The following is a 283300-nucleotide window of genomic DNA, read 5'->3' as shown; positions in this document are numbered from 1 at the left end:
TCATAGTGGAGCTGGAGGAGAGGGTAGGGTTAAAGATGCTGGAAAAACGATGAGTGAGCGAGTGGGGCCTCTGCTGACAGGGAGGAGCTGGGACCCAGAACTTGGTGACAGGGCAGGAAATGTGTGTTCCCAAACTCGTGTGTGTGTGTGTGTGTGTGTGTGCACGCACACGCACACACACGTGTACATTCAAGGCATGTTGGCAGCTGTGGGAAAGGCAGGGAGTACCTTCTGGAGAGCTTCTATATTCTCTGAGAAGCGGGACTAAGTTAAGGAGTACGGTGTGGGGCAGGGAAGGGCTGGATGGAGGATTGAGGGGATCAGAAAAAGTAAAGTTGAGAGAACGGATCTGCTAACAATACAGAGACAGTTGGAAACTGGGAATTGGTGGAGACACCAAACTTCCCAGATGAGGGTGCTTTTTCTCCAGCTGAGCTTGGGCTCTGGGGCTGGGGTCCAGGATTGCAGCCGGCAGGTGGGTGGACCCAGTGCAAAGGAAGTGCAGGTCCAGAAGCAATGCCTTCAGGGGATGGACGGGACAGGTTGAAGGCCAAGCAGGGGCAAGATCTTCGTAGGAAATGGAGAAGTGTGTGAGGGTGCCCAGAGGGCACAGGGCAGCTACAGAGGAAGCAGGGAGGCTGATGGCTGGAAGGAGGGGAGGGTGACCAGAGAAGGCTGCCTACTTTTGGGGTTCTGCAGGAACCCCACGGCTGCCCAGGATGACAGCAGGACTTGATTGGAGAGGCAATCCAATTTCAAAGACTGAAATTTGAGGGATATGGGCAAGGTGGCTGATGGCCTGAGCCTTCCCTTGGCCCACCACACAGACGTCACATCAGCAGGCAGAATAAACGGTGACTTCTCGCATTTATATCATGGAGCCTAACCATTTATGGAGGCTTTCATTTTCCAACCTGTGCGATTTGGCATTTAACAGAGGAATAGCTGAGAGGGATTAAGATTCTAAAGGCCCCACAGTGCAGCTGCCTTACCCTGCTTCCTGTGATCACCACAGACCCAGGTCACAGGACCTTGTCTATTGCCATGAAAACAGATGGGAAGTGTCCACCACCTTTGGTTCTTTCCATGGAGGTACAGGGGCTTGTTGTGGGAAAATAAGATATTACTGTCTACAGTTCTAAAAGGTGGGCACCCTGGAGACAGGAGGGGAGACTGGAGAGAGGAGGATGCATTCCCAGGTTGGGAGTGATGTGGATCTCATGGCCCGAGAAGCCATGAGCCTCCTTTGGTGTTATTTTGGCTAAGAGGATGGGGACTCAGAAGCAGGCGCTGGAGACAGTAGGGGCTGTGGGTAGGCCCCTTGATGCCCCTGTGGGGAATTATCTATGGCTTATGGGGACCTGTACCTGTTCGCAGATCTGTTAATCCTGTGTGTGTCTATGAACGGGTCCCTCACATGTTCCTGAGTTGCAGAGGTGTCTCTGGAGGTGCGTGCGGGTACGTGTTGAATCTCAGCGTGTTTGAAGGAACAATGCAAGTTCCTGCGTCAGGCTATCCTGAACACATGGAGCATGCCTTTCTCGGCCAAGCCCGGCTCTACGTGTAAGGACGTGTCCCTTCTGCACTGAGGCAGAAACTAGGTCAGTGTGCAGCGAAGTGGAGCTAGGAATCGATTCTCCAGTAGTAACAGGCTGAGTGGGGAAAAGGGGCAGGGTGGAGGAAGGGGAGAGGGCAGGGAAAGGTACCCTGGGGACCTGGGAGCCTTTGGAACACCTAGCCTTGGGGGAGGGCACCAAAGAAGGGAGTGTGAGCTGTGGAGAACGTAACCACCCAGGGACCAGAACTGGGGGTTGGGAGGCAGGCCCAGAGGCAGAGATGTTGAGGGTCTCTTGGCCTGGGGCTGGTGGAATTGAGGGGGTGCAGATGTTGCATGGAATAGCCAGCTGTCTGGGGCTTTGGTTAAGAAAAATGTCTTTTTCCCTGGTGTTCCTCCTGCCTGACACCACCAGGTCTGCTGTAGCAAGAACCCATAGCAACACACGTCCCTCCATCCCTTCCGCCTCTGCCTCCCCCTGGGCATAAAGAGAAGCTGCAAGTGGACCCGGAGTAGCCCCTCACCTGGGTGGGGAAGAGGGCTGAGGGTTGTCTGATCAGTGGGAGAGTGAGGGTTAGATTTGGTTAAGATAAAGATGGTCATTATCTGCCTCCAGATATTGTTGGAGGGGTCTTTGGGGACCTGGGGAGGTGGAAGTTCCATTTTTCCCCTGGGGAAGGGCACAACAGTGTAGGGCACCCTGCCCGGGGCTTGGTTGCATGGGAAGGGTCTCTTACCCCAGGGAGGGAGAATCTTTACTCCTCTGGGACCTGAGGCCCCCCACCCAAGGGAGATGCTCTTTTGTTGGCTCCCCTAGTGCTAGACACCCCTTGATATGGGATCCCTAAGTCCATGACTCCCCACATCCTTGTGTATAATGGGATCAGGGAGTGTGAATACCAGGGCCCTGGAGAGGTCAGTGGGCCCTTTGAATTCCAGGCCTTTCTAGGGAGGATGTGCTCGCCCGTGTCAGGGCCCCGTGCCTACCCTGCCTCCAGCTTCCCACTTCCTCCTCCATCTGAGCTGTTGCAGCAGCAACAGCAACTTCTCTCTCAACACCTTCCAACCCAGGGCCCAGCCAAGTACTACCCAGCCCACGGCAAGCAGGCACACAGCAGCCCCAGAGCTGGCACGCTCCTTGGCTCCTGCCCCTCCCCTCTGCAGGCTCCTCCAGCCCCTCCCTTCCTCCCTTCTGCATCTTGGAGAGGCTGTGAAGAGCCCCCTGCTCTGTCAGGGCCCCACTTCAGGTCTCTTTGGAGCTGGGACTTTGTTTCCAGGGCCATGTCAGCCCTTGTGAGCTCCGTGTCAACTTGGGCACCAGTGTGGCATCACCTTCGTCCTTTATGGTTCCAAGTCAGTGCAGACCCCTGTGATTACTGTGGGCTCCATCTCACTCTGGGCCAAAGCAGGCTCCACTTGGATCTACTTCCTTGTGGGCTCTGAAACAACATAGGCCCTGTATTAGTTCAAGACCACTCCCCATCATTGCTCACCACCACCGCCCCCCCCAGCTCCATGTCACTCCAGGTCCCTTGGGTGCCTTACTGTGGACTGCTGTGGGCTCCTTGACATTCTGGACTAGGAGTTCAATGATAGCTTGGGCCCAGGCAGGTGCCATATTATTCTAATTCCTTGATCCACTGGACACCATGGATAGGCACCATCTTTATCAGCACCCTGGGCCTCTCAGGACTACTGTGGGTTCTTTGTCCATTGAGCCAAAGTGAGCTCCATGTCCTTCCTTGCAGATCATGGTTGCTCAGTTTGACCAGTAGCACTGGCATCACCTAAGACTTGCTGAAAATGCAGAATCTCAGGCCCCACCCAGGCCATCTGAATGAGAACCTGCATTGTTAACAAGACCTTTGATGCAATGCACATTAAAGTTTGAGCAGCACCAGCGTCAAGTTCATGTCAATCTGGATCAAAGTGGAACCACACTGACCCAATGCTATCTGAGCTCCATGACCCCCGGGCCAATGTGGGCACCATATTAAGGAGCCCCCAGTGCCACATGGGAGTTAAGGTGTTCTCCCTGTGGTTCCCCAGGCCACTGTGTCCTCTGTCTCTCACCTTTCTTTACTTCCTCCTTGAGACCTCCTCTCTAACCAACATCCTTGTTCTAAACCATGCTCGTTCCTCTGTTCTGAGTCTCTGGCCCCCTCCGCACAGAACCCAAGCACAGAGGGCTTTTGTCATCCTCCTCTCTGAGCTGGGCTTTGGGGATCCTCCTGACCCTCCCTCCCCACCAGCCTCCTGCCGACCTCAGGCCACCCGAGCTGGAGGCTGCTGCTGTAGTTTTCCATCCCTGCTGTTCTCTGCCTTATACACACGTTGCACAGATAGATCCAAAGTCTATATCTATATATACTTCTCACCCCCCCACCCCCGGACGGCGTGCGTCTCCTTTGCCAGGCTGTGGTCGTGCAGTCTGTCGCTCGTTAAGGCACTGTCTCAGATTTTCATCTTTAATATTTTATCCAGGAAGCGCTCCTGGCTGGGGCTCTGGGAGCTGGTGTGAAGCCGACAGAATGTCAGGCCCCGGAATGGTTGCTCACGGGTGGTGGCGGTGGGACGAGCGTCTGGGGGCCAGGAGAATGGTGACGCCAGTTCTTGGCTGCCAGTCTAGACATCAGTATTAAGGTGGGTGTGGGGAGAACACATCAGAGATCAGCAGCTCCAGCCTGCACAGAGAGCCCCCTTCCTGGGGCAAAGCCATCGACCTCTGATGTGAACTTGCTGTTTAGGTTCAGTGACTCCTCCAGGTCTTGGTCAATTTCAGTGTCTGGGGATTTTCCAGGGGTTAGAAGCCCTCACTCCATGGGGAAGAAGCAAAAAACTCATCCTCTTATCAGGCTTCCCTCTGACCCAGGGTAAACCACAGAGGACAGAGGACAACAGAGGGGGAGGGAGGAGCTGGGCAGGAGAATGGCAGGTCTGGGTGGTGCTGTGTGACCTTGAGGTGTCATTGAGCTGGCTGGCTTCTGTGAGTGACAGGGAACAATCATCAGCATCTTCCTCCCCTCCCTGGCATGTTGGAGATCTGAGTTGGTAGCAAGCAGTGCAGAATATTGACAGCGATCCCTTCTGTTCCCAGATATTTGTGAAGAATTTAGCTGGCAGGAGGGGGAGAGGAGGAGAAAGATGAGGCTCTGGCCCTAGGGCAGATGGAAAAATCTGAAGATGGAAGAGGGGGAGGGGAGAGCAGACAGACACAGGGCTTTCATTCTGACCCCTACGAGGCATGAAATGCCTGATTGTGCTTGTGTCCTGAGGGTTCAGGGGGGCCTGGAGGTCGGGAGGTGGGGGGCAGGGGAAGGAGAGCCTGCTCCATCCCCTAAGCCTCTGGGGAACAAGATCCCCACTCTTCCTGCTGCAGTCTGGCAAGGCTCTGCTAGACAGGGCTTCTCAGAGAAGGAGGATGGGGCGTGGTCCCAGGCCCTGCTCCCCTACCTCTTGCCAAGTTTCAGGGCCTGGAGGTTTGTCTGTGCGGGACTCAGCCCTGGCTGGGGGCAGGGGCCAGTGTGTGTGAGAGGGTGTGTGATTATCCCTCAGCCTGCAGCTGGGACACCCCTCTGCCCCAGAGCTGGCTGCTCCGCCCCCAGGGGCTGCATGGGAAAGTTCTTCCTGCTCTCTCGCCTCAGTTCTTTGTGCTGCCACTTCAGAGCAATTACTCTCTATTTTGCCCTCTGGGGGTATTAGAGCCCTCATTTCCTGAGGTTTATTCTGCCTCCTCTACCCAGGAAGAGACATCATGATTTAGTAGGGAAGCCTGAAGTTCAGGTCTGCTTCTCCGGTCCATACCTACATACCTAGAGGGCTTGACCTCTGTGTAAAGTGATATCCTCCAGTGAGCATCCCCAGCATCCATTCACTTATAAGGAGCTGGGAGGGAAGCTTAAAGGGCCTCAAACACCCACAAAGGACAGCACCAACCTGCACACCAGAGTACAGACATTTTACATATTAGGGAGCCCTCCACTTTCACAATGTCCCCTATCTCCATCAACAGTTTGCAAACGCCTTTTACCTTGGGATTTTTGGTCCAAAGGATATCGCATGAAAGCGGAGAGAAACTAAACTGAGAAAAGTACAGCTGCTGTGATAGAAGTTAGGGTTGGAGGGCCAGGGAGACCTGCCTGCCCTGCTCCTTGGAAACCTTTCCAACCGCTCCCACCATCCCCTGGGGGCTCCTGAGAGGCACTGCAGGACTTGCAGCGCTTGGCAGAGCACAGTTAGAAAAACACTGATCTGCAAATCTAGTTTCTTAACTCATGGAAGCTGTCAATCAAAGGGAATGGGGGTTGGCAGAGATAGGAGTGTATGTAACAGTCCCACAGGTGACAGCTTGATGACAAAGGACAAAGAGGTAGAATAATGCTAGACAGCAGACCTGCAAAGCCTGAAGGGCTCAAGGCTGGGGCCCGTTAGTCTTGGGGCGAACTTGATTGTTCCTCAAGAATCTCTGGGGCCTGGACTCATGCTCAGAGTAGGGACCTGGTACATCTGGGAGCCTGCATGCTTGGTGGAAAAGAATTAGATGAGAAATTTGAGAAATTGCTCTCCACAATGGTTAAAATATAAAAATATGGAACAATGTGGATCCTTGAAGGTGAGCCCTGAGCTCACTGAGTATGTTGACTCATTCAAAGAGCTCATGACAGGGGTTTTCAGCTGGGGTGATTTGGGTCCCCCACCCCCAATCCAGGAGACATTTGGCACTGTCTGGGGACAGTTTTAGTTTTCACAATTGGGAAGAGGGTGCTACTGGCATCTAAGGGATAGAGAGAAACCAGGGATGCTGCTAAACATCCTGTAATGCACAGGACAGTCCCTCTCAATAAAGAATTGCCCAGCACATCAGTAGTTCTGAGGGTGAGAAACCTTGGTCTAGACTCAAGATGATACCAGAGTCTTTACTGTATCTATTTATCCCCCCACCAGAGTATGTTCCCAGAAGCTGGAAATAATGCCTTCTATTTGTCTAGTGCATCTGCCTCTGGACTTTATGCAGAGTAGGTGTGTTGTGCTATGCTTAATTGCTCAGTTGTGTCTGACTCTTTGCAACCCTATGGACTGTAGCCCACCAGACTCCTCTGTCCATGGGGATTCTCCAGGCAAGAATACTGGAGTGGGTTGCCACACCTTCCTCCAGGGGATCTTCCCAACTCAGGGATCAAACCCAGGTCTCCCGCACTGCAGGTGGATTCTTTACCATCTGAGCCACCAGGGAAGCCCAAGAATACTGGAGTGGGTAGCTTATCCTTTCTTCAGGGGAATCTTTCTGACCCTGGAATTGAACCGGGGTCTCATGTATTGCAGGCAGATTCTTTACCAGCTGAGCTACCAGGGAAGCCCCAGGCATAGTAGGTGCTTTACAAGTATTTATTAGGTGAATGTGCAAATAAATGACCTTCCTGGACATGGTGAGCAGTCCTCTTCTTCCAATCCAGAGCCCAGTTTGCCTTGGAGAAGGCATATGCTACTTCTTCAGTTTAGTTAATAGATCTTGCAAGGGATCTTGACCCTGGGCAACCCTGGGAGAAAGCTGGGGAGGGCTCACCCAAAAGTGCCTGAGCTGTTGACTCAAAAAGAGCAGATGCTCATTCGCAATGCAATTTACATATTATTTGCATATTGCTTTGAATATAATTTGCATGCTGCTCCTTTAAAGTCAAAAGGCACAGATCTGGCCTGGGCCTGCCTTTTCCACCTCTGTCCCCTCCACTCTTTTTTGCTCACTCTCTGGGGAAACATTCACCTGTTGGGTCCATATTTGCTTAGATTCCCCAGGGCCTGGCGCAAAAAGCTTAGGAAACCCATTCATGGTGAGATGCAGAAAAGAAAAGAAAAAAACCAGGAGACCCCTTGCATTTTGCCCATTTCTTGTGGTCCAGATTCTGGCCTTTGTGTCCCATATGTTTGAATTTCAACTCAGCCTCTGCTGCTCCACACACTGCATGATTCTGAGCAAATTATTTAATCTCGGCCCCTCAATTCCCTCATCAGTGAAATGGGAATAATGATGGAGTTAATGGGATGATTCAATGAGAGAATCTATTAAAGCACCAAGCATCTGGTAGGCACGCAAGAAATTGTTACTGTTGTACTTACTATCAAGCCTGGGTCCTTTGAAGCAGCTGTCGCCAGGAGAAGTTGCTTTTCTGAACTTCTTGCTCTGCTGCTGTTCCCTTAGCTGATCTCTTTTTCCTTTTTGAAACTCTCCCTGCTCTTGGCTTTGTATTCTGGATATCCTCCCACCTTACTGGCCACTCTTTCTTATTCTGAGTCCTTCTTCCCTATCTACCTCTAAGGTTTGGAGGGTCCTAGTACTCTTGCCTGGAGAATCCCACGGATGGTGGAGCCTGGTGGGCTGCAGTCCATGGGGTCGCTAGGAGTCGGACATGACTGAGCGACTTCCCTTTCACTTTTCACTTTCATGCATTGGAGAAGGAAATGGCAACCCACTCCAGTGTTTTTGCCTGGAGAATCCCAGGGACGGGGGAGCCTGGTGGGCTTCCGTCTAAGGAGTCACACAGAGTCAGACACGACTGAAGTGACTTAGTAGCAGCAGCAGCAGTGGGGCCCCTCACCTTTTCTCCCTGGGTGTCCCTGGCTTCAACCACTGGCCCCATGGCAGGAACTCTCAATTATTTTTCCAGCCTGGAGACTTAAAATCCACACCTACATGGCATCTCCACTTGATGTCTGAAAGGCATCTTAAAATCAACATTGTGATTTCTAATCCTTTTCCTTTCTCAGGCATCCTTACTTAGGAAAATGATACTGTCATCTCCCCAGTTGCTCAAGCCCAGAAGCCCAGAATAAGTCTTTGATTCCTTTCTCCCTCATCCCCTGTTTATCTCTTGCTATGGAACACATTATTCCCAAATTTGGTGGCTTAAAGTAATAAGCATTTACTATCTCAAATAATACATGCTTCTGTGAGTCAGGAGTCCAGAAATAACTTAGCTGGGTTCAGGGTCTCTCATGAGGTTGTACTCAAGGTGTTAGTGAAGGGGACTTCTCTGGTGCTCCAGTGGTTGAGAGTCTGCCTGCCAATGCAAGGGATATGGATTTAGCTCAGTTGGTAAAGAATCTGCCTGCAATACAGGAGACCCCAGTTCGATTCCTGGGTCGGGAAGATCTGCTGGAGAGGGGATAGGCTACCCACTTCAGTATTCTTGGGCTTCCCTTGTGACTCAGCTGGTAAAGAATCCGCCTGCAATTTGGAAGACCTGGGCTCGATCCCTGGGTTGGGAAGATCCCCTGGAGAAGGGAATGGCTACCCACTACAGCATTCTGGCCTGGAGAATTCCATGGACTGTACAGTCCATGGGGTTGCAAAAATCTGGGCAAAGCTGAGCGACTTTCACTTCACTTCACTTCTGAGAAGATTTCACATGCCGTGGAGCAACTAAGCCTGTGCAACTACTGAAGCCTGTGTGCTCTGGAGCCCATGCTCTGCAATAAGAGAAGCCACCACAGTGAGAAACTGGCACGCCGCAACTAGAGAAAGCCCTCACATGGCAATGAAGACCCAGTGCAAAGAAAAGCAAATAAATAATAAATAAAATTTTAAAAAGATGTCATTGAGGATGCAGTCATTAAAAGGCTTGCCTGGGCTGGAGGATCTGCTTCCAAGGGGACTCACTCATATGCCTGTTAAGTTGATGCTGATGGTTGGCAGGAGCCTACTTTCCTTGCTCTGTGGACATCACAGAGCTACTTGAGTGTCCTCATACCATGGCGGCTGACTTTCTCAGAACAAGTGATCTAAGAGAGAGCAGAGAGCAAGACGCAGTCCCTTCTCTGGTCTTGTCCTGAGTCTCACACCATTACTTCTGTCATGTTCTATTCATTAGATATGTGTCACTAAGTCCAGCTCGCATTCAAGTGGAGGAGAATTAAGTTCTGTTTCTTGAAGGGAGGCATGCCAAAGAATTCATGGGCATATTTTAAAACTCTAAGTATATCCTGAATTATCTACTTCTCTTCAACTCTACTGCCACCCTTCCAGTCCTAATCACCCTCATCACTCACCTCTGCTATGGTAGTGGCCTCCGGACTGACTATTTTTTGAAAAATATTTTAAAACTTTTAATTTTACATTGGAGTACAGCCGGTGAATAATGTTGGGATAGTTTCAAGTGCACAGCAGAGCGACTCAGCCATACATATACATGTATCCATTCTGCCCCAAACTCCCCTCTCACTCAGGCTGCCACATAACATTGAGCAGAGTTCCTAGTGATAGACAGGAAGTCCTTGTTGGTTATCCATTTTACATATAGCAGTGTGGATATGCTGACTGACTTTCTTGCTACTACTCATGCCCCTCTACAATCCATTCTCCAGAAAGCAGCAGGATGACTGTGTGACAGTGTCACTCCCACGTAGGGGTTCTAGTTAATGATGATGAACTGCATCTCCTTTCCCTTTTAAGATCCCACTAAGATGATAGTCAAGAAAGAAGGACGGTATAAACCCATAAGGACAGAGAAAACGATATCTCCGCAGATAAAGGATTTCAGCAACGTTTTGGAAGATTAGAAGTGGACTGAGGAATAGTCATGGATTTAGGGATGAGGACAGAGGAAGACAGATGATTATAAGGGGTAAGGGGATTCAGAAGTATCAGTGTAGCAGAGGTGCAGAGGTGAATCATGGGGTGAACGGACAGTTGACCTTCTGCACAACTGCTCTGCACAGAAAAGCAGAATTTTCTCACCTGGAGAAACTGAAAGGCTCTGAAGAAAAATTCCATAGGGGAATATCTGGAGGGTTTCCAGCGAAACAGTTGGCTCTTTGCCCAGTCAGTAAAAAGCAAAATCCACCGGTAAAAAAACCCTTACCCTGCCTGTGGAACTTCCAGTCTGCTTTTTAAAGCTTTTCATTAGATAGAAATAGTTGAGCAAAGATCACCTGACGAAGAAAGAAAACTCTTGTGTCCTAGGAAATCAAGTGGAGTTAGAAGTGCACGAAATTTATTGTGGGTAATGCTGGTGGAAAATCTTCAGACTGATGTAGGACTGACATGTGAGAAAGAAGTGGCGGAAGGAGAGAGGACTGGGGAGGGTGAGTTTCAGTCTGTGGTGGGACGCAGAGCTTCAGCCAGAGCTTCAGAGTGACAGTTGCCCACTCGGGGAGACCCTGCTGGGCTGAAATGTCCTGGTGGGAAAACCCCCGCTGTGCTGGGTAATTGGCTGGAGTTGCCTGAGGAAAGCGTGGCCTCAGTTCAAACACTGCAGTTGATTCAGAAATCGTGGAAGCTGAAGTTTGTCAGCTGACAGCCCTCGTCAAGGATGGCTTTCTTGAAGTGAGATCTGAGTGGTGCGTTTCCATGGCTGCTACAATCCCAGCATGAAAGAGAAAGACAAAAAGGAAGAAAAACTGAGGAAATAGGGAAAGAAACCCAAACCAACTTAAACACACCCCTCCCTATAATTAGTATCCTCTAATAATCATTTAAAAAAATAGAATGCAGTGAAAAAGAGCTATAAAGAACAAGAGAAAGAGAGTTCTTTATTAAATAGACAACAGAACGGTTGGAGAAGTAAAACAAAAAAAATCACTTGGAGAGTAGCAGAACAATAAGACAAAGAGATGAAATTCATTGAGCGCCACAATGTTCTAGTCTCTGATGATAAGCAGCAGACAGAATCCAAAGCGCTTGCACTTGAGAGACTCCCAAGAAGAGAAACAGGTGGGGAAGAAAGTACAGAATACTTGGGTGGACCAGTCCAGTAAGTTCAATGTTCGACTGATAGGGGTTTCAGAAAAAGAAGACAGAAATGAAGAGGGAAGGCAACAGACAAAAAGTTAATACAAGAAAATTTCACAGACTTGAGAGACATGAATGTCTGAAATAAATGATCTGAACTTCTGCGTTGGCCCAAGATGGAGTAACAGGGAATAGGTTTATTCTCCCATCTGTAACACCTGAAAAGCCAGACAAAACATATGAAAACGATCAAGTTCAGATGTTAGAAATCAGGCAGCACAGGACAATGATCCCTGAGAGAGGAGAAAACTATACATTCTACAGTTGTCCCAGCCTACTGCCTGGAGTGAGTTTCCAGGCCGTAGGACAGGGAAGGGTAACTCAAGTAGAGCCTGGTGGTCTACTTGAGTTTTAGTAAATTTATACAGTTGTGTACCTGAGATGATAGGTTTAAACTCAACCATTTCAATAACTGCAATCAACATACATGGTCTAGGGCTTCCCTGGTGGCTCAGTGGTAAAGAATCTGCCTGCCAATACAGGAGACTTGGGTTCTATCCCTGGGTTGGGAAGATCCCCTGGAGAAGGAAATGGCAACCCATGACAGTATTCTTGCCTGGGAAATCCCATGGACAGAGGAGCCTGGCTGGTTAAGGCCCATGGAGTTGCAAAAGAGTAGGACACCACTTAGTGACTAAACAGTAGCAACAATATATTGTCTAGATAACCTAATTAAAAGGCAGATAAAAGGAAAGACCCAACTATATGCTGTCTACAGGAAGCCCACTTAAAGACACAAGTAGATAAAAAGTAAGAAGATACACCATGCTGCTGCTGGTAAGCTGCTGCTAAGTCACTTCAGTCCTGTCTGACTCTGTGCGACCCCGTAGATGGCAGCCCACCAGGCTCCCCCGTCCCTTGGATTCTCCAGGCAAGAACACTGGAGTGGGTTGCCATTTCCTTCAATGCATGAGAGTGAAAAGTGAAAGTGAAGTCGCTCAGTTGTGTCTGACTGTAGCCCACCAGGTTCCTCTGTCCATGGGATTTTCTAGGCAAGAGTACTGGAGTGGGTTGCCATTTCCTTCTCCAATATACCATGCTAACATTAATCAAAAGAATGCTGAAATGGCTATATTAATATAGGATATGTCATGCTAATACTAATCAAAAGGGCTATATTAACATCTGATAAATTTCAGAACAAAGATCATCACAAAGGATTAAGAGGGCCATTTCATAATGATAATACGGTCATTTCAATGAGAGGACATGTGTTTGTTGCTCGGTTGTGTCCAACTCTGTGCAACCCCATGAACTGTAGCCCACCAGGCTCCTCTCTCCATGAGATTCTCCAGGCAAGAATACCGGAGTAGGTCGCCATTCTCTTCTCCAGCAGATCTTCCAGACACAAGAATCGAAGCCAAGTTTCTTGCATTGTAAGCAGATAATTTTTTAATTTAACTATAGTTGATTTACAATATTATATTAGTTTCAGATGCTCAACTTCAGGTTCTTTTTCATTACAGGTTTTTACAAGATATTAAATATTGTTTCACGTGCTATACAGTAAATCCTTGCTGTTAATTTTATATATAGTGGTGTGTATCTATTAATCCCATATTCCTAATTTATCTCTCTGACTCTTCTTTCCCCTTGGTAACCATAAGTTTGTTTTCTATATCTGTGAGTTTGTTTCTGTTTTGTAATTAAGTTGATTGGTATTATTTTTTCAGATTCTACATATCAGTGATATCACACAACATCTGTCTTTCTGTTTGACCTGTTTTACTTATCTTGATAATCTCAGGGTCTGTTCAGTTGCTACAAATGGCAGCGTTTCATCCTCTTTCATGGCTGGGCAGTATTCCATTGTGTACGCATTCACTGCCTCTTCTTTATCATCCCTCATGTTTTTGGACATTTAGATTGTTTCCATGTCTTGGCTGTTGTAAGTAGTGCTGCTGTGAACATTGGGGTATATGTATCGTTTTAAAAAATATTCATTTATTTATTTTTGACTGTGCTGGATCTTAACTGCAGTACACGGTATCTTCATTGAGGCGAGTGGACTTCTGTCTAGTTGTGGCACACAGGCTCCAGAGCATGTGGCCTCTGTGGTGGGCAGCATGCAGGCTTAGTTGTCCCACAGTGTGTGGGATCTTAGTTCCCCAACCAGGGATGGGACCTGAGTCCCTTGCACTGGGAGGTGGATTCTGAACCATTGAACCTTGGGGGATATCCCTGAGGTACATGTATCTTTTTAAATTCGAGTTTTCATCTTTTCTGGATATATGCCCAGGAGTGGGATTGCTGGGTCATATGGTAACTCTATTTTGAGTTTTATGAGAAACCTCCATACTGTTTTCCATAGTGGCTACACCAATTTACATTCCCGCAAGTAGTTTAGGAGGGTTCCCTTTTCTTCACACTCTCTCCAGCATTTATTATTTGTAGACATTTTGATGATGATTCTGACTGGTGTGAGGTGATACCTCATTGTAGTTTTGATTTGCATTTCTCTAATAATTAGTGATGTGGAGCATATTTTCATGTGCCTGTTAGTCATCTGTATGCCTTCTTTGGAGAAATGTCTATTTAGGTCTTCCGAAGAGGACATAATTCTAAAGGTTTATTTGCAAAGCTTCAAAATACATAAAACAAATACTGATAGAAATAGACATTTATAAGTACAGTCAGGGATTTAAACATTCCTCTCTCAACAAGTGATGAAATGAGAGAAAATCAGTAAGAATATAGAAGGTTTGACCAGTACTATTAACTAATTTGACGTATATCCATAATACATATTTATATTATGCTTGGGCTTCCTTGGTGGCTCAGTCGGTAAAGAATTTTTCTGCAGTGCAGGAAACCTGGGTTCAGTCCTTAAATTGGGAAGATCTGCTGGAGAAGGAAATGACAACCCACTCCAGTATTCTTGCCTAGAGAATTCCATGGACAGAGGAGCCTGGCTGGCTACAGAACATGTGGTCACAAAGAGTTGGACACAACTAAGTGACTACCACTTTCTTCATATTTATATTATATAATTTTCTATGTGTATATTAAAGGACGCTTTCTCCTTGGAAGAAAAACTATGACAAACTAGACAGAGTATTAAAAAGCAGAGACATTACTTTGCCAGCAAAGTTCCATATAGTCAAAGCTATGGTTTTTCCAGTAATCGTGTATGGATGTGAGAGTAGGACCATAAAGAAAGCTGAGCACAGAAGAATGGATGCTTTTGAACTGTGGTGTTGGAGAAGATTCTTGAGAGTCCTTTAGACTGCAAGGAGATCAAACCAATCAATCCTAAAGGAAATCAATCCTGAATATTCATTGGAAGGACTGATGCTGAAGCTGAAGCTCCAGTACTTTGACCACCTGACGTGAAGAGCCGACTCATTAGAAAAGACCCTGATGCTGGGAAAGATTGAAGGAAGGAGGGGAAAGGGATGACAGAGGACAAGATGGTTGGATGGGATCACTGACTCAATGGACATGAATTTGAGCAAACTCCAAGAGATGGTGAAGGACAGGGAGACATGGTGTGCTGCAGTCCACGGGGTCGCAAAGAGTTGGACACGACTGAGAGAATGAAAAACAACAGCATGTGCACGATTATATTATCTTTAAAAATGATTATTTCTTCCTTTTTAATCCTTATACCTATTATATTTTCTTGAGTTATTGCATTGACTAGAATTTCCATTACAATATTAAGCAGTGGTGATAGAGACATCCTCGTCTTGTTTCCTATCTCAGCGATAAGCTTTTGATAGTTTGGCATTTATCAGATGAAGGAAATTTTCTTCTTTTCCTATCTGCTAAGAGTTTTTTTTTTAAAGATCATGAATTGGTGTAGAATTTTTTCAAGTTCTTCTGCATCTACTGAGATAATCATATGGGTTTTGTACTTTGATAAAGAGATAAGTAACTATTTGAATTTCTAATGTTAAATAAGTCTTGTACTCCTGGCTGCTGCTGCTGCTGCTGCTGCTAAGTCACTTCAGTCGTGTCCAACTCTGTGTGACCCCATAGACGGAAGCCCACCAGGCTCCCCCGTCCCTGGGATTCTCCAGGCAAGAACACTGGAGTGGGTTGCCATTTCCTTCTCCAATGTGTGAAAGGGAAAAGTGAAAGTAAAGTCGCTCAGTTGTGTCCGACCCCTAGCGACCCCATGGACTGCAGCCCACCAGGCTCCTCCATCCATGGGATTTTCTAGGCAAGAGTACTGGAGTGGCTTGCCATTGGTACTCCTGGAATAAACCCAATTTGGTAGGTATGTACTATTCTTTTATATATTTTTATATTGGCTCTGCTAATATTTGGTTTAAATTTTTTTCCATTTCTGTTCAGAGATGACAGAGAGACTGACTTGTATTTTTCTTTTCTTTGTAATATCTCTATCATGTTTCAATATCAAGGTTATAATGGCCTCATATAATGGATTGGGAACTGCTTCTTTTCTTTCTCATTTTGGAAGAGTTTCTTGAAAAATTTTATATCTGTCCTTTAAATATTTGGAAGAATTTACTAATGAAGCCATCTGGGCCTGGGGTTTTCTTTGTATCTAGGCTTTCAATTACTGATTCAATTTCCTTCATGGATATGGAACTAGGCAGATTTTTAAATTTATTCTTGTTTCAGTTTAGGTAAGTTGTGCTTTTTAAAGAATTTTCTCTTTTTTTTTGAAATTTACAAATTTAGTCATATAGTAATTAATAACATCCTCAATATCTTTTAAAAACTTTTTAGTGGAGGCAAAACATGCAACGTGCACACATTTTACAGCTTGATGAATTTTTCCCTTGGTATATGGTGTAACCACTCCCAGATCAAGATGTAGAACTGTTAAATTTGTTTATTTTTTGGCCACACGCTGCGCAGTGTGTGAGATTTTAGTTCCCTGACCAGGGATTGAACCTGGGCCCTCTGCAGTGAGAGCATGATGTCCTAATCACTGGATAACCTGGGAATTCCCTTCTTTTTTTGTTATATCCACTAGTTCATTTTATTATTTCAGTTCAGTTCAGTTCAGTTGCTCAGTCGTGATCAACTCTTTGTGATACCACGGACTGCAGCACACCAGGCTTCCCTGTCCATCACCAAATCCTGGAGCCTACTCAAACTCATGTCCATCATGTCAGTGATGCTATCCAGCCATCTCATCCTCTGTCATCCCCTTCTCCTCCTGCCTTCAATCTTTCCCAGCATCAGGGTCTTTTCCAATAAGTCGGTTCTTCGCATCAGGTGGCCAAAGTATTGGAGTTTCAGCTTCAGCATCAGTCCTTCCAACGAATATTCAGGACTGATTTTCTTTAGGATGGACTGGTTGGATCTCCTTGCAGTCCAAGGGACTCTCAAGAGTCTTCTCCAACACCACAGTTCAAAAGCATCAGTTCTTCTGTGCTCAGCTTTCTTTATAGTCCAACTCTCACATCCATACATGACTACTGGAAAAACCATAGCTTTGACCAGATGGACTTTTGTTGGTAAAGTAGTATCTCTGCTTTTTAATATGCTGTCTAGGTTGGTCATAGCTTTTCTTTCAAGGAGCAAGCGTCTTTTAATTTCATGGCTGCAATCAGCATCTGCAGTGATTTTGGAGCCCCAAAAAATAAAGTCTGACACTGTTTCCACTGTTTTTCCATCTATTTCCCATGAAGTGATGGGACCAGATGCCATGATCTTTGTTATCTGAATGTTGAGCTTCAAGCCAACCTTTTCACTCTCTTTCACTTTCCTCAAGAAGCTTTTTAGTTCCTCTTCACTTTCCGCCATAAGGAGCCCTCCAGAATAAAATCTCTCACAGTTTCCATTGTTTCCCCATATTTGCCATGAAGTGATGGGCCTGGATGCCATGATCTTAGTTTTCTGAATGTTGAGCTTTAAGCCAACTTTTTCACTCTCCTCTTTCAGTTACATCAAGAGGCTCTTTAGTTCTTCTTCGATTTCTGCCATAAGGGTGGTGTCATCTGCATATCTGAGATTATTGGTATTTCTCCTGGCAATCTTGATTCCAGCTTGCACTTCATCCAGCCCAGCATTTCTCATGATGTACTCTGCATATAAGTTAAATAAGCAGGGTGACAATATACAGCCTTGACATACTCCTTTCCCGATTTGGAACCAGTCTGTTGTTCCATGTCTAGTTCTAACTGTTGCTTCTTGACCTGCATACACATTTCTCAGGAGGCAAGTCAGGTGGTTTGGTATTCCCATCTCTTAAAGAATTTTCCACAGTTTGTTGTGATCCACACAGTCAAAGGCTTTGGTGTAGTCAATAAAGCAAAAGTGGATGTTTTTCTGGAACTCTCTTGCATTTTCAATGATCCAGAGAATGTTGATAATTTGATCTCTGGTTCCTCTGCCTTTTCTAAATCTAGCTTGAACATCTGGAAGTTCACGGTTCACATACTGTTGAAGCCTGGCTTGGAGAATTTTGAGCATTACTTTACTAGCGTGTGAGATGAGTGCAATTGTGCAGTAGTTTGAACATTCTTTGGCATTGCCTTTCTTTGGGATTGGAATGAAAACTGACCTTTTCCAATCCTGTGGCCACTGCTGAGTTTTCCAGATTTGCTGGCATATTGAGTGCAGCACTTTCACAGCATCATCTTTTAGGATTTGAAATAGCTCAGCTGGAATTCCATCACCTCCATGAGTTTTGTTTGTAGTGATGCTTCCCAAGGCCCACTTGACTTCTCATTCCAGGATGTCTGTCTCTAGGTGAGTGATCACACCATTGTGGTTATCTGGGTCACGAAGATCTTTTTTGTATAGTTCTTCTGTGTATTCTTGCCACCTCTTCTTAATATCTTCTGCTTCTGTTAGGTCTGTACCATTTCTGTCCTTTATTGAGCCCATCTTTGCCTGAAATGTTCCCTTGGTATCTCTAATTTTCTTGAAGAGATCTCTAGTCTTTCCCATTTTATTGTTTTTCTCTATTTCTTTGCAGTGATTACTGAGGAAGGCTTTCTTATCTCTCCTTGCTATTCTTTGGAACTCTGCATTCAAATGGGTGTATATCTTTCCTTTTCTCCTTTGCCTTTAGCTTCTCTTCTTTTCTCAACTATTTGTAAGCCCTTGTCAGACAACCATTTGCCTTTTTGCATTTCTTTTTCTTGGTGATGGTCTTGATCCCTGCCTCCTGTACAATGTCACGAACCTCCGTCCATAGTTCTTCAGGCACTCTGTCTATCAGATCTAATCCCTTGAATCTATTTCTCACTTCCACTGTATAATTGTAAGGGATTTGACTGAGGTCATACCTGAATGGTCTAGTGGTTTCCCCTACTTTCTCCAATTTAAGTCTGAATTTGGCAATAAGGAGTTCATGATCTGAGCCACAGTCAGCTCCCAGTCTTGTTTTTGCTGACTGGATAGAGCTTCTCCATCTTCGGCTGCAAAGGATATAATCAATCTGATTTTGGTATTGACCATCTGGTGATGTCCATGTGTAGAGTCTTCTCTTGTGTTGTTGGAAGAGGGTGTTTGCTATGACCAGTGCATTTATTATTTAGATTCCACATATCAGTGATACCATACAGTATTTGTTTTTCTTTGTCTGACATTTCATTTAACGTAACACCCTCCAAGTCCATCCATCTTGCTGCAAATGGCAAAATTTCATTCTTTTTTATGGCTGAGTAGTAATCCATTGTATGTATATTCCACAGCTTTTTTATTTATTCATCTGTTGATGGACCCTTACGTAGCTTCCATGTCTTGACAGTTGTAAATAATGGTGCTATGAACACTGAAGTATGTATATCTTTTCAAATTAGTGTTTTTGTATTTTCTGGAAATATGCCCAGGAGTGAAACTGCTGATCATATAGTAGTTCTATTTTTAGTTTTTTGGAAAAACCTCCATTTTGTTTTCCACAGTGGTTGCACCAATTTACATTCTCACCAATAGTATATGAGGGCTGGTCCATATTCTTTTGAATCTGGTTTCTTTCACTTAACATTATGTTTGTGAGATTCACCCATTTTATTATATGCAGCAAAATTTCATTCATTTTCATTGTTGTATAAAATTTCATTGCATGAGTGTTATACAATTTATCCATTCTACTGTTAATGGACACTGTCTTTTTTCCCCCAGTTTTTGGCTCTACATTTTTTTTACTAGAAATTTACATTCATATTTCTCATGTATCTAGGAGTGGAGTTGCTATATCATGGGGTAAGCTATGTTTATCTTTCATGAAAGCTGGCAAGTAGATTTCCAGAGTGATTATGTCAATTCACACTCCCATCGTAAATTCTAAGTTTTAAAAATTTTAGCCATACTTGCAGATGTGCATTGGTATTTCACTGTGGTTGTAATTTGCATTTTCCTGATGCCTAGTGATTTGAGCATTTTTCCATATGTATCTGTTGATATTTGAATATTCTCTTTTGTAAAGTGTTTTTTTTTTTAATTGGATTCCTTGATTTTTAAAAGTAATTAGTAAGAATTGTTCATGTGTTCTGTGGTTTGCGTTTTCAACTTTCTTTATGGGGTCTTTTTAATTTTGCAAATGTATTTATTTATTTATGGCTGCATTGGGTCTTCATAGCTGCTTGAGGGCTTTGTGTAATTGCAGTGAGTGGGGGCTACTCTCTAGTTGAGGTCCACAGGCTTCTCATTAAGATGACTTCTTTCGTTGTGGAGCATGGGCTCTAGGCACACAGGCTTCAGTTGTTGTGGGTGGTGGGCTCCAGAGTGCTGGCTCAGTAGCTGTAGTTCACGGATTTAGTTGCTCTGCGGCATGTGGGATCTTCCTGGACCAGGGATCGAACTCGTGTCTTCTACGTTAGCAGGCGGATTCTTAACCACTGGACCACCAGGGAAATCCAATGGTATCTTTTGATGTACAGAGTTAAAAAAATTTTTTATTAGTTTTTTTTTTTTTTTTTGCCGCACATGCAGCATGTAGGATCCTAAGGTCCTTGACTAAGGATTGAACCCACACATCCTGCACTGGAAGTGTGGTATCGTAACCACTGGACCACCGGAGAATTCCTGAGGCTTTTAATTTTAATGAAGTCAAACATATCAATGTTTTATTTTATCTCTAGTGTTTATTGTGCCTTGATTAAGAAATGTTTGCCTTCCCCAAAGCCATGTAAATTCCTTTCTAAGATCTTTTTTTTCAGAAGCTTTATTTGTTTTCTCTTCCACAATATTAAATCTCCTGATTGTTAACATGGTATTGCTAGTTAGGTCTTCTTTCATTTCTCAGACAAGTTTCTACTTTTCATTAGTATTTTGCACATCTTTTGTTATGTTTATCCTACGTATTTGATTTTTATCTTTTTGTATGTTGTACTTTCTGTTAAACTCTATTTTCTAATTATTTATTGTTAGTATATAGAAAATTAATTGATTGGATATTGATCTTGTATCTAGAGACCTTGCTAATTTTATTTCTCAATTCTAATAATTTATCTACAGGTTTGGTTAGATTTTCTGCATACAAAGTTATATCATCTATTAATTACAGTTTTGTTTTTTTTCATTCTAACCTTCATATCCTTTCCTTGCCTAATTGCACTGGCTAAAATTCAATGTCATGTGGAATAAATGCCTTGTTCTTAAATTAAGAGAAGAACTTTCAATATTTTTCATTAAGTATGAAGCTAACTATAATTTTTTTAACCAATGATTTTAAGCTCCTTGAGTGGAAGTCGCTCAGTCGTGTCCGACTCTTTGTGACCCCAACAACTATTCAGGCCATGGAATTCTCCAGGCCAGAATACTGGAGTGAGTAGCCTTTTCCTTCTCCAGGGGATCTTTCCAACACAAGGATCGAACCCAGGTCTCCCACATTGCAGGCAGACTCTTTACCAGCTGAGCCACAAGGGAAAACTAAGAATACTGGAGTGGGTAGCCTATCCCTTCTCCAGGGGATCTTCCCGACCCAGGAGTTGAGCCAAGGTCTCCTGCATTGCAGGTGGATTCTTTACCAACTGAGCTATCATATCCTAAAACAATTTGTATACAATTGACATGCTACTTATATATATGATTAAATTTTTATTGAAGCCTAATTTGAAATAAAATGCACAGATTTTCAAGTATATAGTTTGGAGATCCAACCAGTCCATTCTAAAGGAGATCAGTCCTGGGTGTTTATTGGAAGGACTGATGCTAAAGCTGAAACTCCAATACTTTGGCCACCTCATGCGAAGATTTGACTCACTAGAAAAGACTCTGATGCTGGGAGGGATTGGGGCAGGAGGAGAAGGGGACGACAGAGAATGAGATGGCTGGATGGCATCACCGACTCAATGGACATGAGTTTGAGTGAACTCTGGGAGTTGGTGATGGACAGGGAGGCCTGGCGTGCTGTGATTCATGGGGTCGCAAAGAGTTGGACACGACTGAGTGACTGAACTGAACTGAACTGATATATATCTCATATGTATACCACTACCTCCAATTAAAAAGTAGAACATTTCCATCATCCCAGTAAGTTCCCTTATGCCCCTTTTCAGTTAACCTCCAGAGGAGGACTTTGCTGGTGATCCAGTGGTTAAGAATCTACCTTGTAATACAGGGGACACCAGTTCAATCCCTGGTCAGGAAAGTTCCCACATGCTGCGGGGCAAGTAGGGGGCCAGTGTGCTACAACTAGTGAAGCTTGTGCGCCCTAGACCCCACGCTCTGCAACAAGAGAAATCTGCAAACTATGGCTAGAGAGTAGTCCCTGCTTACCGCAACTAGAGAAAGCCGGCATGCAGCAACAAAGACCCCACAATAAATAAGCAAAGAAAATAAAACAATAAAAATAACTAAAAAATATTCAAAAGAAACTACAGTTCTTATCCTTCTCCCCACAGGTTGAAATTTGCCTGTTTTAGAACCTCATATAAATGGAATCATTCAATATGTACTCTCTGTGTCGGCCTTTTTACTAATCATAATATTTAGAAATTTATCATATTCTTGCATGCAACAGTAATTAATTTCTTTTTATTGATGAGTACTTTTCCATCTTATGAATTTCTCACAGTTTATTTATTCACTTACCTGTTGATGAACCTTGAGTTGATTCCAGTTTGGGGCTATTATGAATACAGGTGCTATGAACATTCTTGTACAAGTCTTTGTGTGGGCATATGTTTTCAGTCCTCTTGGATAAGACCTAGGCATGTTGGGTTGTAGAGCTGACATATGTTTATTTGCCAACTATTTTCCAAAGTGGTTGTACTATTTTACATGTAGGGGAGTTCTAATCGTCTGCATCTTCTCAATATGTAGTATTTTCAGACTTTAATTTTAGTTATTTTGATATGCATACTGTTGTGCTTTTAGTTTGAATTTCGCTGGTGACCAAGGACCTTGAACATTTTTTCATTTGCTTATTAGCCATTCCAGTATCTTTCATGAAGTGCCTCTTCAAGTCTTTTGCCTATTTGAAAAATGGATTGTTTGTCTTTCTATGACTGAGTTATGCAACTTCTTTACTTATTCTGTATATAAATTTTAGATCAGATATATGTTATGATTATTTTCATAATCATATCATCACTCAGTGGCTTAGTTTTTATTTGGATGATATCCTCATTTGGTGAGGATCATTTGGTGAACAAAAATTAAAATTTTTAAAGAATATTATTTTATTTGGCTGCGCCAGGTCTTATTGGTGGCACACAGAATCTTCGATCTTGGTTGTGGAATGCGGGATCTTTAGTTGTGGTAGGCCAACTCTTAGCTGTGGCATGAGGGATCCAGTTCCCTGACCAGGGATGGAACCGGGGCTCCATGTATTGGGAGCATGCAGTCTTAGCCACTGGACCACCAAGGAAGTCCCAGAAATCTTAATGAAATCCATTTTATCATTTTTTTTCTCTTTCATGGTTAGTACTTTTTGTCCTAAGAAAATTTTTTCTACTCTGAGGCTGCAAAAACATTCTTCTATGTCGTTTTGTAGAAGCTTTATAGTTTTAGCTTTTGATGTTTAGGTTTATGACCTATTTTGAATTAATCTTCGTGCATGGTGTGAGGTGAAGGCTGGGGCTTATTTCATTGTTTCAGCATCAGAACTTTCATTTTCCCATTGAATTGCCTTCATGGCTTGTCAAAAACTGATGTTCATCCTATGTCCATGAACGTGCTGTTCCATTGATCTGTTTGTGTATCCTACACTACTACTGCTCTATCTCAATTGCTATATCTTTGTGCGTGTGTGCATGCTTAGTCACATCAGTTGTGTCCGACTGTCTGTGACCCCATGGACCACGGCCCGCCAGGATCCTCTTCTGTGGGATTCTCCAGGCAAGAATACTCTGCTGCTGCTGCTAAGTCACTTCAGTCGTGTCCGACTCTGTGTGACCCCATAGACGGCAGCCCACCAGGCTCCCCCGTCCCTGGGATTCTCCAAGCAAGAACACTGGAGTGGGTTGCCATTTCCTTCTTCAATAAGAATACTCTAGTAAGTCTTAAAATCTAATAGTGTAAGTTTTCTAAGTTTGTTCTTCAAAATTGTTTTGGTTATTTTAGGTCCTTTGCATTTCCCTGCACATGATAGAATCAGTTTGTCAATTTCTATTTTATAAAATCCTCCAAGATTTTGTTTATGATGGCACTGAATCTATCAATCAACATAGGAATCGTGACACCTTAAAAATGTAGCTTCCAATCTATGAACAGGAGGTGTCTCTTTATTTGTCTTTTATTTCTTTAAGTAATATTTTGTATTTTTGCTGTAGAGATCTTGCACATTTTCCATGAAGTTTGTTTATTAGTATTTTATGTTTTTTTATATTGTCAATGGTATTTTTAAATTTTAATTTTCCTGCTGTCAGCTTATAGAAAGATAATTGATTTTTGTATGTTGACAATGTTGTTGCTAAGTTTACTCATTAGCTCTAATAGTTTTTGTAGATGCGTTAGGATTTTGTATGTACACAATCATGTTGTATACAAGTCCAGACTTACTTCCTCTCCGATCATTTCTTCAAGTTGCTTTCTTTCTTTATTGAGCTAGCTAGGATAATGTTGAGATAGAAGAAATAAGAGGAGATCTCTTAATTTCTTCCAAATATTAAGGAAAAAGCACTCAATATTGCACTATTTAATATGATATCAACTATAGGGGTTTTTCTGAGAAAATGGTTATCAAATTGAGGAAATTTCCTTTTATTTCAGTTATCTAAGAGTTTTAAACTTCATGAATGGGTATGAAATTTTGTCAAGTGCTTTTTCTGAGTCTATTGAAAATGGTCAGGTAGTTTTTCTACTTTATTTTGTTAATATGATGAGTTACATAGGTTGATTTTGGAATAACAAACCAACTTTCATTGCTGGACAAAACTTCATTTGGTCATGACTATGGATAATAATAATAAATAAATATGAATTTGATTTGGTATTTTTGTGTAGGATTTTTGTGTCTCTGTTTATTAGAGATATTGGCCATAACTTGCCTGTCTTGTAAGAAGCTTATCAGGTTTTGGTACCAAGGTTATTCAAGTCTCAGAAAATGAGATGAGAAATGTTCCTTTTTTTGTCTATTTTTTGAGTTTGGGTAAGGTGGTATATGTTTTGCTTAAATGCTTGGAAGAATTCTCCAGAAAAGCCATCTGGACCTAGAGTTATCTCTGTGGGAAGAGTTTAAATGAAGAATTCAGTTTCTTTACAAGATGTAGGCCTCTTATAACCTCAAAATTCAGAGTATTCTTTTGATATTTTTGGATATTCCTGTGACAGTTTTGGTAAGTTGTGGTTTTTTTCTTTTGGAGGAATTTTCCCATGTTACTAAAATGTTCAAATGTTGACATGAGGTTGTTTTTAATATCCTTGTATTATTTTTTAACATCTGTAGGGTCCATAGTTGGAGGAGGAAATGGCAACCCACTCCAGTGTTCTTGCCTGGAGAATCCCAGAGACGGGGGAGCCTGGTGGGCTGCCGTCTATGGGGTCGCACAGAGTCGGACACGACTAAAGTGACTTAGCAGCAGCAGGGTCCATAGTAATGTTTTCATTTTTATTCCTAATATTACTTATTTGTGCTACTCCCCCATCCCAGTTATTTTTCTTGCTAGGTTATTTTTTTTTTTAATCAATTTTAGTAGTCTTTTCAAAGAACCAAATATTTGACTTTTGTTGACTTTTTTAATTGCATTTTTTTTTCTATTTTGTTGATTTCTACTCTTGTCTTTACCATTTTCTTTCTTTCTGCTTTTTTTTTGGAAGGGTGGTTAATTGCTGTTTTTTTTCTAAAGGTTCTTTAAATGGAAGTTTGTCACTAATTTTTATCTTTTATGCTTTTCTAATATATATTTAAGTCTATACATTTCTCCTTAAGCATGGTTTTAGCTGTATCCCATTATGATTCAGTTAAAAATATTTTGTAATTTCCATTGTGGTTTCTTCTTTGGCTCCATTGGTTATTTGCTGCTGCTAAGTCACGTCAGTCGTGTCCGACTCTGTGTGACCCCATAGACGGAAGCCCACCAGGCTCCCCCGTCCCTGGGATTCTCCAGGCAAGAACACTGGAGTGGGTTGCCATTTCCTTCTCCACCATTGGTTATTTAGAGGCTTATTAATTAATTTCTAAACTTTGGTGGAGGGACGTTTCTAGTTATCTTTTAGTTAATGATTTCAATTTCACTGAGTTCAAAGAATATACTAAGCATGATTTTAATAACTTGAAATTTGTTAAGACTTGTTTTATGGCCCAGCATATGGGTAATTTCATTAAGTGTGAAAATTGATATTTGAGAAGAATGTGCCTTCTGTAGTTTCTAGCTTCCTCTTTTTTTAATCAGTTCAGTTCAGTTCAGTTGCTCAGTGGTGTCTGACTCTTTGCGACCCCATGAACCCCAGCATGCAGGCCTCCCTGTCCATCACCAACTTCCAGAGTCCACCCAAACCCATGTCCATTGAGTCGGTGACGCCATCCAACCATCTCATCCTCTGTTGTCCCCTTCTCCTCCTGCCCTCAATCTTTCTCAGCATCAGGTCCTTTCCAATGAGTCAACTCTTTGCATCAGGTAGCCAAAGTATTGGAGTTTCAGCTTCAACATCAATCCTTCCAATGAACACCCAGGACTGATCTTTAGGATGGACTGGTTGGATCTCCTTGCAATCCAAGGAACTCTCAAGAGTCTTCTCCAACACCACACCGTTCAAAATTCTTCTGCACTCAGCTTTCTTTATAGTCCAACTCTCACTTCCATACATGACTAATGGAAAAACCATAGACTTGACTAGACAGACCTTTGTTGGCAAAGTAATGTCTGTGCTTTTTAATATGCTGTCTAGATTGTTCATAACTTCCCTTCCAAGGAGTAAGTGTCTTTTAATTTCATGGCTGCAATCATCATCTGCAGTGATTTTGGAGCCCAGAAAAATAAAGTCACCCACTGTTTCCCCATCTATCTTTTTTTAATAGTAGTCTATAAATGTCAGGGAAATTCATTATTTATGTTGTTCAAATCATCCATTTCTCTACCAATTTTTAAAATCTACTTGTTCTATCAGTTGCTGAGAGAAAGATGTTAAAAATATAAACTAAAATTGAAGATTTATCCATTTCTCCTTTAATTCTGTCAGATTTTGCTTTATGTATTTTGAAATTATATTGTTAGGTGCATATAAATTTAGAACTGTCATGTATTTATGTTGGATTAATCCTTTTACCATCATAAAATGTACCTGTTTGTTTTTAGTAGTACTTTTAGTCATAAAATTTACTTTGTCTGATATATAAAAATATCTTAACAAAATAAACACCAACTTTATTTTGGTTTGTGCTTGCATTATATCTTTTTTCATCCTTTAACCTTTCTGTATTTTTATATTTAAGATATGTCTCTTGTAAATAGCATATAATTGGATTATTTGTTATAGTTTCACATCTGTCTCTTTTAACTGGAGTATTTAGCCCACTTGCATTTCACATGAGTACTAATACGTGTGTGTGTGTTGCTCAGTCGTGTTCAGTTCTTTGTGAGTCCATGGACTGTAGCCTGCCAGGCTCCTCTCTTCATGGAATTTCCCAGGCAAGAATACTGGAGTGGGTTGCCATTTCCTACTGCAGGGGATTTTCCCAACCCAGGGATCAAACCCGAGTCTCTAGTGTCTCCTGCATTGACAGATGGATTCTGCACCACCTGGGAAACCCAAGTACTAATATAGTGAGGTTAAATCTATCATAATCTATTTGTCTCCTACTTGGTCCTATATTCCCACTGGCAAAGGTCACAGATTGAAGTGTGAGGATTTGATTGGAGAAACACTTGAACAGAAACAGGAATACCAGTTAAGAGACTGTAGCAGTTGTTTGGGTGAATAAAAAGGGCAGTTTGGATTAGATTCATGGCAATAAGTTTTAGAAGAGATGTGGACAAATTAGTTTTTACAGGAAAGAAATACAGAACTTAGTGATTGGATTGAGGTGTGGGGTGAAAGAGAATAAAGAATCAAAGAAGACTCTTAGATTTCTGGTATAAGCAGCTTGGCAGATGATAACTACCATTTAATTTAAAGATTCAGGAGGAGAAAGAGGATTAAGGGAAAAGATGATGAGATTGGTTTTAAGAGAGGCCTGGTACTCAGTTGAATATGGGCTTCCCTGGCAGCTTAGACGGTAAAGAATCTACCTGCACTGGAGGAGACCTGGGTTTGATCCCTGGGTTGGGAAGATCCCCTGGAGAAGGGAATGGCAGCCCACTCTAATATTCTTGCTTGGAGAATTCCATGGACAGAGGGGCCTGGTGGGTATAGTCCATGGGGTTGCAAAGAGTCAATCACGACGGAGTGACTAATATTTTCACTTTCATGTAGGACTGGAGGTAACATCTGAGCTGGAGATATTTTTAAAATATTTATTTATCTATTTGGCTGCATGGGGTCTTAGTTGTGGCATGTGGATTTTTAGCTGCAGCATCTGGGACTTGGGCCCCTTTCATTGGGAATGTGATATCTTAGCCACCATGGAGATCCCGGAGCTGGAGATATTAAATTGGGAACTACTAGAGTATGTGGTAATTAAAGCCACAGAATGTTAGGGAATGAGGATAGAAGCAGGAACTTGGAACAAAAACTTGAGGAACATCTAATATTTGAGATGAGCCAAGGAAACTAAGAAAAGGTGGTCAAAGAGATAATAAAAGGAGAACCAAGAAAGTATAGTGTCCAGGAGGCTGGGATGACAGTATGTTTTAAGAAGAGCACAATAGGGACTTCCATGGCAATCCAGTGGTTGAGACTTCGCCTTCCAGTACAGGGGCACAGTTTGATCCCTGGTCAGGGAACTAAGATCCCACAGGCCTCAGGGCGCAGCCATAAGGTAAAGAAAGATAGAAGTGGGCAATAGGTAATTGCTGTATGCTGCTGAGAGTTCAAATTAGATAGGAACTAGAACAACGGGGAATTCCCTGGTGGTCCAGTAGTTAGGACTCTGAAATTCCAGTGCAGGGAGCACAGGTTTGATCCCTACTTAGGGGAACTAAGATCCTATATACTGCAAGGCACAGTCAAAAAAAAAAAAAAAAGGACTGAAACAGGTATTCTACAGCATTAGAAGGAGTAGTTTGATTGGAGTTGAGGGGAAGGGGGTGTGTGGCACAAGGTTGGAGTAGGTGGTGGAGGGGGAGGGGAGGAAAGAAGATACATTGAGATCACTGCACCAGTGAGAACAGTCAGAATGGGCTAGGTTTTACTATGGCAATAAACAACCCTCAAATTGCAGTAGGGGCTGGAAGAAGCACAAGCTGGAATCAAGATTGTCGGGAGAAATATCAATAACCTCAGATATGCAGATGACACCACCCTCATGGCAGAAAGTGAAGAGGAACTAAAAAGCCTCTCGATGAAAGTGAAAGAGGAGAGTGAAAAAGTTGGCTTAAAGCTCAACATTCAGAAAACTAAGATCATGGAATCCGGTCCCATCACTTCATGGGAAATAGTCGGGGAAACAGTGTCAGACTTTGTTTTTTGGGGCTCCAAAATCACTGCAGATGCTGATTGCAGCCATGAAATTAAAAGACGCTTACTCCTTGGAAGGAAAGTTATGACCAGCCTAGATAGCATATTAAAAAGCAGAGACATTACTTTGCCAACCAAGGTCCATCTAGTCAAGGCTATGGCTTTTCCAGTGGTCATGTATGGATGTGAGAGTTGGACTGTGAAGAAAGCTGAGCGCCGAAGAATTGATGCTTTTGAACTGTGGTGTTAGAGAAGACTCTTGAGAGTCCCTTGGAATGCAAAGAGATCCAATCAGTCCATTCTAAAGGAGATCAATCCTAGGTGTTCATTGGAAGGACTGATGCTAAAGCTGAAACTCTAGTACTTTGGCCACCTCATGCGAAGAGTTGACTCATTGGAAAAGACTCTGATGCTGGGAGGGATTGGGGGTGGGAGGAGAAGGGGATGACAGAGAATGAGATGGCTGGATGGCATCACCGACTCAGTAGACATGAGTTTGAGTGAAATCCGGAAGTTGGTGATGAACAGGGAGGCCTGGCGTGCTGTGATTCATGGGGTCGCAGAGTCAGACACGACTGAGCAACTGAACTAAACTGAACTGAACTGAAAGCAGAAACTGGCAACTTTTCCTGCTAAGGGTCACCTGCTGCTGCTGCTGCTGCTGCTAAGTCGCTTCAGTCGCGTCCGACTCTGTGCGACCCCATAGACGTCAGCCCACCAGGCTCCGCCGTCCCTAGGATTCTCCAGGCAAGAACACTGGAGTGGGTTGCCATTTCCTTCTCCAATAAGGGTCACCTAGTAAATATTTTAAGATCTGCAAGCTGCAACTACTATCACAGGCTACAGAGACTATAATCTCTGTCACAACTACTCAACTTGGCCATCGTAATGTAAGAGTAACCAAAGTGTAAGCAAAAGGGTGTGGCTATGTTCCAACAAACCTATATTTAGGAAAAAAGGCAGCAGGGTGGACTTGGCCTGTGGGCTGCAGTTTGCTGACCCCTGTGTTAAAGAACTCTGAGGATCATTGAAAAGTGCTACTCAGATTTCCTTCAGGTAAACCTGCCCTGTGGAGCATAGTTGACAGACAGCCCAGCTGCCACCCCTATGAATACTTCTTTGCATTTGTATTGAGACTGGGTTTCCCCTCTGCTTCTCAGTCACTGGGGTACTAGTGCTGGCCCATTCCTGTGGGGTTTGGGACTCTTCTAGTGGATAATCCCTCCATCAGATTTCTGAAAGCTTCTCTTTCTGCCCAATCCTTTTTGCCTCTCGAGGTGTCAGATTTTCGCTGTGGTCTGATGACTCTCCATGCCTACTGTGGCTCTTCACCCTTTCTCTTTCACAGGCATTTCCCCAATAAATGTCTTACACATCTAACCCTATCAAGAATTCTGCTTTTTAGAGAAACTATCACAGCATCATGGCTTGTTTCTTGCTTGGGCTCCGTGGCCATCATGGGTTGACATGAGGCTCTGATTCACAGCATTCTCACATAAACCCCGGTTGGATGGAGCCTCCATCAGCTAGATTACTGATGGTCACTCTGGCAGGGGGAATGGAACATGGCAAATTGTGCATTAGTTCTTAAAAGCATCCACCTGCAAAGTGTTAGTTGCTCAGTTGTGTCCACTCTTTGCGACCCATGGACTGTAGCCCACCAATCTCCTCTGTCCATGGAATTCTCCAAGCAAGAATGCTGGAGTAGGTAGCCATTCTCTTCTCCAGTGGATCTTCTCGACTCAGGGATCAAACCCAGGTTCCCTGAATTTCAGGCAGATTCTTTACCACTGAGCCACCAGGGAAGCCCAAAGAATCCACCTGGAAGTAACACATGTAACTTCCATCAACCTTTCTTTGGCCAAAGCAGGTGACATGACCATCCCTAACTTCAAAGACTGGTGCGGTGGAATCTTACCATGTGCCAGGAAAAAAGAGACACAGAATAGCGATGAACTGTCCTTATGACAACTTCAATCAGTCTTCTCAAAGTATAAGGAGAAGTGGGAGACATTGAAAGTGCTTTAGAGATCAAGAGACCATCAAACATAGGAAGACTGTCAAACCATGTTCAGGCTCCATGTAACATCAAGAACCATCCTTTCCTTTGGTCCCTGTCTTTTCGACTGTGTGTTTATGTCTAGTAATACTCAGCTGCTTGGATGCAAGCATAGTGAAAGCAGAGAGTTGGATTCATTCGTTTTTTTGAAACATTTTTTTTAAATGATGCCTCCACCTACTATGAAAGTGGGGGTTTTGTTTAATTTTATGCCCCAAGCCCAGAACAATGATTGGTCAGTAAAGGTACTTAAGGGTTAAAAGTGGATTCCCTCTCATTGTCACTTTCTTAGGGATTACAAATTGTGTGGTGTATGTGTCCTTCCAAACCTTTTTATATGCACAGACATATATTTTAAAATTAAAAACAGGACATTTATACAGTTTTCTGAGACCCCTCCTTCAAAATAACTGAGTAAATGTATTTTTTTTGTTTTTTCCATGCATGCACTGCTTTATTTACTTCTTTTCTTTATTTGGTGGTACTGTGTCTTTGTTGCTGCACGTGGGCGTTCTCTAGCTGCAGAGAGCAGGGGCTACTCTCTAGTTGCAGTGCACAGGCTCTTCATCATGGTCGCAGGGACGTCAGTAGTTGCAGAACAGTGGCTCATTAGTTGTGGCTTGCAGACCCTAGAGTACACAGGCTTCAGTAATTGCGACTTGAGGGCTCTAGAGCATGGGCTCAGTAGTTGTTGTACATGGGCTCAGTTGTTTCAAGGCATGTGGAATCATCCCGGACCAGGGATCGAATTTGTGTTCCCTGCCAATGCAGGGGATTCCTATCCACTGTGCCACCAGGGAAGTCCCTGAATAAATATTTTAAAGGATAGATTCAATATTGAATCGCTTTGGTTTGCAAGGGGCAGAAATGTAATTTAAATTGGCTTCAGCAGAAAAAAACGTGGGTGAAAAGGCTTTATTTATTCACATACTAAATTCCTATGGACAGCTGACTTTAGACCCAATTGGGTCCAGCTGCCCAAACTTTGTCTTCATGAATTTTTCACCAGTTCATGGCTTTGATTTTCTTTGTTTGGCTTCTTGGATCAACCGTTCTATGTGAATTCAAGATGGCCATTGAAGTTCCAGATGCACTCCACTGGCTCTTCTTTCTGGAAGACTGGAAAAGTCACAGGGTGTTCTCTAATTTGATCCTCATTCTGATCACATGCCCTCCCCTAAACCATTCAATTTGCTTGAAGGAGGATGACTACACTGATTGATCAAGCTGAAGTTTTGTGCCTGGGACTGGGAGGTGGAGCCGGCCCCACCTAATAAGGGGGTCTGTGAATAGGAGAGGAGGGGTTCTCCAGAGAATGTTGGGTGGAGGGGGGCTGTTTCTAGCAGGAAAGGAAACAAGTGCCGGAAAGCTGAAACAACAGATTTCCATTAAAAGTAGAGTTGTTTTTCTCAAAGGATTTATTCAACATTTTGATGAGTACTAATAAATTGCCTCCAAAAGTGTTGTACCAGTTTGTATTCCCACCAACAGCAATGTATGTATTCTTTTTTTATCCTTACTGATGTGAACACTGAACGTTATCAGCTGCATTAATTTTTTGCCAATTTAAAGGACAAAAATGGCAGTTCATTATTGATTTGCATTTCCCTGACCCTAGTGAATGTGAGCAACTTTTCTTATGTTTATTAGCCTTTTATATTTAGTCTATAAATTGTCTTATTACTTTTGTCCTTTTCAATTGGGTTTTCTAACTTTTTCTTACTGACTTACAGGAGCTTGTTGTATATTAAGGGTAGTAATTAACCTTATCTATGTCTTAAATGTTGCCAATACTCCCAGCTCAGCATTCAGTTTTTAACTTTGTGGGGCTTCTCACTGTAATCAAATCTGTTGATATTTTTCCTTATGGTTTATGAATTTTATGTCTCATAGAAGTCCTTCCCATCCCCAAATTATAAAAAAAAATCCTTCTATATTTCTTTTTGGTGCTTTTATAGTTTGACTCTTCATACTTGGGTATTTAATCCATCCGGAATTCATTTTTATGTATGGATTTCACTTTTTTTCCCATAGATATATAGCCACTTGTTCTAGCACAGTCTCCTTTCCTTGTTGGTTTGAAATACTGTTTTTATCCTGTGCTAAATGCCCATGTGGTGGGAGGGGGAGACTGAGAGACAACTCAGAAGATAAAGTGAATGAGAGTGAGGGGGTGACCACAGGGCGAAGGTGTAGAACTGTGACGTAGGGAGAGGAACACGAATAGGGAAAGGGAGTAAGGAGCTTGGGTCAGTTTGGGGCATGTTACCTTGACGTGTTCATGGACATGAAGGACATTTGTAATAGAAAAACATAATAAAGTTTTATCTTATTATACAATACTCACCGTACACAGACTGCTTCTGGATCTTTCTGTTGATCTATTTGCCTATTCAGGCACTCGGTTGTTCTGAGACAGCCTGGGACCTGGGACCTGAGACCTTTTGCTGCAGTGCTACAGTGCTTGTGCCTGGACAAACGTTTCCTTGAGCAACAAAAGACAAAGAAATTATAAGGGACTAAAAATAACTACGTGCATGCGCAGATGGGCAAATTTAAGATACAAAAAGATAAAAAAAACAAAACCCAACCACCACTTCTGAAGAGCTAGGAACAAAAGCAGAGTACTGTGAATGCCCCTTGCTCTCAACACCACCCAAGTGGCGGGCAAACCACCCAGGTAACCCCTCTGCGCCAACCCCTAGACACACCCCAACCCCTCCCCATATAAGGAACCAGTCTGCTCCCCTCCTTGGGGAGCAAGCAAGGGAAACTCTCACTTGTTTTCGCTTCTCCCTGCTAGAGCAGGGGCCCCAGTAAAGCCTTGCCTGAATTTCTTGTCTGGCCTCTAATAAATTTCTATTGATTGAGCAAGGCCAAGACTCCTGGTCGGTGTCAATTCTACAAATGTTTGGGAAAGATCTACTATGGATGAAGATAAATCTTGTTCTTACGGTAATAGCAACTGTTTGATGGTACATTTCGATTAGTGGTGATGCAAGCAATCTGCACACAGCCCATTATCCACATTTTTAAAAAACATTTTTTCCTCTTGGTACTCATTTATTCTTCCAGATGAATTTTAGAGTTATCTTTCTAGTTTTCATCAAAGGAATTGGAATTTTAATCTGAAGTGCATTGGATTTATAGAGTAATTTGGAGAGAATTGACAGCTTTACCAAAGTTTTCTTCCATTGTAAGAAAGTGGCATACGTCTCCCCATTTATTGAGGTCTTCTTGTATGTCCTGAGTAAAATTTATTCCTCTGTATTTCAGCTTTAATTGCTGTTATGAATAAAATCATTTTTCTAACATTTTAAAATTGGTTTTTGTTGGTAAAAAAGAAAGCTATTGATTTTTCTATATTTTTCTCTTAACTGGCCATTTTACTGAACTTGCTGATAAGATCTACAAAGCTTCAGTTGAATCATTGACTTTTCTAAATAGATGATAATTTAATCTGCTTGTAGTGATTATTTTACTCCTTTTCCAATATCTATATCTCATTTCTTTTTTCAGATTAACTCTTTTGTTTTATTTGATTATTACTTCTTTTTATTGATCTTTGTATAGCTTTATTGATGAATAATTGATAATACAAGGAACTACTTGTATTTAAAATGTACACTTTGAAAAGTTTTCATATATGAGTATACCTGTGAAGGGGCTTCTCTGATGGCTTAGTGGCAAAGAATCCACCTGCCAATGCAGAAGTCTCAGGTTTGATCCCTGGGTCTGGAAGATCCCCTGGAGAAGGAAATAGCAACCCACTCCAGTATTCTTGCCTGGGAAATCCCAAGGACAGAGGAGACTGGCTGGCTACTGTCCACGGGGGTCACAAAGAGTCGACATAACTGAGAGACTAAACAGCAACAACTGTGAAGCTATCACCAAGTCAAGATAATGAGCATATCCATTGCCCCAAGAAGATTCCTTGTTTCCCCTTTTAATCTCTTGCTCTTACTGTCCTCCACCTTTTCCTTGCATCTGTAGGTAACCACAGATAAGTTATCTGTCCCTATAGTTTGCATTTTCCAGATATTATTAATTCATGGAATCATACAGGGTATACTGTTTGTTGTCTGACTTCTTTCACGTAGCATAATCATTTTGAGATTCATCTCTGTTGTTGTGTGTATCAATAATCCATTGCTTTTTGTTGCTGAGTAATATTCCATTGTATGGATATTATAATTTGTTTATTCATTCACTGGTTGATGGGCAGTTGGGTTTCCAGTTGTTGGCTATTACAAACAAAGCTGCTGTGAATGTTTCCATAGAAGTCTTTGTGTGACTACATGCTTTCATTTCTCGGGTTGATAACTTGTGAGTGGAATTGCCAGTCATAGGGTAGGTATCTGTTTAATATTTTAAGACACTGGCAAACTGGTTTCCACAGTGGTTGTACCACTTTACATTTCCGCCAGCAGTGTACGAGAGTTCCATTTGCTCCACATTCTAATCAACACTTGGTACTGTCATTTAAAACAAATTTCAAAGCTATTCCAGTATTGATATATCACTGTGGTTTTCATGTGCAATTCCCTGATGACTGATAATGAACATCCTTCCATATACTTATTTGCCATCTGTATATCTTCATGATCGAAGTGTTTGTTCAAATCTTCTGCCCTTTTAAAAAATTCAGTTATTTGTTTTCTTATGAAGTTTTAGAATTCTTTATATATTCTGAATGAAACTCCTTTATCACATACATACTTTGCAAATACTCTCTCCTAGTCTGAGACTTGTCTTTTTATTCCTATAACAGTGTCTTTCAGATAGCAGACAGCTTTAATTTTTTTAAAGTCCAATTTTTCAATTTTTTCTTTTAAAGTGTTTTATCTGAGAAATCTTTGCCTAACCGAAGGTGGCAAAGATTTTCTCCTATGTTTTCTAGAAATTTTATACTGTTGGGCTTTTGTTGAGGTCGTAAATCAACTGTGAATTAATTTTTATATATGGTGTGAGGTATTTTGTTTTGAATATGTATATCCACTTCTCCCAGAACCATTTGTTGAAAAGATTATCCTTCTTCCCCTTAGACTGCCTTTGCATCTTTGTTAAAAATCAATCATCTGTGTGTAGGTCTACTTATAGACTTCCTACTGTCTTCCTCCCTGATAACCTTGAGTTTCCGTAGTGTAAGTCTTTCAACTTGTTTTCTTTTTTATTTATTTATTTGGCTGCATCGGGTTTTAGTTTCAGCTCCAGTTGAGGTATGTGACCTCAGTAGCCCTGCAGCATGTGGGATCTTGGTTCCTTTGTAGGGAATCAAACCTGTGTCCCTCACACCAAAAGGCAAATTCTTAACCACTGGACTACCAGGGAAGTCCCAACTTGTTTTCTTTTTAAATGAGGCAATTTATTAACCCAGCATTTCTTCTGGAAATGTTTTTTAAATTTTATTTATTTATTTTTGGCTGTGCTGGGTCTTCGTTGCTTCTTGGGTTTTGCTCTAGTTGCAGTGAGTGGGGGGTACTCTCTAGTTATGATGTGCAGGCTCTCACTGCAGTGACTTCTCTTGTTGTGAAGCAAGGGCTCTAGGGCACATGGGCTTCATTAGTTGTGACTCCCAGGCTCTAGAGCACAGGATCAATAGTTATGGCCCATGGGCTTGGTTGCTCTGAGGCATGTGGGATCTTCCCTGATCAGGGATGGAACCCCTGTCTCCTGCATTGGCAGGTGGACTCTCTACCACTGAGCCACCAGGGAAGCCCCCAAGCATTTGTTCTAATGCTTTTCATAGGTAGCTTCCCTGTCTGGCATTCTGTCCATATCTATCTCTGAGGTACCAGCTTGTGGCCCCCATTTGCTCCTTGTCCACCATTTTCAGCCCTTCCAGGGCTTGGAGGAATTGGCAGGCCACACTCTTGGAGCCCCAGTGAAGTTGCTAGATGTGATGTGGCTTCTCTGATGTCCCCATAGATCTTGGTCATGGAACCTATCTTGCACATCTCCATAGATAGAGGTGCAGCACTGTGGAAGCCTTTCCACAGCTCTCACTGTAGTTAGTAAGGTCTTTATGCTTTGCCATCTTGATGGTGTCCGCCCATCCAGGGACTTTCAGCTTCCTGGGAAAAGGCTGCCAAAGCTCTGATGAACTCCTGCTGGTTCACCTCTTTTACAGTAACTCCAGGCACTGTGGCTTCCTTGCTGATAGCCATGGGGAAGGATTCTCCAATGTTCCCCTTCCCCTTCCTTTTCGAGGTTTTATATATTCTAAGTCCCTTGTGTTTCCCTAAGAATTTTAGAATCAGCTTTTCAGTTTCTAAAAAAAATCCTGCTGGGAATTTGGCTGGGGTTGTATTGAATTTATAGACCAATTGGGGGAAAATAGATATTTTAACAATATCAAGTCTTCTGATCCATGAGCCTGGTATACCTCCATCTTATTGAGTCTCTTTTGATTTTTCTAAGAGTGTTTTGTAGTTTTCAGTGTACAGGTCTTATGTATCCTTTGTCAAACTTATCTCTAAGTAGTTCATATTTTTTTATGCTACTGTACATATTTTTTAATTTAAATTTTTTTATTATTATTATTTTTTGGCTGTATCACATGGCATTTAGGATGTTAGGTCCCCCACCAGGGATTGAACCCACACCCCCTGCAGTGAAAGCATGAAGTCTTAACCACTGAACCGCCAGGGAATTTTTTTTTTAATTCCAATTTCCACACGTTCATTGCTAGACTATTGATTTTGTAGATTGGTCTTACATCTCACGTGCATGTGTACTAAGTCGCTTGAGTTGTGTCCAACTGTCTGCGACCCTATGAACTGTAGCCCCCAAGGCTCCTCCATCCATGGGGATTCTCCAGGCAAGAATACTGCAGTGGGTTGCCATGCCCTCCTCCAGCGGCTCTTCCTGACCCAGGGATAGAACCCGAGTCTCTTATGTCCCCCGCATTGGCAGGTGGGTTCTTTACCACTAGCTCCTCCTGGGAAGCCCCATCTCACAGTCTTGCTAAACTCATCTATTAGTTCTAGTATCTATTTTTTTAGGTTCCATCAGATTTTGTACATGGACATTCACACTGTCTTCACATAAAGACAGTTTTAAGTCTTCCTTTCAATTCTAGATGCTTTTTCCCTCTTGCCTTAGCACACTGGCTAGAACCTCCAGAACAGTGAATTGTGATGATGGGAGTAACATCTTTGCTTTGTTCTTGATGTTAGCAGGAAATCTGGGGTCCTGTGGAAAATTCACACTTTGAGTAGCTCCCTCTATGGGGTCTTGGATTCCTCTTCTCTGTTGAGTCTTCCTGTTAGTACAAGGCAATGTGCTTTAAAACTCCAGTATAATTTTTCTCTGTTATTTTCAAACAGATTTTTGAAGATGGTGTGGTAAACCTAGGTCAGTCAGTCAGTCAGTCAGTTCAGTCACTCAGTCTAGCCTTCCTGAATTAGAAGTCCAGGACTTTGTCAGGCAAATGTAAACACAAAAGACTGAAGTAGAGAGTTAGATGATCTTATAAAACAGAGACTCTGGGCTGAACAAGGAAGAGAATGAAGACAGAAGGGAGCTGATGGATGGGGAAAACATCTCCAGGTCAGTTGTCAGGGGGTTGAAGAACAGTTGTCCAAAGAATAAGTGAACAAAAGGAACCGAAATGAGGTCAGAGAGGAAAATGTGAGCACTTACAGGTTGGTGAAAATGTCCAGGATGTGAACACAGGTGTAGGCAGAGGAGACAGTGATTAGACATGTGGAGGTTGTAGAAGGCAGAGGCTGGGACTTTAGAGTTACCCAGGGTGCACTGGGGCTGGGATGCCAAAAGGCTTCAATAAACTGAAAAGGCAAGGTCAGTAGACTACACCAGTGAAGAGGGTAGAGGGTGGCACAAGGCTTTTACAGAAAGTGACGGAGTGATGGAAGCAGCAGTGGGGAGCTAGGAAGGACCTGACTTCACCTTCCAACCCTGGCCCTATTTCCTGACCCTGAGGTTGGGGATGAGATTGAGTGGGTGGCTGCCCCAAGAAGGGGTGACAGGACCAGCAATACCCTGGGAGGTGCAAGACTTTTTCCCCACTTCTTCGGTCCCAGCTCCCTTGCCTTTGGTTACACCTGAAGATTGGAGTCCAGCCCTGACTCAGAGCCCAGGGACAGCAGGGCTGAGCTCAGCTGGCCAGCAGCTAAAAGCAGAGAAGAGCAGGGTCTTTTGTTTCCCTCAGGGGCTCACTTCACTTTTCTGAGCCTCAGTTTTATCAACTCTAAAATGGGAAGGTTTTAGGGAACTTCTTGGCAGTCCAGCAGTTGGGACTCCACCCTTCCACTGCAGAGGGCAGGGTTCAATCCCTGGATGGGGAATTAAGATCCCACGAGCCGTGTGCTGTGGCCAAAAATGAAAAAAAAAAAAGGCTGTTAATAAATAAATTAGGATTTTATACACAGAAGATTAAATAAAATAAAATAGTGTCCTAAGTGCTTAAGAATGGCCCCAACTATGATTATGTTATATTCCTTAGGTTAGACTCTAATTTTCCTGTTTCCCTACAAAGAGCTCCCTGATTTTGACCAGAAGCCCATCCACCCCTGACTCAGGCTAAATCCACCTCACCTCTTGACAGTAAAAAGCTGGGGCCCTTCCTCAGGGTTGCTTCCAAGCCTGGAAGGTCATCCCTGAACCACCAGCTGTCACAACCTCTAAGATACTAGAATCAGATTTGGGGCTGGACCCGGATGGAATCCACCACAGGACCAGGAGCAGGGGCTGCACGTCCTGTGAGGAGAGGGACCAGGAAGCAAAGTGACCATCCAAGCCACAGGGGCAGTCTAGGCCGGCGTGCGTAGTCGGGGAGGAAGGAGCTTTGCTGGTCTCACAGCTGGTGGAGGAGGGCTGCTTACCTGAGGGACTGGCAGTGACAGTGTTCATGGCTGGTTACTCTGTGTGAAGAGTCTCCTCTCTGCGATCCTCCTGTTTTCTAGATCCGCAAGCAGAGAATTCCAGAGAGAATTCCCTGCTCAGTCGTGTCCGACTCTTTGCGACCCGGTGGACTGTAGCCTACCAGGCTTCTCCGTCCATGGGATTCTCCAGGCAAGAATACTGGAGAGGGTTACCGTTTCCTTCTCCAGGGGATCTTCCCGACCCAGGGATCGAACCCGGGTCTCCCGCATTGGAGGCAAATGCTTTAACCTCTGAGCCACCAGGGAAGCCCCCAAGAACTTAGTGGGAGCAATTATGGAACCTGATCTCTGTGCCTATGGCTCACTCCCCTCTCAATCCTTGCTTTGGTATCCACCTCGAGACAGCAGATGCTGGCTTCTTTTCCTCTTACCTCCCAATGTCTAGAAGAGGGTCCTGCTTCTTGCAGATGCTCTGAAAACACTTCTTGGTCATTGAAGGACTGTTGGGCACTGTACCAATTGGCTTATATCTGTGTGCTCTCTGTCTAATCTTCCCTTATTTTACAGATGAGGAAACTGGGGAACAAAGAAGCTAAGTGCTTAGAAAGATGAGTAGGTGTGAGAAGAGATCTGGGTTTAAATCCTGCCTCTGCCACTAATTAGCTTTGTGTCCTTGGGCAAGTCACTTCACTCCTCTGAGCCTTGGTTTGTTCATCTGAAAGTGGCTCATCTCATGGGACTGGTGTGGGGCCCTAGAGTCCTGGCCCAGGGTGGAGACAGTGAGAGAGGGCTGAAGATTGGGGCTTGAGTCATTTCTTTGGGAGGGAGCCTTGCTTCTTTCCTGGGAGGTGGTGAAAGTTAAAGGAGACGGGTTTGGGGAATGGACAGACCTGAATTCTTATCCCATTCACACGTTGTGGGACCTCAGGGAAGGGACTTATACTTCTTTCTACTTTCCTATTGAAATTTAAATTGTTTCCACATCAGTAAAAAGGGGGAAAGCCTCTTGGGTTTATTGTGAGGATTAAATGAGGCCATCCTGCAAGTGCCTGTAGTAGGTGATTAATAAACAGTGTCCAGGTGTCCCCTCTACCAACCTTTCAGAAGAATCTCTCCAATGCAGCCTCTGTCCTGACCTTGTCTCCTTTAACCTGGCAAGTCTCTAACAGCTCTATAAAGAGTTCATTTCTCGCTTTGGTCTCCCCTTCCCCAACCTTGTTTGCTCCCCCAGCCAGCCAGCTGGAAGAGGACATGGTCTAGGTGGCTGGCAGGTCAAAGAGAATGCTCGCTTGCTCACTCACTCCCTGATCCCCAGCCCCTCCTTGGGTGACTCCTCCCTGTCCACTGCTGTGGGTTCTTTCTGAATTGTGGCACTTAAAAGCCTCATGGGCATAGGCAGGGTGCACCCCAAGCTTCTTATCTGGGCACTCACCATTAACAGCCCCTTCTCCAGTGTTAACCTGCCCCCATCCAGTCTCTCTTGCTGCCATTCCTGCTCAGCCTTCTATACCCCCATCTCCCTCCTCAAGCATGCCCCTTGGCTGAGAATACCCTCCTCCATCTTCTCCACCCAGTAAAGTCCTGCTCTCTTTCCAAGGCCCACCTCCAATATCAATTATCTCTCTAATAAAGCTTTTCAGACCCATTTCCCTGCAGGAAATTGCTCAACCTCCGGGCTGGCCATACACACAGTTCACAGGGGCAGCGGGATGGTGACAGCTATTCAGCTCTGGCTTCTCTGGGAGGAGGGCAGATACAGCTGGCCTCCTGTCCATTCCCCTTTGCCCCTACCCCTGTCCAGGCAGCTGAACACTTGCCCAGAACCCTCCATGGCCTTCTGTGCTTGTCCCCACCCCCCATGTGGGCTCTGAGCCCCAGAGGTAGCAGGTGTACCTTTCATCCGGCAGGAAGGCTCCGACTCCACCCCGCTTGGCTGGGTGCGAAGCTGTGTAGTACAGATGGGGATGTTGAAAATATCCGTGACATATTCCAAACTGGCCTACTTTCCTATCACGAGAGTCTGAGACTGAGACGGGCGAGGATGAGTGAGATGGGAGCTTGGGACCTGTTCGCACCTCCTTCTTCCTCTCTCGGCTCAGTTAGTAGACAGGAGAGGGGTTTGCAACCTCTTGCAGCCATCTCAGCCCGATTCTGGGGCCGTGCAGTTGGGGTGTGGTGGGGAGGCAGGCTTGGAGGAGTGAGGCTGCAGTGGGCCTGGGAAGGTGGGTGGAGGAACCAAGGCCTGGCCTCTCTTGGGAAGCTTCCAGCCTCGGAGGCAGGACAGTGGAGGCCATCTCATTGGACCTGGGGGCTGAAGGCTTGGGTTCTAGCCCTGGTTCACCTGTGAAGACTCAAGCAAGTTTCTTAACCTCTCTGGGCTTTGCTTTTCTCATCAGCAAAATGAGCTACTCAATCCTTGCTTTCCCTCCTTGAACCCTTGAGTATGGGGTTGCTTCGAAGACTGTTAAGGGCCCTGTCTTAATTAATCCACTTCTCCGCTTTTCCATCTTGGCTAGGATGTGCCCCGACATAGTGGTTTAAGAGGTCACCAGTTTTAGCCTTCTGCCTCCCAGCAGGCCTGGCAAGGCCTCCACCCTTAATCCTGGCTTAATGATCCCTGAGTAAGGAGTCACCCACTGTCCCTGCCTAGTGCCAGGACTGTGCCTTGGACAGGAAGTTCACAATGGGAGCTAACTTCAGTCTCTCTTGCTGACATGGAACCCTTTGGATGTCCTCTGGCTTGTCTCCTTCATATACAAGGTGATCATTATTTTAGATTTTCTCTTTTGGGCCTAGAAAGTGAAAGTGAAGCTGTTCAGTCATGTCCAACTCTTTGCGACCCAATGGACTGTACCCTGCCAGGCTCCTCCATCCATGGGATTCTCCAAGCAAGAATACTGGAGTGGGTTGCCATTTTCTTACATCCCCTCTTTCCCTGTTTCTCAAGATGGGCAGGATTCTTGGGGCCTTTTTCTGACTCTGAGAAGCTGAATGTCTTCCTGTTCACAGATCCCTTGTCCAAATTTGGATTCTTCCAGGAGTGGCATAGGGAGGTTGTTTGTGCCTCTGCCTTAGTTTTCCCAACTCACACACCACAAGAGAAATAAGTGGCCAAATTGGGGAAAACTGGTTGCTATGGTGCCACTTCCCTGATCCGGGTTCAATCCTGGGTCAGGAAGATCTCCTGGAGAAGGAAATGGCAACCCACTCCAGTATTCTTGCCTGGAAAATCCCATGGACGGAAGAGCCTGGTAGGCTACAGTCCATGGAATCGCAAAGAGTCAGCATGACTGAGCGACTTCACATGGTGCCATTAGTCAGGGCAAAACATACCCCTTATCCATCTACTCTGCTTCTAGGAATTCATTGTACATATAAACTCACATTGTGTAAAATAAAGCAACTAGCAGGGTGTCTCTTGCACCACAGCCTAAACATCCGTCGACAGGGCACCTTCCCTTGTGCTTGTGCAGAACAATCTCTAGTTTATGTCGTTGAGTGTGTGTTGTCTGCTGCCATTTGGATAAAACAACACAAAAGAAATGCTTGTGAACATTTAGGCAAGCCTTGAAAGACCAAAGAAGCTGGGAATGATGTTTGTTTCTGGGTCTGGAGCTGGGTGACTGGGAACAGAAGCAGTGACAGGGAAATCGACTTTTCCTTTTGCACTTTTTGAATTTTGCATCACATACAAATAGAATTTTCTATTAAACAACAAATCAAGGACTTCCATGGTGGTATACTAGATAAGAATCTGCCTGCCAATGCAGGGGACACAGGTTCCATCCCTGGTCTGGGAAGATTCCATGTGCCGTGGGGCAACTAAGCCTATGCCTCGCAACTACTGAGCCTGTGCGCCTAGAGCCTGTGCTCTTAAACAAGAGAAGCCACTGCGGTGAGAAGCCTGTGCACAGCAATGAAGACCCAGGGCAACCAAAACCCATACCAAACAAAAAAGAAAACCAGTCAAATTAATTTTTCCAGGCCTTAAGGTCTTGTATGTATTAATATTTGGTCCCAGTCATATACCAGTGGTTTTTACTGAGAAAGTCAGACCTCTAATAAGGAGAATGAAGCCAGGGATGGGTGGCATGGGCCTGGGTCCTATCTTGGGAAGATGCCCAAAGCTCCCCCAGCATGGAAGGAGGGCACATGGAGGCGCAGCCACAGGAGGACCCCAGAGAATCAGGGCAGCAGGTTGCCCTGAATCCACAAGCACAGATGCTCTGGAGGGTGGAGAAGACAGGGGTGGCCAAGAGGACGAACGCTCTGCCCCCAGAGAAGCAAACCAGATGGTCACAAATAAAGCTAAGTGAGTGTTAAGGAAACCCAGGGGAGAGGGACTGTCAGCTAGAATGTGTTTGTGTCCATGTGCCTGTGTGTGAGGAGGGCAGGGCTGGAATTGGGAAGGCTTTATTGAAGACATGGAATTTGAGCTGGGCCTGGAAGTGGGTGTCAGGTGTCCACAGGTGCAGAGGAAGGAAAGGACAACCCCAAGGTGGGGAACAGTATGGATAAGGGCATGGAGTGTAAAGGGAAGACACAGGACATGTGTGTATGTGAGTATTATTGCTGGAGGTAGCCAGAGATGAGGCTGGAAAGAATGGGGCTAGAGCAAAACATTTCCAGCTGTGAACTCAGGTTGTTTTTTATAAAACACCATAAAAATGATCATGCACTAGGATGTGTGGCAACGTCAAATCATGATAAAGTTTTCTCAAAGATGATTCTTCATTTCTGTACTCATCTTGTGGACCACACTTTGAGAAGCCCTGCCCTAGGGGTCCTAGGATGGGCTGCAGAAGTCAGGGAGGCCCACAGATTTTTTGCAGCTGGACATGTATATTCATTTGTTTAGGGAAGGGGGCAAAGCTTTTGTCAGGACCTCAAAAGGTTCAAGATCTCCAAAGGACACAAGCCTCTGCTCTAGGGAGTAGTCACTGAAGGTCTTTGAGCAGAACGATCTAGTGAGGCTTTAGAGCTGAGGGGAGCAGAAAATGTGCCTGGTTCAGCCTGAGACCCCTCCCTTCCCTGCCCATACCCAGAAAGGCTAGCCCAGGGCCAAGCTCAAGGGAAAAGGATTTGGGGGGGGAGTGAAAGATGCCAGAGAACAAGAGGCCCATTTAGGGGGTAATTAAAATAATCTGTGGGAAAGAAAACCAGAGAACTTTTTCAAGCTATATTTGGAGCAAGATGATCAGGGAGGGGTGGGCCAGCCTCGAGGGCAGATGGCACCATGTTAGCTGAAGATGGGAAGCTGAGCTCCTCAACACTTGATCAGGCGTCTGCTGCCTGCCTGGGAAGCAGGAACCTGAAAGGGAGGCTCCCTTGGGATGGGAGCCAGGCAGAGCAGGAGGCTGTCAAGATGCAGTCTGGGTCTAAAAGAACTGCATCCTGGGGTCCTGTGAGCATCTTCCAAGTGTTCAGAGTGGATGCCTGGTGCCCCAAACCCGGGGGAGTGGCTGTAACTCATGTGGGCACAGGCTTCTGTTTCCAAAAAAAGTAGACTCTGAAATCTGCATATGGGTCTACTTAATGAACTCCCTGAAAAATGCCTACTACATTTTCTTTTTTGAGGTGAAATTCACATAACATGAAATTCACCATTATAAAATGAACAACTCAGTGGCATTTAGTGCATTCACCATGTTGAGTAACCACCACCTCTATCTAGTTCCAAAACATTTTCCCAAAAAGAAACCCCACATCCATTAGGCAACTGCACCCCATTTCTTCCTTCCCCAGACAAATCTCTACGGATTTACCTATTCTGAATACTTCCTATAAATGGAATCATACAATACCTGACCTTTTGCATCTGGCTCCTTTCACTGTGGACTTCCCTGGTGGCTCAGACGGTAAAGCATCTGTCTACAATGAGGGAGACGCGGGTTCGAGCCCTGGGTTGGAAAGATCCCCTGGAGAAGGAAATGGCAATCCACTCTAGTACTATTGCCTGGAAAATCCCATGGACAGAGGAGCCCTGGTAGGCTACAGTCTATGGAGTTGCAAAGAGTCGGACACGACTGAGCAATTTCACTTCACTTCTTTCACTTAGCACAATGTTGAGGTTCATCCACATTGAATCATGTATTAATACTTTATTCTTTTTAATGAAAGAACAGTATTCCATTGTATGGATATATCACAAATTGTTTATTTATCCATTGAAGGACATTTGGGCTGTTGGGTCATATAGTAATTATATGTTTATCTTTTTCAGGAATTGCTGAACAGTTTCCTATAGCTACTGAACCATTTTATATTCCCACCAGCAACAGATGAGTTTCATTATTAAATAGGTAATTCTGTGACCCTGGAAGGTGGAGAGGGTTTCCAGGTGCTACCACGGATAAAATAAGTGAGGATGATCAGTGCCCACCATAGGCTTATAAGGCTCGTTGGCAAGTCTGGGAAGGATGCTGGCTAGAGTTGGAAGCCTGTCTTTCCTTTCTTTCCCAAATCAGGTAGATCAGGTGGTGAAGTCTAGAGCCTAACAGCCAGCTGGGTATGGTCCCGCAGGAGTTGGGCTTGTGGTCCCCCTGGGCCCAGTGGCTTACAATATGTCCTCTCAAGGAGAGATGTGGCGTGCCGTGCCTTCTTTCTCCCTGCTCATCTTTCTTCTCTCTTTGCCCTCTGTGTCTAGGCAACTGAGTAGGAAGGAAGGAGGTGGGATGCTACATGCGTGTTCGTGGACTCCATCCACAAGCCCCTCTCTCTACTTAGGCCCCAGGAGGTGGGGTGCTGGGACCCCTCTCCCTCACCTGTATTCCCTCCTCCTCCCAAGAGAGGGGACCCACTGGCTTCTGCAGCAGCAGCATGGCGCATGCAGCTGGGGAGCAGGAGATCCAGCTCTGGCCATCTCCAGCCCTCAAAGGTCAAGGTCGGGGGAGGAAGGAGTCACCAGGGGCACTTATGGTGGCCGGGATTGGCTTTGGTGTTGGTTTAAGGAAAGGAGGGGGAGGTACATTCATCTGTTTCAGAGTTCTCCCGGACACTCCCTGTGCACCAGGCCCTGCGGTGGCTTGCCAGTTGAGCTCCACTAGCAGGCAAAGCCTGAAACTGAGCAAGCAAGAAGGTGGTCCCAACCCCACTGGTTCTCAAAGTGTGGTTCCCCCACAGCAGCAGTAGCATCAGCAGCAGCCACACTAGAGAACTTTGTCAAAATGCAAATTCTCAGGCCCCTCCTCAGACTTACTGAATCAGGAACTTTGGGGGTGGGACCTCCCCCTACTTTCACAAGTCCTCCAGGTGATTCTAATTCTTGCTTTGGTTTCAGAACTGCTGCCTGCCCTGAGGGAGAGTCCTAGTTAACAGAGAGGGACTCAGTGCTCCCAGTCTGATGGGAGAGACAGGACCCTTGCTGGCCATCTGACAGGGAAGACAGAGCTTGTGCTCAGAAAATTCTCAATCAGAGGGGGACATCTAGGTTTCTCAGGGCAAGTCCCTCTAGTGGGGTCCGTCCCTCCTGGAAGCACCACCATGAGTTTCTTTGGAGGGAGCTGGCTACAGTTAGGACCCCAGAGAAACCCCCTCTCTTCCACTTTTTCTCTCCATTCTTCAGAAAGTGGGTTTGATGTGCTAATGAGGACATCAATTATTGAGCTTCATTAGCATTCATTACAATAGCAAGCAAGGGAGAGGGGACCGCAGGGAACAGAAGAGGGTCTTTTAAAACTTACTGCCATTTACTCCTCTCCGTGGAGGGAGGGGGGGATGGGAGAGTGAGGCACACGGGAGGAGAGGCTTGGGGTTCCTGGAGACTGGGCTGTCGTCAGAAGGAAGCAGCCTCCACCTCCTCGGCTCCCCAGCCCAAACCAGCCCCAGAGGCCAGCTCACTGCCCTGGTCACTCTTTCTTAGGAAGAGGGCTCTTCACAGCCCCCTCACTGCCTTTGGGCCACCCTGGTGGAGTCTGGATGATCCAAATGCGGCTTATGATGTGCCCTAGCCAGACAGTCACCCTCCTGGCAGGGTGCTTTCTCAGGGATCTGGGCTGGGGGCCTCCAAGGTGGCTGAACCAGCAGTTTGGGGTTTCCCACTATCGTTTTCATGTCACCTTTTCCCTTGTGGCTTTTCCTAGAGGCCCGTGTGCCCCTCAGCCCACACCAGGCCCCTTCTCCCTCTTCCTGCCCAGATGTTTGCCCAGGTGCAACCCTGGCTCTGATCACCCTTGGCGAAGGAGAAGTGACGCTGAGAATTCTCACTTCTAGGGTGCTTCTTCATAACTTTGCTCCCTTGGTCTCCCGGGAAGAGGTGAGCAGTCTGGGTGGAGTGAGAAGGGCCAGGTGGGTGGTTACGATCTGCTGCTGATCTGCTGATCTGCTGTTCCAACATCTCAAACAAGCCAGAAGCCCCCTCCCAACCAAGAGGCAGCCAGGGATGCAGGGGAGGAAGGCCAGAGGGAAGTTACCTGTTGAGGAATGAGGGTGGGGGTGGGGTGGCACCTGAGGCATCTCAGGTGGAGGCAGCTGGCACATTTCTTGTGCCTGGGCACCACGCCAGCTTCCAGGAGCAATTCTGGTCTCTCAGCTGGAGAAATAATACCTGTGTTTCTCTCGCTCTGATCAGAGGTGATGGCTTCCTCCAGACTTCTCCCTAGGAGAAGGAGCCTTGGCTTTTGAGATTGGATAGGAAGAGGAGCAGGCACCTATCTTTCCTGGGGGGGTGGAGGCAGAGGATTTGTTGTTGCTATTGTTCAGTCCCTGAGGCATGTCTGACTCTGCGACCCCTTGGACTGCAGCACACCAGACTTCCCAGTCCTTCCCCATCTCCCAGGAGTTCGCTCAAACTCCTGTCCAGTGGGTCGGTGGTACTAGAGGATTGGGCGGGGTCAGTGAGGGTGGCTGGTGTCAGGTCACCTGCCCCCAGGCTCAGCTCGGGCCTCAAGGGTCTTTGTTTCCCTTCACAGCTGTATTCCTTCTCACCTCTCCACGGGACCCATGGAATCCTGGATTAAGTGGAGGAAATCCTGGATTGAGGGGAGGAGGGGTTCAAATGAGCTCACAGTTATGAAGATGATCAGAAATGTTTAGAATCTGTCTCTAACAAGTGAGCCACACAAAGAACACTACCTGAATCTGATTTAAGCCCCTCATTATCAAGTGGCCTTCGTGATGTGGGAGGTCACCTTAGTGTAGTGACTGATGGATGCATTGTCCTGCTAACACATTTGAAATTATTCCCAATCTCTGGGGGCTAACTCACAGAGTCCCCCTCCCCAAGTCCCCAAGCCCGTGGCTTATTGGAATCTAGTGTAAAGGCCAGAAAATCCTCCATGTGACAGGACAAGCACCTTTCCAGTCTTCATCCAGGGGATAATGCCCAGTTCCTCAATTCTGACATAAATAGCTAGTCTTAAGCGTCAGTCATGTTCCTGCGCCCAGTTCCCTTCCTTTCCTTTAAGGTCATGAGAGTGAGTCAGATGTTAGGCCTCATCTTCAGGCAGCCCACCAGGTTAGGAGATGGTGGTGGTGATATAGAAGGAGGCTGGGAGCTTTCGAGTCAGGCATGTCTGGGTTTGAATTTCACTTTTGCTACTTTTAGATTAGGCAAGCGGTTATGCCTCTCTGAGCCTCAACTCCTTTCACTCTGAAATGGGGCAGAAAACAGCCACTTTTGCAGGGTTGTTGAGATGCTTAAATTAGAGAATATGAATAGAGCATATTAGGTGGCAGGGCGGGGTGGGAGGGTGCTTCCCCAGTGGCTCAGCAGGTAAAGAATCCACCTGCAAAGCAGAAGCCACAGAAGACACAGGTTTGATCCTTGGGTCAGGAAGATGTCCTGGAGGAGAGCATGGCAACCCACTCCAGTATTCTTGCCTGGAGTATCCCGTGGACAGAGGAACCTGGCTGGCTACAGTCCACGGAGATGCAAAGAGTCGGACTCGACTGAATTGACTTATCATACAGGCATAGTAGGTGGGCACAACATGGAGAAGAGAGGAGACCTTGTCTCATGGGGGGAGGTTACCTGAGGGGGAAGGGAGGGGCAGCATCCTGTGTGGTGGGGTTGAGGGCCTGGATGGAGAAGGAGGAGCAGCAGCAACAGTCAGTAGCCTCTGGGCTCTGAGAGGCTTGGGAGGTGGTGTCCATGCAGCTGAAGGGAAGCCATCCCTCCCCTTGCCGACCCCGCCTCTACACAGGGCCTGCTATACGGGCATGCAGCCAAGCCCGGAGCTGGATGAGTGCCTACAGCACGCTCAAAGGCCAAAAGATGGGCTCCGTCCAGTTGGCAGAGGGAGAGGCAGCTGGCCCAGGAGGGGAGAAGTCAGGGAGCCGACTGCTGGGGTCGTGTGCCCAGACGGTGTGTCCAGGACGAGCTTGGCTGCCCTCCTGAGCTGTCCGTCTGGAGCCCCTCCTCTTCCTACCCTGGCCCAGCCACCTAAGTTACTGTAGCTGGAGAGAAATTTCTAAGGGGCATCAGAGTTGCCCTGAGCCAGGCAGTGTGCTTGGCTCAGGGCAGGCCTGGAGGCGGGAAGGAAAGTGGAAGAGAGTCTGGATTAAGGCTGCAACTGGGTAGACCAGGAAGTGGGGAAACCGGTTTGTCATTTGGGCCACTTGGGGTGGGGTCTCCTCTTCTGCCTCTCTGCCTGCCAGCCACTCTGCCTGGTGACCTACAGCGAAGAGAGGTACTGTGTCCCTTCCTTGCTCATCTAAGCTGGCTTTGGGAATGCCAGGAGGAAGCAAAAGGGGCAGGGGTCTTGGCCCACTTTCCCCTTCCCAAGCGAAGTTTGGGAGAGAGGGGACAGGGCAGAGAACCGGAGGGAGAGAGGTAGCAAGCAACCAGGAAGGGAGGAGGGGACAGAGTCACCCGGAGAAGTCTGTGGAGCCAACAGGTAGGCTGAGGTGGGACAGGGATGGGGTGGGAGTAAGGCAGGGGTGGGGTAGAGCTGGCGCTTTGCAGGCTTCTTGGAGGTGACTACGATGTCGTCAAGTGAGGTGTGAGAAGGGGCAGGAGCTGGAGCGCCCTCTTTTGGGGTCCTACTTGGCAGATGGGCAGAGACTCCCCTCACTCACAGCTCCGGCCCCTGCAGTTTCAGCAGGCGCCTGCAGGAGGGGCCACAACCCGAGCTGGGGCGGGGGGTGGGTTGGGGGGAGGGGGAGGAGACAGCCCAGCAGGGGGCGCCGGGGGACTGGGTTCCCTTGGCCGAGCCAGGTCTAAGGAGGGGACGAGGGGAGCGTCCCGGCAGAGGAGGGTCCAGACTCTCTCTGCATCGGGAGCTGTGGCTTTCGGAGGTCACCTTGGCTGAAGAGTAACCCCTGGTCCCTCCCTGCCCCGTACCTCCCCCAGTGTTTCTTCATCCCACGGCGTGCCAGGGCTTGGAGAACAAGTTCCCACACCCTCGAGATGCACCCCCCTCCTTCGAGGCCGGCTCCCGGCTTTAGGCAATTGTCTCTATCATGGCTTGAGGATTGCTCAGGGTAGGAGAAGCAGGTGCAGCTGGGCGGCAGGCCGGAGCGCGCGCCGCGGGATCCAGCCGCGCAACTGGAGGGCGGGAGGCGCCGGCCCCCTCGGCTCCCAGCTCGCCGCCACCCCAGAGGCCCTTTGTACGTTCCAGCCACACGCGCGTGCCCGCGCCGCGCGCGCCCCCGCCCGCACTGACACACCCGCACCGGCCCCCGCGCGCGCGCGCACACACACACACACACACACTCGCTCTCGCACCCTCGGTGACACGCCCGCGCGCGCGCGCGTACCCACACGCCCGGCCGCCGGCGCCCTCCCAGCTGGTCCACCCCGGCGGGGCCCGCGCCCCCGGCCCGCCCGCCTGGCACCGCGCCCCGGGGCTGGGGCCCAGCGAGGAGCCCGCGAGGCGGCGAGAGGGCAAGCGCCAGGCAGGCCGGCCCGGGGCCCCCGCCCCCCGCGCCCCCGCCCGATGGGGAACGCTCCGTCCCAAGGCATGTCCCTGTCTCTCTCCTTCCTAATGTGCCTCCATGCTTAAGTGGAAGGTATTTCTGTTTTCTTTGTGTGTTTTCCCCTCGGCCGGGGGCGGGGGCGGCGACCGGGCCGGGGGGGCGGCGGCCGGCGGGGCGAGGGGTGCTCGGCTCGCAGGTGTGTGGGGGGCAGGGGACCGCGGCGCGCCGGGCTCCGGGGAAGGACCGAGCGAGAACAGCGCTGGGTCCAGAGAAGGGGTCCGACGCTGGCGAGGCTGGAGACCGGGTGGGGAGGGCCTCGTGAGGCCCGGGGAAGGGAGCCCCGGAGAGGGGGGCTTCAATTTTAAAGCGGTTTGTGCGGGGCCGGGAAGGAAGGGGATGGATGGTGAAGGGAGTGGGGGAGGGAGTGGTCCATCCGAGGTGGATGAAGAGGAGGATGCAGAGAGGCGAAGGGGATGGAGAGGTGGTGGGAGCATCAAGGGCCTTTCTTTCCCCCCAGGTCCCAGAATGGGGTGCACGCCCTTGGATGGTGGTGGTAGGCGCTTTGCGCCAGCCCCCCAGGGAAGGAAGGGGATGAATGTATTCTGGGATTGGCTGTGTTGCCAGGATACCAGCCTGTGTTCCCGCCCCCTTCCCCTTTCCCTCCCCCCCCCCACACCTCCCCACCCTCCCGTCACCTCGAGGCCCTAGCCCTGGAGACCTGGGAGCCTAGGTAGCAAGGTAGCAGTTGCAGAAACTGGGGACCCGCTCCCCTCTCGACTGGCGGGTAGGGAGGGGCCACGAGAGGGAAGGACTCGGGGAGGGGCCGTGTGATCTTAAGCCCTCCGGGTGAAGAGGCCGGAGGGCGGGAGAGGGCGCCCCCAGCTGGGGAGAGCGTCTAGGGTGAGTGAGGAGGTAGGGACTGAGGGAAGCTGAGCGGCAGAGGGCGGGGCTGGGGAGGGGCCGCGCTAAGCTCCCCCCTCCCCTCCCACGCACCCCCTTGCTACGTCAGAAGCTCCTGGGCCAGCTCCGAGTCCTGTCGGTGGGGGCAGCAGGATGCTGGTGGAAGCAGAGGGGGCCGGCCGGGTGCCTCCGCAGCTCGGCTGGCAGGGCCCGGCGGGGCGTGTGCGGCTGCTGGTGCAAGCCCCCCCGCCCCACCCCTCCCCATGCAGCCCTGGCAGTGCCTCCGGCGCTTTGCCCTGGCCTGGTGGGAGAGGACAGCGGAGGGCAGAGCCCGATCTCCCAGGGAGGAGGCCGGACCGAGGGACCCCGGGGGCCGAGGGGAGCCAGGTGAGCAAGAACAGGGAATGTGCAGGAGATCCCGGACTGGCAGTCCCTCTTCTCCAATACTAGGGAACCAGCAGATCTTGTAGCCCCCAACTTGAAGGGAAGTGGGTTCCTGGCTAAAGCCTTACAGAAGATGTTCGAACTCCTATTGTTTTGGGAAGGGAAAAACAGATGAGGGTTGGGAGAGGGGATAGGTAACCAGACTTCCAGGCTTGTGAGTCTGAATATTCATTGGTGTTGAGTTTGAGCACTTTGGGGCGGGGATAGGATGCCTTCTTTCCAACTCTGAATATTTTGGTCTGGGTGACCTTGAGCCAACTGCTTTGCTGTCTAACTCCGTGCCTCAGTTTCTCATATTCCCTTCCCTATCCCTCTTGCTGTCTTAACTGATGAAGCATTTGATGGAAACTGTCCCCGTGAAAATGTGGGACTCTGTCATCACTGGTGGCAGCTGTGGTGGTGGTGGTTTCTGGTGTGGTTGTGAGTGTGTACGAATGTGGGGGGCAGTTATGGTTTATGTGTGAGGTCTTCTGCTGGTTGGGGCCACTGTGGGCAAGTGTCAGGGTCTGGCATTCATACAGGAAGGAAGGCTCCGGGCAAGCTGGGAGTTGTTGAGGCAGAGACTTAACTGGTGGCCTAGTGTAGAAGCAAGGGATAAGGCATAAGGGGAGGGGGTTCCAAGAATAAGATTCCCTCTCCACCCAGACTGCCTGGCACCCAGGCACCGCTGGCAGCGAGTGCAAAGGCTTTGCCCTGGCTTCCTGCCACCGTGCCTTGGGTACAAGAGGGTCTTTGTCCAGTGTCCCCCCCACCCCAGCCCTGCTCCTTCCGCCCTTACCATGATGGCCAGTTCTCTGTGATGACCCTCAGGGCTGGGATGGAGATGCAAGTGTGCTCTGGAGAACTGGAAGAAGCAGCTGTGGTCTTCAGGCAGTGCTAAGTGGAGACCGGGAGCCCTCCTAGGGGAAGGTCCCTAGGAATTGGGAGGCTTGCCCCCCACCCCATGCTTTCTGCTTGCCTCCTTGTCTCCTTGCTTAATGAGGAAGGGATGGTGTCTGGGGTCTTCACGGCCTGATTCCTGCTGGGAATCCAGGGTTCCAGGTCTCTTAAATATGTACAGGGTACAGAGTCAGGTGCTGTGATGCAAAGCCGCAGGTGATCTCTCTTTCTCTCTCTCTGGCCAGGGACCCACCCTGGAAAAAAGGTTTAATTAGAACCATTGATTCCTTCTTTGGCTGTGGGCATCGATCTCACTGGTGTGGTCCGAGCTGGGGCTAATGGTGGCACGGCTGCCCAGTTCGAACAGGGAGGGGGCTGGGCTCGTGGAGGTATCACATCTGTTTTAGTCCTGTCTCCACTCCAGGTTAGGTCTTGGGGAAGGAAAGGAGACGGGGTTTTGACCTGAGGGAACTGTGTTTGGAGTCCGAGGATCATCCGGAGTAGTGGGGCCAGGCTCTAGAAGGGGAGGGCTGCTCCGTTGGAAGGAAGACAGCAGGCCCTTGAGGGGGCAGGCAGAGAGTTCAGGGATGGATCTGGAGCTTGCCATGAAAGCTATGCTTTCGAGGAATCCCAAGCACTTATCTCCTCCAACCCCTGGCAAGGAGATCCGATTTCTTCCTTCGTTTGTGTCTTCGAGGCCCAGAGAGGGACAGAGACTGCCTCAGAGGCCCAGGGGGCCTGCATCTGGCCTCTGAGCCTGGCAGTCTGACCGAACAGCCCCTGATTAGGCACAGGGAGCCGAGGGTGAGGCTCCTGGCAGCCTCCCACTGGTCTCTGGGTTTGGTGGGAGGTGGGGGACAGGTTGTGCCCCCCTAGGCCCTGGCTGCCTGTCGTGGGTGGGCTGGTGCAGGTGCAGGCTTCAATGAACCACTCAGATGCTCTTTGAAGAATCCCTTGTTGGCTTCCTAGGGCCCATTCGAGCAAAGATAATAAAAATCTGGCCGTCAGCGGGTTTGAGGGCTGCATTTGCTTCCCCTTCTTTCATTCCCAGCTCTGAAAAGCGGAGATGAAGGCTTTGGATTTGGCTGGGAAGCTGCGCTTGCCTGCCCCGAGGGAGGGAGGGGAGGAGAGTGGAGGAAGGCAGAGTAGGGAGGACCGATTTCCTGGCAGCCAGAGGATTTGCTGGGGAGGTGGGCAGAGGGGCAGTGACATAGTCCTGGACTCCCTCGGGCCTCGATGGGGCTCCTATGCCCCTCAGCCGGGCTCCAGCCTTATCCTTCAGGTCTGGAGACTGGGAGCCCCCCTCAGCTCCACTGTTCCTACATTCACCGCTCTGCTCCTCAGACTCCCCACTTTCTTCCCCAGTCCCCTCCACCCCTCCATCTCTCCCGCTCTGCCCTTCCCGAGCTCGCTCCTCTTTGTCTCCCCTTTTCTCCCTGTCTGCCCGCTCCGATCTGTCTGTCTTCTTTCTGTAGCGTCTGTCCTGCTTTCTAGGACCGACTGGAAGGCTGAGAAGCCAGGTTGGTGGGGAGGGGGGAAGGGGAGCTGCAGCCACGGAAGGGATGGGCTTGAATGGACTATTATGGTCTGTCAGGTGTCATAGTTACCAGAGGCCAGGCGGAAGGGGGCTGCTGAGCACTTAGAGATGTGTGTGTGGTGAGGACGCTGTCCCCCTCCCCGCACACAGCGGGCACCTTGCCCTGACATTGGGCTTTAGACACTCAAGTTCTCCTGCCACCTTCTGCTGTTTGGCTGCCGGGAAACCAGTTCCTCGGCCTCGGGCTCTATCACCCTTCTGGTCACCCACTGCCCCAGGCATCATTGCCACCCTGGTCCACGGTTCCCCCAAACCCACTACCCAGGCTCAGATGGGGAAGGGAGGTGGCCAAGGGAACCCTGTAGAGACCCTGAGACCCCTTCACCATCATGTAAACCCCCCATATGGAAAACAAGACTGTCATGGAAAGAGCACTGGGCTGAGTAAAGAGACCTTCTTAGGATCCTTCGTTAGCGCCCAAATGTCCGAGTGACCTTGAGCAAGTCCCTTCCTGGCAAGGGCCTCTTTCCTCACCTGTGAAATAAGGGGGCGGGCTGGCTCCTCTCCAAGGTCTCTTCTGTCATTCCACCGATGTTTTGTCTCTCTTCTGGGTGATTTGCATATGCTTTGCATACATTAATGGTGCCTGCTTGAAGGGGGAGGGTACCGCCCACAGGGACCAGAGTCCAACCCACCACTCAGACTCCCCTTGCCCATTGGCCCAGGCTGTCACTGCGGGAATCTCCCAGAGGGATGGAAGCCGGGGGTCTGAGAATTCCCTAGGAAGGTGGCTCCTGTGTTCCAGCTCTGCTAGAGGCAGAATAGGGGGGTAGCCCTAGTGGAGAGGACCCCTGCCCTTGTCAGTCCTGTTCCAAAAGTCTGAACAGGAAAGCCAAGTGGTATGAATTCACTGCAGTTGCTTGTGGCTACCACTGGTTGTATGAAACCCCAGTGAGATGGGGGCAGAGGGGCTTGGGGGTCTCCGTCCTCTGTTCTCAGGGCCTAAGTATCCTCTACATGCCAGGAGCTTAGCTAGGTGTAAGAGTCCCTCCCTCTGGCTTCAGCTGCCTCCTGCAGCCCAGGACAGGTCCTGCCATCTTATGCCCCTACTCACTTCTGCTCAGGCACCTGGGCTCTAGGTATATGTGGGTAGGAGCTTGGACCTGAGAGATGGTCACCGAGACCAGGATCATTGCGTGTTGGCGCTGCCCGGTCAGCACACTGCCTGACCTCACGGGCCTCCTCCCCTGCCACCTGCTAGGTGCTGTGTTTGGTACAGGCCAGTGTCCTGCATCTCAGCCCTCAACCTGCCTCAGTTTCTTTCACCCATCCCCTCATAATGCCCATCACATGGGGCAATACGGGGGTAAAGGTTGGCAGCCTGGGCAAAATAAGTTGGGCCACTGAGTAAGATGGGGTTTCTGCAGACAGGAGCAAAAATCACCTCTCCACCACCACGGAGGATGGACCAGAGGAAATGCAGCAAGAGGGATCCAGGTTAGGTTTAGTCTCAGGGAGGAGCTGACCCAGCAGGCAAATTAGTTTCAGACTACAGAATTGTTGTGAACTTTAAGTGAAACAATGGATGAAAATGTCCAGCACAGTGCCTATCACATAAGAAACAATAAATGGTATGCGGAGGGGATGGCAATCTCTGAACACAGTGGAGACCCTCCCCTAACCCAAGATGCAGGAGTTTGCAGGGAATGAGAAGCTGGAAGGACAATTCCAAGAAGAGCTGTTTCTCCCACATTCAAGCTGCCACCGCAGCCCTCCTGCCCCTCGCACGGCGCACTGGGCTCAGGGCCCAGCCACCCTGGGACACTCTGCCCTCATCCTGTCTGCTGTAGGTGGGCAGACAGAGGGTTTGGAGGCTGGGAATCCTGTTCTTCTCCCCCTCCCCCTGTCTTTGCTCAGGACAGCTTGAGAAGAAACAGGCCCACGCTGCAGCAGGAGGAATCGAGGTTAGATGGGAAGGAAATCTCCCGGTGCATGAAGGGTGGCCGCCCTGAGGTGCTGTTTGTGCATCTTTTCCTCAATGATAGGTGTATATGAACGCAAGTAGGCTAGTGTTGTACCTAGGTGCAGGGGACCGGCTAATATGACCTTTGAGATGACCTTTGGGCTATTGTCAGGAGCTTGGTAGGTCCAGTTTAATCTCGTGTGGCTGTGGTAGTTGGCAGAGTACAGGGGGCTGCTGGGGAGGAGAAGGGACAGGGAAGTCAGTCTTTGATCCCCCAGGGCAGAGAGCTCAAGTGCAGGGTGAAGAGCAAGCATTGGCTGGTGCCAGGTTGCCTGCCTCCCTACTGCTGTGTGACATTGGGCAAGTTAGTTGCCTCCTCTGGCCTTCAGTGTCCCTGGTATGAGAAAGAGGATGGAACTAGAGAATCTAAGGTCCCTTCAAGCTGTCACAGGTTCTACCCATCTCCTCTCTCCTGAGATAATACAGGCCTTGCCATACAGAGAGTGGGAATAATACTTCCCAGCTCCAGATAAACCAGGAAAAATGGAAATTTGGCCCAAGAGAATACTGGTGCTTTTGTGTGCCTGCACATGCCTTATAAACAGTCCCTCCTGCTCCAAAGGCACACCTTGTCTAAATCTGTCCGATGGGCCCAGAGGATGGATAAAGGAGGGGCTATAGGATTCAGCTACGTCCATTTTCCTCCCACCCCAGAAAGGCTTTGCCGCACTCCATTCCAACCAGGGACTATAATCCAGTCCATATTTTCTTCTGCGGAGGCACTTCCAGCTGGTGGCTCATCTCTCCCACAACCTTTTCCTGGTTCCTGGTAGCCTCAGCCACCTGGCCCAGTTGCATGCATATCCTGGAGTGGAGTAACGATAAGACTGTGAAGGAGCTGGGTTTTTCACGTGCCTGCCCGCCACACCTTGGCAAACATCATCATCCCAGCACCCTGGCCTCTTTTCCACCCTAGCCACAGAGCGTGCTAGAGACCTCAGACCCAGGGGCCCACATCGGGGGCCGGGGTGGGGAGGCCCAGAGCCAGAGACCCCTATGTAGTGGCCCTAGCTGGAGATGTTTGTGCAAAGTCTAGGAGACAGAGAGGGTGTGTGTCCTGCCTTCTTCCACCCCAGGGCAACTGATAATTGCAGACACAGCAGGCATCTGTGGCGTCACCCCAGGCCCAGCATCTGCCTCATTGGGGAAGAATTAACGATCCCAGTTCACTGGGAAGACATGCCACGGCTCACTGAAGCCCTTGCAGATACATCCGGGCCTCTCTGCCTCCTCTCCTGGGCTGTCCCCATGCCAGTCCAGCCCCTCCCCGTGGTCAGGCTGGCCTGATGAGTCCCCATTCTTGCCTCAGCCTCCTTCTGAGTTGGAAACTGGAGCTCTGAGGAAAAGCCAGGGCTACTAGGACTGACAGTGACTCTCGCTTTGCTGCCCCTGACTTTTTAGACTCTCCCTAGTCTGGGTGTTCAGGAGGATTTCTGGATGTTAAAATGAGAAGAGACCTTTGAGGGGCTTCTCGGAGCTTCTTCCATCATGGCGACTGGAAAGTAGGAAAGGGCTCCTGGAGAGCCAGAAGTCGTTTAATGATGAAGCTTGGGAGATCCTGAACCCACTTCTGAACCCAACAGCTCATCCCCTTCCCCTGATCCCTGGTCCATCTGCAGCCAAAGGTTAGAGTTATCTGCCTCCCACTCCTAGGATGAGGCAGAAAGGGACGGAAGCAAAGCCTTCTCTTCCTCTACTGTCCATGAAAGATAGTTTATAGGAGCATGGGATGGAAGGAAGTTAGACTTTAGGCAGAACTTCCCAGATGGCACTGAAGGGGAGACAGACAAATCCTGGGGGAAGATGGATGGGAAGCAGTTCAGATCTAGAGTCAAGAGCTCAGGCTCTGGATTTGGACAGATCTGGGCTGGCATTCCAGTCCTGACACTCGCTGTGTGTCTTGGGACAAGTCACTTCACTTCTCTGAAGTTCAGTTTCCTCATCTGTAAATTGGGGCTGATCACGGTGGTTTCCTCACAGGGTGGGTACCAGGATTAAATGAGGTAATTTAGGCGGAGTTCCTGGCACATTGTGAACTTTCAGTAAATAGTAATCTTTGTCCTCATCCTCCTCCTTATTGTCCAACTGAGAGTGAAAAATGGATGGCTGTTCCCCCAGGAGGAAGGGACATATATGAGAAAGTCTCTTTAGTCTTACTTAAAACCCAGATTCTCACCTCAGCCTGTTTGGGGCTGGGCCCCTGGAGCTGCCCCTAAGGCTAGTGGTGAGGAGGGAGCTAGGGCTCTTGAGCCTTCGTGCCCCCAGCTGGTGTCCCTCTGTCCAGCTCCCCTTTCCGTGCCCGACCCCTAACCCCGCTGCCTTGTCCAGGAAGCCCTCCGGGGTTAGATATGTTAGTGAACATTTTCGATTTCTTCACCCAGTCAAGGTTCTAACATCTGGGTACAACAGTTGCTTCTCCCCAGGGTGCCTGCATCTTGGGTAATCAGTGGGAAAATTGGAACCATGAGATTGGCAGGGGACTCTGAGGATGCTTGCAGCCAGACGTGATGTGGGTGTGGATGGGTCTGGACCAGCCCAGTGAGAGCTGAGCCCAAGAGGACGCCCAGGCCGTAGTGTCTCCATACTGGCAGGCCGTAGTGCTGCGTACCCCAGGATGAAAGGCAGAGGACCGGCAGCGTGGCCCTGGGGGAGGCAGTCCAGTTAGAAGGACTTCCTGCGAGTGAGAGGGAGGCAGCAGGATGGACAGCTGAGGGGGGCCCTGCTCTGGCAGGTTGAGGACTGGGCGAGCATGGAAGCAGGCGCTGGGCACAGGGCTTTGGGAGGTATGGCCAGGGTTGCTGTTTTCCAGCACGGTCCCCATCACAGCGAGCGTGCGTGCGCGCTTGTCGGGTGTGAAGTACCTCTGCTTCCTCTGTTGCAGACAGAGGAGGGGGCCTTCCTCAAGGTTAGGGGGTGAGTGGAGCCGATGGGGGTCTCTTGGGCTGGGAGGGGGTTTCAGCAGAGCAATGAAGGGAGGCCCTCAGACTCTTAACCCACCAACCTTCCTGAATGGGGTGGCCTTGGCTGGGGGAGGCAGAAAGGTGGGGGCCCTCCATAGTGTTCTCATCTGGGGTCTTGTGTGGGCCCCCAGTAAAGAGGCTGGCCCCATTTCTGGGAGGAGAACCAGGCCTGGCTTGTTGGCTGTCTGTCCTGGGGATGCCAGTCTGAGGAACCCCATGTTTTTTGTGTTGTCCTGCCGTCTGTCCTGTCTGTCTCCCACCGATGTTTCTGTCCCTTCAGCCCCGGCTCTTGACCCAGCACCCCATCTCTGTCCTGCCTGCCCCCCAGCCCTCAGGGACCCCCAAAGGGGCAGCTCCGAAGGCTCTGCCTTGCTCTGTCCCCGTCACCTCCTGCCCCACGGCCAAGGCCCCTGCCGCCGACCCGGCCCAATTTGGGAGCCCTGCCCCCGCCCCATCCATTCTCCAGCTCCTCTCTTCAGGCTCTGGGCCTTCATTCACACTTTCCTCCTTTCCTGTCCCTCACCCAGGCCTCCAGCGTGCAGCGGGAGGGAAGGCTCCAGGACTCTGTTCCCTCTGTTTAAAGTCTCCAGGTTGGTAAGCCAGGAGGGGGGCCTCTCCCTACCATCCTGCCTCCCACCGCTCCCCGGCGAAATGGGGGAGGGGGCTATCCCTGGTGGGCCCAGGCCTTTGCTTGGGGAGAGGGCAGCAGAGACTTGACTCTGGGGAGGGCACCTTGCCTGGCAGAGAATGTGTCCGTGTGTGCACGTGTGTGCATGTCAGTTAGTATGTGCGAGCAAACGCGTGTGCATGTATATGTGTGTGCTGGCTGCAAAGCTCCGTGTAGTGGGGCTGGGCAGGGGGAGGAGGAGGAGGGAGCCCTCTGTCGAGGGAACTGGAGACCTGGGGAGAGGGGTCAGGAGCAAGAGGCCTTTCTTATGGAGGACAACCCGTGCTCCAGCATCAGCCAGCGGAGGGGGATGGGAGAAGATGGGACCATGTCGACCTCAGTACAGCTTTGTTGTGTTTATAGGTATTTGGAAATCTGTGATTTCATATCATTTATTTATTCGTTTATCCATCCATTCCTTCATTCAATATGGACTTATTGAACACTTTCTCTGTGCCAGACACTGGGCTAGGCTCAGAGGCCAACAGTGACGAAGACAGTGAAGGTTCTTGTGTAGCTTCAGTGGTGTGGGGATAGAGGTTAAGGGGTTGGCAGAGTTCACTGGCTGTGGGGCCTGAGGCTGTGGCCTGGCCAGCTGACTGAAAGGGCAGTGACCCTCTGCCCACTGATGCCCGTCCGCCCCTGCTCCCCCTGCTGGTGGCTGCTCCTCACTGCATGTCTCTGTTGAGCATCCCAATGGCACTGCTCTCATAGTGTGTTCCCGCCAAGCAGGCAGTGACTGGACGTCCCAATCCACGCAACCTGGGGACCGTGAGCGGCATTGTTGGGCCAGAGCTGAGGCCACTTCAGAGGGTCTCTGGGAGCCCACCTCCCACTTCTGTGCCTGGGACCAGCAGCCGAGAGCACTGGACTTGAGAGTCAGCCTGATCTGGGTTCAAATGCTCACTTAAGCCATGTCTGAGCTGCTGGCCTTGGACAAGCCACTTTCCTTCTCTGAGCCTCAATGTCTTTGCCTGTAAAATGGCAGGCTTGTTGAGAAGAGTATAGGAAAAGCAGCAGCCAGACCAGAGCCTGGCCCATAGCAGGGGCTGCCCACTGTGGTTCCCTTTCTGCGCCTCCCCCAGCCTCTCCCTGGGGTGGGGCAGCTCCAGCCGGGTACTGTCTAAGTGCTGCCCCTGCCTCACCTTGAAGAGGGGTTGCAGAGTCCCTGTCTTGGCTGTTTGCAGGCTCCGTGTCCCCCAGCCCTTCTCCACTCTCTGAAGGATGATTCGGCCCCAGTCCGGGCAGGCAGATGGGGCAGGCAGTGCTCCTTGCCATTGTGGCAGCCGCCGCCTTGATGGCTTTTTAATAACTTTGCTCGGAGACAATCTGCAGAGCGCTCGTTTGTCTGCCTCTTAATTAAAATTACCGTTTTCCTAAAAGAGCAACGACGCTGCTCCCCTCCATCCCCTATCAGTGGCTGCTGCCAGGAGAAGGCAGAAGTGACTTGAAATTGCTGCCTTTCCCCTCCGCCCCTGTCCTGGTCACACAAGCCACCCCCACCCCCAAGTTCTCCACACAAACAGATGGGCCAAGGCTGAGGGTCAGGAACTAGGGAAAGAGGAAAGAGTGAATGTCTTCCTCTTTCACTTACCCTCTTCCAGAATACTCCCAGAGACAGGGAGCTCAGTCCCTCCGAAGACTTACTTTCTACATCTGTAAAGAACCACAGCAACCCCTGTCTGGCTTTACCGCGCAGAGTGGAATAACATGTGGGGAGGGGGGTTGAAAATGTGCTATGAAGGGTGATTAGATTGTTTGTGGTGGGACAGGCATCATCCAGGGCCAGAGGCCTCCCTGGAAGTGGGCCCTGTGAGGTCAGCTCCTCTCTGCTGACTCTGTTTAGAAGATACCTCCACGCTCCCTCCGTGGCTGAGAGAGAGCAAGGGAGTGCAGGGCTGGAAAGGTATGAGGGGTTCATTTAGTCATTACTGGGTTTTTTGGGGAAAGTATTCCTGGTAATAATAAAAATACAAATGACCAATGATTACTGAATATTTGCTCAAAACTGTATGAGCCATATGCTGGATCAAGCCGTGGACCTGTGCTCCTTCATTTCACCCTCATAGCTGAGCTCGATGCTGTCTCTATTTTACAAAGGTGGTGACAGACCAGAGAGGTTAAGTAACATGCCCAGGGTCACACAGATGATCCACCGTGGTAACTTCAGCCCTATTCCCCCTCCTTCCACCTGAAGTCTTCCTGAAGTCTAACCTCTGTCCCTCATGCTGCATGTAGAGGACTGTGCCTTTGCCTCTCTCTCTGCACCCCCGCAAGCACGGTTCCCTGTGATTCAAACCACTGGGAATCCACTTCCCTCCCCCTACCGCATTCCTGGGTCCACCCATGGGGGAGTCTCCGGGGCTTCCTGACCCTGAAGTCAGGGGTCAGAAGTGGATTGGAGGTTAGAGAATTCTCATGTGCATACCTCCTTTTGGTTCTAGCCAGAGTCCTTTTCCACTCTGGTGAGGGTGGGCTGCGTGGGGCCAGGGAAGAGACCCAGTGACGAGGCTGGGGCAGCAGATGCTGCTCGTGAGGCAAGGGGACGTGGTAGTACATCATAGCTCCACCAGCAGGACCCATCTGGGAAACGTTCTGGAGGAGCGGGAGGCGCTGCAGCCAGGCGGAAATCCAGCCCCAGGAAGGACCTCTTGAGATGCCTCTGTCTCCATCAGCTCCCAGTGGGCCTCGCCTTGCCCTCTGTGACCCTCTGCTCCTGCGCCTCCTCTTCCAGGAAGGCCCTGCTCTGTCACCTCCCACTTCTGCTCCTCCCTGAAGTGTCCCTCCCTGACCACCTCCAGGCTTGCCCCTCTGAGCACTACAAGATGTTTGGTGCCTTTAATGTAATGAGCTTTCTGTTTCTGGAGGTATCCAAGTCCCGGCTGGGTGGGGTTCCTGGAATAGGGAGGACTTGCAGTTTGGTGTCGCCCCTCTGAGTTCACATTCGCTTCCGGGGCAGCAAACCCAGTTCTTTCAGGGGCTGGAAATGAGTGAAGCAGTGGATGAGAACCAGAGAGAAGCCTGCTTATGTTCCTTAAAGGCATTAAAAATCAAAGAAGCAAAATAAAACACTACCAGCCAAACAAAATGCCTACACCCCTGTGTGGCCTGGACCTATGCCTATGTGGTCTTTACTAAACTGTGATTCACTTACTTTGGCATCTTAATATTGCCCAGCGCATAGTAGGTGTGTACGCATTGTTTGTTGAGTGAATACATGATCATATGTGTGTCAGCCACTGTGCTAGATACTCTATATATTTATTTCTTCCCCTCTGCTCAAGGTGAGCACTATTTTCCCCGTTAGAGAAGCTGATCTCCAGTGAAGTAAAATAACTTGTTCAATGCCACTTATGGGAAGGGGCATTTTTTGAGTTGAACCTTGGCATACTGTGTACTTTCTCGAACACACCTGTGAGTGACCCAGAGCGTGTGCGTTCCATACCTGGCCTGGCTAATGGGGAGCTCTGGAGTGGCTAGTGGCCGCCAGGTTGACATGCGCTGCGCACCTTTGGGGAGGTCGGGCTGAAGGAAGTGAGGGCTGCAGAGGTGAGGAGGGAGCAGATGCCCCTCACCCCAGTAAACCCGTCCTCCCTCAGCTTCCGGTCCCAGCCCAGCAGCCTGGGGATGGTGGCGTGGTGACAGGTGCCAAGCTGCAGAGATGACGGTACTGCTGATTCCCCCATAATTACTGTCTGATGAGATGCCAGAATTAGCCGCCGTGCGAGCATGGCATGCAGATACGGGGCAGAGTTCTGGGAAGCAGCGGGGGCTGAGGGAGCCTCTCCTTCCAATCCAGGGCCCTCTGGCAGTAGGGCAGAGTCTGGCAAGGAGGAAGTAGGTTACAAGGAGGAAGCACTGTGTGGTTAACATGCTTCAGATGTTATCGTGCGGGCTGTGGTTTTCCAGTCCTAAGAGTGGCTGGACACACCCCTGCAATGCCTGGCTGCTGGACAGGGTGTCAAGGGCCTCAGGCCACTAACCAGAGAATTATGGGCAGAGCAGGCTGCGCATTCAAACTCCTGGGCAAAGGCTTTGGTGTTTGGAGCTGGGATATGCCTGGCTGAGGCTGACAGGGCCATAGTTGCTAGGAAGGAGCTAAGACCCCGAGCAGACTCCTGGAACCACATTAGTGAGGCCAGGCATCAGAAGGCAGAGGGAAGTGCCTCAAAGGAGCCAGCAGGTTGAACTCAGCTTGCCAGGAATCATCCATCCCTGGCAGGAAGAATCATGTTGGCCCTGAGACCTGAGGTCAGGGGAGGCCTGAAAGTTAGGAGCAGGGGATAAGGAAGGTCCATCTTGGTCCCAGAGCAGGGCTGTGTCTGCCCTGGCATTGATTTCTGCTGGCACACATGCTGGGGGCAGGAGGAGGGCTGGTGAGTGCAGACACAGTGGGGTCACCTGGGCTGCTCGGACCTCGTCTGGACAATTGGAGCTGTTCTGAAGGCCCCCAGCTAACAGGAGTGGTGACGACATGGGCCTGATGCAGCAGAGAGCAGTGCAGGTAGCCCAGGGCTGAAGCCAGGCCACAGACGGAGAGACTTCAGGTGCTGGGCTGGGGAGAGAAGATTTGGGTTCAGGAGCCTTCATTCTGGCCCCAAGGGAGAAGTCATGACCCACCTCAGGTCCCTCTGAGGGCCGTGGGCACAGACTCTGGCTCACTTTAAGGAAGGAGGGGTCCCACAAGGGATCTGGTGCCTTAGACATGTTGAGCTCTCTGTTTCTGGAGGTATCCAAGTCCGGCTGGATGACACTTCTGAAATATGGAGGACTTGCAGTTCGGTGTTGGCACAGCCTGTGGCAAGGGCTGGCGGGGGGCAGTCTGCACCAGATTGAGGTATGGGGGAGGGCTGTGGAAAGGCGGGACCCCCTTCCCATCCTGGGCTTCGGGGGCCTTGGGGCTGCCCTGCTCCCTGCCCCTCATCTTCTCTCAGCCCTGCCCCGGGGAAGGGTCCCTGCTCTTCTGGTGTGTGGTCTCCCCGGAAAGGGGAAGAGTCCTCCTTCTTAGGAAGCTAGACAGACCAAGGGGATATAAGGAGCTCTGCCTCAAGGGCTGAGACGAAGACTCAGGGATGAATCAGCAGGGCATCGAGGAGGGAAGGGGGATCCCGGCTGAGAACCCCACAGTAGAGACCAGGGCTTCTCCACTTACCAGCTCTGACCGTGGGCAAGTCACCCCGTCCTGAGTCTCTGCTTTCTCATCTGTAAAATAGGGGAGAGCAGCCTCACAAGGTGTGTCTGAGAACTGAGTGAAGAGTGGCTATTGGAGCCCCTTGGGGACCGTCCTGAGCGTGTGCCTGGAGGGGGGTGGGTATCAGGAGTGCTGTCGTTCACGGTTGGTCCGTTTCCCCCAGAGCACCCAGAAAGCCTGGTTCTGAGTTCACAGCTTGCCACTCCACACGGATGGGTGGATTTAACTGAGACGGGAGGTTGGAGTTTTTGAGTCTTTTGCAGATGGAGGGAGAGACTGTGCATCTGTCCCCTGCCTTCCAGCTCAGGCACCACCTTCCCAGATGCTACTCTGGTGGGACGGTTCAGTCTAGACACCAGGGAGAACTGAAAGATGCCCCTGGAATCTGAGCAGGCTTCCAGGTCAGTGTGGACCCAGCAGTCAGGCAGGAAACCCTGAGTCTCCTCCTGCCTTCTCAGGCTCCGCCTCTTCCATCCTCTGGAGTCTCTCCCAGTACTAACCTCAGCATCCCTAGGGAAAGACTCTAATGGGATGCACATTTGCTGTTTGTCCTCAGTCGGCTTGCAGGGCAGTAGAGTAATTAACTTGTGAGGTGAGGGCTGAAACTCGCAGTCCTGTCCTTCACCCTCTGGCAGTAGCGGAAGTGGGTCCAGGGCCCACCAGCTCCTTGCAGGAGCTGAGAACCTGTAGAGGGGGACAGGGCTGGGCGTGCCAGGTCTGGAAGTAGCCTCTCGGTCCTTGGCATCGCCTGGCTGGGTAAACATTGGTGAGAGTGGAGAGGCCTTTATGTCAAGATGAAATGTAAACACTTTCAGAGACCCTGAACTTGGCAAAGCAAGAGAGGGGCCGCGGAAATCGCGTCTCTGAGAAGGGGTGGCTTTATTCAGGATGGCAAATGGGGTTCCCAGTGTCTCTCAGTCCAAACTGGAGATGCCTCAGACTAACACTCTTGGGAGCTCCCATGTGCAGTGACTCTGTCAGGGAACGGTAAATGTACACGATGTGTGTGCGGGCACCGTGCCCTGTCTGTCTGCCTGGCATCCAAGATGGCACAGTGGTGGGTCAGTTTGGCGGCTCTGTGGTGACCCAGTCCCGGCTGGGCCCAGGTGTGCCCTTCTGTGTGTGGATGCCTGTGGTGGGTGCAGGGGAGCCCCTCGTGACTGGGCACGTGTCCGTGAGCCTGTGCTGGCCATGTGGGCCTGCACCACGGGGCACAGGCCTGTGGTTGGAGACTGCAGACACCAGGACCCCGTCGTCCTGGTGGCTGAGGGAGCTGCCTGGGTGCTGGGGTGTGGGGCTGGGAAAAGCCGCCCAGAGAGAACCTGACCCCACAAAGGACGGTGTCTCAGAGAGGGGTGTGGAAGGATCCAGCCGGGCTGGGGCTCCTGTCCGACATTTGTGAGACCTTCGAGGAAGCCTGGGTGTTGACGACACTTCCCTCTGGGGAGCTGGGGTGTATGGTGGGGCTTCCACTCCCTCGCCTCCAACAGATTGGGGTCCCTCTTCCTGGGAACAGGATGCCTCCCTCTGGGCTTGATTTCAGCCCGAGGCAGCTTCAGGGGTGTGGTAAAGTTCCCCTCGCCCACACCCGCTGCCCAGGCCTTGGCACCCCAAGGCTCAAGTTCCCCCCAGGGGATGGAAGGTGCTCTGGCAGCCTTCCCAGAGAGTGGCAGAGCTGGAGCGCAGCGTCTGCTTTCCCGCCTCCCCCACCTCCCTCCCTTCCTCCCTGCCTGTGTTCCTCTCCACTGCCTCTCCAAGGAGATGTGGGGCTGACAGGACACCTTCCCTGGGCGCGTGATGGTGGTGGAGACGCCAGGCAGGAGTTAGCTTGTTAGCGCAGGCTGTGTGGGCACACACCAGGGCTGTTCCCAGCTTCTCCAGCGAGGACTTCAGACTAGGGGTGACGTGCTCCCCTCTGCATCCCCGCCCCTGCCCTTCCTGGGGAAACCAGTTAGTCAGATCTTCATCAGTCGCTAAAAATGCAACCCCCTGCCATCCTGGCTGTGATAAAAGCCTGACTGTGGAGTGAAAGGAAATCAAGGGGTTGGGCAGATCAGGAAGGGACTGGGTGTCCCCCACCCACGCCCCCGGCCGGTGCTTTTGTGCAGTGTACAACCTGCACACCCGTCTGAGTGTTAATAGTTTTTTTAAAAAACAAAAACAGATGAAATGACTGAGGCTCCAAGAGGCTGCTACCATTCTCAAGGTTACACAGCCAGACAGTGGCAGAGCTGGGTTTGAACAGAGCTCTTTCTCCCCTCCAAGTTGAGTGATTTTTGGTCATGCCATAGCTTCACCTGCAGTGGGGGAGGGTTGCATATCTGAAATTCTGAGCAGGAGGCTGGCTTGTCAGCTCTTTCACCAGCAGGGGTGGTCTTGTCTGAGGAGTATGATTCAGGTGCCACATGGGGACCCTGGTTTCTGTGTGGTGAGCAGCTGCTGGGCCGGGATGGGGCACCTGAGGGGGTGGCTGGACTGTGACCCATGGCCCTTCTCTCTCTGGGGCCCAGGGTGCCATGGCATTTTCCTCCTCGCTGCTGATTTCTCCTAAGGAGCTTGTTAGTCTTGCCCTCCTGGGGTCTGGGGCCTGGAGAAGGGATCCCCTGGCAATTGCTTTCTGGGAAGTGGCAGAGAGGGGTGGGAAAGTCCTTGTCCCTGGGGGCCAGGATGCTCAGGTTCCATTCCTGGCTCTGCTTCCAGCTCCTGTGTGACTCAGGTTCACTCTCCGTGCCTCGGTTTCCTTCCCCGTGAGAGGCATTTGGCTGGAGTGAAAGCAGACGCAGGCAGGGCTTAGCTGAACAGTCTCCAGACATCACTCTGCTTTGCTAATAGAGAAGAGCCGTCACCTCGCCAGGAAGGGGGCTGTCCTATGGTTGTGGGGAGTCTTGGAGAGAGGGCAGCAGGTCGAAGGGGACAAGGACTCCATGGCCATGCAGAGCCAGGGCGCTGGCAGAGGTGGCACTGAGGCCAAGCCTGGCATCTTTGACTGTCCCCAGGCCCCATCCTACTCCTGAGGTGGCCTGTGAATCTCTTCACCCCACCTAATTCTGTCCTGCAAGACCACCCAGTCTGGGTTGGGGAGGGGGTACCTCTGCCTTCAAGGAGGCCTTGCCCTGAGGGAGCTTCTAATCCAAAGAGGTAAATGGGGGCCCTATCTAGACCTGGCCAAAGAGGAGGCTCAGGTCTTTCCCAGTCTAAGGGGAGACAAAGCTCTGTCCTAGGCGAGCCTCTAGTCTGATGGGGGAGACAGGGGCCCTGCTCTGGGGTGTCCCCAGTCTAAGGAGGGGACACAAACGCTCTCAGTCTGAGGGAGGAGGCATGGGCCCTGCCCTGCCATGTGCCCAGTTGGAGGGAAGAAGCCCTGCCCTGCGGCGCTCCCAGTCTGAGCAAGTGGACAGATCACAGGACAGAGTCAACCTGTGGAAGGGTGGGAGGGAAGAGTTGGCTCAGGGATCCTCTGGCTGCGGCAGTGCCCGCCCCACCCCCAGGGAGCCCGACACCCTCCCCCTCTCAGATGCCCTCTCCCTGGGGAAAGCTCCAGAAGCCCTGCTGGGAGCAGCGGAGACCCAGGCAGGTGAGCTCTCCCTCCCCCAGGCCTGACAGGTCCTTTAATTAGATTCCGACTCGTTTACCAACTAAGTGGCCTTCGGTGGGTTTTAAATCTGTGCAAATTGGTTCATGTTTTTCTGCCTGCATGAAGCTGTGACTGACAGTGCCCTATACCCACCCCTGCCTCCCGGCTCCCTCCCGGGCACACTCTGTGGTTCCCCACTACACTCCCCGCTAGAGTCTAGATGCCCAGCTTCCCTCAGGACTGGGGAGGGGAGGAGCAGGGTTCCCTGAGCAAGGGGTTAGAAGAGTCCAGGGCGTTCACAGTCCTCTTCCTCCTCTCCCCCCAGCCCGGGGAAGGGAGTCCACACAGTTAACTCACTCAGCCTCCCCGTCCTCGGTTTCCCTGCTGTACTGCCAGGAGAATCGACCCAAACCAGGCCCTTCTCCACGGTGGCTCTGTAGATCAGTGCTGGGGGGAGGGGAGGGGACATCCGTGTCACCAGCCAAGGACCATCCTGCCTCTGATACCCTCTCGCCTTGCACCCGTCCCCCAGCACTGCCCTGCCTTGGGGAATTGGTCCATCGTGGGGATGGTCTCCACCTGGTCTCTTCCCACTTCTGCGTCTTCCTTCCCAACACCTCAGGAACAAGGGAACTGCCTTCCCTGGGGGCCCAGCGATGACAACTTGCTTGGCCTTGTCCTGTGCTCCCAGGCTCCAGGGAGTCACCTTTATTGTCTGACCATTGCCTGCATGCTTTCAAGTCCTCTCCCTTCCCTCCCAGGCCTCCCTGCCATGGGATCCCCTCCCCCTTCTTCTTTGTCATCCCTCCTGGCCCAGGCAGAGTCTCCTGAGGAGGCCTGACCTTCAGGGGAGTGGGGCTGGGTTGGTGGGGAATGGGGGCACACGGCGGGGGCAGGTGTGAGGGCTCATGCCAGGAGCTGGACGTGAAGCCCTGCCCTTAATCCTCTCCCCCTGATGCCTGTTCTTTCCTCCGCCTGCCCCCACCTCCGAGGCTCTGGTTGGAGTGATGGGGAGACTCAACAGGGTGCTGGGCATTAGCAATTTGGGGGGATATTACACAGGAATGTTTACAGAAAGGCAATTGCCCGGAAAATGACTTTGGTTGCTGTGGTATGGGGCGGAAAAGATGGTTTTAGAAAATAGACACAGATGGGCTTCTGCTCCAAGGACCCACTGACAGACAGCTGACTGAGGGCCGTGGGCACACAGGGGGCCAGAGCCAGGGGCGCCTGGAGACCGAGGGGTCAGCTTCTTCACCGAGGGAGGGGTGGGAAGGGATGATCCCTTCACCTCATCCAGTTTCTTGAAACCTCTGCCAAGCTTGACCTTTGTCCTCTGGCCTCTGACCTCCCAGCACAGTGCGCTTCCTGACTGCACAGCCAGCCACTCAGCCGGATGGAATTGTCAGGCACAATTGGTGGTGGCAGTCGCCTCAGGGCTCCTCCTGGGTGACTCGGGCTCCTCTGGCTTTGGTTGAAGATGGTGGGACTTGTGCTGCATGTACGCGGATGGGGCACTTTGGGGTCTGAGCCAGGCCCTCCACCTTTCTGGCAGTCTTCATGCACTCCCCCTGCCTTCCCCACTGCTTGCCCTGCCTGCCGACCTCACTGGGATCTATCCCCAGGCCCTCTGGACTTCCTGAGCTGGTGCCCAGGCCACAGTTGGGGTCACACCTGTGAGACCTCAGGTCCCCACAGGAGGGGCCTTGTCCAGCCCTCCCAATCTCTGGGGAGAAGGACCCAGAGACCTAAACTCTGGTCCTCCCAACAGGGGCCCCAGTGAGACCCTTCTCTTTTCTGTAGCTAGTGGCTTTGTTCTTCCCTCTATTTCCTCCCCTTCCTCTTTCTTCTTCCCTCTCCCTCCCCCTTCCCCTTCTCCACACTCTCCTCCTCTGAAGATGATGTCATGTGTAAATGTTGCCCAGTGGCATCCAGAGGACAGAGCGATGGTGACATCTGGGGTAAAGATGCAAGTGGGGAGGGGCTGGATGGCTTATGAGACAGTGTCACTGAAACCTTGGGCTCTTAATTCTCATCATGAGTTACAGTGATCTCATGTGAAAGAATGCAGTGAGGATAAAAATAAATTGGGCTCATAAATAAACGTGGAATTTGGAATTGGTGGAGCAAATAACAGTGTCGCTGTCTTCCCAAGCACCTGCGCCTTTATCCGCATCTGGCCACTGGGGGGCGCCCACTGCTCCCTGGTCATCCCAGCCTCCAGACAGGTTCACTTCCCCATGGCCCAGGCAGGGAAGGCAGAGCTGAGGGAGGCAACAGCAACCCCCCTCCTCCACTTTCCCTTTCCCCTCATTCTGAGCTGGATTCCACTAGTCCTGGGCATCTCTCCTGTAGCTTGAATCTCGGACTCAAAAATTATAGCTGGCCTTGCGCACTGAGGATTCTTGGAGAGACCACAAGACCTCCAGCTTACCTCTCTGACTCCCTCAACCCCCATGCTTCAGGGGCTGTCTGTCCCAAGGCCCCTTCCAGCCATGTACTCCAGCTCTGCTTCCCCATCCAGGGTCTCCCACTTTTCCCCTGCATCCCCTGTCTCTCCACCCTGCCCCAGTAGAATCCAGTCTGCTTACTGCCTTCACGCCTCCCTGTCCCATCTGCCTCCCCAGGTCCCCCCACCCACAAGACCCCTGCCCAGATAGATCCCTCAGGAGCCTCTGCCGGCGAACAGAAGCATTGATCTGCTCAAGGCCGCTGCTCCCCACAGCCACTGCTTGCTAGATTGGAATTGATCTCCTTGGCTTTTCACTGAGCTGCTCTGTCTGGGGAGGGTCAGGGCCACTTGAGGCCTTGGTGGTGGCTGGAGCAGGCCCGGGGCAACGGGAAGGCTGTCCTGCTGTCCCACAGCCCACATGCCAGGAATGTCTTTAGTTCAAAACAATGTGGTTTCTCCTCATTGTCTTGCCAGCTTCTCACCCACTGCCCAGGAGGGGAGTTTAGAGATGTTGTCCCCATTTTACAGATTAGTATCCTCAGGCCCTGGGAGAGAAGAAGGCTTCTGGAATGGAGAACTAAAAGAATGGCTAACCTGGGACCCCTCAGAGGAAGAGCTGACTCTAAACCCAGGAAGTCTCTGGTCTGGGCTTTTGTTCTCCCAGTGTTCTGACCTCGGGCGCCCAGGGCTGGCTCAGATAAATTCTTGCCTGAGCCCTCCGAGCCCCCAAGGGCCTCTTTATCCCCAGGCAACAGGATGGTGCCCCAACCAAGAATCTCAGACTACTGGGGCCCCACAGAGAGGAGAGAACTCTGCACAGAGCAGGGAGCTAGGACTCCTGGGTCAGGCAGGTACCTCATCTCTTTCCCTGAGTTTCTTTGTTAAAGAAAGTCAAGGATCTCGAAGGTTCTTAGTTTTCAAAAGAGTCTACAGATTTCAAATCAAAGCCCCATCTCCCCTCAGAGACAGTCCATTGTCTCTCCTACTTCCTCCTCTCTCCCTGCCACCCCCTAAAATCCAGATCCTGCCTCACCCATGACCCTGCATGCACCTGCCAGTGTCCGGGCACCTGAGGCTGAGCCCTGTTGTGGAGGAGGCAGGGAGGAGTTGGTCCTTGCTCCACTGTTGCTGGGCCTGCTCAGCAGCCTCCTCCCTACCCCCAGTGCTACCTACTCCTGTGAGGTTTACGGGGCTGGAGTCATCAATAGGGCTGTAGGCACACGTTCACTGTCTGGAGCCTCCCCACTGCCTGATCTGGCAGCCCCCTCCCTGCCAGCCCCACCTTGGCCTCTTTAATTGACCTGGGAGAGCCTGGGTGACCCTGGACCTCCCTACCCTCCCTGCTTCTCTCAGGGTGGCATACCGCCTACCCCACCCCCAGGAGCCAGGGAAGGACACTGGCATAGAAGCCAGGGAAGGATGCTGGCACAGCTCTCCAGGAGCTGGCACAGAGGGTGCAGGTGGGCATGAGGAGCTCTTCTGAGTCCAGGGGCATGGAATGGCAGGAGGGCAGATGAGAACTGACCTTTCCCAGTGCGCCTTGGTATCCAGAGCCCTAGGCGGCACAGTGAGCCTGGCTGGCTGGCACAGGAAGGGGGTGGGGGGTGCCCTCTGGCTCAGGCAGGGCTCAAGTTGGGCTTGAAAGCTGAGCTTCCAGCAGTGAGGCTGTGGGCAAAGTCCACCCCACACTGGGCAAAGGAAGATAACCAAGTATCCAGGGCGCTCCACCATGGAGGGTCTCTTCCAGCTCAGTTGTGTCCCATGAGGTAACATCCTCCAGCTGGTGGTGAGGGTGAGTGGAAGACAGAGTTTAAGGGTCATGGGAGGCAATCCCCTGACTCCAGCTGGGGCTGTTTTTCCAGCACCCAGGGCACCCCCACTTTCCGGCCATCCTTCTTCTGGATGATTTTCAGGTCACTTCTTTTCAGCCATATTCACTGGCCACCATGGGTTGCCACTAGCGCCTCAAGAGCAAGGGTTGGGTCCCCATCAAGATGGCCCTGGGCTCCCAGCCTCAGTCGGATGCCAGCTTCAGGAATTTCCTCACTACCAGGGAGACTTCATACTGCATTAATGCAAACTCAATTTGTTCTTTGTTAACTCACTTTGAACTTAATGCATTCACTTAAAAAGAAACCTTAGCTCACTGCCATCCCAAGGAATGATACCCATGAAATCAGGGGTTGGGCCTTCTTGTTTTTCCTTTTTTAATGCTTGAAAATAAAAGTATAACTATTAAGCTCTGAAACAGGGTGTCTCCCATAGTCATCTCTTGAGTGTCTGGACCTCACTTTGGGGAGCACAACCGAGGGACAGACGCCTGGGGAAGGGAGGGACCCCAGACCCAGCGCCAGGGTGGAGAGACAGCAGGTAAATAAGGAGTGCCAATGGTATCCTTGTTCCGTCAGTAAACAGTTGTCATCTGGCCAGGAAGGCGTTGTGAGAAGGGGCGAGGTGAATCTAACAAATATTGGAGTCAAATCTGGCCTCTACCACTTACTGCAGCTTTGCGCATGTCACTGCACTTCACTGACCTCAACAGTCCAATATCTGAAATGGGATTACAGTAATAGCCCCACAGCGGTGCAGCGAGGTTTGAAGGCCATGATAAGTGATCAGTCAGACCCTTGGAAACTTCAGAGCTCTGGGTCTATGGGAGCCATTCTTCCCTTGGTTTTGGTGGGAGGTGCTGGATTGACTGGGGCTACCGGAGATCTCCATGCCTCGGCCACATCCAGGGAGGAGTGTCTGTGTGTGTTGGGCGAGGGGTGGCTTTCTCTGGAATGTGGCTGAATGTCCTCTTGCCTCCTGTGGTGGACAGGAGGGGCCTGAGGAACAGTGGGAGTGTGGAGGGAGGGGGCCAAGAGAGGTCACACTGGAGGGAGCTGGTCAGGTCCCAGAATCCTCAGCGCCCCCCATTTGTGCCCCCTTCGGCTTCTGTGAGTTAGCCCCTGCGTTGGGCTGCCTGTGTCTGCCACAGTGCCTGATGCTTCCAGACCGAGGCTACCCTGAGGATTTCACCTTTGAGACTAGTGGATTGTGAGGCTGGGGGTATGCCGGGAAAACCATGTTTGTCTTCTAAGTGGGTGATTTCTGGAAACGAGGGAGGGCAAATGTGTGTTATGACCAGGAATATGACTCAAGTAAGCCCCAGCAGTTCCTGCCATCCCTGGTGTGAGTGACACCTTGGAACCACCGTCCCTGCTGGGCTATGGGAAGGTCAGCATGGAGGCTGGAGGGTGCGAGACCGCAGAACTGGGCCTGGGGAGGCCAGGGGAGGGCTCAGGGCTGGTGGGCAAGTGGGGACGGGCTTCAGAGTTCTGCATGGAGACCTCAACCCCCGGCCTTCTCTTTTTTTCGCTTCTGTACTGTCCTTTGTCCCCTGTGCATCCCTTAGGTCTTGAACTTGTGTGTGTTGGGAGGGAGACTGAAGGAAGGGAGGGGGGAGGGGAGGGTCCCAGCGGGGAAAGCTTGAGCTGTTCTGTCTGCTTTCTTTGAGTTTGTCCCCAGTCCATCTCTCACTGTCTTCTCTGTGCCCAGCCTCTCCTGTCTGTCTGTCTGTCTGTCTCGGGGTGGGGGGGAGGGGGGGTCCCAAGCCCCAGACCCTGGACCTGCATCTTCTTGGAAGTGTGATTTTTGCCCTCACTCCCCCTGCCCCTCATTGTTTCCTAGTACTGGCCCTTTTCCAAGCCAACCCCCAGCCTAAAGACAGGCGTGTCCTAGACATGCTAGTCTGAGGGAGGAGGTTAGCCTCCACCCCACCCCCAAGAGGATGCTCTTGAAAGAAAGACAGTGCAGGTTCCTTTCCACAGTTTGCAGGAAGCATCTAAAAGGAATCCTGCTTCCCTCCCCTGTTCACCCCAGCTTAAGGAAGGAGGAAGGAGATGTGGCTGGAGAAGTGCCCAGGACCCCTGCTCCCAACCCCGCCTTGGCTCCTAAGACAAGCCCCTGACCCACATCATTATCCTCCAAACCCTGCAGAAGAGCAGGAAGCTGGACACTGCCTTTGCCCCCCAGCCTTCTTGGAGTCCCCGTTCTGCCTCTTCTGTTCCTAGTGCCTGTCGGGCAGGCCCTGCTTCACCCCAGGTGCCTCTTGCCTCCCCGCTTAGGTCAGCCCCTCCTCGCAGTGACCGCAGTGGGGGATGGGCAGTCCCAGGCCGAGCACGCACCGTGACCCCGCCGAACCCCCTCTCCCCCTCGCAGATCCGGAGCGGAGCAGCCCCCCCATGCTGTCTGCAGACGATGCCGAGTACCCGCGGGAGTACCGGACCCTGGGGGGCGGGGGCGGCGGGGGCAGCGGGGGCCGGCGCTTCTCCAACGTGGGGCTGGTGCACACGTCCGAGCGGCGGCACACGGTGATCGCCGCCCAGAGCCTGGAGGCGCTCAGCGGGCTCCAGAAGGCCGATGCCGACCGCAAGCGCGATGCCTTCATGGACCACCTGAAGAGCAAGTACCCGCAGCATGCCCTAGCCCTGCGGGGTCAGCAAGACAGGATGCGGGAGCAGGTGAGTGGGGCCGGCCGCGGGCTGGGGAGGGGGTCTGCCTTGTGCGCCGCCCCTGCCGCCAGGCTCATCCTGATTCTGAGACGCCTCTGGGGCAGAGGGAAGGGACTCCGAAATCTGCTGGTTGGCTCTTGGGAGCCTGAGGAGGAAGGGGATGTGCGCTCAGGGCCCAGACCTCTGCCTGCAGTCTTGGAATTTGGAGCAGGGGACTGGGCAGAGAAAGCCCAGCCTCCAGCAGGGGCTGGTGGGCTGAGAGTGGAAGGCTGTCTGGGAGGTCAAGAGAGTGGTGGGGAGGAAGAGGGGACAGCTCCAGGACTGACTGTTCTGAGTCTGAGCGTCCATCTGGCGCTGGAGTACCTTGGGGTGGGCACCTCTGTGATATGGCCCCTAAGGGAAGGTCAGACCTTGGGAGGAGCTTCAGAAGGCTGGGTGGGCTGTGCCCCAACAGAGCCCAGAATTCCTGGCGCCTTTCCCTCCTCCCCCATTCTTCACCCTGTTCCTTCCCCCAAGACTTGCTGTGGTGAGTTTGAGCTGGAGGACTCCCCACTCTGTGCCTTGTTTCTCTCCTATCATCAGTAAGCCTTAGAGGGGAGTCAGGACTCCAGCTTCCCTGGTCCAGGACTCGTCTCCTTCTACATGAGGTGCGATGCTTCCTTTGTAAAGCTCTCCCAGATCCTTGGTTCCTGGATGCATCTCTGCATCCGAGTAAGGCCTTCTTATCTGCAAGTAAGGCCTGTCTTGTCTTGGCTTTCTACTTACAGTCCCACATTGGTGTGGGGCCTTGACAGCTGCTGCATGTTGGTTGTTGAGACTCAGGCTGGGAAAAAGTGGAGGGGAGGGGAGTCGTTCACATCAGCACGCCAGCATCCTTTCAGTCAAGCCTTGGGGTGTCAGTCCCTGCTCCCACAGCTGTCTGGCTCCGTCCCCCTTTCCAAGTACTGCTGGGCATGGCTGGGTAGGAGGAAGACTGTGTCCACCTCCATCTTCACTGCAGGGAATAAGGATACATTGGAGCATATCTGGTACTTTATCTGCCTCTCATAGCACCTCCAGTTCTGTCCAGCCTTTACCTTTTCCCATCTCCAGAGCCCTCCCAGGAGCAGAGTTCCAAATGGGATAAGGGAGAGTTGCAGATGAAGGAGATCAGGCCTTCCCCCTCAGGGGTCTCTCTCAGTGGATTTCTTCTGCTGCTCTGGCTTAGGAGGAGGGAGCAAGGCCTTTTGTGATCTAGATGGGGTGAAACTTAAGTATAGGGAGCACAGTCAGTCAGAAGAGGGTTTGGGGGAAGGGAGATCAGGTGGACAGCCCTGGTCAGGGAAGGGTTCATGGAGGAAGAGGTACTTAAACTAGGCTTAGAAGGATGAAAAGGGTCTGAATGGTCATGGAGGAAGAGAACAGTTTTAGGAGGTAGGAAGATGGGAGGTGAGTATAGATCCGTGTTGCTTTGGGGACTGGCATAGAGGTCCAACAGGCTGATGCAGAAAGCTCAGGGTGGGAGGCCATGGGAGGTGTGGGGGCCAGATGGTGGAGACTAGGAGGGCCATGGTTGTTTTTAAGTGGTGAATAGGAGGGGACAGGGGGAGTGGCTGGAAGCAGGGGCAGGAAAGGAGGAAGAGAGTGTGTGAGGGAGGATGATGGGAAAGGGATGGGGTGGGGGTGGGGTGGAAGGAAGATGAGCCAGGCTTGTTTACTGTCTGGATCCAGAAGGCAAAGACAGAAAAACCTGGGTGACAGGGAGATGTTGGTGGTGCTTAGGGGGAAATTAGATGGTTGGGAGGGAAACATTTGGGAGGGTGAGGGACTGGAAGAGGGGAGATGAGTTAGAGGGGGCGTGGGGGTGTTTCATGGGGGTGTCTGTTAGGCACTTAATATACAACTCAAGACTCTAGAAAGGGGCTTGAGCACGAGGTGGGCAGAAATGGAAGTGGGACCTGGGGTAAGTGTAGTCCCCAAGGCAGAATGGAGTCTGAGAAGAGAGAGAGCCCAGGATGGATGGGGAGAGGGGGCCAGGAATGTCCTCTATCCCCGAGGAAGGGGTGGAAGGCCAAGCAGGCCCTGCACTTCTGAAGTCCGGAAACAGCCACTGGGACCAGCCAGGATCTGTGGATCCATAGGGTATAGAGAACTCCTTTCTCGAGCTATGATGATGTAATGGCTAGTGTCAGGGGTTGGAGGTGGTGAGGGAACAGGACTCCTGGGCTGCAGACCTGTCTGGGGAGGTCTGGCCAGAAAAAAACATGAAGACAGACTGGATGGCAGCCTCAAGGGGCAGCAGGCCTGGGAGAGAGGATGTGGGCATGTGTGAGGGCCTCTCATGTGTCTGGCACGCTCACTGGCACAGGGCAGGCACTCAGTTAATACTTAGTAAATGAATCAAAGCACAGCCACTCACAAATTCATTCCTTTATCCTTCACTCTTTCATTCCCCGCCATGCGTGTAAGTGGGTAGGATCTACAGATGTTTCACTTATATCTAGTGCTCAGTGCCAAAGCCTAGCTGGGGCTCTGTACATGTTTGTGGGGTGCCCGAATGAGAGATGGACGACTTTGAGGATGCTGAGGGGGCCAAGGGCCTGGAGGAACCAGGAGGGGATGGGTTTCCAGTCTCAGATGTGGTGTGGGAGAAGAAAGTGGCCTCCCTGAGATGGCGGAGAGGAAAGCGGTGCTGCAGGGCCAGAGGTACACTGAGGTGAGGCCCCCTCCTTCCCACGGCTGTGGGGTAGGAGGTGACAGCTTCAGCCAGGAGGGAGTGAAGAGCTGGAAGAGGGAAGAGGTGAGGGGCAGCTCCCTTGCAGAATGTCCAGAGAGGCAGTGAAGAATTGATGAACAGGACTTCAGGAGTATCTGTTGGGGAAGGCTTTGCCCTGGGCTCAGAGAGCCCCCAGCCTGACTGGAGAGAAAGACCTGGAAACAGATGGAGGGCCCTAGTTAGAGACGTGGACTTGGTAAGGGACTAGCCAGTGTTGCAGGGTCCCTCTGCAGTGTGAGCTTAGTGTCAAACTTGCCCCAGGAACTCCCCGCCCCGCCCCATCACAGTCCCCCAGCGGCTCCTGCCCGCTCCCCCTAATGGGGTGTCCCCCGCTTCGCACACACAGGTTGGCGGCTGGACCGTGGACCCCGTGTGCCTCCTCAGCTCCCTCTGCTCCCACCTCCATGGCGACTCCGCCCCCTCCGGGGCTGGCCAGCCGGCCCAGGTGAGTCACCCGCCTCATCCCACCCCCCAAACCCATGGCAGACTTGGGCTTTGGGGAGAATATTTTTTTGGAAAGGGGAGATCCAGGATTTTAATTTTGCACCCCTTTCTCTTATGTGGAGCCCACATTTTCAGAAGACTCCTATGCCCTGTACTCTCCCCTGATAGTCTAATTCCTACCGTCCCTCCCCAAAGGGAAAGGGAAAGTGTTAGTTGCTCAGTTGCATCTGACTCTTTGCAACCCCATGGACTGTAGCCCACCAGGCTTCTCTGTCCGTGGAATTTTCCAGGCAAGAATACTGGAGTGGGTTGCCATTTCCTGCTCCAGTTACCTCCCCAAACCTGTGCCAAAGCTTGGCTCTGGGGAAGGGATTTTTTTGAGGGGGAATAGGTTAAAAAAAATTTTTTTTAATTCTTCTCTCTTTTAAACAGGAGTGTGTCTCTCCTACCCTCCCCAACTGGTTTTCAGGAATCTCTTGTGCCCTATTCCTGTCCCCACTGCAGACCATCTCATTTCGCTATCCCCACCCGCCCTCCATCTCTGAGCAGACCCAGCCTTTCCCTGATGTCTCATCAGCAGGAAGTCCTTCATGATGTCTCTCTTTCACCCCTCTCGCTATGTCCAATGCTTAATTTCAAAATTTGAAGACAACTTTGGCATCTGGCCACTTGTTCTGAACTGATTGCCTGGTTCTTCATCAAGCCTCAGTTTCCCTGATGGAAAGATGGACAGGGACACCCTGAGACAGTATCTTAAGGGCTCAGTCTCCCAGCTCAGGCCTATGGGAGAAAAACAGGCATCTGAAGCCCCAGAGGGGAGGAGGGACCAGAGAGTCAGAGTTGCAACAGGCCAGGGGCAGCCCTGAGGAGGCCTTGACTTGAGGGTGGCAGAGGAGGTACTGTGGTAGAGAATCTAAGAGGGAACCATTTCTCTTCCTTGTGCATCCTGCTTCCTTCCCCTGGAGAAGGGTAGGAAGTCTTGAGTTTTTCAATGAGAATGAGAAGGAAAAATGTGACAACCTAGGAAACTCCAGAGCAGGGACTCTTAGCTGTGTGTAACTCAAGTCTAGCATGAGATTGACATGCTTGGCATCATTCACAGGGCACCCAGCCCACTGCCCTTCCCAGCTCTTGGCCCAGTATTGACTGAACTTAGGGACCAGAGATGTGCCTGCCCCCGAGGCTAGACAGCAAGTGGAATGGGCTCATCTAGAGTGGTCACATGTGCGATGGAGTTCAGACTGGGACAGCGATGGGGATGAGGTGTGAGCCCCAAATGGAGCAGATGGAATGTCTTGAGTTGGAGTGATGGAGGGAAGTGAGGCTGGATTTGGTGAACTTGATGTCCCAGGTTATGGGCCCCAGGCCTGTCCACATCTGGAATCTACTCTGTTGGAGGGAAGGGGAGAGCTTGAAGGGGTCTTCACCTCAGGGCTTTGAAGTACAGAGAACAGTGGCTGTAAATAGGATCTTGTCATCACTCTATACCTAGTCCTTATCCAACTTCTCTTTCCGGATGGCTGTGTCTGAGGCCCCTTTTTGTGAAGTGCAGGACCAGAGACGTTCAGCAAATGCCAGAGTCACACAGTCGGGCAGGATCAGACGTCACCGAGGACATTTAGGCATCCTAGGTAGCCCAGGCTTGGCTGGGAACTGAATCACTAGAGAGCTAGAAGGGTCACGGTGCACCGCGGAGACCCTGGTGGGGAGAGGCTGTAAGCTCAGAGGGTTGCGGTTCCGGAGACGGGCCACTCTCCTCCCCGCCACCCTAGGCCAGATCGTTAGGGGTGGAGGCCTGAAGAAGACCCTGGGAGGGGACCGGAGGCCAAGTCGCAGCCCCTCCCCCGCTTCCACTAAGCTGTCTAACCTCCCTCTCTCCTGCTGCAACCCGAGTCCCGGGCGGCGGGCCGGCGTATCGGGTGACCGCGGCGACGCAGCCACCAGCCTCCGCCGTTCCTCGGCGGGGCTGCGCCGGCGGGGCCGCGCCGGGGAGGGGGCCGGAGAGAGGATGTGCACGGCGGCGCGCCGTGCCGCGCCAGGTGGAGTCGCGGTTACCGGGGCGACCGGGGCCCGGGCCGGCTCGGCGGCGGCGGCTCTCGCATTGCAGCAAAGGGCACCGGCGGCGGCGGCTGCGGAGGCGGCCGGGGGAGGGGAGAGCCCGGGTGGGTGTAGGGGGCCGCCCTCCTCGCCCCCGCCCGACGCGCGACCTGGGGCTGGGGGCCCCCGCGCGTACACCTGTGGCCGCAGGTAAGGGGGAGCGGCCGCGGGGGCCGGGGTCGCCGCCTCGGGCTCCGCGGGGCGGGGGCGCGGAGACGGGAGGCCCTCCCACCCGGCTCGGAGGGGCGGTCTGGGGCTGGGGGCGCGCAGGCCGCCGAGGTTCCCGATCCCGGAGGAACGCCCCCTCCCCTCCCCCATCGGTTCGCCGCTTTCCGCAGGGGACCGGCCCCTTCCCCGAAATGCGGCTGGCGCCCCCTCCCCCAGCCGCAGAAAGTCATGACCTTTTCGGGGTGCGCCCTCGCCTCCGGCTCAGCACCGGCCCGCAGCACCAGCACCCCCGCCCCCCACCCACACTCTGCATGGGGAAGGGGTAGGAGGCGGCCGGGTTCACAGGGGAGTCGGGCACGTGCGTCGCGGTGAGAGGCTGGAGCCCTCGGGGGGCGTTAAGGAGCCCCAGCCTGGGGCGGGGTGGGGGGGGCGTGTGTTTACGCGGACGCGTGTTCACTGGAGTTGAGAGGTGGGTGTGCGCGCTGCTGCGCGCGGAGCCAAGGGACTGGAACTAGGGTGCGACCCAAAGGGTCCCTTCCCTCTCCTGAGGCTGCGTCGTCGTCGAGGTCAGGGAGGGGTCATGTACTCACCTAGCCTGCAGGGGACGTCTGCCTAGGGGAGGGGCGAGACCTCAGCTGGCAGGGCTGAGGCTCCCAGGGGACACAGCCCCGCCCTCCCAGGGCAAGAGCTGGGGAGAAAGGGCCAGCTGCAGGGGGAGGGAAGAACCACTCCCCCCCAAGGGTGCCTAGGGTGGAGGAGGCAGGAGGTTAACTCCTTAGCCCCCCCGGAGGAAAGAAGTTGGTTCCTCTTCTCACCTGGGAGTTTGAGGACCCCCTGGCACTGCTTCCTTGGGTCTCCAGGAAGCTCCCTTCCCATATTACTGAAAGCCTGGTCCCTACAGAATAGATGGTTGACCTCCATATTATCCTCTTAGAACCCCTCTCACTTTGCCCCTGCTCCCCTCAGACTCTTCCCTACACGTGATGACCCTGAAGTGGCTTTCCTATGCAGCCCTTCCTTTTCTCCACAGTCTCACTGTCCTCTGGAAAGGTGAGACACCCCCTTGCTGAGTCTGGGGGAGGGAGAAAGCTTTACCCTTGGGTTGGGGAGCCAGATCTCTCTGGGCCCTTCCTGCCCCTGTCCTCCTTCCAGGGGTTTCTGGAGCTGGGCAATTCCCGGGCAAAAGACCTAGAAGGCTGAGCAGTGCAGAGGGCCAGGAGAGGGAGAGTGGTGCCAGGGAAGAGTGTGCAGAGGCACACCACCACCCCCGCGCCCCCGCCATGGCTGGTCCTGAGTTCTTGGCAGTGATTTGTGGCCAAATATTTGTTGAGAGGCCCTCTTATACCAGGCACCATGTGGGACAGGGCGGGAGGAGCTGACAGCCAGGAAAAAGGTGAAGAGGAAAGGGTGCTGGTGACTGGACAAGGAGAGTCCTACCTTAGCAAACAGGAGGAACCTCTGCTCCTTTCAGTCACCCAAGGCTGTCCCAGGGGTTTAATACCCTGGAAAGAGACAGACAGGGATGCACGACATCCCCAAGGCCCTCTCCCTACTATGGTTTTCCTCTCCAAGGACACTGAGTTGCCAGGAGACTGTGTCTCACCCTGGTGGGGACAAACTGAGAGGACCATCCTTCCCACTTTCCAGAGGTGACGGAGGAGCAGCATTCTGCGTGCCCTACCAGCCAGCGCCCCGAGTCCCGGGACTCTGGTCCCAGCCTCACTCCAAGTTCACCAAGCACAAAGACAGCAGCTCTTTCTTCTACCCGCGAGTGGGGCTCGGCTGGCCCATCCTGTGGCACTGGTGCCACCCAGTCCTCTCCCCTGGCCCCAGCTAGTGATCTCTCCAGGTCTGAGTGCCCCAGGGATATGCCTAGCATTGCCTGAGGCAGGCCCATGTTGGGGGCACAGTTAGTATGGCTGTAGCCAGGACCCATCCCTCTTCTGCTCCCAGTGATGTGAGGTGGGCACCAGTCACATAATAAGCCTGGTATGTTGACTTTAGGGGCTGGGTGGGGGAGGGGCATTTTCTGCTTCTTTTGAATCAGGACATATGATTGTCCTACCTGACACATGATGTCTGGGACATCACAGGCCTGGTACAGTGGCTGAGGTGGCCAGAGACACCATGACCCGGCTAGTAGGGGGAGGGAGGCTTGCAACTCTCTTTGTGTGTGTGCGCACGTTGCTTTGTGTGTCTCTGCAGTTGTGTATGCGTATGCATATGTGTGAGTGGGCATCCATGTCTGTGTGTTGCCGTGACTCCCTAGGGGCTAGGGCTGGCGGGGGGGTGCCTCTGTGATTCTGCTTGTAGAAGTGTGTGTGAGCAGGTGAGTGTCTGGTGTGGGGTGGGGGTGGGAGTAGGCGGTGCATGTTTGTATGGATGGGGTTGGTCCACCCATGGATATCTCTGTCTCTGAGTTTCTGTTTGTTTCTGACTATGGCCGGCTCTTCTCCAAGTGTTTGTGTTGCTTTGTGGGTGTGTCTGTTGCTCTGGGTGTGTTTGTGGCGATGTCCTCCTGGGAGGTTGTCTGAGAGTCTGTACGCAGCTCCGTGGGTGGTCTGTGTGCACACGGGGGACGTGCAGCTGGATGAGGGACGGCAGCCTTCTCTGCAGAGCCGTCCATCACCACTGGGGCTGCAGACCTCTCATCATAAACCTTCCCCTGCCCTCTGCCTGGCTCTGCTTCCTCGCCCCAACCTTGATCCCATGTCTACTCCCTCTGCTCCCCCTTCCCTTCCCCAGGCCACAGGCAGCTGTGGCTAGAGCCTGTTACTCCAGCCCCTCACCCCCCCTCCACTCAGCACCCATGGGTGGCATGTGTCCATAGATGGTTCTAGATCCTGGCGAGGGCACAGACTTCATTGTCCCCTTCCTCTGCCAGGCATGTGATTAGTTTTTTGCATCTCTTGGAGGCAATGCTGGGGGGAGGGGTGGGGCTGTGGCCCAAATGGGATGGTCCTGGTGAGTAACCCTCTTCATCCCAGCCCCAGTGGCATCATCCCCACCCTAAAGGTCTGAAGCCTCCTCCCAGCAGGATCCCTCTCCAGCTCCTCCCTGCCATAAAGTATTCAGGTCCACAGGACACCCCACCGTGGTGCCCTCTGCCATCAGGGACCCTTGGTGTCCCTCTCCTCTGCCAGCGGCTCTGAGGCCTAGGGAATCTCATCTGCTGGTGCCAGGCACCCCAGGGCCAGGCCATCTGCTGCCTCTGTCTCCCTGCTGAGGCTGGCACCGGTCAGCAGGGTGCCCTCAGCTTTGCCAAGAACCAGCCCAGCCTCCGGGCCACTCCTCCCTTGTCCTTAGCCATCTGGAGGGGCCTTCTGGTCTCCGGAGAAGGCAGGGTGACTCTAGGTTATTGTGAATGAGGAGAAACCTAACACACCCATTCTGTGGGAGCAAGGAGCCCTATTCTCTCATCTGTCTGCCCACAGGACATCGCCGACAATCCCTTGCTGCCTGTGGCTTCCCATCCATTGCCCAGGGCTGTGGGGTGATGGGTGTCTGTCCACTTTCCCTGAAACCTGGGTCCATCATGTCACACAGGCCTCCTTGCCCTGGCCTTGGCTCCCTGCCTCCCTCTTCCACTCCCTGCCCCATCAACCTTCCTGCGGTCCACTTCCCATCCCACTTGGTTTCACTCAAATGCTTTCTGCTTGTCCACCCCTCATTTAGTTAACTCTAAATTCTTTCGCTCACCTTTTAAGGGTGCCCCTCTAGCCCCAGCCTCTTTGCAGCTTAATATGTTACTTTGCCAGGCTCTGCCCCAAGCAAACTGGACTGTCCCCTCAACATACCCAGCACATGCCTGCCCCAAGCCCTCTGCCCATGCCCTTCTTCCCAACCTCCAGCTGCTCATTTGTTTAAGCCCCAGCTCCAATGCCACCTCTTTCAGGAAGTTTCCCTCAGCTGGCACAACCAGATGCCACTTCTCTCACCCCGCAGCTCTGATTCATCTCTGCCAGCATCTCACGTGTTCTCATATCATGATCATCTGCATCTTTTCCTGCCTGTAACTCTCTGAGGACTGTTACCGTGACTAGATTGCGTGACTTAGAAACATCTGGAATGGTTCTCCCCTCCCCCACCAGCAGGCCTGGAGCCTGCTCAGGGCCATCCCTGGTCTCCAAAGAGAGTGGGATGTACCAGGCATGGCTTCCTTCCTGTTCCTGGGAGGGTGGAGGGCCCAGGGCTGAATGCTGAGTGCCAAGGGTCTCTGACCTACCCCGGCCCTACTCTCCCCTCCCAGCCCCCACATAACCATCTCTTCTCTTATTTCTATCAGCAGCCAAACTACTGGAGTTTCAAGGTCAGTGGTGGTGCTTCTGCTTCCGTGACAACTGCATGTGCTATCCCGCCCTCACCCCTCCCCGCACATGCTTTGCACAGGGGTGTGCGTCTGCAGGGGACCGTCTGGTGTGGGTGGTGGGCCTTGGGGCTGCAGGCTGGGGCTGCTGTTTTGAGAGAGCCTGGGTTCACCTGCCAGGGGCTTGTGGAGCCAGTGTGGCAATTTGAGGCACCCCTACTGGGAATCTGGGTGGGGGATGCTCAGGCTTACCCTGAGACACAAGGGCATTTGGGAATGAGAGAGGTATTTCCCCCTGCTTGGAGAAACAGCTGGCTCAGAGGGAGGGACTTGGATCCCATGATCTTATTGAGGGCCTTGTTCTCTGAACTCAGACTTCATTTTCCAAGTCTGGAGGAAGAAGGCCCCTTCAGACGGGAGGCCCCGTGACTACAATAGGTCCCTCATCCCTTTCTTACTTTCCATTATGGAGAGAGCTGATCATGCCAGGCAAGAGACTCACAGCACTGCACCCCCCAAACCTGTTTCCCAAGTGGAGGACTGAGCTCAAGAATGGTGCTCTCCTGCCTCCTCTGGAGAGTTCCGGACCATGCACAACTGGAAATCAGTCTGTGCCCTCCAAGGACATCCTGCTGGCCCCTGGGGGAACGCACTCTGGGATGTCCCCATCTTCTTTGGCACCAGAGTTAGAACTGAACCACATTAGCCTGCTGCTTGCATCCTGGAGTCCCCAGTTCCTCAAATCCTGGGCATCATAACAGGGGGTGGGAGGTATACATTCCAGACTCTCCCAGTGCCATCTTGCTCCAAACATCTTTTTTGCATGCATCCTCCTAAAGAGAAGTTCTTGAATCAGAGAACCACAGAATTGTAGATTCGTGGTGTCAGGCATTACAGGCTTTTTGTAGGAAGCGGGAGCGCATAGTGGTTCAATGCATGTGGCCGAGGGCCAAACTGCCGGGTGGTGAATTCCAGTCTGCTGCTAACTAGCTGAGTGACCTGGGCAAGTTACATAAATTCCCTGAGCCTTGGTTTCTCTTCCATAAAATGGAGTGGTATCTACGTTATAGAGTTGATGTAAAGTGAAGGGACAAGAGACTGCATGTCCTCAATACAATGCCTGGCTCATGGGGAGCCTTACCTCCTTAGCTGTTAGCGTCATGGATGCTGACACAGTTCTCCACTCAGAATCACCTTGGCAACCTGTCAAAAACCTTGAACCCCAGGCTCTAACCTCCAGAGACTCAGATTCAGTGAATGTGAATCCTGGAGAGAGTGTTTTTAAAAGCTCCAAGGTGATTGTGCTCCCATCTGTGGACAGCCTTTGGGAACCTCAGATCCTAGTCTGACCACCCCGGCTCAAGGTTCTGTCCGTCTGATGTCTGACTAGGAGTCATCAGCTCCTCCCTGGAGCATCTCCAGGGACCAGTGCTCACTGCTTCCCATCTTTGGGAAGCCCTTTCCTATCTTTGCGGAGCTCTGTTTGAATTACTATTTTGTTCTCTTCCCATCTCCCTTATAGTCAGGAAGTCCTTCTGGATGTCTCACTTTTTCACTGCTCTGTTGTCCCAGCTCAGGGCTCTTCTCAAGAGGGTTTTCTACAAAGGCTGTGAGAATGGAATAAGAGCCCAGAAGACCAGGATGGAGACTGGAACTGGTGGGGCAGGGAATGTGGGTGTGTCTTCTCCCAGGGTTCCCTGGGCAAGGGGCTGCCTTCTCAGTCCCTAGGATCCCCACTCCCCTTCATTCTGGCTCCTGTTCCATCTTCTTATTGGCAACTCATTTGTGTCCCCCCCAAGGCGCTGTGGCCACCCCGTACTCTTCATGCCCGCTAGCTGCCTCATCTTGCCTGAATTCTGTAGCCCCTCATCCACACTAGCCTGGCAACCACTGACCTTCCAGTTGCCTGGCAACCTCATGACCACCATACCAGGCCTGGTTCCCCACACTGTGAGGAAAGAGAGGGGCACAGGCCAGCCCTGGTGATCAGCCTAGAACTGAACCGCAGGTTCCAAAGTCTGGGCCCAGGCATCCCCAAGTGGGCCCAGTTCCTACGCAGCCTCCCTCCTCCCCAGATCCACGCCCACCCACTGATCAAAGCATTATGCTTGAAGCTGGATGCCCACTAATGTCCCCAAATCTGACCTGCAGCATCCCCAAGCTCTGAGGCCACTTTGGGGACAGATGGGCACATTGCTCATCAGAAGAAGATGCTTTCTCTTTTGAGAGTGCTAATCCGATTGGAACATTAAATTGAGTTAAGAGGAAGATGGAGATTAATTAGGGGTTAATCAGGATTTAGGGAAGGAGGGAACTGAGGAGGAGAATAATTCCTTTTTAGAGATACTTTTACTGCCTGTTTGTTTGTTTTAATTATAAAAATGAGGACTTCCCTGGTGGTTCAGTGGTTGAGAATCCACCTTCCATTGCAGGGGATGAAGGTCTGATCCCTGGTTGGGGAACTAAGATCCCGCCTGCTGCAGGGCAAGTAAGCAGGCATGTTGCAAATACTGAGCCCAAGAGCTGTAACTAGAGAGCTCCAAGCGCTGCCATGAGAGATCTCCCATGCTGCAAAGACCCAATGCAGCCAAATAAATAAATATTTTTAAAAGACACTGGCATTATAAAAAACAAAAAATATAAAAATTATATATTCTGATTGTATAAAGTTCACACAGCCAGGCAATGTATAAAGAGAAAGGTGTGTCTCAGCCCCAAGATAATCAGTGTTAATGGTTTTGAATGATTTGTGGTTGTTAAAAATAGGCAATTTATTTTATAAAAAAATAAACTGGGCAACATGATCTTTTTCGTGATAACATGTATATATGATACATTTCATATATACATAATGTTGCATAATAGAATGATGTAGATCTGACTCATTATCTTTCACCCTTAAATAAATGAGTTTTTGACAGCAACCAGGTTTGAGGGGAGGAGCTGGGGCAGGCTGGAAGGAACTGTGGCTAAATGAGAGCTCCAGCCCTTCAGCCAAAAGTAGGTTCTTAAAGTGCAATTGAAATCAGGGTGTCCCCTCTCCTAAAGAGAGGGTAATCGAACTCTCCCTGGGGCAGGGGATGGTCATTGGGTGACACCCTTCCCTAGCCCCAGGCAGATATCACCCTCGGCTGTAGCTTCAGGACAAGGGCTGCTATGATGAACTGGAGGAGGCCTTTCTGGGCGGCTAGCCAGGCTCGTTGGCCATGTGGCAGCATGTGCCATGCAGGGAGGGGCTGAGGCCCGGCACTTAGGCCATGTGCTTGTGTGGGCTGAGCATGTGCGCTGCATGTACTAGGCAGGTAGTCTGAAACTGGGGTCCAACTGGTTTCGGGGGTCTTGGGGTGGTTCTTCCAGTCACCCTAGGTCCAGGAGATTGTGCCCAGCTCTGTGAGGGGCCATGCCTCCCAGAACTGGGATCCCGGGGTCCCTAGCTCTCTGCTTTTTTCCTGGACCCTGTTTCCCACCCCCACCCCAACCCTCTGAACTCCATGAAGGATAAATTCATCACTCACAAAACCGCCGCTTAATTAATGTCTGGAACTAATGCCCCAATTTGCTCAACGATTCTGCAGCTCACCTCGGTGACAAATTTGTGTTGTTGTTCTTTGGAAGCTTAAAATAGCAGGCGTGCCCATGGCTCCCTGCTCAGATGGTTTCTTTTATGGCTTCCCAGGGTGCCTGAGTCCTCTGCCCAGTCCCTACCTGCTGGGTGTCCTGGGGAGACCAAGGCCCCAACAGGTTGGGGAACTCTCCTGCAGTCACACAACAAGTCTGAAATCCAGGAGGCCCTCCTGTGTGTGTGTGTGTGTGTCTCGCTGGCTGGCTGGGGCTCCCCAGGCCTGGATGGGGGCAGTGGGCAGAGCAAAGGAGCTCATGCCTGGTTTCTCTCGTCCCACCCCATCCCTGCAGACCCGCAGCTCACGCCACACTCAGGGAGCCCAGCCTGGGCTGGCCGACCAGGCGGCCAAGCTGTCGTACGCCTCGGCCGAGTCACTGGAGACCATGTCAGAGGCCGAGCTCCCCCTAGGCTTCAGTAGGATGAACCGCTTCCGACAGAGCCTGCCCCTCTCCCGCTCAGCCAGCCAGACCAAGCTGCGCTCACCAGGTACTGCCTGTCCATCTTCCCTCCGGGCCACTGGCTCCTCCCTCTGTTCTGCTCCTCCCGGCGTCCTCTCCCTCCCCTTGACCGCTTCATCTCTCCTCAACCACCTTTCTAGGAAGACTCTGGCTCCCCTCCCTCCTCCCCATCTTCCCGCCCACCCCTACTCCTCCGATCTCCTCCCCTCAGGGCCCCTCCCTCCTCCGCTGCTCTCTCACCCGCCTTCTCCACCTCTCTTCCCTCACTTCCCTGTCCCTCCGCACCCCCTTCCCTGTCCCTCTCTCCCTCTCTAAGCCTCCCCTCTCCCACCCCCTTCAGCAGCCCCCCTGTCCTTCATTCCCCGCTTCCCTCTTCTCTCCCTCTCACTCTGTTTCTGCCCCAACTGCTCCGGCCCGCAATTCCATTTCCTCGTCCGGGCTCCAACCTGCCTGGGGTCGGGGAGGTGCCTTGAGAGGCCGGCAGCATGAAGAGTGCCTGGGTGCACCTGCACTCCGGGGCGGCGTCCGGCCTCAGACCCTGCCTCTGCGGGACCAGCGGGACTCCCGAAGGCTCCCCGAGCCGCCGGCATGGTGGCGGGGACGGCCCCGACACCAAGGGTGGCGTCTCCTTTGCAGGGGTGCTGTTCCTGCAGTTCGGGGAGGAGACTCGGCGCGTGCACATCACGCACGAGGTTAGCAGCCTGGACACGCTGCACGCACTCATCGCGCACATGTTCCCGCAGAAGCTCACCATGGGCATGCTGAAGTCGCCCAACACAGCCATCCTTATCAAAGATGAGGCTCGCAACGTCTTCTACGAGCTGGAGGACGTCCGGTGGGCGTGGCTCCGGGGGGAATGGGGTGGGCTCCCCGTTACTCCTCGTCCGAGGGGTGCTCGAAGCCACAGGTCATTCCCCAGCCGCCTCAGCCCTTTTCCCCTCTCCTCCCGGAGCCCTACCGCCCCGCCCCTTCTTCGGTCATCTCGGCCCCACCGCCTCCCCTTTAATTCATCCACCCCTGCTGGTTGGCCTTGGCTTGAGCTAAACTGAAAATAGTTCGTGAGGCCGAGGTAAGCGGGGTGGAAGATGCTCGTTGTATGTTGGTGGCAGGCAGCCTGAGATCCACTGAGCAAGGAGTTAAGGGGTTTGAGCTCGCGGCCCCTCTTGCCACCCCTCTCCCCTTTGCCTGGAGGTGCCCCCTCTCATCGCAGGGCTGGGGGATGGTGACCCTCTGCACCCCTTCCTCCCCCCAGGGACATCCAGGATCGCAGTATTATCAAGATCTATAGGAAGGAGCCACTCTACGCCGCTTTCCCTGGCTCACACCTCACCAACGGGGACCTTCGGGTATGGCTAGGGAGGCCCAGGGCATGGGGGAGGCTAGGCAGATGGGTCCAGGAGTAGAGTCTAGCCACTTGTCACCAGGGACCAGGGCCAGCTTTGGAGAAGGGAACGTAGAGGTTGAAGCAGAGGATGGCCTTCGTTAATTGTGGAGTCCCGGAGGGGTCCCTCTCCTCCTCTGCCACTTTTCCTTCTGGTCAGATCAGGATTTCTCAAACTTGCCTCTAAATATCCTAGGAGACCGCTCTCAGGAACCGCCCCTTCCTTCTTTGCTTTCCATCCACCACCATAGGGTGAGCTGGAGGTTGCTCCTCTGGTGCCTGGCCCTCTGCCACTTCTTCCTCTGTCCTGGGAGCCCTGATGGGAAAGGGGTCGAAGATGCAGCAGGAGGGAGGGAAGGCAGAGAACAGAAGGGACTTCCTCAGCGTCTGGGGGGGAGCTGCTGGCTCCTTAAGCAGGAGGCAAGGGATCCCCTTTGTGACCGGCTCGGGGGTTCCGGGATTGTCTTCTGCACAGAGAGAGATGGTGTATGCGTCGCGGGAGTCGTCGCCCACGCGGCGCCTCAATAACCTGTCGCCGGCGCCACACCTGGCCTCAGGCTCGCCGCCCCCGGGGCTACCATCGGGGCTGCCGTCGGGCTCGCCGTCGCGCTCGCGCCTCTCGTACGCCGGGGGACGCCCGCCCTCCTACGCCGGCAGCCCGGTGCACCACGCGGCTGAGCGGCTGGGAGGCGCCCCCGCCGCCCCGGGTGTTAGCCCGAGCCCCAGCGCCATCCTGGAGCGGCGCGATGTGAAGCCGGACGAGGACCTGGCGGGCAAGGCGGGCGGCATGGTGCTGGTGAAGGGCGAGGGCCTCTACGCCGACCCCTACGGGCTGCTCCACGAGGGCCGCCTGAGCCTGGCCGCGGCCGCCGGCGACCCGTTCGCCTACCCGGGCGCCGGTGGCCTGTACAAGCGCGGCTCGGTGCGCTCGCTCAGCACCTACTCGGCCGCCGCGCTGCAGTCAGACCTGGAGGACTCGCTGTACAAGGCGGCGGGCGGCGGCCCGCTCTACGGCGACGGCTACGGCTTCCGCCTTCCGCCCTCGTCGCCGCAGAAGCTGGGCGACGTGACCGCGCCCCCCGGCGGGCCCCCGCCGCCGCACAGCCCCTACTCGGGGCCGCCCAGCCGCGGCTCGCCGGTGCGCCAGTCCTTCCGCAAAGACTCGGGCTCCTCGTCGGTCTTCGCCGAGAGCCCCGGAGGCAAGACCCGCAGCACCGGGGGCTCCTCGACGGCCGGAGCGCCCCCTCCCGAGCTCTTCCCCGGGCCTGGGGAGCGCCCGCTCGTTGGGTTCGGGCCGCCTGTGCCAGCCAAGGACACGGAAACCAGGTGAGGGAGCTAGCGAGGCTTGGGGCTGCGCGGGTGCGGTGGGGAGAGGAGACGCGGCAGAGTCCGTGGCAGACTGTGTCTGAGACCCGGGAGTCTTTCTAGACCCGGAGTATCCTTGAGGGGTCACCGGAGTATCTTGGCTGCGGCAGGGCAGGCACAGGACAGACATTTCCTCTGCCAGCCCCAAAGGATGGATGAGAGGGCCCCGACAAGGCCTGGAGACCTGGGTTTGCATCTGGTCCCTGAGCCTTAGTTTCCCCAACTAGAGTTGGGGCTGAAGCAGAACTCTTTATTTAATGCCTTTCCTGCTTAGGCATGAAACGTGCCGCCATGAGAGCTGTCCAGCACAAGGCCGGCTGAAGTCCACTGGGGAGGGGGTGCTTGTAAGAAGTGGGGATGAGAGGGGCACATTTCTTTAAGTAGCCTCCGAGTTGGGGAACTCTTGCCTGTCATCCAGCTTCTTGCTAAGGGTGCAAGGCTGGAGGAGGTAACCATGGCATTGACCTGCCCCTCTCTGCCCTCAAGCAGCACTATGAGAGGTGAGGAGAAATGATACATTCACATAGCTTTCTTGTGGCCTGTGTGCCAGGCACTGCACTGGGCACTGTTTATGCCAAGTTGGGCAAACCCGGCTCCTGCCCTCTCTAGTGCGGGAGACACAGTAAAAACAAAACAGAACAAAACAACACTTGTTCTTCCCTTGGGAGGGTGTACTCCTCAAGGCAGCTGGGGACTCTGGGATGACTTCAGAGAAGAGCTAGGGAGAAGGGCATGCCTAGCTGGAGGAATGCATGTGCAGAGGTCCAGAGAGGGCTGGGTGGGGCCCATTAGGGAGCTAGTGATGAGAGATGAGTCTGGGGAGGGAGGAAGTGACTGTCAAATGGGGAAGGGCATTTCCAGTGTTAGGTGTGTGGGAGGGCTGTGGACTTGATCCTTAGGTGTTGGGCCCTTTGAATTGTCTGTGTGCTGGTGGCTAAGGAGGAAATGGTTTTCTTCTAATTATCAATCTTAGGAGAGGGGGGCTGGGCAGGAGGGACCCCATGCCCAGAGATGGGGTTGATGAAGGCCACCGTCTTCCCTAGGGAGCGCATGGAGGCCATGGAGAAGCAAATTGCCAGCCTCACAGGCCTGGTGCAGAGTGCCCTACTGCGAGGTTCGGAGCCTGAGACCCCCAGGTGAGGTTCTTTTCCCAACACCACTGCCAAAGGCCTGTGGTTGGGGCAAGAGGAAGGGAGATTGAGCAACAAGAGCCCTGGGCTCAGTTCTGCTCATGTCTCATCGTGGCGCCCGGGGTGAATCACTTCCCTTCTCGAGGACTCCATCCTGAGACCAGGGGACTGGAGGAGTTTACATTAAAGTCTTACCCAGGTTTGATGGTCTGGGGCCAGCCTGGACCCCGTGATGGCCATCTTTTCCCTGTACCACAGTGAGAAGATTGAAGGCTCCAATGGAGCAGCCACCCCCTCAGCACGTGAGTGACCCTTTCTCCCTCCCCCAGAGGTCCTTGCCCTCTCTTAGCCTCTCTGGTCTTTTCCTAGTCTGTAAAGGGGCTACATCGCCAGGCTTCAATGGGTAAATGAGTGGACACCTTAGCCCAAGATGTCTCACCTGGTGCTTTGCCCCTCAGAAAGGCTGACCACTGGTTGGGGCAGGGAGCCAGAGCTCCGCTTCTCCCTGGCTACTGTGTGGGACCACGAGTGGGGAAGATCTTACCCCGATCTCTCCCAGCTCACGATTTATTCCCTTTCTCCCATCTTTGTGGTCCCTGTCTGCAGCCTGTGGGTCAGGCAGCCGGAGCAGCGGGGCCACCCCAGTGTCCGGCCCTCCCCCGCCTCCGGCCAGCAGCACCCCTGCGGGGCAGCCCACTGCCATCAACCGTTTGCAGATGCAGCTGCACCTGCGTGGCCTGCAAAGCAGCACGAATGACCTGCGCAGCCAGCTTCAGCAATTGCGAAAGCTCCAGGTACCACCATCTCTCCGGGGCCCCGCCCCCTCAAACCCCGCCCTACCAGAACCCACCTACTTGCCGAAACTCCTTCCCAAGAGCCTGCCCCATCCTGAGTCCCTCGCCGTTTACTGGGCTGCTCTCCGAAATCCTCCTCGAACTCCCGTCACCTCGCCGAATCTCTATTCCCTCACCAAGCCACCACCCCTGACCCTTGTCCCCCTCAGTGTGCCCTCTTTCCCTTTCCCTGACTCCTTCCCGCCCTCCTGGAGCTCCAGCCTACCCCACTGAGCCCCCTCCTCCTGTCAGTATCCCTCAGGGCAGTCCCAGTCCCTTCCCTTCTCTCATCCCCTCCCTTGGGCGGAAGCCTTTCCCCCAGATCCCCTCAGCGTGACCTTCCTGAGCCCACACAGCCTTCCCCAGCCTGCCCTGCTTGGCAGATGGTCCTACCAGTCAGGAGCCTGGCATCCCTGTGCCCGCTCCTCGAGAGCGCCCCGGGGCCCATCAGGTGAGAATAATGAGTAGAGACAGGCTGGAAAGGGGGCAGAGAGTTGCCATCTGGGCAATGGGTAAGATCTCGGCTACCCCCACCATTGCCTCAACTCAGCCTTGGAAGTAGGTTCAAGTGTTAGTTATGTTCCGGTCCCAGCCAAGGAAACTCTGTCAAACCACAGTGCTTGAGTCCTTCATCGAAGCCACAGCCATGCAGTCCCAAGGTGGGCAGGGCCCTCTTAGGGTCATCTCTTGCCCCCAAATATCCCTTACCCCATTCTCCGGCCTCTATATTTCCCCAGAAACCTTGTCCTCCTCCCCCGACCCCTTCGCTGCAGCTGACTGCCACAGCCAAGCAGCCGCACCTTCGGCGCGGCCCGACGTGGCACTCCTGCCTCCCTCTACCATCCCCAAGCCATTCTTCTCCTGCCTCTATGCTTCCCCAGAAAGTAACCCTCGGCCTGTGACCCCCCCCCGCTGTCGCTGCTGCTCACGGCCGCAGCCGAGCCGCAGCATCGTCCGTGGAGTCCGCCCCGCGGTCGGGCTGTCCTCTGCCCGCCTCCTCCCAGCCCTCTCCCCGCAGCGCGCCCCCATTCTCTCCCACCCGCGTCCACCGGCCCATCTGCGTCCCGCAGCTACAGAACCTGGAGTCGCTGCGCGCGCTGCTGAAGGGCACGGAGGCGGAGCTGAGCATGCGCGTGTCGGAGGCGGCGCGGCGGCAGGAGGACCCGCTGCAGCGGCAGCGCACCCTGGTGGAGGAGGAGCGGCTGCGCTACCTCAACGACGAGGAGCTCATTACCCAGCAGCTCAAGTGAGGCTGGGCGCAGCGGCTGCGGGGAGGGCTGGGAGTGCGGCCGCCGTGGCCCGCAACTTGGTATCACGGGGAGGCGCAACTCCCTTCTTTCTGACTCCCAGGTGACGTGGGTCTGTTCTGAAGCCTGATTTTCATCTCCTCTGTGGTCTGATGTCTCTGTGACCCACAAACCTTTGACCATCTGGCAGGAGTCCTATTTTCTTTGTTCTGGCTTGATGCCTGCTTTTGCTGTGGTCTTACTCCATAATGGTCCAAGGTCCGGCTTCCCCGTGGCCTGCAGCCTCACTCTCATGTTTCCAGATGCCCGATTTCACTTCTGTCCTCTGCCTGCTTTCGTTCTGGCCTGTGATCCTTGCATACTGATCCTCGAGTAGAGTGTTCCGGTGGGCCAGCTTAGTCACTGTTGCCACCCTCACCACCATCTCTTAGACCAAATATAGCCAAGGAAAACCCTCCTCCCATCCTGCTGCCGCTGAAACAGGGCTCCAGGAATAGAGAACACCCTGCCCCCAAAGACTGAGACATGGAAGGGTTAACAGAAGACAGTCTTCTGATCCAAATTTAGTAAATAGCTGTCTGGCCAAGATTCGATTGTCTGGCACCGTTGCAAGGAGAGGCTGCCTTCCGCTGCCCATCCACCGAGTGAGCAGCCCCAGCCCCCTGCAGCTTTCCCTGGTCAGTCCCTGGGTCTGAGACGGAGACCCTGCTCCTCCGCCTGGTCTCGCTCTTGGTGGCACAGGGCACGAGGGGCCCAAGCTCCAGCTCCAGCTCTGAGCAGCTGGGCGATCAGAGCAGTTTCTGCCCTTCTCTGTGTTTCAGCTTTGTCACCTGTGCCCAAGGTTAAGCTTTTCACAGTTCTTTCTGGAGGGGGGCTTTGGCTTCTACGGGTCAATGACTCAGAACCAAGGAAGGCTGCTCAAAGGAGCCCAGCTCCTTCACCAAAGTCATAATTGGCTGTATCACTTGCAAGGGGCTCCTTGAGAAGGGTCCCTGCTCCTCAGCCTCGGGCCCACACAGCCTGGAGATGCATGTGCATTTCAGTGACACACAGGGCGAGATTCCCATGAACCCTTGTGGTTGAGATGAAATAAGGGGCCATCCCACTTGGAAATAAGCTGGCGTGGCAGTCAACTGCATCACCCCTGGTGTGAAAGCTGAGTGACAGCTTTGGTCAGATCGCCAAGTAGATGGATGTCTACCATCCCTCCTCATCCAGGGAATTCCATTTACCTAACTTTCCTGTCCTCTTTTCCCCCTTTTTATTCAGCACAGAGGAACTGGATTGGAATTTTCAAAGGGAACTTTACTGAGACATTAAAGGAAAATAAAAGGAAATATAAAAGTACAGAGGAGGCAGGAAGGATGAAAGAATGTATTTATGCTCCTGTCATATGTCTGGTCCTCAGCTTCCTGGGGCCTCAGTTCTCCAGGAATACACAATCTCCCTATGTGTTGCCCTGCTATCAAACCCATTGCTCTGACTGCTCACTTTAGAGATCTTGGGGGCTGATACATTGCTTCCGGTAGGGTTCTCCGTCTACTTCAAAGGTGGCTTTTTGGGTGGAATCTGGACTGGGCTGCACACCAGTGCTGCAGTGGCTTTGGCTTGACCAGGAGGGGCCTTCCTGCCTAGTTTCCATAGCCTCCCCTGGCATTGGATGGGCCTGCTGGCCCATCCTTACCCCTGCTCTATCTTACCAGCCTCTGTCTACTTCCTCGGCTTCACTCTACCCCTTCCTTTTGACCTGGCATCTTGCTGGAAGTTACAGCTGATTCTGTGCTTCACTCAGCTTTGCTTACTCACCTGTAGCTCTAGCCAAGCACATTGTTTATATGTTGCCCTTAGAGGCAGCCTCCACTGACTGAGACCTTTGGTTTTTGGAGTGTAACATGGCCCAGCCCAGCACCAACTTTATAGGCATGTGACCTGTTATCCACACAGGGTCCCATGCTTGTGAGGGCCTGTACTTGGTTCAGTGCTCTGCTGTCATTATCTTGAAATTCTTAATTTTTATACTCGGGGCAAAATCTTTATTTTGCTTTGGGTCACCCCACATTTTGTAGCTGGTTCTGCTCTGATCCTCTCCTCTCAACTGTTCCAGAACTAAACCTGGGTCTGGAAAGCCCCACCACTTTCTGATCCCAATGTCTAGACTTGTGCTGGTTTGGACTTTCTTGCAGAGCCTGCTCACGTTATGGGCCCCCAAACTTTGGCAGATTGTACAATCAGAAGACTGAGGTGCTAATTGAGCCTAAGGGGGGCCTAGTGGCTTTCCTCCATGCAGTCAGTCAGGGACCCAGGCTAATTGAAATAAGTGCCTTCCAATAAGGCATGTCTTCAATATGTGCCTTCCAAGATTACCCACAGGGTCATTGTCTTTCAGCCAACAGGAAGGGGAAAGGAGTGTGGAGGCACTTATATGGGAGGATTTTAGGGAGCCAGACCTGGAAACAGCATGTACCACTTCCACTCATATTCCATTGGCTAGACCTTATTTGAATGGCACTTCTACATGCAAAGGAGGCTGGGGAATATAGTATCTGAGTTACTTGTTGTTGTTTAGTTGCTAAGTTGTGTCTGACTGTGACACCATATGCAGCACATCAGGTTTCTGTGTCTTTCACTATCTCCCGGAGTTTGCTCAAACTCATGTCCATTGAGTCGGTGATGCCATCCAACCATCTCATCCTCTGTTGTCCCCTTCTCCTCCTGCCCTCAATCTCTCCTGCCCAGCATCAGGGCCTCTTCCATTGAGTAGGCTCTTTGTATCAGGTGGCCAAAGGACTGGAGCTTCAGCTTTAGCATCAGTCCTTCCAATGAATATTCAGGATTGATTTCCTTTAGGATTGACTGGTTTGATTTCCTTGCAGTCTAAAGGACTCTCAAGAGTCTTCTCCAACACCACAGTTCAAAAGCATCAATTCTTCCATGCTCAGCCTTCTTTATGGTCCAACTCTCACATCCATATGTGGTTACTGGAAAAACCATAGCTTTGACTATACGGACCTTTGTTGGCAAAGTAATGTCTCTGTTTTTAAATATGCTGTCTAGGTTTGTCATAGCTTTTCTTCCAAGGAGCAAGCGTCTTTTAATTTTGTGGCTGCAGTCACCATCCGCAGTGATTTTGGAGCCAAGAAAATAAAGTCTGTCACTGTTTCCACTTTTTCTCCATCTATTTGCCACGAAGTGATGGGACCAGGTGCCATGATCTTAGTTTTTTGAATGCTGAGTTTTAAACCAGCCTTTTCACTCTCTATCAAGGGATTTCCTGATAGCTCAGCTGGTAAAGAATCCACCTTCAATGTGGAAAACCTGGATTTTGTCCCTGGGTTGTGAAGATACTCTGGAGAGAGGAAAGGGTACCCACTCCCGTATTTTGCCCTGGAGAATTCTATGGACTGTATAGTTCATGGGGTGGCAGAGAGTCGGACATGACTGAGTGACTTTCACTTTTCACTGTCCTCTTTTACCCTCATCAAGAGGCTCTTCACTTTCTGCCATTAGTGTGGTATCATCTGCATATCTGAAGTTGTTGATATTTCTTCAGAAATCTTGATTCCAGCTTGTGGTTCACCCAGCCCAACATTTTACATGATGTATACTCTGCAAGTAAGTTAAATAAGTGGGGTGACAGTATACAGCCTTGATGTACTCCTTTCCCAATTTTGAACCAGTCCATTTGTTCCATGTCCAGTTCTAACTGTTGCTCCTTGGCCTGCATACAGGTTTCTCAGAAGACAGGTAAGGTGGTCTGGTATTCCCATCTCTTTAAGAATTTTCCACAGTTTGTTGTGATCCATACAATCAAAGGCTTTAGTGTAGTTAATGAAGCAGAAGTAGATTTTTTTTTAATTCCCTTGCTTTTTCTATGATGCAGTGGATGTTGGCAGTTTGATCTCTGGTTCCTCTACCTTTTATCTGGAAGTTCTCGGTTCATGTACTGCTGAAGTCTAGTTTGAAGGATTTTGAGCATAACTTTGCTAGCATGTGAAATGAGCTCAATAATACAGCAGTTTGAACATTCTTTGGCATTGTATTTCTTTGGAATTAGAATGAAAACTGACCTTTCCCAGTCCTGTGGCCACTGCTGAGTTTTCCAAATTTGCTGGCCTATTGAGTGCAGCACTTTAACAGCATCATCTTTTAGAATTTGAAATAGCTCAGCTGGAGCTATTTGTCCCACTAACTTTGTTTATAGTAATGTTTCCTAAGACCCACTTGACTTTGTACTCCAGGGTATCTGGCTCTAGGTGAGTCCCCACACCATCGTGGTTATCTGGGTCATACATTAAGCCTTTTATGTATAATTCTTCTGTGTATTCCTGCCACCTCTTGTTAATCTCTTTTACTTCTGTTAGGTCTTTGCTGTTTCTGTCTTTTATTGTGTCCATCTTTGCATGAAATGTTCCTTTGGTATCTCCAGTTTTCTTGAAGAGATCTCTAGTCTTTCCCATTCTATTGTTTTCCTCTATTTCTTACTCTGAGCTACTATTTGTATGTAAACTGGAGGTAATAATGGTTCCCACTCCCAGGATTTGTTGTGAGGATAAAGTGAGGGGCTGAGTGTGCACCTGGCACGCTGTAGGCACTTAGTACAAGATGCCTCTTTAACTGGTAGTGCTGACTCACAGGATTTTGGCCTTGGCTCCAGTGTGGTCTGTTTTTTCACCCACTAGTTGGATGAAGATATATAAAGCATGCTGATAAGATTTGCTGATGACACAGAGCTTTGAGGGGGAGCAAATCTGTTGGATGGTAGAACTGAGATTCAAAAGTTGTTCCTCCCTGGATTGTTGAGCTGAAATCCAACAGATGGGATTTGACAGGAATGTATGTGACGTCCTGCATGTGGGTCAGGGATATCAGTGACTCAGGTGAAGGACTGGGATGACCTACCTGGGCAGTAATTCCTTCTTTCACTTGTTCATTGCTTCCATAATTACTTACCAGACCTCTGTTCTGCTCCAGGCACCATGCCAGGTGCTGGGAATCAGAGATGAATCAGAAAGACAGGGTATCTTATTTTCTGCCTAGAGCTGCTTAGCCCAGCAAACAGGAGCTCCAGACAGGAAGCAGACCCCCAACACCAAGTGTAAGGGGAGAGTTTCCCATTGGGACCTGGGGATGAGTGGGAGTTAGTCACACATGTGTGTGGGGGGTGGGGAGGTGGTGGTAATGGAGTGTTCTGGGCAGAGGAAATGGCATTATAGAAGTCCAGGAAGAGGGACTTTCCTGGTGGTCCAGTGGATAAGGTCCACACTCCCAATGTAGGGGGCCTGGGTTTGATCCTTGGTCAAGGCAACTAAGCCTGCGTGCCTCAGTGGAGACCTAGCGTGGCAAACGAGAACAACCAACAGGGAGGGCAGCACATACAAGGACCTCAGAGAAATTCCGGATGGTTCAAAACAGAAGCAAACCAGATGGGGAGGAAGTGGATGTGGCTAGAGAGGAAATAAGAGCAGCCCCCAGGGACTGACCACCCCATGCATTAGCTCATTTAATTGCTTTTCAGCTCATTGAATCCTCATAGTGGCCCCAGGAGGGAGGAACTCTTACCATCCCCATTTTTTTGGGATAAGGAAGCTGAGATCTGGAGACAGTCAGTAACTTCTCCAAGATCTCTTCTGGGTCAGGCAGAGTGCGGGTTGGAATGTGGATCTGTCTGACTCCAGACCCAAATTTTCAGCTACTACCCCCATGCCCTTTGTGGCTGCACTTGAAGAGTTTGAATTTTAGCCTCAGAATGTCGGGATCCATTTTGGGTTCAACACAGGTGGTGGTGACTTGGTCTGATTTACATTTCAGAAAGATGTAGGGTGTTAAAATGACACAAGCTCAGCATAAGCCATCTGAAAATAGGAAGCAGCTTTGTCATTGAGGAAAGAGGCTGAGTGTCTGGATCATTTGAGAAAAGGTGGACGCCTCCCCAAAAAGCACACACACCTGCCTCCAGTTCTTTGAAAAGCTGCCAATTTCCCTGCTATGTCCTTGGCTAATGAGAATCAGAGGGTGTGAGTCAAGGGAGGGTGATTCTGGCTGATACTGCTAAAGATGAGAACTTCAACACGGGGACCTGGGGCACCTGTTACGGAGTGCTTCTGAAGTCTCATCTCTGAGGTCTGGCTTTCTGATTTCACTTGGGCTTATGGCCTGGTGGATGGCTTTTAATTGTGATCTGACCAGTGGCCTGATTTGTTTCCAGCTGTTCAGTTTCAGGGGGCTGGACTGGGGCCAGAGGGGCTGAAAGGGTCTTTCTGTGACTGCAGTGACCTGGAGAAGTCGGTGGAGAAGATCCAAAGGGATGTGTCCCACAACCACCGACTGGTGCCCGGGCCCGAGCTGGAAGAGAAGGCGCTGGTGCTGAAGCAGCTCGGGGAGACACTGACCGAACTCAAGGGTGAGCCTGGGGGCACCCCCAGCCCCACCCCAGGCATTGCACCCCCACCCCACTGCCTGTCCTCCCAGCTGTCCAGAGCTGCTCCCTCCTCCCGCTCACTCCTTCCCTTCGCCTCAGCTCACTTCCCAGGCCTGCAGAGCAAGATGCGGGTAGTGCTGCGTGTGGAGGTGGAGGCGGTGAAGTTCCTGAAGGAGGAGCCCCAGCGCCTGGATGGGCTACTCAAGCGGTGCCGGGGGGTCACGGACACCCTGGCCCAGATCCGAAGGTCATTCTATCCCTGACCTCCTATCTCTGACCTGCGATTTCCCATGGGGTCACACACCGGGCCCAGATCCCTTATCCTGACTTCCTGCAGAAGTCAGCAGTGTGCTGACTGGCTCTGCACTTTGACCTGTGACCCCTTGCATGTTGCAGGCTTGGCGCTCCCATTTCCCAGATGCAGTCACCCCTCCCCAGGCCCTTCCATCTGTCCTGCAAGATCCCAGAGTGCCCCTCACACCCCGCCTCCCCCATGCCGGCTTCCCTCCCAGGTAGCCACGACCCTGCTGCCCTCACAGCTGCCCCCAACTCTCCCACCCCAGGCAAGTGGACGAGGGCGTGTGGCCACCCCCCAGCAACCTCCTGAGTCAGTCCCCCAAGAAGATGACAGCTGAGACGGACTTCAACAAGAGCTTAGACTTCGAAATGCCACCTCCTAGCCCTCCACTGAACCTCCACGAGCTGAGTGGGCCAACCGAGGGGGCCCCCCCAGCCCCCAAGGCGGGCAACCCCACCAAAGGCCTGGACGCTCCTGGCAAGAGAAGCATGGACAAGGCTGTGTCTGTTGAGGTGCTGGGCCCGGGATGGGAGGGCCGGAGCTAGGCTCACACATTCTCACCACCGACCTACGTTGGCCAGTGCCGACATGTGGGGACTTGTTCCCGGGGGACAAGGGAATCTGAGAAGCATACTGAGGGTGACATCAGTCCTGCTAGGCAGGAAAGCATATCATAAACCTGTGATAATCAAGGCAGTACAGGGTTAGCACAAGAAAAGATTATGTGCTCAATGAAACAGAATAGAATGTCTAAAAGCAGGTCTAAATTTCTCCTGAGAGTACTTGGTTATGAAGGTGGCATTCCAGGCTTGCAGCAAAGGCATGTAATACTCAAGAGAAGCCCGAGGCTCAGATCAAATGGGAGGCTTCTTTGCATTCCTTGCATGTGTGGCTGAGGCCCCAGAAGTCCAGGAGCAGGGCAACTGCTTCAATGCTGACTGTTGGCCCTCCTCTCAAGGCTGCTGAGCGGGACTGGGAGGAGAAGCGGGCAGCCCTGACCCAGTACAGCGCCAAGGACATCAACCGGCTGCTGGAAGAGACGCAGGCGGAGCTGCTGAAGGCCATCCCTGACCTAGACTGTGCAAGCAAGGCCCACCCAGGCCCAGCCCCGACCCCGGACCACAAGCCCCCCAAGACCCCCCATGGCCAGAAGGCAGCCCCCCGAACGGAGCCCAGTGGGAGAAGAGGTTCAGGTATGGGGCAGGTAGGGGGTTGCAAAGAGCCCAGAGGAGGGGAGCCCCAGCCTCAGAAACTCTCAGGTTGATGAGGGAGGTGCTTGGGAGTGAAAATCTTTGTGGGTGGGCTATTAGAGAAGGAGGGTGCTGGCCTGACCCTTGGCCACTCAGGGGAGACCGAGATGGATGGGGTAGTGCTGGACTGCATCCAGGGATTTTCCCACAGCTGCTGAGAGGACCACACGGGGAGGATGAGAAAGTTCAGGCAGAGGGTCGTCCCCCTGCACGTTTTGTCCAGGCATGTGTGCCAGGGGCCAGGCTGTGCTGAGATGGGGTGCAGCACTGAGTGATGCAGACGTGGTTCCTGTGCTCCCCAAGCCCGTGAGCTCACAGGGGAAGCGGAACCCAAATAGGAAACAGTAGTTGTCACTCACTCATTCATTCTTGCCACCTGTGTATTTGTTAAGTGCCCACGGTGTGCTAGGGCTTTCCAGGTGGCGCTAGTGGTAAAGAACCCGCCTGCCAATGCAGAAGACATAAGAGATACAGGTTCGATCCCTGGGTTGAGCAGATCCCCTGGAGAAGGGCATGGCAACCTACTCCAGTATTCTTACCTGGAGAATCCCATAGATAGAGAAGCTTGGCGGGCTACGGTCCATAGGGTTGCAAAGAGTCAAACTCGATTGAAGTGACTTAGTATGCACGCACACGTGTGCTAGGTGCTGGGGATAAGATGACTACTTTCAAGGAACTTAAAATGTAGTAGGAGAGTAAGACTAACATCTGTGTTTATCAGGCACTTACTGTGTGGCAAAAACAACTCCAAATGCTTTCTACGTATTAATTCTTATAATTTTGCAACAAGTCCAGGAGGTGGATACAGTAATTATTCCCATTTTACAGATGAGGACGCTAAGGCTCAGTGTGGTTAAGTAATCTGTCCCAGGCCATACCCAGTGTGTAAAACAGAAATAGGAGGCAGGTGCTAAATGCTGTTCTACAGGAGACCCTGAGTGGGCAGGAAGTCCTTCCCATGGGAGGGGACTTTTCACTGGAGTCTTGCATTTCCCTGGCCAGTGAGAGAGGGCATTCCAGGGAGAAATATCATGTACCAATGCCTGGAGGTGTGTGTTTGGTGTTGCTCAGCTGGGTCCAGGCCTGAGAGTAGCAAGTAGAGCTGCAGGTGAAAGGTTCGCAAGCACAGAGGTTTGGGGTTGTGGGGAATAACTGGGGGATCAAAGGGCGAGGAACGTCAGGCGTGAGTGACTTTTCTGCAGGTTGCCCAGGAGATAGCCCCTACCCCAAGGAAGAACTGGGGGCAGGGAGAGCCTGGTGGGCAGGGTCAGACTCTTGCAATAGTACTAACTACTGTCTCTTGATGGAGGAAGGATGAAGATCTGTGCCAGGGCAGAGCTGAGGGGTGGGCGGGAAAGTGGTGGATTAGAGTAGCGATTCTCAAACTTGAACGTGCACGTAAAATCACCCAGGATCTGCTGGCACGTGGATTCTGACGCAGCAGCTCGGGGTGGGGCCTGAGCTTCTGCATTTCCAACAAGCTCCCAGCTGCTGCAGGTGCAGTTGTTCCCTGGACCAGGCTTTGAGTAGAGGGGATGAGAATGCTGTAAGCGGAAGAGTGACAGGGCTTGGGACTGGATTGCATAGGGACGTGGTGGGGGTGGGGGTGCTGGTGTCCTTTCCCTGAGATTTCCCCTCTCCTCCTCCCTGGAGGAGGAAGCCAGGTTTACCCTAACCTTGGAGTCAGATGTGGTGCACAGACTCCAGGGTTATGGGTCCCCTGACCCCCAGCCCCTTGGCTGCCCACAGATGAGCTGACAGTGCCCCGATACCGCACTGAGAAGCCCTCCAAGTCGCCCCCACCACCCCCTCCCCGCCGGAGCTTCCCCTCCTCCCATGGCCTGACCACCACGCGCACTGGAGAGGTCGTGGTCACCAGCAAGAAGGATTCGGCCTTCATCAAGGTACCAGCCCCCGCCTTGGGTAGGGGACAGGCACCTGGGGTTGAGTGGGAGGGATGCCTGACAGGACCTCTGAAGACCCTCTGGAGTGGTCCCCTCCCTCAGAGGAAGTGGAAGGAAAGAAAGGAGGCTGGCCGGTGGTGACTCTGCTTCTGGCCTGTGCTTCCTCCATGGGAAGAGGCCTGGCAGATGATGCGGAGCTGGGTGGGCAGTTGGGAGATGGTCTGGAAGGGATAGGACCCGAGAGGTGAGCTGGCTGGAGGCAGACAGAGCCTGGGCTAATGGGGCCCGGGCCTTGCAGAAGGCCGAGTCTGAGGAGCTGGAGGTGCAGAAGCCCCAGGTGAAGCTGCGCCGGACTGTGTCCGAGGTGGCCCGCCCGGCCTCCACACCCCCAATCATGGCCTCTGCCATCAAGGATGAGGACGATGAGGACCGCATCATCGCAGAGCTGGAGGTGAGTCAGGGGTCCCCAGGTCATCAGCCAGGCGCCCCCCTTTCCCCACCATGGTGGATCTCAGGGTGGGGTGCCCAGGCTAGGATGAGGGGTTGGATTCCCGGCTCCCCACTGAGGCTGGTTCCGGATTCTGTCCTTCTTGCCCCAGTTTCTTCTCCACTGTACAATGGGGGAGGGGGTGTAAGTCCCTCCCTGCACGTTTGAGTTTTTTATTGCAATCTCTGAGACCCCCTACTGCCCTGACACCTCCTCTGCTCTGCGACCCCACCCCCTAGTATTCTGAGAACGAAGCTCTAACAACCTCCATCCGTGTGCCTTGAGCCCCTCCCAGTGCTGTAAGTCCCCCAGACTCGAGTGTTCTCAGCGCCCCTCCCCGAGAGGCTGGAGACCTGGACCACCAGGGCCTCCGGGAAGAGATAAATCGCAGGGCAGTGACCAGTGGCCACGATGAGGGGCCGAGGAGTGAGGCCAGGGTCCCTGTGCCTGCCCAGGCCACCCCTCCTCCCTGTACCCCCTCCTCCAAACCTGCCCCCACCTTCTGCTCCCCAGGTGTTTGAGAGAAGCTCAGTGTCTCCCTTCCCCCCCACGCCCCGCCGCCAGCCGATCCCCACCTTGCTGTCCCCCCCGGACCTGGGCCCCCCCAGGGGCTCAGCCCCGGGCCCCACATGGAAGGTAACGGGCTGCCCCCGCCTCACAGTGCGTTCTCTGCCTGTGCCTCCACGCTTCCTCTCCTCACTTCTCACGCTAACCCACCAGAATGTGTCACGTGCCCGAGTCCCGCCACTGCCACAACCTCACCCCGTGGACCACCCCTCCCCGCTCCAAGGACAGGAGCATCACCCTTCCTTCCCTCTCGAGACTCCAGCAGCCTGGCATCTGGTGGCCCCTTGGGTCTGCATTTCCTTACAGGCTTGATTCCGAGCCTGGCCCCGGGTGGCTTGGGTATTTTATTCTGATTTACAGCCAGAGTTTTAGGTCTGGCTCAAAGCCCAGGTTCTGTCTGGGTCCAAGATTGGAGTTTGGATCTTGCTTGCTACGTGACTTTAGGCCCAACTCAAAACCTGACTTCGTCTTGAACTCTTGCCTAGTCCCTGCCCCCATCTCCCCACTCTGCTGCCTGTGCCAGGTGGGGGCTCTGTTTCTCCCCCTAGAATCTATGCCTTGTGCTGGGGGTCAGGACACCCAGGAGGAAGGCTCATTTACAGCCTCTCTCCCCACCCCATGGCCCTACCTGGTCAGAGAGCTTGGAATGGAAGAAACCCATGCGCTTCCTTGGCTGCTGGTTCTGTCTTTCAGCATTGGGAAGTTCTACCTTCACTCTAACTTCAGTCCCTGCTGCTGTCCTGCTGCACTTATTTCCTTTTTATTCTTTCTTGGGAATTTGCGGGTGACCTGCTGTCTGCACCCCAAGGGACTGTGCTTGGGGAGGGGAAGTCGGGGGGCAGTGGTCTGAGCATCTCTCCCTCTGCCCAGTCAGGTTGGAACAGGAGGGTCTCTGGTCTGGGGAGGCACACACGTGGTCACCTGTCTTGTCTGGCTCTCCAGGCCCACAGTGCTGGCTTCCACCTGATCTCTAGCCTGGCTTGAGGCCTGGTGGTGCTTTGGCTCCCTGGTGGGGGGAGCAGATGGGCAGTGAACAGGTAGACAGGCTGTCTGCTGGGCAGAGGATGGGCACAGAGCAGCCGAAGGAGCCGTCTGGGGGTGAGTGGTGTGGCAGGGCTGCATCGGGCCGGCTGTGCCCTCAGCACCTGGGCACGCTGCACCCAGCCACTACTCCTTTCTGGCCCTGGAAGCTCCTGAAGGGGTCCAGCGGGCAGAACCCCTCCACTGGCCCTTTGGGCTGGCTGCCCCCCTGCATCCTGAGGCGCCGTCAGGCAGTGGAGCCGGGTGGGCGTGGGTCGCCCTCACTGACTTCCCAGTCTGCACCTCCCATATCCAGGTAAGCAGGTGTCAGAGCTGGGTGGGTTCCCTTGGGAGGGGGGCTGGGGGGGTCCCTGCTGCCCCCACATATCTCCCCAGGGCTCATTTTAGTGGCAAGAGCACTGGACTTGGAGTCAGACTTCCTGGGTTCAAGTCCTGGTTCTGCCACTAGCTAGCTGTGGGTAAGTGACCTTGAGTAAATTACAGGACACCCCCTCACACACCTGTTTCCTCATCTGTGAAGTGATGAGAATAGTAGCCATTTCATGGGGAACAGAAAGGATTAAAGACGAAGGCATATGCGGCAGTCCGTGGTATAAGACTCTGCTCAGAATTAGACCAGAGTTTACTCAACTGGAGTAGGGGTGATTGGGGGCCTCTCTCTGTGCCCCCATAAAAGTCAGAGCTAGGGATGCTCACACAGAGGTGGGTGCTCTAGCTTTGCCCAGGCTGCTGCAGCAGAGGACTTGATCGAGCCCTGTCCACTGTGGCGGTGAAGTCCTTAGAGAAAGCTCCAGAAGTAGGGGGTTGGGGACGAGGAATCTCTGGCCTAAGATGAGGATGTCAGACCCATGCTCTGAGGCCAGAGGCCAACACACCTGGTCTCCACCCCCATGGGGCTGCGGGTCTCAGACATTCAGTTCTGTGTAACGAATAGCTGTTGCTGCTGCTGCTAAGTCACTTCAGTCGTGTCCGACTCTGTGTGACCCCATAGACGGAAGCCCACCAGGCTCCCCCATCCCTGGGATTCTCCAGGCAAGAACACTGGAGTGGGTTGCCATTTCCTTCCCCAATGTGTGAAAGTGAAAAGTGAAAGTGAAGTCGCTCAGTCGTGTCCAACCCTTAGTGACCCCACGGACTGCAGCCCACCAGGCTCCTCCATCCATGGGATTTTCTAGGCAAGAGTGCTGGAGTGGCTTGCCATTGCTAACATCTATCAGATACTCACACCAGGTCAGGCGCTGTTCCAAGCACATGCCCACGTGAGCTCACTTCATCCTCCAGCAGCCTTGTGTCATTGTTACCCCATCGCATGGACGGGCGAGCTCCTGGCAGTAGCCATGAGACCTGCTCCCAGAGTTTAACATGGCTGCTGAGAAGTAAACATGTATCGTGGGGCTTCCCAGGTGGCCCTAGTGCAGAGAACCCTCCCACCAATGCAGGAAACAAGAAGCTCGGGTTCAATCCCTGGGTCGGGAAGATCCCCTGGAGGATGGCATGCAACCCACTCCAGTATTCTTGCGTGGAGAATCCTCATGGACAGAGGAGCCTGGCGGGCTCCCAGTCCATAGGGTCACAAAGAGTCGAACACAACTGAAGTGACTTAGCACACACACATCTGTGCTTCTAAGTAAATTGGCATCTTTGCCGGGAGGTGGAGACGATAGGGTGTGGTGAAAAGAGGCCTAAGTTGTAGTCCAGCGTTGCCTCTAACTTGCTGGGTGAACTCAGTCGGGAACCCTCCGCTGCCTCAGTTTCCCCATCTGCGACAGGAAGGGACTGGGCTCACCCACATACACCCCCCCTCCCAGCTCGGGGGTGTTTGGTTACAGGGATCACACCCTCCCTCATCTCTCTTTTCCCTTCAGGCTGCCGCAGGCCCGAGGCCCTTCTCTGTCCCCAGGATCATCTTGACGGAATGTGCCCCCCACACTCCCTCCCCACCAGAGACCAGGCTTGAGGAACCCGGTCTAAGAACGACCCCCACCCCACGACCCCGGACCCTAGCCAGCGGCCTCCTGGGCCGGGATAATCCACCGGCCCCGCCAGGGATGGTGGCTACAGCTTCCCAGGCCTGGAACAGTCCGATGCTAGGGAAGGAAGGGGCGGCCCTGAAGACACTGGTGACAGGGGACTGCAGCCCAGAAAGGGGAGGAGCTGGGATCCCCAGTCCTTGGGAACCTGCCCCAGAGCGGACCCAAGAACCCTCCACTGTGGAGACCCCCCAAGAGGAGACCCATAAAGACTCTGGACACCACACCCCACCCTGCGGTGGGGAGCACAAGGCTCAGCGTGCTGCCATCACCCAGCGGATGGACAGCCTGGAGGAGACACTCCGGGAGCTGGAAGCCACTCTGAGCCAGATGGGCATGGCCTCTGCCACGGGGCCCCCTGGCAGCCCCCCACCTCTGCCCCCTGGCCCCCAGGTGGCTGCCTGCCACTCCAGCCTCTCCACTTGTCTTCCTGCTCCAGTCTCTCTGTCTTCAGAGCTGGAGGGAGTCGGGGGCTGCAGGAGCTCCACGCCAGCCCCCCTCCTCCTACTGGCCTCTCTCAGCCCCGCAGCCCTCCTGGGAGCCTGGTGCCAGGCTGAGTTTGCAGGCAGAGCCCCTGGCAGGCTGGGAAGCTGGCCTGCCCGAGGATCAGCCTAACCAGCCCTGGTGGGGACCAGGGCCTCTCCCTTTGCTCTGTATCTGTAAACCAACAAATAAAGTTCTTTCCCCCTTTCCCATCCCCACGCTCCCCTCCTCCTCTCCTGTCTGACTTTCTCTGTCTCTGTGGTTTCTCTGCCTGCGCTTCTGGATCTCCAAAGCCCTTCTGGGCAGGCCTGGTCCCTGGAGTTGTTCAAGGGTGCTGGACTGGTCTATCTCTAGGGAGACTTTGCCCCTATCCTCCCATTCAAAGGAAAATGTGGGCCTAGGGCTGCCAATCCTACTTTGTTGGCAATTATAAAGACCCCTGGGCTTGCCTAATAGCGCAGTTGGTAAAGAATCCACCTGCAACGCAAGAGACCCAGGTTCGATTCCTTGGTTGGGAAGATCTGCTGGCGAAGGGATAGGCTACCCACTCCTGTATTCTTGGGCTTCCCTTGTGGCTCAGCTGGTAAAGAATCCACCTGCAATGCAGGGGACCTGGATTCAATCCCTGGGTTGGGAAGATCCCCTGGAGAAGGGAAAGGCTACCCACTCCAGTATTCTGGCCTGGGGAATTCCATGGACAGTATAGTTCTTGGGGTCGCAAAGAGTCAGACACAACTGAGTGACTTTCACTTTCATAAAGACCTCTCTCCCAAATCTCAGGTATGTTCTCCAGGGCCCAGGATGGAACCCCTTGCCAGGAGTGAGAATGATGCCAGGAATACTTACTTTAAAAACAATTCACCTAGAAGGGCACCAGCTGCCCCTGGGCCACTCAAGGAGACCACCAAAGAGCTCTCACTTGGGAGTTGCTTGGAATTTGGCTGGGGTTCTGTCCCCTCCCCTGCGGGGAAGACTTAACCCTGGCCTCAGAGAGTGTGCCTGAGTCCTGGATGGGGGTATGAAGCCGGGGAGGGCTCTCCAGGTCTCAGAGGGCTACTGTACCTAGGGCGCCTGTGTGAGCCCATCTCCAGCTTGACCCTGTTCCTCTTCATGCAGAGCGGCGGTGGCAGTGTGCCCCCCATGAAGGTGGTGACTCCAGGGGCCTCTCGGCTGAAGGCAGCCCAGGGCCAGGCAGGCAGCCCCGACAAAGGCAAGCATGGCAAGCAGAGGGCCGAGTACATGAGGATCCAGGCCCAGCAGCAGGTAAGCCTGGGCACCTCGGGGCAGGGCCACAGTCCCGCACAGATCCCACCCCCACAGCTCACCTCCAGCCTCCGGCAGTGCTATGCACTCCTGCTGGGTGCTGGCTGTCTCCTGCCAGTATTCCTGTGACCACCACCCTGCGGCTGTCCAGGGAGGTCCTCTCGGTCAGGACTGCCCCACTGGTCCCTCAAACCATTTTCTCCTTCCTCTCTCCAGTACCAGTGCTCAGGATCTGGTTGAGAACATAGCCAGATCACTGATCACTCCTCTTGCAGAAGGCCCCTCACTCAGGGCCAGAGAGGACCATCTCCCCAGCTGCTCCTGGACAGGGCAGAGTGAGCAGACCCCAATGCCTGGGCCCTTCTAAGGCCGGTGCCCTGGGGTGTGGGAGGGGGCCTTTATTCCTGCTCCTCTGCTTCCTTCCCTCTGTTCTCAGGTCCCACCTGCTCCTTGGCCCTCTACTCTCAACTCAGCCTCCCTCTTAGTTTTTTAGTCCACCTCCCAACTGAGGGAGAAACCAGTTTTGCATCTCCTTTTCAGTCTTGTTTTTGGGTTATAGCAGGGTGCATAGGAGTGGTGAGGGTGCTGTACCCTCTTTCAGATTAAGGATGGTATGTAGAGGTGACAGCCTCACCCATGGCCCACCTGTGGCCTGATCAGAAGATGCAGGGTGGTCCCTGGGCCTAGATGTCAGGAAAGACCTTTAGTTCACTCATGTGCTTCAGTATTTCCAAGCAGCTCCTGTATTCTAAGTGTTGGGTGGGAGTGGGGGAAGGAAATGTCCAGATGCTATGACTTGAGGAAGGTTCTAGGCTCAGAGGCAGGAGGTTAGAGATGGGTAAATCCAGTCACCTCCTTGACAGACCAGGGGACAGCTCAGAAAAGGAAGGGAATTTCCCAAGGGCCCATAGCAAGGTGGCATCAGAGCCGGGACTGGGACCCCAGAATCTCAAAGCTCTTCCCACCCCACGCTCTGCAACCCGCCTTGGGCACACAGGCCTATTGGTTCTCTCAGAGTGTTGTGGAGACGGGCCAACCAGGCCCCTCACTAGCTTCCTGCTGGCCCACTGTTTTCCTCACGGGTCCCAGCTCTTTTTCGTGTCACCACCGTGTTCCCTTGTCCTGTCCAGGCTGGTCTCTCCTCAGGGTCTAGAACAGTAGCTGACGTTCTGCCAGACTGACGTTAGCCCACTGCACACTCCCCACTCTGAGGAAGGGCCTTATTATCCCCATTTGACAGATGAGGAAACTGAGGCTTTACCCAAGGTCATACGGCTGACAAGTGGTGGAGGGGGTTTCAAATCCAGACTGTCTGACACCTCTGTCTTTCACCCTCCACCCCTCCCACCCCTCTACCCGGGCACACATTGGCCTCAGTCTCTCCAGCGGAGGTCTCCTTCCTCTGTAATTAGGTTCCCCATCTCTCCCCCTGACTCCCAACTCCCCCGGCACCAGCTCCTCTGCCAGTTGCCCTCTCCTGCCCCTCCAGTCACTTCCATCGCCTCTCCTCCATTCATTCCTCGGCCCAGGCCCGCTCCAAGCTTCACGCCTGGGCTCGGCTGGGTCTCCAGTGGCCTCTTCACCACTCTGCAGTCTGCTCACCTCTCTGCAGCGTGTTGGGCATACGATCTGCCGCCCACACACGGGGGGCTGTGGGACGGTCATCTCCCTCGTCAGCCCTCACCCGCCTCCTGGCTCCCTCCTGGGAGACTCTCCTGTGCCCACCCTGTCACTCCTGTGCGCCCAGCTTCCTCCTCAGCTGCTTCTCACACCACACACGCCTCTCCTTGGGAACCAGCTGCCATCTCTGCTGGCCCAGGTCTCTGTTCTGAGCTCAAGACTGCCCCCTTGCTCTCACCTCGGGAAAGTCACCTGCCCCAGGCATCCACCCATGCCCTGATGAGGGGGTCTCCTGAGCTACCCCCTCCCTCAGGGACCGGTGGTTCTCTCTTCCCACATGATTGGTCTGGCTCTATCTCGCTCCCTTTCACTTCTCTAGTAAATCCTTTTTCTTTTAAAAAAAGCATCTTCTCTCTAATGAAGTATTACATTTTCTTGTAGAGATGTTTTAGTAAAGAGACATCATAAAGAGGCAGGGAAACAAATCACCCAGTGTGTCAGTACCCCAGTGCAAGCCTTCCTGAGGTTTCCCTGCAAATTCTGTGACCTCTCTCCTATCCTCCCAGACCTGCGGGGTGGGGAGGGCTATTTTAAAATGCTGATTGGGTTGTATCACTGCCCCAGCTTACCACCTGAGCCCTGCAGACCCAGCCAGATTTTTAAAAAAATCTAAACTCGCTCACTGGCTGCCGTGACGCTTCACCTCCATTTGTTCCAGCCGCCCTGCATCACCTGGCCTTCCGTCCTCCAGCTGGGGCACTGCTCCTCCCAGCTCCGTTTGTGACCCTGGTCAGAGTCCTCTCTCTGACTTCTGCAGGCTCTTTCCTCATCTGTACAATGGGGACAAGACCCCAGGGGCAGGCTTCTGAACTCCTGTAATACTGGGTGTGGAAAATAGCTTCGAAAGCCAGAGTGCCCTCCAAAGAGAAGGAGTTACTGCTGTGCTCGACTGCGCTGTCCCTTTGGCAGGGCCACGGGCTGGGCGGAGCCTCCCCCTCACTTCTTGGCTCTAACGCTAGGAGCTCCAAGCTGCCTTGGCAGTGATGAAAGGGAGAGGAATAGAAGCGACAGGACCAGACACAGAAATTGGAGTAGAAGAGTGGAGAAAGGGTACAACTGTGCCTGGTATTACAGAGAAATCAGGGGAAATGACGGAGGAAAAACGCTTGGATGTTGTGGTCGAGGGAGTGGGATGGACTTTCCTGATGGTCCAGTGGTTAAGAATCTGCCTGCCGATGCAGAGGACATGGGTTCGATCCCTGGTCCGGGAAGATTCCACAGGCCTCAGGGTGACTGAGCCCATGCTCCACAACTGCTGATCTTGCACTCTACAGCCCGTGTTCCACAACAAGAGAAGCCACCTCAAGGAGAAATCCAGGCACCGCAACTCGAGAGTAGCCCTCACTCGCTGCAGCTGGAGAAAGCTAGTGTGCTGCAGCAAAGACCCAGTGCTGTCTAAAATAAATAAATAGCTACATTAAAAAAAAAAAAAAGATTCAGGGTGGGATAAGAACCAGATTCCCAGGGGACAAGGATCAAGGGCTCAGTGCGGGCATGAAAACGGACCACCGCCTCTTCTACTTGGGCTCAGCAATCTGCTGAATACTTAGTGTATCTCCTGGATGACTCCAGGGACGGGGCTATAATGAAGTGAACAATAGGAGATGCTGAGACACTCAGGGACCAGTGAGAGCTGGAAGCTGGACCTCCCTGGGGAGAGGGACCCGGGGGTGTCCAGTTTAGGGCGTCCTGTGAGAGCTAAACAGTAGGCGCTAAAGTTACAGAGGGCACAGCATGCCTGCAGCACACACCGAGTGGGGAGGGAGGAGAGGAGAAACTTTACCCCCTCTCTTCCCACCCCGTCCTAAACCCCACTGGCCAAACTCAACAAGAGGCCCGTCAGCCGAGGGATGGCGGGGTTGACCAACCTGGCCGCAGAGCAGAAATCAGATTTGGGGATGTGAGGAAAAATAGAAAACAGCACTCCTTTCCTGTACCAATTTTAAGTATATATATCTTATTTAATGGTCCGAACAACTTTATACCTTCCTACGTGCATTAACCACTTTGTCACTGCTACGTGCCCACAGCACCTAGAACAGTCCCTGGCACATGCAGGCGCTCAGTAAATGTTTGTTGGCTGGGTGAATGAGTGGTTGGATGAATGAATGAATTTGCCAGTGATCAGGCCCAATCCAAATGGAAATAGACAATGCAGACTTGAAATATTAATATACTAATGATATAATAATAACAGCAACCATTTATTGCCTGCATCCTGAGTGCAGGCACTGGCTCTGTGTACAGCATCTCAACCTGACTCCTATGCTGCAGGGTCTGCTATCCTTGCTTAGCGGGTGAGAACATGAAGATCCAGAGAGATACCTGCCAGAGGTTGCACAATTAGGAAGTGGCAGAGCTAGGACTTAAAGCCAGATTTGCCAGGTACCAATTCTGCTGTCCTAATGCTGGATTCTGCTGCTTTGGCGGGAAGCATAACTTCGTGGGTGCCAGCAAGCCTTGGGGAGCTGCTACTCAAGATGGGGATGCTGTTGATGAGAACATCAAGGCAGCAACTTTGGCCTCACTTGTGGCAGTTTGAGTAGTTTTAGCCGCAAATAATAGAAACTCCAATTCAAAATGACTTAAACAGCAAGGAAAAGTTTTATTAGAACAAGAAGCAGGGAGGCTCCAGGGTTGGGGAATTCATGTAATCAAGGACATCAGGACCTGGGTTCCTTCCATATTTTGGTTCTGTTGGCCCATCCTCTCACCCACCCCGCAACATGACTGCCTTCATTTCAGGGCTATAAGTATACAGACCATTTCTTTTTTAAAGCTTGACTTTTAAAAATTGATTTAATTTTTTTTGACTGCTGGGTCTTGGTTGGTGCAAGGGCTTTCTCTAGTTGTAGCGAGTCAGGGCTACTCTCTGATTTCAGCGTGCGGGCTTCTCATTGTGGTGGCTTCTCTTGTTGCAGGCTTTAGGCACGTGGGCTTCAGTAGTTGTGGTACACGGCTTTAACTGCCCTGTGTCTTGTGGGATCTTCCAGGGATTAAACCGGTGGCCCCTGCATTAGAAGGCAGATTCTCAACCATCAGACCACCAGGGAAGCCCCACAGATCATTTTAGAAGCAGGAGAACCTTCCCCAGAGACTCCCAACTGATCTCCCCTCTCTTCTTATTGCCCATCCCTAGATTAGTCACTGGCTAGAAGGGAACAGCCTGAAGTGCCATTGGTTCTATTCCCCCTTGAGCTAGAGGAAGCCCTGCCTCTTCCGGCAACCCAGTGCCTGATTCAGGCAAATAATAAAGAAGAAGGGCATGTGGGCCGGGGACAGTGGCACTGGGAATGACCCTGGAGGAGGCACCAACCGGGTTGGCAGCATCAAGATGATCTATTATTACGTGGGTAATGGTACTCAGTCATGTCTGATTCTTTGCCCCCATGGACTGTAGCCTATCAGGCTCCTCTGTCCATGGAATTTTCTGGGCAAGAATACTGGCGTGGGTTGCCATATCCTACTTCAGGGGATCTTCCCAACCCAGGGATCGAACCCAAGTCTATTGCATCTCCTGCATTGGCAGGCAGAATTTTTACTCTTCAGCTACCTGGGAAGCCCCAAGATAACCTATACTTGCGTGGGAATCTGTGTCTCATAGCCTGGAGGAACAGGTCAGCATGTTCAGGGTGCCTGGAGAGGGCTAGAGTCTGGCCCACAGGAAGTGGAGGGGTGTGGGCTTCAACCCTTTGGGTGGGTCTGGCTAATGGTCCCTGTTTCCCCCAGCTAAAAGCTGACCATCTGTGTATGAGGTTTCTGCCTGTCACAAAGGTGGCAAAGCTCTTTCTCTGGACATAATTAAGAGCAACGGGGGAGGACTGGCTGGTGACAGGGAAGCAGTGAAAACCTTCAGAGACAGCAGCTGTATCAGGTGGGAACTCTGAGCAGCACAGGACAGGGTCACTGGGCACAGTTGGACACGTTCCCTCAGTTTCAGAAGAGTGGTGGACACTCTCCTGGAAGGGAAGGTGGCCTGAAAGGATGTCACAAAACAGATGCTCACGGAGCAAGTAGAAGAGGTGACCCTGAAAAGCAGGGGTGCCCGTGGAAGCTGGTGGCCGCTGCTGCTCCATGAAGCTTAAAGGCCTTGCACCAGCTATGGGAGAAAGGGAGGGGGCATCTTCTCAATGAGGACACCTCACCCAAGTGAACGCAGGAGTCAGGGGGCAGCACAGGCTGGGAGGGAGGTGTTCGAGAAACCAAAGTTTGAGACAGAGTGAGACTCTTGACCAATGCTCAAGGGAAGGAATGGGAAAAGCTCATAACTGGAGAGGCAAGCTGAAACCAAAGAGGACAGCCAGGAGGGAACCAACAGCTGACTTGGGACACAGGGGGATGTGAAGAGACTCAGGAGAAAGTGGACATGCCCCCTTGCCCCCCTGGGTTTGGGAGAAAGAACTCTAAATGGGAAATGGTGGGAGGGGAGGGGTGAGACTGGAGCCCACAGTAAGTGACAAGGGAGTCAGAGAGCTCCTGGTTGTCTTTAAATGAGTCCATCTCCAGGCCGGGGTACCGGGACCCCTCCAACACAGGCCATGCCAGGCACATGGGTTCCACAAAGGGCTGGATGATTTGGAGGATGTGGGGGCTGTGGGCCTGGAACCCCTCTGAGAAAGGAGTGTCCTCTGTCAGGATGAGAGGAGTTAGAAGACCCAGACAGTGAACTCACGCCTGGATTTTCATTAAGGGGAAAATGTAGACTGCAGACCACAGTGGGTGAGCAAAACCCAGAGATAGTTCGCTGTGCCCATGTGGAAGAAGAAATGTGATCAGCAACCTCAAGGGCAGGTTCACTGTCAGCCAGTCAGGTGCTTGTGGTCACTTCCCTTCCCGGTGGCGGGGGGCACCTTGCTTTCCACCCCCCCACCCCCCCTACAGGGCATCTGATAGAGGCTGCCAAGCAGCCAGATAATTATGTAGGTCAAGGAGAAGTGGCATGGCCATGCCCAGGCGGGACCTGCAGGACGTCTCTGGCAGTGAGCCATAGCACTCTGCTTCCAATCCTCGACCCTCTTTTCTTTAATCAGGGCAGTTTGGTTATCACACTAGTAGTAGCTATGGAGAAGGCAATGGCACCCCACTCCAGTACTCTTGCCTGGAAAATCCCATGGATGGAGGAGCCTGGTAGGCTGCAGTCCATGGGGTTGCTAAGAGTCGGACATGACTGAGCGACTTCACTTTCACTTGTCATTTTTATGCATTGGAGAAGAAAATGGCAACCCACTCCAGTGTTCTTGCCTGGAGAATCCCAGGGACGGGGGAGCCTGGTAGGCTGCCGTCTATGGGGTCGCACAGAGTTGGACACGACTGAAGCGACTTAGCAGCAGCAGCAGTAGCTAAGCAAGGCCAGGAGGGACAGTGGATACAACTACAGGGAGAAAACCTGGTCTGTGTTACCCTAATCCAGTGATCTCAGAGTTAACTGTGCGGCAGGATCACGTGGGGTGCTGGCCTAAAACGCAGATTCCTGAGCTCACAGGACAGATGGATCCTGGGCAGGGTCCAGGAATCTGCATTTGTAAGAGGTCGTCCCCTCTAGGAGATGCAGATGGGTCTAGAACCCTCTCACATCTCCAGGACCAGTGTAGGTGCCGGGGTTTGCTGGAGGTGGGAAGGGGGCACGGCTGTTTCTAACTATCAGAGGTGGCCTGTGAGTGCCAGACACGTCATGAGGGGGTGGCTCCCCATTACCCACATGGCACAGCTCAAAGTTGGAGGAGCACTTGTGGGGCAGGAGGTGGGGGTGGGCGAGGGGGTCCTGAGGGTTCCAGGAGGACAAGTTCACTCTTCAGCTTCCACCGGAAAACCTCCTGCTGAAGTTGGAAGGGGCCCTGGTTGGGCTGCTTCTCCCCTCCTGCCTCCCCTTTGGCAGCTAATGTTTCATTTCTTCCTTCCCTTCCTTGCCCTCTCCCCCTCCAGACCTGGTCTGGTTCTGCTCCCTGTCCGGCTCCCCATTCTGGTCCTGGGCTGGCCTTCCTTGTGCTTCTCCTGTCTCTCTTCTGCCTTCTGTCTTTCCTGTCAGTAACTGTGGACTTAACCGCCCACTCCAGGCCCTTTGTTCCAACCTCGTGTTCCCCTTTCTACCCCTGCTCTGGCGCCTTCCTCCCCTGTCTCAAAGGACCACTCTCTCCAGATGCTCCTCTGGTTTCTGGTTTTTGCAGTTAATTTTCTCTTGGATTTGTGGAGATTTTTCATTTTTTAAAACTGTAGGGTAGGATAAATTGCGAGATTGGGATTGACATATAAACACTGCTATGTATTAAAGATTGGGATTCCCTGGTGGATCAGATGGTAAAGCATCTGGCCGCAATGCGGGAGACCCGGGTTCGATCCCTGGGTCGGGAAGAAACCCTGGAGAAGGAAATGGCAACCCACTCCAATACTCTTGCCTAGAAAATTCCATGGATGGAGGAGCCTGGTGGGCTACAGTCCGTGGGGTTGCAAAGAGTCGGACACGAATGAGCGACTTCACTTTCTTTCACTTTCTATGTATAAAACAGATAACTGAGAACCTAAAAAAACTAACTGTGGACCAGTACAAAGGCTCCCCTTCTTCTCTCTGACCCCAACCTCTATTTTTGTTCTAGGCCACTAAACCATCTAAAGAGATGAGTGGTTCGAATGAGACCTCAAGCCCAGTCTCAGAAAAGCCTTCGGCTTCCAGAACCTCCATCCCCGTATTGACTTCCTTTGGAGCGAGGAATTCTTCCATCTCCTTCTAGAAGCTTCCTTATAACCCCACCCCAGCCTGCCCTTCTCCCTCTTCCCTGCCATATCTCTTTCTCCTCTGCCTCCCTTCATCGCCACCTCATTGTCCAGAATCTCTGAAGGGTTTGCCATGGACGTGGCCCTCTCAGTTTTCTCTGCCCATCCCCTGTTGGTGTTTTTGGTTTTTTGAATGATTCACTTTTGTCTTTTTTTTTTTTTAAGGAAAGAAAAAAAAAGCAAACCAGTAAAACTAAAGACCAAAACACACCACCTTCCCTTGATTTCCTATTCCAAAATGGTGCACCTCCTGTCATCATCCTTCCCTTTTCTCTTTCCCCACACTCCCTCCCAAGTCCGTCCTGAAGTTCCTGCACCCCTGCCCTCCCTTCTCACTTTCCCCCCCACACTTCCCAAGAGCACTCCAAACAAACTCTGAGCCACGGAGACTTGGAGCGGCAAGACACCCCCTTTTCCCCTTCCTCAGAAACCTTCCTGGAGGAAAACCTGGACATTGGACCAACCCCAAAATCAGGCTAGAAAATTGGATGCAAGGAGACTTTGGCCCTGGAGGCGCCCCACCTGCCCACCCTCGGGACATGACTGAATTCTGCTGCTTCTCTGCTCCCATCCACTCATGCCGGGGTGGGCCTGGAGTCAAGACAGGTGGGCTGGAGAGGGAGGCCAGAGTCAGAGGGACCTCAGGGTGGTGTGACGCCACTGAATCTGTGTGTCCCTGGAGAGGAGCTGGCTTCCGGGGGCCACCTCCCTGCGGTGAGGAGCTGCCTGGCCCGTGCCAATGGGAGGAACGGGGCACCTTTGGACTGCTGGCTGTGGACAGTGGGTTGAGCAGACAGCCTGATGCTGGGGACACTGCCTTGGGAGAGGGCAGCCCCGAGGAGGGGTTTCTGGTACTTTTAGTTTCCTAATTTAGCACTTTAAATGACATTAACTTATTTAATGGGGTGGGAGGGGTAAGAATGAAGGGCCTAGCAAATTAGACTTGGAGGCCTAGAGGGTGGGAAGGGTCTGGTTGTGAGGGAAGTGGGGGCAATAGAGAGGGGATTGATGGGGGGCAGTGAGGACGGCTCTGACCCCATAGGTGGGCTGACTTAATCTTTAACCATCCTCTCTGAGATTTGAGGGTTTTCAGGGAAGGTGTTAGAGATGGTTTTAAAATGGGGAGCTGGTGACCCTGGTGAGATTCTCAAGGGTCCTTGAGGCCTGACCAGCCAGCCAGTGCCCCCAACCTCCGGCCCTTGGGCACCCGCCTTGTAGAGGCTGTGGGCAGTGAGGCTTTTGGTGGGGGTCCTGAGAAGGGGAGGGAGAGATCAGTTTTGGCTCTCAGCAACACCCCCCCAACCTGTAGGGCACAGTGAGGGGCCAGCAGGGACATTCTGTGGATGGGGGAGGAGGAGGATGATGGAGAGGGGTCCCCGGGGAGCAGGATTCCTGTTTGGAGCACAAAGTGGAGGAAGCACAGGGGAGGAGGGGGTTGGGCTTAGTCACCCCCCCCACGGAAAGCACAGAAAGCAGGAGCCACTGAAGGAGCAGAACCTTCTGGGGCCTGGCACCTGAGGAGAGCCAGGGGGAGCTGTTGAGGGTTGGGGAGGGAGGGGACACTGGGTTGTGTTACTTCATTTTCTTTTTTTGTTGTTGTTTTTGTTGGTTCATCCTTGTTTTTTAGCTTTGGATCATTTTTGTACAAAGGCAAGCAAGCCTTTTTGAAAAATAACAAAAGAAGAGGAAAAAAAATATTCCCTCCCACCCCAAAAAAAACCCTGGAAAATAGAAAAAAAAAAGGACCTCATAAATGATGCAATTACTTTTAATTGCAGGCAACTCTTTACATTTAAGTGAAGTGTCTTAACATTTTATATTGTTTTAAAAATATATTTACATATTATATATATATAATATACGTAATATAAATATATATAAATATTTAAAAAAGAAGAAAAAAAAAAAAAGAAAACCACGGCACTCTCCCTGGCCGCTGTTTTGGCGGGGGAGGGGGCTGGAGGGTGGGCGCATCGGCCTGGTTTCTGTGGTCCCGTGAAATGGTTTGGTTTGATTCGGCTGTGCAGAGACCCCCTGACTCGGGAGGGGTGGGGGGGGTGCCCCTCCTCCCTCCATCACTCTTTGCTTGCTACTTTTCCCTTGCCCCACCCCCACCCTCAGCCCTGTGCCCTGAATGTTGCCCCGCTGTCATTGTCCTGAGTTGAATGTCCCTTTGTGGGGGAGGGGAAGGGGCGTGTCCATCCATTGGGGGCGAATGGAGGGAGTCGTGTGCCCCACCCCACCCGCTGCTAATGTGGAGCCCAGTGGAATTTGTACCTTTCACTTTGGTGCCAGCACATTTATAGGAAGAGTTGTGCGCAACCTCTGTGTGTGTGTGTGTGTATGTGTGTGTGTGTATCCACTGGCATTAGTCCATTTATCCGTGTGCAGAGGAAAGGAAGCATGAGCATGCACAGACATGACCTCCCACATGTGTGTGCAGGGAGGCATGCCCACAGTGGTGCGTGTAACCAGCCTGGGCATTGGCACATGCGCACCTGCACCTTGGCGTGGAGAACTTGGTGTGTAAGAACGTGTGTACTATGTGTGTGCAGACGTGGCAGCTCTGAGACCTGTATGTGAACATGGAGGGGTGTGCACCTGTGTGTCGACCCCAAGTGTAGAAGCGCCTGAGTGTGTGTTCCCTCACCCCTGCACCACTGGTTCCGGCTCTCCTCCCGCGCCCCCAGCCCCTGGGCCCTCTCAAAGTCCCAGCACGTCAAAGCCCCACCCCCACCCCCGCTGCATGCGCCTCACTGCTCTGTCCATCAACGTGTGCTTGACCAAGAGAAAACCGAGACGTCTGGGGGGACCCCTGTACCTGGTCCCCCCAGCCCCTGCCCACTGTGCTGTGTTACTCGCATGGGGGGTTTCTCTCCCACCCCTTCCACAATATGCTGTTTCCCCAGGAGCCTCAGGCCTGAGGCTCAGCGAGGGGTCCCAGGTGGGACCCCCCAGGGTGAGCCCGGCTCACACCCCACCCTGTCCCCCGTAGGGCCCATGTCGGTGTAGCAGTGATGGCTTCTTGGGTATTCTGTGACCTCTGTCGGTGTAACTTGACAACTTCTAAATGGAGAAGGGTTGCTGTGTTTTCTCTGTCTCTTTTTTAATGTCCCTTTTCTCCCCCCACTTTCCTGCTCTCTTTCCTTTTTGGTTTTTCTAGCTGAGTGTTTGGGGCTTAAATAAAACTTGTTTCTTTTTCCTCTCCTGGATCTCCTTCCTAGAGGCTGCTGTCTCATTATTTCTCATCTTCACCCTGGAAGGTGCTGGGGCTGGGTGGGGAGGGGGAATTCCTGGCAGCCAACTGCCTGACGACTTAGCAGGCAGAAGACAGTGTGGGCAGAGCATGAAGTGGGAGAGGTGGAATCAGGGCCTGGCGGGGGTTGCTGTTGCTGCCTGCAAGAGCCCTTGAGAGCCAACATCACCTGGACACTGGAGAGGAACCCCACCAACTCATGGGGTGCCAGCTCTCCACCATCAGCGAGGATGCTACTGGCACTGACACCTGCAAGGGACAATGCCAGGCGTGTTGGGTGTCTCACCAGCCGCCATACAGCTAGTTAGATGCGCAGTCAGCTTTGGAGTCCAGCTCTGCCTGACTCCAAAACCAATGCCTTCCCCCCAAAACTGAATCCAGTCTGCTTGCCTCCAGCTGTTCCCTGGATCGGGCCTCAGCCTTCTGCCCTTTGGGTGAGATGACCCTTTAATGGTCTCCACTCATCCTGTCAAGAACATCAGCTTTCAAACTGTTTTTTCCAGATGTATCTCAGTAAGAAATCCATTTTACATCTCAGTGATTTAGACATGTCCACACGCAAACACCCACATATTTAGTGAAATAGCACGTGCTGTATACTATGCACGCCACTATTTTTGGTTAAATTTTAAACATTTGGTCACAGTCCACTCTGGATTTCATGACCCTTGAAAGGGTCAAAACCCACAGTTTGCAAATAGTCTGAAGATTTAGCCCCAGTCACATTGCATTTCTGCTTTGTCCTCCTCAAAGGCCTACTGGTTCCTCTTACACCATGGTCGCCTCTGAAATTGGAAGACCCCTGACAGGAGATTTACCCTAGATGCTGGTTGGGTGGGACCCTGGACCCTGACCCTATAGCCAGCAAGCTGCCTGAACCCTTCCAGGCTACCAAGTCAGAGTCCAGCCTGCCCTGCCATCAAGTGGGCCAGCTGACCCGCTTTGGTTTTTCAGGTTTCCCTGGAATTCTGAAGGCTGTGCCACTGTCCCAGTGTGTTCTAATCATCCTTGAGGCTGCCCTTCTAGGCATTCTCCAGCGTGGCTGAGACCTGGGGTATTATTGGGTCTCCTCTACCTCCTCCTGTAAAACCATCCCTTCCATCCTATGAGATAATGACAGTGGCCTAGAACCACCCTTTTCCAGGCCTCACAGGAACCCAGTCACACACCCCTTCCCTGGATCACCCACCTGCCAGGTAGCCCTTGAGGTCTGACTAAAAGTCAGACCTCACCCCTTTTGTCCTTTTTAAAAGGCAGCAGACCTTGCCTTCTCTCTCCCATCCTATTTCCAGAAAGCTGGGCAAGTAGCCAAACCCCTTCATTTTCCAGAATCACCCCATTTACCAATAGTTCAAGATCAAGTCATAAATGGGACCATCAATGCATGACAGGAGTTACGCCAGGCACTTCATTCGTCCTTCAAATACCTCCCAACTGTCTACTCCTGGCTGGGCACTGCTTATTGATTCACTGGGACTATGCCTTAGCACCTAGGAGGAGGCCCAGCCAAAACAGAAGTTCCTGAGCAAAATCATGACAGACAGTGAGCTGTGCCCCAGGAAGGCAAGCAGGCCTGCAAAGGTGGTGGCTAAGTAATGAAGACCACCTCAGAGAGTGACCAGAGACCCTGAGGTCACATTGAGGGAAGGTCTTCAGAATCGACAAGGGGGCTGTCTCGGAGCTGGTGGCTGGGTGTCCCCCACAGAAGGCCCTGAGGTAGGAAGTCATCTGTGGGTTCTAGAAAATGAATGAAACCCAAGTAGATTGAGAATTGGCAAGGGGGCACAGCATCACAGGAGGTCTTGGTCTTGGGCAAACGTAGCAAGGAAGGGGAATTTCTTCTCAGGCCATTGAACCAATAGGAGGGTCAAGTCAGAAGGTGACATGATCTGATGCTGTTTTTCAGAGTTTACCTGTGGCTGTGGTGTGATGAGGTGGGGTGAGGGCGGGGTGCAGATGATGGCTGCCTGAACTCATTCATAGTGAATGAGTTGATGGCTGAGAAAGGGGAAACGAGTCTTAGAGACTTTGTAGCGACAGAGTGATGGAGCCAAGACTCAAACCCATGACCCATCTCTCCTGTTAGCCATGCTTTCTTGGTGCTTTTAATACTCATCATTACACATATTAAGGACTTCCCGGGTGGCTCAGTGGGTAAAGAATCCACCTGCAACGGAGGAGATGCAGGAGACGCAGGTTCAATCCTGGGTCGGGAAGATTCCATGGAGACAGATATGGCAACCCTGTCTAGTATATATGCCTGGAGAATCCTATGGACAGAGGAGCCTGGCAGGCTACAGTCCATGGTTGCAGAGTTGGACACGATTAAAGCAAGTGAGCACACAAACACATGTATTAAGTGTTCATTTAATCCTTACCATATGGGCTATTGGTATCATTACCTCCTGTCTACTGATAGGGAGAGTGACTGAGCAAAGGATTTGATTGACCTCAGGTTGGTCTCAGAGCCAGATGCTAATTGACAGTAGAAAGGGGGCTTCTTTACCAATAGGAACCTGGGAAGTCCACATATTTTCTCCCTCACCATCTGCACATCTCTGAGTCCCCTGGGAGTGTTCTTCCTCTTTGATCTCTGAGTGGCTTGCTGCTACTTAAGTGACCCTAAACTCACGGGGCAGCAAAGCATCCTTTACAGTGCCAGGGCCTTGGGCCCAAGGCCACTGTACCCATTAGCTGACATAGGCTCCCTCAACATTCCCTAACGGAGGACTGGTTGACAGCACTCTTAACGACATCTGGCAGGAAGCTCCACCCCATTCCCCTGGCCATGTGCCAGGAATTTCACTCAAATCCGCAGACTGTCTGCTTCAGCTCAGACCCACCACTAGTCCTTCCACCTGCCCATGTCAGAGAAAAATCCTATTCCTTTAGTTCAACCCAACCAGACTGGGCGTTTTCCTATGAAGGATATGTCTGGCCTCATGCCAGTACCACAGTGTCTTGATTGGTGGTAAGTTTTGAAACTGGGAACTTTCTTTTCAAGATTGTTTTGGTTGTTCTAGGTCCCTCACATTTCCATAGGAATTTTAGGATCAGTTTGTCAATTTCTGCCAAAAAAGACAAAAAAAAAAAGGGGATTTTAATAGGGATTGTGTTAAATCTCTCAACTTAACAACATAAGATCTTCTAAAACATGGAATATCCGTTTATTAAGATCTTTTAAAATTTCTTTCAATGATATTTTAATTTTCTTGGTACAGTTTTGCACTTTTTTATTAAATCTATTCCTACATGTTTTATTATTTTTGATGCTATTATAAATAGAATTGTTTCCTTAATTTCATTTTTAGATTGTTCATCACTTATAGAAATAAAGTGGGGGAGTGATAAAGACTTCTTTATTGAGGTACAATTGACATACAACATTGAATCAGTTTCAGGTATACAACATAACGATGGAATATTTGTGTATATTGTACAACGATCACCACAGTAAGTCTAGTTAACATCTCTCACCATCCATAGTTAGAGAAAATTTTATTCTTGTGATGAGAATTCTTAAGATTTTCTCTCTTAGCAAAGATTTACTCTTTTGCTTTCAACTATGCAATGTAACAGTATAATTAACTATAGTTACCACACTGTACGTTACATCCCCAGGACTGACTGAAAATATAACTGAAAGCTTGCACCTTTCGACTCCATTCTCCCATTTCACCCCGTTCCAACCCCCACTTCTGTCAACCACCATTTGTTCTCTGTAAGATTTTTTTTATTCCATATGTAATGAGCGCATATGGTATTTGTCCTTTCTGACTTATCTCATGTACATAATGTCTTCAAGATCTGTCCATGTTGTCGCAAATGGCAAGATTTCTTTCTTTCTATGGTTGAATAATATTTCATTTTATGTAAATACAATGATTTATCTATTTATGGTATTTGGGCTATTTCCACCTTTTGGTTATGATGAACAATGCTGCTATAAACATTCAGGTACAAGTTTCTGTTGGGACATACATTTTCATTTCTATTGGGTATAAAGCTGGATGTGGAATTGCTGGATCATATGGTAATTTTGGAGAAGGTAATTTTATGTTTAATTTTTTGAGGAACCACCAAACTATTTTTCATAGTAGCTGTACTGTTTTGCACGGCCTCCAGCAGTGTTCCAGGGTTCCTACTTCTCCATATCTTCAGCAACACTTGTTATTTTCTACTTTCTTGATTTAATCTATCCTGGTGAGTGTGAAATGATATCTCATCGGGGGTGTGATTTGCATTTTTTAAATGACAAATGAAAATAGAAAAAAAGAGAAGATTAATTAAAAATTATAAAACTAAAAGCTAGTTATTGGAAAAGATCGACAAAACTGATAAATACCTAGTTAGACTGACCAAGAAAAAAAACTAAATATTTGTCAGTTTTGTTGACCTTCTCCAAAAACCAACTTTTAGTTTTATCTTCTCTATTTTTTTATATTTTCTGTTTCATTTATTTCCATCCTTTGGCTTGTTTTGGGTTTAGTTTGCTTTTCTTTTTCTCGTTTCTTAAGATGCAAGGTTATGGTGTTGATTTGAAATCTCTCTTTGCCAGTATGACATTTACAGCTATAAAGTTCCCTCAGAGAGCTAATTTAGCTGCATCCCATAAGCTTTGACATGCTGTGCTTTTGCTTTCATTTAAGTATTTCTAATTTTCCCTGTGATTTCTTCTTTGACTCATTAAATATTTAGGAGTGTGCTTTTATATTGCCACATGTTTGTGAACTTTCCAAAATCTTCTGTTGCTAACTTCTAACTTAATTCCCTTGTGTTTGGAGAATAAACTTTGTGTGATTTCAATCCTTTTAAATTTATTAAAATTTAAATTGTAATTTAAATGTTCTGGGCATGTTTTATGGCCTACCTTTTTGTCTATCCTGAAGAATGTCCCATGCACACTTGAAGAAAATGTATATTCTGCTGTTGTTGGGTGGAAGCTTCTTTGGAGATTGTTAGATCTAGTTGGTTCATAGTATTGTTCACATTTTCTATTTTGTTATTGATCTGTCCAGTTGTTCCAGTCATTATTGAAAGTGACAATGTCCGACTATTTTTTTGATTTTTGTTTGCTTCTTGGGTCACGCCACACAACTTGAGGGGCCAAGGATTGAAACTGTGCCCTTGGCAGTGAAAGCATGGAGTTCTAACCACTGGAATTTTCTCTAACTATTGCTTTGAATTGTCTACTTTCCTTTCAATTCTGTTAGTTTCTGCTTCAGGTTTTGTTGTTAGAAGCATATATTGTGGTTGTTCAGTCACTCAGTCATGTCCCAGTCTTTGTGACCCCATGGAATGCAGCACGCCAGGCTTCCCTGTCCTTCACCATCTCCCAAAGCTTGCTCAAACTCATGTCCATTGAGTCGGTGATGCCATCCAACCATCTCACCCTCTGTGGTCCCCTTCTCCTCCCACCTTCAGTCTTTTCCAGCATCAAGGTCTTTTCTAATGAGTCAGCTCTTTGCCTCAGGTGGCCAAAGTATTGGAGCTTCAGATTCAGTATCAGTCCTTCCAATGAATATTCAGAATTGATTTCCTCTGGGATTGACTGGTTTGATCTCCTTGCGGTCCAAGGGACTCTCGAGAGTCTTCTCCAACACCATAGTTCAAAAGCATCGATTCTTCAGGGCTCAGCTTTCTTCTTAGTACAACTCTCACATCCATACATGCTACTGGAAAAACCATAGACTGACTATACAGACCTTTGTTGGCAAAGTAATGTCTCTGCTTTTTAATGCGCTAAGTTTGTCATAGCTTTTCTTGCAAGGAGCATGCATCTTATAATTTCATGGCTGCAGTCACCATCTGCAGTGATTTGGGAACCCAAGAAAATAAAGTCTGTCACTCTTCCCATTGTTATCATATCTATTTGTCATGAAGTGATGGGACCAGATGCCATGATCTTCGTTTTCTGAAGATCACTTTTTGAAGCATATGTATTTATAATCATTTTATCTTCTTGGTAGACTGACCCTTTTATTCTTATAAAACATCCTTCTTGTCTCTAGTAATTTTTTTTTTTTTTATCTTAAAAGCCTGTTTTATCTCATACCTGTGTAACCACTCTGGCTCTCTTTCATAACCCTTTTCATCATTTCGGATCTTTTTCCATTCTTTCACTTTCAACTATTTTGTGTCTTTGAATCTAAAGTACAGCTTTTGTGAACAGCATGTAGTTGGAGCATGTTTTTTAATCAATTCTGGCAATCTCTGTCTTTTGATCAGGGTGTTTACTCCACTTACATTCAACATAATTACAGATAAGGTAGGATTTATGCCTGCCATTTTGCTGTTTTTCATATGTCTTATGTTGTTCTTCTAGTCCTTGATTCCTTCCCTTTTTTGTGTGAAACAGACATTTTCTAGTGTATCTTTTTAATTCGCTGTTTTTTCATTTATAATATTTTGAGAGAGTTATTTTCTTAGTGGTTGCCCTGGGGGTTACAATTAGTATCTTAATTTAAAACAGTTTAGTTTACATTAATACTAACTTAATTTTCATAACATACAAAAGCTTTGCTTCATTATAACTCCATTCCCTCCTGACTCTTTTATGCTCTTATTGTCATAACAATTTGATCTTTATACATTATAAGCCTGTCAACACAGTTTTGTAATTATCATCTTATGCAACTACCTTTAAAAAACAGGGAGTTAAGGACAAAAAATAGAAGAATTACAAATAAAGATGTTTATGGGAATTCCCTGGCAGTCCAGTGGTTAGGACTCCCTGCGGAGTCCTCCAATGGAAATTGTAGAGGGCATATTCGATCCCTAGTTGGGGAACTAAAATGCCACAAGCCATGTGACATGGTCAAAAAATAAATAAAAATGTTTATACTGTCTTTTATAATGCCTACATGTTCCCCTTAATGGTGTCCTTTATGTTTTTGTATGGATTCAAGTTACCATTTAGTGTATTTCATTTCAGCTCACCGGACTCCATTATTTCTTACAGGGCAGACCTGCTAATGACAAATTGCCTGCTTTTCTTTACTGGAGATGTCTTCATTTCTCTTTGGTTTTGAAGGAAAGCACAGGGTTTTGATCTGTCGTTGTTTAATTGCTAAGTCGTGTCCGACTCTTTTGTGACCCCATGGACTATAGCCCGCCAGGCTCCTCTGCTCGTGGGATTTTCCAGGCAAGACTGCTGGAGTGGGTTGCCATTTCCTTCTCCAGGGGATCTTCCTGGCCCAGTAACCAAACCTGTCTCCTGCATTGGCAGGCGGATTCTTTACCACTGAGCCACCAGAGAAACCCGGTTTTTAATCTATTCTCACGCAAAGCCTACTATAGCATGAAGGAAGCCCAGTGGGCAGTAACCCTGTCCTTATGTCTTTCTGGGCTTAGATTTATCCTGCCTTTACCGCTTATTAGCTGTGTGACCCTGGACAAGTATGTCATCTCTCTGTGCCTAAAATTTCCTCACATATAAAAATGGAGACAACAATATTGTGACCATAGCTCCAAAGAGTTTGGGAGGATTAGTTAAGGACATATAAAGCCCTTGGGGGCTGGTGTGAGCCCACAGTAACACTAGCTCTTAGCCCATGTGCCAATCAAAAACAACCTCCGGGACAGAGGTAGAAGAAGGAAGCAGACTTCAGTGAGCCACTAAGCTCTTCCCAGTTCCAAGGCTCCTCTCCAGGTTCTCTTTGATGACTGTCATCTGTTTTTCCTACAGATGGCTACTAGTGTCATCAGAGACAGCCTGAAGCTGGCAGGAGCAACTACAGAGGCATGACATGGAAGGAAGCTCATCCCAGGTTGTAAGCTTACGTATGTGAATAAGACACAGGGCAAAATCCATACTGTCCTCTTTATTGTCTGGATCCAGAGTGCCTGTGATGGCAGCTGGCCAGGAGGGAGGTCCCTGGGCTTTCCCAAAGCCTCCTCTCTGATGGCCAGCACCTCTGGACCATTCTGAAGGTCCAGACAGACCTGAGAAGGAAGGTGCCTGTGCCCTTCCTGGTCTCTGCAGGAAAAGAGAGCAGGTGCGTGAAAATCTTCTGCAGTGATGAGGGTCAGCACCCTCCATCTTATCTTCTGTGCCCAAGTCATTGCTCAGGCCAGTCTCCCAGGACAGCTCCAAGCTACCAGGAAGCAGAGGTCTGTCTCCACTCTGCCACCAGCTGGCCCAGCCCCACTGCCTCTGCTCCGTGGGCCAGGTACCTCACTTTTAACGCCTCCCAGCCCCACTCTGTCCCTCTCCTCCCTCCCAAACAAGTGAGACAGCTGACTTGTGCCTCAAGGAAGGCCATTTATTTCCAAGATATTGACTATACTGTTCAGACAGGACTTTTCAGAAGCAGGAAATCTTAGTTGTCGCCTAGAGAGTGTGTCAAGGACACAGTGAAAGGAGACATGCGGACGTCGGGCAGAGGCTTATTCAACACTGTTACAACACTTTTTTAAATGAGCAAAACATCTTTAAAAATCCTTATAAATTCTTTATAATATGTTACACATTTAGAGACAATATTTACAATAAAGGATGAGGGAGGGAGGATCAAGAAATCTACTTTACAGCAAATCGTTGCATAAAACAAGAGGACCGATAGACGTGGCAGTGGGTTCACAACCCCCTGGGCTTCCCTGGGATGAGTGAGGACGGGGGTGGAGAGGCCTGTGATCTGAGATCTATTTACAACTGTGGGGGGAAGAGGGCGCTGGGTCCTGCCCTTCCCGAAGGAGCAGCCCAGCGCAGATCCCATCCGTCTGTGTGAGAGAGAGAGTGAATGAGAGGCAGACACTCAGACACCAAGGATGTTTCCTACCCTCCACCTTAAAGGGAAGAAGGTGGGGCCCGCGTGCCTGAGCTGTGGAAGGAGCAGGCACAGCTGGAAGAACAAAAAGAGGGGCAAGAGGTCTAGCAGGGGGGACTCTGGACCCTCCCCAGGCGGTCTGGGGCACGGGCAGCTCCCCATGGTGGTAATGTAAAGATTGGAAAAAGCTTGGTGTGGGGAGTAGCCCTGGTAAGTGTCAGTCCTGCCTCTGTGGAGGGGCCCCAACCCCCTTCTCTGGCTCTGACAAGCAGCAGGGGAGCAGGATCCCTGTGTGCACGGAAGACAGGGAGCCCTGATGGGGGCGGGGGAGGCAAGGGGCAGGAGTGGCAGAAGTTGCTACTGGAAACACTTGGACAGTGAGGACACACACTCGCACACCCCCTCCCTCCCCCCACGGACACTATCACCCTACCTCCTCTCCCCCAACACACATACACACACACCCCCACCTTAGCTGGCAGCTAGGAGCTAATGCAGGGCGGGGAGGACAGAGGAAAGGCGTGAGGAGCCAGCATCACCTTAGTCTGAGCCTTAGGAGCTCCCTATCCACACGCACAAGGTCCCTAAGTGCAGACACACGGGTCCAGAAGGGCACACTTATCCAGGGGGCAAAGACCCTCACAGCCCTGCACGGAGCCCCAGTAGCCGAACCCTCCTCGGTCTCCTCAGCCTCGGAGCCCCTGCCTTCCACTCACACTCCGTGTCCAGCCCCGGCTTCTCCTCTGGCCACTCCCGACCCTTTCCAGCGCACAAACCAGAGACGCGGCCTCAGCGCCCCCCACTTGCGCCCGGCTGCTCCCACGGGCGACCAGAGAAGGGGCGCAGGCAAAGACGACTCGTGGGAAACCGGGGGTGGGGGGTGGGCGGCGCGGGCGGCGTCATAGACACTGATGGAGGCGGGGGGCGGCCGAGCGGCGCGGGGGCTGGCTCTGCGGGGCTCCCGGGGCCCCGGGCGCGGGCGGCAGCGGGGCGGCGGGCGGCGGGGCCCGCGCCTTGGTGGACTCCAGGCTGCTGAGGCCCGAGTCCTTGTTGTCGCTGTGCGCCCGCGGGCCCGCGGACTCCGGGGGACCCCCGCCTCCCAGCTCCTTCCACTCGTTGAAGTTGAGGTCGGTGAGCGGGCTCTGCACCACCACGGTGTGCCGGCGCCAGCTGCTCCGGCGCCGCCGCGTCTCGGGGGACAGCGGCCGCCGCAGCCGCACGGCCAGCATGTCGTCGGCGGTGCCGCGGAGGCGCAGCCGCAACGCCTCGAGGCGCGAGGGCCGCGAGCCCAGCGCCGCCGCCGCCGCCGCCACGGCCGCCGGGGGGCGCAGCGACTCCTGGCTGCTGGACGAGGCCGAGCCCGGCAGCCCCGCGGCCGCGGCCGCGCCCTCGCCGTCCGCGCGGCTCCGGGCCAGGCGGCGCCGCGCCAGGGTGTCGCCGGGCATCAGGTGGTGCGAGCTGAACGAGGGCCGGCGCGCCGGGCGCCCCCCGGGCCCCGCGCCGCCCTCCGTGTCCGTCTCCACGTGGCTCAGCTCGCTGCGCTCGTCGTCCGCCTCGTCCCCCGCGCCCGCCCGCCGGCTCCCGGCGCCCGAGCACACGCTGCGGTCCATGGTGGACAGGGTGGAGTAGCCCGAGACGATCGAGCGCGTGTCCGCGGCCGGCCGCTCCTCCGGCGCCGCCGGGGGGCTGAGGCGTCCGGGGGCCTCGGGGGCGGCGGCTCCCGGCCGCTGCCCCTCCGGCCGGTCCTGGGCCCCCGGCGCCGGCGCCCCCGCCTCAGGCTTGTGCGCTTCCTGCTCCGAGTCGTCGTCTGTGCTGCTGCCCAGTCCCCGAGCCTCCCGCCGCTTCTTCCGCTTGCGGTTGACCGCCGAGATGAAGGAGATCGCCAGCATCTCCCGGGTGTAAGGCTCCTTCTTGGGGGCCCATGAGCCCTGTGCGGGAGACAGGTCAGTGTGCCGGAGGCGCCCTCCAAGCTCCAGTCCCTACACCCGCCACACCACAGCACCTAATCTCGACAGGGCCAAGTCAAGCCCAGCATCCCCACCGGCACCGTCCGCTGTTCCCCCCGGACGGCTGTCCCATCCAGATCTGCTCTAGAGCCTACCACCCCCGCCCCCTCAATTCTGAAGCCTCCTTGGCGTCTCCTCTGGTCTTAATCCAGGCTCTCAGCTTTTTCCTGCGAGCTGGGGACTGGTTTCTCACCTAGCCCCGACTTTCACTCCATTCTCCACATCCAGTGTCGCATAAATTGTTTCAGACTCCAGCTCTACTAATAACAGACTCTAAACAGCGAAATGACACTTGACAGTTTGAACTCATTTCACGTGTACTATCCTGGGTTATGATACCAGAACCTGCACCTTTCTCTGACCATAACTCTTCCCTCCCTTCCTCTCCACTCAGTCTCACCAGGAAACCTGCCTTTCCACCTACTCAGTAGGAACAACCTCTCTGTGGCAACACACCCAAGTTCATGTCCCTTCCCACCACACCCTAAGCCTCTCTGTGGGCCCACCAGCACCCTGCTGGTGGCTCAGTTGGTAAAGAATCTGCCTGCGATGCAGGAAACCCAGGTTGGATACCTGGGTCAGGAAGATCCCCTGGAAAAGGGAATGGCACCCACTCCAGTATTCTTGCCTAGAGAATTCCATGAACAGAGGGCTACAGTCCATGGGGTCACAAAGAGTTGGACAGGACTGAGTGACTAACATTTTCACTTTTTTTTCCCACCAGCTCTCCACCTCCACAATCCCCAACTCCAGATCAATCCAACCACCAGTTCTGCTGCCAAAAGTGGCTTAAGAATCCTGCACAATCTGATGGTTTGGATTGAAGCCACTCCCAAATTGTGATTTACAGCTGCAACGTGGGCAGCTTTCTGCCACTGTTCTCACTGCTAAGCCCGTGGGTGTTTTTTGGTCCTGGACTTCCATGATCCCCTAGCAGAGCCCAAGCTGCCCATCACTGCCTCCTCCATCTGGTTTTTAATCCTGCCTTTCTGGCCTCTCCTCTGTCTCCTGGGAGGCTCGTTTTCCTCTTCTTACCCCTTAAGAAGCCATATTCTCAGGACTCTGTTCTCAGCCCTTTTTTTCTTCTCTTTCCCTGGGAATATCCTGCCCCCGAGGTCTCCCTCTCCAACACCAAATTCTTTATTTCTCAAGCTCCATCCAGAATTCCTCTTCCAACTGCAAATCTGTCTCTACCAAGGGGTCTGCCAACACCTGAAATTCACCTACCCGGAGCCACATTACATTCCTGACCCCTGCCCTAGACTGCCAACATTCACGTCCTCACCTTAGGTGACTCTGACTCCTCCCTCTCCCCTCCTCCCCCTAGATTCTCCGGAAATGACTCCCAAAATGGTTCATCCCCATTATCCTGTGTTCAGACCCTCACTCTGCCTTTTCTAGACCTTTCTCCCCTCTCCAAATAGGACTCCCTGCCTCCACCCTTGCCTCATCCTAGCCCCTCCTCCTCAAGAGCAGTCAGTCCTTCTAAGGCAAGGCAAGCATCTGACTGCCTCCGGCCTCTGCAGGACGAGACCCCCATGAGGATAAAGCACAGACGCAGGGCCCTCACAACCTGCCTGGGGCCCCTCTCCCCTGACCCCAGCTGAACACAGCCATCACTCAGGCGATGCAGACCCTTCCCTTGATAGGCCTTGTCCTTTAACACTGGGAGCCCTTTAACACTGGCAGTCCTTAGTCACGCCCCCCTCCCCACCCTATTTATGGGAGGAACTCTTACTCCGCCTACTAGGTGCAGCGCAAACACAGCATCCTCTGTACAGCAGCCTCCCACCCAGCTCTCCCTTTGGCTGAGCTGGGAAATCACTTCTCTACCTGTTCCACAGACCTTTGAAAATACACATACAGCAGCTCTTTCTCACATCAGAATAGCTTTGTTTCCACATCATCTGTATTAAACCCTGAGTCCTTTGAGAGCAAGGTTGCATGGCTCGTGTTTGCCTCCATGACTCCTAGTACAGTGCCTGTCAAACAACAGGCACTTGAGAAATGTTAAGTGAATAAACAAATAGGTGAAGGAACGTAGGAAGCTCAGTAGAAGCAGATGCTGGGACTGGTCCCCTGCTGGGCTGGAATGAATGACCTGCCCTGCCACCCCTTCTCACAGGCTGCCTCCTGTTGCAGCCACAGTGTAACAGGCACACCTCAGAGACACTGCAGGCTCAGTTCCAGACGACAGCAATAAGGCGAATACTGCAATAAAGCGAGTCACATGAATTTCTCGGTTTCCCAAAGCATATGAAAGTTATGTTCACATGGCAGTCTATCAAGTGTGCACTAGCGCTATGTCTTAAAAAAGTGTACACACCTTAATTTAAAAATATTTCATTGCTGAAAAACACTAAACATTACCTGTGCCTTCAGGGAATCATAATCTGTTCGGAAAAGTAACATCAAAGATCACTGATCACAGAACACCATAACAAATGTAATTATCGTGAAAAAGTTTGAAACAGCACAAGAATTATCCAAGTGTGAACAGAGACACAAAGTGAGCAACTATTGTTGGAAAAATGGTGTCAATAGATTTGCTCAACAGTGTTGCCACAAACGTTCAATTTGTTTAAAAAAAAAAAAAGTGAAGTAGCCATAGAGCACAAAGGAAAGTGTAAGAAAACGAGGTCTGCCTGCGGGGGACGGAGACACAGCGCTGCCTCCCGTGACCGCCGCCCTCTCTGAGATCAGTTAGCTCTGAGAAAACTGGAGTCTGTCAGGGATTCAGGATTCACAGGCCTGTGGCTCCTGGGCCGTGGCTGCCCACGTTGTGTGACTCTAGAAGACACTACCTGAAGCTGTGTGAGCTGCAGTACAGCCAGCGTGAGGCACATGGGGGCCTCTTCCCTGGCCTTCTTCCCTGGCCTGTGCTCTCTGGGAGACCTGAGAGACCGCTAGGCTCATATGCTCAAATTACACTCTCGTCCTGGCTAGTTACAGAAGCAATGAGGTCAGAATGGTCACTTCTAGGGAATACAGAGGTCAGCAGGTTCACATAAAGGTTGAGGGGTCAGTCCAAAAGAGGCTACAGGAAACCAGGGGTCTGGCATGAGCAATGAGTGGAGGTGACAAGGAACTAGATTCAGGTCACTATAATTAATTTGCTCCCTGCCATAGAAGTCTTGTGATGGAGTGAGCTCCCTGTCGCCAGAGGTGTGCAAGCAGAGGCTCTATGGAGAGGTTACAGTGGACTTCTGCACTAGACTAGAGCAGCCTTCCTTCCTTCTGGGCTTTCATCTGACATATAATGAACTAACAAATATATATTATCAATAATGAATATATAATATATGTATATATATGTTAATGTATAATGAATATAATGACTAGATAACATAATGTGCTTGGTGTCAGGCACACTGATTTTGCTGGGACTCAGCCAGTGCTTAGAGATCCGGAAAGAAATAAGCCCAGTTTGACCAGACAACATTTAGCTGATTTCACCGACTACTACGAACAGAACTGTTCCCCCCACCAAATTCATATGTTGAAGACTTAAGCCCCCAGTGTTATGGTACTTGGGGCATTTGGGAGGTAATTTGGTTTATATGAGGTCATGAGGGTTTATATGAGGGTGGGGCCCTTATGGCTGCATTAGTGCCCTTGTAAGCAGAGAAACCAGAGAGCTTGCTCTTTGTCTCACACACACACCTGTTCATTTTCTCATGGCCATATGAGCGCATGGTGAGAAGGCAGCCATCTACAAGCCAGGAAGACAGTTCTCAGCAGAAACTGACCATGCTAACACCTTGATCTTGGACTTCTAGTCTCCAGAACTACGAGAAAATAAATTTCTGTTTTTAAGCCACCCAGTAGGTGGTATTTTGTTATGGCAGTCAGAGTTGATTAAGACACACACCTGGCCTTCAAGCTCTAACCTAACAGTTGGGCAGGGCTCATCTGGGGCAGGCATCCTTGCCCTACTGGGCAGGCTCTGGAACAGGCAACTAGCTGCCTATGAGACCTGGTTCAGAGAACCAGCTTAGGCTTCGCTGTCTTCAATTTCATTGGTTTCTGTTCTTATCTTTATTATTTCCCTTCATTTGCTTTTGGCTCTGCAAAGACCTTAAAAACAATCATTATATCACTCATAGTTGTTGTTAACCCCATTTATGAGGGTAGATATTATCCTCACAAATAGTATGAGGAAGCTGAGGATCTTAAAGAAGTTAAATAACTTGCCTAATGTTCCAAAGCTATTAAGTGGTGGAGCCAGGACGCAGGCCCACAACTGTCTGTGCTCCTAACCAGTAGGCAACACTGCCTCGGGCCACCAAACTCCCAAGCCAGAGCCTCTACTTCAGTTATCTCCCCAAGCACTGCCAAGGTGAGCGACCTCAGCTTACCTTGGACACTCAGGTGTTTTCTGCCTTCCTTCCCAGTGACTAACAATCTTCTTCAAGGTTCTAATCACAACTCTCCCAACTGTGGTGACCAAAAAGCAAATGGGCTGGCTTGAACAGAGATATAACTTTCAGAATCGCCATGGAACTTACCTTAGACTTGGCTGAACTACAGGTGGTGGAATCTGTTGGTAAGAAACAAAAGAAAAATGAAAGTTGGATTGGGCAAGAGAAGGCTGATTCTTGTGAACACAATTCCCTCTCCTCAAAGGCTTCAGAAACCAGGGAGTTCAGAAACCTGAGCTCTCCCCAGGTCCCAGGAGTGTGGTGGACTTCTGATGTCATTTCCTGGGGGATAAGGATGGAGCAAAGAAGGATGTCAATCACCACTTCCTTCTGAGGCAGGAAGTGACATCAGGCCACTGGACCTGCGTTTGCCCAGGGTTAAGGGCAAGGCGGACTTTTCTTTGGCCTCTCCCCTCCCCTCCTGTCCCTGTTACTCTGAAGCACTAGAGAGAAAATGCCAAACATCAGATGCAGTTCACAGAAACCACCACCACAAAACACAGCAAATCACAGATGCTCTGGAGAAATGGAGACCACACAGTGAACAGAGAGGTGGGTGCTCTATACCCACCCTCACCCCCCAACTTCAGGGACATGAGAGGGCCGAGGGACCACGTGAATGATGGGGTATGGGGCAGACAGGAAATGAGCAGGGCAGGAGGTAGAGAGGGCTGGTGAGTACAGCCTGGAAAGGGTCTACCTCCAGACCAGAGGTCAGGCTGTCCTCAGGGGCAAAGCCCCTGTTTATTATCAGAGTTATGAAGGAATGTGGGTTCCACTCCCTTATTAACATTGGGGTGGGGAAGGACCCAGAAAGAAGTCTTGCAGTGCTATCCCCAGGACAGGGGAGGGAGCAGGCCCACCCAAGGATCCCTGGGGGTCTGAAGAGGGGCAGGTGCAGTTAATCCACACTCTCCAGCAAGCAGGTTAGATGCCTCCTCCCCAGCCCTCCCCTGCACACAGTGAGAAGAGCAGATGGGCTGACCACATAGCGACACACACGGGCAGGAGAGTGGCAGCAGGTGATTAGAAGAGACGGGGGGCTCCTCTCTGCCATCCCCACCCCCATGGCCTCTGGCCCCCTCCCCAGCCTGCCGCTTGCAACCAGGGGTGCTGTGGTATGCCTCCGTCAGAGACACAAGGCAGGGGGTCACCCACAGAGTGGAAGGAGTTAGTGGCTAGAGCCAGAAGGCTACCCTCTTGTCCCTGGACTCCTCTACTATGACAGCCAGAAGCCTGGGAGCAGGACTGAGGGGCTGAGTGACCAGGGGCCCTGATTTTGGGAGCAGGAAGAGCCAGCCCTCAGAGGCGGCTGTCGCAGGAGCTATAGATGTACAGAGGCTTCTGGGGTGGCATCACTGAAGTCTGGAAATGCTGGGTCCCACTACCAGCCAAGCCTCCGCCACCCAGATAATCAGAAGTGGCCAAGCTCAGCACAGAGAGAAAGCCACAGAGTGGGGGGATGGGGGGGCTTGGGGGGGCAGCCATGTGGTGCCCAGGCTTCCTGGCAAGGGGCCCCAACTTGGCTCTAGCAAGTGCCTCCTTCCTCCTGAGAAGGGGCTTTCAGATGGGAGGCCGGTACGCTGTTAACAAGCGTGGGGAGCTGGACTGTCAGGGAGAGGTCCTCACCACCCTGGATGGCTCTGCCTGCCCCCCGTCCCGTGCCTGCCCAGCCTTCTTATAATCACCTGCCACTGTTAGTGACCGAGGTCGCGATGCCACACTGTACCCTTTAAATCTCCAACAGGTCCGCTGGAGGAGGGAAGGGAGGAGAAGAGAAGAGCAGGATCCAGGGGATGGGGGCAGAGCACAGGGAGGAGAGGGAGGAGGGAGGAGGGGTGCAAGGAGAAAAGGAAGAAAAATTAAAAAGAGGCACGTGCCCAGGACACAGCCCTCGAGAAACAAAAAGCTCAGGAAAGAAACCGGTGAAAACAAAGCTCCTACCCAGCCCAGGGCAGCGGAGGGGCGGTAGCCCCCACCAGAGCCCAGCCCAGCGGTGGGGGCGGTGAGCGGCCCTGTGGGGCAGGAGCAGGAGCAGGGCGGCTGGGCGCCTGGCCAGGCATCTGGGACCCTCAGGAGTGCAGATCCCATGGCCTCTCCACCCCTTCCTGGGCCCGCGCTCTCACCTGAGCCTGGCTCTCCAGGCGGCACTGTCCTGCCAATGTTAGGCAGGAGGTACTCGATGTTTGGCACTGACTGAGGCTCCTTGTCATCCACAGGGGTCTGCAAACAGGAGGAGGGTCAGGCTGCACAGCCTCAGACGGGTGACTGCAGACCCCTCGGAACCCTGAAGAGGGGCGCAGGTCTCCTCCATCCGACCGGGGCTCACCAGCCCAGGGAGTGTCCCCCTCATCAGTCAGGGACTCGAGGGCAGTCCTACATGTCCCTGCCTTCCTCAGCACCTTGGCTGAACCCTAAAGGCCGAGCTGCTCCCTCCGCTGAGGGTAGGATCTGTGTCTCCTCCATCAGGTTGGACCTTCCTAAGCCCTCTATCCTCCTCATGAGATCGGAGGGCATGGTCTGCCTTTGCTACTGGACTCAGATTCCTTAGGGCATGGCCTCTGTCTCCCCCTCAGACTTGGGCTTCATGAAAGCGAGGACTATATCTCCCATCAGACTGGAGGCTCCTGAGCAGAGGGCCTATGTTTCCTCCACCAGACTGGGATGTCCCAAGGGCAGGAACCTTCTCTGGCTTCAGACTTGCTGCCCACCCCACCCACCTGGGATGAGGGCCCACCACCAACCTGACCCCACCCCACAGCCCCTCTGCGTCACTCACTCTCTCTCCCTTGTCCTCGCTGTCGCTGAAGAACCAGTCTGACTGCAGAGGAGACAAAAGGAAGTGATGGAATCAGCGTGGGAAGGAGCTGAGGGAAGACAGGGAGACAAGAGCTCCCAAACTGCTCGGTTCAGAGGACCCACTCAGGCACCTGATGGAAAAGTTGGGGACCCAGCGTGGAAAGGAAACACGGCCTGGAGTGGGAGAGGGTCCGAGTACAGAGACATGCCCGGCTCAGGACAGCTTCTCTCTGCCTTTTTCACTAGGCACAGTCCCCACGCATCACCACAGCCACTCCCTATCGCAAACCAGAAGAGAGGGGTGCAGCAGCGCCCTCTGGTGCCAGCGAGTTATGCTGCAGGGAGAGGCCAGCCCCTGCGGCTGTGTGTATCCCATCCCAGGCTGGGCTCCACACTAACAGGGTTGGTGCCCCCAACCCCAGATAAGGCAAGTGCCTACCATGAGGTGTCAGGAGGTTCCCTGAGGGTTAGGCAGGCAAGGGTGTTCTCATGCATGCCAAACAGAATAGAAAATAAAAATCCCACTCAAATATATTTTGTGAAACTTGAGAATCTTGATGATAACACCCTAAAGGTTTTCTGAAAAACAAAAACATTGCTTACACGTGAACAGGTATCAGCCTTAACTAGAACTTTCGGCAGCAACAGATACAAGACGACAGGAAAGTAATATTTTTGATGTGTTTCTGAACTAAAATTTAAGAGATTTGGAATCTAGAATTTTATATCTTGCTAAACTCTCATTTGAGTGTGAAATAAAGCTATTCTAACACATCAAAAGTTTGCTGCATGAAGATTCTCCTAGTTGAGTGCATGAGCAAGTAAAGAAATAAATCCAGGAAAGAATAGGAAGTTCTAAGAAGCAACGATGGATAACAGTGTAGAAAAGTCAATTGTTATCAAACTAAGCAATGATACACATGTACAAATACAAACAGACACCAAATATGCCCATGACAATGTGGACTTCACATTCACAGGGAGGAACCAGTGACAGGTGAAAGCATGCTAAGGTACTTGACTCTTAGACGTGGTGAAAGGAAGACGTGGATACTGATAAACTTTAGAAATTGAGAGTACAAATTAAACATGACTACAGGCTTTTTGCAATTGTATCATTCAACGTAAGTATGGGTTTTGTAAATTGTGTAAAGTTTTATATCAGGAAAATAAAATCAACCCATACAAAGGTAGGAAAGACCCAAAAAAGCAAATAAAATGAAAATGTAGTAGACAGAAGATGCCATTTGAGATGGCAGAAATAAGTCCTAACAGTACAGAAATTACAAAAAGTAAATGAGCTAAGCTCACTAACAGAAAGTTAAAACACACGGAATATTTATGGATATCTTTATACTTAAAATTAGCATGTAGAAGGTGGACTGAAAAGACACACGTTAACCTATGGGAGTGGTAATTATTGGGGGCTGGGCAGAGTGGGCTTTGGAAGGAAGGGAGGAAACAAGGAGACTTGCAAAGTTGATTATGACCTTGGGTCACGAACTTCAGTTATTATTCATCATAATCAGGCATATGATTAACTCAAATAAGCAGCGCAGAACAGAAACAAGGAAGAGACAGAGAAAAAAGAGTGAGAGACGATGAAGGGGAAATGCAAGATCTGGAGTCAGTCACTTCAGGCTCCAGTTCATCTCAGGTAAACCACTTCTCTGAGTCTACTTACTTATCTTTAAAATGGGCGTGATACATGAGGATCTACTGTGAGAACTGTGCTGAGGATTCAAATAAAAAACCGTATGGCCATTATCAAAATGACAAGAAATAACAAGTGTTGGCAAGGATGTGGCAAAAAGTGAACCCTTGTGTGGTGTTGGTGGGAATGTAAATTGGTGCAGCTACTATGGAAAACAGTATGGAGGCTTCTCAAAGACTTAAAAATAGAATTACCATATGATCCAGAAGATTCACTTCTGGGTATTCATCCGAAGGAAATGAAAACATATATGCACCTCCCTTTTGTTGCAGCCTTATTGACCATAGCTAAGACATGGAAGCAACCTAAGTGTCCATCAATGGATGAATGGATAAAGAAAATGCAGTATATATACACAGTGGAATATTATCCGACAATAAAAAAGAAGGAAACTTTGCCATTTGAAACAACATGGATGGACCCCGAGGGCATTACGCTAAGTGAAATTCAAAGTCAGGCAGAGAAAGACAAATACTGTAAGATCTCACTTACATGTGGAATTTGAAAAAAAATAATCCAGGCTCATAGATACAGACAACAGATTGTTGGCTGCCAGAGGAAAAGGGATGGGGAGGTGACTGAAATGGGCAAAGGTGGTCAAAAGGTATAAACTTCCAATTGTAAAATGAATAAATAAATTGTGAAGATGTAATCATGGTGACTACAGCTAATAATACGGTATTATACAAAGATGCTAAGAGAGTAGATCTTAAAAGGCTTCATCAAAGAAAACATTTTCTGTGTATGGTGTTGGATGTTAACTAGACTTATCGTGCTGATCATTTCACAATCTATACAAATATTGAATCATCATTTTGTATACTTGAAACTAATATGTCAATACATCTCGATTTCTAAAAAAGCAAAAAAGAAATACTGTATGTGAAGCTTTAGTACAACACATTAGTGTATAATAAATGTTAGCTATTATTAAAAGGAGGAGTCCCTACAGACAGACTTTCCAGAAGGAGCCCTAAAAACCCAGCCTCTAACTCAGGTTTAAGAGTGCCTGAAAGAGCTCTGAGAACCCGGAAGGCTACAGGAAGCTTCTGGAAGCCTAGGGGAAGCTTCCAGATGGTCCACGGTTCTCTGGAAGAATTCAAACTAGCTCCGGCCACCCTGCTTTTGCACATGCTGTTCCCTCTGCGTGGAATGCTCATTCTCCCTTCTCTGCCTGGCTACATTCCTAGTGTCTTTCAGGAACTCCCTGACTCTGGTCCCAGCCCTGCACTCAGGGCTGGGTTGGGTCCTTCCATGTGGCTTCCCTGGACACAGCCCAGAGCATGGAGGAGTGATGCCTTCACTGGGCAGCGTTCCTTCAGAGCAGGGTCTGAGTTCCATTCATCTCTGTGTGGCCAGCACCTGCGTCTGCATCTGGGCTGGAACAGTGGCAACGATGCTGATGATGACAATGGTGATAGCTAACCCTTACATAACACCTGCTACCTGCCAGGCACCATTTTAAGTGCCTTACGGATAATACCTCCCGCAACCCTCGCAATAACCCTGTGAGACAAACAGGTGAGGAGACAGAGGCACGAAAAGGGTAACTAACTTGTCCGAGGCCCCACAGCATATAAGGGGCAGAACCAGGGTTCAACCTCAGACAGACTGGCTCCGGGGCAAGTATCCTGAACCCCTGCATCAGTACTTCTCAACTGGGGTGACTGTGCCCCTCCAAGAGGGCATTTGGTGACGTCTGGAGACATTTTCAATTGTCACAAGTAGAGGGAGGCTCCTGGCATCTGGCCAAGAGATGCCACGAAACATATTATCAGCCACAGGACAGACCCCAACAAACAATGATCTGGCCCCAAAGGTCACTAGTGCCGGGTTGAGAAGCTCCAGGGCACACACACCAGGAATCACCACTTTTGCTGAGTGAGTAAATGAACAAATGCCTCGGCATGGTCTTTGTTTCGGTTTCAGCTGGCTTAGTAATCATGGGTATGAGCTGGCTGGTGACTTGCTGCCGGGTGGCTGAACACTTAGGTTTGCTCGTAACTCGGCCATATCTTGCTGTGGGACCCAAAGCAAGCCACCGTTTCTCTTCAAGCCTCGGTTCCCACCCTCTGTACAATGCAAGGTCAGGTCTCATACGTTAAGGTCCCTTCTAGCTCTGCTGTCCAAAAGTTCCATGGAACACAGGCAGGGAGGCAGGGGTGGTCACAGCTGAAACTCCCAGTGGGACGCGAGCTGATGTCACTCACGAACTCCAACCACCCGCTCACTGGCCAGGGGCTCAGAGCCAGAGCAACTGCTGCCACAAGTTCTGCCCTGCCTGGGCTCGGGACTACACTGGGACTACCCTGGCTCAAGAGTCTCTGTGCTAGACAGACCCTGGCCAACTTGGGTGGGTGGGCTCAGTGGGCTCACTGTGAATGAACAGGCAGCTCACTCTCTTGACAACTGACAATCATCCAGGGCTGATTACTTTAATGCCAATGGGGCAGAAAATGGAGAGGTGCATGTTTGGTCATTCCCCAGAAATTATTTCCTCAGTGGGAATGCCCAGACTGGCATAACCTCAACAACAATTCGTTAATTTATTCATTAATCCATTCAACCAATACTGAGGGTTCACTTTATGCCAGGCACAGGGTCAGTGCTGGGGTTACACCTATGAAGGAGACCAATGTACTCCAGCTCCCCCACCCTACCCAGAAAAGATGCTGCCACTGGCTGGGGATGTCCCCCTGAGACCCTAGGGCAGGGGAAGTGCACACACTCTGGGCCTCCCATCTCCCTGAAGGTCCTGACACTCCAGCTGACCAAGGCTTTGGGCTTCTTCGGACTTCGCTAGGAGTCAGGGGGCCAGTCTCCCTCTCTTCCTCACTACCTTCGGCACCAAGCATACACTCCTGGGGGCTCCGTGGGTTCCTCGTTTGGGGAGCCGAACTTTCCCAAGGGAGGAAAGCTTCCCCAGACCAAGGCTTCATCAGGATCCCCGACACTGCCCAGCAGCCTTGGCATCCCCAGCAGCTCTGGAGTGGGCCTCTGGTGAGAACAGGCCTCGACATACCCTCCTATGACTCAGAGCTCTGACACGCAGTGAAGGAAGGAAAGAAGCAGGCAAGGCCAGCCAGCGTGACCGAAGTCTACCCACGGCCTCACTCAGCTAACTCTGACCACCTCGCTCACTCAAAAGCCAGCTCTAGGATGGACCCAGGAGTCGGCCCTCCCTTTCGGTGGGGAGTAAAAGCAGAGGAGTTGGTCAGACAGACCTGCCTTCAAATCCCGAGGCTGCTACTTAATAGCTGTGTGATCTTGAAGAAATCACTTTGCCTCTCTGAGCTACAGTTTCCTCATCTGTACAATAGGAGTAACATGACCTGGCTTATTCCCTCCCCTAAAGCGTCTATGAGCCGGGGAAGCTAAAGCTCCTTTCCCTCGTTTGGTGTTGTTCGCTATGTATATGGGCTCCGTTGTGTCCGACTCTTTGCAACCCTATGGACTGTAGACTTCCAAGCTCCTCTGGCCGTCAGATTTTGCAGGGAAGAATACTGGAATGGGTTGCCATTTCCAACTGCAGGGGATCTTCCTAACCCAGGAATCGAAACCACATCTCCTGCATTGGCAGGTGGATTCTTTACTACTGAGCCACCGGGGAAGCAAACCCTTTTTTTGACCAGGTGCCCATCTTATTTCTCCTGGCAGGAGGGTTCTGATTCCATTCTTTGTGGGTTAAACCACAGGTCCCACCAAGATTTGGAAATGGAAAAATCAATGATTCATAAAAACATCCCTGAGTGACCCCAGAAGGGGGCAGTGCTGCCCTGGGTTTGGCGCTTAAGAAAAAAAAAAAAAAAAAGCCTCCTGCGCCTTCTGCTGGCCATTCTGGGTTCTCACCCTGTGGTGGATAATAATAAGACTCCTTAGAAACCACAGGCTCTTGTGGGGCCTCCAGGCAGCCTTAAGGAGGAAGGTGACCAGCCCAAGACACAGTGACCACGCAGCCAGGTTCCTGCCCCAGCCCATCATCCGCCCTGCCCCACCTGCCTCCCCCTCTCCCTCCCCCTCCCTCAGGGAATCGCCATTTTTGCCCTAAAGTCTCAGTGGGCCTGCAGGGAGAGTGCTGTCCCGCCTGTCTGCGCGGTTCTGCTTGGACTCCTCTCCCGCAGGTCACCTTCTGAAGGCACCCCTTCTTTCACCCCTTCTGCCCTCCAACCCAGCAGCACCTCTCCTTGACCTTCCTCTTCCCTCTGACTTGCACACACATCCTGGAAACTCAGCGGCCTCCTGATTCTCCCGCTGGGGACAGGCATTCAGGATTCATACCCGTCTGGCCTTAAAATGCAGGCTGCTGCTTCTGAAGGGCCTCCTGCACCCCCAGAGCATTTTCCACACCCTTCCCTGAGCACACCCACCCCGGGAGCAGGAGCCAGGTGCCCAGGGAGGCTGCTTACGTGCTGGATCAACGTCTCCACAATCTTGTAGCGGTCAGGCATGTGGGTCACCATGTCCGCCATGTTGTCCTCAGATGTCCTCACCAGTGTCGGCCCGAAGACCAGGGCTAAGTTCCGGGGCTCCATCTGGGCAGGGGAGGGAAGCGGATCAGTGTTAGTATCCCTGTGAGCTTTGACCTCCAGTGCCCTGGGCCTCCCCGACTCTGGGCCCCTCTGGCCCCCAGCCTGACCACATCCTGAGCTGGTCCTGGCCTGGGGTCATGTGCTTCCTTGCTGGGCATGGAGGTGCCTAGTAAGTAGAGAAGAGGCCGGATTTCAGCCCCACTCAACCCCAGGCCCAGCTCTCACGGGCAACTCCCCACCTGCACACCCGTACTGTCGAGCAGTGGGAGAGGCCAGAGGGAAGACCCACTGGATGTCCCAAGGGTGTTTTGGACTGGCAGGAATCCAGTATGTCCCCTCCTTCTCCCCTGCTGCAGAACTAGAAGATACAGGGATTTGCTTAGGAAAAACGCAACGCAAGGGATCCAAGCTCAGTCAGAGGGTAGATTCCACCAGACACAGAGTCTGAGGCTCTCCGCCTCTGAAGACCCTCAGAAATTCAGGAGCCGGCTCGGGAAGAAGTACTGGCCAGTATGTGGGGGCAGTGGGACAGGAGCCCCTAGGTAGGTGGGCGGGGCCAGTGAAGCTTGAGGTTATCTGACCTGGAGGAGCTTACTGAATAGAATATGCTGAGGAGACCCCATTAGGCTTCCCGCCCCCACACTTCAAACTGGAGCCTGGCCCACCTTGTTTTTCTCCGAGTGGTCGGCAATGGTCTTCAGATGACTCACGAGGAATTTGAGTGTTTCATAGTAGTGTCCCGGGAGATCCCGGATCTGGGTGGGAGAAAGAAGGGGCATGATACCAGGCTGTGATGGCTTCCGCCTCCCCAACCCACCCCCAAAGGGGATCCACTGCCATATCTCAGGGGGTCTGGAACCCACTCTCTAACTGTCCCCCGTGGGTAGATGGAGAAATTGAGGCCCTGAGTGGCCCTGGTGACCACATGCTTGCCAAGGTCACAGGGGAAGCTGTTGGCACTGGGCCTGGGCTCCTGGGGCCCCAGCGCTCGCCTGTCCAGCCTGCCCTTGGCCCAGCAGCACCCCTTCTCCTTACCAGCTTCCGCAGCGTCTTCAAGCGCTCCCTCGAGTCTTCAATGCGATTGGCCTCAATGAAGTCGTTGTATTTGTCTAGAACAGTGAGGATTCTTTAGAGAGGGGGCTTCCAGGCTGAGGAGGCCCTGCGGGGAGGTCTCGTTTGTGCTGAGGCTGTTTCAGTTGGTTGGAGGGGGGCTCCAGGGCCCTGGGTCATGTGAGCAAACCCACCGTAGCTGCCCTCAGATGTGCCCCTGACCTGGAGAAACCCAGGTGTGCCCGTCTGGGAAGAAATAAGACCTCAGCTGCCTGCGGACCCTGGAGAAGGGGTCCCTGCCCCAGGCTCCAGGACAAGGGCACCATGAGGTTAGAAGAGAGGTTATCTAGAAAGAGGGAGGGCCCTTTCAGCCTCCAAACACCCCTCCCCATCTGTGTTAGGGTTCCCCCACCTCCCCTCAGAAGAAGTCCACGGGGAACTTTCAAAAAGGGAACGTGGTAAGTTTATCCTGAAATACACCAGGATAAGAGAATGTGCAAAGACCGCCAAGAATATTCTCCAAGGGAAGAATGATGAGGGTGGATTTGCGCTGTGAGATACTGAAACGTACTAAAAAGATCGTGGAGCTCAGGCAACGTGACACTGACAGGGAAAGGGGATGAAGGGTCAGGACTGGAAGGAGGGAGACAGGCCCTGTGGATCTACATGAAAAAGTGTTGGTCGCTAAGTCGTGTCCGACCCTCTGGACTGTAGCCCGCCAGGCTCCTCTGTCCATGGGCTTCTCCAGGCAAGAACACTGGAGTGGGTTGCCATGCCCTTCTCCAGCGGATCTTCCCGATAGCACTTAAGTCAGTGGGGAAGGATGGTGGTGTCGATAATGTCCCCAGGGACTATTAGCTATCTTGTTGGGAAAATAAATCAATTTCTAGCTCACGTAATACACAAACAAATTTAATTGCATTACAGAGTCAAAAATAATACTTATTCAAGTATTGGGAAAAATAAGAAAATAGTTTTATAATCATAAGGTATTCCTAAAAACTCATGTTTATGTATGTATCTCAGTACAGAATCCATTAAAGGTTAATCTCCTAGTAAGGACAGAAATGAAAATGAAAACAATAGTGAGATGCCATTTCCCCTCTCTGATCAGCAAAACTTTAAAATATACATCATCCAGTGTGATGGGGATGTGGGAAAGCAAAATATCTTACACCCCTAGTGGGAGTGTTGGGTCAGTTCCCCAGCATGCAACTTGACTTTAGCTTTCAAAAATGTTTTCCAGGACTCTGATCCAGTGAGTCCATGTCTAGGAATCTAACTCTGGGACCCTGGTCTAGGCATGCAGGGACACAGTCAAGGAAAGTCATTATAACATGTATTGAAATAGCAAAAATGTGAAGACAATCTAAATATCCATCAGTAGGAGAGTGATTGGGCTTCCCAGGTGGCTCAGTGGTAAAGAATCCTGCCAAGCAGGAAGCACGGGTTCGATCCCTGGGTTGGGAAGATCCCCTGGAGAAGGAAATAGCAACCCACTGCAGTGTTCTTGGCTGGGAAATCCCATGGACAGAAGAGCTTGGTGGGCTACAGTCCATGGGGTACCAAACAGTCAGACACGACTCAGCAACTAAACAACAAGGGGAGTGATTAGACAACTTATTGTCTATTCTGGCTGGGAAACACTATGTGGTTGATTTAAAAGGAAAACAAAGGCTCTTTGTTGACACGAATGAATCTCAAAATTAACGAGCCTCCTTTTGCTGAGAACCACTCAAGAAGCGGAGCTACTCGCTCACAGACTCCTGACAACTGGCTGTGTCTGTCTTGTCCCAGCTCATGTCGGTGACAGCAGATTGGGATCCTGAAGCCAGCCATGGCAGGAGTATCTATACTATGGAAAGTGCTATCATCACAGCTTTATTCCTTTCAGAGCCAGATGAATCAGCTACCAGCATACCACTCAACTCATCCAACTGCAAGCCCTATGTAGGCACGTGTGTCTTTGTCACACGTGTAAGAGGAAAAAGTGAAAGTCACTCAGTTGTGTCCAACTCTTTGCGACCCAGACCAGAATACTGGAGTGGGTAGCCTTTCCCTTCTCCAGGAGAGCTTCCCAACCCAGGGATCAAACCCACGTCTCCCACATTGCAGAAGGATTCTTTATCAGCTGAGTCACAAGAGAAGCCCTGTGTAACAGGGTCTGGAAGCAAACACAGTGCACTGTTAACAAGGAGCTCAGCAAACGGCCAAGAGCTGGGCTCTGGGGACAAATGCCTGGGGTCGAATTCTGGCTCTGACACTTACAACCTCTGTGGCCTTGGGCAAGTCACTTAACCTCTCTGTGCAGCAGCTCCCTCATCTATGGGGTGGAAATAATAGTACCTACTCATGGATGTGTAGGGAGTAGTGCCTGGCACACAGTAAATGCCCAGAAAGTGTTAGGATAACCTCTGTCGACGGGAAATGGGAAGGTGACAGGGACTTCTGTGTTCACTTTATTTATATTGGTACTGATGAAGTTCGTTTACAAGCATGTGTTTCTTTTGTATTAAACCCCCAAAGTAAAACCACACACTCAATTTAAAAAGCAGTCAGGATGCAGCATAGACAGATATTCCCTTGCCCTTCCATCCTCCACTTTGGCCCCCAACTCACCATCGGTGAAAAGAGGCTCAGGTAGCTTTCGGAAGAAGGACTTGAGCAGGCTGCTGATCACGTTGAGGTCTTGCCAGCGCTGGGGAGGGGGCAAAGACATAAGGCTGCAGTCAGGCCCTGCCCCGGTGCCCACACTTCCATGCTGGTCCAGCCCTAGAGCCCAGTCCAGCCTAGTTCTGGCCTTCTCTGGGATCTACTGATACCATACCCAGCTCTGCCCAGACCAGGGGTCACTGGGCTAAGAATACCCATTACAGCAGAGTCCCCAGCTAGGTCCAAGCCCCTTGAGCCCCTAACCCCAGTGCCCCTGCTCCAGCCAGCCCAGTGGGCTTGGACATTTGTCCCTCCACAGAAAGAACATACCTTCCCTGGTGCAGGCACTGTGGGGGACAGAAGTGAGCAAAACCCACCCCCACATGAGCCTGCCCATTGGAACTACTGGTGCCAACTCACGCTGGTCTAAATCACGAATTCTCAAGCAGGGACGTTGGAACTGTTCGGTTTTCACAACTGGGGCACGCCACCAGCATCGAGTGGAGAGAATCCTGTGATGCTGCTAAACTTCCTCCAGTCCACAAGACAGCCTCCCACAAAAAAAGAGTTTTTCTGCCCAAAGTGTCAAGGTTGAGAAAGTGGGCTAAATGAATGGTTGTTGAACACAAGAACGAAGAACAGCCGGGTCAGTGTCCCTTCTGTGCACCAGGGGGCGCCATCACCCAATGCAAAGTCCTCCCTGGCTAGGAACTGCTCAGAATAATGCAAGTTCAGAAAGCAACAGAATCCTCCAGCAAAGACACACAACTCAGTAATATAGTACTCATTACAATGGGTCCATAGCTAAATGCTTTTTTCTTCTTAACTGATAGTTAATTGAATTTTCATCAACAAGCCCAAGTGCAACGGGTCACTACATGACACATCCTCTTTCCTGTCCTATGCCCCAGGTCTGTCAGGGACAGATACCACCAGTCTCCAGCTCAAACTTTTGGCTCCTTTCCTACCCCTCCTTCTTCCCTCTCATGTAGCCAAGTCCTAGAGCTTCTCCCATCCTTCTTATCCCCCTGGGACCACTGAGTCCTCCTGACCCCCCGTCCACAAGATGGGTAATTTCTTCCCTAGACATCCTGCTCTGGGCCTCCTTAGTTTACATTCATTGAAGTGAAGTGAAAGGTGCTTAGTTGTGTCCACTCTTTGCAACCCCATGGACTATACAGTCCATGGAATTCTCCAGGCCAGAATACTGGAGTGGGTAGCCTTTCTCTTCTGCAGGGGATCTTCCCAACCCAGGGATTGAACCGAGGTCTCCCACATTGTAGGCAGATTCTTTACCAGCTGAGCCACCAGGGAAGCCCACATACCCATTAGGCATACACTAAAGCCCTACTTCTCAAACCCTACTCTCATTTATGCCTCCCCAACTGAAGAACCATCCAAGGTTCCCCACTGTCCATTAGCTCGAGGTCAAAGGCTTTAGTGAAGCCACCAAAAGCCCTCTGTCCTTGGCCCTGGCCCTCACCCTCCCCACTGTCAAGCCCAAGAGGTGGGTCCACTCTCTGTCCTGACACTCAGATCCTTCTCTGGGATACACAATCTGGTCCCTGATGAGAACCACCCTTTTCTCTTGTCTACTATTTCACATGTGCTCATCTTGTCTCCCGAGCTCCTTCCCAAGGGAAGGAAAACTGTCTTAAGTCTTCACATACAGCTTCAGAGTATGCGACTCATAGGACTTTAGTGCCCGAATTCATGGTTTTCTGAAACATCTTTTCCAGCAGAGTCTCTTTTGTCCAGTAAAATGATCCAAGAAAACCCAATGTGAAAAAAATCGACATTAAAAAAAAACAGACAGAAGGACTTCCCTGGTGGTCCAGTGGTAAAGAGTCCGCCTGCCCATTCAGGGGAGAGTAGGTTTGATCCCTGGTCCAGGAGGATTCCACATGACATGGGGCAACAAAGTCTGTGTGCCATGGCTGCTGAGCCCACATGCTCCAACTACTGAAGCCAATGCTACTAAGGCCTGAGTGCCCGAGAGTTCCTGCTCGGCAACAAGAGAAGCCACTGCAATGAGAAGCCTGCACACCACAAGGAGGAGAAGCCCCTGTTGGCAGCAACCAGAGAAAGCTCACCCAATACAACGAAGACCCAGCACAGCCAAAGATAAATAAAAAGTAGACAGAGCAAAGCAGGTTACTCTAGTTCAGGCAGGGATGCAGGTCCTGACCTGCCCTCAGCCTCCCACAGCACCTCTGGGGAATCTTAGGATTCTGGGAAACACTGGCCCTACTGCAAACTCTTTTTTTTTAATGGAAATGTTTATTTGGGTATTTCCCCCAGTTTTATTGTGATATAATTGACATTTAACCTGCTGCAAACTCTTTTTTGGCTTAAACAACAGAAATTTCTTTTCTCACAACTCTGGAGGCTGGGAAATCTAAGATCCAGGGGCCGGCCCATTCAGTTTTTGGTGAGGGCTCTCTTCCTAATTTGCAGGCAGTGTCCTTCTTACTGTGTCCTCATGAGGTGGAGAGGGTGAAGACAGGAGCTCTTCGGTGTCTCTTTCCACAAGGACACTCACCCTGTCATATCGCAGCCTGACTTTATTTCACCATAATTACCTCCCAATAGGACCTATTCCCAAATATAGTCATGTTGGCAGTTTGGGCTTCAATGTATGAATTTTGGGAGGACGTGATTCAGCTCACAGCACAAGAGAAAGGGGAGATGATAGAGTAGAATTCTGAAGGAAATACCAAAATACCAAAACAGGATTGTGAACACACAGACATTAACGTTTCTCTCTATATCTGAAGAGGACAAGTTGTAATGAAAGCACCGAAACAATTTTAGACAGGACAGACATTTTGGGAGTTTGCATTAGATGGCCTTGACCTCTGAAAGGCTGCACTCTTCCTCCCCAGTCTGCTGTTACCCACCTTTCAGAGTTATTTGACATTTACTTTATATACTCTGTCCAGGAGTTTTAGATGTAATCACTAGGAAAAACTGGTCAGAGTGTGCTTTCTCTATTTTAACTGAACCAGAGTCCTTCTGTGTAATTTTTTTCCTGCTTTAAACACATCTTATCGTGAAAACTGAGATCTAATTAATGTTCAGTATTATATACATTTCAGGTATATAGCATGTGTGTGCCAAGTCACTTCAGTCGTGTCCAACTCTTCGTGATACCATGGACAGTAGCCCACCAGGCTCCTCTGTCCATGGGATTCTCCAGGCAAGAATACTGGAGTAGGCTGCCATGCCCTCCTCCAGGGGATCTTCCCGGGGTTCTTTACCACTATCACTACCTGGGAAGCCCCCAGCTGTATAGCATAGTGATTCACAATTTTTAAAGGTTATATTCCATTGTTATTATAACATGCTTCAAACTCTTTAAGTGTGGTTGTCAGATCCCTTCACAAGCTAGTCTTGTCTCAGCTGATCAGCTACCCACATTGCTGGGCCACTCCAGCAAACACCATATACTCCCTTTCTTTTAACCAGGGGTCTGCAAACCATGGCCCATAGGTCAAATCCAGTCAATGACCTGTTTCTGTGTGGCCCTTGAGCTAAGAATGGGTTTTGCATTTTTAAAATGTCGTGAAGAAGGGCTTCCCTGGTGGCTCAGTAGTAAAGAATCCACCTGCCCATGCAGGAGACGTGGGTTCAACCCCTGATACGGGACGATCCCACGTGCTGTGGTGCAAATGAACCCCTGCGCCACAACTATTGAACCTATGCTCTAGAGCCTAGAAGCTGCAACTTCTGAGCCCACCTGCCACAACTACTGAAGCCCACGAGTCCTAGAGACCGTGCGACACAACAAGAGAAGTCACGGCATTAAGAAGCCCACACACCACAACTAGAAAGTAGCCCCCACTTGCTGCAACTAGACAAGAGCCTGGGCAGTGATGAAGACCCTACATGGCCAAAAATAAGTAAACAAATAAACATTGTGAAGATGAAGAAGGAAGAGAACAAGAAGGAGGAGGGTGTACAACAGACCACATAACCAAAGCCTGGAATACTTGCCACCTGGCCCCTTACAGAGAAGGCATGGTGACTGCCAGCAAGCCTTCAGGGCCACGCCTTTCCCCAGGCCATTTCCCTACCTGGAGGGCTATTTCCTGGCTTTCCCTGGCTTTCATGAACTCTACTCATCCTCCAGGCCCCAAAACCTGTCACCTGCCAGCCGCTGCTTCAGGGCTCCCAGGCCCTGACCGCATCCACCTGTTGGGCTGCAGCCGGGTGACGCCCATCCCTGCGGCTGGTCTGCAAAGGCAAGTCCCATCGTGCCCATCTTGGTGCCTTGGCCCAGTGCCGGGCATATCACAGGGTACAATGAACACACCACATTGGCCCCCTTCCATGGGCCAATCCCAGAGTCAGACTCACCTCATCCTGCAGGTTGATGTCCCCGGGGCCACGGTTGAGCTGTTCCTGCAAGCTGGACACCACTGCATTGTTGCCTGGGACTCGGTAAATGCCCGTGGACTCCAGCCCCCGTGCCTCCACAATTCGACAGCATGCAGCCACGATCAAGGGGACACGCTGGAGACACAGGCAGGGCAGGGGTGTTAGGGAGGGTAAGAACAGCATTCTCTGGGAAAGGATACTTGCAAATGATATGACTGATTAATGAGGGATTAATAGCCAAAATACATAATCAGCTCATACAATTCAACATCAAAAATACAAACAACCTGAGAATTCCCTAGCAGTCCAGTAGTTAGGACTCCATGCATCCACTGCTGGGGACCCAGGTTTGATCCCTGGTTGGGGAACTAAGATCCTGCTAGCCACAGGTCAAGGCCAAAAACAATACAGATGACCCAATTAAAAAATGGGCAGAAAAACTGAACAGACATTTTTTTGAAGAGGAAATGCAAATGGCCAACAGGCACATGAAAAGATGCTCAACACCGCCAGTCGTCAGGGAAACGCAAATCAAAGCCACAGCAAGACACCGCCTCAGACCTGTCAGAATGGGTGTCATCAAAAAGACCACAAATAACAAAAGCTGGAGAGGACGAGAAGAAAAGGGAACCCTTGTACACTTTTGGTGGGAATGTAAATTGATGCAGCCATTGTGGAAAACAGCATGGAGATTTCTCAAAAAACTAAAAACAGAGTTATTATATGACCCAGCGCTGAAGAATTGATGCTTTTGAACTGTGGTGTTGGAGAAGACTCTTGAGAGTCCCTTGGACCTCAAGGGGATCCAACCAGTCCATCCTAAAGGAAATCAGTCCTGAATATTCATTGGAAGGACTGATGCTGAAGCTGATACTTCAATACTTTGGCCACCTGATGCGAAGAACTGACTCATTGGAAAAGACCCTGATGCTGGGAAAGATTGAAGGTGGGAGAAGGGGACGACAGAGGATGAGATGGTTGGATGGCATCACCAACTCAATGGACATGAGTTTGAGTAAACTCTGGGAGTTGGCGATGGACAGGGAGGCCTGCTGTGCTACAGTCCATGGGGTCACAAAGAGTCAGAGATGACTGAGCGACTGAACTGAACTGACTGATGACCCAGCAATTCCGCTCCTGGATATATATCCAGAAAAAAAAAAGAACACTAATTTGAAAAGATACATGCACCCCAATGTTCATAGCAGCATTATTTAGAACTGCCAAGATATGGAAGCAACCTAAATGTCCATCAACAGATGAATGGATAAAGAAGACATGGTACATGTATACAATGGAATACTACACAGTCATAAAAAGAACAAAATTTTGCCACTTGCAGCAACATGGATGGACTTCGAAAGCATTATGCTCTGTGAAATAAACCAGACAGAGAAAGGCAAATACTGTATATCACTTATATGTGGAATCTAAAAAATAAAACAGTGAATATAACAACAACAAGAGAGCAGACTCAGAGATGTAGAGAACAAAGCAGTGGTTATCAGTAGGGAGAGGGAAGCGGGCAGGGGCAAGACAGGGGTAGGGAATTCGAGGTACAAACTACTGGGTATAAAATAAGCTACCAGGATATATTGTACAACACAGGGAGCATAGCCAGTATTCCATAATAGTGATAAATGGAGTATAACCTTAAAAAACTGTGAATCACCACATTGTACACCTATAACTTACATAATATAGAGCAACAACTATACTTCAAGGAAATACAATTTAAAAGAAGAACAGTATTCTCCAGCAGTGGGCCAGAGGTGGGGAGGACAAGATGGGGGCAGAGAAAGGCCAGAACCCCATGGAGGGCAGTTACTAAAGGCTCTCGCTGCCTCCAGTCTGGGAGCCAGAAATCACACCAAAGCCTTGCCACGGTCTGGGAAGGAGCACCAGCTGGGAATCAGGGACTCTGACTCAGCTCTGTGCTCCCTCCCTGGGCGGCTTCCCCAGCTGTGTCCATAAGCTGAGGTGGAGAGCTGGTTCCCAGGTCCCTGGCAGCTCTGACCCTCTGTGCCTCAGTTGCCCCACTCCCCTGCTGGCCCTGGAGCAGGGCAGGAACCCACCTGGTTCTCCGTGGCTGGCTGGCACTCCTCCAGTCGGACCCCAAATGCCCTGGGGGCTGCCTTCTTGTTCTTCTTGATGATGTTGATGCCCCAGGGGGTTTTGGAGGTGGAGACACTGTCATCTGGGGTTGGAGGAGGCAGAGAGAGCCAGGGTGAGCTAGGGGCCCAGGGAGGGGCAGCAACCACACTTGGTCACAGACCCTTGTACATCACATTCACACACTGGACGTAAGGGGACTCCTTCAGAAAGGCAACCAGGATGCTGAGGGCTGATGGGAAATTATACTATTCCAACAGAGAAGGCCAAAGTCATGAGGATGTTTACCCTGGAGAAGAGAGGCCTCAGAGTAATAAGGGAACTTTTGTATGGGCTCAGGAGCTGATAACAAGGTGGGCGCCATAGATTCTGGTACAACCAAAGAAAGAACTTTCTAATGGTCAAAAGTGTGTGAAGATGGAAAAGGCTGCCTCCTGCTCCTGAAAGGATACAAGCAGAGACTGGAGGACCACCCCGCTGGGATGTCCTGGAGGGAAATCAGGCTCCAGGCCCTTCCACCCTTGAGACCCTCAGAGCCCCCAGACCCTCTCAGGCATACACACATGAGCAGATACATGAGGATAATCACAGTACACACCCACATGCATACCACCCCCTTAGCAGCCACCTTCCTACCCTTGCTCCCTGCAGGCTGGTCCTGAGTTCTGAAGCCACGTGCCGTACTCTGTTTGAGGAACTCAGACTTGAGTCCCCCCAGGCCACGAGAGCCTTTTGGGGAAGAATCAGCTTTGGGCCCAGAGCTATGGCTGTGTAGGAAGAGGGGAGAGGTCTTCACTGGGGTGGCCCAGCATGCCACCTGCCCTGGCCTCCCATCTCTTCAGACCTCTCCTCCATCCCCAAGTCCGTTCCCCCCACGCCCTTCTGGGGACTGGAGGCCTCAATGCCCCTCTGCCCTCCCTGCCCCCAAGAGAGGGCGATTCAGGGGCTGCCCTCAGGTCTGGAGGTGGGCCAGGAGAATGACCTCTGCCTGGGTGTCCCCCACCCCATGGCCAGGACAAGGATTGGGCCTTACCTCACTTTGCGATAATCATTAAGCTTCTTGCTGATCAGAGCTTGGTTGGCACAGCCGGGGTCCTGGAGGAAGGAAAGAGAAAGCAGACCCCATCAGTGCCCATGGCCAACCCACCAGGACTTCTCCCTGGCCCCTGCCTCAGCTTTGCCTCCCCTCTCCTCCATCTGCCAGCTGGAGGGGACAGACCCTGGAGCAAGAAAGACCAGGGCCGGACTCCCGAGAAGCCCCTCACCAGCCGTGTGACCTTGGGTAATCCACTTAACCTCTCTGAGCCTCAGTCTCCTCCTTGGAGAGATAATATGGCAACCTCAGGGTTGGGGTGCAGAATTATGCATGTGGCTTTCATCACAGTTCTGGCAAGGCACAGCCCAGCTGCCCAGGAGGGGCAGCTGTTGCAATAATGCAGGTGTCTTGGGACCCCCAGCTCATGCCCTGTTGGGGACAGCCCAGCCAGTCCCTGCAGAGGAGGGCCCCAAATTGCAGGTGCTTTTCTCCCTGCAGCAAGGACAGACAATGTCCTGGGGCAGCAGAGCCTGGATCAGTGAGTTGGTGTGTCCTCAGTGGACACTAGGACCCCCTCCTGTGGTCAGAGCAGGTAAATGTCTGGACCAGGGCCCAAGCCCACCATCCTCTTGGCAGAGACCAGCAGCCCCCAGCTCCCAGCCCAGGACCCCAACATAACTGCAGGTGTGCAGAGGCACCTTTGTGCAGCCACTTGGCAGCTGGAGTGAGTGGAGGCAGATACTCCAGCCTGGCCCCTGGCATGCAGTGGCACCGTGGAGGGGGCGCCATTTAAAACTTCTCCTGGATTCCCTGCCAAAGCCCTTGGCTCAGCCCCTGCTGCCTGCTGCCAAAGGCCAATCCCCTTGGCCTCCTCCCAAGGTCAATGTGTTTTTGCCCCTGTAGAAAGGCCAGCCCTGGCAGGGGGGTCCCCCACAGCTCTGGCCCAGGGGGACCTCTTTCTTTAAAACATTTCACAGGAGACCCCCTGCCTCCCGAAGCTCCACCAAGAGGCTGAGATTTGGCCTGGACTTGACCTCTCTGTGCCAGAGCTTGCCCAAGGCAGTCATAACAACGATGATAATAATAATAATTACTGTCACTCTGACAGCTATTATTGTTACTGCCAGTCGTGGAACACTAAGGACGCCAGGCCCACTGTGAGCCACTGGCCCATGCATGGTCTCTTCACACCAAACCCTGGGCGGGCAGAGTCGCCAGGTATACTCCTGTTGGCCCATTTTATGCAAGAGGGGACTGAGGCTCCAAGCGGCGAAGGGAGGAGCCCGGCCGGTGAGAGGGGCCCGGGGCCTGCCCTGCCCTCCCTGGCCCGCCTGGGGCCGGGCCGGGCCCTCACCTCGCCCTCGGCCCTGCTGTTCTCTCGGATCGCTCTGATCCAGCCCAGCATGTCATCCCGGTCCTCAGCCTGAAAGAGATATTCACAGAAGTCAGCGGTGGTCAGCCGGAACACGTGCCTCCTCTTGGTCTCGCTGTAGGAGATGTCCACCAGGCAGGAGCCGATGCAGACGGGCGCCGCCTCGTCCTCACCTGCGACGGCCGCCGCCGCCCCCGCCGCCGCCGGCCCGGGCTCCCGCCGCTCCTTGCTCAGCGAGAGCGAGCGCGCCCGCAGCGCGGCGTACACCCGCTTCCACTGGCGCAGGCCGCCGCCCGCTTTCTGCAGGGAGACACGGGGAGGGGGAGAGAGGGGAGGGGGGCGGGGTGAGAGGCTGGGCCTGCCCTCCCCGCCCCCAGAGCCCGAGGGGGCCCCAGGAGCTGCAGACAGTGGACAGCGGCGGGCACCGCACCCCACTGCCCGCCGGGAGCCCCCTGCTCTGCGCCACTCCCGCCGGCACCTGGGGCGGCCTCCTGCCCGCAGTCCCCCGCAGCGGCCTGGACACCCCTACCCATCGTTCTCAGTGCCCCCAGAGGGTCCCCAACCTTCTCTTCCAGGCTCCTGCGGCATCGGCAATGCCCCCAGAGAACCGGCAGGGGGCTCGAGAGGGCAACCAGGCCCCCACCAAGCAGGACCCACCTTCCATGCTGCTGCTGCTGCTAAGTCACTTCAGTCGTGTCCGACTCTGTGTGACCCCATAGACGGAAGCCCACCAGGCTCCCCCTTCCCTGGGATTCTCCAGGCAAGAACACTGGAGTGGGTTGCCATTTCCTTCTCCAATGTGTGAAAGTGAAAAGTGAAAGTGAAGTCGCTCAGTCGTGTCCGACCCTTAGCGACCCCAGGGACTGCAGCCCACCAGTCTCCTCCATCCATGACAATCCTCCTAAAGCCATTCCGGGTCCACATTCTGCTCCCCTCCGCGGGCAAAGCTAGTCAGAAGCTGTCAACTACGCTTGCTCTCCCTGCTTCTCTGCCTCTCACTCAAGACTCCACTCCGTCTCCTCTTCCTGGGAAGCTGCCCACCAGGCCACCTGGGCCGGGTATTGCCAAAGCTTGTGGCAGCATCCAGGCCCTTCTCAGCCCTTTGCTTGGCCTCTTGCTGGTATAGCACCCAGCCAGCAGTCATTCCTTCCCTCCCCAAACTCTCTCTTGGCATCCAGGATCCTATGGTTTCTGGTTTTCCTCCTAATTTCACTGATTCCTTTTCTACCCCTCCACCCCGCCCGCCCCCATCAACCAACATCCTCTCAACCAGATGTTTGTCTGGAGACATTTTCAGTGGTCACACCTGGGGAAGTGCTATGGCACCTAGTGGGCAGAGGCAGGCCGAGGATGCTGCTAAACACTCTCATGCCAGGCCAACCCCACAGCAAAAAGTCATTTGGTCCAAAATGCCAACAATGCTCAGCTGAGAGTCCCTGCCCTAGAGGAGGGGGAGCTCCAGAACCTTGTCCTGGGCCCCCACCCCCTGCACACCTCCCCCAGGACACCATCCACGCCCGTTTTTTAAAATCTTGTCTGTCTGCTGATGCCAATGCCCAGACGTACCCGAGGCCCAGCATCTCCCCAGAGCCACGCTCCAGTACCTCCCGCTGTCCGCTCAGTGTCCCCACCCGCATGTCCCACAGACACTGCAGATGCTGCCTGCTCACTGTGGGGCACTTGATTTTTACCGTTCCCCTTCCATCCATCTTTTCCAGCTCAGTAAATCCACCTAGTTGTCTGTCCAGAAACCTGGGAATTGTTCTTGACTCCTCCTTGTTCCTCAACCTTGACTCCAACCCATCAGGAAATTACAACTGTTCTGCTTCCAAAATATCACCTCTCTCCATCTTTCCTGCCACCACATCAACACCTCTTGCCTGGACCGCTGCACAAACCTTCCCAGTCTCCACTCTCCCTCTGGCAACCCACTCTGCAAGCAGCAGCTGCAGCCATCATTTCAAAATGTAGATGGGGTCCTGGCTCCCCCTGCTTGGTGCCCTCTCATGGCTTCCCATCACCACTGGAATCAAATCAAAGGTCTTTTGTGATCAGGTCCCTGTTTCTCCTAACCATCCCTCTTTTTTTCTCATGACGCCGAGCCACAGGGGCCTTTTCTAGTGAACAAGCCAAGCCTTTCCTTTCTCCATATCTTTGCACATGCTATTCCTTCTGCCCAGAGCCCCTGATCTTTCTTCTTCATGTGGTTGCCTCCTTCTCACCCTTACGGTCTAAGCTCAAGTGTTACCAACATCACCTCCTTAGCGAAACCACCTCTAAGCACTTCTCCCCTAATGGCAGCTCCTCCTTCCTCCCCACTTAAAGGCAATCACATCGCCCTGTTCATCTTCTCTGAATGCCAACCACAGCCTCAGGTTACCGGCTATGGGCAGCTCTCTCCATATCGGGAAAGCTCGGAAAAGCTCCTGAGCCAGGGAGCTCATCTGCCCTCTTGCCTCCACACTCCAGAGCCTAGAGCCATGCTGGCACAGGGGAAGTGTTCGTTGATATTTACTGAGTAAATGAATTTGTCGTTCTCGGAATGACACCCTGCAGGCTGGGGCTCCATCTCCACCATTAGATCGAGGGCACCTTTCCCCTGGCTCACGGCCTGCCCACAACTCTTCAGCCAGCATGAGCCTCTGTCCTCAGAACAAACCAGATGAGAAAACTTCAAGGCTGGCAGGTGAACAGAGCCACGTCTGGCCATGAACACTGTCCATCATCCCACACCTACTGGACCCAGGCAGGGATGTTCACATCAGGAAACAGCAGGGCCCTCCAAGAGAAGTTTAATGTCAGAGTGAGATGGTGACAAGGAGCCCCTTTGGGACTAAACCAGCTAGGTGACCTTGGGCAAGTCAGGCCCCCTGCCCCTAGCATCAGTATGCCATATTGGAAAAATAGGAGGTGACCCAGCTCCAAGGTCACATCCAGTTCCAATGCTGGGTCTGGCTGCAGGGATGTGTCACACCCACCCATCCCATCCTCTGACCGATAGCCAGTGGCCTCCGAAAGAGCTGGGCACTGGGGGAAGGCTGGACTTGGCTGGAACAGACAACACCTGGCTGGCAATCCGGATACTGGACAGACCGAAGGGCCCGGGAGGGGCCAGGTCCTTTCCTTGCCCAGGAGATCCTGCGGCTGGGCTGCCAGAGGCCTCCCAGAGTGGGGGACAGCCTACTATCAGGCAGGAGTCAGCGGCTATCACCTCAAGCCTTGGGCTGGACCATTTGTCCACACCTGCCTATTCCTCCTTGGTCTCCATCCTCCACTCCCTCCCGAGGCCCAGCCGTCTCGTGCTTTCTCCCTCAGTGTTCCTGCGCCTATGGCTGCAGACATTCGTGTCCTCTCCGATGAACAAGCACCCTCCCCAGGTGGATCTCCCTCCTGATGCCACACCCTCAGAGCCTGTCACCAGGACACCTCCACTGGGGGATGCGCCAGGGACTTTGGACGCCATAGGCCCCCAAAGAACCTCTTGGCTTCCTCTCCCCAGACCTGCCCCTCCAGTTGGGAGAAGGGTCCCACCATTCACTGACCCTCCAGCCCAAGCTGGGACCCCAGGAACCAACACCGCCTCCTCCACCCTCCCTGAGCTCCCAGCCTGCAGTGCGCCCAGCTTTCCTTCTCCCTTGCATCTCTCTAAATTGTCCCCTCTCCTCCGCCCCGCTCCCCTCGCTCACCTGGACAACAGCAATGGCCTTGTCTCCGCCTGTCACAGATGCAACACTTACCTCCTGGGCTCACAGCTCCACCCCACCCCCTCACCTGCAAAGGCTTACCCCAAGGGATGGGCCTGTGAGCAGACAGGCACCCAACTCCACACCTGGCTTCCATCTCTCATCCTGGCTCCCAGCCGCCCAGCACCCCCTGCCACCTTTCCCCTAGACTGCCCAGGAGGGCATCTCCCCTGTCAGATCACACCCTTCCTGCTTCGTGGATCCCTAGACACCCTTCACAGCTTTCCAGACACCCGCTCCCATCCCGCTGAGGTCAGGGTCATAGGGTGCTATGTGCTGCTCCCCTGAGCACCCCCATCACAGCAGTCAAGCACTGTGCTTTCTCTACCCAGCGTGAACCCCAGCAGGGCAGGACTGGCCTGGCTCCTTCACCCCTGAATCTGTAGAACCTCAGCAGAGAATTGGAGCTGAGCAGGCTGTCCAGCATCATGAACAGGCCAGACAAGGGCACGGAGGAGTGCCAGCCCTGCCTGGACTACACTCTCAATTCACTTTCACACTGTCCCCATCTCACAGATCAGAAAAGTGAGATTCGGACATTAAGGGGGTTACCAGCTGCCTTGTGCCTGATAAGTGGCTAGGCAGGAATTCCAAGTGTGTCTGACTTTGAAGCTAAAGTTCCCGCCAGGTACAAGACACCCTAGAAGGCAGGATAGAAAATTCAAACAATAGCAATAAGCAGAAGAGCGGGTCAGGCACCGGGGTAAACTCTTGCTTAGATCATCTCATTTAATCCTCAGCAAGGCACGATCTGGGGATTAGCATTCACTCCATTTACAGACGAGGAAACTGGATCATAGGTCAGCGAGCAGCCTGAGCTTCACCAGCAACTCGTAGCACAGTTAAGAGCCAAGCCCAGGTTCACTCTAACCGCTCTGCGCGGCTCTGCCTGTGCTGCTGGGAGGCACAGCAGTGGGGTGGCTCCTCCTCCTGCTTCTGCAGCCCATGGTGCTGCCTGGAGCCAGGGTTCATGCTCCATAGATCCAGGGACTCCACCTCTGCCCCTTGGGATCCTGCTTGTTCCCCCGCCCAGGCCCCCTTCATCTCTCACCTGAATCTCCATAGCAGCTCTTACTTGGCCTTCTGACCTCCCTTTGACCCTGTCTAATTCGCTCCCCGCAGGAAGCCCAGTGGAAGAGTGCCGGGGCTTTCCGTTGCCCCTCGTTGTTGTTGTCCAGTTGCCAAGTTATGTCTGATTCTTTGCAACCCCATGAACTACAGCCCTTAGTAGAAAGACTTCCATGGTGGCTCAGATGGTAAAGAGCCAGCTTGCAACGCAGGAGACCTGGGTTCGATCCCTGGGTAGGGAAGAGCCCCTGGAGAAGGGAACAACAACCCATTCCAGGATTCTTGCCTGGAGAATCCCATGGATGAAGGAGCCTGGCAGGCTACAGTCCATGGGATCTCAAAGAGTCAGACACAACTGAGCTACTAACACTTTTCAGGATAAAGACTAAAACCTCTGATGGCCTTGAAAAGGCTGAACTCTGCTTTCTTCTGGGGCTTCAGTTCCCTTAAAAGAATCACCCTGGCCTTGCTCTGTCATTTTCCTTGAGCCCCATTGGCCATTCTGGGTGTGATCTGCCAACCAAGGATCAACCATGGGATAGTACTGTCAGAATTCCAAGCACAACTTGATCAGATCCACCCACAGCAAAGATCATCTCTCTGACTGACTCTTTTTCATGAGTTCTTTAGGATCTCTGGGAAGTTCTTCCTGGCATCTAACCTCTACCCCTCCTGTGGCAGTCTTAACTCCAGAGGCAGTGGGGTGGGTGTAGGAAAAACTGGAGAGTTCTGCTGGAGTCAGCTTCCATCCACATCCAGCTCATTCCTCCAGCCATCTTACCTTCCCTTTCTTGGTGAGGACCTGCTTATAATACAACCAGCCTTCTCTCCTGATGTCACTGAAGGTCACATCTGAGAGGTCAGAGGTTGAGTGCCGCTTGGAAGGAGCGTCAGCATCTTCAGAAGTGCCCCAGCTATCCAAGGACTGCAGAGAGGCAACAGAGAACAATTCAGGGTGGTTCCCACAGTACCAGCATCTCAGAAACCCCATGGGCCACTTGCAGCCCCACGGGCCTGGTGTGTGCTACATTCCTCTGTGCTGTGTGGTCGCAGAGGTCTCGCTTGCCCTCTCTGATCCATCTGTGTTGATGTCATGAGATGTATGTGATGGGGAAGCCAGAAAGGAGGAAAGGCTATGTGACCTGCAGGCCACCTGCCTCGGCATATTTAACTTTATAGACTTGAAGGAATTAAGGAAACAGGGGAAGTGATTGTGTCCGCATGGAGTTACATAAACAGGGGAAGTAGCAACATCAACAAAGTCTGAGTTAGTGAAGCAGGTGGTCATGCCCACAAGGAGTTAACAGAGGAAGTGACAGTGTCAGCAGGACTCCAGCAATAGCAGTGACAGGTTAAGGGAGGGTTAAGTAAGCAGAAGAAGAGATAAGGAGGAAGCCAGGTGACAGAATCATCAAGGTGTTAATGAAATCAAGATGCCAGGAATTCCTTGGCGGTTCAGTGGTTAGGACTACTCGCTTTCATTGCTGAGGGTGCAGGTTCAACTAAGATCCTACTAAGCCACAGGGTGTGGCCAAGAAGAAGAAAACAGAAATCAAGATGCCTTTTCCAGCCCATCTATAATCAAAAAGATTTAAGCCTGGACTTCCCTAGTGGTCCGGTAGTTAAGAATCTGCCTGCCCTGTATAACACAGGGAGCCCAGCCCGGTGCTCCGACAACCTAGAGGGGTGGGATGGGGCTGGTGGGTGGGTGAGAGGCTCAAGAGGGAGAGAATATATATACATATATATGGTTACGACTGCTTTGCATTGCTGTACGGCAGAAACCAACACGACATTGTAAATTAAATTAAAAAAAAAAAAAAAAGAATCTGCCTGCCAATGCAGGGGACATGGGTTCAATCCCTGGTCTTGGAAGATTCCACGTGCTGGGGGACAATTAAACCTCTGCGCCACAACTACTGAAGCCCAAGTTCCCTACAGCCCAAGCTCCACCACAACAGAAGCCACTGCAATGAGAAGCCTGCACACCACAGTGAAGAGAAGTCCCTGCCCTCACAACTAGAGAAAGCCCTCACACAGCCACAAAAGGCCCAGAGCTGCCAAAAATAAATAAATATTTTAAAATAAATGAAATATTTAAAAAAAGACACTTCAGGCCATTTCAGAACTGATCCTGTGTCTCCCAAGGTCCTGAGGCTGGAAACTCTGGCCTCTCCATCACTCTCAACCCTGTGTCCCTGCCCCCCTTTCCAGGGTGTTCGCTGTCCCCTGAAGACACCACACAAATACGGTCCCAGTGTGGGCACTGTGTTAGATACCCAGTAAGGTCAAACAGTGAATAAGACAAATGAAACTCCTGCCCTCATGGAGCTTACATTCTAGCTGGGGCGACAGGCAAGAAAGGAGATGAGAGCATAAAGTGCTTAACAGGAGAAGTGCTCAGAGGAAAGCACAGTGGCGGAAGGAGGCGTGAAAGTCAGGGCGAGGCGGAAATCTGACGGAAGGCCTAAAAGAAATCTAGAGAAAGTGAAAAAGGGAGTCCTGTGGCTATGGAGGTGGGCGTGGAAAGGACCTTCTAGACAAGAGGTGGGGGCTTGGCAGGACAGTGCAAAGGCCTTGGGAGGGGGCTCACGGTGTCTTTAGAGGATGACAGAGCCCACAGGGAGGGTGGGTCTCATGGCTGGCACAAAGTGAGTGTGGGTTGGAAGGAGACAGGAACCTGGGTGACCCATTTGGGGTCGCAGGAGTCCCAGGCCAGGCCCCGCTGCCAAGGCCAGGCTCCAGAGCTGAAGGGTGGGACACCCCAGCCCTCCGACACGCTCACCAGCTCACACGTGCCACTCACCCCATCAGTGAAGAAGCTTCGAAGCATCCGCAGGCTGGGCACGCGGTTTGGCAGGCGCCTAGGGGGTGAGGATCAAGGATGAGGCATATGAGAGGCACCGCTTGGACCTCCCACAAACCCCAAGGCTCAAAGGTCCTGCAGGGGGAAGCCCGCTGCCCCCATGTGTAGAAGACCCCAGGGCCAAGAGCCCTGCCACACCCGGTCCTCACCGCAGAGCCCGGCCCTCGTCCCGGAAGGTGTTGAGACCGTCGTCGCAGGACTTGGAGCGCTCAGTGGTGATGGCCAACAAGTAGGAAGAACGGCGGCCGGCCTTGATGCTGCCTGCAAAGCCACCCAGAGGGGCCCTGGATCAGCAGGGCAGTGGAGGGGGCTTCCCCGGAGCCCTCCCATCCAGCCAGGGCCCGAGGACCTGGTCCCCAGGGGACCCCAGGAGGAGCAGAAGCCAGTCGGAAGGCCAGCCATCAGGCAGTGGGCCCAACAGGGACCAATGGGACCAAGCAGCAAGGGCACGGCTGGGGCTGGGGTTGCGGGAAGCACTCACTGCAGTCCTGGGAGTAATGGCGGCCGAGGGCAAAGGTGAAGGTTGGGGAGGATGGGCTGGTGCCCAGGACAGGGGCGGAGTTCATGGCGCTGGAGACCACAGCAGAAGCAGGGACGTGCTTGGCTTGGAGGTCAATGCTGGGGCTGGTGGGCTCGTCTGCGAGAGCAGAGGGAGCGGTGGGTGAAGGTCCCAGAAGCCTGCACCTGCCTGCCACCCCGGGCCCCAGCCTCAAATCCAGGCTGGGACCATATCCCCAGACTCCAAAAGCCTTCCAGGGCCCTCCTGGCAACACGCCCACTGCCAAGGGAACTGATCCACCACTGTGGTCACTCAAGCTCAGCTTCTGCCTCCTCCATCACACTGAGGGCACCCAGGAGTGGGGGCAAGTCACTGCCTCCTAGAGGCAGGAACTGTGTCTGCCCCACCAGATTGATGGCTCTCTGAGGCCACGGAGTGTGTCTCCCCCATCAGACTGGGAGCTTCTTGAGGATAAGGAGCATCTATCTCCCCCACCAACTGGGGGCTCCTTGAAGTGGGCGTCACGTCACCCCCTCGGACTGGAATTACCTCTTGCCTTCAGATTGGGAGATTACTGAGATAAGAGGCTACGTCTGCCCTGTTAGACAAGGCTGGCTCGGCGGACTTGGGGGCTGGGGTGCGGGGGGCAGGTCGTGCCTCCTGGCCCTGGGATCTTCCCCAGGGTCACTCCTATGGCTTCCCTTGGGTGAGATCACCACCCTCAAGTCTGGTTACCACCTCTGGGCTCCAGTTCCATGATCTTGCAGCCCAGTCTTCCCAAGCCCCCAGACCCAGCCCAGCTCATCCTGCTCCCTCATGAACACCTCTTGTTCAGCAAACCCGAAACCTTTTCCCGTCTCGCTCCTTTTCTTTCTTGATACAGAGGTGAGGCTTTACCCTCCAGCAAGGCCAGAAACCTGGGAATCACCAACCCTTCCACTGTCCCGTCTCTCTTTTACGCATCTATTCCTAACGAGTTTTCAGTATTCTCTCTGCTCTCAAAGTAAAGTCCGAACTCCTCGTCAACTAACGAGGCCCCTCCCGACAACCCATGCGGTGACCTGGAAGGACATCCTAACTCACACTTCGGGGTCTTTGCACATTCTCGTCTCTCTCCCTGAACTTTCTTCCCCTGACTAACTCGTTCGTCTGAGCCAAAAATCTCCTTTCTCTTCTTGGCCACTGTGCCCTAGCCCAGCCCTTCGCTGTCTCTCAGCGCTCCCTGACTCCTATCACACACCCGTTCACCTGGATCGTTCTCGTCTGATCATATATCGCCATGGACCATGCACTCCAGGAGAAGGCAGAGCCTAGCACAGTGCCTGACACAACTATGTGCTGGAGGCGTGGAAGGATGGAGGATGGACGGAAAGAATAAAGAGTGAAAGGGACAAAGGAAAGATAGAAAAAGAACGGAAGGAAGAGTGAAAAGAAAGAAGAATGGGAGAACAGCACAAAGGAGGGAGGAGAAGGGGAGAGGGAAAGAAAGAAGGAGGGAAGGGAAGGAGGGAGAGGGGAAGTAAAGGTGGATGGAAAGAAGACTGGACGGGTCAACAAATGGAGGAAGGATGAGAGGGTGACGGGAGAAAGACGGGCAGACAAATGGATAGATGGATGGACAGACCGACGGACGGCCACAGAAATGAGTTGATCCCATCAGCACCCACCCCAGAGTTTTGCCCAGGTGGCAGGTAGGTGGAGTACAACAGGGGCACAGAAAAGAAGTCTCCCAAGACAAGCCACCCGCACCATTACTCACCGATGAAGGGAATGGAAGCCAGAGAGTCTTCAGTAGTGGCCAAGGGGGCCACCTTCCTGGCCGGGCGTTCCCCTCGCCCACTGGCCTCTGGCTCTGGGGACTCGTCACCAAACCCAAGGTTCATCTGTCTTGCGGGAGGCAGCTGGACCTTGCGGCCCGTGGGAGGCTTCTGCCTCAGGATCACTTCATCACGGCGATCCTCGGCGGGAGGCTCCGAGGCCCGGGTGCTGGGTTCTGGTCGGACAACTCGTGGTGGTTCAGAGGCCTCCGGTGGGAATGGTGCGGGGGACTGGGCCAAGTTGAAGGTGGGCAGCCCCCCAAAGGGGGAGTCCCGGAAGGAGAGCGCCTGCAGGAGGCCAGTCCGGCGCTGGAATGATGGGCTATAGCTCCGGTACCCAATGTACCCAAGGTCGTCCAGGCCCTGCAGGCCAGGCGGGGCTGGGGCCTGGGGCCCGGGCAGGTCCCTGGGTGCGCAGGCAGGGGTGCGGGCAGACGGACGCTGGGAAGCCCAGCCACAGCGCTCGAAGCGGGGTGACACCAGCGCTCCTGGCCCCAGCGCCTCGGCAGAGCGGGTGGCCCGGCTCAGGTAGTCGTCTGAGCGTGCTCGGTGCCAGCCCTCCTGGCCCAGCTGGCTCAAGGCACCCTGGGAGGTGGAGCAGGGCCAAGGGCGATGGGCAGTCACCTCCTCCAGTCGGTCCTGGGAGGCACTGCGGGCCCGGGGAGGCATGGCGGGGCACCGTCTCTCCCCCGCCCTGCGGGGTACCTGGTTCGACAGCCAGTGTGACAAGGCCTGCTGGCACTCCAGTCTGCTGGGGGGTGCCCGGCTGCCAGGCTCCGGGAAGGCACGAGGCGTCCGGGGCTCTGGGGGGAGGCGGGGGAAGGCACCAGGGCTGGGGCGGGGCTGGCTCATCCCCAAGGAAGGGTGGTCCGGATGGGAGCGGGCAGTAGACGGGATGCGGGGCCCCGGGTCACTCCAGGCGGCAGGACTCCGGGGGTCACCGGGCAGTGCTGAGAGCGGCTCAGGAACCATAGTGGCCCAGGTGGAGACCCGGGCTGGCGGGGCGTAGGTCTTTCGGGGGTAGCAGATCGGGGGTGGCTCTGGGATGCTCCGCGCCTCTCCAGAATATGGCTCGTTCCCCTTCAGGTAGGCATCCTGGGAGTAGGCCTGCCCGGGGACACAGAGGCAGGTGAGCGGGGCTGAACAGGCGCCACAGGGCAGGGTTACAGCAGCCCCGGGAGGTCAAGGCCCCCCAGAAAGGGGCCTAAAGGAAGGGGGCCAAGCTGTGGGGGGTGGTCCTGAGAGGGTGGGGGTGAGAAGGCATGCTCCAAAGAGAGTTAAGGGGAGGACAAAGAAATAAGAGGTCTTTGAGTCTTACACACACACACACACACACACACAGATTCACTCGAGAAAGAGCCAGGATTTTTCTAAGGCTTATGACAAGGACTGCTTTTAGCCACAAACATTCCAACATCTGTTTTCTGGGGTCCTCCCCTCATGCTGGCCTCAGCCGCCTCGCTGCTTCCTTGTGTCCCATGGTGCCCACAGACCCTTGGGCGGAGCTGGGAAACCCCACCAGAGACCAGTCAAGGTGGCAGATGACAGGGGAGGGAGCCGCCTAAGGGGTGTGTCCAGGGTGGGGTGGGCGGGGGCCGGGAGAGCCCATCTGTCCCTCCATCCCCCTGGATGGGAAGCTGAGGGCCTGGCTCCTGGGCCACTGGGGGGCAGGGGAGGGACTTGCTCACCCCCTGCTTCTCTGGACCAGGCTTGAGGGAGAGGCCAGACTGGTTGAGGGACCTTGCGCCACCTTCTGCCATCCCAGGCCTGGAATTTGGCGCTGGGAGCTGAGGCTGACGCTGCATTGCTAAGGAGTGGCAGGGCCAGCGCCCAGGCCCAGCCAAAAAAGGAGGTAGCCCCCAGGGACAGCGGCCTTGTGGCCCTGGCCTTGCCTGGCCCCTGAGGGGCTACCCAGGGGCCTAGCTCAGGGTGAAGTATCAGAGAGGGAGGGTGAAATCAAACACACACACACATCACAAGGAAACACAGGAAAATACACACCCAGAGACACTCACCCACACACAGAGAAGCACAATGAGACACACACACACACACACACACATAACTACAGCTCCAGTCCCGGGCACACACATCACGTTTCGAGGGTGAGTAAACCACACCCCGCACTCAGCCCCCTTAGGACCCACACACCAGCCAGGACACTCACGTACCTCTCCCTCCTGCCATCCTGCCGGCTCCCCGGACTCCCCGCATCACAGCGGCTGCGGCGGCATCCCGGCCTGCCGCCACCCTCCCCGCCCCCGCTAGACCCCACTGACCACTGTGCCGGCCCTGGCCTTGGGGGCCCCCCAGTCTGCCCTCCCGGCGGCTGCCCTCAGCCCCCACCGACTCTCTCTCGCAGGCGGGAGGAGGAGGGAGGGGAGGATGGGTGTGGAGGGGCCTCGCCGCGTCGGCGGTGGCGTCAGCAGCTGCCGCGGCCCCATTGGCCTCCAGCCTTGGCTTCCAACCACAGGAATGCCTGGGCCCCACCCTCCGGCTAGCCAGGGAGGTGGGGCCAGCCGAGGCCCCCAGATGCTGACAGCTGGGGCTGCTTGCCCACCCAAGCTGGGGCAGCAGAGCTCAAAGCTGTTGCCCCACCCTGCCCAGAGGAGAGAGCAACGCCCTGGGTCCCGCCCGGTCACACACAGTCCCCCACCCCACCACAGCATGCCTCCCTCTGCCTGGAAAAGGTGCGCAGGCAGGGCCTTTGAGACTTGGTAAGAGTCATCCACCTACCTCTCTGGGCCCCCATCCATCCCTGCCTCCCCCTCCCCAGGAAGGGCAAGGGGACAATCGAGGTCATGGGGTGGAGGTTCCCAGAAGGGCATGGTGCCAAGCATGGCACTGAGATTACAGTGATTATGAGCGCACATCCAGGGCAGAAGCCAGCAAGGCAGCTCCCAAGGCCTCCAGACTTGGCCTGCAGCCCTCTCCCAGGGGGCAGTGACCTTGGGGGCAAGCAAGCTGGCTTCTGGCTGGCACCCATGAGGCCAGGGAACTGGGCACTGGGCAGACAGGACTGCTCTGGGCTCTGGGTCAGAGCTGGGAGGGAACAGAGAGGCAGCGTGTGTGTTTGTGTGTGTGCATATGTCACGCATGGAGGGTGTGGGATAAACGGGTACACACATGAGTGCAGGGCACACTGCGTGCCACGTCTGTGGGGCCTGCCCTGTGAGCAGTGGGGTGAGGGAAGGGGCGTCTGCACTGCGTATCGTGATTGTGGAAGTTCATGTGGTGGTCGCACTGCTGAGCCGGTGCTGGGATGGAGCAGGCTGGGGTGTCTGTGGGCACACATGTCGTGACAGCAGCAAGCATTCGTGATGTCCCAGACATTTGTGCTGCAGTGGGGAGAAGCCCGAGTGTGTGCTGTGACACACTGGTGGTGTGTTGTGGGGATCCGAGATGCTGAGGAGTGTGTGGTATGCTGTGATGCCTGTGGTCGTGAGTGTGGGGTAGTGGGTCCCTACGTACTGAGGGGTTGTGTATGTGGTGTGTTGTGTCTGGGGTGCGTTATCACATAGGACAGGCTAGATGAAGGGTGGGCTACGGGCTGTGTGGTGTGGCTGTGTACTGAGTGTGTCTGCTTGAGTATGGGGTGGTCTGTGGTATGCCGTGTGAATGGGAGCACACAACAGTATTTTGTGTGTGTGGGTGTGGGTGTATCTATAGGAGACGTGCTCACACGAGGCCAGGCGGGGAGGGGATGGGGAACAGACATCTTACAGGAGCCACAGGAACGTGCCAGTCTGGCAGGGCCTGCTGGGCCACCTTCCTCCCAGATACCCTGGCAGGAATCCTGCTGGTCAAAGCCAGTGCCCTCCTCCCCCAACACAGAGCAGCCCTGAATGAAGCAGCCAGCAGCCCCAGCCCGGCGATGGGCCTGGCATCCCCAGTGGGGCAGTGCCAGGCTGGTGGTGCCCCCACACTCTCTCCTCTGCCTCCTAGAGGGGCCACCGTGGGAGAGAGGCCAAGGAGAAGGGCTGTATCCCGCCCCGCACCCAGGGTCCTCCACCTCAGACAGCAGGGAGGACTCACCAGCTGGAGGATGTCCTCGTCCTTGGGCATGATGGAGAGTTCCAGAGTGTCATCGCTATGGAGACAGGGCAGGGGGTCAGGCCAGGCTGAGGCAACAGGGTCTGGGAGAATAGGGATCCTGGTCGCCAGGGCACCACCAGGGCCAAGGGGGAGGGTGTGGAGGGACTCGGGGAGTGGGCTGGGGGCTCTGATGGGAGAAGGGAGGCAGGGGCACTCACCTATTCTGGATCAGAGCTATGACCTGGGAGTAGGTCTTCCCAATGACGCTCTCCCCATTTACCTTCACCAGCCGGTCTCCTGGGGACCAGGGGCAGGGCCACAGGTAAGCAGGTCAAAGTGTGTCAGTAGCCCCACCTGAGACCCCCTGCATCACATATGGATGACAAGGAGCCAGGTAACTGGGACAGCTCACCTGTGCAAAGGCCCGCCCTATGGGCGGGGCCATCATCCTTCACATTCTTGACAAAGATGGTGTCCATGGGCTCCAGGCGGTGCCGAGGGGAGGGTCCTGCTGAGCATCAGTCAGGTTAGCTGGGGGCGGCTACTGAAGGTCACACCCATACACAGCTCCACACATGGGGGACACACACTCAGAGAATGGGCACACTCACACATCCACAGGGACACAGACACACAGGATCAGACAACACACATTGCCTGGAGGATGAAAAGTTACACGGACGCATGGAGTCGCTCCGTAAATGGCTCCTGTGTCCCAGCACCATGCTAGAAAGTAGACCTCAGAGGAAGGACAGACATGGCCCCTGCCCTTCCCGAGCTCATTGTCTAGTGGGGCAGACAAACAGGCATGCACACACATACACACACAAACATCACAAGACAAAAGAAGGGTGCCATAAAAGTCCAGTAGGGAGAGACACCCGCATGCTCAGAGAATGTCCACATCCAGACCCAGGGAGAGCTGAGCAAGGCCCTGAGGCTCACAGACACCCTGACCTCCCACCCCACTCCCTTCCCCAGGGTCAGGGCCGCAGAGGCCCACGATCCCAGGACTGGCACTCGCTCCTTGATGACATCACACTACATCCCAGCATTACTCCTCTGCTGCTAAGTGCCGTATCCATCAGAGAAACAGGCCTGCCCTAGGTCGGCTGGCTCCTCCCCCATCACAGGCCTCTGCAGTGGCGATTCAGAAAGACAGAGTCCCCATGTGCGCCCAGTAGAAGCCTCAGTGGCAGAGAGAGAAGCCTGCCTGTTCAAGGAGTTCTGCCTTGAATACCCTGGGGAGCCATTTGGGAGAGCAAAGGTGACAGCCAGGGGAGTTAGTCTCACATCTGGAAACAGAAGGACATCAGGGCTGCCCTTATACCCCAAGAATCCTAGTGTCTCTGCCCCCAAGGACAGCCCTCAACCAGCCTTCCCACCCCCAGGGCCCTGCAGATCCCGCCTGAACCTCCATCTAGGCTAGGAGTAACTCGAGGGCAGGGGCCAGGGCTTAGAAACCCATCTGTTCCCCAGAACACCACCCCCAGTGTGAAATGGACAGGTCCGAGGGAGACAAATGTGGAGAAAAAAGAGCAGAGAGTAAGCATATGTGCAAGTGGATACACAGGAAAGAGCAGACAGGGGCCCCAGTCAAGGGTGAGGGTGCAGCAGAATCCATGCCAACCTGCAGGAGAGGGCCAGACACAGAGCGGGACCCCAGCCCACCCCAGCCCAGCCTGCTCCTTACCTCCTCCTCGGCCTCCATTCTCTTCCTCCTGCAGGGGACAGAGGCGGGTGTGGGCCCTCGGCAGCACAGGGGGAGGCCCAGCTTCACCAGGGTGGGCCCCTTCAAGCTCCCCCACCCATCAGCCTCCCCTCTTATCATCCTTCAACTAGCCCAGAAGCCAGAAGGGGAGGGAAGGGTATCCACGGGGAGGTCACGTCCCAGGCAATGTCCCCCAGTCACAGGAGCCCTCTCTTATGCCTGCATCAGCATCTCAGCCATCTGAAAGTCCCCAAGCCAATGGGGGACTCAGGACCCCTTCCCTTGGAGAGCTCGAAGCCCAGTGGAGGAGGGGCCAAACCCACTGACACACAGACAGGACCCAGGCGGACACAGATAAGCAGGCATGACAAGTGCAAACAGTGGCTATCAGCTCTCAGAGAATGGGGAGGGGAGGCCTGATTAGTCCCTCTGGGAGGGAGCGTTTAAGGCAAGTTTCAGGCTGGCTGAAAGAAGGCATTGGGGTGAGGTGAGCAGAGTATGCAGGCACTCGGTGGCAGAAATAGGACTGGGTCAGCTGAGCTGAAGCAGAAAGAGAGCCCCACACCAGCAAGTGACAAGTCAGACTCAGGCTTTCAGGTCCAAAAGGAAAGAATGAGGGAGCCAGTGAAGTTCTTGAGTGGGAGAGAGTAGATACGAAAATGTTTCCAGCATCTAGGTGCAGCGTTAAGAAATGGCCCCAAAGAGACCCACGAGGGAGGTCTCTGGGCTCATCCTCGTCAGTGAGGGAGGAAGGGCACTGTACTTGGGGAGAAATCGGAAAGAGGCAAGAAGAAGTCAGAGAGACAGGCCAGGCCAGCGGGGTGCAGCATTTTCCAGCTGGATAGGACCTTTGGGGTCATCTTGTCTAACCCACTCCACAGATCACCCACTTTAAAGATGACAGGGTGTGATTTGTCCAGGGCCACTCAGAGACAACAGAGCAGCCAGTGCTGGACCCCAGGAGCCTGGGGCACCTCAGCCAGGACAGGAAGCCGCAGGGCTCTGCTGGAGAGCAGTCCCTTGGCACCCGCCTTCCTGAGCGGGGCGCGTGCCCTCTGATATGAACTGACAGCTCTGTGAGCGGGTGGCAGCAGCAGATGGATGCTTCTAGACGGGTGAGCGCCCTGCAGGCTCCCAGCCCTGGGCATGTTCTGGAAAGGGACAGAGCCCGTCCCTGGCTTGCCCTGCCCTGCCCTGGGGTCTTCCACATGAGCGAGGTCTCTCTGAGACACAGACCGACCCCTCAAGCTGCATCTGCAGGGCCACCCTCCGGAGGTCCCCTGAGAGAAGGAGGAAGGTCCAGGAAGGGGGGACATTCTGGGGATGGAAGGACCCTAGGTTCCAGAGAACTGGGAGGCTGGTGTCCTCGGGCATAAGGGGTGAGGCAGTGCCCCTACTACACACCATCAGCCCCTCTTACAGCCAATGAGAAGATCTGGCTCACACCCAGACTCAGACACAGGTGTGAGAGCTATGCAGCGACATGCACACATGAAGTGTATATATAGACACATGTCTAGATATACACACATGTGTGTACATGACTGGCATACCATGCACGCACGTGTGCATACAAAGAAACACGAGCAGGCACATGGACCCAGGCAGAGAAATCCAATGCCTTGGTTCTCTGGCAGGTGGGACTAAGCTCCCTGTCCCTCAACAGCTGTGCAGGCTGGTCCCAGCCCTGAGGGAGGGGAGAAACAGGTTCATGGGCCCCAAAATAAATCGTTCTCCCCTCCGGCTGGTAGAGAGGAGGGGAAGGGAATTGGGCCCTCCTGGGGAGTCCTGGTTCCTGCCTAGGCCTCCCTCAAGCCTTCCTGTCAGGGACCACCCCCCGCCCCCAGCCCATACCATGGCTCGGCTTGAGTAGACCCAGTTCCTGGACTCAGAAAACCTGATATTTCTATTAGGGCTGGAAGGGTTCCTAGGGGTCAAATAGATAAATGCCCTCAGGCAACAGTAGCAGACATGGAGACCAGAGAGGGTGAGACTACCCAAGATCCGCCGTGAGTTAGGAGTTGTGCCAGCACTGGGGCCCAGGTCTCCAGCCCAGCGCAGGGTTCTTTCTAGGCCCAGAGCTGAGGCCAGCAAGGGCCTGGGGCGCTCTGGGAGGGGCCCCAGAGGTGTGTGAAACAACTGCCCCAGAGCTCAGGCTGGGGAGGGTCAACTAACCCAGCTCATAAGTGGCCAGTAGACAAAGGGTCCTTAGAAGCCCATCTCCTGAGAAGTTGTTCACCTTCCAGAGGCTGAGAGTCCCAGGGTGGGGGGATCATCCTGACCCCCACACCTCACAGATGACCCAGCCAGGGCTGCCCCTGCCTCTCGGTGACCCTCTTCCCCAGGCACAGACGCACCAGGAGGAGAGCACAAAGCAGTTACCCTGAAAGCTCCCTCAGGGCAGGCCGGGGGTGTGGGCCTACCTTCAGGCTGCAGTGCACAGCGGACTCAGGCGGGTACACGATGAAGTGGCGCAGGGTGAAGCCGAAACCGTCCTGGAGGCTTTTGTGCAGGAGCAGTGTCCGTGGGCCCTGCCAGGGGAGGGGGCGCGTGGAAGAGCACCCATCTCTCGGGCCCAGGGGCAGCTGTGGAAGCAGGGCGAGCCAGGGTGAGATGCCAGTCCGCACACAGCCTCCTGCAGCCTGGAGGACCTTGGGGGACGGCCGGGGCCCACCGACCCGGCTGTGCCCAGACCCCTGCTCCCCTCTACTCTCCTCTCCTCTCCCACACTCATCAGCCCAACAGCTTCCTTTTCTTTTTTTTTTCCTCAGTCCCCTCAAGACATCTATGTGTCCAGGGAGATAACAGTGCAGCAAGTCAGGTGTCTGTTCTGTTCAGTTCAGCAAAAGTTCACTGACTGGACACACAGCCTTCCTGCCTGGGAAGTGCCCGCTGCACAATCTCACACACACACACGCGCACGCGGACATGGGCACAGACACACCCACACGCACTCACGTAGACGGGACACACCACAAACACTCGTGTGCAAAGGTACACAGACACACCGAGCACACACATGCTCACGGAGACACAGACATGCGCACACAACACACAGAGGCACAGACAGACTGACACACACGTGCATCCTTCAAGAGCAGCAGCAAGAAGACGCGAGGGGCCGTGGGTCACAGGGAGTAGACTGGACAGCAGACAGTCCGCTGCAGAGACTGAGTCCAGTTCTGGCTGGCTCACCAGAACCAAGTGGCGACCCGGGTTGGGGAGACACTCCACGACCCTCTGGCTACCCCAACTGAGTACTTGGGATTCCCCAAGATGGCAGGGCAGAGGGTGTCTGAAGACAAGGGTTTGGGGGCACATGGGTCTGTTTCTGGGACAAGAGGGAGAGAAGAAGGTTAGTTCCTAGGAGGAGGTTACCTTCAGGTGCCCTGCTCAGACATAGAGGGAAAGTGGGTGACAGGAGGGCATCAAGGTGAAGGGCAGTCTGCCTACTGAACAGCCAGGACAGCTCCCTCAGGGGTTCACTAACCCCTGATCTTGGGCAGCCTAACCTACCTGGTGCCCCTAATCCAAACCCCTCGGAGGGCAAGAAGCCCCTCCCCTCCCTCAACAGTCCTCTCCCCTCGCTCTTCCTTGGCACGAGGCAGGAGGAGCCTTCAGCTGCAGGAAGAAAGGTGCAGCTGGGTGCAGAGGGAAGACAATTCCGGGGTGAGGAGCTCCCAGTTCACTACGAAATCCCCCTCGCTCCCCACCTCAAAACTGCAACTCTAATGTACTCATACTAAGAAGTCCCTTCCTGAATCCAGCCACCCTCCAGTTTACACATCTGGCAGAAGGAGTGGATCCTGTGCCCAGCCCTAAGCTAGAGATTTCTGCGTGGGGTGGGGGCTGGACTCCATGGGGCAGGAGGTATGGGGAGGGGATATCCTCAAATCTCAGAAGATTAAAGTGCCACAGAAGTAACAGGCTTGCTTCATACAGTTCCAGAAGACACAGCCAGGTGGAAGATTTGAGAAGGCCGAGCGAAGCTCCTAGCCAGGGAGATCATTCTAATCATATATATCTGGAAAGTAACCCAGATGGGGCTGTGAGCTTTCTGTCCTCACAAGGGCCCAAGTGAAAGCTGGACAACCCCCATCAGGGAGGCCGTAGGAGGCCTCAGCTGGTTTTCTGGCATCAGGCTGAAGGTTCAATGATGCCCCCTCAGCTCCTTCCACTTATGGCTATAGCTTGGACACTCCCACTGAGCCCCACACCCCCACGGGGGTCTGAGGAGCCCAGAAGATAAAATTCTCCGGGAATTCTGCTGAGATCTGAAATCCCCTGGATTTCCTATCTCTGCTGATCTGGCAAGGAACAGATAAGGAAGAGAAGAGGGCCTCCGGGGACCCTCCACTGCCCCCTCCTACCAAAACCCCTGCTCCTGCCCAGCGTGGAGTACCTCTGCTGCACATCCTCCACCCGGGCTCTGAGCTGAGGCTGTGTGCAGGGCCTATTGTTTTGCTGGTGTCCTGGATTAAGGTTTAAGCCACCAGCTGCCCCAGTGATGAGAAGTGGCTGGGACAGGTCCCCACACGCCCCACGCCCCTCCCCCAGCACACATCCTGCCTGGAGCTGCCAGCTGCCTGGGGGTGCCACTCCCCGGGGAGGAGGGGCCTGTAATCAAGGGCAGTGGGCATGCCTTTCTCTCTCGGGTCCTCTCCTCACCCAGGCACCACTGGTGCTCCCTCCCTTATCTCTGCCTCTCCCTTCCCTCTTTTCCTTCCTTCCAAGGCCCCTTCCCCCATCCCTGCCAACTAGGCGCCTGAGAATGTCAGTGCGGTAATCCCCCTGCAACAGTAACCACAGCCCTGCCTGAAGAGGAGACACTGCAGCCCCCATCAGTGACCAGATTTGGTGGCCCTCCTGTGGGAAGTTCTTCCTTAGGTTTAACCTCAGTCCTTCATGCTATTACACATGCATGGTTCCTCTGCTCTCCTCCCATCTGGGAGAGCGCTGGGTCTTGCTCTCATCTTGACAGGGAGGGAGGTGACAGATGAAGAAACAGAGATGGGACCAGCAGTGGAAAGTCATTAGACTGCGAAGAGGTACAGCTCACACACACATCCCCAGTTGTGCTGTCTGAGGTAGGTACAGAGGCAAGAGGAAGGAGAGAGGGAGGCTCAGGGGACACAGGCACATCACCAAGTAATGCCCCCAGCCCAGATCCACTTCCATACGCTCCCACCCTCAGGTCAGGAGAGACATCCAGAAATTCCCACTGATGGTGGGAGAAGGGCAGGTGGCCCCAGGGCCACAAATAAGACAGAACTAGACACGTGATGGGCTGGCAACACCAGGAGCTAGAACCCAGGAGTCCGGCTCCTCCCCTCCCCCAGGAGCATAAAGAGGTCATTTCAGGGAGCACAGCATTCACGCTGGGCATGGCGCCCACTGTGACTCACACTCTGCCAGCCTGGTCGATCTCGGACCTCAGAAACACTCTCCCAACCCCCCTACCCCCCAGCCATGTCAGTCCTCACCCTGAGGTCACTCATTACCTCCTCGGCCCGCTTGAAAACCCTGTGTGTCTCTGTGCCCAGGTATCCTACCAGGGAGAGAGCAGAATTCTCACTCAGGGTTACTGTCAGCCCAAACTCTCCAGGATTCCATGCCCTGGCATCTCTTCAAACAACCCCGGTCCCTTCCATCTTTCTGCCACCTGTAAACTAAGAGGCTTGAGTCCACTGCAGGCCACCACCAGACTGGGGGTTGTCATCCAGCACCCCCAGAAAAGGTCTCAGCCACCACTCTGCCGCCCTCACCTGCATCTCTCCAGCTCCTCACTCCCTCCCTACTCGGGGGCATGGGCCCCGGCAGACTGGGCGGCGCACACAGCTCAAGGATCACAGGGAGTTGGTGACCCGGTCCCATCCACCCGGGCGAGGCCTGCCCGGGCCCCTGCCCCGCTTCAGCCCCCGGCCCCGCTGGCCCCCGCGGCGCTCACCCTGGCCGGACGCGCCCCCGGCGCGCGGCGGTCGCTGTGGCTGAGGCAGGGCAGCCAGAGGCAGCGCGGCTCCGGGGCGCTGCAGTCCACGCCGACGGCGCGCTCCCAGCGCCAGCCCCCGGCCCCCGCGCGCTCCACGCGCCACACCGCGCTGCCCACGAGAGCCGCGGCGGGCGGGGGCCCCCGGCGCCGGCCGCCGCCCCGGCCCCAGTGCGCCGCGGGCCAGTCTTCCGGAGCCCGGCGCGCCGCGCGGGGGCCGGCGGCCGCTCCTCGGCGCCCGGCGGGCGGCGTCCTCGGTCCCCTCGGCGGCGGCGGGCGGGCCCCGGGGGTCCCCGCCCGCCCCCCGGAGCCGCGGGCCCGGGGCCCTGGGACCCCGAGGGGACGGACGGCCCGCGCGGACGACGGCAGGACGGCTGTAGCGGCCCCGCACCTCCCACGCCTCTCCGCCGAGGGCGCCTGAGCCCGGCCACACCGGCGAGTCGCGCAGGGCAGACGCCTCCCCCTCCGGGGCGGCCCCTGTCCGCGGCCGCCCCATCCCACACACACACCCCCACACAGGAGAGGCCCTGCACAGCGCCCCCGCAGCCACACACTGCACACCCCGTGCAGGCGCGCGCGCATGCATACACACACACACACTCACGCACACACCCCGCTCACACGAAAACTCTCCGTACCCGCCTGCACACGCTGTCCTCCTTCCAGTCCAAAGCTCACACATCTTGCTGCGCCCCAGAGAAATACACACTCCCATGGGTACACACGTAAACACACACTCAACCCACCTCACCACACACACATCTCGGCATCCCACACCCTCCCCCCACAGGCACACTCATTCTCCCTGTGTCCACATACCCCACAGAAACACACACACAAACACACTACACCCCTCATACACATGGTGTGCATGGACACCCTTCTTTATGCACACACGCTTTGGACACCCTTCCATGGGTATAATGGCCCCCACCTCCCACTGAGACACATTTGCAAGCATATCCACTGTGCCCTTAAAAGCACACCAGGCCCCCTCCTACCCACCCATACCTACCCACACACACACACCCCACAGGGAGACCCACAACGACACACACCTAAAAGACTTGTACACACTAGTCAGCACACCCACTCAATACACTGCTGTTGTGCCCCCTCAGGTCTCTTTCTCTCCCTCTCTGTCGCTCACACACACACACACACACACACACCCACTGCCCTGCACAGGGAGCAGTCTCTCTCATACAACCCCATTTCACAGTCACGTTGTACACTTCCCACCACCAGCCATGGGAACACGTAACGGCCCCTCTTCCCCAGGACCCCCTGCCCATTAGCTCGACCCAGAGGGGACGCCACAAGCCGACAATGGGCTCCAAGCTGGCCCCCACTTCACCCCCAGCACGTGAGTCAGACAGGAAGCTGGAGTCATGGCAGACCCTGTCCTCCGCCTCTTCCTGCTCTCTCTCTTCCCAGGCCCCTTCCCGGGTGGGGCCGGCAGAGGCCTTGGCTGTCAGTGTGGTGTCACCACCACCATTTCTCTCCACTTGACTGTTCACCGTGTGCTTTCCCCACACTGCGGCTCACTGGGGCCTGGGGCCACTGCCCTGACCCAGTGTTCAGAGAAGGAACCAACAGAAACCCAAGAGCACCCAGTCTATGAGGGCGGCACTGGGACTCCAAGTCCAGAGCCCCTTCATTCCAATTCTGATCTTACACCTAAACTCTAGCCAACACCAGGGAAGGAAGGCTGAGGGCAGCGGGGAACAGATGCAGTCAAACTCTGCTCTCAAATCTAGGAGTCAGGGAGGAAGAGTCATAGGGTTGGGCCCTTGCAGAGGAGGCCACCAGAAGGGAGAACCAGGCCGAAGAGTCAGCATCCCTTCTCTCCCTCATCCCCATCACCTGCTGTCCCGGGAAAGGACAGGCCAGGATGGAGGATCATGTGGGAGGAAGAGGAGAGAGACAGAGGGGCACAGGGAGGAGGCGAAACGGAGGGGCAGAGGGAGGAGAAATAAAGGACCGTGAGGGTGGGCAGGAGCGAGGGAGGAGGAGGAGGAAGGCTGAGGGTGAGGCGTGTGGGGCCAGGAGCGGTTTTGTTCTCCTGTTTCCTGTTTGCTGCTAGCTGGGCCCCCAGTGCAGGAGCCAGACCCCCACCCCCTCCCTGGCGGAAGCCAGACGGGAAGAGGGAGGCTGCCATCAGCGCTGAGTCAGGAGGGTTTGGGGCAGAGCTGGAAAGGACCATCCATGTCAGGGGGAGCAAGACTCCTGGCATCTCCAGCAGCAAGCTCCCCATCATTAGCAAAGCAAGGCTTCTGGGTCAGGACCACTCCTGCCTTTGTCATGCCCTCCAAAAGCCAGGGCCTCAGACCACCTGCAAGTACTGCCCGGATATCCTTGGACTCTGCCACCCCAAATGAAGGGCTATGACCATAGGGACGTCCTGATTGAAAGCCTGACCTGCTTCCCCAGAAGGCAGCCAGTTAGTCCCTCCAGCTGCCTGACTTCCTTTCCTCTTGCTGCATGTCTGGTCCCTGGTTCTGAGAAAATGGACTCACTCTCCCCTCTCGTACCCCATGCAATCTTTCATGGCCAACAGGTGCTGACGTGTCCGTGTGTCCAGATCAAGAGCCCACCTCCCTCCCTTGAAACTGGTGAGGGTTCTGAGGGCTACGGGGAGAGGCGAGGTGGACAAACAGCACCAGGCTTCTGTGTTCCAGGCTGCAGAGACCTGGGAAATATAGGCCATCTGTGACACCCATCTCCTGGCAGGGGCAACAAAGCCCCCCAAAGTAGATAACAGCCTCCTCCAACACAAACTGACACCTTACCCACCCCACCCTCTCCACCCCAGCTTCCTCTGTAGGGATGTCAGGTGCAGGGTACATACAGTAGGGCCTAGAAACCTATACACAGCTTGAATAAATGATCCTCCAGGCCTGGGGAGCCTCTCAGCCACCTCCCCCATTTCCTTTGGGAAAGGAATGTGGGGTGGGCCCCAGAGTGCAGTCAGGGAGGGGGCCAAGGGCTGGGAAATACCAGGCGTAGCTGAGATTCTATTCCAAGCCTTCCTGCCTGGTGTGAGTCCTCCCCTACACCCTCCCGGCTTCCTCCCCCCAAATCAGGAATTACCCCGCTGAGCAGTCTCTCCCATCATCCTCTAGTTTGACCAGCTTGCAAAATCCATTCAACCTTATTGTCCTGAAGGTCCCTGGGGAGGGCTTGGGGACTACACTCCCAAAGGGAGGGCATCCAGTCTTGCTCTCTCCAGATGAGATCATCCTTTACTGTTTGAAAGCATTTTCACTTTATCTCATTTGATCCTTACCCTAAGAACTGGATATGTGAAATTGTTTTTATACCCATTTTTCAGATGCAGGAACTGAGGCTCAAAGAGGACAAATAACTGATTCAAGGCTGACTTTTACTAAGCTGGGACCATCCTAGGATTCTAACTGACTCAAATCTCTTTCCATTATCCCCTTATCTATTCAGAAACTTGAGTGCCTGCTGAGGGCCAGGTGCTATGCTGGGGGCTGGGACACCTTAGAACAAATGCAGGCCTCACCCTCAGGGCACTTACAGTGCTATCCTAGCTCCTGAAATCTTCAGGGGTCTCCAGTTCTAGATTCAGGCCCAAGCCAGCTGCCTTCACCCCCACCAACAGAGACCCCCCACACACACACACACCAAAGGAGCCCCTGTGTCAGGGATTCAGGGCCTGTTCTCTCTGGAAGGGCACATCTTGTTTGAGGGTGGCGTTCGGGGCCTCCCAGGTTAGCCTTTGAACCAGAGGGTGGACGGGGCTGGTGGAGCGGAAGGCTGCAGGGACCAGCCTGACAACCAGGAGCTGGGGAGAGGAGAGCATCCTGGGGCCCAAGGGTCTGGTGAGAGGAAGAGGGAACAGATACTGCTGAAGGGCATGTGGTTCAGGAAGTGAGAGAGAGGGGTCTCTGGGTCAATTCGCCTGCTTTTTCTTCCTCTGGCTTACTTAGTGCCTCCTCCCAGAACATAGGCTCCAAACCCTGAGACAAGCAATGCAACCACCCCAAGAGAATCATGTGGAATTTCCAAAGGTCTGACTGGTTCCATACGCCCACTCCACATGACCAAACTGAGACCCACTGACACAGGCTGGGACCTGGGAGCCTTTGCTGCAGTGCTTGCCCCTGGACAAAACTCTCCTCCAGCAACAAAATGCAAAGAAACTATATGGGACTAAAAATAACTGTACACATTCACAGCTGGGACCAAATTATGGACTAAAGATACAAAGAGACCAAAAAACCCAACTGCCACTTTTGAAGAGCCCAGAAGAAAAGCAGGAGTTGGGGAGAAAAAGAAGGGTATTGCGAATGCCCTCTATACTCAATACCACCAGAGGGGTGGGCAGAATACCTAAGACACCCCTCCAGCCTGACTCTTGGACACACCGCTCCCCCTTCCCCCATATAAGGAACAAGCCTGCCCCTTCCTCAGGTAGCAGCAAGCAAGGGAACTTGATTGTTCTCTCTAGACCCTGCTGCAGCAGGGGCCCTAATAAGGTCTTGCCTGAATTTCTTGTCTGGCTTCTAGTCAATTTTTATTGATTGGGGAAGGCCAAGAACCCTGGTCGATATCACCATAACCACCCCACAACCTCACATTCAGACAGAGCAAATCCTCTGCCAGCCGGTCCATCCCAGGCATGCAGGCAATGTGATACCAAGGCATGCCCGCCCGCCCACGCCTGGGCCTCTGACCCCTGCCCCAGTCTCCTCGCTCAAGGGCGGCCGCCCCCTCTCTCCTCCTCCACCCTTCTGCCCCACTCGGATGCCTGCTTCTCAGCACCGCTTGTGTGCAGCCTGACGTGCCCCAACAGGCGAAGCTGACAAGCCGGCCAGGCAGGCCCGGGTCTCCCCAACATTCTTCAATGTGCAGATAACCCCGTGTCACTGGGAACCTGAGGACCCCATACTCGGTCTAGCCTGCAGGCAGTTGCGGGGGTGGCTCAGAGGGTCTCTCCCTATCCAGGGTCAGTCTTGCCTTGAGTGGGGGTGTGATGACACTCCTCTCCCACTCTGAAACTGGGCCCGAGGAAGGCCGGGGGAGGGGAAGGGGAAAGAAAAGGGAGGAGGAAATCCAGGAGGGACCGACGGTGTCAAGGAGCACCCTCAAGCAGCACCGAATCCCCTAGTTCTTCCAGTGGCAGTATAGCTCGGGCTTAGCACGTCGACTCCAGGATCCTCTGGAGTCCAGAACTTCTGGGTCTGTGTCCTGTCTCTACTACTTCCTGGCTGTGAGACCTTGGGCAAATTACTTAACCTCTTTGAGCCTCAGCTCCTCACCAATAAAAAGGGAATGACACTTAAGTTCCACCTCATAGGTTGTTGGGAGAATTAAGTCAATTAAAGGAAGTCCTGAATAGGAATTCAATAAATGCAAGCTTTTGTTTGTTGCTTTTTCTTTTAAAGGTTTTTTTATTGGGGTGTAACTGACGTGTAACATTATACTAGTTTCAGGTGTGCAGCGTGATTGGATGGCTATTCACATACTGGATATTCACATATATTTTGAAATGATCACTACAAGTCTAGTTAAACATGTTACCACACTTTGCAGATTTTTTTCCTGTGATGAGAACTTTCAGATCTACTCTTTTAGCAACTTTCAAGCATGTAATACTCTATTATTAACTATGGTCACCATGCTATACATGACATCCCCAGGACTTTACTTTTTGACTCCTTCCACCCATTTCACCCACCCCCCACTTCTGGCAACCACCAGTCTGTGAACCTGGTTTGTTTTTTGTTTGTTTGTTTGGGGGGTTTTCTTTTTAGATTCCACATATAAGTGAAATCATACTTATAGTATCTGTCTTTCTCTGATTTATTTCACTTGCCCTCAAGGTCAGTGCAAGATGTTTTGGATCTTGCATCTTTTGGATATTCACACTCTCACACACCCAACCACACTCACATTCAGACATACAAACAGCTCGGCCCCACATACACAAAGACACAGCGATACGTACAGACACTCAAGGAGGTCTGTACAGGCCCAGGTGAACTTATTCACGTGAGCATCACCGTCATCTCCACTGCCAGCCCCCTACATGCCCCACCTCCCCCTAATAAGCAGGGAGGACTCATCAGGAGCCCCCCCACTTTTGTAGCAGAACTTCCTCAGGCCCTGAGCCTTGTCTGTAGGCCCTTTGGGAATGAGGAAGGGGCGGCCAACATGAGACACCAGGATAGAGCCTGCTCCCAGCACACAAGGAGCATGGTGAAGGTGCCAGGCTGGCAGGGCCTCCGGAGGGCCAGTTCCCTCCTCAGGGACACCAGAGGGAGGGGTCTTTCCGCATGGTGGGAAATGAGCACTTCCAGAGCAGGGTGAGCCTGGAGCCAGCCACAAAGTAAACAGCAGGGCCATTGCCCAGGCAACCGTGGCCCCGGCGTGGGCCAGGGCACACCACAGGCCCTCTCAACCCCTGATTTACTCCACTCAGCAGCCCCTCGACTGTCTCAAGGCATGCCCTTTCGGGAGCCATTCTGGTCTCTGGGCCTGTCTGGGGACTTGTCAGAAAGAAGAAGCCGTGCTCTCTCCATCAGACTGGGCTCCTTGAGAGCAGACTTGTTGTTGCTCTGCCCATGTTAGTCCAGTCTCTTCCCAGCAGTCAAGGCCTGTGTCCTTCCCTCAGATTGAAGAGTGCTCCAGGGCCTGGCCTGAGTCTCTCCCACTAGACTGAGTTTCCTAAGGATTATAGCTACTACATTTTCAGAAATGTATTTGTACGGCTAGAGTGCTTTGTCTGTAGTAGGCTCTCAAAAAGTATTTGCCGATGGTGAGAATGTGGAGAAATTGGAATTGTTGCACTTTGCTAGTGGGAATGCAAAATGGCTTATCTGCATTTGCAGAGACTGGACACGTGGACACTGAAGAGGAAGGAGAGGAAGGGATGAATTGAGAGAGTGGCACTGACACTACCATGTGTAAAACAGATAGCTAGCAGGAAGCGGAGAAGGCAATGGCACCCCACTCCAGTACTCTTGCCTGGAAAATCCCATGGACAGAGGAGCCTGGTGAGCTGCAGTCCATGGGGTCACCAAGAGTCAGACACGACTGAGCGATGTCACTTTCACTTTTCACTTTCATGCATTGGAGAAGGAAATGGCAACCCACTTCAGTGTTCTTGCCTGGAGAATCCCAGGGACGGGGGAGCCTAGTGGGCTCCCATCTCTGGGGTCGCACAGAGTTGGACATGACTGAAGTGACTTAGCAGCAGCAGCAGCAGCAGGAAGCTGCTGTAAAACACAGGGAACCCAGTTCCAGGGCTCTGTGATGAGCCAGAGGAGAGGAGTGGAATGGGGGCGTTGGGAGGGAGGCTCAAGAGGAAGGGGATACATGTATATTTATGCCTGGTTTCTGTTATTGTTCATCTAAAATCAACACAACATTGTAAAACAATTATATTCCAATTTTTTAAATGGTAGAAAACAATATGGTGGTTACTAAAAAAATTAAACACTGAATTACGTTATGACCCAACAATTCCACATCTGGCCATGTACCCAAAAGAAGTGAAAGCAGGGACTCAAATAGATATTTGTACAATGATGTTCATAGCAGCATACTTCACAAAGGTTCCCTTTATGGAAAGGTGGAAACAACCCATTATAGATGAATTGGATAAACAAAATGTGACATATACATATATATATACACAAAGGAATTTTATTGTCTTAAATTCTGACATATGCCACAATATGGATGATCCGTGAAGACATTGTGAATTGAAAGTGAAAGTCACTCAGTCATGTCTGTGACCCCATGGACTGTAGTCCATCAGGTTCCTTTGTCAATGGAATTCTCCAGGCAAGAATACTGGAGTGGATCACCACTTCCTTCTCCAGGGGGTCTTCCTGACTCAGGGATGGAATCGGAGTCTCCTGTATTGTAGGCAGATTCTTTACCATCTGAGCTACAATGACCCGGTCCGTGAACACATTATGCTACGTGAAATAAGCCAGATCAAAAAGACAAGTATTGGAGCTTCCCCGGTGGTCCAGTGGTTAGGGCTCCACACTTTCACTGCAGGGGGCACGGGTTTGATCCCTGCTCTGGGAACTAAGATCCCACATGCCACGTGGTATGGTCAAAAAGTTTAAAAAAAGAGAGAGAGACAACACTGCTTTAAAAAAGAAAGATAAATATTGTATGATTCTGCTTATATGAGATACCTAGATTCACAGAGACAGGAAATAGAATGGTGGCTACCAAGGGCTGGGGAAAAGGGGAATGTAAGTTATCCTTTAGTGGGTACAGAGTTTCAGTTTGGGAAGATGAAAAGGTTCTGGAGGTTTGTGGTGGTGACAGTTGCACAGCGATGTGGATGGACTTGATACCACTAAACCGTACACTTAAAAATAATCAATTTTGAGCTGCCTATATTTTAGCACACACCAAGAAAATGGCAAACTCAGAATTCAAATTTAAAATATATTATTGAAAGAAAATAGAAAAATGAACGGGTCCTCCAGTGGGGCCCAGGAGCAGGCCCGGCCCACAGTGGATGCCCAGGACAGCTGGGCACCTCCTGCGGGAGAATCTTTCCCTCCCATCCCTTTCCATCGTGTCCTCTCAGAACCCCCACTGTCAGCTCTGGGGCCCTAGTAGTGCCCATGCAGGGGGAGTTCTCAGGCCCAGGGGAGTCTGAACCTCACACACGGCAGATCCTTGGTGTTGATAAGGACCTACCATATATCAGGCTTCACTGGTGGCTCAGACGGTAAAGAATCTACCTGCAATGTGGGGGAGCCAGTTTCGATCCCTGGGCTGGGAAGATCCGCTGGAGAAGGAAATCGCAACCCACTCCTGTATTCTTGCCTAGAGAATTCCATGGACAGAGGAGCCTGGCGGGCTATAGTCCATAGCGTCGCAAAGAGTCGTACACGACTAAGCGACTAGCACTTTCACTTACCATCTATCGGAGGCCAGACAGACGGATGCAGTGCCTTGAAATGCCACATTTCAAGGTGCCAAGACCTTGGAAGAGCTTCTCTAGCAAAGTCAGGCTCCTGATCCCGAGTTCCGACCCTCTCCTCAACACACACGTCTTTCCCAAGCCTATGTACATGTGTTTACACACCACTTGTAACATGTACACACACTCCAGGGTGTGTACAAAGAGACAGATCCCTGTTCTCCCATGCTCTCTCAGGCACACACTCCAAGAAAACCACGCCTGCACGCTGAAGGATGCAGCCTTGGCAGAGACGCCGGCAGGTCCCGCATGCGGCAGAGCCCCCTGCTGGCCCAGGTCTGGCACACTTATCTCCTTCACAGCCCAGAGTGGGCAGGGTGCCCTCATTCCCTCCACTCCCCGTCCCCGCTGCACTGCCCAGGCCCCTAACCAGGCCCCCGGGTCAGACTCCCCGCCTGGTTCAGAGGAGCAGAAGGACAGAACGACTGTGGGCCCTTAGGAAGGGTCTCACTCTGGTTGGTCAAGGAGACATGGAGAACAGCCAGAGCCCTTTCTCAGGCTAGACCGTGTGAGGGGCAGCCATTCCTCAGAGCCAGAGGATGCCTGCGATGACTCTTCCCCAAAGTCATCATAGCCGTCCTTTGACTCCACGCTGAAAAGCTCATTTCAGAGGAGACTGGGGGGGAACCCTGAGCGTGGCTCTTCCTGTGGTCTCCTACGCCTCTCTCCAGAAGTTCTTCCTGTTGTCTGACCACCTGGGCAGAGACAACAGGTGCACCCACTGCTTTCTTTCAGGGGAGCACTCAGTCCAAGTCAAGCTGAGACCACATCCCCTCCCAGGGCAGGTCTCAGCAGATTCTGAAAGTCTACCCAAGGGCACATGGGGCTCCCTACAGGGAGAGGTTCTCAGCTCCACCCCTGAAACCACCCACCCCCTCAGCCCAGGCCCTGCTCAACCTGCCCAGGTCATCCTACGCCCAGTGCCCAGCACCCAGCGTAAGAGCTGAACCTCTCCCTAATCCAGCCTGTGTTGCCCCCGAGGCAGCTGGAAGGGTGGAGGGGACGGTGGCTCTGCAGGGACAAACAACCTCTCCTGGCTTCTGCCCAGGAGGGAGCCGGGATGGTTTCTGGGCTGGGCTCTGTGGTCTGAAGAGGACAGACAGCATGGCTTTCGGCCCCAGATCCTCCCCCTCACCAGGTGCTGGGCTCTGCATTTGGGGACACTGTGACAGCCGCAGCAGTAATTAATATTTCTGAGCCCTTGCTATAAGCCAGGCACGCTTCACGTGCATTACATCATTTAACAGCAGAGCAGCTTCTTAGGATAAGTGAGACACACACCCACACACCACCTTGGCCTCTTGTGCCCCTCACCCAGTCTGGTGCTGAGCTAAACCATAGGGCACCTGAGGGCGTAGGATAGAAGGCTGGTGAGAATGAGACTTCTGGCCCAGCCTTGAGAAAGCTGACCTGGAGAAAGAGTCACACTTGCCAACGATTTTGACTCTAGTCCTTTCCTGGCTGTGTCCTCGAGTTCACACAGATTTCCTTATTTCTTCAGTTACAAAACAAAGGTAGGTATAGCAGTCTGACAAAGCTGCTGGGAAAGCATCCTGGGAACCAATAAGTGGGAGGGGTTATAGCCCCGGCCCCACATCCCACCATCTGAGAGTGGACTCTTGTTTCCCAAACGTCTCCTGAGTCCACCCACTTCACCATGTCTACCACTCTACTCAAGTCTCCGTCACTCCTCTGGCCCCTGACAGTCCGGATGCATTGCTTTAACATGAGGACCACCAGGCCCTGTGCAATGAGCCTCTGGGTTCCATGCCCACCACACCCCCTTCCTCTGTGCTCCTGTTACCCTGGCCTCCTTCCAGTTCCTTTGAAGACTAGGCACCCTTCCAGCCTCAGGCCCTTTGCACATGCTGTTTCTGGAATGCTGTTCCCTCTTCCCCAACTCCCTCCCTGCCTCATCAACCCACACCCTAATTAGTTCCAACCCACTCTGCAGTTCTCAGCAAAAGAGTCACTCCCCAGAGACACCTCCTCTGGCCCCCGGACCAGGTCAGATCTCACAGGACTCTCGAGATGGTGTCTATATATTTATGAGGTTATTTTGACCAACAGCTCACCCTGGGGCTGCAGGTTCTGGAAGGCTGGGACCATGTCAGCTCCTGGCCGAGCGTGGATGCTCAGCACACTTGTTTCTGAATGTTCAGGAATAAGTGAGCTTCTCCTCAGAGAGGGTGGATGGTTGGCCAATCCCCATTCCCAGGAAAGGTCTGTCTGGAGCAGAGGCTGCTTCAGATCTTTGTCCATCTTCTTGTACTCCCCCCTCCCGCCCAGCTCCTTCTTCTGTAGGAACCAGATCCAGAAAGTGGGGGTGCGGGAAGAAGAGTCAGGGGTGGGGAGAAAAGGGAAGATGCTTCGTCTCTTTTGCAGCGTCCACTGTCCCCTTACCCCAGCTGGCCAAGCCCTTGTCCACTCAGCGCTGGCCCACCACACCCACAGCTCCCGCTCCCTGGAATTTTAACATTTGTCTTTCCCTCCCCCACCTTCCTTTAACTTCTCCCTTATCCTCCAGGTCTCAGCTTGACTGTTTCTGAAAAGCTTCCCAGACTGCAAGCTAAGGGACTTGCCAGGGAGCCGTGGCTAGCAGCAGCTCAGATTCAAGCCCAGGTCTGTCTGCCGGCAGAGTCCAGGCTCTCAGCCACCTCATCACACGCCTCGTTACTACGTTTCTCCTTTGAGGCCCGGCTGACAGACACGCCCCCCTCTAGGCCTCAGTTTCCTCCCGAGGGTTCGGCCTCCACCAGACTTCAGGAAAACAGGCAGAGACGGAAAGTGGTGGAGGAGACACAGGGAGAAGTTCGAGGGGAGAAAACAAGAGTGGAGGGAAGGAGCACAGAGGGTGGCAACCTCGGACCAGCCAGACGTGAATAACTCCAAGTATGCGAACTACGCCAGCCCCTGAGCTATGAATAGGGCGGTCAGGCTGGCCGCCCAGGACGGCCCTTCACGCCCGCAGAACCCCGAGCCCAGCCCTAAACAAGGTCCCGAAATGGGGCGGAGGCCAAGGAGTCACGCTTGGGAGCGGAGGCTGAGTGGCAGGATCGAAGAGGTGTGGTCATGCAAATGAAATGCAAATAGAGAGCAGTTGGCTTATCTGATTGGTGGGCCTCTGCCCTTCCGGAAGCGTGCTCCGAATGGGCTCTAGCATCGCGCTGGGCCCCTGCTCACACTTGTTTTTGCCCCGGCAGTCGCGGTTCCCCAGTGGTCCTTCCAGTCACCCCTTGGATGAGTCGCAGTGATATGTGCAACCTCTCAACCTGTTCTGTCGAGGCCCTGGTAAGGCTCTGAGGTTGAGATACCATTCCCTGCCCACCTCAGGGCCAGGTCAGCCTCTCCTCCTTGGAGCTTGTATGTCTGACAGCTGGGCTTTCGGAAAATTAGAGCAGCCCATCCCTGCCTCGCCTTTTCTCATCAATAACCAAAGTGGGGGGCACACTGGGCCAGGAACAGGAGGCTTAGTCCCCAGCCCAATGCAACCCCTTGTGTGCCCCCAAAAGATTCAGTCAACTTCAGAGCCTGGCTCCTCTTTCTTTCTTTCTGGCATGATTGACTAGGTGTCCCCAAGGGCGAGGAGTCCAAGAGACCTAATATCAGGTCCCAGCTGTGTGACCCCAGTCAAGTCTCTTCCCTCTCCAAGCCTCAGCTGTGAATGAGGTCCCTGAGAGGGCTCAGCGTGGAGTGCCTGGCACATAGGAGTTTTTTGATAAATCTTAGTTCAGTAGTCCACAAAGGATTTTTTTAAATTAATAAAACAGTTCCTGATTTTATGAAGAGACAGACATGAGAGAAAATTTAAAGGCTGCAGAGCATAGTGTTTAAACATTCCTAAAGGAGATTCGGAAGAATCTGGCTTTGAATCCCAACCCGTTTCTTGGTCACACTTCCTAGCTGTGTGTCCTTGGACTAGTTACTAACCTCTCTGAGCTTCTGTTTCTGTATTTATAAAATAGAGATACTCTATTCCCCATGAGGCTGTTGTACACATTAAAGAGATAATGTGTATAAAGTGCTCAGTACAGCAGTGCCTGACACTGAAATGTTCAATAAGTGTCAGTTGCAACCAATACTCCTATTGTTATTATTATACGGTTTTCACAAGGCAGTGTGAAGTACTATGGTAACTTTCAGTTCATCAGTCAACAATATTCATTCAATTTCACCAGGTCTAGAAGCTGGAGATAGCCAAGTAGTGAACAAGACAAAGTCCCTACCCTCATGGGGCTTAAAGTCTAGTGGCCAGAGGAGGAAATCCCTTATATTTGAGGAATTGGTGGCTGATACGTGTGTGTGTGTGTGTGTGTCAGATTTACAGAGAAGGATATTTGAACTGGACGTGTGTGTGTGTGTGTGTGTGTGAGATTTACAGAGAAGGATATTTGAACTGGACGTGTGTGTGTGTGTGTGTGTGTCAGATTTACAGAGAAGGATATTTGAACTGGACGTGTGTGTGTGTGTGTGTGTGTGTGTGTGTGGCAGATTTACAGAGAAGGATATTTGAACTGGACATTGAGGATAAACAGGAGTTTGAAATGGAGAAGGCAAGGCAGTTCTATCAGACAAGGGGAAGAGATGGTATGGCATGTTTCTGGGAAGGGGAAGAGGGTGACACATCCCACTCCCATCCTGTCCTCTCCATCTCCAATTCCACATTCAGCCCTCATCCACTCTCACCTGGTCTGCTGCCTCCATTTCCTGCACCTTTCCAGGGCTCCACAGTATCTATGGGAGCAAGTCAAGTTCCACAGTTCGGCATGAAGGATCCGCCATGAGATGGAGAAGAGGGCCAGTATCTGGCCCTCATTGGCCTTGACAGTCTCAATCTTGCACTCACCCATAAGAGGCCAGGCTGTTTGATACCTCCTTGCCTTTGCTCATGCTGGGTCCTTCTGGCTAGAATGCCCTTCTCTCCCTTCTTCACTACCCCACTTGTCCCAGCAGGCATTTTCAAGCCTTGGCAAGCCTCACCTCCTTGGGGAAGCTTTCTTCCCTTCAGAGCTGGAACATCTTTAGCAGGGCAGGGACTCAGCCCATGTTTATTGATGGATCCCTGGGGTCCTCCATACCACTCATGAGCAATCCCAGACACAGGAGGAACCCCTGTGCATGCAGGGTCACAGAGAAGCAAGACAAAATCATGCTGCCTGCATCCACCACCTTTCCTTCATTATACCAGCCCCTACCTGGACTTCAAGGCTCAGCTGGGGCAAGGAGAAGTGGCCACCTTTCTAGGATGGGGACTGTGCTCCCAGGCTCTTTCTTGTCTGGGACAGTAGCCATGACACATGATAGCCTTAGTTAGAATTCAGAAAGACCCAGATTTAAATTTGGATGCTGGATGACCTTTGGTGGAGTAATTTAGCCTCTCAGGGTCTTGGTTCTTGTTATTTGTAAATGTACAACCACTTCATGACAGTCCTTGAAAATTGATCAAAAGAGGTTTCACCAAAGAATTCTCAACAATAGATTTGGAAAGAGGAGATGAGAGAAAAGAGATTAATCATATCACCAACTGGCTTTTAACCAATCCCTATAGAAATTCTACCCAGTGGCACTATTTCCATCTTTCAACTCCCATCATCACTTTTGTGACCACATTTACACTGAAATGATGTCACGGTGAAGACACCATTTGTATCTTCTGTAGGTCTGTCTCTCTGGTTAGATCTGGCCAATTTTCATGGTAATATTTTTTGGGGGTGGCAAGGGGTGTCTGCACTGATGGATAGTATACATGCACATCTCAGAACCCCTTATAAAACCTTAGTGGAGCTTTTGCTGGTGGGGAAGCAGACAAGGAACCCCTTGAGGGCAGGGCTGTTTCATATTCATCCACAGAGAGAGCCTGGAACACCGACAGTGCACAGGAAACGGCACCAAATGAACCAAGTCCGGTCTGGTCTGCATTAAGATCTCGCCACTGCCTGATTTTCCCAGGCACTGAGCCTCCAGTTCTTGGCATCAGGTCCTTCTCCTGCCCCAGGCTGAAATTAGGGAGAGGGACACTCTCATGCAAGCCAGGCCTGGGAATGTCCTCAGCACCCTGGGCCACACCCAGTCTCAGAGAATGCTTTCCCTAGCACTGTGGGGATCTAAGCACCTGAAAGCCATTGGAGGAGGAAAAGGTCCCAGTGGGACAGGGAGGGGGACCCGTTTCTCATCCCACCAGCAATCCTGGCCTTGCTGTGTGACCCCCACTGCCTGACTCTCACTCTCCCCTCTTGGAGACATGCCTCCCCTCCCGGGCTGTGTGTCCAACCTCAGCTGCCCCCTTATCCCCTCACCCCCACTAGGTGCTGCAGGGTGGAGGGGGGCACAGTGCCAAGGCTTCATTAGAGCTAATGAGGGCTCAGCCCTTCAGATGCCAGTGCAAGATACAGGAAAGTACCAGAACCACCCGCAGCCCCCCATCACGGCCTGGTGCTCAGCTCCCTTCTCCCTTTCTCCTGGGGAGGAACCAGGGGCCACACCATCAGAAGAGGAAAGGGAGATTTGGAAGTGTCTTCCCAAGTACAGAGAGTGCCGTGGTGCCAGGGGAAGATGGGGATGAGGGGCCTGAACCAGAGAAGAACCTCAGGGTGGGGGAGGGGCCTCACCTGGGCTCCGAAGGCTCCACAGTCGACGCTCAGTCCAAAACAACCCACCAGCAGACACTCGCCCCTTCCTTTCCTCCCTTTCACGGAACACAGCAGGTCAGAGCTGGGGAGACCATGGGCTCTTGTCCACTCCCCTCGGGTCAGAACTGAGCAGCCTGAACCTGCTTTTCACCTGGTGTCCAGCTTCCCTCTTCCTCCCCCTTTTGCCTGTCCCTTCCCCTCTGCTTCTAGCCCCTCGGCCTTGGACTTTCTCTAGGCCCAGAGGTGGGGGAAGCCTCTAATATCCATCCAGCTAAAACTTACAAAGATGTTCCCTCTCTGGGGAGGTGGCTCTCCCTGGCCCCTCACTCTCTTTCAGAGAATGATGGAAACTCTGCGGTGGCGTGTAGGGGTCTGCATTGCAGCCTCCCCTTCCAGCCTTTCGGGGGCTCTCAGACACAGCCTCTAAGTCCTGCATCTACACCCAATTCTCTCCAGGGAGCTTTCACACACTTTGAGGAAATTAAAAAGGAAGAAGCTGTAGATTTAGGAGCCCACAGTCAGACAGAAATCAAGTTAGGGATTGTTGGAAACCAGGCCAAAACGAACTCTGTCCTTCCCTAATTAACCCCCACTTGGCGACCAAGACCCTGGAGCGGCTGTCCTTCCACATGGCTCCCACATGTCCCCCCAGTCTGGCCACATTCCTCCGGCCCACACACCTCCCACCAGCTCTCCTGCCTGAAGGGGCCGGTGGCGCCGGGTCTGTTTCCATCCTTGGCTGTGGGTCTGTCATCCCCGTGCTCCGCCCCAGTTCTCTCCTCCCAGGGATTCAGGCTGAGCTTTGAAAGGGTCACTTCAAAGAGGACCTGCTTGCCGAGGGCCCAGCCAGACCCAGGGCTGGCTGCTGGGCCAGATTCCTGGTGGCCGGGGACAAAGGCCCCACTGTTCCCCCGACCCCCGGACGCCCCCAAATGCACTGGGCATGAGAAGGCTTTCTTTCCCCAGTTCTGTTCCTTACAGGCCCCGGCTGTTTGCCACAGGGAGTAGTCCTGATCCCTCGTCCAGCTAAGTCTCGAGGGTGGGGAGGTCAGCGAACTACCCGTTTCCCACCCCCACCATACACCCAATGCCTTTGGGCAGCCAGGATGTGGAGGCAGCTTTGGGCTGACTGCAGAGCCCGTGGTCCAGATACCTCACTGCTCCTCAGTCACCAAGCCCTTCCCAGGCCGCTTCTCACACCCATCAGAACCATACTCATCCTCCCAGGCCTCCTCCAGGCAGCCTTTCAGGACTCCCTTTCCTCAGAGGTGCCTCACAGCCCAAGCTACAGCAGCCAACCTCTCACTCTTCTCCCCATTTCCTGACAGCAGGGACCACATCTCACCTGCTCCTCTAATTTCTTACCACACAGTGCTGATCCCGAAGCAGGGTCCTTAGGTTTTTCTGTGTCGACTCCTCACCCAATGCCTGAATTCTCTCTAGTCCAACCTGTGCTTGCTTACCTCCATTGGTGGGGGCCTCATTACCTCCAAGGACAGCTCTTCAGATTACTCCAACCATAAAGGGTTCTCTTTATTGAGCCCAAAGTGTGTCATCCTCATTTCTATCCACTGATTATTGTTTGTTTAATAATAGTTTCAGTTAATAGTTGCAATTATCAAATGTCAGCCACTAGGTAAAGTATTACCTCATTTAATCCTTTCAACAATTTTGAGGGATTATTTCAGGGATAAGAAAATGGAAACTAAAAACAAGTAAGTGAGTTGGCCAAGGTCATACAGTTAATAAGGGGTAAAGCTGAAATTTGAACCCCTCAGGCTGAAGGCAAGGCCAGACACCCAATGTGCCTCCCAGTGCACAGAGGCCACGCCAGACCTGGGGCTCTCACCTCCCGCATGGCCTGACTATATTAGAAGGCAGACCACACTCCCCACACTTCTTTTTTCTTAGTTAGCACCCACCAGCCTTTGTCAGCAGATGAAGTGTGGCCTGCAGATAGTGACAGTTTGATGCTAATTCAAAGCAGTCCGTGGGGAACAGAGGGAGTCAAAAGAGAAGAAGATACCTGCCTAGGGGTACACAGCCTGGAGGAAGCTGGAGGAGGTGGCCTTGGGCTTCAGGGTTACAACTCAAGGTGACTGGAAACCCAACACCCCTTCCCGTGAGAGATGGAGAATTGGTAGTTGTGCCAGGCCCTGTCCCAAACCTTCTACTCCATCCACTCTCCAACTTGAAAGGGAAGGAATCTTCCACCAAGATGGCACATTGGGCTGAACATCTCAGGGCCAGAGAGATGAAAAGGGAACAGACATCTTTAATCCAACCTGTAGTCTTTTTCCCACCTGCTCATTGCTCAGCACCACTCCCTTAGATCTCTGGGGAAGGAAGGGACGGAGTGAGAGCAAGAGAGAAGTCAGAAAGCTGGGGGCCCCCAATGGCCTTCGAGGGCAGGTGTGATAGGGCGTGGGTGAGCTTTTTTTTTTTGGCCATGCCACACGACTTGCAGGATCTTAGCTCCCGTCCAGGGTCAGGGGTGCAGGCTCCTAACCACTGGACCGCCAGGTAAGTCCCCAGAGTGAGCTTTCCTTTCCTCTCTAGGTTTGGCTCAGGCAGTCCTGGCACAGGGAATAAGATGATGCACCTCTAGGCTACCTTCCCAAGACTCCAACCCAGTTACTTCCAAAGGATTAGACTACAGGATTCCATGGTTTTTTCCACACAGTCGGTCAGTCAGTCAGTCAACAAACATTCTCAGAGCTCTGGCTGTGTACCAGGCTCTGTGGACACCAAGATTAACACAGCACCTCTGGGGCTGCTGGAATAAGCACAGTCAGCTCCCTGGCTCTGCCACTTACTAGCTGGGTGACCTCAGGAAGCCATATAGTTCTTTGTGTCAGTGTCTTCATGTGTCACATGGGAGGGGGACAACGCACCCCCATGGAAGTGGTGGCCGTGATTATTTTTCTTGCCCTCAAATAACTCCAGTCTGGCAGGGAGACTGATGTGTAGACCAAGCATCCCAATGCTGGGCACAGCTGGCACAGAGCACCCTAGAGGTCCGGGGAGGGGCTGCTCCCCGGCCTGCATTTCACAAACATTTATGGAGGGCTGGCCGCTCTGTGCCAGGCACTGTGCTGGCCACTGGGGACACCGAGATGAACAGGACACATTGTCCACTTGTCCCTGCTCCTCCCTGCCCTCCCTTTTCCCTCCCAGTGTCAGAACCCTGCACTGGAATGGGGCACCCAGGACAGAGCTGTGTGAGGAAAGGCACAGCCCGGGAGCCTGGGAGTCAGAACCCCTGGGTTCCCGTCCACCACTCTGTAGGGTTGTCTGGCCTTGGCCCCTCTCCAGCCTCAGGCTCCCCACTGCTGGACAAGATGGCCCCTCTGGTCCTGACCCACTCTGACAGGTGACAAGCTCCACCCCAACAGAGATTTCAACTGGCCCCAGAGTCCATCCCAGCCTGCTGTCCCACTGAGGCAGTGAGGAGGAGACGCCAGCCTGGTACCGACTGGCACTGCCCTGCTGACAAGCTGGCACAATTTCACATCAAAGAGGGGGGCCTGGATCTAAAGGCGGGTGTTTGAAGGGGGTGGAGGGTGCTAGGGGAAAGGCAGAGCCAGCTCCCACAGGCCCTATTCATGGCTCTCTCTGGGGAGGGAGAGAGAGCAGGATAACTAAAACCAGGCTTTGTCCAAACCCCTGACCAAGCCAATATCTCACCTTTGAACCCCTGCAGCCAACAGAGCACAGCTGGTGCCCCTTTGGAAGGAAAACACCAATGAACCAAGCCACGGACCAAGTGTGGTGGGTTGGCATAGGGTGGGATGGAGGCTGGAGGAGTAAATGAGCCAATTCTCCACCCATCAAACACAGATGGACACCTGAGGCTTGGTCATCCTGAGGCATCTTGTCCCCATTTCTGTCTCAGCTGGAAGACAAGCCACCAAGCTCCAATCCAGCAAGAGATTGACCTTGATCTTGGCCTGTATCCAAGACAGACCCAGATTCAGGGTGAGAGTAACAGCAGACAAGTCAGGTCATGAGACGTAGGGTAGCGGAGTGAGATCATGAACTCGAGCCAGACTGCTGGGTTCCTATCCTGGCTCTGCCACTCATTAGTAATGTGATTTTGGCCAAGCTGTTGGTTCTCTGTGCCTCAGTGTCTTCAACTGAAAAGTGGGAATAATAAAATAATAGTACCCACATCACTGTGGTTTTGTGAGGACTGAAAGAGGTAACATATAAATCCTGGCCCAGAGAAATTGCTATCTATGTCTTAGCTATCAGCTCTACTATTAAAGCAACTCCTCATCCTTACAACACATTTTTTTCAAGCACCAATATATATTCTCATTTGAGTATATTTGCATCTCCCATGAATCTCTCCAGATTTTTACACTGGAATCCAACATCATAGGAATCTACCTAGCCCACTACACCAGAGGAAACTTCCCTGCATGATGCTCCAGGCTAGCCTGGGATGCTACAGCTTATAAACTTCTCCCTAGAAGTTCTCCCAAAGAGCTAACTGCAGTCCTTCATTTGGTAACGTATTCCATTCTCCTCTGTAGACTCTCTTTTAATCTGATACATCACGAAGTCCTTAAGTATCTCTGCAATACAGGATGAAGCAATAAATGCCTCTGCCCACTCCTGCACTCTCTGTTCTGTAACCAGCATTCTCCCTCATCCCCCACTCTAGGTCAAAATGCTGCACCCATGGGGGGCTAGTCAGGCCTCCTGCACCCCTGGCCCATGAGCTCAGACCTGGCCTGAGGCGGGAGCACAGAGGTCCCCATCCAGGCTGCCTAAACACAGGGCCTATTCCCAGGGTCCAGTCTCTTTCTGCTTGAGCTGAGATCCTCAAAGGCCTGCCCCATTCTCCATGGTGTCCCAAAGCCACCTTCCTAATACTACCCCCATCCTCAGAGTTTCATCTTGTGCCATGACTCCCATCAGAAGATCCGGCACTATTGTTGTATAGTCTCAGCCCCTAATATCCACCCTACCTGATCCTAGGGCTTGGCTTTTGAGGCCTTCATATCCAGCATTTAAGGATTTATGTATTGAAACCTAGGGTGGACCCAAACACTTTCTGAGAAAGTAGAAGAGTCTGGGGGCCTTTGGGCTGTGTTTGGAGGTGAGATGACTGGTTATGTAACTGAGATTCAAACTGCATGCCAATGAGTGTATCTCAGTGACAGCAGCCACTCTGAGGAAGGCGGTTGTTGCCCTGACAGAGGGGGAGAACCTCAGGGGATCAAATGCCATCCACCCCCAGACAGGGTGGGGCTAGGGGTGGAGATAGTAGGGGGGGTGGGGATGAAGTAGGTGGTGGAGTGTGTGTGGAGGGGGCGATCCAAGGAACTCAAGGATAATGACCTCCACTTCCATCCCCTGTCCATCCTGAAATTCAAGTTTGTAATTAGGAAACACTTTTGACTGAAAGGTAGAGGGGGAGTCAGGGATAGGGATGAAGATTAAGGGGCAACTGTGCACACATCCAGCTTCTGAGGTACACACCATGCTCAGATTCCAAAGCACCAGACCCCAGCTCAACACTGAGCAGATGGTTGGGGAGGAATAGCCCTAAATCTTCCAGCCACGTTAAAAGAGCAAGAGACCTCCGCCCAGGCCTTGATCCCAACATGGACCCCCCACGGAACTTTTTTCCCCAGGTCCGAAAACCACTAACCTGACAGTGTTCAACTCTTCAGCTTGGAAAGAGGGGGATTGTGTTTTGGGGTGGTGCTCCAACAGAACTGGGCAGTTAGGCTCAGAGGTACGGAGGGGGCTGGCCCCAATGGAGCCCGAAGGCCCCTGCTGGCCCCTCCCCAGCCTCAGCAGCTGGCAGATGAAAGAACCCAAGCAAAACAGCCCAGCGCTGAGTAATGCCCCTGGCACCCCGTGCCCAGACCCACCCACAGCCAGCCTGAGAGGGCAGAAGGGAGGGCAGTGTGCCTGAAGGACCGGGGGTCCCGGCCCTGTTTCTCCTCCCCAGGATCCAGTGGGGCGGTGGACCCGCGCCGGGCAGCTTGTCGGGTGGTCCGGACCGACAGGAGGGGAGTGTGGCCCAGGGAGGGGGTGTCCGGCCACAGTGGCCAAGGACATCCCGCTCTGGGAACCCCCTCCCCCACTCCATCTCCCTCCAGCTGTGCCGGGGCCTCGCCAACGGAAAACGAAAACTCGGGCAGAGGAAACGGCGGCAGGCGCCCCGCCTGAAAAACCCGGACAAAAGGCGCGGGCCTCCCGCCCTTGCTGCCCGGCCGCCGGGGGCCTGGCACCGCTGCCCGGGTCGGTGCCCCTGGCCCTGGCAGCCCGGTGTGCGTCCCGACCCCCTGACTACCTTCCTCCCTCCCGTCCTTTGCCCAGGGCAGCTCCCGCTCCAGCCCCCTTCCCGACCACCAGCGGATGTTTCTGCGGCCGTGCCCCGCGGTGCCCGCGCCGTGTGCCCCAGGCTGTGCCCACGGAGCGGGGATTCCGCGACCCCGGCCCTGCTGCCACCCCCGCGGCAGCGCCTGGATCCGCCCCCTTTCCTGGATCAGCGCCCTCACCTTGGGGGGCCGGGGCTCCGGGCGAGGCGGGATCCCGACCAGGCAGAAGGCGACTCCATTCATCGGGCGGCAGGGGAGGCTCTGTGGCCAGGGCACTGCTGGGGGCGCAGGCAGGGACCCGGGAGGGGCGGGGCCGGGGGCGGGGCCGAACGCGGAGGGTGGGGCGTCTCTTCGCTCCGCCCCCTGTGCTCCAGACGGGGCGCACCCTCTGCCTCTTTACAGATGCCTACGGAGGGCTGAGGCTGGGGTTGGCGCTGACAGAGCCAGCAGAAGAGAGACAGTCTCAGGCAGACAGTTTGGGCTGGCCCAGCCCAGAAAAGACGATGATCCCGGCAGGCCAAGCAAAGAGGATACAGGCACAGAACACAGGACTAGCTAGCACCAAGAGAGGGAGGGAGGAAGAAACGGAAAGGGAAGCCGAGAGAAACAAAGCCAGACAGAGATGATCAGAAACAGAGACGGAGAGACTCAGAAAGCAGGAGAGAGAGGCAGAGGCAGAGAGAGGCAGAGAAAATCAGAGACAGAGATGAAGAGACTCAGGTTGGAAGAGAGGGAGAGACAGAAAAAGGACTTAGGCAGCCTTCCATTCAGAGACTCATGGCAGTTGAGACAAGGGCAGACATGGAGGAGGGGGCGGGGGAGGGTGACAGGGGAGCTTTCAGGAGTTTTTACGCTCCTCAATCTAGGACTCCCTTCCCAGTCTCAGCTCATGCAGGCAGGGGAGAGGAAGCTACAAGAGAGAAGCAGACCTTCAGACCCCCACCCAGCCAGCCTGTGGCTCACGCCTTTAGACAGCTCACAGACCCACTCTGCAGTGGGTGACAAAAGCAGAGACCCTCCAGGCCTTCCAGTCACAAGCTCCCACAGCCTCCTTTCCCAGCCTCATGCTGAGCTGGGCCCAATGAACAAACCAGGGTCCTGAGTCCATTTCTCATTTCCCTGCCCCCAAGCAGCCCATCCCCTGATGACCATGGAAGGGACAGTCTCTCAGTCTTTAGTTTCTGCGGGAAAGTTCTTTCTGCTGTCCAACAACATCCTTCCTACCTCCTTTTATTTTACAGCCTATGCTTACCTCTTTCCCTTGCCTTCTTGTAGTTCTCAAGGGCTCCTATATTTCTTCACCCAGATTGTGAAGAAAGGATGGCAGAGGTCACAGATAAATAGGAATATGATTGGGATGAAGAAGGCAATGAAAGCGGGAAAGCCAACTCTGCCTACTGAAATGTCCCACCCTCTCTGGGGCAAGGAGCCTCATAAAACCTATTTGCTTTACCATCACCACCCTGACTGCTGAGAGTCGATCAGCCTCAAGTCCTAGACCCTCAGGATCAAGGACTCGGACCCTATAGGAGACAGTGTTGTCCAAACACCATCTAAACCACCCCTACTCCTATAAGCCTGAGGAAGGAGATATTGACTTGTTAAGTCTTTATGTTTTATTTATTTTAAATTCTCTGGAAGTCAGTAGAAAAGGATGCTTTTGTAATGGTGGAGGGGCAGTTAGTGACTCCTCTTCCTTCCTCACCTCTCTTCATCACGGTCATATGCAGCCGGAATTATGCCCCACTTCTGAGAAGTCTTTCCTGCTATCTAACTGTAACCCATCACACCGCCTGTATTTTCTTGCTTCGTCTTCAACCAGGTCCCTCTGTCTGACTTTCTGCCCTGAAGCTCCAACAGTCCAAGGCTGGCTCAGGGGTTCTTTCCTCTCAAAACAAATGGGTTGTCTGTGTAAGCGGGAGAGCAGTGGCATCTGAGATCCAGACTGGACTGAGGGTGTGGGGAAGCAGGGAGGGTGGCCCCTGGGGTGCCCCTGGCTCACTTTTTCCAGAGCCTCATGCCCTCAGACACTGCAGGAGGTGGTGAGAGGAAATGAGCTCACACTGGCCGGCAGGCAATTCCTCCCTCCACAATGCACTGCGCTCACCTCCCCCACCCTCTCCCACTTCCCAGAAAGTGCACTCTTCCCCCACCCTGCTGCCCTTCCCACCTCTTCCTGCACCTTGACCTGCACCCCCATCCTGTCCTGCCCTCCCCCATCCATCTTCTCCAGAATCTCTCATCTTTCCTTTTCACCTCGCTTCTCCATCCCCTCTGACATCTGTATCCCATTACCTGCATCCCACCATCCACCCCGAAATCCACTCTATTCCTGGCACACTCTCTGGGGAATAGAGCAATAAAGTCCAACGTGGGATGAAGGGTGCCCCTCACTGAGGACCCTCTTTATACTCCTCCCTTTCTAAATTCCTCTCTAAGCCCACTCAGCTTCTTTCCTTCACAGATGTTTATTGGGAATCCTAATAAACCCTGCGGTAGGAGAATGGAGGTGGCCCCTGTGGATAGAAGAGAGGCTTAGCTCCTTCCCTTTAGGAGTCCTGGTCTTACCAATCCTGACTCTAGTGTGAGATCCCAGGAGAGGAGCCATGGAAGGCTGCAGAAGCAGAGAAAGCTTCCAGAAGCAAGCGGCCATGATCTTTGGAGGGTGTCATGGATGGGACAGGGTGGGGTGGGCCATGGGAAGAAAGAAGATCGTAGACAAAAGCAGGGAGGCAGGAGAAGCAGACTCCAGCAGTGTAGCTGAAGCCAAGTGGAAGGTTCGTGGGCAGGAAGCACGGAGGGATGAGGAAGGAAATGTGGGTGGGGATGTCACCGTGGAGTGACTGGGCCCAAGGCACTTAGATTCCAGCCTAGCCTGCGGCAGGGATTTAAGCAGAGATGCGCCAGAGCCACTGTAGCATGATGTGGGGAAGAACAGAGGTGCGGGGGCAGTGGGAGCCAGGGGTAGGGGATCAGATGGGAGGGCCCTGCACCTGGGCAGGGGGCACCAATCATCAGAGGCCCCTGGATCTTGTCAACCAACTAGGTATTATGGAAAGGAAATGGAATAGTCTAGAACAACTCCCAATGGGCTCCCCTTGTGGCTCAGCTGGTAAAGAATCCACCCGCAATGCAGGAGACCTGGGTTTGATCCCTGGGTCAGGAAGATCCCCTGGAGAAGGGAACGGCTACCCACTCCAGTATTCTCGCCTGGAGAATTCCATGGACTGTAAAGTCCATGCGGTCCCAAAGAGTCGGACATGACTGAGCAACTTTCATTACATTTCAGAACAACTCCAAGTTTTATGGCTCAGAATATGAGATATTAGTTGTCTAGAGTGTTCTCAGGGAGAGGGGACATGCCAGGCACTGGGCTAAGCAATCCTTTGTATATATTATTCCAATTCAGCCTTATAAAGGGTCTATGAAATAGGTATTATAATCTTCATTTACAGATAAGGAAGTTGAAGCCCAGAGAGCTTGAGCATCTTACCCAAGGCCACCCAGAATTTGAACCCAGGCATTTGGGCTCCCCAATATTCTTGCCCAGAGAATTCCATGGACAGAGGAGCCTAGTAGGCTATAGTCCATGGTGTCACAAGAGCTGGACAGAACTGGGCGATTAACACACACCATTTGGGTTCAAGTCCACACATTTAACATACAGGTTGTGTTGTTGGTGGGGTAGTGATTGGTAGCTTGAACCCTGGGTCCCTCTCCCTGAAGAGAGGCCTGAGCTAGAGACATGGCTTTGGAAGTCATTTGTGGATCGGGAGTAAGGTTCAGATTCTCCAGGGACACTGAAGAGAGGAGATGAGATGTGGGGTGGGACCCGAGGAGCACCCACCTTTCAGGGCAGGCAGGAAGGAAGAGGCAGCAGGAGGATTGAGGAGAGAGAGCTGGAGGAAGTGGCAGTGTGTCGTCGAGCAGGGGACAGGCGGGGCGGAGGCCAGACTGTGCAGTGAGGAAGAGCATCAGGTGTGAAAAAATGGAATTGGGCCACTGAGAGAGACAGCAGGAAGGGACAGGGGACAGCACAGGTGAGGGGGGTTGAGGCACAGCTCCAGTTCCGGGGGTGGGGGGACACTTGAGCAGGTTTTTGGTTGGGGAGCAGGAGCCAAGGGAAAGAGAGCCTGAGGGGGTGATAAGTGGAGTAGAGGAAAAGGAACCCAGCGTCCTGCCAGTGGAAGAACCTGCCTTCCCCAGACCCAGGTAAGGCTAGGAGAGGAGCGTGGAGGGGAGTCAGGGAATCCCCAGACCAGAGCATTCCAGGGCCAGGATCAGGCCCAGCCTAGGAGCCGTTGAGGGGTCTTATGGTGTCATCAAGGAGCCCCGAACCAAGAGCACATTCAAGTTCCCATCCTGCCCACATAGTAGCTGAATGTCGTTGAAGAAAAGTACATACTCTGAGCCTTAGTTTCACCCTCTGTAGATGAAAACAATAGGCCTTCTCCACCAGTCTCCAACTGAGAGCTCACATTTGAAAAAGAATCAAAGCAATGAGTGGAAGACTACAGGGATGATGACCATCGGGGTTATGGTCATAGGGGTTATAGGCGTGAGGACCAAACAGACACCTGGCTACAGCTTCCGGCCTTTCCACGGAAGGGGAGAGAGCACCCCCTGGTGGAGAAGGGCAGGAGGGCAGGGCTGGAGGGAAGGGCTGAAGAGAGACCTGACCTGTTCTGGCTTTCAGCCCCCAGGTTTTCTGCTTGTTCCCTTGAAGCAACTCATGCCCACCTAAATTTTCATCTCCAAAGAAGGTGGTGGCCCATAGGACTTCCTGGTGGTCCAGTGGCTAAGACTCCAAGCTCCCAATGCAAGGGGTCCAGGTTCAATCGCTGGTGGGGGAACTATTAATAGATCCCTCATGCCACAAATTAAGAGTCTGCATACCACAACTAAAAATCCTGCATGCCACAATGAAGATCCTGGCACAGCCAAATAAATAAAAATATTAATTAAAAAAAAAAGAAGGCGGTGGCCCAGTCCAGTCAAGTTCAAAGACATTTATTGAGCTCCGGCTACATGCAAACTGCTGTGTGGGATAGCAGGGAATGAACAAGGTGATGTGCTTGTCCTCAAAGAGCTCATTTTCCAGGGAGGGCAGCAAGCATAGCAAAGGTGGCTGGGATGGTGCTGTGATGGTGCTGTGCACAGAGCACTGGATCAAAAAAAGGGAGGCTTCCGTAATGAGGGGAGAAGGCAGGGGCCTTGGGAGGCAGTGTTTGGCTTAGAACTTGAAGGCTAGTAACAGACAGGTGGCAGGGAAAGGAGGCCTGAAGGCTGAGAGCTGGGTAAGGGTGGGGGACCCTGCTCTGGCAGAGCCCCAGGCATCCCGGAGAGGGGACCTCAGACCTCATCAAGACCCTTGAACGGTGTAGGGTAGGGCCTCAGGCCACTCAAGTCCATGCCAGTCCTCACCCTCTTCCCTGCTGCCAGGTCCCTGAGGAATTCTGGACAAGAGGGATCCTACTATCTGAAACTCCTCGAGGAGGGAGGTACCGCCCTCTGGCTAGGGGAGGGCTGAGAGGTATTGACAACCTGCCAAACAGCTGGGGCCCCAGTCCAGCAACTTCTGGACCTCTGACCCTGGTGGAGACAGAGGCGGCTGCTTCCCTGGGCCGGCAGCAGGGCAAGCAAGCCACACTCTGTGAACCCTAGTATCAGGTCATCAGGTCTGCTACTGCTGCTGCTAAGTCACTTCAGTCGTGTCCGACTCTGTGTGACCCCATAGACAGAAGCCCACCAGGCTCCCCTGTCCCTGGGATTCTCCAGGCAAGAACACCGGAGCAGGCTGCCATTTCCTCCTCCAATGTATGAAAGTGAAAAGTGAAAGTGAAGTCGCTCAGTCGTGTCCGACCCTTAGCGACCCCACGGACTGCAGCCTACCAGGCTCCTCCATCCATGGGATTTTCTAGGCAAGAGTACTGGAGTGGCTCGCCACTGCCTTCTCCGGTCATCAGGTCGGGGGTGGTCAAAAGACGCCCACCCCTGCCACTCTCAGCTGGCAGCACCCCTTGCTCCAGGGAATCATGCTGGAAAACCTATGTCATAGTTTGGCCCTGGGCTGGGGTCTCAGCCCCACAGGCTCTCCACTGCATGACACCAGGCAATTGGCCTGGTAGTGAGGACTGTGTGTGTGTGAGTGTGTGTGCAAGGCTAAGAGACAACTGATGAAGACTGTGACATCATCAGCAGGGGCCTGAAAACACCAAGATGGAGAGGAATGGAGTTAAAGTATGTTGAGCACCTACTATGCGCAAAGCTCTTTGCTTTATTATTTCTTTATCAACATGAATCCCCATGTCAACACTATAAGGTAGGTGACAACACTATAAAGTAGGTATTATTAGCTTCACTCTATAATGAAGAAACAGGCTCAGAGAGCATAAATAAATTGCTGAAGTCTGACGCTGAGCCCTTACCTCTGGGAGGAGCTAGGCCAGGTTGTCCCTTTTAGCTCCAGGATGCTAAATTCATGGTTCTAGGTGAGGGCTTCTAACTGCTGCCAGCAACTGGTCTGCATCCCTGCTTCTGCCACAGGCCATCTGGACCCTGCCTCACACTACCTGGCCCGTGCACATCCCTGCATGCAGCAGGGTTTGCTCAACTCTCCTCCCAGTCTCTCTGTCCTTTTGGGAGGATGAGGGGTGGTGAGAACAAGAGAGAGGAGGGGAATGTAGAAGCAGGGAAGAGATGGCAGGAGGGGAGGAACGTAGGAGAGGAACAGAGAGGAGCGGAGAAAGAAGGTGGGGAGGGGTGGCTCCCACCTCCCCCTGGAAGCTCTGGAAACCCCCGGCAGCTGCTCCCCTCTCCTCTGTCTGGCGCCGAGCCAGTCCGGGGAGGGAGTGAGGGGAATTAAATGGAGAAAAAAAGAGGGGCAGGGCACTGACCACAGAGGGGCAAACCCCTCTGTCCTGGCACTCACTCCACCCGGCCATTCCAGCCCCTGTGAGAGATTCCAAGCATGCTCCCCTTTAAGGAAACCCTCCATGCCAAAATCCACACATACCAAACAGACACATCAGGGTGGTCCTTGCACTATAAAAGGATTCTTTGCTTTACAAGAGGGCTCCGCACATGGGAAACTTAAAATAGGAGCTTCCCCTGGGGTGGTGAAAGAAGCTCTGATTTCAGAAGCACCCCATACACCCCATGCTTCTGACACATTCAGGAAGCTAGCAACACCCACAGGGCTGGCAGGGCCGCGGCTGCCTCCAGGCGCTGACATCAGCGTGGGCACCTCCACGGTTGTGTTGATCGTCAGAGTCCCCTTGTGGGGTGTGGCGGGGGAGGGTATGTCACGGTCCAGGGGACAGGCTGCCTGCCGCGCTTCTCAACAGGGCTGTTTTAGGACACCTAGAAAGGACTGGAAAGCCACCAGCACAGCTGGCAGGGATTTCATGGCAGCCCGGAGAGGACAGATGTCCAAGGGCTCCCAGTGCCCCTTTGATGTCCTGACTCTCCTCCGTGTTCTGTCCTCCCTTCCACAATGCCAGGGCACAGGAGAGCCAGGCTCTGCCTCTGGGAACGGAAAGCACCTGACCCCAGAAGAAGTACAAAAGGCGAACAGAGGAGCAGCTCAGACTGAGCTAGAGGCCCACTGAGATGTGTTTAGGGTCCTCCAGGCAGAAAGCAGTGGTGCTCCCTAGCCTTACCTCTCCTTTCTTTAAAAAAAAGAAATGGAGATGAAATTCACATAACATAAATTTAACTATTTTAACGCAAGCAATTCAGGGGCACTTAGTCCTGTCCCCCCCAACCCCTGCTTTTTTGTGTTCAGAGTGGCAACAGCAGAGAATGACGAATGGACCCCTGCCAGGCCTAGTGCTCCAGGGAGCTGCCATGGGCGATTTAAATTAACAGCCAAGATGCCCAGCAGGCCTGGAGATTAGACCAGCCCACAGCCCTCCCCACACATAACGCCCAGCCCAGGGACCATGCCGAGAGCCCTTCATGGCTCCTCAGAGCCTCCCTCCAACCCCCAGAACTGAGGATCACCCCATCCCCTGACTTATCACCCTCCACGCCCCTCCTCACCACCATCACAGGCAATCCAAGAGCCCCTCTGCCACAGAGGGGAGGGGTCTTAGAGCCCAGGCCGCAGACACAGGTTTAAGCTGAGCCTGGGAGCGTGGACGTGTGAAGGCACATGCAGGAACAGAAAACCTTTCCACTTCAGACCCCACCCCAAGACCTCTCACTGAGTTGTGACCAGGAAGGGAGCAAGGCAGCCCCTCCCTCCAGCCCACCTCAGGATGCTGCCCCTCTGAAAACTGGGGGCAGCAAGTCAGGATAGAGGGCCCCTCCCACTCACTTAAGGGGATGGCCCCTCTTGTCCAGGATTTACTGAGCTCTGTGGAGGGAGTGAGGTGCTCTGACCTAAGGGGGCCTTCACCGGGACCCCTCCGATGGAGACTGTGTGAAGGGAAGCCACCCCGGGCCTGGCTGGGGTGGCCTGTTTGTATTTGGGGGGCATGTGGACAAGCTGCCCAGTCCACCCCATCTTTTCACTGCCATGAAATGGTGGCAGCAGCTGCTGCAGCTGCTGTAACTGGGACTGGAGGGGGAGCCTGGCAGGGAAAAGCCCCTTGATGTGCAAAGGGGGAGGGGATGGTTGTATCGTGAGGTCCCACGGTGGGGAGGGGACAAAGTCGGGAGGGTCATTGGTAGTGACATGCCCTGGGAGAGCCACCCCCACCTCTGCCACTCCTTATTATGCAGAGCTTGCTAGGATCCTGGAAGGAGGGCCCGGGACCTTATCAAGTGGGAGGGGAGTTTCTAAATGTTCTGGAGCAAGGATGGGGAGCGAGGGAGCGTGAGAGCCCTCGGTGAGCGCCTCCCTCTGTGTCAGTGGTGGGAGAGCACTCGTGTGTGTGTGTGTGTGTGTGCGCGCGCGTGCGCGCGCACCAGCTCTATGTGACACCAGTCCTATCCCCTCCCCAGAGCTCTGGCCCCGCCCGGAGCTCCAAAGCCCCAACCCCCTCCCGCCGTGGCGGGCCCCGCTCCTTCTCAGCGCGCCCACCCCGAGCCAGTCCTCCCGCCCCCCGCCCATCCCCCCAAGACACGCACCCGGGCCCCGGGGCCCGCACCCGCTGACCTGCTCCATGCTGTTGCCAGCTACGCGCTCCTCGCCGCGCCGGCCCGGTGGGGCGCAGTGGGCGGCGGCCCCTCCATGCGCCCAGACGGCGGTGCCGCACCCGCACCCGGCCGCCGCCGCGCGCGAGGAGCGCCCGGAGTCCGCCACTCAGGCCCCGCCCCCGCCCCGCCCCGCCGCCCCTCCCTCCACACCCCACCCGGGGGTAGAGGCACCGTGCGCGCGCGCAAACACACACACACACCTTACACACCACACACGCACGCACAGACTCCTCACACCCAGGGGCGCATCCCTGCCAGCTTCTCCTGTTCTGCCTGTCCTGGGGGCACTGTTAGTCCAGAGAAGGGAAGCCCCTCTCCCCATCTCTGAGGTTATCAGAGTGGGAAGGGCCCCACCCTTTGTTTTACAGAGGCCTCAGAGGGGCTGGCCCAAGGTCACAAGCAGCTTGATGACAGAGCTGACCCCCTGGCCCAGACCCCTGTGATTGCCCAAGAGCCGGCCAGAGAGATAGAGCCTGGACCACAGGGAGACCCCACCCTGATGAGCAGAGGTCTGAGCCCTGTGACCGCAGGAGGTCAGGAGCTGAAGGGGAGAGGCCACTCCCTGTTGCCTCTCTTCACATGTGTTCTGAGGCCCTTGGGTGGGTGTGGGGAACAGGAATGGAAATTCTTGTCGCCTACCGTGTTCCCTGCCCCAGGCATGTGCCAAGCAGAAGGAGGAGCTGAACTGTTTGTCTACTGCCAGAGAAGGGTCATCTGAAGCTCCAGATGCCAGTTGGGGACCTGCCTGTGGACAGTGGAGCCACCAACTCTGGTGAGAGCCAAGGAGGTGGCAAAAAGACTGCCTCCCACACTGAGACCCCCCTACCCCATTAGGGGTGGCTCATGACTGCCTGCTGCCCCTCTGTCCTGGCCCTGTGAGCGCAGGGCCACACCAAGGGGCTATCACATGCGCAGGCATGTGAGAGGCAGGCATGCTGCCCAGGACAGGAGTGTGGAGTCCTGGGTGGACAGGGGTGGGAATTAATCTGCCCTGAGGTGGGCAGTGGGGCTGGGGCATTGGTGTCCAGGGGCTGGTGGCCCAACACCCCTGGGCCAGTGCCGGGAGGCATGAAGGGGATTGCACGCTTCCCACCGCACCCTGACCTCTTTGTTAGCACCAGGGGATGAGGGAGCAGAGGGCTGGAAGCTGAGACCGGGAGAGTTAAGATCCTCAGTGGGCCCAGACAAAGGGGGCTTTATAGGCTGGGTGTAGGGGGCATGCTAGGGGGAGGAATTCAGGAATGCAGGCTGGGGAGGCCCTGAGCCCCCCGGGCAGCCCAGTTTGGGGCTAGGGTTGGACTCCCCCTGCCCTCCCATGCTTTGGCCCTGCAGAGCATTTGCTGCTTTGCTCCTGGGACTGCAGCCAGGAGTCCCGGCAGACCTTCATCCCCAGCCACCCCTCCTTTTGGGGATCTTGGGGGCACTACCCACACACTCCCAGTCTGCCCCACCCAGCTGGCAGCAGACTCTCTTGGCTTCCCAGCCATGCCCTCTCAGCAGCCTCGTGGCCCTGTCTGCTACCAGAGTGAGTGCCCTGCCGGCTGCCAGGGGAAGGGAGGGACAGACTTGGTGAGGTCACAAGGCTATGGGGTCAATGGGGCCCTTTGTCCCTTCAAATGGAGTCTGTCTTGGGCTAAAGAGATGGGAGACAGAGAAACATATCGCCCAGACCCTGACCTGGCCTCTCCCAGGCTGTGGTGGAGCTGGGCTCTAGGCTGTGGAAGGCAGGCTCCATTCTTCCCAGAGTCCTCTGGTTCTCTTTCAGGGCTGAAGTAGCCACTAGAAGTAAAAACTAGGAGGCGGAGGACATGGCCCAGCGGCAGCAGCCGCCCATGCTGGCCTCTAAACAACTGTTGCTTGGCCAGGCCTAAGTTCTGGGCGCGGGCTTTGCAAGGTTGAGAACTGTCTGTCCCCAAAGATCTGATCAGGCCCTAAAGAGTGGACTCCTACTGGCCAAAGTCATGGTGCCTAGATTGCTAGACACCAAAACTGTTTTATCAGCACACCCTGAGCACTACAGGAAACTTCACAAACAGAGAATCCCAGTGCACTGAAGGAAAGGGATACTGCTGCTCACTGTCTCCGCCCCAGCCTTCGGGGTCCACATGTGCAGGCCTCCCTCTTATTTGGCAGGCTGGATCTCTGACAAGCTCCTACTCCGATTCCTGATTCTACACTGGACATGGTTCAGAACCTTCAACAACAGCAGTATCTCAGGACTGGGTGGGGGGCGGGGGGCGGGGGCCGGGGCCCAGCTCAGGTTGTCTTATTTTATCTGCTTCATAAGATTAAAAAGAGGACAGTCTTATCTCTTGAAGAGTGTCTTGGGCAAAAGCCTCCTTTAAGGGGGCAAAAAAAAAATGTCCAAGTCTGGTCAGCGTCCTCCTTTGCATTTCTTTGAGAAGTCAGGCTCGGGGGAAGCAGACTGAGATTCCAGTCCTGGGTGTGCTCTTCAGTAGCTCTGTGATCTGGAGCAGGTAATCCCGCCTCTCTGAGTTCCAGCTTCCACATCATGGGGTTTATGAAAGATTACATGAGATGGGAATATAAAATGCTCAGTCCCCTGAAGGCCCCATAAATGATCAATAAAAGTTAAGTACCATCTACAAGGAGCTGAATGAATTCATTTCATGTCGATTATTATTAGCCTTAGTTCAGCCGGTGACAATTTTTGACCTTGTTCCCAAGTACTGGGAGGCCAAATGCTGTCTACAATCAGGTGGTCCTTTTGAAAGTGGCACCTGCCTTCATCTGGGTGGAGGAACAAAAATGAAGGGCGGTTTCCAGCCTGGTGCTGATCCCTGCCCCCTAGCCTCTTTCTCTTTGCCTCAGCAGCCTCCAGGGCTCCCTGGGGAGCAGAAGGAGTGGAAAGGGAGCTGAGAGTCACCAGGTAAGGCAGACAATCCCCAGATACCAGGGGCCTGAGAAGAGAGGAAGGAGGAGAAGTACCCAGGAGAGAGCAGGAGATGAGAGGGAAGGGGGGTCGGGGGGCCTTGCTCCTCCACCTGCTGCTCTGCAAACAAAGCCAAGAATGATGCAATCCTGGTCTGGTGCAGCTGAGGCTACAAGGCCCTGAGAGGGAAAAGTGGGTGTTGGGGGCGGGGGGAGAGCAGGAGCAGCAGGGCAGATGCAAGGGTGCTATGGATGCTGGACTGTGTTTCCCTGCCCAACGTGGGACTCCTTCCTGTGACTCCTGGCTGCCTCCTGAAGCCCCACACCCAGGGTCAGACTCCGCCCCAATGAGTCACAGCTGCTTTCAATGCAGGAGGCAGACATGATGCAACAAGGACATCATTCCACAAGGGGCAGGAGATGACAAGAGACCCAGACACCAATCTGACTCGGAAGGCCCTACTGGGCCCTTCACCAGCAGGCCTGGGACGGCGAGTCTCAGTGTCCCCTTCCTGCCTGGAGACAAAGGGCAGAATCCTCCAGAGAATGTGGGATGGGAAGGCCCAGAAGAATCTCACCCAGGCCCTGCCCAAAGCAGTACATTTTTATAGAATTAAAGAAAAACCCAAGGCAGACAGTGATCGAGGTCTGGGTTCCCAGTGCCAGGAGAACCTGGCATCCTCCTGGGGCAGGTGTACCATTAGCAACCATCAAGCCAGTGTGGTTGGGGCTGGGGTGGGAGGGTGACTCCCCAACCTCGCTGGGTGTCTGCCTCAGCTCCCCACTCTGTCTGGGAACCAAGAGAACAAAGGCTTCCCCTTTTTCCACCTGGAGAAAAGGGGCTTGTCCCATCCTCCAGGACCATGGGGAGGATGGGTCACCGGCCAGGGTCCCCAAGGGGACAGTGCATATTAAATGGGGGCAGCAGAAGAGGACTGCTGAAATTTTGTTCAGAATATCTTAGCCCAACCTTCCCCGACTCACCCAGACCCGAGGGGACAGCTGGGTGGCCTAGCCCAGAGCAGCCACTAGGTGGCAGAAAAAGCCCGACAACTCAGCCAGCTCCACCTGCTCCCACCACCATCCCCAGAGTCCTACCCACCCACAACCTCCCCTCCCCTCTCCTCCTCCAGCCCATCCTTCACTGCACCTCCTGTCTCCCATGATGGGGCCCTGAAGTCTTTTCATTCTTCCTTTTTGCCTTTAGGAAGGGAAAATGCCACTAACAGTAACGATAATAATTAGTGCCCGTGATTGTTTGAGTGCTGAGCGGGTCCCAGGCATTTCATATGCATTATCTCATCCACTCACACATGAGGTAAGTAAGAAACCCTCTCTCTCTTTTCAAGAGGAGATAGAGACAGCATAAATAGATTGCTCTCAAAGCCACGGTCCTGACTTGGGAGTGTTGTCTAGTGGGTGTAGGCATGGGGAGGAGGGGAAGGACCCCTCAGATGCATCTGAGCTGTGTCCTTACTACCCCCACTCCCCTCCCCCACCTCTCGAGATTCTAGGAGGGTGCCTTAGTCTTGGGTGAGTGTGAGGTTTGAAAACCTTACACAAGTGATTCAGGCTCACAAAAACCCATCTCTGGCTGAGAACCGCTGCACCCTCACCCCCTGCCTCTTCTCCAGGCTCCACAAGGCATTCTGGGCTCTCCCCTTGCCCACCTTGCTTCCGGTGTGCGTTCTCATTGCAGTGTGACTGCCCCCCATTCAGGCCCAAAGGTAATCCCAGCCCAGAGGGCCTTTCTCCACTGCTGCTTCCACTTCCTGCCTGGCTGTCTTTGATCTGCTCCAGGGTTTTCAACAAACATTCATGGGGGCATCTCATGGCATGCTGGCACACCACTAGGTTGTGGGGGTGGAGGACAAGTTGAAGATGAACAAGACACAGAACACTCCTTCCATGTGTTTCATTTGTCTAAAGCTGGTCCTACCATCACTTCTACGTACGGTGTCCCATTTAAAAAATAGCCTGATATCCAGAAGAGAAGGATATCCATCTCTACTGCTGTTTTCGTTACAACATTAGGACATTGGAAAAGGTGGCAGTTACAGGGAAGGGGCACCAGGTGGTGACACCCAATTCACAGTGAAACTTCTTGAAATCTTTAACTCTGCCAATCTCTCAAACGATAGCTGCAGCCCGATGCCCCTGCTCCATTCCACATCTTCCAAACTCCCTCAGGCTCAGCTGTTAACCTTCTCGTACTTAACTTTCCTCTCTAAGGATAAATCTAACTAGCATCCCATATTTTCCTGCTCATCCCATCACCCCTCATGATTGGCAGAATAAAGGCCCAGAAACAAAGCCATATTTCTCAGAAGGCGGAAGGGGGAAAGCCAGGGATGAGATGAGAAGCCTGTGTGAAGGGCACCTGAGGAATTCCCTGGTGGTCCAGTGGTTAAGAATCCACCTCCCAATGCAGAAGACACGGGTTTGATCCCTTATAGGGGAACTTTTATATGAAAAGGCAAAAAGTTATGACACTGAAAGATGAACTTGCCAGGTTGGTAGGTGCCCAATTTGCTACCGGAGAAGAGTGCAGAAATAGCTCCAGAAAGAATGAAGAAGCTGAGCCAAAGTGAAAACAATGCCCAGTTGTGGATATGACTGGTGATAGAAGTAAAGTCTGATGCTGTCAAGAACAATATTGTGTAGGATTCTGGAATGTTAGGTCCATGAATCAAGGGAAATCGGAAGTGGTCAGACAGGAGATGGCAAGAGTGAACATTGACATTTTAGGAATCAGTGAACTAAAATGGGCCAGAATGGGTGAATTTAATTCAAATGACCATTATATCTACTGCTGTGGGCAAGAATGCCTTAGAAGAAACAGAGTAGCCCTCATAGTCAACAAAAGAGTCTGAAATGAAGTACTTGGGTTCAATCTCAAAAATGACAGAATGATCTCTGTTCACTTCCAAGGCAAACCATTCAATATCACAGTAATACAAGTCTATGCCCCAACCACTAATGTCAAAGAAGCTGAAGCTGAATGGTTCTATGAAGACCTACAAGACCTTGTAGAACTAACACCCAAAAAATATGTCCTTTCCATCACAGGGGATTGGAATGCAAAAGTAGGAAGTCAAGAGATACCTGGAGTAACAGGTAAATTTGGCCTTGGAGTACAAAATGAAGCAACGCAAAGGTTAACAGGGTTTTGACAAGAGAACGCACTGGTCATAGCAAACACCCTCTTACAACAACACGAGACAACTCTACACATGGATATCACCAGATGGTCAATACCGAAATCAGATTGATTATATTCTTTGAAGCCGAAATGGAGAAGCTCTATACAGTCAGCAAAAACAAGACCAGGAGCTGACTGTGGCTCAGATCATGAACTCCTTATTGCAAAATACAGGCACAAATTGAAAAGAGTAGGAAAAACCACTAGACCATTCAAGTATGACCTAAATCAAATCCCTTATGATTATACAGTGGAAATCACAAATAGATTCAAGGGATTAGATGTGATAGAGTGCCTGAAGAACTATGGATGGAGGTTTGTAACACTGTACAGAAAGCAGTGATCAAAACCATCCCTAAGAAAAAGAAATGCCAAAGGACAAAATGGTTGTCTGAGGAAGCCTTACAAATAGCTGAGAAAAGAAGAGAAGTGAAAGGCAAAGAAGAAAAGGAAAGATGTGTGTGTGTGTGTGTATCAGTCGCTCAGTTGTGTCTGACTCTTGTGATCCCATGGACTATATGTAGCCCACCAGGCTTCTCTGTCGAAGGGATTCTCCAGGCAAGATACACCTGTCTGAATACAGAATTCCAAAGAATAGCAGGGAGAGATAAGAAAGTCTTCCTAAGTGATCAATGTGAAGAAATAGAAGAAAACAATAGAATGCGAAAGACTAGAGATCTCTTAAAATCAGAGATACCAAGGGAATATTTCATGCAAAGATGGGCACAAGAAAGGACAGAAATGGTATGGACCTAACAGAAGCAGAAGATATTTAGAAGAGGTGGCAAGAATACACAGAAATATACAGAAGAGATTTTAATGACCCAGATAACCATGATGGTGTGATCACTCACCTAGAGCCAGATATCCTGGAGTGTGAAGTCAAGTAGGCCTTAGGAAGCATCACTACAAACAAAGCTAGTGGAGGTGATGGGATTCCAGTTGAGCTATTTCAAATCCTAAAAGATGATGCTGTTAAAATGTTGCACACAACGTGCCAGCAAATTTGGAAAACTCAGCAGTGGCCACAGGACTGCAAAAGGTCAGTTTTCATTCCAGTCCCAAAGAAAGGCAATGCCAAAGCATGTTAAACTACCACACAATTGCACTCATCTCACACACTAGCAAAGTAATGCTCAAAATTCTTCAAGGTAGGCTTCAACAGTACATTGAACCCAGAACCTCAGATGTTCAAGCTAGATTTAGAAAAGGCAGAGGAACCAGAGATCATATTGCCAACATCAGCTGGACCATCGAAAAAGCAAGAGAATTCCAGAAAAACATCTGCTTCATTGACTACATTAAAGCCTTTGACTGTGTGGATCACATCAAACTGGAAAATTTTTAAAGAGATGGGAATAACAGACCACCACCTTACTTGCCTCCCAACAAATCTGTATGCAGGTCAAGAAACAATAGTTAGAACTGGACATGGAACAACAGACTGGTTCCAAATTGGGAAAGGAGTACATCATGCAAAATGCCAGAATGGATGAAGCATGAGCTGGAATCAAGATTGCTGGGAGAAATATCCATAACCTCAAATATGCAGATGATATCACCCTTATGGCAGAAAGTGAAGAGGAACTAAAGAGCCTCTTGATGAAAGTGAAAGAGGAGAGTGAAGAAGCTGGCTTAAAACTCAACATTCAAAAACCAGAGATCTTGGCATCACTTCATGGCAGATAGATTGGGAAACAATGGAAACAGTGACAGACTTTATTTTCTCAGGCTCCAAAATCACTGCAGATGGTGACTGCAGCCATGAAATTAAAAGATGCTTACTTCTTGAAAGAAAAGCTATGACCGACCTAGACAGCATATCAAAGAGCAAAGACATTACTTTACCGACAAAGATCTATATAGTCAAAGCTATGGTTTTGCCAGTAGTCATATATGGATGTGAGAGTTGGACCATAAGAAAGCTGAGTGCTGAAGAATTGATGCTTTTGAACTGTGGTATTTAGGGCTTCCCTGGTGGCTCAGAGGTTAAAGCATCTGCCTGCAATGCAGGAGACCTGGGTTCGATCCTTGGGTGGGGAAGATCCCCTGGAGAAGAAATGGTAACCCACTCCAGTATTCTTGTTTGGAGAATCCCATGGACGGAGGAGCCTGGTGGGCTACAGTCCACGGGGTCGCAAAGAGTTGGACACGACTGAGCGACTTCACTATTACACAAGATTCTTGAGAGTCCCTTGGACAGCAAGGAGATCTAACCAGTCCATCCTAAATAAAATCTGTCCTGAATATTCATTGGAAGGACTGATGCTGAAGTTGAAGCTCCAATACTTCGGCCACCTGATATGAAAAACTGGCTCATTGGAAAAGACCCTGATACTGGGAAAGATCAAAGGCAGGAGGAGAAGGTGACGACAGAGGATGAGATGGTTGGATGGCATCACCGACTCAATGGACATGAGTCTGAGCAAGCTCCAGGAGCTGGTGATGGACAGGGAAACTTGGTGTGTTGCAGTCCATGGGGTCGCAAAGAGTCAGACGTGGCTGAGCAACTGAACTAAGGGGAACCAAGATCCCATGTGCTGTTGGGCAACTAAACCGTGCAACATAACCACTGAGTCCACGCGCTGCAACAGAGACCCACTGCAGTCAAAGTTTTTTAAAATGGAAAAAAATAAAACTAAAAAAAGGAGGTGTCTGAGCTGAGCTGTGTAACTGCAGGCTTTCTTATCCAGCAGGGGCCAGTGGGTGGTTCAGCACAAACTCTGGTCACTAGACAAAGCCTGCTGACCCTACATTGGCAGCATCTTCCACCTAAAGGGCAGCATCTTTGTCATTCTTTCTGACACCCCTGACACCAGGAGGAAGCAGTCCACATCCCCCTTGAAATGTCTTACATTACAGCTACATCACTTAATCCATGCTCTTACTCCACCCACCAAAAGCCAAACCCTTCCTTAAAATTCTCAAGAAGCCTGACATTTAGGGTCTAAACCCCCCCACCTCCATGACTCCACACAACCAAACTATCCTGTGCAAACGATGAAAATCCAGGTTTAAGGCTGGCTGACTAGGAAAACGAGGCTGCACTCCTGGGAGGGGAGCTGATCTCACCTTTCCTCAAGCACCACCACCTTGGCACTGTGCCAGACCGGAGGCGGGGAGACAGCTGAATAGAACACAGGTTCTGTCCTTCACAGACCAGAGGTTATAGTCAAGTAACCGCAGACACATGAACAAATATTTTAACACAGAAAGGAACACTTGTTTGGCTGAGAGTGGCTGGTGAAAATTCCAGAGGTGACTGGAGGGAAATCCTTGAAGGATAGCATTTTTGCAGGTGAAGAGGGTAAGAAGTAATGGTCCTCCAGGCAGACAAGACAGCATGAGGGAAGATGGAGTGTCAGGAGAAGATGGAGTGTCAGGAGAAGAGATGCCATAATCTGGGAACTTAAAGTCATGCATTGTGACCAAGTGCATCCAGTGTGGCAGGAGGAGGAGAAACGGCCTTGAACATTAGGTTGAGGAATTAGGGTGTTCATATCTAGTTTAAAAGTCATCAGCGATTTAGGGAAGTGACTTAAGCACATTTTTATTCTGGAAGGACTGGAGAGGGGAAACAGGAAGCAGGAAGACCAGTTGGGAAGCTGCTGAAATTGTCCAGGTGAAAAAGGGAAAGTGCTAAACTAGGGCATGGCAATGGAGGAGGGATACATGACAGGTCGTAGCTTAGATGGGGATTGTGAACAGAGTAAAATTGCAGTCAAAATTCCTCTTGAGAACCTCTGGGGAAGGGGGCTCCATTAGAGATTAATGATAACTCGGTTTTTAGTACTTCTTCAGAGCTGGAGTCAACTCTCATGCCTTTGGCTGAGCACCAGAAGAAAACGGTTGGTCTTCAGAATCCGTATGGCACAAGATGCTTGCACTCTAAGAGACTGGAGAGGAACCAAAACAGAAAATTCACTTTTCCCATCTCACCCTCAATCAGGGGACACAGATGAAATGGAGGAGGAAATCTGCACAGTTACTGTCATGTGTTTATAACTGAATTCAAGTAGGTTAGGAACAGGCATGGTAAGACATGACTGAAGTGAGATGGAACGAAAAGTGGAAGCTCAAAGTAGACAGGAAACAGGAATTGAAGGAGGTGGTTTCAGGTTTTGGGGGTGAGGAGGGAGGGAAGGTACTATTTTATTTGGGGCTCCCTCTTTCCAAAAGAATGCCTTTTCTTCTATGGCTTTATCCCTCAAGCCAGAGGGGACTAGTACCTCTTTCCCAACAAACCTCACACATTGTCACTAATATGAACAATGTTGATTTGAAATGATGAAAACCTGTCTTCACTTTCAAGAAATGCCCACTAACACGCTTGACTGTTGGTGTCGGCAAAGATCTTTATGATAGACAAATTGTATCCAAATGCGGGACAGTAGAGCACTGGAATTACTGATTCCAAGTTAAGCATTTTCCTTTGTAATGTTCCTCTTACTTCATAGTTTGGAGCATTTTTTCTTCCAAAAGGGAAGAGAACTTTCATCAGGAGTTCATGCCTTCACAGAATGGCTATCAAAATTGCTAAGACGTTGTTTCATCCTAATATGGACGTGTAACTTGGGAGTGAGCTGAGCGGGGCCAGCGGGGATCCTGAGACTCGCTCCTGGGTCTCTCTAATCAACCCTAAGACAACACCACGGCTGAGAACCAGGGTTTCAGCTCACTTGAATGTGCTTTCCACTCTGAGGATGCAGAGAAACTGCAGAAAACTCTCCAAAATGTGACAAGGTTAGCGCACCAGCCTTCTAAGTGGGGAACTTGGAGACAGACTGGGTGAGAAAGTTAAGAGGGAAGATTTGAGTGGCTCCAAGTAGCCACCATCAGAGAAACATTTCTGGTCCTTTCCTCTTCAAAGAGGACCACTCAAGAGGGAGTAGGTTAGAAAGACAGGAGGGACACAGGTTAAACTCATGAAAAACCTTGACTGCCAGTCTAGATATAAACTAGGAATGACCATTATGGGATGCAGTATGAACTCTCCCAAAATAGAGCAGAAAGGCCCAGAAAGCTCTCTGGAATTCTCCTGCACTTCCTAGGGAAGGAGAAAGCAGCTATGAGCAATGGCCATCAGCCTCAAGAATTTTCCAGTCTCTCTAATTCTGACAAGACCACTTCTGGATGTGATCCGTTCAGTTGATATCACAGGGACTTCCCGAGTGCCAGGGGGGGCCATCTGACCCTAAGTGGGTCGTTACGGTGTGAGGAGTCATGAGATGAGAGAGGGACTGAGAAACAACCACCCAAATAACATGAAATAATTTCTAAACATTTTTATTTCAAATCTCTTTTCACCCCTTCCGCAAAAAGACATGGGTCAGTACAGCAATCATAAAAAGGAGATACAAACACAAGAGTCAAATGTCTCCCGCACTGACACTTTACAAAAAACCGGGAATTGTACATGGGTTTTCCAAACAGGACCTGCAGCAGCTACTAATGTCCCTTTACAAGAGTCAAACATGCCTATTAATACAGTATATACAGACACCCCATTCTGGAACTAATCTACAGGGACATCCCAACACCCCCCCATCTATCCCCAGAAAAATACCAAAACACATCCAAAGTGCATTTGTTTTGTTTATATCAAAACATCTTTCCCTTTCCCCACCCCACCCTCAGACCCTCCCACCCCATTTAAGATTGGCCTGCAAGTCTATTTTAACCATTTAGTAATTTTTTATAGTTTATGAAAATAAATTATACAGCAAATATTTTAATAAATTAAGCACAAAAAGGCTGAGGAAAGGAGAAAAACTAAATGGGAAGACAAAAGCCAGGCTGCGCTTTGGCTTGGAGGAGGGTGGGGTGGCAGAGGAGGACGGAAGTGGTTGCAGGGGGATGTGGCTCCCCTTCTGGTGAAGAACTGGCAACCACCCCGAGCCCAGATTGACACCCCTCTTCATTGAGTTCCTTAAAAACAACCAAAAAATGTACAGCAGTGGCTGTGCCACGGGCAGCACCAGTTTGGGCATTCCAACAGGCCTGCCCACAGAGCGGTGCCTGGATTATGCTTGTCCCTTGGAATAGGTTCTGGGCCTAACAGTGAGGGGCAGACCCCTGTTCAAGGGAGCACCAGGGATGGAGTAGTCAGACCAGCCTTCCCGCTCCACCTGAGCTGAGTAGGGGGCTTAGGATGCAGCTCGGTGCGGGGCTGTGTGGTTTGTGATCTCCTGGGTTCTGATCAGAAGTGTCCTAAGTTCAATTACACTCCATCTCCAGGAACAATTAGGATCGCAGTCCAGCTGCGAGCAGACATTCAGGTCTTCCACTGCCCTGACTGGCTGCTGTTTGCCTGCCCCTCTCAGCATTTTGAAAGAGGGGGTAGGAGGGGGAGGAAGCAATTCCAGGTACCCTCTTAAGAAGATGAAATGGGCGTGGAGGCATGTCACAGACTCAGCATGCAGGACTGGCTTCCTGGGAGGGGGACCAGAGCGGGAAGGAATGGGAGAAGGGGCAGAGATGGGAAACAGGAAGAATTCAGGGGCACCTACCAGGAAGGTCAAGAAGCATGAAAAGGACAACGACAATATGGAATCTGCATGGAAAGAAAGGTCTTTCCCTGGCAGATTATAGAGAATCGGTAATTTAAATACAGTTCCTTACTCTATTTTTCTAACTGCAGTATCTGAGTCCCCAGTGCCTCTGTCTCTATGCTCCAACTCTCACCTCACACCTCCCAAGGCTTCACTCTTATCTTCTCAAGGCCTCCTGCCATTTTGTGCTGAGCATGAAGACTTCAATGTCAAAACAGGATAGATCGCGGGGACTGGCAGATTTGACTTTGCCTTCTTGAGCTGTGTGGCCCAATAATCCTATAGCTATCATGGGGGGAGGGGGGCACACTTTTTTTTTTCTTTTTCTTTTTTAATAAAAAAGGCTTTACTCCCCAGGAGCAAATAAATCATTTTGAACTACTGATAAACACTGCTGCAGTGAAAAGAAAGATGGCTCCATGTATGCAATAGCACAAATTCCGTGTAAGAACAGCTGTGTCGACAATTAGAGCTAAAAATCACTTCTCCACTTCCCCCTTTCCCACGAACCAAACCAAGAGGATTCCCATAGGGAAAATGTCTAACTCAAAAGCTCCTCCCTTAGGGACAGGGGCATGTCATTCTCTTAGAAGTGGACAACAAACAGCAGGTCTCCCCTCAGTGGAGATGCTCTCCACACCCCCATTAGTGGCAAGACTTCTGCAAATAAAGACACACACACACATGCACACAGACTTTCAGACCTCCTTCCAGCAGCCACAGAGCTGTACATCCCAGTGCTGAGGCCTCTAACTTCAGGGCTCAACCCCTAGGGAGAGGCGGTAGGGCAGCGGGGAATCTAACCTAGGGAACAAGTTCCTCCAATCACTATTTACCACCAGGGTCAAGGGTTTCAAGCAGGCCATGTTTTCTGGGTCCCGGGGTGAGGGCTTCAAGGCTGGCACCCAGCTTTGCTGTAGTCTCTCACCCTGGATCTAGGAACACTAACCACCTTGCCTCTCGCCAGTTCTTGCTGGAAGCGTAGGGGTTCTGTGGCCATCCCCACGTCACTCCCAACCTTAATAAGGGGCTTGTGGAATCAGCCCGAGGGAAAAGCATGAAAGCAGAAGAAACCATGGTGACAGGCTCCCCACCACGCCTCTGCCCTCAGGAGGCTGGGACCTGAAACCCAGGGCTGGCTTTCCAGGGTGTCACACTCACTGTATCTAGGCACAGGCAGGCAACCAGGACAAGGTCATCGCCAACTTTCCCTAAGACCTGGTTGTCACCTATTTATCTAGTCCCACACCAAAGCCCCCATACCTCCTCACTCCTGTGTGACCACAGCACACGAAATTCAAGTAATAGCAAGTTGTAGCAGTAATTGTCACTAGATCACAGTGGTTCACACCTGTCCTGAGGAAGGTTACAGTAGATCAGTCATCAACAAGCGAAGGTTAACAGGCAGATCCGAGGTACTGACATCACCTAGCCACAACTAATGACAGGTCCCGAGAAGTGAGAACCTTTTCCAGTCTGTGACTTGAAAACACAACCACCACCAAAAAGGAATGAGTTCCTTCTGCAGACTGTTTTTCAATTAGTGCTACGCAGAACTGGTGGAGGGACGGGGGTACAGCCTGCGGGTGAAGGGGAGGTGCTGACGATAGCCAGCTGCTCCTGCTCCCTCTCCCTGTTGACTCTGACCAGGTTCGTGCCCTTCCTCCTCACCTCTGGATGAGGTCTGTCTCCTCCAGCACAATTCTGTTCTGTATCCACTCTACTGAGGAAGAAGTAGGGTATAGCCTGGGCTGTGACTCATGCACAGTCAGATTATAGACACGGTCAACACTACCCTTCCCGGGAGGAGAAAGGATGGTGGTTGAGGGTGGGTCACGCCTCCTCAGCTGGTTTGGTTTTGTACCTGAGAGTATAGATTCTCCAGTGGAAACCGCTGGTACCACAAGGGGTCCAGGGCCCTGCCTCCCTCTCTCTGGCTATGCTGAGAGCAGTGAAGCCCCAGCCACAGGCAGGGTCAGGGGTCCCTGGCTGACTTCTGACTCTGGGCTCCACCTTGCATCATAACCCCTCAGCATGCATATCTACCTGATGACTAGGAAGTTTTAGTCTAGACCACAGCACAGCAAAAGGATTCTTTGATGCCACTGCTCTAACTTGGGGATGTGCACTGTTCAGTACACACCATGCAGATATCTGCTTCTGTGCTCTTGTTCCTGCATTTCTCAGTGTCCTCCCCTCACCTGAAAACCAAAGTCTCACAGACCCAGAGCTTTCCTAGACCATCTGTTCTACCATGATCTTACCCACTCTGAATTTCTTTAGAGCCAGCCCCTGATTCTCCTTTGCCACGCTGAGTCATTCTCCAAATGTGGCCGTGACCTAAAAGCTCTCTTAGATCAGATAATGTATCTTCTACCTCTTGTGTTTTCCACAGTAGCTAGCCTAGAGCCAGGCAAGTGCACACTAAAATGTAATTTTTTAAAAAAAGATTTCAGGTAGCTGCAAAACAGCTACTTGAGGATCTCAGTAGATTCCAGTCAGTAGGCTTTTGATGGATGATACTTTCTGCAAGATGGCAAGTTTATCTGCACATTCAAGAGGTAAGACCCATTGGTTAAGCCAATTCCTGGGATCACTATCTTAACTGGTTGGTAGTACTACCATGACAGCCAAAGAGAGAAGAGATACCACACAACAAAGCAGAGGTGTGCTGTGTTTATGCTACAAAGCTCATTTTGTGGGTTACCTCTTGACAGCCAGGTAACAATGCAAGTTTCCACCCTATTCAGCTAAAAGGAGGAAGAACGGTCATTCCACGCAGGACATAAGGCAGAAGGTCAATGTTTCCAGGTGAGGCAGTCCTATAAATTACCAAAACACTGGGGCCTCACCCTAAACCATCAGGAAACCACAAACCTGACATTATTTATCTCACTAGATGAGGCAGATATAAACACAGGGGAACCAAAAGAGGCAGTCTACTGGAACACTTACTGCAAAAGAGTAATAAAGATCAAATAGCTCAATTTTCACATCTTAATAACAAACCTCTCCCCAGAGTAACTCTACAGAAAAGCAAACTCATACTGCTATGTGATTTGACAATGGCCCAGTGCAGAAAAGCACTGGAATTTTTCTCCCTCTTCCTCTACTTCCATCTGGAAAAGAGGCAACTCTCAAATCAGCATCTGACAGACTTCCCAATGAAAGGAGGGCAAACAAGATCTAACTCAGGAAAATGTCTGAGTTGCTAGAAAGAACTCAGGAAAATAAAGAAGCCTTTGCTACTTCCTGTTTCAGACCAACCTAAGAAGATGAGCTGTAACGCTCTCCTCCCTCCTCACTGATCTCAAACATCCCATTAAAGCTGAGCCATGAGGGAGCTTTCTCTAGGAAGAGCACAATAATTTCCTTTCTCACCTTCCTCCACATTCCCTCTTACTAGCTGACAGACATATGGAGGTAAGGAACACTGACTCCTAAGTCATGGGTACCGTTTGCCATTAAGAATCTGGAAGCACGCTCCATTAACGGCAGCAGCCTGGGACTGGAGCTCTGAATTGCTCAGGTGATGAAAATACTATTGCCTTGACAGCTGGTAGAAGCAATAGGAATGATGTTACCATGACCAGAGTGAAATGAAGTTATCTCGAGGGAAGGGGTTGAGGGGAGAGGAACAGGGCTAACGTGAAGTCATAGAATTCAGTAAAACAGAACAAATACAGCTTCTATGAGAGGTGATTCTGAAATTAGGTTCCTAAACCTTAGAAGGAAGGTATATGAGGAGTCACTACTTCCCCAGTGGGGCCATGTGCCAGGTTTTGTCCAGCATCTTCTATTTGAGACTATCCACCCTCCTTTCTTTCCTACTCCTGCTAAAGCTACCCATGCTTACAGAGAAGCAGGTTCTCCTCAATCAGAAACTCCCAACTTGATCTGCACTCTGACTCCTTCTTTCCTCTTCTTCAAGGTCAATGTGAAGACTGGAATTCTGCCTTTGGCACCAGCTGAATGACCATCACTGGCAACCCGCTCTCCTCTCCTTCCCTCCCCCAGACCTGCTCACCCTCGGCATCAGTTCCAGTCCAATGGGCACAAACCCCAGTTGCCTTTAGGGTGAGTCTTCTGTACCGAGAAATGCAAATATACAAAACATAACTGCTGAAAAAGGAACAGTGTTGAGACTTCTTCCCGTTTTCCGGGGAGTTCGTCCAGCTCCAGGAGCACAGGGCTGGATGTGACATGGTGGAGCCCTGCTCAGAGTCCGCAGGTGTGCTTCATCCAAGCCCCAGGGTGGTGAGGGGAACCAGTCTCTTGCACAGAGGATCCCAATCCTTCCTGCTCCCTCCTGTGTTCCTCACTCTCCTTTTCACGGTAGCTTCATTTGGTTCTTTGAAACTGGAGCTTGGCAACCAAATGCCTAGGTTAAAAAAGGGGAAAATTAGAGTGGCTCAATACAGTGGAATCAAAACGGAGTCAAAGGACAGCCTCTGGAGGTGGGGAAATACAGCTCCAAGGGAGAATGGAGCCTGGAAAGCCCAGTGCTTCCACAAACACTGCAGGTGGCTGGGGATGCAGCGGTGGCCTTTGTCATGGAGACCTGAGCAGCCTACAACCTGGTCGCCAAAAAAGGTCCTAAAATGACAAATAAAGATCCCCCTCACACCGCTTCCCTTCTCTCTTTCCCTTTCCCCTTCATTTTCCATTCACTTTTCCCCTCTGCTTCTCCCCTAAGGCCCACCTGCTCTAGGGACCAAAAAAGGAACTGAGTTCCTGGAGGAATCCCTGGTGAGTCAGGTTAGAAACAGCTGCAAGCGTGCAGCTGCTGGCCAATGAAGAGGGCTGACATATCATCACAAAGGCCAGTGCGGCGTCAACCTTCCGATTCAGGAAGGGCACTGTGCCAGCTGTCACTGTCCCATAACTCCAAGCACCCTGGCAAGAAATTCTCCAGGAAACAGCATGCACAGGCCAAGTGGTCTGACCAACAAGAAATCATAATGGCCAAATTTCATACCTTAAAAGGCCTTTCCCTTGGGAAGTGTTCCCAAGAGAACTTCCCTGTTTTTTCAAGGGGTCCTCAGAGCAAGCTCAGCAGGGTGCTTATTCTCTGCTACAAGCAACAATCCCAGTGTCACAACAAAAAAGAGACCCCGGGAGTTCGGTGCAATCCTCTACTAGTACATGACTGCCCCTCCATACTGACGACTAATGGCCAGCCCCAGCCTACGCCTGATCATATCAGGGCCTTTGTATTTAGAAGATCTCTGGCCTAGAATGCCTGCTCCCAGGCCCTCTCACAGTTAACTCCTTGATATTCAAATCTCAAATAAAATGTCACCTCCTCACAAGAGCCTTCCCTGATCATTCAAACTTGAGTATGAATGACACGTTACCACTAACCACTGAACTTCACCCAATTTAACTTCCCTCACAACATGTACGTACAGTCAACTGAAACTAGCCTATTCACTTACTCACTTGTTGCTATCTTCCCTGAAGAACTGCAGCTCTGTGAGAACAGGGCCTTTGACTATCTTGTTCAGCACTCTCTTCCCAATTCATACTGGCTACTTAATATATAGAGGTCTGCTGAATCAACAAATGGGGAACTCACTAACTCCTGTGGAAAACCATTCCATATTTGGATCTGTTCAAAAGGTTCTTCTAAAGATAAACTGAGGACTTCCCTGACAGTCCAGTGGTTAAGAGTCTGAGCTTCTGCTGCTTGGGGCACAGGTTCAATCCCTGGTCAGGAAAGTTCCGTATGCTGCGCGGTGCGACCAAAAACAAAATAAAGTAGACATAAAGCTGGAGACTGAACTCTTTATAACTGACTCTGTGTTCCTGCCCTGTCCCCTGGAACCACACAGAATAAGTTTGATCACTCTAAGGAAAATCTATCAAATACTTCTTTTAGCCTCCAAGCCACTCTTACCCTAAAACTTCTCTGGTCCATGATAATCATTTATTCCCTACATTATGAAGTGTGGACAGTCCCCACCATCCCTAACGTTTCTCTGAATGTACATGTGCTCTTGTAGGCTCCTCCTAAGGCACAGCACCCACAGAAGCAGTGCTCTAATTGAAGGGTCCCAATTATTCCTCAACAGGGCAGATGAGTAGGTGGGTCCCCCGAGTTCCCTACCATAATCATTGCAAAGCCACCAAACAGATAAACCCTCCTAGACAATGTTTTAGGAGACACTTCTGAGCGCACACAACTGGCCAATACAGGCACACCTCATTTAACTTGTTTCGTTGTGCTTTTACAAGTTGAAGGTTTGTGGCAACTCCACATTGTCAGATGATGGTTAGCATTTTTTAGCAATTAAATATTTTAAAATTAAGGTATGCAGATTTTTCAGACATAATGCTAGCGCACACTTAACAGACCACAGTATAAAACTCTATATGCGTTGGGAAATCAAAAAATCATGTGACTTGCTTTATTGCGATATTTGTTTTTTTCCAGTGGTCTGAACAGAACCTATGATACACCTCCCAGGTATGCCTGTAACTGAAGATTTGACAAAGAAACTGCACATCCAGCCCAGGATCCCTTAAGTTAAAATTCAACTGCCTCCCGGAGTTACCATTTCTTGATCTCTCTTCATTCCTCCTCCCCTGGCTAGTCCCGGCTCACATGTTCTCCCCTCAATAGCACAGGATCAGAGACATCCAGAGCCAAGAGGAGACACAAAAACACCCACGGAACAAAAACACCAGTTGTCACTCTCTCCCATTATGAAGAGAGCTGAGAGGGTGGGAAGAGTTAAAGCCCCGTTTCCACTCTAAAGCTGTCACACCTATGGGTTTTTCCCTTTGTTTTGTATGGGGAATGGGATTAGAAACAGGTGAGGTTAGAAGAATTCAGTGCTTAGAAAGTGTCCTTTCTAAGGACACCCACCCACTGAGAGGGGTGAGGGTAGTCTTGAACCCCAGCAGTAGATCACTAGAACATGAGATCCTGCACGTAACTCTTACTACCAAAATCACCACTTTCTGGTAATTCTGTTCCCTACTTACCTCTACTTTCAATATTCACATTAATGTAATTTAAGAGGACTTTTTTTTTTGGCTGAGCCCCGAGGCATGTGGGGATCTTAGTTCCCCAACCAGGGGATTGAACTGGAGCCCTCAGCACTGGAAGCACGGAGTCCTAACCACTGGACCACCAGGGAATCCCCAAGACTAATCAGAATTTATCTGTATAAACCAGTATTCCAAGGTATTTTATGGGAAAACAAATAAATAAAACTCAGTATAGCAATGGGATATATAAATGAATTCCTTAGTTAATTCATTTATTCTTTTCACCAATTTACTTTTTAGTGGCGCAGATGGAATTTTAAACAGAAGAGCAACCTGTGTTTTCCTCATCCCCATATTCCAAGCCATGGGACAGCAGAACTCTCACTGAAGTGCATGCCTATTGCAATTAAGGGCATTTTGTGTTCCCTTTGATGAAGTTTTCTTCCCCTTTGGTTTCCTGCTTTACATGTCATTTGTGCAACAGCTGCACTTCTATGTCCTCCTCTTGTATACATTCAGTGATTAGCATGCATGTAGCTTTGCAAATACTCAAGCCTCTCTCTTGTCTATTTGTTCTTCTCCCCGTTGGGGTATGTGCCCCCCGGGACTCCGTGATCAGATGTGTCAACTCTCTGGACAGATGCCTGGATTGGGGTATGTGCATGGGGTGGGAGGAAGGGGGAAAAAAGGCCCAGTGCAGGATAACTGCCCAGGAAGAGACCAGGCTGGACAGTGAGGCGGAGTATGCATACCCTTGGCGGTGACCAGCAGGGGGCCCCTCGCTACGTGGAGGGTTCCAACACCTCTTGCTTCTGTTTGGAAATGAGCTGCGCTTCCTTTAGAGATAGGTATACCTCTTCCTGAGGATCATAGTAGTAGAACTTTCGGATATAAGAGATCAGAGGCCTACGAATAATACAAAAGGGGTACACACAAGTGTTATACAGAACTTAAGAAAGAAAGATCACCTTTATTCAACCCTCCCTTCTTTTCAATCCCTATATGGTTGAGACAACACCAAAGAGTCTCTGCCAACTTGAGAAAATTCCCACTTTCTCACTTATTATAGTTCTGTCTCCCTCCCTCTTACCATCTCCACTCTACTCTTCACAGAGTCTGCAGAAGGGAAAGTGACACACACGCACACACCTTCCTCCTTCTTGGCTGTATTGTGACATTTCAAGTTAGGTGCTAAGACACAGGAGAAGTGAAAAGATGACGCCTGTGAGTTGCCAGGCTCTGCCTGTACACTCCACTTGCAGGCCTCACTGACACTGTAAGCAACCCTCCATTCCTGCTCTGGCTCTAAAGACTCCATCATACTTAGGCAGTGGGAGATCCGGGATGTGATCGATCCGGACGAGCTGTCGGATTCGGAATCGGCAAAGGTGCTGGAGGGATTTGACATTGCTGAATCGGGACACTGGATAGAGCAACTGGACTGGAGTTGGTGGCAGTCCTTCAAGAACAAAAACCGAGAGAAATATTCAGATGAGACAAGGCAGCTAACTATGTATAATGTTCCTTATGAAGAGAATCCAGGGAAGGGAAATGGTACTTCTTTAAAGTTCACATAGGTCTTCTGTGCAAAAGCGCCCTTCCACAAAACTTGGTTCCCATAGTACTGCTACCATATTTCATACTCAGGGGAGACTACCCTCTGGCAGGGGCCCTCCCCAGCCCTAACAACTGAGAGTCTTGCTCTTTAGACAGCTCAATGAAAAACGCCGAGCTAGAGACTTTGCTTGGAGCCAAGTGGCCAATCTCAGGCCCAAGGACAACAGTCAAAGGCATCCTTGTTGGGAAGGGGAGACACTTGTTTAGCATCTAGAGTGTCTTGAAGGTGAGGACTCAAAAAGGCTGTTCAGAGGGGTCCCCACCAAATTCCAACTGAGAGACAGTAAGCAGAAGGCAGCAACTAGGATCAAATTTTACAGGCCAGTCACACAGTCATTTACTTCAAGCCGGGACAGTGAGGTTTAGCTACCTTTTACTCCCCGCCAATCCTCCACCCCCACCAACCACCCTTCTTATTTCTGAAATTTTAGGTTGGGTACAGGAACAGAAAAAAAGATGATGACACTTTTTCTTTTTTAGATAAACAGCTTCTAAATAATATTCATATTGGTTATTTTTTTAAAAGGTTCACTTTAATTGTGTGTGCTCAGTTGTGTTTGATTCCTTGCAACCCCATGGACTGTACCCCACCAGGCTCCTCTGTCCATGGAAATTTCCAGGCAACAATACTAGAGTGGGTTGACCATTTCCTCTTCCAATGGATCTTCCCGACCCAGGGATCAAACCAGCATCTCTTGCGTCTCCTGCTTGGCAAGTGGATTCTTTACCTCTGCGTCACCTGGGAAGCCCAGGATAATACTTTTAAAAGAAAAGCAACTACAGTAGCTTGGGCGAGCTGGAATTGGTACTGTTCTGTGTACAAGGGCCTGCTGACTAAAGCCAGTCAGGCCCAATGGAAGCCCCACACTCATGTTTCATCACAGTATCAGCAGGCTCCATGCTGGGAAATTCCAACCCCCAGGAGTCAATGCCACAGAATGGAGACACCCACAATGGCAGGGACACTGAAACACGTTCAAGAGAATAAAGAATACTCTTTGTTTCAATAAACAAAGGACTATGGAAGGTAAACAAGCAAACTGCTGTCAGAAAGAATCTGAGTTGCAAAACCTTTGAAATAATTCTTTGCTCAACCATTGTTGCATCAAATGAAATTCTGTAGACACAACTTGTTGGAAAATAAAATATCTATTTTTGCAGTGTAATTTCAAACAGTTTTAAAATTTTGTTTGAAGACATGAGAAGAAAAAATTAAAGCTTGCAGATTGTCTCCCAAAGCCTTTTCATGGTTGTTAACAACAGACTTTCTAAAAAAATTGAAATATATTTTATGCTATATAAGTAAGCTTATCTTAAAACCATGTAGCTCAGTCTTCAAAGCTGTGCTCCCAAACAGATACTATTACCCCCACTGCACAATGAAGAAACTGAGGCCTACCAAGCTTATAGAATCTGCTCACAGCACAGAACCAACATAGCTGGCCTTCCCTGAACACTTGCTCTGTCTGAGGAAAAGTTTAGCTCAGGGAACCTCAAAGGAGGGTTCTCCAGGAGTCTCCCAGAGCACCTGCCCATGTGACTGTCTAACGAGGGGTGCTATCGAGACAGTCACAGCTTCCTGATTCAGGACCAGTCTCTCTTAGTCCTTGACTTCTCACTATCCCTTTCAAATCTAACACTTATATTTTTAAAGCACTGTAACCCTCATCCTCAGGGGCTGGTTCCCCTGGGGGTCAAAACCAGGACTTTCTGCATGTAAAGCTGACCTGCTAACCACTAAACTATGGAAACACAAGCTCAGATCATGAGCTCCTTATTTCCAAATTCATGCTTAAATTGAAGTAGGGAAAATCACTAGGCCACTCAGGTATGATCTAAACTAAATCCCTTTTAATTATATGGTGGAGATGACGAATAGATTCAAGGAATTAGATCTGGTAGAGTGCCTGAAGCATTATAGAAGGAAGTTCGTAACATGGTATAGAATGCAGTGACCAAAACCATCCCGAAGAAAAAGAAATACAACTAAGCAAAGTGGTTGTCTGAGGAGGCTTTACAAATAGCTGAGGAAAGATGAGAAGCAAAAGGCAAGGGAGAAAGGGAAAGATATACCCAACTGAACGCAGAGTTCCAGAGAATAGCAAGGAGAGGTAAGAAGCCTTTCTTAAATGAATAAGCAAAGAAACAGAAAAACAATAGAATGAGAAAGACTAGAGATCGCTCCAAAAAAATTGGGAGATATCGAGGGAACATTTCATGCAAGGATGAGCATGATAAAGGACAGGAACAGTAAGGACCTAACAGAAGCAGAAAAGATTAAAAAGAGGTGGCAAGAATACACAGAAGAACAGAAAAATACAAATATAAATAAATAAACAGAAAAATATACAAAAAAGATATTAATGACTCAGATAACCACAATAGTGTGGTCACTCCACCTAGAGCCAGACATCCTGGAGTGTGAAGTCAAGTGGGCTTTAGGAAGTGTTACTATGAACAAAGATAGTGGAGGTGATGGAATTTCAGCTGAGCTATTTAAAATCCTAAAAGATGATGCTCTTCAAGTGCTACCCTCATTATGCCAGCAAATATACAAAACTCGGCAGTGGCCACAGGACTGGAAAAGGTCAGTTTTCATTCCTCCAATCGCGAAGAAGCGCAATGCCAAAGAAAGTTCAAACTATTAAACAACTGTATTCATTTCATATGCTAGCAGGGGTATGCTCAAAATCCTTCAAGCTATGCTTCAGCAGTATGTGAACCAAGAATTTCCTGATGTATAAGCTGGGTTTACAAAAAGGCAGAGGAACCAGAGATCAAATTGCCAACATTTGTTGGATCACGGAGAAAGCAAGATAGTTCCAGAAAAACATGTAGTTCTGCTTCACTGACTATGCTAACGCCTTGACTGTGTGGATCACAACAAACGATGGAAAATTCTTAGAGATGGGAATATCAGACCACTTTATCTGTTTCCTAAGAAACTTGTATGCAGGTCAAGAAGCAAGGTAAGACTGGACGAGGAACAACTGACTGGTTCAAAATTAGGCAAGGAGTATGACAAGAGTGTATACTATCACCCCGCTTATTTAACTTCTATGCAGAGTACATCATGCGAAATGCTGGGCTGGATGAATCACAAGCTGGAATCAAGATTCCAGGAGAAATATCAACAACTTCAGATATGCAGATGATACCACTCTAGTAGCAGAAAGTAAAGAAGAACTAAAGAGCCTCTTGATGAGGCACAAAAAAGGAGAGTGAAAAAGCTGGCTTAAAACTCAGTGTTAGAACAACTAGGTTCAGGGTATCCAGTTCCATCACTTCATGGCAAATAAAAAGGGAAAAATTGAAAGTAGCAGCAGATTTTATTTTCCTGGGCTCCAAAATCACTGTGGACGGTGACTGCAGCCATGAAATTAAAGACATTTGCTCCTTGGTAGAAAAGCTATAACAAACCTAGACAGTGTATTCAAAAGTAGAGACATCACTTTAACAACAAAGTTCCATATACTAAAAGCTATGGTTTTTCCAATAATCATGTATGAATGTGAGAGTTGGACCATAAAGAAAGCTGAATGCTGAAGAATTGATGCTTTCAATTTGTGGTGCTGGGGAAGACTCCTGAGAGTCCCTTAGACAGCAAGGAGATCAAACCAGTCAATCCTAAAGGAAATCAACCCTGAATATTCATTGGAAGGACTCATGCTGAAGCTGAAGCTCCAATACTCTGGCCACCTGATGCGAAGAGATGACTCAATGGAAAAGACCCTGATACTGGGAAAGACTGAGGTCAGGCAGGAGAAGAAGTGGGCAACAGAGGATGAGATGGTTACATCGTATCAGCAATTCAATGGACACGAATTTGAGCAAATGATAGGATATTAGTGGAGGACAGAGGAGCCTGGTGTGCTGTAGTTCATGGGGTCCCAAAGAGTTGGACACGACTTAGCAACTGAACAACAAAAAAAGCCCTCATCCACCCACACACACCATTGGTTGGCCCTCTCCTCATACACCATTAAAAAAATTTCACACATGGATTTCTCTCTTGAATATATTTAAACTCAAGTGGTTTTAAAATGATTCTGGGTTCAAATGCCTCTTTGAATTTTACCTTTTCACTCAGATGCTTTAAATATGGTCTTCAGTAAATTACACTATGATGAACAGAAAGCTTTTGGAAGGTTGGTTGTAATATTGGTAAACTCAACATACGTTTCAGGGACAAAAGTAATTTATGTACCTAATTATTTACTCCCAAAGACAGTACTATAGGACTTGCACTTAAAGAGGTCAGGATAATAGTAGCATACAATTATCTGTTTGCTTACTTAAATTTTAATGACCATATATACTTGCCTAATTAATTGTGTTATTTTTAGACTTAGGTTCACAAATAGCAATTCGAAATCCCTTAATTCTCTGATATTCCCTAGTGTCAACTTGACTGTTTACTGTTTGCCCCTAAACACAGCAAACAATTGGAGCTCTGATATCCAAAGCATGTTCACAGAAGAGGTCAGAAATGGAGATTAAGTCCAACATAAAACACCAGTGCAGCTGAAAGGGAAAGGCAAGATACAACAGTGGTCATCGAGAACTTTCCTCTGGTCCTCATGCCAGGGTGTTGTGCACAAATCCAATTTTCAGCCACTTTGCTCTTTTCTCTTTCCCCTCAAGGGACCAGGGTTAGGCATGAGGGCTTCCCGCGTGACTCAAGTTGTAAAGAAACCAGCTGCCAATGCAAGAGATGTAAGAGACATGGGTTCAATCCCTGGGTTGGGAAGATCCTCTGGAGGAGGGCACAGCAACCCAGTCCAGTATTCTCGCCTGAAGAATCCCATTGACAGAGGAGCCTCATGGGCTACAGTTCATGGGGTTGCAGAGTCAGACACAACTAAAGCAACTTAGCATGCATGTACACGGGCATGATGAATCTCTTTCAGACAAAAAGTAAAAAGAATCTCTTTCAGGTCTGAGCACCCAAACACCCAGGTCTTTCTCCCATAACAAACTGTTCCCTGAAGACCAGAAATATCCAACCCCAAATGTCTGTTAACAGGACTGAATTGAGAAATCTGAGATACAAGGAAAACATATCACTGAACAATTAATTATAGTCTTAATGATGGTGCAAAAGAGGAAGCAACTGATTTCCTTAGAGCATCCAACTCAAAGTGTGATTAAAAAACAAAAAATATTTTCTCTTCAGGCACTTCAGAGATGATGGAGATTCTTCCAACTAAGAAGAACACATTCAAGTTGAGTTCTGGCTCTCACAGCATCAGAAGTTCTGTGCTAATCCAATCATATTCTCTTTTGGAGACTGCTGCTTGGTGTTAGGTGTTTAGCTTACAACTGTGAATCGGACCAGACTGAGATGTAATCAGCAACCTCAGATTTATCATGACCATGCTCCAACACTGTCATGAGAAGAGATAAGGGGCAAACCAAGCTCAAGGGCCATCCTTTTGACCAAAGATCCCTCCCCCAATTGCTAATTAGTCTACTTATTAAATACTTTCTGCTCCTCACTTGGTGCCATCTAGAACTTTCATTAAGCCTGGCTTTATAATTCCTATAATCCCTGGCATCCTTTTACGCCAATGGCAACCCACTCCAGTACTCTTGCCTGGAAAATCCCATGGGCGGAGGAGCCTGGTGGGCTGCCGTCCATGGGGTTGCTAAGAGTCGGAACGACTGAGTGACTTCACTTTCACTTTTCACTTTCACACATTGGAGAAGGAAATGGCCATCCACTCCAGTGTTTTTGCCTGGAGAATCCCAGGGACGGGGGAGCCTGGTGGGCTGCCGTCTATAGGGTCACACAGAGTCGGACACAACTGAAGTGACTTAGCAGATATGCTGCTAGTACATTCAGCTCTAGATCTGAGCCAGAAAAAGCTGACTCTGCATCTTGACTCTATAATTCACTGTGCATCAGTTTCTTAACCTCGTATTTAAAAAAAATAAAAAAGAAGGGAGAGACTGTAACATTCCTTCAAGGGATCTCATAAGGGTTAAATGAAACAATATGAGCCCCTTGTAGGCAGTTACCAGCATCCCAAAGTCTAAACAAAAGGGCTCCTTTTACCATCCATTGAGTTATAATCCCTGGTATAAGCTGATAAGAGCTCAACCTAAATCTAATGACTACCACCTCCTCACGGGAATCCTCTCCCTAATAAAGTCAGCCTTACAGAATGCCTAGACCGCTGATAAGCAAAGGGAGGCAGCAAACAACGGTAAAGGAGAACACTGACCTGTCCTTCTTTGTCCCAATCTTTCAAAGAGAAGTCACTTTTGGTCTAGAGGCACATACTAATTTGCTTTCCCTTCTCGATTACTATTTTAAGTGCTAATAGATATCCTACTTGTATCCTAGAAAGACACTCTCCACTGTGTCTATCCACAGATAAACACAATTCTGACTTCTTTATGTCCTCTCTATAAATGCCAGGAAACTCAATCTGCAACTTGCTTACTGCTATTTTTTTCCCCGTAGCAGAGGGTGGGAAGTAAAGCACAGGAGTTGGAGTCAATTGGGCCTCGGTTTGAATCCGGCTTCAGCACTGATTAGCTGAGTAACCTTTAGAGTAAGTGGCTCCACTTTTCAGACACCCTTAGTTTCTTCATTGACAAAATTAAAAAAAACTTTTTTTTCAAGAGACCAATCTAACTTTGAGGCTGTTGCAAGAAATTAAGAGATATTTAAATAAAGACCCTGAAAAAATACCTGGCACATGGTAGGTAGGCACATAACAAATAGCAGCAATCACTGCAGGTACTAACCTTCATCAATGTAAAAATCTTACTTAAAATTTCTGCAGACAGGGCACATTTGTGGAATGAAATGAGCTATACCTGAGAAGTCCAAGATTCCATGAAGTCTCTCATACTCTACAAGTGATACATGCTCCAGACTCCAGAATCCAGAATCCTCTGAGAGGAGCTCCCTGGTTCACCCACAAACAGAGATGACTACCCACCCTGTCCCTGTCAATCACCACCAGGCTTTACACAGAATTTAACATGGGCTCTTGCCTTCTCTTCCCACCTGTCCCTTTTTGAAGCTAAGAGCTCTCTGGGGTAGCGTATGTGCTCAGTCGCATACGACTCTTGCGACCCCAAGGGCTGTAGCCCGCCAGGCTCCTCTGTCCATGGGATTTTTCCCAGCAAGAACACTAGAGTGGGTTGCCATTTCCTCTTCCAGGGGATCTTCCCAACCCAGGAATCAAACCTGCGTCTCCTACATTGGCAAGGGGATTCTTTACCACTGAGCCACCCGGGAATCCCTCTCTGAGGTGGAGAAGTGGCTTATTTTTGATACTGTGTTTATATGATACTGTTTGTTTATTAAATAAACACCCCCCAAAAGTCATAAAATCTAAAAATTGCTAGGCAGAATCGTTCCTATAAGAAAGGATTCTTTTTCCATTTAACCAAGTCAACTGCATGAGACCCAACTGAGTTGACAGCAGTGAAGCAAGTAGTTAATGAAGTGAGAATTAATACAGTTCACACCCTGTCATGCCTTATTTAAATCACCAAGATTATAAAACACATTCCTGTAACCTGGCTCAACTGATGTTCGTGATATCATCAGATGTTACTGATGTTCCGCCGGAGGCTTCCCTATAACTTCTTTTTAGAGCAATTTCTTGACACCTGGTTTAAGAATCTTAATTTGATTCAGTGGGAAAGCATGATGTTCTCATTTTAAGTTCTGTTTCTATCTTACAAATTCCTCATTTTACTTTTTTCCAACATTATAAAAGCAGATTCCTCCAAACCATCCCTTCACCCCAGCCTTCAACAGAGATGATATAGATACCCCCTATTTAGTGGGCAGGACAGGTACTGCCAGTGCTCCCAAACGGAGACTAGTCTTTCAATTCAATACTGGCAGGGATACAGGACACAACAAAGTATCTACTCTCTGACAGAAATTTTAGTACAAATGCACAGAATCTAGAGCAGACTGCTATTAAATTCAGCCTCCTTGACACTCCCATTTCTAGTGAAGACTCTTTTACTTTCCCCGTTTCCCATGAAAATGACCCGAGAGCTCTCTGTTTCACATGTAAATGTGAGATGCTTGGATCAGGGACAAGGAAAGACCTCTGAAAGTTAAATGTGAATACATGACACCCAGACATCAGAGGCAGGATCAGTTTTCTCATTCATGTGATCAGAGAAGCAAAGATTCCTTCTCAATATGTGTGTTAGTTAGCCGTGTCCAACTCTGTGCGACCCCATGGACTATAGCCCACCAGGTTCCTGGGGATTAACATATTAGGACAGGATATTACCCACTAGGCTCAAGGAAGAGTGGATGCTACAAGAGCCAGGAAAAAAAGCTTTAAGTGTTTCTGGTTTGGGGGTTTTTTGGGTGAGTGGGTGCAGGAGTGGAGGTAGAGATCCTGCACTGGATCATACTCAAATAAGGTAATTAATATAAAGCTTTGAATAACTGTGGGGGAACAGGGAGGGAAGAGGAGGGGAGTGAATATTATGCTTGATCATACCCAAGTAAGTTAAATAATTAATGTAATGATAGCCTTACCTGGAACCCTGGATCTCAAGAAATAGAGAAACTTCCCATTCTTGGAGTGCATGATGGCCCTCTTAATGAACTCCACCACTGATTGACAGCGATCCTCAAACTTGGGATGACACCACAGGCTGAAGGTTCCTGCCATGGAAAGTTAAGGAGAGGTAAAAATGCAAAACTTACTTTAGGAAGACTTGAGAAGCTGGCTCGAACATTTTAATGATTTTCCCTCCTGGAAAGGTAGCTTGTGGTCAAGCTGAGTCAGAGGTCCCTGTTCCTGCTTGTTCTACAACTAATGAAAAGAAAGATGCTGCTTTTAATAAGATATAAATTAGGTCTTACAATGTTTCTGTTAAACAATAATAAATTTGAGTCAGAAAAAATATACAAATAGATTTTGCTGAGTATGAACATTAATCTTTAAACCAAAGACCATAAAGAAAAGGCGGCTATGCTTAAGTGAGTTTAAATGACATTCCCTCAAGATTTAAATCTTCAAGTGTGCATAGAATAGAAAGACAGGAACAGCAGTTTCGTGGGTCTCACTCATTCATGTATGTGTTAAGCACAAAAATCAAATTCTAAGTCTTTTCCTTCTGTAACTTCTAAAATCCCATGCCCCAACATGTTACAAAGATCCCACCCCAAACTTTAGAATCCCATAGGCAAAAGGCAATCTGAACTCCCATAACTTAAAAAAAAAAAAAAAACTTCAACAACTAAAGCACTAAATCCAAAAGAGTCACAAAAGGGATACTGATCACTCAAGAGAACTGCAGATTTGAGAACCTTGGCTACTCTTTCAGGATCACTCAAAAAGATGAAGACAAATGTTCCATTGCAAACTGGCAACTGAAAGGCCCAGGGCTTCTATTAAAAATTTCATTTATTCAAGGAAGAAAAGTTCCTTTGAACAAAAAGTAATTGGAGAACCATTTGAAAATACTCTCGGATAGGCATCTCACCTATCGGGAACCTAGAGGTCAAGCACTTATTCATCATTTCCATGCCCTAGTCATTTATAATTTCAATAGGTTTATAAATGCACTTCACTCTGAAATGCTATGTTTTGCGTTTTATTTTGTTTATTTGACTTCTGCTTTTAGCAACAGCAGGAAAACAAGCAGCAGTCTACCCCACAGTTCTCTAATTCTCTCAAGTCTTTGGACTGAAGTTCCTTTCTCTTCATGCATCTTGAAAGCAGAGGTGGGGGCAGAGGAAACCATGGGCAAAGCTATGCTGACCTAAACAGCTACTTCTTGCCTAACAAGAGAAGCAAACCAAATTAATTCAGCAGCACGTGGCTGAGAGCAGGAAAGATACAGTAGTGCCTGAGAAGAGCATGAAAGAGCCCCTTACATGAAATGAAGTATCTCATACAGTTCATTTAAGGTTGATCACATGTGGTCTTGAAGAGCAAGAGGAATCGGAGGGCAAGTCCATAAAACTCCCCAGAATTCTCCACATTTTTTTAATTTGTAGCATATTGCAGGAATTTTGATAAAGTATGTATTAGCCAGCCCCGCCACCAATGACCATTACAAGTTTGTGGCCCAAATCAAATACCAAATGTCCTGACGCAAAGTCCATCCAGACAGCAGTACTGAACAAGTCAGCTTCTCGATATGACTGGAATATTAAGCACAACCTGACCACAGAGGAAGACAGACAGTATGTTGATTCCACAAATTCTCATAGAGTTTTGATGACTATTTCCTACAAGACTACAAAGCTGACCAGAAAAAGACACCATTATCATCGATGTGACTGCCAGGCAAAGAAATTCAGAACAGAACAGTCACAGGATCAACAAATTCTCCTCTTTACATACATGACTAATATCTCTAGATAGTAAGTTTAATCATGAACCAAAGCTTTCGAGAATTTGTCTCATGGTCCTAGGTTATTTCTTCCTGCTACCAAGAGAGTTTTACTGGCTTTATTCTATTCTTCAATAGTATTCTTCAGACTTTATTTAGGAGACAAGATGCTGAGAAAACTTTTAAATGGAACATGTATGCTCCTCACCCTCCCCACCAATATTTCTCGTGATAGAAACCAGTGCCCATGTACCAATATTCAGTTGAGTCCGTGAGATTTTCCTACTTAGCCGCAGCTCCATTTCCGTGGACCCTTCCAGTGAGAAGGTCAGAGAGCAAAGGGAGAAGAAGCCAAGGGAGAGGCTTCCTCCGAACGCCAGCGCCCCTCACCTCTGTAGTGCTCCATTCTGGTGTGGTGGGTGATACCCTGTGATCGGAAACTGAGGCTCAAGATATAACGAGGATCGGAGCTGTCGCGTACCAGGAAGGAACCATCAGGCTTGCCTTTCAGCTTCATCTCTGCATCTTCCCAATTCATTGGCCCCCAATACCAACCACACTATCAAAGAAGTGGCAAGGAGTTAGAACACAGAAATGTCAAAGTTTTCAGCACAATTACTCTGACCACAGGAACCCCCCATTTCCAAAACACTGCAGTAAGTAAAAGCTGGTAGGAGGGCCTCAACCATCAGCAATGAATATCGGGTTCATCACACTTTCAGGCCTCCAAAATAACAGAAAAATAATTTTACAGTTCCATTATCAAAGCCCTACAAAGAAGAGACAAGGGACCTAGGTCAGCTTAGACTATGTAAATATTTCTCCAAAACCTTTCTCATCAGGTTCAGATGTTTTTTTCAGATTCAATTTTACAACATCTCATAGAACTAATGACAGCAACATATTGTTTTGTCACTGTAAATACAGAAGCAAGGAAACTACTCTTCCTCTAAAAAGAATAAAAGGGGAGCCTGGCTTAGAATCAGGAGAATGTGAAAAGAGGCAAGCTGTCAGTCCTCAGGCACCACCTACCTTCTCCAGCTCTCGAAGGCTAGCTGCAAAGCTGCTTGAGTCAGGCCGGTAGAGGGGACACTGGAGGTGCTGCGGGGGCTGGCTGTGCAGAGATTCAGCTGCTCGGATGGGAGCGATCCGGGGAAATGCATCTGCAGGGCAAGAGAGCAGTGGTCACTTGTTGACCCTTATCGTTCCCAACCTCACGTAGACCCTCCCTTTCCCCAAAACAGAGATGCTAACTGAAGACGGGCAAGGCATTAGAAGCTAAGCTGGAAAGGGTGGAAGCCAAAGCAGTGGGGAAGAGCTGGATGGGCTGGGACATAAAGCTGTGTGGGCTCGTGTAAGCTGTGAAGGATGGGTGGGGGCGTTTAACCCCAGGAAAGGGGGAGGCAGCAGCTCACTAACCTGACTAAGGTGACTACTTCAGGGCCTTCACCAGCCTAGAGCGATTCCAACTTCTCCCACCTCGAGGTGAAGTGCCGGTAAGGCAGCCTTGGAAATAGTGACTCGCTTAACTTGCCCAGGAAGAGCAATGATTTTGCCAAGCAAGTAGATTTTGTCAGGCAAGTAGAAAAGAATGCTGATTTCATTCATTTTATTCCTTGGGCACTGGGGGCTGGCCAAGCAGGTATGGGCTACTGAATGCTTGGTACTTATTTACAAGGCTGCAGTAAATGCTAAAAGCTTAGAAAAACCACAGAACTTTGAAAACCAGCAACATATTAAACCTCCTCACTCTACTGAAATTAAGGCAGTTTCCTAAATGATATTGACTCAAGGATTGCAAACAAGTTTCAGTAGCAAAGAGACAAAAAAAATCCAACAGTTTTTCATCTCTACCAAAAATCAGATTTGCCTCCATAAAGAAAACAGGCTAAAATAACTAGTGCTTGGCCTCATTTCCAAGGAGTTCTGGTCCAGCCAAGGGGATATGATTTAAGCTTTCTCCTAAGTTCTTTTATTTCCATAAATAGATCTCTCCCATCCTTCAAAAGTGTTTCACTTTGTACTCCCCACTCTTGCAAGTCTTTCCTCTAAGCTAAGCTAACCTGGGGCATGGGGTGGAGGAGGCGGAGGTAGGGGGAAAGACTGCAGGGAAGACCCCATCGGAGCCACAAGGACAGATGTAGGCAGCGTCCCACTGATATCATCTAGAAGAGAGAACAAAAGCAAGAGGTTCAGAAATATGGGCAAGGAATGAGCACGGGGCAGGCAGAGGAGAGGGAAAAGGGTCATCAGGCTGCCCGCTGGGGCAAAATGGCCTGAGCCTCACCCTGTCTTTTTTGCACAGAGGGTCACAATCATCTTAATCTGGTTTCCTTTGCTCGAAAGTAGGAAAGTAAGGATATCCCTAAAGCCGCCCACTGGCAGTAGATTCAGAACAAGATAAATACTCTTTATAAATAAATAAAGATTGAAATAATAAATGGACAGTAGATGTTACAGCATGCAGATAAGAGACCCATTTAACCACTTTGGAGATGAGAGGGGTGCTGAGAATGGGACAAGAAATATAATAACTGAGTCATCATTAGAAACCCAGGAGTCTGTTTGGTTCCTGGCAAAGAACAACAAGTTGACAGAGCTCACCCTCCCACAGGGGAAGAAGGAAGAGGGGAGGGAACTATACCTAGGAGGCTGAGGCTTCTTCTTGGAGGAGGAGGGGGAGTTGGAGGGTGTGGAGAAGTCAGGCCCCGTTGAGAGATGTCCACGTCCACAAGTGACACTGTTTCACCTGAGGGATTCATGGAGCAAGCATGTTACAGTAGCCCCTTGCCCAAAGCCAAGGCCAGGAGGCAAAAGGAGGCAGAGAGCAAGCAAGGGACGCCAGAGGTCCACGGCTCTCAGAAAGTTCAAAATCTAATGCTCCCACGGCTGGAATCCCCCCAGTCCAGACACCTGAGAAGTCAATTTTAAATTCCATTATTCCTTTACTCTGTTACAGATCAAGGATCTTTAAGACAAAATCATGGGAATGACAGTGAAAAAGCCAACTAATGCTGGCTCTGCCACTGAGGATATAACCTTGAACAAGAAGTCTTCTTTATTCAAATGGAACCCACACCATTTATTTTTACAGATTTGTGTATCAATTTTTGCCTCGGGGAGCAAGGCAAGCAACTTTTTACAAGCCCAAATGGACATGGAAAGCAAGCACCATTAAAATATAAGAACTGTTAAGCTGAATTCAGATAAAGGTCCCAATGTTAGCCCCAACTTCTTCCTAAATGGGTCTTTCCACATCGAGATTTTCCAGAACAGTCACTCCTAAGAGGCCCAACCATTTCAGATATCAACTAATACCTAACAGCTGAGGCTACAAAGGCTGAAAAGTGCATTTACAGCCCTGATAATTAATTACTTCCACAGTCAGGCAAAAGTCAAGTAAGCTTAGAGGAAGCTTCTCAGTAGGAACTGGGATGGAGGGGGCGGGGGGGGGGGCCGGGGGGAGGGCGGGGAGTGAGGTATACATGGTTTCTCTTACTTTCCAGCATGTTACGCAGTTCTGTTCTGTACCACATTCACTCCTTTTTGCCACCCAGCACAGCTACCCTCTCTCCTCATGAATCACCAGAGAATGAAGGCTATTTTAACACAAAGAGTCAGTTTGTTTTGGTAGATCTTATCCACAAATCAGAATTTGGGATTTCTCTAATTTGGCCGTCAGGGTGTTATTTCCAATACCTTTTTCTTTTGTAGGGAGCTGAATTAGCCCCTAGCTAGACTTAGTGTTTCCTAGTTAAGAAAATGAGGTAACATATATCTCTAAAAGACCAGGAACTAGGCATTCAGAATCTAATACAGTTTGTGGTGTTTTGTTTTGTTTTTCCTCCAACAAAGGTCTTGAACACTAAGATAAGCAGAAAAGCTCTTCCAAAAGTCATCAGTGGAACTTCTAGGAATTCATCACACAGCTTAATTACTGAGGGCCTAGCTGCCCAGGGCTTCCCCTGTGGCTCAGCTGGTAAAGAATCTGCCTGCAATGTGGGAGACTTGGGTTCCATCCATGGGTAGGGAAGATCCCCTGGAGAAGGGAAAGGTTACCCACTCCAGTATTCTGGCCTAAAGAATTCCACGGACAGTCCATGAGGTCTCAAAGAGTCAGACAGTAATGAGCGACTTTCACTTTCACTTTAGCTGCCCAGAGCAATGCAATGAGCCCAGGTTACTGGAAGGGTCAGAAAGGTCTAGCTTGTAGGCAGTATAGCATTTAAAGCGAATAATTCAAGAGAGCTAAGGTTCTCTGAAATAAGAACATGGGACCTGAAACTACAAATGTGGGTTTCATTATTTTAAAAGGGAAACAACTACTAACTAGAAAGACATTCTGCTACAGGGTAAGATCCTTTAATTCCTTGCTTGGGCTAAGAACAGAGGACCTCCTTCTCTACCGGTGCCTATTACAGGCACCAAACTCACCTGTTCTGACAGTTCACAGCCGTCTACTCAGTAATGGGGGTTCCACTAGACTGCTGAACGTCCAGTCCCAGATCGTAATTCTTGTAATCATCTTTTTCAAGGGACACAATATCCAAAAGAGTTTGAAACTAGGATTAGGTTTAAAGGATTCTCGGCCACACCTGGTGAGGAGCACTCAGTTTTTGAAACTTGAGGCTGTGTGCTCCAGATGTACTTTTCTACAGCTCATTCAAGCAGAAACTCCACACCTGACTCACAGAACAAAAGGTTTCCCTCTCAGAAAAAGCTCCCCTTCAAAAGAGAAGGTGAAAGAATATTTGACCACTTTCTTACTTTAGCAACTGTGTTCCCTGCTGCATGAGGGGAGACTTAAATTAGATCCAATAAGAACTCTTAACAGCTGCAAGAACTGTTAGCTCCCAAAATGGGTAAGACAAGAGTTCATGTGATTCTCCTTTGCCCAAAGTCTTTAAAAATAGACCAGATCATCGTGGATCATGTTTATTAGATAATCCATGAACTCCCTTTGGAAGCAGGCACAGGAACTATATGACTTCAGAGTCCTTTATGTGCTATGAGCCTATAAATTTGTATTTCCTACTTTTAATTTATACGTGATGACCCTGAACTAAAGCCTGCATAACTCCCAGGGCCACCTAATTACCAGCAAGCAATCTCTACCTCAAACTATAAAGCATCCAAAGTTAAGAACACATTCCACACCATAAAAATAGCGTCACCCCAAACCCAGCAGGCACAGAATGAAGAAAATAACTGCAGACATGCCTGCAGCTCCCTCTGCGATGCATCTGCAAGTGTTTCCTGACATGTCTCAGAATAGTCCTGCTTTTAGATGTTAGAGAAAAAGAAACAGATCACCTACCTGTGAACAGCGGGCTGAAGGAGACTGGAGAAAAGGCACTTTGAGTTCTTGTCAACCTGGGTTTCCTGAGGGGTGAGAGAGCACACCGAGAATGAGGCGGAGAATGAACACACATGCATTTAAATCACTGCAGCGCTCAATTCCAGATGCACTAAAAAATAAAGCAAACCCGAGTCATTGTCAACCACACTTTTGTAATAAAGACTAAAATTTAAAGAGGGAAAAATAAAATAATTAAGGCAATTCCTTAGATAGATTTGGCTATAGAATTCACCAGCCTACAAAGCAATAAGAAATCTCTTTGGAGCTTTCCACACCCATCACCTTAAAAGAGTAAAACATCTTGAGTGGTAATTAGTAAGTCCATTTCGAGAGGAAGGAATTCAGATGCAGAATTGATTCTCACAGGAAAGCCAAGAAAAAGGCTCTTGACCTGAACAGGTGCCACTTTAGAGCACCAGTTTTTCCTCTGGGCCTGCTCTTAGGAGCAGGAGGTCCCAAAGTGAACCAGGCAAGATTTTTGGATTTGAGAATAGCAGTACAGGATATACATGCAATCTTCAACCAGTAAGGCCTCTGATTTCTGCAAAATGCCCCCAAGCCATGGGTCAAAGCCAACACCCAACAAGGGAGCCTCTTCAAGTTAAGATGCTCTGCCTGTCACCCAAAGAAGGTGGCCTCTTTCTTTTTTGAGCTGCCAGTCATAAACTCCCCACCACCCCATGCGTGTTCTTGATGCTGCTCCCAAACCAGCTGGAAAACCCAGATCTCTGAAGACACACCAAAGGTAACTTCACATTGCACCAATTTCAACTGGCTTTGGGTGAGAAATGAAAGGAATCCAAAAGACTGATGAAAGTCTTTCTGGCTAGAAATGTGCTAATCACCTCAGGATGACTGAACTGACTATAAGGGAAAGAAGTGGAGGTGATGAAAATATGCTATATCTTGACTGTGGAAGACATATGTCAAAATTAACAGAACTAAGCAATGAAAAAAAGGTGAATTTTAGGTGGTATATAAATTGTATCTCAATAAATCAGCCTTTAAAAAAAAATCCACTGCCAAATTAAATGCCTGACGCCACACCTTAGAGCTGGCTCACTTTCCAAAATTACTCTCACCCAAAGGTTTAAATAAAACTTCAACTGCACCAAGAGATGGGGAAAAGCAAAGAAAATCCAAAATGAAATCCCACTTTGAATTATTTGACTTTGGAAGATCTTTATGCATTTATGTTTTAACACAGATGTCTGCGCTTCTCAGAACTCAATTCAAACAGAATTTCAAAACCATACTGTGAAGACCTTACTCAGAAATAGCTGAGATGCTGGATCCCCTTTCCTGACCCATCTCACACTCCCTCTGCAGCCGCCTCCATGCTGAGACTTGAGAAGTCTAATGACAGTGCCCACTGTGAACGCCCTGCCCACAGCACACACAGGAAAGGTGGTTGCATCAGAAAAACACAGGAGCACACACAGTCCCTCTATTTATAAAAGTTGCTTGTGGCAGTCTGCAGCTTAGTCCCAGCACTCCAGAGGTCTGGGATGGAAAATGGTTTCCACTGGACATTAACTTTAAGACTGAAGAGTGTCCAAGCTGATTTTTATTCGGTAACTTGTGGATACAACATTAAACTCAGCAAGCAGAAATCTAAAGCACTGGCCTCTCAGAGGGTTCACACTTCAGCCATTTGGCTGTTTGCCTCTTTTCAAAGGAAGCTGCAATACTCTGCCATCTGCCCATGCTGAGGATGAAGCTCCTCAGTGCCAAGCACTGAAGAACAGCAGTACCCAATGCACACATCTTGCCGAGGCCTCCTCACTCCAGCTCATCTTCTCCCCGCCCCCGGCATTTTGAAGAAGAAAATCATAGTTTCTAGGATCTAGAAAAAGAAATATATATGACTCTAAACCCAGGCAGAGCCATCTGAGTGTCTCAGAATGGTTTTTTTCTGACAAATAAGGAAGCGTAGAGAGGTAGAAGGTCTAAGAGGCTGAAAGGCCAATAACAAATATGAGTGCTTCCTTCTCTCTTTGGGGAGATATTGTCTAACTAAAAATCCAGAGCAGTTTCTGTCTCAAGGATCCTGAGAGCATTCTAATGGCAGTCATTCATGAAAAGACCAATCTAGACAACTATAAAAAACAAAGCAAGGGAACGATTAACATAAAATTGAGGATGGTGGTTACACTGGGGAGGGGGGAGATGTAACCAAGAAGACACACTCAGGGGTCTTCAAAGATACTGATAACATTTTATTTGTTAAACTTAGTGATGGTTACCTAAATATACATTTAGTTATTATTATAGCATATACATTTTATAAATTTCTTTTTGTATATCTGAAACATTTACAATGATAACCATTCTAAGCTAGATATGCTGTTTTTTGGAAAGCAACAAGAATGATATGGCTCTGGGTAAAATTTTTAACTAACCCTTCTATACGACATTCCCATGTTCTTCTTCTCCTCCCCAAATCACCTTGACAAGCATTAGGGTACAAAGTTAAGCCACGGCAACTCTGCCAGTGGACCACTTGCATCTTAGCAGCAGAAAGACCTGAGGGGTATGTCGGGTAGGACATGGTGGGCTGTGCCTCGGGTGGCAAGCAGAAGAGCCTAGGTCTTCTCTGCGGCTAGCAGTCCTTTGTGTCAGCTGTGCACTGCTTGTGCTGCAGGTAACAAAGACAGAAGATGTCTCTGTCCACTTCCACTCTGCAGATTACTAATTAAACAGCAACAGATCTGCAGGATAACAGGAGTTAAAAACATTAGACTAGACAGGCTGACAACACACTGATATAACTACTGGCCACTTTTCAAATTCCTTGAAACCTAAAATACAAACAATGACATAGTAATGCTCTTTTTGTCTTGTCCATAAGTCCCCTCTACAGTGTCCTAAGACTTGCACATGTCCTTTGCTAACTTTTAAAGTAGGATCCAAATATCAGGTTTTGCAGCCACAATTTACCTCTGCCCCTGTTAAAGTATACAATGCCAAGTCAGCCAGCCTGTGCCATTTCCAACACATCACAAGCCAGTGTCTGTTCAGGTGCTACAGGTACAAAAACCATGTGCTCATTTTTAGTTCCAATACACAGACATCTGTGCAACAAGGTCAGATCCAAAACTCCACCATAAACCAACTAAAGAACCTATGGAGGGAACTTCCAGGGAAAAGCCCAGAGGGGTAGCCCAAGGTCTAAAACCTTAGAAATGATGTCAGTGGGCAAAATGTAAAGGAGTAAAAGACACAAAACTCAAATGGACAGAGATTTCTAAAGTCGGGTTGCTCATTCCAAAATAGAGCTGCCAACCACAACCACTTCATGGAAAAATAGTTGAAAAGATCAACAGACTATGGACCCAAAACCTAAACATAAAGGCAGACCCTCTTCACCACACCATAAAATCATTTTTCTCTCAGTATATCATGCTCTTTCTCAAAAAGACTCTCTTAGACTTGAAGACCCAAGAAAACAGAGAAAAGGGTTTCTCATGTCTACCAGGTCTATCCATGACAGCAGGGCCCCAAACTGATGCCAAGGCAGCCTCTCTTTCCAAAATTGTATCTTTTTCCCCAAACAAATAGATAAGAAACCACTACAAAACTGTTCTCCATTTTTCCACCTCACAACTACGAAGACTGCCAGCAAAAGCCTCAACCGTTAAGTAGGAAAAAAAAAAAAAAAGCCTTGAGAAATGAACAAGGTACCCATTTCCAACCAAATGTGTATTAGGGAATGCTTCAAAAAAAGTCGGGTTGAATGCTATTTCTCACCAAATATAAAGGAAGACAATCAGCTAAACATATGAGAACCAGACAAGGGAACTTCACTGGTTTTCCTGAAATAGTAATCCTATATAACACCGAAGCCCACAGGCATCAAGCCCAGCTCTCGGAATTTCAACATATGTGTGTTACACAGCCTAGCCCAGTTCTCCAGAACAGAAACCTGATTAGCTGGTGAGCCCATGTATTCCTTCACTTCAAGAGTTTTCTAAGCTAACTCATACTAGGCCTCAGGACCTAAGACTCAGTGTATCCAGGAAGGTCAACTTAGTAGACTCCAAAGCATCTGAAAGGAACTAAAGTCTTGCTTAATGTTAAAATATGAGGGACTTCCCTGGTGGTCCAGTGGCTAAGACTGCAGGTGGCCGGGGTTCAATCCCTGGTCAAGGAACTAGATTCTTGTGTCCCGCAGCTAAAGATAGCAGCCAAATAAATAATTTTTTTTTCTAAATATGGAAACTGTTAAGTCTTGTAGAATGATCATAGGGGGACTTCCCTTGTGGTTCAGTGGTTAAGACTCTGTGATTCCACCGCAGGGGGTGCAGATTAGTTTCTCTGGTCAAGGAACTAAGACCCTACATGCCATGCAGCACTGCCAAAAAAAAAAAAAATTTAAAATAATTGTAGGAGGGCTTCCCTAGTGGTCCAATGGTGGCGGCCTGCCAGTGCAGGGGACACAGGTTCAATCCCTGCTCTGAGAAGATCCCATATACCCTGAGGCGACTACTAACTCAGTGCTCCAGAGTCCACAAGCCACACTACTGAAGCCTAGAGGCTGTGCTCCGGAACAAGAGAGGCCACAGCAATGAGAAGCCTGTGCACTGCAACGAAGAGCAGCCCCCTCTCACTGCAACTAGAGAAGGCTTGTGCACAGCAATGGAGACCCAGCACAGCCAAAAATAAAATAAACAAATTAAAAAAAAAAAAAAGATTGTTGGAGATACTTTCTCGTGACAGCTGTGGGAAAGGTAAAGACTGAGAAGAGCAAAGAGAATCATGCCCAGAGGTTACTGCAAAAGCCCCAAATTATACAGCAAAGACTGCAGAGACTCATAATTAACTCCAACCAACAATAAGAAGGCAGGCATACACCTTCTGGCAAAAGGCTGACATTTCTCATGGCTTCTGCTGCTGCTAAGTCACTTCAGTCGTGTCCGACTCTATGCGACCCCATAGACGGCAGCCCACCAGGCTGCCCCGTCACTGGGATTCTCCAGGCAAGAACACTGGAGTGGGCTGCCATTTCCTTCTCCGGTTCTACCAACCGAAACAAGAGAACAAGCAAAAAATCCAAACTTATCCTTCCTCCCAACAGGGCAGACTTACTGAGGTGTAGATCCACAGAAATCACAACTACCCTGGCCAGACTTATCAAGTTTCTCACAGCTGCAAGACTGCCAGCAAGACTGGCACATGGTAAGCTATGGAAAAGCTAACGAGAAAATCTAACAGTACCAAATCCTAAGCATTTTTAAAAACTTCATCAGTTCTATTTTACTACCTTTCCTCCAAAAGCAAAAAAATATTCCATCTCAATTTCTCTTGTCTTCACTTTGTTCCTATAAGGTCAGGAACGAGACAGGAATCACTCCCATTTTACAGATTAAAAAAGGAGGGAAGTGTGAAGAAAACAAAATTGACCTGCATCTCACAGGTGATGTTGTAGTCCTACATGGAATCCAGATATTCACATTCTCTGTACAACATGCTGCCTCCTAACAGCAGTCAACCAAACGTTCATACATGAATACCTAGCTCTTATCCAATTCATCAGAAAAAGTTCTTGGACCAAAAAATGTAATTCTCCAGTGCCCTGAACTAAGCTTCTTTGCAGAGCTACAGACCAATTTGCTCTGCAGGAGAAATCGGTATTGTGCTTAGCGTGAGGACTGGTGACAGAGCAGCCAATGACCATTAAATTCTGCTTCCAAAGGCAAAAAACCGTATAATGTTATATGCCTTTTCCTCTTTCTAATCTATTAGACGTTGCAGCTAATTTCACGCCACACCTCATATTTGGCGTCTCTGGAATCTTAGCCCAAGTCCTGGTCAATATGGAACAAAGGCAGGACAAACCACAAGAAAATTAGCAATCTATCCTAGGTCATTACTCACAGCTTCAATCCTGCCCTGCCCCCAGCAAATGAAAATTTCATCTACACCACTAAGTGGAGCATCGAATGCAGAGCCTACCAGAAAAAAGCTGCTTCAGCAGCCACACACTTTTTCAGACCTGAGCTCCCAGCATGAGTTCATTGGGAGGCAAATGGTGAAACATACATTTACCTGAAAGGGACAACAGGCATCAATTTACTGGTTTCTTCAGGGAGATTAGGTTTTGTCTGATCCCAAGATGAGACTGTGGCAAGCTGTTCAGAAAAGGCAACAAAATCTAACTGACCAGGAATTTCCTGGAGGTCCAGTGATTAGGACTCCACACTTCCACTGCAGGGAGCACAGGTTCCATCCCTGAGTCAAGGAACTAAGGTTCCCCAGGCCATGTGGCCAACAAGAATAACAAAAAAGTGACCCCATACTTTCCTCTTGGAGTAAAAGTTCCTTTGAAAGGAGAAGTCCATGGATGAGTGATTTTCAGTCCAGATCATATGAGGGAGTTTTTTTTTTAATTCAAATCTTGGGGCCGTTTGATCTTTTCCCAAAGCTCCCCACGTAATTTTGGTGCACAGTAAAATTCTCAATTTGTCTACCTGTTTTTCAGCCTTGGGTTGTGGCTGCTGGTGCATCTCATGAATCCATCACATAAGCTGCACCAAAACCAAGTCCAAACGTTCTAAGAACCCATTCAGCAGTGCAAACCACAAGGGTAGCTACCACAAGAGAAAATCTAACACTGGATGTCAGAGAGCTGTCTGCACTTCAGAAATGCAGGAAAAAACTCGTCTAAGTTTGGAATTTTCATCAACTGGGGTAGAATTCATGTACAGGTGGCCCAGTGGGATAGAATCCGCCTGCCAATGCAGGGGATGCAAGAGATGCAGTTTCGACCCCTGGGTGGGGAAGATCCCCTGGAGGAGGAAATGGCAACCCATGCCCGTATTCTTGCCTGGAGAATTCCATGAACAGAGGTGGGTCGCAAAGAGTCAGACACGACTGAGTATGCATGCACACCATACTTAGAATTCTCACACGGTTTGAGAACAAGGCTATTTTCCATTCCCACAGTGGTTAGCACACAGGCTTGCGCTATCAAGTATGTCTAAGAAACCAATCAAGAAAACACTAAAATTTTGACTAGAGATGTCCAGCTGACTGCTGGCCTACAACTACACAGATCTGTCACATCATTTGCATGCATGAGTGTGAAGGGGGTGGGGCGCTGGTACACAGAATAAGCAAGGTGGTCAAACTCAAACTTTCTGCCCCAAAGGCCACACCTTTCCAGCAAGCTTCCTGCCAGGGGTAATGGTAGACACATACCTGGAAAAAACTTTAAAAGCTGGGGCGGGGTGGGGAGCGGCGGGGTGGTTTCAAATCATCGCCCAACTAGAGAGATGCTAACCAGCTGAGAAGTGCTGGTGGAGGTGGGAGGGAGTGAAGGCTGCTCCCACAAACAGCTCTGACCTATTGGGCGATATTACCACCTTTAGCCCCAAGTCTCTGCCTCCTGATGAAGGCCACATTTTAAGAACTGTCAGGATCTTTTTCAGCAGTAGAATAGAAGGGAAATAAAACGAGAGAAGGAAGTTTGTCAGCCAACCCCAATGCCCCCGAGCCGGTCTCACCTCCCCGCGTCCAGATCCCGGCCCGCAGAGCCGCCCATGTCTGTCAGGCTCGCAGCTGAAGCAGCCAGCTCTCCAGAAGGCCTCTTGCCGGCCCCATCCCCACCGCCAGAGCCACTGTTGCAGCTCTTCGTGCGAAAGAGGCGACTGAGGCGGATTTTGAGGGAGCCCTTCCGAGAAAGGCCGGCGAGTGGCCGGAGGGGCCCAGGAGGAGGCGGCGGCGGGGGAGGCTGCTGCGGCTGCTCCCCTCGACTCAAGCGCCCGGGAGGGACCAAGTCCTGCATCGGGAAGGGCACCGGGGGTAATTCAGGGCCGGGGGGCTGCAGTAGAAGCCGGCCGCCCCCTCCTCCTCCGCGGCCCGGGCTGCTGAGCTCCTCTTCCGAGCAGCTGTTAGTCTCCAGGCTCTCTGCCTCCGACTCCAAGCCCTCCAGGACCAGCAGCGCGTCGCTCGTTTCCGTGGGGTCCTCCCCGGCCTGCGGGGCGGCAGCAGGCGGCTGGGGCTGCGGAGGGGGTGGCTGCGGGGGACACGGGCACGGGCAGCAACCCCCGCCGACCGTCTTGACCCCCGGCCCCGCAGGCTGCCCGAGCCCCAGAGCGGCCAACTGCGCCTCTAGTCCAGCCGCCGGGCCCCAGGTCCGGTCGAGCGCCAACCCCGGCGGCAGGGCCTTGGGGTCCAGGGCACAGCGGTGCCGGGGACACAGCAGTTCCGAGGGTCCCGGCTCCTGGGCCGCCTCCGCGTCCTCCTCCTCCGGCGGCCGACCCACGTTGCGGAACACCATCAGCTGAGGCGGCCTGGAGCCCCGCGGGCCTGGCCGCGCGAGGAAGGGTGGCGGCGCGGGGCCATGGCCCGGGGGCGGCGGCGGCGGGCCTGGCTCGGGGGCCGCCTCTCCATAGCCGAGCAGGCGGCTCAGGACACGGTACGAAGCGGCCGCCGCCGCCGCCTCGCCATCCCGGAGCTCGGCCCCCTGCATCGGGGAGAGGGAGGGCGGGCGGCTGGGAGCCGGGCTGGGGTGGGGACTAGGCCGGGCCCCGCCGGAGCCCCGCCCGCCGCGGCCCCCGGAGCGACAGCGCTAACGGCCGCCGCGGCCTCTGCCTCATAGAGGGGGCGGGGGGCGCGCGGAGCCCAGCGCGAGCCCAGGCCGCGCGTCGCCGCCGCCGAGCACCACCCCCAGATGGCGTCACTTCCGGGAGATGTGGTCACGCCCCCTCCCCCAGGGCTTGCTCGCCCTGGCCTCTGTAGAGAGTGACGTTGCGCGAAGCCTGGGCCGCTATTGGTCGTGAGCTGCTTCTAAGCCTGGCCTTTATTCCCCAACCCCGACCCTGGTTTTTCACTTCCCGGGCGCTCTGGGCGAAACCACCCCTTCGGGTGAGGGTAAGGTGGGATGGCCCTGAAAAGCCTGGTATCGTCCTGGGAGAGAGCCGCTGGCCTTGGGAGGACAATACCTCTGGCACAGGTCCTATCTATGCAGCTCGCGATGTGTGACCGTGGCCGAGTCATTTGTTCATCGACTGTATCCCCGCCTTGGCATCCAGTGAATATTTATAGAATGACACATGAGGAATATGTTCTAGAGCCAGGGCTGTGCTGATAAATGTTAACAGCCGACTGTTGGGAGAAAAGGGGAATGTATGCATATAATATATATGTACATAAATTTATCATAAATTGTACTGATGTAAAGGATATGTAGCACAGAATTTACAAATAATAATGTACATTTGCAAATTCTTTATAACCAATTTATTCTCACAGAATACTTGCATTGATTTTTGCCAAACTCCTATATGGGTAGTCAAACTGGTTTCGGTTGAGGAGGGGAATGTAATTGCGACATGGTTATTGGTTGATGTTCTCTGTGTCAGTGGGAGAAAAAAATGAATAAACAAAGACGTCTTAACTGTCAATTATGGGCGAAACTTCCTTGCTGATCAGAAAACAGTTTTCAAATAACTGAAAGAATGTTTCCTCAAGCTTTGTCTATCCAGAACGTAATGGCTACAGACATAATACATTCATTTAAAATCTGACTTATTCTCCATCACTTTCTTAAATCTAGATAAAGAATGAAACAATAAATCAAGTCCCTTTCTGTAGTGTTTGCCAATTCTATGGTGCAAAGATTCCCACCAAGGCTGGTTTCAATCTACCATCCTGACTACTGAATACAGAGAATACTATTATGTGGTAGTTTCATACTATGTAGCAGAAACAGTAATGCAAATAGCCTCAAGAGCATAGGTAAATAATAACAGTAAGATTATTAAGAAGTGATGAGTTTGGGGAATTTATTACCTTTGTTTTTAATAAATTTAAGTTTGTATGATTTAATTTTCAATAATTGGCTGTGTTTTAATAATTGGCTTACAAAATTTCTGAAATTTTAACAGTTGTCTTTCACAAGCCAGTTCCACATCACCACTACACTTCAGTTTTCTCATCTGCAAACTCAGGATAAGGATTGCTCCTTGGCTTACCTGCAAGCATGCTGTGAAAATCAAATAAAATCAAGCCTGTGTAGAGCAGGTGTGATGAGGCAGGGAGACCAGTTCCATTGCAATCATCCCATGAAGAGATGTTGAGGGATGCAAAGGATAAGGAGGAAGGATCGTCTAGCAGTATTTAGCAACTTTAGTACCTGAAGATGCATTGAGGGGTAGATGGTCTAGGAATCTGCACAGCCAGAGAAACCTTTTAAAACTGAATGTTCGCCAGTAGCCTGTGATTATAAACCCTCTGTGGTTTCCCATTGTTCTTAGGCTAAAGATGGAACTCCTTAAGGAGGCCTATGGGGTCCTGTGTGATCCAATCCCTGCTTCTCTGGCCTCATCTTCCACCAAGCTCCACCTTGTTCTCTCTGCCCTGCAGTTCCAGTAGCCCCCTGGGTCAGGCTCACACACTTTATGGCCATCGCATTAGTGATTCCCTTTTCTTAAAAGGCTTTTTCCCTCCATTTTGTGCTTCCTACTCATCCTTCAAGTTAAACTTACTCCTTTCTACCTCAGGGAAATCTCTTTGCCAAGATAATTCTTCCTCATCTAGTTCTAAGACTACTTTTTTGTTGCACTTAATTGCACAAGTGTGATTTGTCATCTGTCTGTGGAGTTATTTGATTAAAGTCTGTCTTCCCTACTAAACCATCAGCTCCGTGAAAGCAGGGGTCTAGTTTGCTTTTTGTCCATCATGGACTCTCCAGTGCCAAGGACTGCCTGGCACAGAGTAGGCCCTTGATACATGGAATGATTATTCCATGCTTGTAAGAGACTCCTGATACAAATTGATATCTGATTCTGCACAACAGAATTAATAACCTCCTCGCCCATGAAAAAAACTGAAGTTACTTACCTAAGGTCCAAAAAGGTACAGTGGAATTCAAACCCAGCTCTGATCTCAAAGAGAATATTTTCTACCCTCTCTCCCTCAGCGCCCTCTTAGGTGTCACTTAAGTTTCTGGAGAAAAGAAGAGAAATTGCTATAGGATCATAGAACACCAGAGGCCTAAGTAGACCACCCAAACAAGACCCTGGTTATTTCTGGAAAATTCTGGCTGGGGAACAGATTACCCCATCAATGCAAGGTCTTGAAGCTCTGCAGCACCCTCTGCTGTCCAGCTAATTTCTTGGCCCCAGAGGGAAGCCCAGCACACACAGAGCCCAGGGCAAGGAGTGCGGCCTTTCTCCATTTCCCTTAATATAAAGGCCTGTAGCTCAGTTCCTGGAAAAAATATTGAAAATTAAGCTCCAAGTGAAGAAAGTGTATTTTTGTGTGAGTTGGATTTGTCAGTGTGTGTTGGGTGGATTTTGTGTCCATAGATACCTTTTTCTTGAGGGCTATATAAGTTGTCTCTGCAGTGGTAGAACCCTAGTTTTTAAGGTTTGCAAAGAACAACACAGAGACTCTAAACCAGTCTTGAGTTCACGCAGCCATTCAGCAACGGCTTCAGGAGTACAGTGATGAGTGAGACAGGCACGGTCTCTGCCCCTCTGGAGCTTGCCATCCAGTTTGAGTCCTAGTCCTGCCACTTCCTGAACATATTACCAAGAGCAGATAATTAAACACCTTTGAACCTGTGTTTCATTTGTAAAAATAGGTCAATCCCCCCTTGATGGGGCTGTCATAGGGATTCAATGAAAACTTACATGCAAATGCTACATGCGTGTGTGCTAAGTCACCTCAGGTGTGTCAGACTCTTTGCAACCCTGTGGCCTAGAGCCCACCAGGCAGTTTGGTTCTTTACCACTAGCGCCACCTGGGAAACAAATGCTATAGTGCTATACAGACATTAGTTATTATTATGAGAAATTTCTTGGAGGAAAAAACAACTATTATATGTCTTCACCAAAAGTGTCCTGTTCGCTCTTGGCTAACAGTAACCAGTAATACCTAGAACATGAAGTGGGGCACTTGCTCACCACTCCCCCGCCCCCTGCCATCCCTCTCTCTGTTAGCACATGGAATCAGAGAGGCAAAGGAGGGAACTGTGGATGTGTGATGTGGTCTGACCCCAGTGACCACTTGCCGTCGGCACCTTTAGTTCTAACATTATAGGGATTTTGTGGGGGGTTGTCCTCTAGCCTCCATCTCTCCCTTCACCCTTTACGTTCCCAGTGAAGGTTCCAAAGCAGAATTGATGTTTGTAGAGGCCATGTGTAAAGCAAGGGAAGTTTTTAGCAACCACCACCCAACACTTCCTACCTATACTCGGGGATCTGGGGCATCAAAGACTTAAGAAGGGGGGTGGGACAGAGTGGGAAGGAAAGAAACTAACAGACAGCACATGCACAGGAGCCAAATCACTGGGTGTCGGATCAGCAATGGGAAGGTGGTGGAAGAAGGACAGAGAGTAAGGTTGAGGCTTTGTTTTGTGGCTGACATCAAAAATCCACACCCTTCTGGATCCAAGGAGACTGCTTCAGACAGTGCTAACTCTTCAGACAGTGCTTTCCAGTTACTGTGTTCAACAGGGAGAAGGATGTGGTGGGTAAGAAGACTGGGAAGAACAGGAGAGGTTAGCCATGGTCTTCATGAAGAAAGAAAGAAGACAGGGCTGAGGATGGCAAAATGAAGGTGAAAGGAGCAGAGGCAAAACTGTTTGCTCTCTTGCCCCACTCCACCCCTACCTGGACTCCCCTACCTCCAGGCATTTGTTGTTTGTGGTTTTGTTTCATTTTGGCCACACTGCTTGGCATGCAGGATCTTAGATGTTCCCCGACCAGGGATCAAACCTGTTTTCCTGAAGTGGAAGTGCAGAATCTTAACCACTGTGACACAGGTAAAGGAAGGCTCCCCTGGTTGGGGTAGTGGACACCTGCTCCATCACAAGCAAGAGCATGATCCTAGGGAAGGTGCTTCAGCTCTGGTCCTTGCTTTCCTCCTCTATAGTGAGGCTTTCTTGAGGTCTCTAAGGATGAATAACAGGGTGATGGTAGGGGGTTGATGTTGTTGGATCCAGAAGAGTGTGGATTCTTGAAGTCAGCCATAATAGCCTCAGCCTTCCTCTCTGCCCCTCTTCCACCACCTTCCCCTTGCTAATCTGTCACCCAGTGATCTGGCTCCTGTGCTAGCGTTATCTGGTAGTTTCTTTCCTTCTCACTCTGTCCCACCCCTCTTCTTAAGCCTCTGATGCCCCAGATCCCCGAGTATAGGTAGGAAGGGTTGGGTGTGGTTGCTAAAAACTTGCCTTGCTTTACACGTGGTCTCACAAACAACATCTGCAAACCAGGAAGAAAGCTCTCAGGAGGGAGTCAAATTGGTCAGCACCTTCATCTTGGACTCTGGAGCCTCCAGAACTCTGAGAAATATACTCTTATTGTTTAAGCCTCCCAGTCTATGATATTTTGCTATGGCAGCCCAAGCTGACTAATACACTGATAGTGTAATTCAAGGCTGAGTCTGAGCGCCTGAGAACCATTGAAAGCCAGTGGTATAGTTCTCGTCCGAAGAACAGCAGGCTCAGTACTCAGGAAAAGTTGATGTTTCACAGCAGGTCTGAAGATAAGGGAAAAACCAATGTCCCAGCTGGGACATTGTAGGGGAGTCAGAGCTCTGGGTTTGAGTCTCAACTCAAATGGAGCAGCTAAGTGAATCTCTGAGCCTTACTGTTTGTGAAATTGGGATAAGAACATTCAGCTCAGGTGGGTGTGAGGAAGATTCATTGAGATAACCCAGATAAAAAAGACTTTGTACACTGCCACAGTCAGTACACACACCAATTATGGTTCTATTGAGCTCTCTTGCCTACCCCTTGCCATCCCTAGTCTCAAATTCCAGTTTAGCAGCACGGTGTCGGTGGGGGGGAGGGGTGCCACAGGCAGCTAGAGCAGATTGCGGGGAGCTGCAGCTTGGCCCTTTATCATGGCCATCGAAATTGCTGCCAGGAGGCTAAGTGGAGCAGAGGAGTGGAGAGAGGGGCACAGGCTCATCTGCGGTTGCTATGGCGCCCCATCCTGGATTTGCCCATCTCTCCTAATGGAGCAAAGGGCAGAGGGAGGGAGGGAGAGAGGAAGAGAGAGAACTGCTGGTCCCTTCGTTCCCCCCTCCCTTCTGTCTCTCTCTGGAGCAGATGTACGGTGGGGAGTAGGGGGAGGGAGCCTGGATATTGGATAAGAGTGGGAGGGAAGAGTGGTGTGCCAGGATTAAGAGGGTTTGCAGTGAGAGGCCACACTGAGAGAGGAGGGAGCACAACCCTCATGCTGACGTCCAGAAGCCAGATGATGATGTTAGAAGAAAAAAAAAAAAAACCCCGAGCAAGACAGCGTAAGCATGAGAGAGAGGAAGAGAGGAAACAAGGATTCGAGCACTGCAGCCACCAAATCCCGCAGGCAGCCTGGACCCCAGGGCCCTGCAGGCTGCCCTGAGGATGGACACCAGGACAGTGGCCATGCCTTCTCCGGCGGCAGGGCTGCTAGGATACTGTTTCCTCTTTGGCTGGGCTCTGGCGGTTCCAAGGACCCTCCGCTCTCTGCCTGCACTGTCCTCCATAGTCAAGTCAGGGTCTGTACCCATTTGGGTGCCCCCAGAGGGGGCTGAGGCAGCCCTGGCTTTTCTCTACTCTGGAGATGCTCAACAGTTGTCTGGGGCTAACTGCAGTGAGCGCTATGAAGCCCCCGGGGCAGGAGCCAGACCAGGGCTCCCCCCAGTCCTATGGAGGGCAGCAGGCACTGTGACCCAGGCCGCCAATTTCCTCAACATGCTGCTACAAGCCAATGACATCCGAGAGTCCAGTGTGGAGGAAGACGTGGAATGGTACCAGGCGCTGGTCCGCAGTGTGGCCGAGGGGGACCCAAGGGCATACCGGGCTTTGCTGACTTTTAACCCTCCACCGGGGGCCAGCCACCTGCAGCTGGCCCTGCAGGCCACACGGATTGGGGAGGAGACCATCCTTCAGGACTTGTCCGGGAACAGTGTGCAGGAGGAGAGTTCAACTGGAACCCTGCACCCCGCTGACCTGCAAAAGCGGGTTCTGACCAATGACCTAGGGAGCCTTGGCAGCCCCAAGTGGCCACAGGGGGACGGATATGTCGGGGATGTGCAGCACGTGAGACTGTCTCCTCCCTTCCTGGAATGCCAGGAGGGTCGACTGCGTCCCGGCTGGCTTATCACACTCTCAGCCACCTTCTATGGACTCAAGCCAGACCTCAGCCCGGAGGTCAGGTAAGTGGGTTTGTGCAGGATTTGATGCTATTGTGGATCTGTGGAGGTGGCGGGGGAGGGGGGTCCTGGCTGTGCATAGGCTATTTGGTGTGCACATGTGCGTCTGGGGGACATAGATGTTGTATTTGCATTCAGCTGTGTATATTTGCAGTTGACTCCAGGAATCTAACTATGTGTTAACATATACAGGTATGTGTATTATCGATCCATTTACATACAGGTATACACACGTGTGTGTGTACTGATGGGGGGCACAGCTGGGCATAGGTCCTGGTTCCCAGATCTGAGTAATGGGTACAATGCAGGAGAGGGTTTGGCAGGGATAGCAGTGACAATCTGTGTACCGGCTTCTTGGAGGAGTCAGATGGGTGTTCCAGGAGTGAAACCCGCTACTCTCTAGCAATCTAGAACTGGAAAAGGAGGCTTCTGCAAGTGAAGGAAAACAGCTGGGGGGAGGCTTGGAACCATTGCCCTTTCTGCCCAGAAGTTGTCTGGGTCCCCAGCATCACTCCCATGGCTGTATTCTTACATCAAGTCCTGACCCAGGAGCCTGTGATGCTCCTCAAATAACTGACCTCCTCCCTCAACCGGAGTAAAGAGCTGATTGGGAGCCATGATGCAAAGGAGGGAGCAGGTGGATACTGTACCGCTAGGCATTCAACAATCAACGTTGTTTTCCCAGCTCTGTTTCCCCATTCATTGTCCCCAGCAGAGTTCCTCTTCTGGCCATGAGCAGCCTGGCTCTTTGCCAGCTCTCTCCCCATTGGGCTCAGAGCCAGGGTTGAGAGCCCTCGGGCCAGGCAGCTCTTGAATCTGGGCCCCTCTATTCCATAACTCCTTCACTGTGATCAATTCAGACCTAGTTTGGGCAGAGTGGGGCGTTAACAGCTGAGCTTTGTGTGCCTGTTTGAGTGTGAGTGTGTATACATGCAGTGGGGAAGTGTGAAAATCCCTTTCAGACAGATCATCAGAACTGCAGCTCCCATATGTCTTGCCCACTCTCTTTACCCATTGATAGAAATCAGGAAATGCTAGGATGTTGAAAAGCTGAGGGATAGCGGGTGGAGCAGGGAAAAAATCTAGTGGGAGGAGGATTGTTGCTGCAGAGACAGTGAGGGTTAATAGCACTGGAGAAGTGGCATGCATGTGTGCCCTCTCTCCTGGCACACTACACCCACTGTGCTAAAGTTCATAAAGCTTGCATTGCACCACCATCTGAGATCCCAGGATACATGTCCACCTTGGCACCCTTCACTATACCCCTAACTGCCAATTCACTGCCCTAGGGGGCAGGTGCAGTTGGACATAGACCTTCAGAGCGTGGACATCAATCAGTGTGCCGGTGACCCAGGCTGGTACTCTAACACACACCTGTGTGATCTCAACAGCACCCAGGTAAGGACACAGAGGGTGGGGTACTGGTGTCCTACCTCCCTTCCCCTTTCCCATCATGCCATCAGGAGCAGCTGGCAAAGGCACATCAGCCTCTCAGGGCTTGAGGGAAGTCCCTATTGATGAGACAGATAGAGATGAGATACCAGGCTATTTAAAAGTGAGGACACTTACAGCCCAGCCCCATCCCCCATCTGAGATAGCCACCTTCATTCCTTTGCAAACTCAATGTGCCTCCCTGTCTGCTCTCCCTTCTGGTACTGGGTGCTTCAGGATCCCTTCTCAGGACCACTTCCTGAGCCTCTATTAATCATCCCCTTTCCTTCTCCTGAACCACATTCTCCATGTCAACAGAGCTCTGGGCTCCTTCTAACCCAAAAAGGAGGCTCTGTTGGGTGTTTGTTGAAATAAGTGGAATTGGGCTGTAGGAGGAATGTAGGAAAAAGTTGAGATGTAGGAGGAGACTAACCAGAGAAGGAGCTTGAAGAGCTCTGGGACTGGCAAAGGTGATGGAACCCGAGCCAGGTGCTGGCAAAATCAAAGCTGTGGATGCAGGAGAATCTGGATAATGGAAAGCAATGGTTGGTAATCCTGCAAACCCACTACTGGGAAACTGGGAGGCCAGTGAACTAATCCGCTCCACAGTAACACCGACTGCATGCATGTTCCTGAGCTGAACCAAAGCCAAGGCGAGCCCTGCAGCCTGCTGGGAAGTGAAGCAGGTTTGGGCATCTGCTGCTCTTCAGGGCACATGTGTCTGAAGCTATACATCCAGGGATGCATAAAGGCTCCCATTGTCCTGTGCACTTTTAAACCCAGCCACATTCACATCTCTGGGTATGCAGAGTCTGACGGTGCAGACTGTGGCAGGAACAGAGCATTTTCTAGCAATCTGAGCAGAGGGGAAAGTTGGGCCACGATTTCAGAAGCACATTTTAGGTGAAGTCAGGTGCTGGATATGGAATCTTCCTTCCTTTGCCCCTCTGCTGTCTGTTCCTGGCCACTCCCTACAGTAGATCTGACCTCATCCACGTGCTTATCTTTCCTGCCTGGCTCTGAGGTCTGCTCTGTCTCCTGCTGGGCAAACATCAGTGGGTGGAGTTGGAATAAAGAGCTGGCCTTGGCATCCCACCAGCCTGGCATTAGCCTGGCATTAGGGCGGGGGGAAGCAGTCCTACACCAAAGGCAGATGGCCCTAATAGAGGAAGCTGCTCCCCCATGGGTGCCTTTTCAACCCACCTGTGTGCCAAAGAGGGCGGCTGATGCTGACCCTTTGAAGCAGGATGTAGGCACACAGGTGTGGTTGATCTCAGAGTTCTCTCTGCTTCCACCGCCCCAGCACCTTGCTCTAGCAACAGCTGGGGATTGGGAAATGGGATTTATGAGGCTCCTGTCACAGCTAGTCTGAATAAAAGGCTGATCCATCTCCAAACTCTGTGTTTGGAGGTCTCTTTGATAAGAGAGACAATGGTGGGGTCAGGGTAGGGTCTGCAGGGAGGGAAAGCTTCCCCAAGACTGGGGCTCCCCAGTGTAGACCCAGGGGCTGTGGATAGGAGGGTAGATGACACTCCAACTCTTCCCCGGCGGGAAAGCCCCATAAAAATACCTATGGTGTTTGTTGTCCCCACAGTGTGTCCCCCTGGAGAGTCAGGGCTTTGTCCTTGGCCACTACCTCTGCCGCTGCCGACCTGGCTTCTACGGGGCAAGCAACTCCCTGGGTATGTAACAATGGTGAGGGACAGGAAGGTGTTTTACAGGCTGGGCTGATTGGAGGTGGGTATCTGCAGAAGAAAGGCAGGCTGGGGTGAGATACGGGGAGAATAACTTGTGGGGCCAGGGCAGAATGTCGAGAGAAGCAGGAGACACAGGCAGGGTCCAATTTAGGGGTGTCTATGCCTTCTGAGAATGAGCCTAAAATATGGCAATTTGATGCAAACTGACCTCATGGTGAGTCCCAGCCTGGAATCACCTCTTCCCCTGCAAGTACTCACTTCCTCATTCCTTCCTCCAGGGGCCACAGACCCTAAGAGGGCAGGATAAGAACTGTGCCAACCATGAGGAGAGAAGGCTGGGGTCTCAGGATGCCCAGCCACACCCCTCTCCCTGTACCCATCTTGTGCATTATAGGCTCAGAGGAGGGTGCTGCCCAGCCTCCTGGGCAATTTGGGTCCCCTCAAGGCAGCCCCGGGAGGCTGCTGCGCTGCCAACCCTGTGCTGAGGGCTGTACCAGCTGCCTGGATGCCACGCCGTGCCTGGCAGAGGAAGCCCCCACACTGAGGGCAGCGGTGCTGGCCTGTCAGACGTGCTGCATGCTGGTCGTCTTCCTGAGCATGCTGGTCTCCTATCGCTGCCGCCAGAGCAAGGCAAGCAAGGCCCCACGTCTCTCTTCTCTGCACATGTCATACCCATCGTGAATCCCTAGCATCAGGGGGAGACCAAAGACTACTTAAGGATACAACTTAGAAAATACAAGTTCAATCCTTAATCTAACTCACTCTGTGACATTAGGCAGGTGACCTCACCACCGTAGACCTGTTTCCTCACCTGTGCAATGAAGTCATTGGACTTGATTCAAAACACTGTGTAGGCACTAGGGGAAGTGATCTGGTCCTGTGTGGAGCTCCCAGTTGAGTGGAAGAAGCAGACATGTAAATAGAATGACAGCACAGTAAGACAGGGGCCAGGATGGAGGTGTCAGTTGCTGTGGCAGGTCAGAGAGGGGACCCAGTCATCCTGCCTGAGGTATGGTATGGGATTACTTTCTGGAGAACATGGCACTTGAGCCAAGCTTGAAGGTCAATTGACAGAGAAGGGAGTTTCTAGGCAAGGAAGCTGTCTGACCCAAAGCTTGGGGGAAAGCCTAAGATCCCTTCTAGCTCCAGCAGCCTCTGATTCTAGCCCAGGTCTGCAACAAGGGCCAGGGTGAGGTTGGGAGGGGCGGGGGGCTGCAGGGGCTATGTGAAACCTTGGCCTCAGCCAGGCTTAGTGACAATGAAGCTAAGAGCCTGCGGGTGAAGAAAGCAGAGCTGAAGTTATAGGGGGAAGCTTTAGCTCATGGCCACGGAGTGACCCCTCAAACAGACCTGAGACCCTCCTGCACCATTCTCCGGACCCTCTCTCTGTCCTGCTTCCATGCGTCTTTCTTTGCTGGGTTCACAGAGGATCCGGGCATCTGGAGTGGTACTGCTGGAAGCCATCCTTTTCGGATCCCTGCTGCTCTACTTCCCTGTGAGTTTGTGGCTAGAGCCTGACCCCACCTCCTGGGATCCCCCCCAGTCCAAACCTGGCACCCTCCACACCCCAGAATCTGTCCTCTATATCCTGTGGAGGGATTCAGAGACCTCAGAATTCCCCTGCTCGTACCTACAGGTGACAGGCTGGCCTAGTGAGGCTTAAAAGAGCTCTATGACCTGTTGTGTAACTTAGGACAAGTTATCTAACCTCTCTGATAACAAAGCTGCTCCTCTGCAGAATGGAGATGATGATGTCTCTGTGAGGAGGCTGTTTGAAGGATCAGCAAGGTGCTTAGCATAGGCCTGGCACACAGTGCAAGTACAATGGAGAGCAATTGTTTTTACCCCCTCCCCACCAGGTCTTCATCCTGTACTTCAAGCCCAGTGTCTTTCGCTGCATCGCCCTCCGCTGGGTCCGGCTGCTGGGCTTTGCCATTGTCTATGGCACCATTATACTCAAGCTTTATAGGTAGGGTCCGGGTTGGGCCTTGTTCTCACGCAGCTCCCTCCAGGCCACCCCAACTCATTTATGGGATGGAGTTCTTCACCGCCAGACCCCCTACCCACTGTACTCCTCTGGGCCCCCAAGGGCTGCTCCCATCACTGTAGGCCTCCCCACCATGCAACTTTCGGGGGGAGGGAGTGGTAAGAGGAGGCAGTGACCCATGGAAGGGATGGGAGGAGGGGAAGGAAGCAATGGCCAGAGGCGGCCCCCCTCCCTGCATCTACCAGCCACACCCTGACCCTCGTAGAGTGCTCCAGCTCTTTCTGTCTCGAACGGCCCAGCGGGGCCCCCACCTGAGCAGCGGGCGGCTGCTGCGGCGGCTGGGGCTGCTCCTGCTGCTGGTGCTGGGCTTCCTGGCTGTGTGGACGGCAGGGGTCCTGGAGCCAGGCATCCAGCACACGTCACTGGTAACGCGAGGTCACACACGCACGGGACGCCACTTCTACCTCTGTCACCACGACCGCTGGGACTACATCATGGTGGTGGGTGAGTTATTCCCACAGAGTCCAGCCTCACTCTGGTCCCCCGCCCTGTGCCCCCAAGGGTTCTCCCACCTGTACTTGGACAGGTTCTGGCTCCCCCCAGAATCCCCTACAGAGAAAAGGGTGGCATGGCTGCTGAGGTGGTACCTGGCTCTGTCCCTCCTGGTTTCCCTACAGCTGAGATGCTGCTCCTGTGCTGGGGCAGCTTCCTCTGCTATGCCACCCGGGCTGTCCCCTCAGCCTTCCATGAGCCGCGATACATGGGCATCGCCCTGCACAACGAGCTGCTGCTTTCTGCCGCCTTCCACGCCGCCAGGTGAGGACAGGCCCTCCTACCCACCACACCGTCCACCCTAACACCATTCCTCACCTCTCCCAGGTGAGGACACCCCCATCCCACAACCCTACTGGCAACACCGGCTACCCCGCAGCAAGGTGAGGAAAGTCCCTCACGGAGAGTCCTCCCCCTGCCCTACAGACACTCTTCCTCTGCCCTATGTCTCACCCAATGCCCTGAGTGCTCTCCCATTCCATCCCCCACTGCTCTCCTCCCCACATGGGCTCCATTCTCCCTGCCTTCTTCCCCTCACACCTCAGCCGTCCCAGCAGCAGACCTGCTCTGAGTGTCCACAAGGACCTGGCCCTGTGGTGGAGGTAGAACCAATCCACGGGGTGGTTCATAACAATGCTATAAGCAGCCAGAGAAGGCAAGCTGGAGTAGTCTGTAGTAGTCTGGGAGGGCTTCTCGGAAGTGGGGATTAACATGAGCCCTGAGGTGGGAGGGCAGGAAGAAGGAAGAGTGCCCTCCTCACTCCACTGAGCACCTGCAGGAGGTCAGGGCTAGGGTTGGGAGGAGAGCCACTGGGACAGGTGAGGGGGAAGAGGCCACGCCCACCCACCACCACCACCACCTCACCCCCAGGTTTGTGCTGGTTCCCTCCCTGCACCCGGACTGGACGCTCCTCCTCTTCTTCTTTCACACCCACAGCACAGTCACCGCCACACTGGCTCTGATCTTCATCCCTAAGGTGAGGTCTTCTCTGGCCTTGAAATGAGGTGACCCCGACCCTTGTTCCAGGGGCACTGTGAACCTGCCATGCCCACAGTGCCCTCTTCAGGTCAGGGCGAGAATGACACCTGGACCCAGAGCGATTTGGAGCCCACTTAGGAGTTGGCTCGGAGAAGGCAATGGCACCCTACTCCAGTACTCTTGCCTGGAAAATTCCATGGGCGGAGGAGCCTGGTAGGCTGCAGTCCATGGGTTCGCTAAGAGTCAGACACGACTGAGCGACTTCACTTTCACTTTTCACGTTCATGCATTGAGAAGGAAATGGCAACCCACTCCAGTGTTCTTGCCTGGAGAATCCCAGGGACAGGGGAGCCTGGTGGGTTGCCATCTATGGGGTCGCACAGAGTCGGACACGACTGAAGTGACTTAGCAGTAGGAGTTGGCTAAAGGGCTTCCCTGGTAGCTCAGATGGTAAAGAATCCCCCTGCAATGCGGGAACCCAGGTTTGATCTCTGGGTGGGGAAGATCCCCTGGAGAAAGGAATGGCAACTCCCTCCAGTATTCTTGCCTGGAGGATCCCATGGACAGAGGAACCTAGCAGGCTACAGTCCTTGGGGTTGCAAAGAATTGGACAAGACGGAAGCGACTTAGAAGGCATATAGGTGGTGGGGAAGGACGCTCTGTCTCCAATCCCTGGGCAAGGGAAATAAGAGTTAGAGCTGAAGGGGGTCCTTGAAACACAATTGGAAGGTTGAGAAATTCTGAAAATCAACTCGGAAGCAGATTCAGAAGATAGGTGAGGGGGCTGAAGGACATGGCTAGGAATTGTGGTCGCAGGGCAATAGAGACCCCTGGTCTCTAAGTTAGAGAAAATCAAGAAAGATGAGATGGAACAATACTCTTTGGACCTCCAGAATCCCAAATTGGAGAAGGGGTTGAGGATTTATGGAGTAAATACGTATGCCACAGGGTAGGAAGCCAACATGAGTCTTTTTCCTGATCATGCCTGCCCTGGCCAGTTCCGGAAGCCGGGGGCTCCTCCCCGAGAGGAGATCTTGGATGAGGTGTACGAGGACGAGCTGGACCTGCAGCGCTCAGGCTCCTACCTCAACAGCAGCATCGCCTCAGCCTGGAGCGAGCGCAGCCTAGACCCTGGAGACATTCGGGTAGGTGCTGTCCTCCTGACCTCCTCTTGATGCTACTGAGGGACTGGACAGCAAGCAGTGATGCCCTGCCCCTCGGGCTGTGTGCCACTGCAGGTCCCCTGTCCTCCCCCTAGCTTTTCCTCTAAGACTTGCCTCCCTTTCTTCTCCACCATTGCCCCAAGCTGCTTCTCCTGCTTCTATACAAAGGAGACCTCACACGTGAAAAGATCCCCCCAAATAACAAAACTCACATTCCTGAGGCCCACTTGGCAAGGTAGAGGCAGAACAATGAGTGGAGCTCAAATCGCCTGCATCCTCCACTCAACAGGGTCACCATGAGTGGCAGACTAAGAAGCCCCTCAGCCCCCAGCACACCCAGTAGTTAGTGCTCCTAGGGCCATTCAGTTCAGTTCAGTTCAGTCGCTCGGTCGTGTCCGACTCTTAGCGACCCCATGAAACACAGCACGCCAGGCCTCCCTGTCCATCACCAACTACCGGGCCATTAGGGTTGGGTAATTCAGCCAGTGGCTTCCAAGGATTTCCATACCAGGATCCTCTTCCCCTGGACTCAGCAGTGTTAGAGAAAGGAAGTGCTTCCTGAGTCTTACATCAGGAGAACATCCTTACCTTATTTTTCTGCTTAAGAATATCATTAACGGTGATAGGAACCCTGATGAGAGGCTCAGAGAGTAGGAAATAGAAAGACTGGCAGTAAAGTCCATTGTTTTATAGAATCTACAGCGGGAACAGTCCCAGGAAGCCACTGGGTCCATCCCTCCACCTTCCCTGAAACCCCCTCCACATCTGACTTGTTTACATCCCCTGATTCCTTCCTTCCTTGTCTCAACTGCCCCCGTGTCCTCCTCACCCTCTGAGTTCTGCCTGTTCCTGCCTCCTGGGGATAGGTTGAACTGAGACCCCAATCTATCAGGTAGGCCCAAGTGGAGGCAGGTGGCCACTGCCACGCCATCCTTTACCCTCCAGCTTGGGGATCAGCAGTGGGTGTGCTCTCCCTAAGCTCGCTGTGGGGAGAGCCCCAAAGTAGAAACGGCTTTCAAAGCGCCATCCTGTCACTTACACCTGAATATAGCTGTTTTCACACCCACTGGTTGCACCACTTCTCTTAAGGCAGTGAAGTCAGATTTCCTTCCTTTATTGAAGTAGAGGCTCAGAGAGGGCAAGAAAACAGCCTTGAGGCATACCATAGGTCAGCAGCCTCAAACCCAGGTTTCCTGTGCGCCAAGCTGGGACGGCCACCAGACCACAGTGCCGGGTAGAAGGCAGGGCCCTGCGTCCTCAGGGCTGAGTGGGTCGGGCTCAGAACTGACCCTGGTGTTGGCCCTGAAGAAACGGAGAGGTGAATTTTCTAAGTGTTTTAAAAGCCAGGAAGGGACACGGCTTGGTGGGAAAGCGCTCCCCCAGAAAAAAGGGTCTCAGCAGCAGCTGAGGGGCAGAGCAGGGCCGCCAAGGTACAGAGAGGATGGGCCTCACCCGGCTCTGCTCTCCGGCCCCCAGGACGAGCTGAAGAAGCTCTACGCCCAGCTCGAGGTTCACAAGACCAAGGAAATGGCCGCGAACAACCCCCACCTGCCCAAGAAGCGGGCCAGCTGGCGCCAGGGCCTGGGTCGCTCCTTCATGAGGTACCTGGCCGAGTTCCCCGAGGCGCTGGCCCGCCAGCACTCCCGGGACTCGGGCTCCGCGGGCCGCGGCAGCCTGCCCGGCTCCTCCCGCCGCCGGCTGCTCAGCGCCAGCCTCCGGGAGCCCGCCGCGCCGCCCGGCCTGCGTAAGTCCCGCAGCACCTGCGAGCAGGACTGTGACCCGCACCGGGACCACAGCCCACCTCTGGTCGACTCGCTGCTGCGGAGGAAGCTGGCCCGCAAGGGGCCGCGATCCGACAGCCGCGAGTCCCGCGAGTCCCGCGAGTCGGCGGCCGGGCCCCCCGCGCTGGGCTTCAGGTCGGCCAGCGCCCACAACCTGACGGTGGGCGAGCGGCTGCCGCGCGCCCGGCCCGCCTCGCTGCACAAGTCGCTGAGCGTCGTGGCCGGCGCCAGGGAAAAGGCCCTGCTCGTGGCCAGCCAGGCCTACCTGGAGGAGACCTACCGGCAGGCAAAGGAGCGGGAGGAGAGAAGGAAGGCAGAGGCCGCCTTGGCCAGCCCGGCGCGGAGGCCCTCGGCCCGCAGGCTGGAGCGAGTTCGAGCGGCCCCCGTGTCGGCCCCACCTTCCCCGGCCAAGAGCCGCAGCGTGGACAGCGCCCACGTCTCCGGAAGGCTGCATGAGGAGGACGCCAGAAGGCTGCCGCACCCGCCCATCCGGCACCAGATCTCCACACCCATCATGGCCACGTCCGGTGTGGGCCTGGGGGACCCGGGGATGCTGTCTCCCACCTCCACTTTGGCCCCAGCTCTGATGCCAGCTCCTGCCCCTGCCCTGGCACCCATCCCAGTACCCTCACAAAGCCCCAACCTACTTACCTACATCTGCCCCTGGGAGAATGCAGAGCTACCGGTGAAGAAAGAAAATGTGGCTCAGGAAGGTCCCTCGGGGCCAGAGCAAGGCCACCTGTCTCATGTCCCAGCTCGGGCCCGTCTCTGGAGGGCCCTCTCTGTGGCAGTAGAGAAGAGGGGGCCTGGGGAGAGTGGGATGGACACGGAGGACGGGCGTCTCCAGGGGGAAACTGAGGAGGATGAGGACAGACCCAAGGTCTTCTCTAAATCCCACAGCCTCAAGACCCCTGTCCAGCAGGGTTCCATGCGCAGCCTGGGCCTGGCTATCAAAGCTCTGACCCGTTCTCGGAGCACTTACAAAGAGAAGGAGGGTGGGGAAGGGAGTCCTAAGAAGGAGGAGAAGGGCCGAGCTTCTGGAGAGGGTGTGGGGGCATGCCCCAGATCTCCCAGGCCAGGCCGGCCCAAGGGGGTGAGTAAGCAGGAGGCACTTGCCCCCTGTGATGACGAAGAGTCCCTCCAGAACCAACAGAACGCTCACACCAGCAGGATGCTCCAAGTCTGTCACCGGGAAGGCAGCAGGGAACAAGAAGACAGAGGCAGGAGGACTTCCCAGTGTCTAGGAGAGGGGAAGGTTGAGAGAGCAGGTAAAACAGGCCCTGCCACACTGAGGCAACTCAGGCAGGGCACAGCTGGGGACAAAAATGCTAAGCAAGCAAAAGAAGCTCCTGTGGGGTGGCGGGAACTACCCAAAGCTGGCCTCCAGCCCCTGGGCAGTGCTGACCACAGGGTGACAGAACTATGCCCCTGGGAAGTCACTGAGTCAGAACTGTGTCAGCCTGATGGTAGCAACAAAGCTGAAATCTGCCCCTGGGAGGTGGGTGGAGTCCCTGAGAAGGATGCCCTAAGGCAATACCTAGATGCCTCCCAAGGTGAGAAGGAGAAAGCCTCAGAAAAATCAGAGCCCAAAGATGTGGTTGTTGTGGCTAGGAAAAAGCCAGAGAGGTTGGTCAGGGGTCAGGAGGCAGTTTGTCCTTGGGAGAGTGCCGATCCTGGGGGTCTGTCTCCTGGGTCAGCCCCTCAGGACTTGGACAGAACCAGGGGCAGGTCTGAGGCAGTGGGCAGTGTGGAGCCTAGAGAGGTGGAGACGCATCAGTGGGAAGCTGCTGGCCCAGGAGCTTGTACATCTGACATCACCACGGCAGAGCTGTGTCCCTGGGAGGCAAGTGAAGGAGGAGAGACAGGGAAGCCATCCCAGGAGGGAGTAAAGAAACTCCCCCAGGAAAAGCAGAAAACTCCCAAGAAAACAATCTTCTGGAAAGAACAGAAACTGGGTGAAGGCTTGGAGTCTCTTTGTCAGTGGGAGCGGACAGATTTCCGGGGCCCCTCAGTGGTCTCTACTCAGGCCCCAGGAACCCCTGGTTGCTCGGGGAGTCTGGGCAGTAGCATCATTGAAGTCTGTCCATGGGAGGCAGGAGATACTCCTGCCATCGGCAAGGCAGAGATCTGTCCCTGGGAGCAAGGTGATGAGGTAGTGGGGAAGGAAATGCTGAGTCAGGGGCCAGGTGGCAAATCTCCCCAGGAAAAGTGGGAAACCTCCAGAACAGGGAGCTTTGGAGAGACGGGGGGATGGACTGGGAAAGCAGTGCAGAAACTTAGCCAACAGCAGGAGTCAGTGTGTCCATGGGAAAGCACAGCTGCTGGGCACTCTGGCCTACATCTAGACAATTCCTCCTCCAAAGCTGATGGCCAACTCCTCAGCAATAAAGGAAGTAGAGCAGCGCAGGTCTGCCCACCAGATCTCAGGTCAGAGGGAAAGGGAGCAACACCTGCCAAGGCAGAAGTCTGTCCCTGGGAGGTGAATGAGAGAATGACAGAGGACTGCACATCAGGACAGGCACCAAAAGGAAGAGAATCTCAAAAGGACAAGGAGAAGATGCTTGAAACATCAGGCATCAAAGCTAGCCCAAGTTGGGCAAAGCCTGAGGGACAGATGCCAACGCAGGAAGCAGTCTGTCCCTGGGAGAGTGTGGACCCTGGCAGCTTCACCCCACAGCCTGGTCTTCAAGACACAGGTGGACCCCAAGCCAGTTTCCAGATGTCCGGCAGTGTGGAAAGCAAAACTGCTGAGATTTGTCCCTGGGACGTGGAGGAAACCCTGCCTGCCGAGAAGGCAGAGGTCTGTCCCTGGGAGGTGAGTGCTGGAGTTGGGGAGAGAAGGGCTTTGGGAATGGAGGCCATTAGGCAATATTCAAGCAAAACGAGGAAGCCTTCTGCAGATTCTGGACCTGGCGAGAGAGCTGTTGCTACTCCAGAGAGGCAGGCCCAGGAGCGGGAACGGGCTTGCCCCTGGGAGAGCATGGATCCAGGGGGCTCCTCCTGGCATTCAGACACTCTGGGCACTGACAGGCCAAAACCTGGGCTCCAGGAGTGGGAGCATGCGGGGTGCAGACCAGTGGAGGTATGTCCCTGGGAAGCGGAGGGCGCACCTGCTAGTGAAAAAGTCAAGGTCTGTCCCTGGGAGGTGGATGAAGGAGCCCCTGAGAAGGAGTTAGAACAAGAGATGAGAACTGATTCAGGGGGGCAGAGGGAGAAAATGCTAGAAAAGGGGAGACTCACCTCCCTGGAAGAAGACAGATTGAAATGGGAAATACAACTGAGTCAAGAGCAGGAAGCTGTGTGTCCCTGGGAGAATGACTTGAGGGCACCCTCTGCTCAGGCCCCTGAGGTCTCAGACGTCTCCAGCAGAGGGGTAGAGGGGCCCTCCTTGGAAATGAGCGATGGGACAGCAGAGAAAGGGGGCCTGACACAAGACCCAAAGATGGACTCCTCCCCAGATCACGTAGCCCCAGAAAAAGCAGAAGTCACTGCTAAAGATGGGGAAGAAACAAGCAGTGAACTACAACCTATCCATCTACAGGAGAGCATGGCCCCCATGGACTCCTTCTCCCACCCACATAGTCAGTGCCCTGACCAACCTAAAGCTGGCTCTCAGACACTGCCCAGTGCTGGGGACAGGCTCGCTGAGGTCTGCCCATGGGATGCTCCCACCACAGACGCTCCCCAACCTGACAGTGGTGCCAAAGCTGAGACCTGTCCCTGGGAAGTGACTGAAAGAACCCCTGAGGAAGGGGTGTCAAGACAGGATGGAGATGAGGAAACTCAAGAGGAGAAGGGGAAAGCCCCAGGAAAACCAGAGCACAAGGCTGTGGCCCTTCAGGAAAAGCCCGAGAGGGCAGATGGAAAGCAGGAGGCTGTGTGTCCCCAGGAGAGTCAAGATTGTCTGTCTCCACAACCAGCCCCACAAGCTTCTGACAGTAGCAAAGAAAGTCCCGAGGCAGCAGGCAGTGTGGGGGCCAGGGTAGCAGAAGTGTGTCCACGGGAAGCGCAAGAAGCTCCCCCTGATAAGAAAACAGAAATCTGCCCTTGGGAGATGAGCCAAGAAACAGCAGAGAAAGGGGGATGTGAACAAGAGGTGGACAGAGAATCTCAAGGGCAAGGAGAAATGTTCCTGCAAAAGGCAGAATCTGGAGGGACTGAAGAACACTCTTCAGAAGTAAAAGTCAGCGAAGAGGCTGAGACAATCTGCCCTTGGGAAGGCACAAGGTCAGAAGGGCTCTCTCCCCAGCCAGATGCTCCAGCCATGGACCAACCCAAAGTCAGTCCCCATGGAACAAGCAGTATGGGGAGCCGGGTGGCAGAGCTGTGTCAGTGGGAAGTCACAGATCCCGAAGGAAATAAAATAACAGGCACCATGGCAGACATCGACACATGTCTTTGGGAGGGAACTGGAGCCCCATCTGAGGAATCTGGTCTCCTGGCTTTAAAAGCAACTCAGAAGCAAATGCTCTGCCCCACAGTCCCCGAGAACCCACCATGCCTTTTAGTCCAGAGACCTTTGGGTAGCTTCCTTCCAGACAGCAAAAGCCCCCACCCCAAAGTGAACAAGCCAGCCAGTACCTTTACTCTGGAGGGTGTCAAAGAACTCCAAGTCCCTTCAGAACCTGGGCTGAGGACCAGCTTAGCCCCAGAGCCAACCCTCCAAGAAGCTGAGACTCAGAAGTCTTCCTCCTTAACTGAAGATCAAGAAGTAGCTTCTGAAGCTCAACTTGAAGAACTCACCCCTCCAACTGTCTATCCTTGGGACTGGGAATAACAATTTCATCGGTGAGGTCATACACTGGGTGGCTAGCTTTCAGAACAGTCAAGGTTCTTTCCAATTTCTAGGTGTTTCCAAAAAACTGAATCAAACAAACTTGGCCACTTTCCCTCTCCAAGAAGGTCAGAAGTCAATTCATTCCAAAGACAAACTGTACAAAAAGGGTGCAGCTCAGACTCCAAAAGAAAATACCATCCTCTCTTTACTTCCAATTCTTCTTCCTGCTCCAGAGGACAAGGGCCAGACCTTCTGCTTCTAATTAATCCTCCCATCCAGCTAGAGTACTCAACACAAGCAATCTATGACATCACTTGTAAAGCTAATGTTAATGACAAAAAGGGAGTCAGCTGTACCCGGCCCACACTTTCTCAAAGGTAGACCCATTCTTCTCTGAAGTCTCCCAAGGATATCTTTTGAGAAGAAACTAAACCACTTAAGGCATTGGCAACATAGGGGCTGAAGATTATAAAAGGTCACCACAGCAAGTTTAGAAGCTACTTAATTCATGTTCAAAGGCAAATCAGGAGGAAAACTTAAATGGCTCACAAGAGGTCCCTGTAATGCCTTAAAGATCTTGTCATTTTGACTTTGGACTTCCAGTTTCTGCTTTATTGATCCTCTTACCTGCCCTGCTTGACTGCTGAAGTAGAGTCAATCAAGCACATTTACGTCCATATCAACGTCTGGCATCCAAAGCAACATAAGGGACAGAGAGCATAATGGGAAAGGCAAAGGCTCCAGGTCCTGCCCACACTGGTCAAGGGGGAGTTCTCCTTTCCAGACACTGTCTAACAGTTGAAGAAGCATGCCTCTTGCTAGCCTTCTCAGACGGCCTTCCCTTCTTCCTGCCCCATCTTTTGACAGTCTGCAGAGTTCACCCCTCTGCCTCATTCTCCTAGCCTTTCAGTACTGTAATCAAAGGGACTCCTCTCTGTTGTCAAACACAGCGGGAGCCTGGGGAATTTCTGGTACTGAGGCAAGAACCACTCCAGCTCACTTGCTCAGTAACAAGAGGCTCACATCAGTCTCTTTCCCAAGCTTGAGAAAGAAAGAAGGTCCTGTTTACAGCCAGCACTGTAATTGCCCTCAGAAAGAGTAGTGGTGGGGGCAGCTTAGAGCCCAATGGCCAGAGTAAGGGCATCCTTAAGTACAAAGCCTCCTTTCTTAGGAAGCTCTTTCTTGTTCTATTCTTTCAAGCCAATTCAGGCTACTCTTACTTAAGCAGTCCTAGATAACAAGAGTGCTGGAAATAGGTGATACTACCAAAGGGAAATGAGAAAGGAGAAAAGCACTAGTCACAGACATCCCAGGTCTGGCAGAGGTGAGGGGGTGGAAATAGGCAGACTAAACATGGAAGAGCTGGGCAGGGACCCATCTTCTAACTGGACAGATACTGATGCCATTCACAAGGACGAAAAAAGACAAAAGAAGGCAACCAAATACCCAGTGGGAAAAAAAAGTTTGCATGTAAATAAAATATTGGGCAGCTACAGGACTTCACAGAAAGGAGCAAAAGTGCTCCATTTCCAAAAAGGAGGAGAAAGCATGCAATAACCCACTTTCAGAGACCAGACATCCTTGTTCCCTATCTAAGCTCTCCCTCTTACCTAGGAGCCCTTCCCCAGGCTTCCAGAGCAGTAATTAAAGTGTGTTCTTGCTCTGGGCTGAATTCTCAGCCTCGCAGCTTCTGTGTGTGTGTATATACTCAGTTGTATCCAACTCTTCATGACCCCATCAACTGTAGCCCACCAGGTCCTCTGTCCATGGTATTTTCCAGGCAAGAATACTGGAGTGGGTTTCCATTTCCTACTAGAGAATCTTCCCGACCCAGGGATCAAACCCGCATCTCTTGTGTCTCCTGCATTGTCAAGAATTCTTTTCCCTTGAGCCACCTGGGAAGCCCTCATAGCTTCTGAACCAACGCAAATTCTGCACCACAGAACAATCCCACTGAGAATGGACTAGTTGGGAACAGAAAAGTCGTCCCTGTAATCACGGCTGTGAAATAAGCCATGGGGAAAAAATAAAGAATGCTTTCTTGACCATTGTAGTTGTTTCTAGCTTATTTGTTATGGTAAATTTATTTTTTCAACATTTCTAAACATTAATAGTAGACAGGTAAGGAGAATACAGTGCCTGCTCTAAAGTCCAAGGTAGCCACACTGCAGCCTTAGAGACTATGGGGCAGTCTGGCTAATTCTCAGCCAGTGTCCAGCTACATGGCTAGCACTGCAGATGGTCTCTGCCTAGCCCTTCGAGCCAATCCTGTACATCTGGGCCATCCGCTCAGCTGGATTTGACCCCAAAGAGAAATGAAAACTGCACTTATCCTCTGGCTCCCTGATGGCAGCTATTGCTTAGCTGCTATTTAGGATTATCTACAGACCCCTGAGACAGATCTAGGGGAGTGGGGTGAAATTGCTTATTTGAAAGCTTTATATATTTTTTTTTTCATAGAAATCAAAATGCTGTTTGGTCATTGAGTATGTTTTCTCTGCTCCCTGTCCCATCCAGGACTGCCTCCCCCTTACTCCACACCTCCCAAGCTGTGGATCCTACTGAAAGCACTTCCCTTCTCATTTTGCCTTAATCCGGGGCTCAGCCAAATAGGATATGACCAAACCTCACTTGGGCAGCAATGCTGGAGACTGATGCACATTTTTAAGCCAAAAGGCTTGAGACTAAGTAGCATGATGAGAGTGGCTGCTCTGGATTAACCCGCTAGTGCTGCCTCTCCCCTAAGCATACCCATCTCATGTCTGTGGTCTGCACTTGGCAGCTGTTATTAAAACCTCAGTTCTCCCCAGTGAGGCCTGG

General features: G+C 51.6%; 4 protein-coding genes across 12 annotated transcripts; 2 read left to right on the top strand and 2 right to left on the bottom strand.

Moving 5' to 3' along the window:
• Window positions 1-50649: 50649 nt before the first annotated feature.
• On the top strand, window positions 50650-122043 carry SRCIN1 (SRC kinase signaling inhibitor 1). The gene is made up of 21 exons (XM_088829027.1): window positions 50650-50743; window positions 76802-77103; window positions 80196-80294; window positions 90777-90972; window positions 91581-91779; window positions 92197-92290; window positions 92801-93651; window positions 94734-94826; window positions 95079-95122; window positions 95427-95614; window positions 96724-96899; window positions 103170-103300; window positions 103418-103565; window positions 103882-104128; window positions 104575-104809; window positions 106616-106770; window positions 107069-107221; window positions 107771-107893; window positions 110731-111288; window positions 112495-112641; window positions 120912-122043. Exons 2-21 carry the CDS (start codon window positions 76825-76827, stop codon window positions 121044-121046), a joined length of 4251 nt encoding a protein of 1416 aa, XP_088685153.1. The 5' UTR covers window positions 50650-50743; window positions 76802-76824; the 3' UTR covers window positions 121047-122043.
• Window positions 122044-132588: 10545 nt separating this feature from the next.
• On the bottom strand, window positions 132589-214097 carry ARHGAP23 (Rho GTPase activating protein 23). Of its 7 annotated transcripts, none has more exons than XM_055407702.2 (24): window positions 213969-214097; window positions 179347-179508; window positions 176906-176933; window positions 175625-175723; window positions 175431-175509; window positions 175213-175267; window positions 171120-172284; window positions 169343-169498; window positions 169011-169122; window positions 168802-168859; window positions 166777-166920; window positions 161167-161484; window positions 159810-159871; window positions 159413-159543; window positions 158740-158861; window positions 156644-156799; window positions 152252-152330; window positions 149618-149691; window positions 149248-149337; window positions 148460-148585; window positions 142320-142361; window positions 141667-141763; window positions 139628-139659; window positions 132589-135041 (listed from the first exon to the last, which is right to left on the bottom strand). In XM_055407702.2, exons 1-24 carry the CDS (start codon window positions 213975-213977, stop codon window positions 134013-134015), a joined length of 4425 nt encoding a protein of 1474 aa, XP_055263677.2. In that variant the 5' UTR covers window positions 213978-214097; the 3' UTR covers window positions 132589-134012. The 7 variants fall into 7 exon arrangements, with proteins under 7 accessions (XP_055263677.2, XP_055263676.2, XP_055263675.2 ...); XM_055407701.2 differs by lacking the exon at window positions 213969-214097 and adding an exon at window positions 205046-205840 and having other exon boundaries at window positions 175625-175720; XM_055407700.2 differs by lacking the exon at window positions 213969-214097 and adding an exon at window positions 205046-205838.
• An 11272-nt stretch (window positions 214098-225369) lies between these two features.
• On the bottom strand, window positions 225370-259619 carry SOCS7 (suppressor of cytokine signaling 7). 3 transcript variants are annotated; one of them, XM_055407698.2, is made up of 10 exons: window positions 258470-259619; window positions 250923-250987; window positions 248250-248354; window positions 247669-247770; window positions 246638-246768; window positions 245996-246164; window positions 243798-243926; window positions 234974-235109; window positions 234403-234556; window positions 225370-231035 (listed from the first exon to the last, which is right to left on the bottom strand). In XM_055407698.2, exons 1-9 carry the CDS (start codon window positions 259435-259437, stop codon window positions 234433-234435), a joined length of 1929 nt encoding a protein of 642 aa, XP_055263673.1. In that variant the 5' UTR covers window positions 259438-259619; the 3' UTR covers window positions 225370-231035; window positions 234403-234432. The 3 variants fall into 3 exon arrangements, with proteins under 3 accessions (XP_055263673.1, XP_055263674.1, XP_088685150.1); XM_055407699.2 differs by lacking the exon at window positions 247669-247770 and having other exon boundaries at window positions 225371-231035; XM_088829024.1 differs by lacking the exons at window positions 225370-231035; window positions 234403-234556; window positions 234974-235109; window positions 243798-243926 and adding an exon at window positions 243969-244077.
• Window positions 259620-265323: 5704 nt separating this feature from the next.
• GPR179 (G protein-coupled receptor 179) lies at window positions 265324-280520 on the top strand. The gene is made up of 11 exons (XM_055396845.2): window positions 265324-266117; window positions 267404-267512; window positions 269140-269227; window positions 269637-269872; window positions 270669-270737; window positions 271102-271211; window positions 271495-271733; window positions 271907-272045; window positions 272652-272757; window positions 273758-273904; window positions 275399-280520. Exons 1-11 carry the CDS (start codon window positions 265324-265326, stop codon window positions 280478-280480), a joined length of 7119 nt encoding a protein of 2372 aa, XP_055252820.2. The 3' UTR covers window positions 280481-280520.
• Window positions 280521-283300: the final 2780 nt, after the last annotated feature.

This window comes from Moschus berezovskii, chromosome 20 (genome assembly GCF_049115385.1).
Source record: "Moschus berezovskii isolate FMDL1 chromosome 20, NW_MosBer_1.0, whole genome shotgun sequence".
NCBI classification, from domain to species: domain Eukaryota; kingdom Metazoa; phylum Chordata; class Mammalia; order Artiodactyla; family Moschidae; genus Moschus; species Moschus berezovskii.
The sequence above is the reverse complement of the archived record's forward strand: the minus strand, read 5'-3'. Positions and strand labels throughout refer to the sequence as shown.

Bases quoted from the DNA above. Each gene is read 5' to 3' on its own strand.
- SRCIN1 (XM_088829027.1), top strand. From the start codon at position 76,825: ATGCTGTCTGCAGACGATGCCGAGTACCCGCGGGAGTACCGGACCCTG. The intron at 91,780-92,196 runs GTGGGCGTGGCT...TCCTCCCCCCAG, and splicing joins TACGAGCTGGAGGACGTCCG to GGACATCCAGGATCGCAGTA. The intron at 93,652-94,733 runs GTGAGGGAGCTA...CGTCTTCCCTAG, and splicing joins GCCAAGGACACGGAAACCAG to GGAGCGCATGGAGGCCATGG.
- ARHGAP23 (XM_055407700.2), bottom strand. From the start codon at position 205,108: ATGAATGGAGTCGCCTTCTGCCTGGTCGGGATCCCGCCTCGCCCGGAG. The intron at 176,934-179,346 runs GTAGGCCCACAC...TGTCCCCTGCAG, and splicing joins CTGTGCACTGCAGCCTGAAG to GAGGAAGAGAATGGAGGCCG. The intron at 159,872-161,166 runs GTGAGGGCCCGG...TCCTTCCTCCAG, and splicing joins ACAGCAGGGCCGAGGGCGAG to GACCCCGGCTGTGCCAACCA.
- SOCS7 (XM_055407698.2), bottom strand. From the start codon at position 259,437: ATGCAGGGGGCCGAGCTCCGGGATGGCGAGGCGGCGGCGGCGGCCGCT. The intron at 250,988-258,469 runs GTGAGACCGGCT...CTCACCCCTCAG, and splicing joins CGGGATCTGGACGCGGGGAG to GAAACCCAGGTTGACAAGAA. The intron at 247,771-248,249 runs GTATAGTTCCCT...TCTCTCTTCTAG, and splicing joins AAGAAGCCTCAGCCTCCTAG to ATGATATCAGTGGGACGCTG.
- GPR179 (XM_055396845.2), top strand. From the start codon at position 265,324: ATGGACACCAGGACAGTGGCCATGCCTTCTCCGGCGGCAGGGCTGCTA. The intron at 269,228-269,636 runs GTATGTAACAAT...TGTGCATTATAG, and splicing joins CGGGGCAAGCAACTCCCTGG to GCTCAGAGGAGGGTGCTGCC. The intron at 272,758-273,757 runs GTGAGGTCTTCT...TGCCCTGGCCAG, and splicing joins CTCTGATCTTCATCCCTAAG to TTCCGGAAGCCGGGGGCTCC.